We start from the raw sequence: 287,176 nt of genomic DNA on the forward strand, positions 1-287,176 counted from the left end.
AACTATGTAACACTGTGTGTCTGCTCGTATCGACGGATTGCCGCTAAGAGCAAGCACATCAGGAGGCACACTGTAGGGTCCATCATCAGCGGATCCGCAGCTAAAAATGCGCTGCGGATCCGTTTCGTGTGACCCTGCCCTAACTCCATCTTTTTTGGATATTATTCCTGCAACAAAAAAAAATGCTAGCACCAAGAGTAGCTGATGCGTTTCTTTCTTTAGAACCATATCATACAAATCACACATCATTGAAACAAGTGAAAACGAGTTACAAATATAAGCTTTAAATGGCCAGAATGTTTATTTAACATTAAAAATTATTGACAAAAACCCACTTCTTGCTTTTATGCCCAGTTACAGCAAGAGCAGCTGGTGTCAAAAACTAAGCCTGACTGACAGGACTGCTGGTAGGTATTTCCATTCAGGCAGTTGTAGAATTTACTTTTGTTAGTTGGGCTGGGATAAAGTCCATTTGATTTGCCAACACAGAAACTGCTGCTACCTGGTTGACCTGCTGCTGCAGCTGTTGTTGGAGCTGCTGCTGTGTTTGGTGCTGCTGTTATTGTTGGTGTGTTACAATCTGCAGAAATAAATGTAATAATACTTTTATATACTGTGTTTTAACAAGACATATGATTGTATATCAGCACAATGCAAAGGCTAAGATACATGTGTAATGTGAGTCACTTAAAGCATTACTGTAGTTATTTGTAAAATCTCCATAAATGCTCCAGTAGTATAGTAATAAGCCCTAAACTGTTTCTGCACATTAATATGCATAGTTTATATGTGAAATACCTTGTATTCTCAATAGGGCTGCTCATTCTCCCTGCTGTTTTGCTGGAGACTGGTGTGTTTCTTTAGGAGCATGACAACTTGCTCCCTTCTTTCCCCTCTCCCTTTCCATTGTTAAATGGCCTGCAGTATAGGGAGCAAACCATGCCCACAGTATAGGGTGCATGTCCATAAGAAATCCGTTAATTTTGTGTCCATAGATAAACATATAGGGGGAGATTTATCAAAACTGTGCAGAAAAAAGGTTGACCAGTTGCCAATAGCAACCAATCAGATTGATTCTCTCTCTCTCTCTTTTTTTTTTTTTTTTTTTAGAGGTCTTTTTAAAAATAAAGGAAGCGATCAGATTGCTATGGGCAGCTGCTCCCCTTTTCCTCTGCACAAATTTTTGAGCACACAGATCAATGTGGTTTTATACAATCACATAGATCTGTATGAGGAATCAAATGATTCCTCCTAAAAGTCCCCTAAGGGGACTAAAAGTGTAAAAAAAATCACCCCCCTTTTCCCAAATTCCATATAAAAAATATATAAGCACAATAAAAATAAAATATGTGGTATTGCCGCATGTGTAAATGTACTGTTAATTACGATACACGGCCTGACGAAGCGCCAGTGGGCGTGATACGGTCGTGGCCGGCGTCTGAGGCTACCCTTGTTACACCTGCCGCCTCCCCGCCATGGATATCCGGGACTGAGATCACCTTCAGCCGCCAGCCTCCGCACGAGTGTCACAGTGTGAGTGCTCCGTATTTTTCTTTTCCTCTATGATTGCTATATATATTGTTAATTAAACCACCTGGTCAATGGCGTATGCATAAAAAAAAATTCCAAAGTCCAAAATAGCGTATTTTTGGTAATTTTTTATACCATAAAAAAGGAATAAGAAGCAATCAAAAAGTCTGATCAAAACAAATGGTACCGATTGAAACCAGATCATGGCGCAAACAATTAGCTCTCAAACTAACCTGTACGTGGAAAAATTTAAAAGTTATAGGGGTTTTAATTTTCATGCATGTAGTTATGATTTTTTCCAAAAGTACGACAAAATCTTACTTTTGGAAAAAGTAGGGTATAATTTTAATCATTTGGACCTATAGAATAAAGATAAAGTTTCATTTTTACCAAAAAGTGTACTGCGTAGAAACGGAAGCCCCCAAAATGTACAAAATTGTGTTTTTTGTTCAATGATTTTTTTTTCCATTTTGCCGTAGATTTTTGGGTAAAATGACTGATGTCATTACAAAGTAGAATTGGTGGCGCAAAAAATAAGCAATCATATGGATTTTTAGGTGCAAAATTGAAAGAGTTATGATTTTTAAAAAGTGAGGTGGAAAAAACGAAAGTGCAAAAACAGAAAAATGCTTGGTCCTTAAGGGGTTAATGGGGTACGTCATGTTTCCATGACGTTTCAAGAAATACTGCTTGAAACATTTTGTTTAGTCTGCTCAGGTTTGGCCTTTTTATGGATCTTGTGAATTTATTTATATAACATTTGTATCACATTATGTCTGCTTCAGCCATTTTTGTGTAGGTTATATACATTTTTTAATCAATACATTTTACAAATATACATATAGGGGGAGATTTATCAAAACTTGTGCAGAGGAAAAGTTCACCAGTTTCCCATAGCAACCAATCAGATTGCTTTTTTTTTTTTCAGAGATCTTTTTCAAAATGAAAGAAGTGAGCTGATTGGTTGCTGAGGGGAACTGGTCAATGTGAGGAAATACAATATTATGCGCACAATCGTCTGGAGGCTTGTTCTTTAGCAGCTAAGGAAATATAGTTGGAGGAGGGTAGCCTGAGGTAGAGGTGTTATACTGCTGCATTGTTTAAAATGGCCCTGTAGCCTTCTTTCTAGGTTGTCGTATGAACTCCAGAATACTCTTTTAATAGACAGTCATCTAAGAAAGTCTTTTTTTTATACAGTATGTTGACAGTCTTTAAATTTACTAGCTGCATGGTAAAAAACTAGCATATAAAACCTAGACCTAAGTACCTTTGGAATATTTTCTATAGTCTCAGTAGGCATATACAGTTATAACACTTACTTGGGAAAGAGATGCCCAAAGCCGATTTCAATGTGTTCATTAGAGGATATTTGCCTTGACCACAGAAAGTGCCACTAAAGTCATCCAAAGGAAGGGCCCACACCATTGCACCTCCAAAGTTATTTTTCAGTAGCCATTCAGCCTACCAAAAATATATATTAACATGTCATGATTTCTGTTCACTGTAAATCATAACAATGTGACAAAATAGGAATATGTTTACAATCAACTGGCAGCAAATAGTCCATGTAGGTCAAAACATTACTATGTTTTCATACCTTGATTTGGAAACTCTTTTGGTTGTCATATCCAATCCATTCACTTCCCTTGTAAGCATAGGGGACTGCTTGTGGGGCATTCCAAACCTCTGTAGCACCTTTCAAGAAACTACAGATCTGAAAAATAAACGGAAAGAAAATTAATTTGTTATTTAACTTTATTTAGTACATTTAGCTAAAAGCATTTTAGCTTGGATCTTTCTTTGGTATAGTTAAAAGTCAAAAGAACCTTAGAACATTTTTATCTATAGTTAAATATTAAAGGGGTATTCCAGGCCAAAACGTTTTTTTTATATATCAACTGGCTCCGGAAAGTTAAACAGATTTGTAAATTACTTCTATTAAAAAATCTTAATCCTTCCAATAGTTATTAGCTTCTGAAGTTGAGTTGTTGTTTTCTGTCTAACTGCTCTCTGATGACTCACGTCCCGGGAGCTGTGCAGTTCCTATGGGGATATTCTCCCATTATGCACAGCTCCCGGGACGTGACATCATCATTGAGCAGTTAGACAGAAAACTTCAGAAGCTAATAACTATTGGAAGGATTAAGATTTTTTAATAGAAGTCATTTACAAATCTGTTTACCTTTCCGGAGCCAGTTGATATATATAAAAAAAGGTTTTGCCTGGAATACCCCTTTAAAAACTGAGTACTCCTTTGTTAGTAATTTCACAGAATAACTAAAAAATCGAATAATATTTTGTTATATATATTTTCTTTCTTCCTATTGTAGAAGAATGGCTATAGCTGTTATCCATCATTGCAGTTCCAGCACAGATTGTTAAACAGCTCTTCCACGCTGCTGAATTTCCTTAGCTATGCAAAGATATATATGTCAGCCACAAGACCTATGTGAAAATTTACTCATTATGTATTTTACAGGTATATTTGTATTGTGGCCTGTTTTGTTTCACCTTTTGAGCCAAGGCAGGACGCAGGACCTTTTCTGACCAACGCCAGTCGTAAAAACTAAGGTGGACATAAGAGTTGCCGGAGCTGGAAAGGTCATGCATTAGAAGACCTTAAAGGCTTTGTTCACACGGGCAATGTCTAGTCTTTTTGCTGACACCGGAATTTGAATGTTTCTGGCACAAAAATTCTGCTATGTGAACTATGCAGCAGAATCCCATTGATTTCAAAGGGACTCTCCTGTTGCAGAATCTCCATGAGGAATTCCAATGCGGAACTCTGCAAGGAAATTTCATCGAGTGAACCTACCCCAAGACTTTTAAGACCTTAGGAGATAAACTGTGGAGAACATATGATGAAACCATGGTTACTGATTCAGCAGACAGCCTCTCAAATTAATTTAGTACAATAGTAGGTCTAATTAAAACCCTAATTAGAAACACTACAACAAATTATAATCAAAAAGTATATATTTATTGAAAAATCCAAAAGACAATGAAAATTTCTAAAATTGGCACCATATCCAATCCCTTCCGTGACACACAACAGTGGAAGGTAGGTAATATAAGTAGTAACAAACCACCCTCTATATTATACCATCAAAGGGTATACATCAAAGTACCATATAAATAAAGTGTATCATGCAAATAATCGTCACAATATAAATCAGGGGTAAATAGGGTAACAAAAGATCACAATATCTTATGATTGCATGTCCCTAAGGAAGTTCAGTTGAGCAAAACATATACAGGCACTGGCGTATAACACCCATTTTAACAGGGAAATTTAAGTAAAAAATAAAATAAAATGTAAAATAAATGACTTGGACTAAATGCCACATCATCCCGCCAACTTAGTTTTCTTCTGCACCTCAGTTTGGTCCCGTCCCCCTCCATTGCCACATCATTCCTTCCCTTTTATCAGTCCCTGTGCCACATTTACCCCTCTCACTGCCACCCCCCATGTTTCATCACCCCCCCATGTCTCATTATATCCCCCTAACATAGACCACCACTGTCAGGATTTGGACTGGTATGCAGGGAGGACATGGGTGGTGGATCCTCTGAGTCAGTGAGGTGATGGCGTGGGCTGTACCAGGGGAACAGAATCTAAGGGATTACTGGTTTTCACCAGAGCCCGCCGCAAAGTGGGATGGACTTGCAGCGGCAGGTAACCCCCAGGTCGTTCCACCCGATAGTGACTCAACCTCACTGACAGCTGAGACAGGCGCAGTACACAAGGACAAGGCAAGAGCAAGGTCGGACGTAGCAGAAGGTCTGGGCAGGCAGCAACGGTTCATATTCAGGGGCAATGGCAAGGTCTGGGTACACTGGCAATGGAACACACAGAAATTCTTTCACAGGGCACTAGGCAACAAGATCCGGCAAGGACAGGAAGGGGAAGTGGGTTTATATAGTGTAGGGAGTGCTTGGGACTAATTGGGCCAGGCACCAATTAATGGTGCATTGGCCCTTTAAATCTGAGAGACCCGGCGCGTGCACCACTCGGGACCACAATTCTCCCAGTCAACAAGAATTTTTTTTTTTACCTGACCTTGGAAGCGAGGATTTCTTTTACCGAGAAGACGTCAGAGGACACAATGACAGGAGCAGGAACGGTGACCTTGGGGAAGAGCGGTTAAGAATGAGAGGTTTGAGAAGGGATACATGAAAGGAGTTAGGAATACGAAGAGTAGAAGGAAGATGGAGCTTGTAGGAGACAGGGTTGATATGACTTTTGACTCTAAATGGCCCGAGGTAACGAGGACCCAGCTTGTAGCTAGGGACACGAAACCGAATATATTTGGCAGAGAGCCACACTTTGTCACCAGGGGCAAAGGCAGGAGGAGTTCTTCTTTTCTTATTCGCATGTTTCTTCATGCGAGAAGAGGCCACAGAGAATGACTTTTGAGTCTCTTTCCAGATAGTGGAGAAGTCCAGGGTCAATTCATCTACGGCAGGAACTCCAGATGTAGTGGGGATGGGAAGGGGGGGAAATGGCTGACGGCCGTACACCACAAAGAACAGAGACTTGGCGGATGACTCAGAGTTTCTGAAATTGTACGAGAATTCAGCCCAGGGTAACAGGTTGACCCAATCATCTTGGCGGGAGGAAACAAAAAGTTGCAGGTAGTCACCAAGGATCTGGTTCACTCTCTCCACTTGTCCATTGGACTGCGGGTGGTAGGAGGACGAGAAATTTAATTTGATCTTTAATTGATTGCAGAGAGCTCTCCAAAATTTAGACACAAATTGAACGCCTCTATCCAAGACGATATGCGTGGGAAGCCCGTAAAGACAAAGATCTGCAGAAAAAATTGCTTTGCCAACTGTGGCGCAGAAGGAAGGCCTGGAAGCAGAGTAAAGTGAGCCATTTTGGAAAAACGATCAACGACCACCCAGATGACAGTGTTGCCATGGGATACAGGAAGATCAGTGATGAAGTCCATGGCTATGTGGGACCACGGCTGTTCAGGCACGGGCAGCGGATGGAGAAGACCTGAAGGTTTCTGACGAGGGGTCTTGTCACGTGCACATACTGTACAGGCTCGTACGAAATCGGTCACATCCTTTTCCAAGAAGGACCACCAATAGTGTCTGGCAATCAACTGTAAAGTCTTTTTTATTCCAACGTGACCAGCCAGAAGGGAGGAATGGCCCCATTTGAGGATCCGAAGGCGAAGATGGGGAGGAACATAAGTCTTTCCTGGAGGGACAGGTACCAGAGAAGCAGGAGCAGAAGAGATCAGGCACTCAGGGGGAATGATGTGCTGGGGAAGGGTCTCAGCTTCAGAGGCATCATTGGTACGAGATAGAGCATCAGCTCTAACCTTCTTGTCTGCGGGACAAAAATGGATCTGGAAGTTGAAACGGGCAAAAAACAACGACCACCTAGCCTGGCGAGGATTTAGCTGCTGGGCGGATTGGAGATAAGACAAATTTTTGTGATCTGTATAGATGGTGATGGGGTGAAGGGATCCTTCCAGAAGATCTCTCCACTCCTCAAGAGCCAACTTAATCGCCAATAGTTTGCGATCTCCGATGGAATCATTTTTTTCTGGAGGTGAAAAGGTTTTGGAGAAAAATCCGCAAGTGACATTATTTCCTTTAGCGGATTTTTGTAGGAGAACAGCTCCGGCTCCAACAGAGGAGGCGTCAACCTCGAGGAAGAAGGGCTTCTGAGGATCTGGTCTGGACAAGACTGGAGCAGAGGAGAAGGTGGCTTTGAGGTGGTTAAAGGCTTCCTCCGCCTGTGGCGGCCAGGATTTCGGATTAGCATTTTTCTTAGTCAGTGCTACAATAGGATCAACGATGGTGGAGAAGTGGGGAATGAATTGACTGTAGTAATTTGCAAATCCAAGAAATCTTTGGATTGCTCGCAGGCCAGTGGGACGAGGCCAATCCATTACCGCAGAAAGTTTATCAGGGTCCATTTGAAGACCTTGTCCGGACACAATGTAACCCAAGAAGGGAAGACTGCTGCGTTCGAATAGACACTTCTCGATTTTGGCGTAAAGTTGATTTTGGCGTAGTCGCTGGAGCACTTGACGAACATGAAGGCGATGTTCCTCTAGGTTGGAGGAAAAAATGAGGATGTCGTCAAGATAGACTACCACACAAGATTACAGCATATCCCGAAAAATGTCATTAACAAAGTCCTGAAAGACTGCTGGGGTGTTGCATAGACCAAATGGCATAACTAGGTATTCAAAGTGACCATCCCTGGTATTGAAGGCGGTCTTTCATTCATCAGCTGCTCGAATACGGATGAGGTTATATGCGCCCCTTAGATCTAGTTTGGTGAAAATCTTAGCACCTCGCAGTCGGTCGAAGAGTTCGGAGATGAGAGGCAGAGGATAGCAATTTTTTTACGGTAATTTTATTGAGACCGCGGTAATCAATACAAGGGCGGATAGATCCATCTTTTTAAAAAATCCAGCTCCAGTCGGGGAAGAAGATTTCCGGATAAAACCTCTTTTGAGGTTTTCTTGTATGTACTCAGACATTGCTTGTGTTTCCGGGGCAGAAAGTGGGTAAATCCTACCATGGGGCGGTGTGGTACCAGGGAGCAGGTCGATAGAACAGTCATTGGGTCTATGTGGTGGTAAGACCTCTGCCTGCTTTTTACAAAAGACGTCCGAAAAGTCCTGATAGACCTTAGGAAGACCTGGCAAAGGAGTAGCCATGGAGACTTGGCAGGAAGAAAATGGGTGAAGACATCGCTTGTGGCAAGAAGATCCCCAGCTCTTAATGTCCCCGGTGACCCAGTTGAGGCTAGGCGAATGACGTTGGAGCCAGGGCAAGCCCAGAAGAATTTCAGAAGCGCAGTTGGGTAGCACAGAAAATTCTATATGTTCATGATGGTGAACTCCAACAGTCATGAGTAGCGGTTGAGTGCGGTAACGCACGGTGCAGACCAGTCTCTCTCCATTGACGGATGAAATGAAGAGAGGCTTGACGAGACTGGTAACTGGAATGTTGAATCTGTTTACTAGGGAGGCTTCAATGAAACTTCCTGTTGAACCCGAGTCCAAGAAGGCCACAACGGAGAAGGAAGTAGCATTAGCGGGTATAGCAATCCGCACAGGTAAAGTCGATCGTGGAGAGGTAGAATTCACTCCTAGCAACCACTCTTCTACATTGACTAGGTGAGTGGGTGCGCTTCTCAGACACGGAGGACAAATAGGACAGTCTTTTAGGAAATGTTCGGTGCTTGCACAGTATAGACACAGGTTTTCATTCCTACGGCGAGTCCTCTCTTGTTGGGTCAGGCGAGACCGATCCACTTGCATAGCCTCCTCGGCAGGAGGCACAGGAGCAGATTGCAAAGGACGTTGGAGGAGAGGAGCCTGGGAGGAAAACCGCCTGGTGTGAACAAGATCCTTTTCCTGACGAAGCTCCTGGCGTCTTTACGAGAAACGCATGTCAATGGGGGTGGCCAAATGAATGAGTTCAGACAGGTTAGCAGGAATTTCTTGTGCGGCCAGGACATCTTTGATGTGACTGGATAAGCCTTTCTTGAAGGTCGCGCAGAGGGCCTCATTATTCCAGGAAAGCTCAGAGGCGAAGTTGCAGAACAGGATGGCGTATTTGCCCACTGAAAAACTCCCTTGGACAAGATTCAGCAAAGCAGTCTCTGCTGAGGAAGCCCGGGCTGGCTCCTCTAAGACACTACGTACTTCCGAGAAGAAGGACTGGATTGTTGCAGTGGCAGGATCGTTGCGGTCCCAAAGCGGTGTGGCCCATGACAAGGCCTTTCCAGACAGGAGGCTGACCATGAACACCACCTTAGACCGTTCTGTAGGAAAATGGTCTGACATTATCTCCAGGTGTAGGGAACACTGGGACAGGAATCCACGGCACAGTTTAGAGTCCCCATCAAACTTGTCTGGAAGAGACAGGCGGAAACTGGGAGCAGCCACTCGCTGCGGAAGAGATGCAGGAGCTGGCGGAGGAGATGATTGCTTTTGCTGCGGCAGAAGCTGTTGCAGCATAGCGGTCAGCTGAGTCAGCTGTTGTCCTTGTTGCGCGATCTGCTGTGATTGCTAGGCGACCACGGAGGTTAGGTCAGCGACACTGGGCAGCGGGACCTCAGCGGGATCCATGGCTGGATCTACTGTCAGGATTCGGACTGGTATGCAGGGAGGACACGGGTGGTGGATCCTCTGAGTCAGTGAGGTGATGGCGTGGGCCGTACCAGGGGAACGGAATCTAAGGGGTTACTTGTTTTCACCAGAGCCCGCCGCAAAGCGGGATGGACTTGCAGCGGCAGGTAACCCACAGGTCAATCCACCCGATAGTGACTCAACCTCACTGACAGCTGAAACAGGCGCAGTACACAAGGACAAGGCAAGAGCAAGGTCGGACGCAGCAGAAGGTCTGGGCAGGCAGCAACGGTTCGTAGTCAGGGGCAACGGCAAGGGTCTGGGTACACTGGCAATGGAACACACAGAAAAGCTTTCACAGGGCACTAGGCAACAAGATCCAGCAAGGACAGGAAGGGGAAGTGGGTTTATATAGTGTAGGGAGTGCTTGGGACTAATTGGGCCAGGCACCAATTAATGGTGCACTGGCCCTTTAAATCTGAGAGACCCGGCGCGGACTGAACAGGAGGACGGGGCAGGTGAGAGACACGGGGCGCGATCCGAGAGTGGGCACGTCCCGTTCCCCGGATCGCATCCCCCCCGGAGACAAGGAAGCAGCGCTGCTTCCTTGTCTCCGATGGAGACGCGATCCGTGACAACCACTAGCCATACAAACATTAAGCCTTTAGTGCCTCCTTCACCATCATTTCCCCCTGTCTCATCATCCCCCACCCTGTCTCATCATGTCCCTCCCCCATCATTCCCCCTGTCTCATCATCCCCCCACCCTGTCTCATCATCCCCCATCGTGTTCCTCCTATGCTATTCTTCCCCTCCCTCATCATTCCCCTCTTTTCCCCTGCTTTTTTATTTAGTTATTTTTTTTTTCCTTACCTGGCTGCGCTTCGGCAGGCGGCGGGTCTTGCGGGCTGTGGTCAGTGAAGCAGATGAATGACGTCCTCTACCGGCTTCTCTGCGCGGCATCTGGGACGTCACTTTTCATTTCCTGTAACCACCGCTGGTCAGAGTTCGGAGTGCGGTGACTACAGGAAATGAAAAGTGACGTATCTGATGCCGCGCAGAGAAGCCGGGAGAGGATGTCACTCATCTGCTTCACTGACCACAGCCCACAAGACCCGCCACCTGACCTGGCCTGCCGAAGCGCAGCCATTTAAGGAAAATAAAAAAAAACTATGAAAAGCAGGGAAGAGGGGGAATGATGAGGGGGGGGGGAGTAAGAAAAATTTAAAGCAGAGCGGGGAGGAGCCACCGCTGGTCACTGATTTAAAGTGGCCACGGCCATGCTGCTAATACTTAACAAGCAGCTGCTACTGCGGCCGCTTTGAATCAGTGACCAGAAGATTTATCGGCGTATAACACGCAGGCAGGCTTTTTGCCTTAAAGTTAAGTTTTAAAAGTGCGTGCTATACGCCGATAATAGTAGGTCTGTCATAAATCAACGGGGTCTAGTAGATGCCACCAGCTATAAAATTGAAACCATACTGATCGGGACTCGGCAGTGTAATCACAGGGGCTCCGATCAGCTATAAAGACATCCGAAGGGCACTCACCTGCCTCTATGCTGTCTAATCAGTGTTCTGAACATACATGCAGCTTCGGCACCATGTATAAGCTGAGCATTGATAAAACTGGCATAGCGTTAAACAGTGTTTGCAATTGAAAGATCACATATAATAGTCCCTATGGGGACTATGAAATAGTAAAAAAAAAATAAAAATACTCATTTTCATACAAAAAAAAGTGTAAAGTAGTAAAATATAACTAATAAAACAAAAAATATCTAATAAATTGGGCATTGTAATCATATTGCAAATTCACATATTTTTGATTTTCATATTAAAAGAAAAAAACTGTATGACAAATATATGGTTGCAATTAGGTTACCTCAAAATATGCCATAAATCCAGCCTCCTGTGTATATGGAGCGGCAGGACCTCCACCAGAGGTAGGGGCACCAAGTCCAGTGTTAGAGGGGTTGGAGAGTACAAATGTTCGTCCATAGGTTGGAAATCCGACCATTAGTTTTTCTGGTGCAGCTCCATTATTTTTCCAGTAATTCATAGCATACTCCTAAAATTTCAGAACAGTGAAAACGTGCCATTAAGTTTACAGATTTTTACTAAATACACAAATAAGGTAAAGAGAAACAGATACTGAAACATACCACATTAAAATAGATATAACCACCCTGATCAGCTGGGCCCTGGTAAAGAGGGCTATCCTCTCCTGTAAATCCTTCCCATGAGCCACGTAAATCATATGTCATTACATTAATAAGGTCCAAGTACCTACAGATGAAATAGAAATTGTAATAATTAATGAAAAAACTGTTTTCACCCATAAAACTCAGTCAATGACTTATCTCAGGAAAAAGACATACTCAGATAGTTGTGGAATTTGATATGCATTTTCAATAGTGGACTTGCCAGCAGACACAGCAGCAGACATTAGAAGACGAGGCCTGTTGGTTTGACTTCCTTCTTGCACAAATGCCTCATGCATTTCCTACCATACAAAAGGTTAGGTACAATACATTTACATGTCATATGATAATTTTTTTTTACTTTGTGCATTTACTAACTTTTCCCTAAGACTATGTTCACACTACAGCAACCCATTTGTGCCTAAACAGTGTTTGGAGTTTATCACAATTTCTGTGTTTTTGTTTTTCCACCCACTATTGACCTCAATTGGAATTGAGGTCCCAAAATTTCAAGTTTGTCCATTAAGCCATTTATTTATTACTTTTGCCTTGTGACATCACCAAATTGGCAAGTAAACATCCTCCAAGAGCAACTTCTTCCAATGATCCAGGAGCAATTTGGTGATGAACAATGTTTTCCAAGTATGATAGTTATCATTTTTGCCAGGGTGAATTGCAAAAAAAGAAGGGTCAACACTGTAAATATTGAGTTTTTCCATGGAATTTAGTATTTGTCAATAAAAGTTCAAAAACTTATAAATTGCTTATTATTGCACTTCAGTATACCATAGAAACATTTTATTAAAAATGGGCGCAGCAAGAGCTCAAATATAAAAGTATTTATTCCGATACAGCAACACACAGGAACGAACAGCAGTGACGCGTTTCAATCATCTAAGCGATCTTAATCATACTGGCACAATGATCACAATGTTGAAAAGCATATATAGGGGAGGTGCTCAGGATCACAGGTGCGAAATAATCGCTCCTGATAAGAGATCCCTCCCCACATAGGAAACTCCATTACAAAAATACATTTGTTTTTAAGAACTTGAACAAACATAAATGTTATGACACAAAATAAAGCAAAATCAAAAAAATCAATACATAGATAAAAGACTTCAGTGCTATTAAAAACTTGCAACAGAAAAAGAGTTGTATACTCCATATCACATGAAGGCAAATATTTATAATAGTATAATAAAACATATATTTACTGTTGCCATGTTATGTGAAAGGGAGAACACAAGTTTGATTACAACCTGAAGGAAAAGATCAAATATGAAAAATAAATAAAAATAAATGTAAGTAAAATATAAATAAATAAATTGAAATAACAATATATGTATGTTCCATAGGAAAAAGTAATTCTTTCATTTATATTTATAGGGAGAACAGGTGATTAGAAACTGATAGATAAAGGTCATCACAGCTTAATGGTCTGAAAAAATATAGCTCAAAAATACTATGGATGATTAATAGTGTAAGATTATATCCTGTCGTTTATTTAATCCTTTCGGGTATCTACTATCAGGACACATAATCCAGAAGACTTCTCTATCAAGAAGCTTTTGTCTGTGGTTACCCCCCTTATTGGGGCTGCGCCCCTTTCTATACCCTGGAGGATCAAGCTATTGTGATTACCGTTATGTTTCTCAGCTCAATGTTGGCTGATCATGGAGACATGCCGGGAGATAAAATGGTTTATGTCGGACAAATGTTTTCTAATTCTAGTTTTTAACAAACATGTTGTACAGCCGATGTATTGAACATTACACTCCCGGCATGTGACCAAATAGACCACAAAGGATGTATTGCATTTCATGTATTGTTTAATTTTATATACCTCATTTCTTGTGGTAGAACGGAATTCTTTTGATTTATGCTGCAACAAATACACCTGCGATGGCCACATGTGTAAGTGCCTATATTAGACAACCATGTAGGTGGTCCAATCGTATTGGTCTTAAAGAGACTTGGAGATACCATCTGTCCTATAGTTGGCGCCCAATTTGGTGCACATCTGTAACCCCCTTCTAGTATGGTCCTATAGCTTGGATAACTTGTAACAATCAGCATAAATTTATCTATAATTTTGGTGATCAAGCGATAGTCCAAACTGTATTGGGTGACAAATGTGACAGGCTGCTGAATAATATTGCTTTGTTTCGACCGAGACTCCTTCCCCTGTAGTAGATCTGGTCTACTTTTAGATCTTGCTACATTGATAGCATGATTGACTTGCCATCCTTGGTAACCTCTATTTCGCAGGTGTGCTCCCACCTTTTTTGCCTCCTCCTCGAAGTCAACATCCTGTGAGCAATTTTGCTGCACCTGTGTCATCTCCTCCACGGGCAAATTTTTGGCCACATGGGGAGGATGGCACAATGCGGCACGTAAAATAGTATTCGCAGCACTAGGTTTTCGAAAATAACAGGTAATGATTTTATTTGTTTGAGAGCACCCCCTTAAAATCTGATCCAAAAATGTAACTTCCCCCACAGCCGGGGCGACAGTGAAGTGCAAATTTGCCCCATTATCATTAAGATATAGGGAAAAGTCCTCTAGGGCCACTACATCGGAGGTCAGCAATGTAGCGACCATACCATTGGATCGAAGATGTGAAGGGATTATGGGGAGAAAAAAGTGTCCCCCTCTCCCACCAACACATGTAAAAAAAAATAGGCTTTTCAACATTGTGATCATTGTGCCAGTATAATTAAGATCGCTTAGACAATTGAAACTAGTCACTGCTGTTTGTTCCTGGAATAAATAATTTTGTATTTGAGCTCTTGCTGTGCTGCATATCTTCTTTCCTACTAGTTGTCTGCCAGCATTGTCTGGGCTGGATCTGCGACGCAGCAACTGGCGGCTAAAGAGTGAGCTGGAAATACTTTCAAACTATTTGATTAAAAAGATCCAAAAACACAGAAGCAGCAAACTTTGTAAAAAGCCATATTTGTGCCAGTCTCAAAACTTTTGGCCATGACTATATGTTTGCTGTAAGTGCTGGAGAATTCTCCTGCTGTAGGTCAAAGAGTGTTTTATACATTAGTACACCTTATTTTTTTGCTGTATAGCACAGCAGATTCTATATAGAGACATCCAATAACAAAATAAATACTGCACACTTCTTTTTACTATGGGGAACTTATTCCATTGTATGCCTACTCCAGACAGACAATGCAAATAACAGTGGGAAAATAGCTTTATAATAATTATTTCACCTGAAGCAAAACAGAGAACTGTTGCTGAGTTTGTGGTGGACTTCCTCTGTCTGAGTCCCCTGGATACTCCCAGTCAATGTCCAATCCATCAAACCCATACTGTCTCAGAAATTTAATGACAGAGGTGATGAAAGTCTGACGGTTTTCTGAACTGGATACCATGGTATTAAACCTTTTAGGAAAAAGCATAATTTTTGTTATATTGTCAGATCCCCCCCAAAAAATAAAAAAAATAAAAAGACTGTTATATGCTACTTACTACCTCATCCTGATTATGTACATGTAATTTTTATGTCTCTATCACCCATATTTCACTAAAAATAGCATATTACAGCTGCTCAATGTCTTTTCCATCTTGTCAAAGGGAGGCAGCATGTCCCTCTCTTGCCTGCACTGTGACTTCTCCCCCTCCCTCCCTCTGCTGACTCACTGCTCTCGGGAGCCTGGCACCCCTACTCTGTAACCCTTTTCTCTCTGGGATTATGTTGTGTACACAGACACACACACACACACACACACACACACAATGATTATTGGAGATTGCCTGTTTATGCCATTTATGTGTGTCATCCTTAGGCACTCCTGTAATGCTGGGACTAGTTTTGGAATACAGTGACCCCCCGACCTACGATGGCCCCGACATACGATAATTTCAACATGCGATGGCCTCTCGGAGGCCATCGCATGTTGAAGGCAGCATCAACATACAATGCTTTTGTATGTTGGGGCCATCGCATAATCGTCTATCTGGCAGCGCAGACTGCTTCAGCTGCCGCCAGATAGCCGTTTACGGTGCCACGTGTGCTGCGGTGACAATCACTTACATGTCCTCGGGGCTACGGAGCGTCCTATTCGGGATCCCCTGCATTGCCGGCGCTCTCCTTCGTCGTCATCACGAGAGCGAGGATCCCGGGGAAGCAGAGACGTCTGGAGCATCGGGGACACCCCGGGGACGCGGCGACAGCGATGGAGGGCGACATCCAGGGCAGCGGTGACGGGTCCGGAGCGGCGGGGACAGGTGAGTATAACTTCCTATTCTTTCCATTGCAAGGATCCATCAATGATGGTTTCAACAAACGATGGTTCATTTGGAACGGATTACCATCGTATGTTAAGGGACCACTGTAGTTGGAGGTACACTGTTTGGATAACTCTTTTTACAGCAGTGTTGCCTTCAGCTGTGTACCTACAGCTTTTGCAGAACTACAACTCCCAGTATGCCCAGACATCCTTTGACTGTTCAGGCATGCTTGGAGTTGTAGTTTTCCAACAGCTGGAGGCACATGATTGGTAAAACTCTGTGTTACAGTAGTGTTGCTGCAAGCTGTGTCCTGCAGTGTTGTCCATCAGCTGTCTCTTGTCCGTGACCCTTGGACACGCTCATGCTGCTGTGGGACTTATCAGTGTCCCAGGAGGTATGGGGACCCCTAGGGGTGGGATTATCAACGGCAGTGTGAATTTAAAATAAAACCTTTTTGAAATGTTTGCCACTGTATATTTGTGCTTTAAATGTTGCAATAAATCATTACATTTATAGATTCTATGGGGCTGTTAATATGATCATAAACAACACCTCATTAAAGGGAACCTGTCATGAGATTTTAACAAATATAATGCATGGCAACACGTCATATATGGTACAATCTTCTTCCTCACCATCCCCCAGTTTCCTCTGCCAGCTGCATAGGTAGAACCCTGGGCAGGAAGCTATACTTACCTATTCCTTTCTTCTCTGACTGTAATCACACCCCCATCAGCATGACTGACAGCCTTCATCAGGGTGATGACGCAGGCCGTGCCTGGACTGTCAATCACTCTGAGGGGGTGTGATTACAGTGCAGCAAAAATTAGGTAAGTATAGCTTTACCCCCAGGGGCCGGTGGAGGATACTTTCTAACTTGTAGGGAAAAATGTCTCCTAGGGATGGTGAGGAAGAAGATTTTACTTATGACAGGTTCCCTTTTAATATACTATTTTGGTTGTAAAAGGGCTAGCACAAATGATCAAAGTACATACTGAGATAAAATTGTTCAGAATATAAGACAATAGTTATTGAAACAGGATTACTGTATATTGTGCTATTACCCAGAAGTTCCATAGTTCCAGCCTCCAACAGAGAGAAGAGTTTTCAGTTCACTGTTGCTGTAAAAAGAAGAGGTGAATAGTACAAGTTACATAAAGCCATTATTGAATTAGGTCTATGTATGTGTCAATAAATGAGTATTACTAACAATAAATATGCAGCACATGCTAAATGATAAAGCACTGTAGAGAAATTGTTTATGCAGAAAGACCATGATACAGAACACAAAAACAAGTTTAAAGGGGTGTTCCAGGAAAAAACTTTTTGTTTTAAATATCAACTGGCTCCAGAAAGTTAAACAGATATGTAAATTACTTAAATTTTAAAAATCGGGATCCTTTCAGTACTTATCAGCTGCTAAAGTTGAGTTGTTCTTTTCTTTCTGACAACAATGCTCTCTGCTGACACCTCTGCTTGTCTCAGGAACTGTCCGAAGCATTAGAGGTTTGCTATGGAGACTTACTCTGGACAGTTTCTGAGACAAGTAGAAGTGTCAGCAGAGAGCACTGTTGAAGCAGAAAAGAACAACTCAACTTCAGCCGCCGATAACTACTGGAAGGATTAAGATTTTTTTAATAGAAGTAATTTACAAATCTGTTTAACTTTCTGGAGCAAGTTGATATATATATATATATATATATATATATATATATATGTTATATATATATATATATTTTTTATCTATTTATATTTTTAGTAACTGTTTCCAGTTTAGTTCACATGCTTTTGATTGGATTGTAAGAACCAACCCAAACCATGTGTAGGGCACCTTTTTTAAGACAAATTATCGTCTCTTTATTATGCTTGCAGCTGCAGACATTGCAGATAGCTGATAAGGAAATACATTTTCTATCTCTAATTGCAAAGTTCTGTTTTGCTTCTGAGCTCAAAAGTTCTTCCCATCCCTTAAGTCTGCTAAAAACAATAGGACAAATTACTATTGGTTGGAAATGAACACATTTGTAATAACTGTTTGTCTCTTTTGGTTATATCATTGTCAATTTTTATTTGTTCGCACAGAAAACTTAAACTGTCATCGTTTAATAGCGTTCTCACACCAGGTTGGCCATACTATTGTCGATGTCTATGTATGTCTATAAATAAATAAAAACAAAACAGTTATTTAAACTGTTTTAAAATCCATAGATTTCTATATGGCAGACATATGCAAAAAGATTGTCTGTTTGGCAGATTTATAGGCACAATGTTGGCTTTTCTGAGCAACACAATTATTATAATTTTTTTAATAATAGAAGTGAATGACCAATGTATATAACACTATATATACATATATATATATATATATATATATATATATATATATATATATATTACACAATATATAATATACACACACATACTTGCATACTCTGCATTCTTTTTTACATAATGTATTTTCTTTGTGTGTGAGGAGTTAGAAAACACTGTCTATTCTAATGCTGGCCTGTTTCTTCTAACATGAAAAACTAGATAAAAATTAGATAGGGGACAAAAGAACATTGTGATCATTTTGTGTCACTTTAAAGAAACAACACTGATAATCTTGTTATGGACAATAAAAATTGAAAGTTTATAAACTGGTATTATACCAATTCTTGAACCATACTATTGTAACCGCTCAGATCCTGTAGATTTGAATAAAATAACACTATAATAGAGTACTTATCCGTGCCACTTAAATAACTATACCTGCAAAGTGAAACTGAGAGCAATAAATACAGAATAAAGCTACTTACTATTTCTTGAGGGCATTAAAGGAGGCATATAGTGTAGGATCATTCCATTCGAATGTAGTAATCTGGTTGTTGGTCATGGTAGCAAAAGCATAAATCAGATGAGTACACATGCATGGATCAACATTATCTGGCATATATGTTGCTGGAGCAGGGTAGTACTGCGCCCAGTTGGTAAAGTAACAAACCAACTTGACAGAAGAGCCTGGCAAAGAGGATATTACAATAATCAATAAAGTAAATAATAATTGCAAAAAATATCAAAATGCTATGCGACATCTATATAGACATTTAAATATATATATATATATATATATATATATATATATATATATATACACTCAAAAATGCTTTTATATGCCTATTTTCTGCTGTGAGAATATTAGAACTTGGCTAGAAATTAACATTATCATGTTGGGTGCATGAGGAATTATTCATAGATTATGTGACCTTCACTACCTCAAACCTGAAATAGAAAATTAAAGGAAGTAGTATTAAGAATACAAAACTCAGAGTGATCTGAAAATACAGCAGTGTTATTTGGGGAATAACATGTACTTACCTAACTGCACATGCAGTAGGAAGGCCAAACCTGTAAGAAAAGATTGTAAAAGATTGGACATTGTAAAAGGAATAAAGCAAGATACTTTATACTTAAATTAATAGAAACCCACATGTAACCAGCAGGAATTTCTTCATCTTGATTCCTCAAGCAGGCTCACTGGCAGGTGTACCTGACTTATATAGGTATCAGTCACCTCCACCTTGTCATCGCTGATATCAAAGATAAAGAAAAGCTAGTAATACCTCCTATGTAACAATGACTGTATTGTATTGTCAAACCCTAATGTGGTTTAGGAACACAGGCTGTAACTTGTATACATTCCAAGACAAATAATAAGTTGGGTAGTTGAAAAATATTTGAGTTCCTAAAATCATATTAAGAGAAAGGCAGTCATTAGTTATTTAATTAAAGTAACCTTCATTGGTTGTGCCGACAGTAACTGCGTGTATGGTGCAAGAATGAGGATAGTTTTACTTTCTCGCTGCTCCCCTGTACTAAACAATTGCCTCCAGACCTCTTCTCTATTGCTGTGTGCATGCACATGCTGTCTCTGGCTGTTCTAAAGGGCCATCATGAGTCAATGCAATGTTGTAGTCCATTGTCCACATTTCATAGACTTTTGAAAGATTACTTATCCAGAGGATAGGCGATCAGGATGCCAACACCTGGCACCCCAACCAATCAGCTATTTGGTACTTTATCAGACATAAAGTCTCAGAAAACCGCTTTATGGTTCACCCCGCCCCCCCCCCCCCCCCTCCGTTGGTCAGTGCTTAAGCATTGAGGACATTTTAGTTTCTGATCTAGGCAAAGGTGTTTGTGCACTATTGGTATTGACCCAGATTATTTCCTGACCACATACAATCATGGCCGTTAGAGATGAGCGAACGTTTCAAAAATTCGATTCGGCCGATTTGCCGAATTTCCCGGAAAAGTTTGTTTTGATCCGAATTTTTTCGCGGCGAATCTATATTAAAAAAGGCTATTTCTAGCCTACATACATCCTCTATAGTGTATAGAACACTTTGCTGTGTTCTAAAACGCGTATGGAGTGTGCTGGGTTAGTGAAATAATACTGTTATTCAGAATAACATGCAGATTACCGGCATCGCTTTTAGAATCACTGCCGCACAGCAGCACAATGACAGAGCCTGGTGGGGGCATCAGTGTCAGGACACCATAAAGTGACTGAATGACAGCGTGGAGGTGTTTGCAGCATGAGGAGACCATTTAGTGGCTGAATGGCACAGCGTTGAGGTATTGGCAGCATGTGGACAGCATATAGTGGCTGAATGACACAGCTTGGATGAGGCTGAAGCATGAGGACACCATATAGTGGCTCAATGACACAGAATGGAGGTGTTGGCAGCATGAGGACACCATATAGTGGCTGAATGGCACAGTATGGAGGTGTTGGCAGCATGAGGACACCATATAGTGGCTGAATGACACAGCTTGGATGAGGCTGAAGCATGAGGACACCATATAGTGGCTCAATGACACAGAATGGAGGTGTTGGCAGCATGAGGACACCATATAGTGGTTGAATGGCACAGTGTGGAGGTGTTGGCAGCATGAGGACACCATATAGTGGCTGAATGACACAGCTTGGATGAGGCTGAAGCATGATGACACCATATAGTGGCTCAATGACACAGAATGGAGGTGTTGGCAGCATAAGAACACCATATAGTGGCTGAATGGCACAGTGGGGAGGTGTTGGCAGCATGAGGACACAATATAGTAGCTGAATGACACAGCTTGGATGAGGCTGAAGCATGAGGACACCATATAGTGGCTGAATGACACAGAATGCAGGTGTTGGCAGCATGAGGACACCATATAGTGGCTGAATGGCACAGTGTGGAGGTGTTGGCAGCATGAGGACTCCATATAGTGGCTGAATGACACAGCTTGGATGAAGCTGAAGCATGAGGACATCATATAGTGGCAGAATGACACCGCATGGAGGTGTTGTCAGCATGAGGAGACCATATAGTGGCTTAATGACACAGCATGGACATGTTGGCAGCATGAGGACACTATATAGTGGCTGAATGACACAGAATGGACATGTTGTCAGCATGAGGACACCATATAGTGGCTGAATGACACAGCTTGGATGAGGCTGAAGCATGAGGACACCATATAGTGGCTGAATGACACAGCTTGGATGAGGCTGAAGCATGAGGACACCATATAGTGGCTGAATGACAAAGCATGGAGGTGTTGGCAGCATGAGGACACCATATAGTGGCTGAATGGCACAGTGTGGAGGTGTTGGCAGCATGAGGACACCATATAGTGGCTGAATGACACAGCTTGGATGAAGCTGAAGCATGAGGACACCATATAGTGGCTGAATGACACAGCATGGAGGTGTTGTCAGCATGAGGAGACCATATAGTGGCTTAATGACACAGCATGGACATGTTGGCAGCATGAGGACACCATATAGTGGCTGAATGACACAGCATGGACGTTGTCAGCATGAGGAGACCATATAGTGGCTGAATGACACAGCATGGAGGTGTTGGCAGCATGAGGAGACCATATAGTGGATGAATGGCACAGCCTGGAGTTGCCAGCAGCATGAGTAGGCACTAGGCCTTCACAATCCCTAAGATTAAAAGATGAATTAAGAAATTTAAACCGAAGATTTTGGATAGCGGATGCTACCTATGAGAAAATTTGAAATTAACAGACCCAGGCCCAGCAGCGGCATCAGTAACCCATATATTGCCTGAATGACACAGCCTGGAGTTGGATGATGCCCGAGTTCACACCAGGGCTTCACAATCCCCCCCAAAAAACACCACAATTTTAGAAATTTTTGAAAAAGATTTTGAATAGCGGGTGCTACCCATGAGAAAATTTGAAATTAACAGACCCAGGCCCAGCAGCGCCATAATTTTTTTATTTGAAATTTAAAACAACCTTTGCGTGTCCTGGACCCCAGCGTGTGGGTACGAAGGACCAAATCCAACAAGCCCCCACAGGGCTCATGTGGCCGTGAGATTTAGGCGAAATGTCTCCATTGCCCTTACCGGCCATTGTTTCCAAGACTTTTCGCCAAGGCAAACCATGTGAAGAACAGCGTGACACCGCCGTGACCTGCACACATGGAAGGGCCACTGAGACTTGTCTGGGCAGTGGAGGCTTAAGACACAGAGGAGGATGTGGAGGCGGAGTAGCACACTGTCGCAGGACCAACGGGCTGACAGACTGTAGCAGGAAGCAGCATTGAGTACACACCAGGGCTTCAGAATCCCAAAGAAAAATCAACTATTTTTTAAATAATTTTAAGAATATTTAGGACAGCGGGTGCTACCTATATGTTGCATGAATGACACACCCTGGAGTTGGCTGATGCATGAGTACACACTAGGGCTTCACAATCCCTCAAAAAAAACACAACAATTGTAGAAATTTATGAAGAAGACTTATGGATAGTGGGTGCTACCTATGAGAACATTTGAAATTCCCAGACCCAGGCCCAGCAGCGCCATCAGTAAACCATATATTGCCTGAATGACACTGGCTGGAGTTGGCTGAGGCATGAGTACGCACCAAAGCTTCACAATCCCTAATAAAAAAAAAACATTTTTGACAAAAAATGTTAATGAAAATTTAGGACAGCGAGTGCTCTCTATATATTACCAGAATGACGCAGCCTGGAGTTGGCTGCAGCATGAGGAGACCATTGAAATGTGTGATTTTTTTATTTGAAATTTAAATCAAAATTTGTGTCCCGGACCCAGCCGTGTGAGTACAAAGGACCTAATCTCACAAGCACTTAGGGTGGGTTCTCACTACGTTTTGTCCCATACGGGAGCGCATACGGCAGGGGGGAGCTAAAAGCTCGCGCTCCCGTATGTGACCGTATGCGCTCCCGTATGTCATTCATTTCAATGAGCCGACCGGAGTGAAACGTTCGGTCCGGTCGGCTCATTTTTGCGCCGTATGCGCTTTTACAACCGGACCTAAAACCGTGGTTGACACAGGAGCAGTCAGGAATAGGCATCATCAGTAAGCAAGAGGCTTTAATAACCCCTTACATTGCAATATCACTCGCGAGATCGAGCAATAACAGGTGTGTTATGCCCTCAGATGTCCGGGGCTGCACGCGCGCTACACTGAACGGACCAGCGTATGTCTATCTTTCACCGACAGGTGCGGGCAACCCTCTGAACCCCCTTCGCGATAGGGATCAGGGATTGCAATTATTTGCCAGGAAAGAAGAATCACAACTAAGTGCCCTTTGTAAACACTGCATGTCTCTACTACCGATTGGATGGTTTAGTGAGGTCCTCGGATCGGCCCGGGGGGGGGGTAGGAGAAGGCCCTAGCAGAGCGCCGAGAATTTAAAGATCATTGTTGAAATTAGCATTAAGCATGTATTAGCTACTGCTAAACTTCCAAAAATGTAAGGCCCAAGGCCTGAGGCATCGGGGAGGCAATTATTTCCTGAAAGACACAGAATGAGTCAGGAGCAGTCATTCGCAGTACCCAAGAGGGTTTCATAACCAACCCCTTACATTTAAAAGTCAATGTTGAAATTTGCATTAAGCATGTATTTAGCTACTGCTAAACATCCAAAAATTGAAGGCCAGAGGCCTGAGGGCGGGGAGGCAAGTAGTTCCTGAAAGACACAGAATGAGTATGGAGCAGGCATTCTCAGTACCCAAGAGAGTTCCATAACCCCTTAAATTAAAAGATCAATGTTGTCATTTGCATTAAGCATATATTTAGCTACTGCTAAACATCCAAAAATTAAAGGCCCAAGGCCAGAAGCATCAGTGAGGCAAGTAGTTCCTGAAAGACACAGGATGAGCCAGGGGAAGGCAATCGCAGTACCCAAGAGGGTTTCCTAACCAACCCCTTACATTTAAAGATGAATGTTGAAATTTGCATTAAGCATGTATTTAGCTACTGCTAAACATCCAAAAATTAAAGGCCCAAGGCCAGAAGCATCAGTGAGGCAAGTAGTTCCTGAAAGACACAGGATGAGCCAGGAGCAGGCAATCACAGTACCAAAGAGGGTTCCATGACCCTAATTGATAACCCAAGAGGGTTTCATAACCAACCATAATTGGAAAATGTTGGTGTAGCAGCTTGGTCAATCTACTCTGAGGCATCTGGCATTGGTGGCTGGAAATCCTGGCTGATCCATCCCTGATTCATCTTGACAAACGTCAGTCTCTCCACATTTTTGGTGTAGAGAGTACGTAAAAGAAAAAACTTTTTTTTGGGAGCGGTGTACAGATCCTTCAGTTGGCAAAACACTTTGAATTAATAAAATTCACTCTTACACTTGGTGAGTGGTTACTCAAACCACTCACACACTTTAGAAAACCCGTAGATAAACCAGTGATCTCTCCTATCAGTCCTTTCTCCGCATCAATCCTCCTCGGCAAGTGAATCGTCACTCCGAATGATATAATGGAGAAACAAGAAACAAAAATAGGAGAGCGGACAGGATCGATATTCATATACAGCCAATTTCCTGTGTCAAGGGAGCAATTCTACTTACTTCGGCGAGAGGGTTTTTTTCGTCCTTAAACCCCCCTCAATCCGGCCAGCCTGCGAAGGAGTTCGTCTTTCACCACGCCATCCAGGTACTTTACACACCGTTATTCATTCGCTCCTTTTTTCGGATCCGTCCGAAAATTTTCTTTATAATCACTGCAATGCACTGAGCTTCATTCAAAAGAATAATTTATTTATTTGTTAATACATATAATCCGACGCGTTGCGGGGAGAAAATTCCCCTTCCTCAGGGATACCTATTCCTAACACAATTACTGCTTTTATATGGTTCTATGACCCCATATTCACCCCGAAACAATTGCCCATTGGCCGGGACATTAAAATAACTAAAATTCTATTTCATCTATACTCGCTCTATACATTCATTAAAACCATTCGGGACCAATGTATTTAGCTTAAAAATATAGAAGCTTTCTCTCCTACATAAAGTGGAGAATCTACGTAAACCTTCTGCTATTTGCTCCACGGGAATTACCCGTAGCAACCCTGGATCTGCATTATGATATATTGAAAAATGACGGGAAACACTATGCTTTAAATATTTATGCTTAATGTTAAATCTATGTGAATTTATTCTTTTTCGAAGTGTTTGTGATGTGTGGCCCACATACTGGGTCCCACACGGACATTCGAGCACATAAATAACAAAATTGCTAGCACAATTTAATTTAGATTTTATAGGAATTTCCTCACCAGTAGACAGACTTTTTATTTTCTGTTTACTGTTTTCTATATGTGAACAGGTACCACATCTCTTTTCATTACATCTGAAAGATCCTTTCAGTGTTTCTTGTTCTTTTTTTGTTTTTTTATTATTTATATTTGTATTTAATTTGGGATACGAAGGTGCATCTTTTGGAACAGTTTCTTTTTATTCTGTTTAGTTGTCCCAACGGAATATTAACCTTCCAATTTTTTTGATGACAACTTTTAAAATGCAGATAGCCATTTGAGTCAATTGATTTAAAGTGCGTTTGTGTATTAATTTTATTCTCTTTTATATATATTTCCAAATCCAAAAAAGTTATGTTTTCTTTATCTATATGTTCGGTAAATTTAAGACCCCACTGATTATTATTAAGTTCATTAAAAAACTCATAAAAACTATTTTTGCTCCCTTCCCAAATTAAAATCAAATCGTCTATATATCTTTTATAAAATGTTATATGTTTAAAATAAAGACTATTCTCTATGCACATTTCTTCTACTTTTCCCATATAGAGATTTGCGAAAACAGGTGTGCATTTCGCGCCCATCGCGGTCCCGTGATGTTGTATAAAAAACTGATCCTCAAATAAAAAATAATTATGGCTTAAAATAAAACTCAAACTTTTTACAATAAAATCCTTCTGACAGTCTGGCATTAAAATATTCGTATCTAACATTTCTTTAATGACTCTCACTCCTTGTTCCTGTGCTATATTCGAATAAAGAGATACTACATCCATTGTAATTAACCACAAATTTTCATTCCAATTATGTTCCTGTAAATATCCCAATAATTGTCCTGAATCTCTAAGGTATGATGGGAGAGATGTAACATAATTTTGTAGGATACGATCCACATATTCTCCCAATCTACTTGTAAGGGAATTTACTCCCGCAATTCTTGGTCTCCCAGAAGGACAAAGGGGATTTTTTTTGCAACTTTGGGAGAAAATAAAAATAGGGGGTGGCTGGATTTTGAATCAATATATAGTCTTTTTCATTTTTATTTAATACCCCCTTCTCTGACCCTTCTTGTATTAATATTTCTAATTCTTTTTTACATTTTGGTAACGGGTCTATGGGTAATTTTTTATAATACATTTTAAATAAATTTACTGAACATATAGATAAAGAAAACATAACTTTTTTGGATTTGGAAATATATATAAAAGAGAATAAAATTAATACACGAACGCTCTTTAAATCAATTGATAAAATGGCTATCTGCATTTTAAAAGTTGTCATAAAAAAAAATTGGAAGGTTAATATTCCGTTCGGACAACTACATAGAATAAAAAGAAACTGTTCCGAAAATAAATGCTATGAAAATCAAGCTAAAATAATAGAGAATAGATTTTTAGAAAAAGGTTATCCATCATGAATTGTTGAAGGTGCTAGAAAGAAAGCAGATCTTATCGTGAGAACAGATCAAATAAAAAAACAAAGTTTAAATTATAAGAAAAAAGATAGAAATGATAAAGAAATAAATTATTGTACAGCATTTGTATCTCGTTTTTCCAAAGATGCCAAAAAAATAGAAAATATTTTCAAAAAAAATTGGGATATATTACAAGACCCCTTTGTAAAAGAAGCTTTAGGAACTAATGACTTTAGACCAAAGTTTATTTATCGGCGAGCAAGAACAGTAGCACAAGAAATTGCATCTTCGTATCCCAAATTAAATACAAATATAAATAATAAAAAAACAAAAAAAGTACCAGAAACACTGAAAGGATCTTTCAGATGTAATGAAAAGAGATGTGGTACCTGTTCACATATAGAAAACGGTAAACAGAAAATAAACAAGCGTCTACTGGTGAGGAAATTCCTATAAAATCTAAATTAAATTGTGCTAGCAATTTTGTTATTTATGTGCTCGAATGTCCGTGTGGGACCCAGTATGTGGGCCGCACATCACAAACACTTCGAAAAAGAATAAATTCACATAGATTTAACATTAAGCATAAATATTTAAAGCATAGTGTTTCCCGTCATTTTTCAATATATCATAATGCAGATCCAGGGTTACTACGGGTAATTCCCGTGGAGCAAATAGCAGAAGATTTGCGTAGATTCTCCACTTTATGTAGGATAGAAAGCTTCTATATTTTTAAGCTAAATACATTGGTCCCGAATGGTTTTAATGAATGTATAGAGCAAGTATAGATGAAATAGAATTTTAGTTATTTTAATGTCCCGGCCAATGGGCAATTGTTTCGGGGTGAATATGGGGTCATAGAACCATATAAAAGCAGTAATTGTGTTAGGAATAGGTATCCCTGAAGAAGGGGAATTTTCTCCCCGCAACGCGTCGGATTATATGTATTAACAAATAAATAAGTTATTCTTTTGAATGAAGCTCAGTGCATTGTAGTGACTATAAAGAAAATTTTCGGACGGATCCGAAAAAAGGAGCGAATGAATAACGGTGTGTAAAGTACCTGGATGGCGTGGTGAAAGACGAACTCGTTCGCAGGCTGGCCGCATTGAGGGGGGTTTAAGGACGAAAAAAAACCTCTCCCCGAAGTAAGTAGCGTTGCTCCCTTGACACAGGAAATTGGCTGTATATGAATATCGATCCTGTCCGCTCTCCTATTTTTGTTTTTTGTTTCTCCACATTTTTGGTGGACAGACGAGTTCGCCTTGGGGTGACTATGGCCCCAGCCGCACTAAACACCTGCTCCCGGGCAAACTCTGCTAGTTGTGGCCATAAATCAAGTTTGGCTGCCCAGAAGTCCAGCGGATCTTCAATGGTTGCTGGCATGGCCATGTCAAGGTATGCCACCACCTGGTGGTTCAGGTCCTGCTCCATGTCTACCTGCTGCTGATGAGTTGTTTCACTATGCGGGTGAAGAAAGCTACTCATCAGCGACTGTAGATTGAGCTGTTACTGCTCCTCCCACCCCTCCCCTCCCCAGCAGCCATGGCAGTGGAAGGTGAGCGCAGAGGGCCCCCCGAGTCAGACCTGCGAGTGGATGGACCATGTGGTCAATAGGCATCAGCCAACTGACTACGTAGAATGTCTCTGTAGTAGGTCAGTTTGTCCTCCCTCTCTGGTGGGTGTAAAAAAGGCCCCCATTTTGGGACGGTAGTGAGGGTCTAATAAGGTGGACATCCAGAAGTCCTCCCGCTGACGAATTTTGACAATTCGGGGGTCACTATGCAAGCAACTGAGCATGCATCGTGCCGTTTGCACCAGTGACTCGGAGGGACTACCTGCCTCCATCTCCACTGCATACTGCCATGATGTGTCTGGGTCCTCTGTCTCAACTGCCTCATAAGCCTCCAGCTCCTCTGGCTGCTCCTGCTCCTCCTCTCCTGTCCGAAGACTAGAAACACCGGCCATATCATCCAACCTAAACTGTGCTCCGCTCTGCCCCTCATCCTCCTCCTCCAGTTCAGCCCCCACAGGGCTCATGTAGCCTTGAGATGTAGGCGCAACGTCTCCATTGCCTCAACCAGCCATGGTTTCAATCATTTGTTGTAGGAAATGTAGGAGTGGAATTATGTTGTTCATGACGTAATCCAGACGACTCACAAATAATGTAGCTTCCTCAAAGGGCCTCAGCAAACGGCAGGTGTCACATATGAGCTGCCACTGGTTCACATTGAAGTTACACAGGGGAGTGCTCCTATCTGCTTGGATCATCAAGAAATCGGTGATGGCTTTTCTTTGTTCGCATAGTCTGTCCAACATATGCAGGGTGGAATTCCAACGTGTGGCAACGTCACAAATAAGACTATGTTGTGGGATACCGTTTTGGCGCTGCAGTTCAAGGAAGGTGTGCTTGGCGGTGTACGAGTGGCTGAAGTGCATGCACAGTTTCCTTGCCATTTTCAGGATGTTTTGCAAATGGGGTGAAGACTTGAGGAAGTGCTTGACAACCAGATTCAACACATGTGCCATGCAGGGCGCATGTTTCACGCTTCCTTGTCGCAGCGCGGACACAATGTTCTTCCCATTGTCTGGCACCATGGTTCCCATTTCCAGATTTCGTGGAGTAAGCCATACTCGTATTTCTTTACGAAGGAACTTTAGCAGTTCCTCCCCTGTGTGACTCCGTTCGCCAAGGCAAACCATGTGAAGAACAGCTTGACACTGCCGTGCCCTACACACGATACGATGAAGGGCCGCCGAGATTTGGACGTGCAGTGGAGGCCGAGGACACGGTGGAGCATGAGGAGGCGGCGTCGCACACTGTAACAGGACCAACTGCCTGGGAGCGAGAGCGTGGAGGAGGAAGCGGTGTGACCTGTCCAAGTTGCTGTTGTGGCTGTGCAGGAACCACATTTACCCAGTGAGCCGTAAAAGACAAGTATTGTCCAGGCCCGTAGTTACAGCTCCACACGTCGGTGCTGCCGTGCACTTTTGAACACACCGACAGGCTCAAGGACTGGCCCACCTTCTCTTGTACAAACTTATGCAGGGCTGGTACTGCCTTCTTTGGAAAGAAATGACGGCTTGGGACTCTCCACCTCGGCTCGGCACAAGCCATCAATTCTCTGAAAGGTGCAGAGTCCACCACTTGAAAAGGGAAGGACTGCCACACCAGCAAATTGGACAGGAGCACATTCAACTTCTGCGCCATTGGATGAGTGGGCGCATACTGTTGTCTCTTGGACATGGCTTCGCCGATAGATTGTTGTCGCAATGGCTGACTAATAGCGGGAGAAGCAGGAGCAACAGAAGGAGGGTTTGACACACAGCTCCCTTCGGCTGAGGTGGTGGAGCCTTGGCTGGATGAAGGAGGGTGCGGATGGCCACTGGGTGATGCAGCAGGCTGGACCACTACATCGGAGCCACGGTTCTCCCAGGCCGCTTTATGGTGGCGAAGCATGTGTTGACGCAGGGCCTTGGTGCTGACATTGGGACCCTGGCCACGCTTCACCTTCTGCCGAAAGATCATGTATGTGGCTACGTGAACCTCCTCCGGATGCCTTATGAAAAACTTCCACACCACCGAGTAGCTGATTTTCCCACCCACAGTCCGCACTAATTGACTGCTACTGGCACCGTCTGCAGGAACCCCTGTTCCACTACCTCCCGGAAAGGTAGGCTGCCGCAAAGCAAGTGGTCTCCCCCGGGCACGCTTGGCTCCTGAATTTCCACTACTGCCACCACGCTGACTGCCAACCGTGCTACCGCCTTGCTGCCTCAAGGGCAACCTGCAACTCCCTTCTCCTGATGATGATGATGAAGCCCCTTCTGCACCCGGCTCCCAATTGCGATCGGCTTCATCATCATCAACAGTTGTGTGCACGTCACTGATGTCCTCCTCAGGTTCCCCAACAGTGTCTGCTTCAGGACCCTGAACACTTGCAACACCCCCTTCCACGTCACTCTCCGCATCACTACTTGGCCGCCTAGCGGAGCAAGCGGTGCATGTCTCCTCGGCTTCTTGGCTGTCCAGTAGCTGCTGACTGTCCTCTATTGGATCGTCCTCAGTAAATAGTGGAGCTGAACCCACAGCATAAGATACTTCTTTAGGAGAGGGAACAGCATAGGACAAAGGCAATGGGAGGACACGGACTGCTCCGGGGCCATGCCAACTGAGGGTTGTGTCTGAGGAACCCACCGACTGTTGACGGGGGGTGTCAGATGTCACTTGTGATGATGTGGATGAGCGTGTTAACCAATTGACGACAGCAGATGGGTTGCTGGTGGAGACACGACCGCTGGCTGATAACGGGAGCTCAGGTCTCTAGCTGCGACTCCTGCTGCCACTCGCCCCAAGTCTGCTGCCAACTCTGCCTGGAATATTTAGGCCTCTGCCACTCCTCTGTGCACGTCCTGGCACTTCTCTGCCTGACATACTTAGTGCGTTTATGAGGGTATTACAATATGCTACACTACTCTTTTAACAGTATTTGTCTAGAACAGCAGCAGGTGATTACTTACGGATGTCCTTGAACAGTATGTAGGCCCTTGACAGATTAACAGGTATTAAATGGTACAATACTTGGATGTACCTATGCGGTATGCACTGATGAGGGCAGTAATATGCCTAACTATTAGCAGAAAAAACTCTGTATTTTTGTAATACACCAGCCGGTGGATACTATTGTTTGGACTTTGACGGTATGGAGCACCTTGACAGCTTAACAGGTACTAAATGGTACAATACTTGGATGTACGTATGCGGTATGCACTGGTGAGGGCCTATTAGCAGAAAAAACTCTGTATTTTTGTAAAACACCAGCCGGTGGATACTATTGTTTGGACTTTGACGATTTGGAGGACCTTGACAGCTACTAAATGGTACAATACTTGGATGTACGTATGCGGTATGCACTGATGATGGAAGTAATATGCCTAACTATTAGCAGAAAAAACTCAGTATTTTTGTAATACACCAGCTGGTAGATACTATTGTTTGGACTTTGACGGTATGGAGCATCTTGACAGCTTAACAGGTACTAAATGGTACAATACTTGCATGTACCTATGCGGTATGCACTGATGAGGGCAGTTATATATGCGTAACTATACGCAGAAAAAACTGTTTAAAAAAAAAAAAAAAACAGCCGGTGAATAGTATTGTTTGGACTTGCACAGTATGTAGCCAGCCCCTTGACAGATTAACTGGTAAAAAATGGTGCAAATGCACTACAGTCCACTGAACAATCATGTATTTCTGAACAGCAGCAGGACCCAACAGTGCAGCACCACAAAAAAGAAATCCAGGGATTAAACCCTAAATTGCACTCTCACACAATTCTGAGCAGCAGAAGTTTTGTTGACGGTTTGGAGCAACTTGACAGCTACTAAATGGTACAATACTTGGATGTACGTATGCGGTATGCACTGATGAGGGAAGTAATATGCCTAACTATTAGCAGAAAAAACTCTGTATTTTTCTAAAACACCAGCCGGTGGATACTATTGTTTGGACTTTGATGGTTTGGAGCACCTTGACAGCTACTAAATGGTACAATACTTGGATGTACCTATGCGGTATGCACTGATGAGGGCAGTAATCTGTCACACAATTCTGAGCAGCAGAAGTTTTGTGGAGCAAACAAAAATAAACTCAATTGGGCTGAACAATGAGGAGATAAGATGCTTCAGAAAGTTCAGGCAGCTTGGAGATCTGTATGAAGCAGCTGACAGCTATCTGCCCTCTCTGCTGCAATGCTCAATAACGTGAATAGGAGGTTTAGCAATCAATGATCCTTTTCAGTGTAACAGCACAGCCCTCTGCCCTCCTGCCTTTCCCTAATGCTGATGTGACTAGCAGTTGCAGTGTAACGCTGTGGTATGAACTATTCACACACACACAGTCCCGTCCTCTCCATCTGAGTGCATAGATAAATGAAGAGAGGCAATATGGCCGCCGATTATATAGGGTTTGTGACATCACAGGGGTCACTGAACACTGATAGGCTGCATCTCACATGTGATTCAGGGTCAGCCCGCCTACCTTCATTCCCGCCGCTGTTTCCCGCCCTTCCATAATCCCCGGCCCCATGTACTCACATGTGGATCCGCCATCTTAGGTCCCCAATAGCATGGAACGCTGTAAAATGGAGTTTAATGAAGCGATTCGAGCGATAGAATCGCGGCGATATTCGTATTCGTTGCGAATCGAATTTTTCATGAAATTCGTAATGAATTCTTGTTCGTCAACTTCGATTCGCTCATCTCTAATGGCCGTAAATGTTGGCATCTCTGAAATTTTTCTAGAAAATTACGTATTTCTCATAGAAAAGGATTGCAGTAACACATGTTTTGCTATACACATGTTTATTCCCTTTGTGTGTATTGGAACGAAACCAAAAAAGGGAGGAAAAAAAGCAAATTGGACATAATGTCAAACCAAACTCCAAAAATGGTCTGGACAAACTTATTGACATTAGAGAAAGAAAACAAATGTGCTCTCCTAGTGTAGAGGTATTAGGTAAGCGAGTGCCCACAAATGGGTTGAAATCTGCTTACCAGAAAATGTTGCGCTGCAGACGCAACACCTTGGATTGCACATAGTATCACAATGAAGACTGAGGTCAGCTGGCTGGGGCGTCCTTCTCAAGTGGCTCTGGGTCACTTCAGTGTTGAATGAACATCAATTGGATAGGCATCCGAAAAATAGGACTCTTCCAGGTGCTTCTGCGTGGTTTGGAATGACAGTCCAAACCACGCAGGATGGATACAGGAACAGTCACTTTATTTGTATTGGGCAAAATTATTGGCACCCTTTCAAAATTGGGGATGAATAAAATTTTTATAGCATGTGATGCTCCTTTAAACTCACCTGGGAGCAAGTAACAGGTGTGGGCAATATAAAAATCACACCTGAAAGCAATTAAAAAGGAGAGAAGTTCACTTAGTCTTTGCATTGTATGTCTGTGTGTGCCACACTAAGCATGGACAACAGAAAGAGGAGACGAGAACTTCTGAGGACTTGGACCTTGAGATTGTTGATATTTTTCCACAATTTTGGTTCCCATCTCCAGAAATCTAGATTTGCCTCTGTCCACAGTACACAACATTATCAAGAAATTTGCAACCCATGGCACTGTAGCTAATTTCCCTGGGAGTGGACGGAAGAGAAAAATTGATGAAAGGTGTCAATGCAGTATGGTCCGGTTGGTGGATAAGCAGCCCCAAACAGGTTCCAAAGATATTCAAGCTGTCCTGCAGGCTCAGGGAGCATCAGTGTAAGCTCGAATTATCCATCAACATTTAAATGAAATTAAACACTATGGCAGGAGACCCAGGAGGACCCCACTGCTGACACAGAGACATAAAAATGCAAGACTACATTTTGCCAAAATGAACTTGAGGAAGCCAAAATCCTTCTGGGAAAATGTCTTGTGGACAGATGAGACTAAGATAAAGATTTTTGGTGAGGCACATCATTGTACTGTTTACCGAAAACGCAATTGAGGACTACAGAGAAAAGAACACAGTACCTACAGTGAAATATGGTTCAATGATGTTTTGGGGTTGTTTTGCTGCCTCAGGCACTGGGTGCCTTGAATGTGTGAACGGCATCATGAAATCTGAAGATTTCCAACGGATTTAGGGTCGCACTGTACAGCCCAGTTTCAGAAAGCTGTGTTTGCTTCCCAGATCTTGGGTCTTCCAGCAGGACAATGACCCCAAACATACATCAAAAAGCACCCAAGAAATGGATGGCAACAAAGCGCTGGTGTAACATCCGCGGCCGCATGCGAACCCCAGCCTATCACTCACCTCCCTGTCCTCGCAGCCCAGGTGCGCGTGCCCCTGCCTCCTAGGCCGTGCACACGCGCAGGAGCGCTCAATCTTAAAGGGCCAGTGCTCAATTAATCAAAGTGTCTACACTTGTCTCCTGTTCTTAAATATCAGCTCCTCCTTTGTTTCCATTGCCATTTTGAAAGTCCTGTGTCTCAGTTACTGTGTACCTGTTCCTTGCTTCCTTCCTACCCTGCACCTGTGTTTCTGCCCTGACCTACTGCCATCATGCCACGTCCTGCCAGTTTCCCTCTATGCCACGCCACCTCCCAGCTACCTGTGTGGACGAGTCGTGCCAGGGTTAGAAACCTGGGTGCCGCCTGCTGCAGCAAGACCATCCCGCTTTGCGGCAGGCTCTGGTGAAAACCAGCGGCACCTTAGACTCCGCTCCCTGGCACAGCTCAAGTCATCATCCACACAGGCCCAGAGGATCCACCACCTGCTGTGACCATAAAAGTAAGATCTGGCCATGGATACCGCCAGGGTGCATTCGCCAGATGTCTTGAATCTTTGCACTGTCGTGGCCCAGCAGTCGCAGCAGTTAACTCATCAGGTGCAACAACTGGATCAACTTTCAGCCATGGTGCAACACCTCCTTGTCACTCAGCAGCAACAACAGCAGCAGCAGCCACCTGTTGCTGAGCCTCCTTCTGTGTCTGCAGCTTCCTCCGGAACCAAACTTCATCTGTCCTTGCCTTCAAAGTTTGACGGAGATCCCAAGCTGTGTAGAGGCTTTGTGACACAGTGCTCTATCCATCTTGAACTCATGGCGGATTTGTTCCCGACAGAGCGTGCTAAAGGGGTGTTTGTGTTCAGTCTACTGTCTGGAAAAGCCTTGGCCTGGGCTACTCCTCTCTGGGATCATAGTGATCCGGTCTCCTTGAACCTGTCAGCCTTCCTTACAGAATTCCGCAATGCATTTGAAGAACCCGCACGAGCCTACTCTGCCGAGATGGCACTACTGAACCTCTGCCAAGGGAACTCCTCTGTTGGCGACTATGACGTTCAGTTCCGCACTCTTGCCTCAGAACTTTCATGGAACGACGAGGCCTTATGTGCTACTTTTAAAAAAGGACTTTCCTCTAGAATCAAGGATGCTCTCGCTGCACGAGATTCTCCGGCTAACCTAAGCAAACTTATCCATTTAGCCACTTGAATTGATGTACGTTTTGCCGAGAGGCAGGAGTAACTTCCTTTGGAAAAAGAACCTGCCCGAACACGGCGATTACGTCATCTGGCACCCGTGTTCCAACATCCAACTCTACTCTCTACTTTGCCTCTTACCGAAGAGGCTATGGAAGTGGACCGTTTTCACTTAACGCAGCAAGAAAAATCCCGTCGGCGCAATGAGAATTTGTACCTATATTGTGCCAGACTGGAGAACTTTCTCAAACACTGTTCTATACATCCTGTTCCGGGAGAATGCTCTCATCTAGGACAAGTTAGAGTGGCATCCCTTGATGTGAATATTTCCTCTCCTCGCTTGACCACCCCGGATCAAGTGTTTACCCCTGCCAAGACTTCTTTCATTGCTTCTGCTCCTTTGGACTCCGGTTCCACAGTTAACTTAATTGGTGCCTCCCAGGTCCATAAACACCATCTTCCAGTGTCTAATCTTGCCAAGCCCTTCTACATCTCTTCTGTTAATGGACAAAATCTGAACTGTAAGGTGCAATTTCGCACAGAACCACTCGACATACATGTAGGAAATTTGCATAAGGAAAAAATTGAGTTCTATGTGCTACCACATTGTACTTCGGAGCTTCTTCTTGGTCTTCCTTGGTTTCAATGTCATTCTCCACATGCAGCTATCCTATAAATGAATATGGTTAACACTTCTATATGTTAATGCTCAAACTTCTCATCTATTTTCCATAACCCCCTATTAAGCACTATGGGGGAGATTTATCAAGCTGTTCCCGTCTTTTTTTTTTGCTGTAAAATGGCGCATAGTTGTGTATTTTTTGCTATTTGCGCCATTTTTTTGCGCCTTTTTCATATATGCCATTTTAACATAAATGACTGGGAGAAGCAGAATTCTGTTTTGACATAGGCAGTGGAATATATTTACTATATGCGCCTTTTTAACCACATAGGGACCCAGTGCGTACTGGTATGCCTTTGGTCCCTGGTACTTAAGGACCCAGGGAGTACCTGTACGCCAGTGGGAATTTCGGTCCCCGCCCCGCGCCGGGCGGGGACCGGACCAGGGTGACTGCTGAAATCGATCAGCAGGCACCCCGCGCAAATGCCCATGGGGGTCATCAGACCCCCCACATGTTGGCGATCACCGCAGATCGCAGATGAATTCAGGTGTTCTTAGGTCCTACTGGTCTATAGTGACCCGGTGACCCGGAATATAAGGGGGATCGCGGTTGTCCATGACAGCCACGATCCCCCGGAAGGGATAGGAGTGAGGTGCCACCCCTCTTATCCCTGCTATTGGTCTTCAAGATGCGACGCCCAATAGCAGATCGGGGGCGGGGTTAACTTTCGGTTTCCCCGTACTGCCCACCCACAATAGGCGGGGCAGAACGGGGAAACCGACAGGGACCGGCGCCGGAGTCCACTTACCCATCTGCGGAGACTGTGGGCTGAGATCGGGCCGGGGATCGGCGGAAGAAGAGGACGGCGATGCGACTCCCTGGATCCTACGGAAGCCGGTGAGTTGCTTAGCAACAACTGGAAGGCTACAGTCTGAGACCACTATACAGTGGTCTCTAAACTGTAGCCCTCCAGATGTTGCAAAACTACAACTCCCAGCATGCCCAGACAGTTGTTTGCTGTGTGGGCATGCTGGGATTTGTAGTTTTGCAACATCTGGAGGGCCACAGTTTGGAGATCACCGTTCAGTGGTCTCTAAACTGTAGCCCTCCAGATGTTGCAAAACTACAACTCCCAGCGTGCCCAGACAGTTGTTTGCTGTGTGGGCATGCTGGGATTTGTAGTTTTGCAACATCTGGAGGGCCACAGTTTGGAGATCACCGTTCAGTGGTCTCTAAACTGTAGCCCTCCAGATGTTGCAAAACTGCTAATCCCATCATGCCCAAACAGCAAACAGCTGTCTTGGCATGCTGGGAGTTGTAGTTGCATACCTCCAGCTGTTGCATTACTTGCAACAGCTGGAGGCACACTGGTTGGAAAATACTGAGCTAGGTAACTGAAGGTTTTCCAACCAGTGGGCCTCCAGCTGTTTCAAAAGTACAACTCCCAGCATGCACAGTCAGTTAGTACATGCTGGGAGTTGTAGTTTTGAAACAGCTGGAGGTTTGCCCCTCCCCCCCCCCATGTGAATGTACAGGGTACATTCACACGCGTGAGTTTACAAGTAGGGTCTGCAGCAAATTTTTCGCCGCAGCGCGAACTCCTAGCGGGAAACTCGCCGTAAACGCCCGCCAGTGTGAATGTACCCTAAAAACACTACACTAACACAAAATGAAGGGTAAAACACTACATATACACCCCGTTACACTGCCCCCCCCCCCAATAAAAATGAAAAACGTATTGTACGGCAGTGTTTCCAAAATGGAGCCTCCAGCTGTTGCAAAACAACAACTCCCAGCATTTCCGAACAGCCACGGACTGTCCAGGCATGCTGGGAGTTTAGCAACAGCCGGAGGCACCCATATGTCCACCCCTATGCAATCCCTAACTTAGTCCTCAAATGTCATTTTTCAATTGCACAGCCCACTGTTCCAAAGATCTGTCAAACGCCAGTGGGGTGTAAATACTCACTGCACCTCTTATTAAATTCTGTGAGGGGTGTGGTTTCCAAAATGGGGTCAAATGTGGGGGGTCCATTGTTCTGGCACCACGGGGGGGCTTTGTAAACGCACATGGCCCCCGACTTCCATTCCAAATAAATTCTCTTTCAAAAAGCTCAATGGCGCTCCTTCTCTTCTGAGCATTGTAGTGCGCCAGCAGAGCACTTGACGTCCACACATGGGGTATTTCCATACTCAGAAGAAATAGGGTAAACAATTTTGTGGGTGATTTTCTCCTGTTACCCCTTGTAAAAATGTAAAATTTGGGGGGGAAAAATGCACTTTAGTGAAATTATTTTTTTCATTTACACATCCAACTTTTTTTTGCTGTCCTGGCACCATAGGGGCTTCCTAAATGCGACATGCCCCCCAAAAACCATTTCAGCAAAATTTGCTTTCCAAAAGCCAAATGTGAGCATTGTAGTTTGCCCACAGAGCATTTTACGTCTTAGCATGGGGTATTTATATACACAGAAGAGATGGGGTTAAAAATTCCCCGGCTGCGGGAGTCTGCAGACAGCTGGGGAGGCTACATTTGTGTTTGTACTACAACCCTTATCATGGATCAGACTTTGTTTCATGATGGGGGTTGCAGTACAGGGGCTGAGAAATTGATCGCACCAAGTCTCACCGGGCTGGGAGCCCTGAATGGCCGGTACTGAGGAGCCAATCAGGGATCTCAGCAGGGAATTTAAAAATGAACGATGTGATGGGACATGACATACGTATATTAAAAGTGTGGTGGGGGGGCAAGATGTATAGCACTATATATCTAGCTCCCCCAGCGCATTATAAAAATATACCCCCGCTGCGCATTAAGAAGGTAATGACCCCCGCTGGCGCTTTTAGATATATATACAGTAACCCCCCGACATGCGATGGCCCCGACATATGATCAAATCGACATACGATGGCCTCTCAGAGGCCATCGCATGTCGATGTCAGCATCGACATACAATGCTTTTATATGTCGGGGCCATCGCATTAACTGCTATCCGACAGCGCAAAATGCTTTAGCCGCTGTCGGATAGCAGTTTAAGCATCCCGGACAGGTTTGCTTACCTATCCCCGCTGCTCCGGGTCCACTTCGAGATCCTCCGCTGTCTTCTGTATCTTCTCCAGGATCCGGGCCTCGCTTTCCGGCGTCGTTATTACGTCGCTGTGCACGCCGTGCCGGCGCAGCAGCGTAATAACGTCACCAGAAAGCGAGGCCCGGACCGTGCAGAAGATGCGGAAGAAGCTGGAGGATCCCGAAGTAGACCCGGAGCAGCGGAACAGCATCGGGAGCGGTGAGGATGCGGTCCGGAGCAGCGGGGACATGCGAGTATAACTTCCTATACTTTACATTGCACGAATCTCTCAACATACGATGGATTCGACAAACGATGGGTCGTTTGGAACTAATTACCATCGTATGTTGAGGGACCACTGTATATACCCCCTCATCGGCCGGGCAGCTGCTGATTGCACTGCTGACAGATATACATGTCACATATAGCGCATTTGTCTTAATTTTCCATTGCAGCGCTATATGTGACAAGTATATCTGTCAGCAGCGAATCCAGCAGCCGCCAGCCAGATGAAGCTGATAGATATACTATTCATTCATAGAGCAGCGGCTGCATATGTATATAGATGTGCTGGGGGCAGACATATAGCGTTATCTGCCCCCCACAGTGCATCTATATACATATGCAGCCGCCGCGCTATGAATGAATCTGTCAGCATCACTTGTCACATATAGCACATTTGTGCAGCCGCCCAGCCGATGATGCTGACATATATACTGCCAAGGAAAATGCCACAGCCAGTAGTCAGGATGGAATTAGGAGAACGACCAGAGCTCACAGTAATGTGGTGCCCCCTCCCCCGTCCTCAGCTGGGAGCGGCAAAGCTTCCAGCAAAAGCCCTGCAAGGAAAAGAAGCTCTTCCAGGCAGAGGAGTGCAGTGAAGGCAGCTGTCTCTGGATCCTCAGTACCCCAGCAATGGGGGGTAAAGGGGTACAGAGAATCACTGGAAACTTTTGGATCGAGAATCCATGCAAAGATGGCTGAATATGAACAGCTTGGAAAGCAGCTTCGTGGCCTTAGAGAAGATCTAAAGTTTGCCATTTATCAAGCGGATCAGGCACCTAAAGCAAAGAGATCAGCATTCAACATCAAGGTGAGATCTCTGAGGAAAGAGGTGGAGGAGCTTGTGAGGAGGAGATCAGACATTGTGGAGGGTGCTGGGTTTCTTAGTGAGAAGCTAATTCATGAATAGAGGTTCTCCAGCATGAGGGCCTCCAGAGGTTGTGAAAGTCACCAAGATGAGGATTGCCGCAGTGAGGAGGAGGAGATGGAGGAAGGTGAAGGAGGTGAGGAGGGCAATGTGAGTGAGGGGGATATGGACACTGTATCGGTATGTGCCACCATTGCTACCCCTGACCCCCCACTTACCCTGAGTGCAGACTATATAAACCCGGCTCAGGTGGCCTTAACTCTCTCCAGTGAGGATGATGATGGCAGTGACTGCGGTGAAGGCAGCGGCTTGGCAGACGGGGGTCTCCTGCGGGCGATTGTTATGCAGGAGTCCCCCACCCGTCTAGAAAATTTTTCTTTTGGAGACCATTTGGGCCCAGAAGAGAAGAGGAGGAATAAAAAAGTGAAGGGCAAGAAAAGAAAGAAAACTAAGGGACAAGTGAAGTTTGTCTTTTTTCCCTTCCAGAAGTCTGGGTCGGCTTAAAAGTCGGTTCAGGGTGCTGGGTCCCCCAACCTGCCAGACCCCGTTTCTGTAGTGGAGCGGGGCCAGCATGGGGGATACAGTAGTGCATTCAAAATGGCCGTGGGTGCTATAGAAAAAAAAAGGGCACCCTCCTGTGAGGGGGGAGGGTGTCCAGTCACCAGAAAATGGCGGCAAATTCACCCGTTCGGTCGAAGTGGGCGGTACAGGTCCTGGCACTGCAGGGCACTCTCCTGTGAGGGGGGGGGGGGAGTGTCCGGGCACCGGACCTTGTTGGTTACGTGGTTCGTACCGGTTCTGGCACCAGGGGGCACTCCGCTGTAAAGGGGGAGGTTCCCTGCGCGTCGGCTGTAGCAGGCGTAGCGGGAGTGAGTCCGGAGGGACAGTCTTTTTGCGAGGGGGCGTGGCCATCTATGTCAGAGGCGGAGCCTGTGTCTGCACCCCAAGAGACAGGAAGATGGAACTATGCAGCGCCAATTCTGAAACCGGCAGCCATTAAACATGAAAAAGACCCAGCCAGCCCAGTCTGTAACACACCAAGGGAGAGTGTAGGCAAGAGTGAATGTGAGAGCAAAAATGGTAATGTGCAGAATGTGAATTATGGTGGTGTGCATGGGAGGAGTTGTGGTATCAGAGCGGATGAGGGGGGAACTTGTGGAGTGCAAGAGAGGGGTGCAAGTGGAGTGCAAGAGAGGGGTGCAAGTGGAGTGCAAGAGAGGGGTGCAAGTGGAGTACAAGTGAGGGGTGCAAGTGGGGTGCAAGTGGGGTACAAGAGAGGGGTGCAAGTAGGGTGCAGGAGAGGGGTGCAAGTGGAGTGCAAGAGAGGGGTGCAAGTGGAGTGCAAGAGAGTAGCGATAGTGGAATGGCAGAGAGAGGTGTTATGGCTGATGTTTCTGTCAAGAATAAGGGTCCTGGTTCAACTGCCCCCCCCCCCGGTAGTGGCTGCTTTTCCCAGAAGCTATGCCAGTGTCACTGCCGGGGGATCCCCATCTCCATCTGGCTCTGGGGGTCACTTGCAACAGCGCCTCCTGGAGGCTCTACAGTTCAATCCAGGTAGAGGGGAGGGGTGAGGTTGACCTGTCTTTTTGGATAGAAAGACACGGCTTAGGCGCCTTCCGAGAACAAAACGGGGAGGTGGTCTGGTCCCTCCCGAAGATGCGAAGGGGCGAAGATGCGTGTCCGCCTCGGGGAAAGGTGGTTGAGCTCCTCCTCCGGATGGAATTCAGGGCAAGTGACATCTTTGCCCTGATCCACCCCTACGGTACTTCCGAGTTTGACATCAGCTTCGCTCGGCCGGAGGGTTTGAAACTTTTCTGGTCGAACTATGAGGTGGTGTAAAGGCGATATCCCGTCAGAATTTGGTCAAGAAAGTGACCGTATGGACACATAACGAGTCACTATCTTGCTATGACATCATGACCTAGCTCAGCCGATATGGGGATGTGACGGACATGCCAAAAAAGAACTATGACGAACATGGGATCTGGTCTGGGGCCTGGACTTTTTCCGTCAAACTGAAGCGTTCGGGGTGCACTGTTGCCCACATCCCTTCAGCTGCTTTTCTTGGGAGTGACAGAATCCAAGTTTTCTAGCAGGGGCAGCCCAAGGTCTGTCCCAGGTGTGGCAGCCCCACCCACTTTAGCGCAGCTTGTACCGTGCAGGTCTGTGCACTGTGCGGTGGGGTAGGTCATCTTGCCGCATCCTGTAGGCCGATCCGGTGTCATCTGTGTGGTGTCTTAGGACACCCTTTCAGCCGTTGTCCTAGCGACTTTGCCCGTGCGACAGTCACCTTGGCTGGAGACAGCAGTAATGTTGCTTCAGCTGGGGAGGGCACGAGTGCGGGTGAAGGTGCAACAGGGTCAGTGAAGAGGAAAAGTCCCGCCAAGCTGAGGCGAGAGGCTAATCGGAGAAGAAGCAGGGAACTGGAGAGTTCCCATGTGGCAGGGGTAGCTTCTGGCCCTGCTCCAGAGGTTAGTCCTGAAACTGCTGAGGCCCTGGAGGGGAATGTGCTGGATGAGGAAATGAGGAGAATCTGTAGAGAAGAGGGCAGCAAAGCCGATCTTTCTCATTCCTCCCACTATGAAAGTGTGGTTGAGGAGGGTGAAGAGAGGCCAAAAAAGAAGGGCAATAAAGGGGGAAAGAGGAGGTCGGAGCCCTCTAGTCCCCATGCTACGGACCAGGTCCCAAGCGGAAGCTTACCTACCCCCCCTCTGATTGATCTGTCTAATCGGTACTCTGTCCTTGAAGACATCTCCTCCACTTCCTTGGAGGAGGGGGTCGAGGATGGGGTGCCTGAAGTGGGGGAGCCTCCAGTGGGAACTGGGCCCTGTCCTGATGGGGCAATTTCCTCATGGGATGGGGCGAAACCGGAGCCAGGTGGAGATGGGGATTAACCCCTTAAGGACCCGGGTTTTTTCCGTTTTTGCATTTTCGTTTTTTGCTTTTAAAAAATCATAACTCATTCAATTTTGCACCTAAAAATCCATATTATGGCCTTTTTTTTTGCGCCACCAATTCTACTTTGTAATGACGTCAGTCATTTTGCCCAAAAATCTACGGTGAAGCAGAAAAAAAAAATCATTGTGCGACAAAATTGAAAAAAAAAAACGCTTTTGTAACTTTTGGGGGCTTCCGTTTCTACATAGTACATTTGTCGGTAAAAATGACACCTTATCTTTATTCTGTAGGTCCATTCAATTAAAATGATACCCTACTTATATAGGTTTGATTTTGTCGTACTTCTGGAAAAAATCATAACTACATGCAGGAAAATTAATACGTTTAAAATTGTCATCTGCTGACCCCTATAACTTTTTTATTTTTCCGTGTATGGGGCGGTATGAGGGCTAATTTTTTGCGCCGTGTTCTGAAGTTTTTAACGGTACCATTTTTGCATTGATAGGACTTATTGATCGCTTTTTATTCATTTTTAAATGATATAAAAAGTGACCAAAAATGCAGTATTCTGGAGTTTGGAATTTTTTTGCGCGCACGCCATTGCGCCATTGACCGAGCGGTTTAATTAATGATATATTTTTATAATTCAGACATTTACGCATGCGGTGATGCCATATATGTTTATTTTTATTTACACTGTGTTTTTTTTTATGGGAAAAGGGGAGTGATTCAAACTTTAATAGGGGAGGGGTTAAATGATATTCATTCACTTTTTTTTCACTTTTTTTTTTGCAGTGTTATAGCTCCCATAGGGACCTATAACACTGCACACACTGATCTTTATCATTGATCATTGGTTTCTCATAGGAAACCAGTGATCGATGATTCTGCCGCATGACTGCTCATGCCTGGATCATAGGCACTGAGCAGTCATTCGGCGATCGGACAGCGAGGAGGCAGGTAGGGGCCCTCCCGCTGTCCTGTAAGCTGTTCGGGATGCCGTGATTTCGCCGCGGCTATCCCGAACAGCCCACTGAGTTAACCGGCATGGTTTCACTTTCCCTTTTAGCCACGCAGCTCAGCTCTGAGCACGCGGCTAAAGGGTTAATAGCACGCGGCGCCGTGATCGGCGCTGCGTGCTATTAGCGGTGGGCCCACCGTGATATGATGCGGGGTTACTGTGTAACCCTGCGTTATATCCCGGGAGCAGGACCAAGGACGTACCAGTACGTCCTTGGTCCTTAAGGGGTTAAAAAATGGACCTGTCAGAATAAAAAAAAACGGTCCAAAGAGAAGGAAGCCTCCTCATATGGGGATGAGGCGGTGAAGAAAAAGCAGAAATTAGGTGGTTAGGGTCATCTAACTCAATCACCCATGATGGCGGCACTCACCCCATTGACGCTGGCATCTATTAACTGTGCCAGCATAAAGTCTGATACGGCTAGATTCGCAGCCTTCGATTTTCTCGGCCGTGTTGATGCCGACATTTTCTTTTTACAAGAGACCAGGTTGTCAGATCTAGCCTCCCTGGTAAAAGCCAGGAGAGAGTGAAGGCGCGGCCCCTCCCACTGGTCTCTTGCGGCTGAGTCGTATAGTGGGGTGGCGGTCCTTTTTACCGCTCCTGTTAAATGCAGACGGGTTATTGAGTTAGAAATGGGGAGGTGCCTGATCTTAGATGTCCTCATGAAGGGGCAAGAGCTCCGGCTTATTAACATCTACGCCCCCCACAAACCAAATGGGACCGTAAAGATCTCTTTATGAGGATTAAGCCCTTTATTTTTACAAGCCGACAGGTGATCTTTGGAGGGGATTTCAATACTGTCACGGGATCCCAAGATAGGAGAGGCTCCAATGATCGGTTGGCTTATGATAGCATAGCTCTCAATAATATAGTTAGGGAAGCTCGCCTAGAGGATGCCAACATCCGGAGCCCCTCAGGCCACGCGGGTTTCACCTATCATCGAGGTAGCTGCAGGTCTAGAATAGACAGGTTTTATTTGAAGGAGGAAGCCGTCTCTTCCGCAGTGTCCGTGGTTGAGGTGGAGTTCTCCGATCACTGTATGATTTCTTTTTCCTTGAATGTTTCAGAGACCCCCCGGATGGGTAAAGGTTATTGGAAGATGAATTCGTCCCTCCTGGAGGAAGCAGAGGTAAGACTGCCCTTTGAGGATTTTCTTCAGAGTCAGGTACCTTTACTGGGCCTATGTAGTACTAAGTCAGAGTGGTGGGAGATATTCAAGAAGAGGGTTGCGGAGTTCTTCCGCCAGCTCTCGATCCTCAGGTCCCGGAACAGGTATCGCCTGTATTAGGGACTGAGGAGGAAACTCGAGCTTCTTGTTTCGACAGGAGGTAGCCGAGAGGATATCTCCAGAGTGAAATCCTTGCTGATGAGGTGTCAGTACGATAGGCACGGATCTTTGGTTTTTGAGAGGGATTTCGGGAAATACCGCTTGCCCGACCCTTACAGAAACTGTAAGATGTCAGTGAGTAGTAAAGTCATTTCAGGACTGATCGATAATACAGGATCTCTGAATCGGTCCAGATCAGGGATCTTGGAGGTCGTCAGATCCTTCTACTTGCACCTCTTGGAAAGTAAGGATCTAGATCGAGACAGGATGTCGGCTTTCCTGGCTTAAACCATTCCTGAGCCAGGGGTAGACCGCTCTCTTAATGTTTTGGCAGAAGAAATCAGGGAAGAGGAAGTGAAACTGGTGATCGAGGGGCTTACCCCCAAGAAGTCGCCAGGTCCGGATGGCTTAACATCCGAGTGGTACAGGACCTATAAGGAGTCTTTAGCTCCCCTCTTGACTGAGGTATTCAATGAGTGTCTCTCCTCGGGCACTCTGCCGAAGTCAATGAGGAGGTCAGCCCTGATACTTCTCTCAAAGGGTAAAGATCCCAGCCGTATTGAGAATTGGAGGCCCATAGCTCTTCTCAATACGGACAGGAAGCTTCTGGCCAAGATACTGTTTAATCGGCTGGTGAAGTTTGCACCCCGGTCCCTTTCGGGGGCTCAGCACTGCTCTGTTCCAGGCCGAAGCACCTTAAGTGCGGTCCTTAGTGTCAGAGAGGCAGTGGAGCGGAGTAGTGCAGGTCTCTGGAAGGGGTACTTGCTGTCCCTGGATCATGCCAAAGCATTTGATCGGGTGAACCATGACTACCTCTGGTCCGCCCTACTGAGATATGGCTTACCGTGTACTTTTATTAAGTGGCTTAAGATCTTGTATACGGAGAGGGGGCGAGAGTTTCCCTCTGGTGAACGGGTGGTCTGGCCGCTCTTTTGAGGTGGGGTCCGGAGTCCGTCAGGGTTGTCCTTTGAGCCCGCTTTTATATGTGTTCGCAATCGATCCCTTCATCCGGAGGGTAGATTGTGGGCCGTTTGCGGGAGTCGGGATGAGTCTGGCGGAGCTGGATGTTGCCCAGAGAGTAGTGGCGTACGCTGATGATGTCACCATTTTCGTGTCCTCGAAAGAGAGGAGGTTGATGTGGTGATGTCGGAGGTGGAACGCTACTCGGAGGCATCCGGGTCCAAGATCAACTGGGATAAGTGTGAAAGTCTTTGGCTGGGAGGGGGAGATCCCACGTTTGATCTCCCGGACACCCTTCCAGGGCCCCAAGAGTCAGCAAAAATTCTGGGCATCACATTCGGCCAGGATGATTATCCCACCAAAAACTGGGATGGTAAGCTCCAGGATGCCACTCAGAAGGTGGACCAGTGGAAAGGTTGGTCTATGACCCTCAGGGAAAGGGTACACCTGATCAAATCGTACCTGCTCCCCTTGTTTATCTATCTTGGCAGCGTATGTATCTTACCAGAGGCTTACTACACTAGGATCTACAGCCTGTTTTTCCAACTGTTATGGGGGAACAGGATGAACCTAGTCAAGAGGGAGGTTACGTACCGCACAAGGAGACTAGGGGGTTTATCTATGGTAAACCCTGTGGTGTTCTTAATGAACACCTTCTTGAAAGCTAACATCTCAAACCTCTGGTCAGAGAGGGCTCCTCCGTGGGTACTCTCCTGCAGGGAATGGTTTGGGCCTTTCTTCCAGGAATAGGAGACAAGAGGGCAAGTGAAGGACCTCCGTACGCCCCATGGATATCTTCCGGCTTACGGTACCCCGACTCTGAAGGCGATACGTCGGTGGGATCTGGGAGTGTGGGAGATCAGGACCCAGTCAAGGCAGTTCCTTGACAAACGGGTTCCGTTGACCCACTTCCAGAAGCCTCTGGCGCTCAGGGACTGCCCAGGTCGGGGTCCGAGGGTGGGGTTGTATCTTTTAAACATGAAAAGGATCCCCCAGAAGTTTTGGGACTTGGCCTGGCGCTGCTTTCAGGGGAAGCTATATGTGAGGGACAATTTGAAGTGTAGGAACTCTGATGTCCCCGAGAAGAGTGTGGGGACATGCTGGAAAGCATGGACCATTTCCTCCTTCATTGTCCCTTTTTAATATAGGGGTCTACAACCGGGTGGGTGCTTCCATCGGCTGGAGTCAACTTGCCGGCCTTACCTATCCAGAGTGGGCCTATGGTGCATTCAGGACCCTGGTTGGCCGTGATCGGGGCACTTTATTCTTAGTCAGTTTAGTGGTTAGGTACTACACGTGGAATGCACGGTGTTTAGTGTCTACACAGCGGAAAGTCCTCTCCGAGGTGGAGGTCTGTAGGAATATCACCGGTGACCTCGGGAAGATCAGGTCTTTGGAGTATGGCAGTCTTGGTACCAGTAGGGCTTCTCTCCTATGGAGAGGGTTTTGTTTTGATGTGCCCTAGGTACTAGACCTTTTGGGTAGAGTACCCTTGATTTGGTTAGGGACAGTGATGTAGGGACAGGGTTAGGGTGATAGTAGGGTCAGTTTATTTTTAGGGATAATGGTAGGGAGAGAGGTAGGGTGCAGTTAGGGAAAGGATGTACATTTTGTATGTATCAGGATTGCCATCCTTTTTCCTGGTGGTGGGCTAATGCATGTGCACCATAGCTTTTTGTTTTGTTTTCAGATGTTAAGGTTATGAAGGGCTTACAGGCACCGAACTTGGGCCTAAAGTGGGTTGTATTGTTTATGTATATTATAATGCTGATAATGATAAAGTTGGTTGGGAGGAGTTCTAGGTTGGGAGGGTGTATTTGTGGGTGGTGGTGGTTGTTTGTTTTGGTGGACTTGGCATGGGTCAGTTATGAACTGGACATTGAGGACTATGAACTGTATGGACTCTGACCCATGTACAGGAGGGCGGGTGATGTGGGTGAAGGGACAGTTTAGTGTAGGTTGTTTTATTGTATTTGTAGGTGTGTTCTGTATATTTAGGTGTATATAATGTATATAGTTTATATGTATAATATGTTATAATTTTATTTATCTTATATTATGGCAGTCGAACCAGTTGTTATTTTTGTAGTAATTTTTCTTTGGTATTTTTGTATCCCGTAGTGGATTTAGTTTTTCTTTGGTATAGGTCTTCTTTTCCCCATGTTTGGATGTTTTTGAGTTATAGATTGAATTTTCTTTCTTAAAAAACAATTAGGAAAAAAAAAAGTATGTGTATATATACATACATACATTAAATTAATGGGGTGTAGTGGGAGTCCTTGTTGTGTGTGTTTTCCCAAGTTTGGGTGTTTTTGAGTTACAGCTAAATAGTGCTATTTTTATGTTTCTTTTTTGGTAATGCAAGTTGAGTATTGTTGTGAGTGTTGTTAGATATTTGGTTATGTAAGGTGCGTTTCTAGTATTTTCTACGGAAAACTGGGCTGGCCGGTTAGGCAGGATTTATATTCTTTTGGGTTTATGTTATTTTATGTTGTTGTTTTCAGTTATGGCAAAGTTGTGCTTGTTTTGTGTTTGTTATGATTTACATTTTTGTAATAAAAAAGATTTACAGGATATAACTCAGGATCAGTACAGGATAAGTAATGTAATGTATGAACACAGTGACCTTGCCAGGAGAATAATGAGTACAGCTCCAGAGTTGCACTCATTGTTCTGCTGTTGGGGTCACTGTATGAAATTACATTACTTACCCTGTATGTACATGGATTTACATTAGTGTCTACACTGTATACCAGTATTCGCCAACTTGGATGCCTCCAACTGTTGCAAAACTACAACTCTTAGCATGCCCAGACAGTCATTGGGCCTCTGGGCATGTTGAGAGTTGTAGTTTTGCTACTTCTGGCATCCTGGTTGGTCTTAGAAGTTACAGATAGAGTAAAGATGGTGGTGAGGAGGTACAGGTACATGGTACTTTACACACCAGGGTGTATCTGCATCTCCTCACTTCCATCTTTACTCCGTCTGTAACTTCTAAAGCCGTGTCCCCTAACCAATGTACCTCAAGCTGTTGCAAAACTACAACTTTCAGCATGCCCTCTGGCTATCTGGGCATGCTGGGAGTTGTAGTTTTGCTACTGCTGGAGGCACACTGTTTGGAAAACAGTGGTTCAGAGGAGGATCAATGCAGAGGATAACCCAGGGTGAATGAGATGGACACAGGCAGGGGAGGGTGATGAATGGCGTGGCAGGCTGGGGTGATAGCTTGAGATCTAGTGCTGATGTAGCCAGGCCTGGATGGTGAGGAGATATAGCACGGCCACGGGAGAAGGATTAATATGATAATGTAACTGGTACAGAGGAGCCCTGAGTAGTGTTGAGCGGCATAGGCCATATTCGAATTTGCGATATTTCGCGAATATATGGATGAATATTCGTCATATATTCGCTAAATTCGCATATTCGTAATATTCCCATATTATTTTCGCATATGTGAAAATTTGCGTATGCGAAAATTAGCATATGCAGAAATTAGCATATACAAAAATTTGCATAAGCGAAAATTCGCATATGCGAAAAGTAGCATATGCAAATTTTCGCACATACGAAAATTCGCACACCGGTCTCACACAGTAGTATTAGAGCCTTCTTTCACCACACAAGCTGGAAGCAGAGAGGGGTGATCACTGTGATGTGTACTGTGAAAAAAAAAAAAAAACGAATATTCGTAATTACGAATACATAGTGCTATATTCGCGAATATGTGATATTCGCGAATAAAATTTGCATTGCGAATATTCGCGAGCAACACTAACCCTGAGCAGGGGCCGATCCAGAGCCTAGTCTCGGGAGGGGCACTGTCAGAGTATTTTGTGTTGGTGGACAGAAAAAGTTGTATATCCTGTATTCCCATATATATATATAATGCAACACATTTAGTGCCCCCACAATGCCCCATTTAAAATAATGTCCTACTATATAAAATAATTTTTCTCAAACTGTCCCATATAAACTTTACGATAAAAGAATACACCTTGAAAAGTATATATATAAATAATGCTCCCCTTGCCCCGCTCCCTCACACCAACTAGTACCTATGGTCCCCCTTTTCTTCCTTATTGAACCATATTTCCCCCTCTGATACAAATGGTGCCCCCAAAGTGCCCCATAATATTGATGACCAACCTTTTCATAGTCTGCTCCGGATCCCCATGGGCTCCCACTCTCTAAGAGAAAGTAAGATATCATAAGGCATCCGTGTTTCCAGCTTCCTCTTCCTTTGCGCTGCTTTGCCAGGTTGTGCCTGGGCTCCATCACTCTGTGACCATCCTGATGCCACATGTCACACAGCCCATCCCCGCTCAAGGGTTGGTGTCACTCCATACCCCTTCTTCCCTGAAAGTAATTTTTTAGCCTGTTGTGATGCCTGCGGTGTAGCACTTTGCAGAAAATAATTTCCAGTATGATAATCAAATATACCAGTTGTCACAGAATGGGAAGGCGCAGAAGAATTTTTTACCTTTTAAAACTACAGCTCCCAGTATGACCTAAGCAGGTTATGCTGGGAGTTGTAGTTTCACTCATAACTGTAGAACTTACAAGTGACTACAGCTCTGATGGGACATAGTGAGGAGAATGTACAATGATATCAGTGACTACAGGTGACGTCTTCTCTATAGTCTTTCCTTATCTAATTCAGATATTACATACCGCTGTGACTTTGTCAGCTAAATCTTCTTTCTGCAGAAAATGACGCCCAGATGGCTCCTTAATTTGTCAGTGAATTCTGATCCTCTATATGAAAACAATAATTATTATAATAAAGCTAAACACTGTACCTCTGAATATAACACTACCACACACTGTGCTCTCTGAATATAATACTAGCACATACTGCGCTCTCTGACAAAGGGTAATGTATTGTGGCCCATAAATATCGTAGCACCCAAGAAATTCCTTCATAATATACACCATACCTCTAAAATGCAAAACATTCTGTGCCCCTCACAAATAGTAATAATGCCCCATCTTGTCCCCCACATATAATAATTATGACCCGTCCTGCACCCCCCACATAATGTCTGTCCTGTTTCCCCCAGATAATAATAATGCCCTCTGTTCTGTGCCCCTCACATATGCCTCCTGTGCTGTGCCACTCACATATAATGCCCCCATCATGCTCCCCTAACATATAATGCCTCCTGTGCTGTGCCCCTTAGATATAATGCCCCCGTCATGCTCCCCTCTCCCCTAACATATAATGCCCCCTGTGCGGTGACCCTGACATATAATGCCCCCATTATGCTCCCCTAACATATAATGCCCCCTGTGCTGTGCCCCTAACATATAATGCCCCCATCATTATATGGGGGCATTATATGTTAGGGGCGAGGGGAGCATGACGGGGGCCGTCATGCTCCCCTCGCCCCTAACATATAATGCCCCCTGTGCTGTGCCCCATACATATAATGCCCCCATCATGCTCCCCTAACATATAATGCCCCCTGTACTGTGCCCCATACATATAATGCCCCAGTCATGCTCCCCTAACATAATGCCCCATCATGTTCCCCTCCCATATAATGCCCCCAGTGCTGTGCCCCTAACATATAATGCCCCATCATGTTCCCCTCCCATATAATGCCCCCAGTGCTGTGCACCTAACATATAATGCCCCCATCATGCTCCCCTCGCCCCTAACATATAATGCCTCCTGTGCTGTTGCCCTTACATATAATGCCCCGTCATGCTCCCCTAACATATAATGCTCTCATCATATGCCCTTCACATATAATGCCCCCTTCATGCTCCCCTAACATATAATGCCCCCTTCATGCTCCCCTCCCATATAATGCCCCCAGTGCTGTGCCCCTAACATATAATGCCCCCATCATGCTCCCCTAACATATAATGCCCCCAGTGCTGTGCCCCATTATGGGGCACAGCACAGGGGGCATTATAAGTGAGGGGAACATGATGCAAGCATTATATGTAAGGGGCACAGCCCATGGGGCATTATATGTGAGGGTCACATTACAGGGAGCATTATATGTTGGGGCACAGGACAGGGGGGCATTATATGTGAAGGGCATATGATGAGAGCATTATATGTTAGGGGAGCATGAAGGGGGCATTATATGTAAGGGCAACAGCACAGGGGGCATTATATGTGAGGGGCACATGATGAGAGCATATGTAAGGGACACAGCACAGGGGGCATTATATGTTAGGGGAGCATGACGGGGGCATTTTATGTATGGGGCCCCCATACATATATTGCCCCCATCATGCTCCCCTAACATATAATGCCCCCTGTGCCCCTGATATAATACTATCATCATGTGCCCCTCACATATTATACCCCCTGTGCTGTTGCCCTTACATAAAATGCCCCCTGTGATGTGACTCTCACATATAATGCCCCCTGTCCAGCCCCAAAGGGGCATTATACGTAATGGGAACAATACATGTGAGGGGCACAGCACAGGGAGCATTATATGTGAGAGACACATGACAGGGGATCCTCTGTCATGTGCTCTTCCCATATAATGTCCCCTGTCATAGTCCCCTCACATTAAATGTCTCCTTTCCTGTGCCCCCTAAGTTTTTACATTGCCACCTGAACCCAGTGCCATATAGAAAAAACATTGCTCCGTTGTACCTCCCCTGGATCCGCCACTGGCCCTGAGCCCCACCTGCCTCTTACCTCAGCTAATACACAGGTCCCCATCAACAGTAGGAGGCCGCTGCTGCAGCGGCTGCTCATGGTATTTCTGTCGGGTCCCGGGGTGCATGGACCTGGAAGCCGGAGCACTGACAACCGGAGCTCTGCCCACAGGGTGAGACCAATGAGAGAGGGGGGGTGTTGATCTGCTGGAAAAACCGCGGTGACGCTTTAGCCGCAGCGCATAGGCAATGCCGGCCCTGAGCCCCAGGAATGTAGTAAGTAAAAAAATCAAACAGTCCTGACATTCGGGGGAACCAGGAATGATTTGACCTAGTGACGCCCCTGGTTCTGATAGATATACCATTCACATATAGCACTGCAATGGAAAATTAAGACAAATGTGCTGGCGGGGTCACATTAAGCGCTGGCAGGGGGGTATAGATGTATACATATAAATGCGCTGGCGGGGGTCATATTTTTAGGAATGCGCTGGCAGGTGTCATATTTTTATTAATGCACTGGCAGGGGTCATATTTTTAGTAATGCGCTGGCGGGGTCATATTTTTATTAATGTGCCGGCGGGGGTCATTACTTTATTAATGTGCCAGCGGTATATATATATATATATATATATATATATATATATGCGCCAGCGGGGGGGGGGGGGTATATATACATTATATAAGTGCCAGTGGGGGTCATTACTTTATTAATGTGCTGCTTTACATTTACTAAATTGTTCCATCTTTTTACCAAATTAAATGTAAAAAATCTTGTACAAATCCGCAAAGAACAGTTTTGCTTTAATATCTCCACCTGGCCACAGCTTTTTGAACTGAGTCAAATTTTCCATGTGAAAAGCCAAACCCTTTTTGTTGTTTTTTTTATTACTTCCAAGTTTTTTTTTTTTTTGTTTTTTTTAAGGTCCTATAAAGAGCAATGTGTGGCTGAATTATCTAACCCTTTGACAAGGAAAAATTGCTGTCTTGCCCATAGTGTTTCCTGATTTTAGATTGTGGTGTCCCTTTAAAAAATGCTCTGTGGAAAATGCTTGTGCTTTTGGCGTCTCCAAGCGCTTTCTTAGGTAATAAAAAAATATGCAATATTTATCAAGTCTGTGTGTGCCTTTTTTGTAAATACGGTGCACAGCCGTCGAAAAGAATGCAAAAAAAAAAAAAAACAGCATAAAAAGCTGCTTCTCACAGACAAACTTGATAAATCTCCATCTATGTTGTTATTGCCTAATGTTCTGCTGCCACCTACTGGTGATCCGTGTTATTTTCAACCCATTCATTCACTCACTTGTACTTTACACATTACATCCTAATACACCTATTAACCTAGTTTCCACAATTCAAACACTCAGTCAATTACCAATTGACCTAGTTCAAAGCCACTAAGACCCAATAAGGATGCAGGGTTTTTCAGTTTTTGCATTTTCGGTTTTTCCTCCTTACCTTTTAAAAATCATAATCCTTTCAATTTTCCACATAAAAATCCATATTATGGCTTATTTTTTCCGTCACCAATTCTACTTTGCAGTGACATTAGTCCTTTTACCCAAAAACCACAGCGAAACGGCAAAAAAAATAATTGTTCGACAAAAAAAAACACAATTGTGTAACTTTTGGGGGCTTCCGTTTCTACGCAGTGCATATTTCGGTAAAAATTACACCTTATCATTATTCTGTAGGTCCATACGGTTAAAATGATTCCCTATTTATATAGGTTTGATTTTGTCGTACTTCTGGAAAAAATCATAACTACATGCAGGAAAATTTATACGTTTAAAATTGTCATCTTCTGACCTCTATAATTTTTTTATTTTTCCACGTACAGGGCGGTATGAGGACTCATTTTTTTGCGCTGTGACCTGAAGTTTTTATCGGTACCATTTTTGTTTTGATCTGACTCTTTTTTAATCACTTTTTTGTTCATTTTTTAATGGTGTAAAAAGTGACCAAAAATAAGCTTTTTTGAACTTTGGAATTTTTTTTACGTGTACGCCATTGACCGTGCGGTTTAATTAACAATATATTTTTTATAGTTCGGACATTTACGCACGCGACGATACCACATATGTTTATTTTTATTTACACTGTTTTATTTTTTTATTGGTAAAAGGGGGGTGATTCAAACTTTTATTAGGGAAGGGGTTAAATGATCTTTATTAACACTTTTTTGTAACTTATTTTTGCAAAGTTATAGCTCCCATAGGGACCTATAACACTGCACACACTGATCTTTTACACAGATCACTGGCATGTATTAACACGCCTGTGATCAGTGTTATAAGCACTTGACTGCTCCTGCCTGGATCTCCGGCACGGATCGTCAATCGCCGATCAGACACCGAGGAGGCAGGTAAGGTCCCTCCCGGTGTCCTGTAAGCTGTTCGGGATGCCGCAATTTCACAGCGGCGGTCCCGAACAGCCCAACTGAGCAGCCGGGATACTTTCACTTTCGCTTCAGACGCGGCGGTCAGCTTTGATCGCCGCTAGAGATGAGCGAATCGAAGTTGATGAACCCCAATTAGTTACGAATTTCATGAAAAATTCGGTTCGCTACGAATACAAATATCGCCGCGGTTCTATCACGCGAATCGCTTCATTAAACTCCAGGCTATTGGAGACCTAAGATGGCGGATCCACGTGTGAGTACATGGGGCAGGGGATTATGGGAGGGCGGGAAACAGCGGCGGGAATGAAGGTAGGCAGGCTGACCCTGAACCACATGTGAGATGCATGACTAGGGGATATTATAGCTGCTATGACCCCCCACCAGATCAACTGTCATTTAACACCTTTAACTTAATATTAACGTATTCCCTCCTATAAATGACACGAGACATGTGTTGGTTAAACAAAGGCCACAGCAGCCCATTTATTAAATAACATAAATAATCAATTACAACATTGTAAATCGATGTATGAACGTCATACATAACAATATAACCTGTCCTAACATTAGGATGTCTATTAGCACAGGAGAAGAACCTGAGGGGCACCGTTACCAGACCAACAGGTGATGGGATCTTCACTTGCTCCTAGCCGTAGCTCACCTGCACAGGAGCACCATTTTGTGAAGCCCACCAACCTGAATTCCACCTTCGGGCTGGGAACCGCTCCCAGCCCACCTCCACACCATCCAACATACCATGCCCATCCACTGGTGCCTCCCCAGATTCCTCTCCTGACCCCGCCACAACGGGGACAAGTGACCCCTTACTTGTCCCCGTTCCTCCACAGCCTCAATGCCCTCTCCACCGTCTCCTTCAACTCAAGAAGCCACAGATCCATACCCATCCCATTAAGATGAATACCATCCGAGGCCACAAAATCCGCACCCCCTTCCTCCAAATCCCGGTGCCGCGCCACCAAACCACCATTCCTGGCCACGAACGTACTCACCGCCTTATTCACCTTAATCCTCGCCTTGTTGATCGCCACCACCGACCGAGCCTGCCTCCATTTCTGCCTGGCAACCATCTCGGACCAAACCAGGACCAGATCCGGGAAAGAGGACCACAAACGCAACAGGTCCAGTTTAATGTCCCTGATCAAATCCCGAGACCTGCGCACACCCAAATCATTCCCACCTAAATGGACAACTAGGATATCTGGGGACCGGTCTAGCTGAACAAAGAGCTGGACCCTGGACAACAGTTCTGACCACCTCATGCCCCCCTTTCCACACCAGCGAACCTGGGCCACCGAACCGTCCAATCCCAACTGTCTGCCTGCCGGCCGAACCCCCGCCCTTACTGCCCCTCGCGTCACATACGAATGGCCGACAATCCAGACAAGCCCAGCCGCTCCACCTGAAACGACAAAGGAAAAAAATACAGTACAACCCACAGGCGCAAACACACGCACATCACAACAAATGAGGACGAACGTACAGCCTATACCTCTCTGATTCCCACCTCCCAATCTGCTTAACCATCTCCGGTCCCAGGCCCCACCGAGACGCCTCGGTCGCCGCACCTATCCGGAAGGAATGAGAACTGTAGTCCTCTGCCACGAATCCCGCCACACGCAAACACTTACGGAAAACCCCCACAAACTGAAAACGACCAGCAAAGGACCCACAATCCCCACCCGCAAAGCCAAAAACGCGGAGTAACAAGCCACCGGGCACATCTCCGAACCCCCCAGTCGCGCCAAACGCACCACCGCCCCCCGACCCATCTGATCCGTCTTCGACCGCCGAACGCGGCACTGCAAAACCCCTTCCACCAAAACCACATCCGAAAAAAGAAGCCCCCCGGCCCGACAACGACTAGGAGACACCAACTCCGATATACGAAAAGCCCCGAAAAACGTCAACGCAAAAGCCAAACGGAAAAAACATTGCTCATATACCGAAAAACACACCCCAGCCAATAAAGAACCCAAGCGCAACAACAACGAAAATGTCACCGGTTTGCGCAAATCCCTAGAACTAGCCCCCTTACGAAACCCCCGCACCGCCTGCAGCACCAAAAAAGACTTCTTCCCATCCGGCACTCCCCGGACCTTGAACCAAAAAGCCAGAGCCACCATCCGGTGACCCAGACCCGACGGGGACACCCGCTCACAAAAAGCCCTGCCCACATAAAATAAAAGGGCCGCCTCCCATTCCGAAGGGGCGCCCGTAATGGAAAGCTGCCGAAGCAATAACTCCCAATCTGCCCACCACCGACAATAAGACTCCCACGTTGACCTGATCACAGACCGTCCCACAAGGCCCATCGCCACAGCTAAACCAGCCTCCACAGCCACTCCAGACAAGGGATCCCCTGCTCCTCGGCCTCTGGTGCCAACTCCCGAAACCGGTCCCACTGCAAACAAGAGAGAGCATCAGCGACTGAGTTAACCACCCCCGGCACATGCAAAGCGACAACATGCGAATTAAGCTCCAAACCCCGTAGCACCAGGTGACGCAGCAGCGTAACCACCGGCGGAGAATTCACCGTCTGATTATTGATGGCCTGTACCACCCCCATGTTATCGCAATGAAAGCAAACCTTCCTATTGCGAAACAAATCCCCCCACACCTCCAGCGCCACCACAATCGGAAACAATTCAAGCAAAGCCAAGTTCCGTGTCAAACCCGCCACCCGCCAGACCTCCGGCCACTGACCCACACACCATTGACCCTGCAAATAGGCCCCAAAACCGCAACCGCCCGCCGCGTCGGTAAACAACTCCAAATCCCAATTAGAAACCGGGCAACCCATCACCACTGACCGACCGTTGTACCTGCCCAAAAACTCCTGCCAAACCCGCAAGTCCGCCCTCAAGTTTGCCGACAACCTGACAAAGTGGGTAGGCCGCGAAACCCCCGCAGTAGCCGCCGCCAGCCGCCGGCAAAAAACCCTCCCCATAGGCATGATCCTGCAGGCAAAATTGAGACGACCCAGTAGTGACTGGACCTCCCGCAACTGCAATTTCTTAACCCTGCATGCCCTATCGACCTCCCCTTTCAGCTCACTCAGCTTCTCATCTGGCAGCCGACACTCCATCGCCACGGTATCAATAATGATCCCCAGAAACGTAACCGCTGTAGACGGGCCCTCCGTCTTGTCCGGCGCCAACGGGACGCCAAACCACGTTGCGACCCGCTCCATCTCCTGCAACAGCACCGCACAGACCCTAGACCCAGCCGGGCCCAAAAAAAGAAAATCGTCCAAGTAGTGCAACACCGAGTCCAACTGGGACTCCCGCCGCACCACCCACTCTAAAAACGAACTAAACTTTTCAAAAAATGCACACGAGATAGAACAACCCATGGGCAAACAAAGGTCAACGAAAAAACGATCACCTAAACAACAACCCAACAAGTAAAAACTGTCAGGATGAACAGGCAGCAGGCGAAAAGCTGCCTCTGTCAGTTTTCGCCAATAAAGCCCCCTGCCCAAAACGCCGCACCCACACCAACGCAGCGTCGAAAGAAGTGTACGACACCGCACACAAAACCGGGTCAATGCCGTCATTCACCGATCCCCCTTCAGGGTGAGAGAGATGGTGAATGAGGCGAAACTTGCCAGGCTCCTTTTTGGGCACTAGGCCCAAAGGCGACACCCGCAATCCCTCAATAGGAGGGCCACCAAAGGGACCAGCCATCCTCCCCAGCTCCACCTCGTGCAAAAGCTTTTCTTCCACAAGCTCCGGACGGGCCCGTGCAGAAACCAAATTCCGCACCAGCCCCCCCGAACCCGCCGACCCGGAAAAAGGGATCCGAAAACCCACCGCAAAACCCAAGCGCAACAACTCCGCCGCCTACCTATTTGGGTAAAGCGCGAGGAAAGGCAACATCCTTTCCACCCGCACCGGCGTCACCCCTCTTCTGGTCAGCCTCTCCCTGCTTACTCTTCCCCCGCCGGAAACAGCGTGACAAACCGTGTCCCCCACCCCCGCAACCGGAGCATTCGTGCTTGAACCGGCAATTCGCCCCGAACTTGCAGCTCCCTTCGTTGAACTGCCAACAAACCCCACGCCCGGCCCCCCCGGACCGCCCTGACCCCAAACCCGAACCCCCGACACCGTCCCGAAAGGATTGCGGCCCGGTCCCGCTACGAGGAGCCGCCATCAGCCGCATCCACAAACCGATATCCTTATGCTCCCAACGCAGATCCGGACGCACCACCATGCGTTGCCGGAACTGCTAGTCGTACCGAAGCCACGCCGAGCCCCCATAAACCCGATACGCCTCCCCCACCGCATCCATGTAGCAGAAGAGACCGGAACAGGACTCCGGCGCCTTCTCACCCACCACGCTAGCCAAAATGTCGAAAGCCTGAAGCCAATTGGAGAACGTCCGCGGTATCAGCCGATACCGCCGACGCTCTTCCTCCTCCAATTTTTCCAACCGCTTATACTCGTCCGGCCACACCCTGTCCAAGTTGAACTTATCCAGCGGCAGGAGAGAAAAAATGTCGACATACATAGTTACATAGTTAGTACGGTCGAAAAAAGACATATGTCCATCAAGTTCAACCAGGGAATTAAGGGGTAGGGGTGTGGCGCGATATTGGGGAAGGGATGGAATTTTATATTTCTTCATTAGCATTAATGTTATTTTGTTCCATGAATGTATCTAATCCTGTTTTAAAGCTGTTAATTGTTCCTGCTGTGACCAGTTCCTGAGGTAGACTGTTCCATAAATTCACAGTCCTCACGGTAAAGAAGGCGTGTCGCCCCTTGAGACTAATCCTTTTCTTCTCCAGACGGAGGGAGTGCCCCCTCGTCCTTTGGGGGGGTTTAACCTGGAACAGTTTTTCTCCATATTTTTTGTATGGACCATTAATATACTTATATACGTTTATCATATCCCCCCTTAAACGTCTCTTCTCAAGACTAAACAATTGTAACTCCTTTAATCGCTCCTCATAGCTAAGATGTTCCATGCCCCATATTAGTTTAGTCGCGCGTCTCTGCACCCTTTCCAACTCCGCAGTGTCCCTTTTATGGACAGGTGCCCAAAACTGAACAGCATATTCCAGGTGAGGCCGTACCAATGCTTTATAAAGGGGGAGTATTATGTCCCTGTCCCTTGAGTCCATGCCTCTTTTGATACATGACAATATCCTGCCGGCTTTGGAAGCAGCAGCCTGACATTGCATGCTATTCTGTAGTCTGTGATCTACAAGTACACCCAGATCCTTCTCTACCAGTGACTCTGCCAGTTTAATCCTCCCTAAGACATACGATGCATGCAGGTTATTAGTACCCAGATGCATAACGTTACATTTATCCACATTGAACCTCATTTGCCAAGTGGATGCCCAGACACTTAGTCTATCCAAGTCATCTTGTAACTTATGCACATCCTCTATAGACTGTACCGTGCTACAAAGCTTGGTGTCATCTGCAAAGATAGAAACAGAGCTGTTAATACCATCCTCTATATCATTGATAAATAAATTAAACAACAGCGGGCCCAGTACTGAACCTTGGGGTACACCACTAATTACCGGGGACCAATCGGAGTACGAATCATTGACCACCACTCTCTGGGTACGATCCATGAGCCAGTGTTCAATCCAGTTACAAACTAAAATTTCCAAACCCAAAGACCTTAACTTACCTGTCAGACGTCTATGAGGGACAGTATCAAACGCTTTAGCAAAATCCAGAAACACTATATCCACAGCCATTCCTCTGTCAAGGCTTCTACTCACATCTTCATAAAAGCAAATTAGATTGGTTTGACAACTTCTATCCTTAGTAAACCCATGCTGGCTATCACTTATAATACAATTATCCCCTATGTTTTACTGTATGTAATCCCTTCTAAGTCCTTCAAACAATTTACCCACAATGCACGTTAAACTTACCAGTCTATAGTTTCCTGGGGAAGACCTAGAGCCCTTTTTGAAGATTGGCACCACATTCGCCTTGCGCCAGTCCCTTGGCACAATACCAGACACCAGAGAATCTCTAAATATCATGAACAGGGGTACAGATATTACTGAACTTACCTCTCTAAGAACTCTTGGGTGTAGTCCATCCGGCCCTGGGGATTTGCTTACATTTATATCACTTAACTTACCTTGTACCATCTCTACATTAAGCCAGTTCAGTACATTACATGATGTGTTACCAGCACTGACCTGGCCAATGTCAGCTACTTTTTCCATAGTGTATACAGAACTAAAGAACCCATTCAGTAGCTCCGCTTTCTCTTGATCGCCTGTGACAACCACCCCATTATCATTATTAAGGGGTCCTACATGCTCTGTCCTTGGTTTTTTTGCATTTATATATCTAAAAAAATATTTAGGATTAGTTTTGCTTTCTTTGGCCACCTGTCTCTCGTTTTGGATTTTTGCTGTTTTTATTACATTTTTACAGATTTTATTAAGCTCTTTGTACTGTTTAAATGTTATAGCTGACCCATCAGATTTGTATTTTTTGAAGGCTATTTTTTTGTTGTTTATTGCTCTTTTAACATCATGTGTCAGCCATGTAGGATTTAGTTTTAATCGTTTATATTTGTTCCCCTTTGGTATATATTTAGATGTACAGTTATTTAGAGTTGATTTAAAGATGTCCCATTTACCTTCTGTATCAGTATTTGACAACACCTCCCCCCAGTCTATGTCCTGCAGTGCAGATCTCAGCCCAGGGAAATTTGCCTTTTTAAAGTTATATGTTTTTGCCTTCCCCGCCTGTCTATGTTTTCTACATTTTAAGTCAAAAGTAACTATATTGTGGTCGCTATTACCAAGGTTTTCCCTCACAGTTACATTACCAACCAGCTCTGCGTTGTTGGAAATGATCAGATCCAACAAGGCTTCACTTCTTGTTGGGTCCTCCACAAACTGGCCCATAAAATTATCCTGCAATAAATTTAGGAATTGACGCCCCTTTGTAGTTTTAGCCAACCCCGGACCCCAATCTATATCTGGATAGTTAAAATCTCCCATTATTACCACTGTACCTGCCTGGGCGGCCCTCTCTATTTGTTTATGAAGCCGAACTTCTATCTCTTCAGTGATATTAGGGGGTCTGTAGATTACACCAAATATAATTTTTTCAGTATTTCCCTCCTTTTGTAATTCTACCCACAGTGATTCCACCTCCTCAAAATCATCACACACTATGGCATCGTTCACACTGACTTTCATACTACTTCTTACATACAGACAGACTCCACCACCTTTTCTGTTCATTCTATCCTTGCGAAACAATGTAAACCCCTGCAGATTGACAGCCCAGTCATGCGAGGAGTCCAGCCATGTCTCAGTGACCCCAACTATATCAATATGTTCCTCCAGTATCAAGGCCTCAAGCTCCCCCATTTTATTTGCTAGGCTTCTGGCATTTGTGAACATACACTTTAAATTTCCATCCTTTATGTTATTGGGGTTAATGGGATTCAAGGGTGTTAGTTTTATTTTCCTATGAAGCCTATTCCTATTAACTATTCTAACCCCTCCCTCCGCTCCACCCCCAGGTACATTTATAATTCCCACCTCTCTATCTACACTATCTTCCCCCTCTTTGCTGTAGGTTCCCTCCCCCCAAGTCCCTAGTTTAAACACTCCTCCACCCTTCTAGCCATCTTCTCCCCAAGCAAAGCTGCACCCTCCCCATTGAGGTGCAGCCCGTCCCTACGGTAGAGCCGGTAACCGACAGCGAAGTCAGCCCAGTTCTCCATGAACCCAAACCCTTCCTTCCTACACCAGCTTCTGAGCCACTTGTTTACCTCCCTGATCTCCCGTTGACTCTCTGGTGTGGCTCGTGGTACTGGTAGTATTTCAGAAAATACTACCTTGGAGGTCCTTGCCTTAAGCTTGCGGCCTAAGTCCCTGAAATCATTTTTAAGGACACTCCACCTACCTCTTACTTTGTCATTGGTGCCAATATGTACCATGACTGCTGGGTCCTCTCCAGCCCCGCCCAGCAACCTGTCAACCCGATCCGTGATGTGCCGAACTCGTGCGCCAGGCAGACAACACACTGTTCGGCAATCCCGGTCTTTGTGACAGATTGCCCTGTCTGTCCCCCTAATAATTGAGTCCCCCACCACTAGTACCTGTCTGGCCTGCCCTGTACTCCTCCCTCCCTCCTTACTGGAGCAGACACCCCCCTGGCGGTCAGAGGCGGTATCCTGCTGCAGTTCTGCTAGCTCTGTAATGGCATCCCCCTCATCTGCCAAGCGGGCAAACTTGTTGGGGTGTGCCAGTTCAGGACTAGCCTCCCTGACACTTTTTCCCCTACCCCTCTTTCTAACTGTAACCCAGCTAACTGCCTGACTGTCCTGCAACTCCGTCCCACTGTCCTCCCCCACCTCTATTCCCGAGAGTGCCTGCTCAGTGAGCACGAGACTCCTCTCCATGTTGTTAATGCTTCTCATTGTTGCCAGTCGCCCCTCTAGATGCAGGATCTGGGCTTCCAAACGGACAACTAGCACACATCTCGCACAACAATATGCACCCTCAAACTGTTGTTCAAGGATTGCATACATTGAACAGGATGTACATTGGACTGCATTTTCCAACATGGAGGCCATTTAGTTATGGGGATTTCACAAATGTATAGGAAAAAACAGACAGTCAAAATTACACTTAAAATTTTTTGTAGACCTTGTGGGTTCAGAAATTAACACTCACAGCGATCTCAACCTCCTGCTTTCAAACTCCTGTTTTTGTAACTCCTCTTTCACGCCCCTTCTTACACAGCAACACTCAGAAGAGCAAGCTCTCAATAAGAGTCCCAAGCTAGGATTTATACACCTGTGCCCAATCTACTCCTCCTCCCCCCAAAATATGAATGTGGGCTATAGGCAGTCGCACCCACTCCACAGATTCACTCCGCACAACAGATAATCACAGTTTTTGTAACTCCTCTTTCACGCCCCCTCTTACACAGCAACACTCAGAAGAGCAAGCTCCCGCTTCCAAATTTTTTCCCTGACCTCCGCCTTGAGATGAGCGCCCAATGGGCCCTCAAAACAAACATAAATCTCCCCCCTAGCCGCATCTGCGAGCCGGACCCCTCCCCCAGAGCCCGACCCAGTCCCCCCAACCGGACCTGACACCCCAGCACCCCCCAGCCCCCCAAACAGGTACCGGAGACACCTGGGAACCCCCGCCCCCAGACCACTCCCCCGCAGTAAAGCATGCCCCCCCCCCCAAAACCCCCTAGACTGGAGACAGTGGAAGACTCACCCGACCTCACCGGCTCGGAACCAGCGGCCGTAACTCCAGAAGAAGGGCGACTCCGGACATCACGGGTTGCAGACACATCGACCAAGGAGAGGACCGGAGGGACCCCGTCCGACGTCTCCGCAGCAGCAGAATTCGCCCCACCAGCGGCTTGGACGGACAGTGGCGGCGACCGGACCCCGCTGACGCCAACACCCGCTACAACCCCGGAGGGGAGCAGGGGACAAGACAGCGGGTCCAGGGTCTCTGTAGATTCTCCAGCCAGCAGCAGCAGATCATCCTCACTGACCTCACTGAGAGCAGCCTCGATCTCGTCTCCTCCCAGAAGCACCGCCCCCCTGCCGGCAGTAGCAGCAGGGGACACTGCAGAACCAGCCCTCCTGCTCCCCCTGGAAGAGGAAGCAGAGGGCGCAACATGAATCACGGCCCGGGCAGCAACCAGGCCTGCAGGAGACTGCCCCTCCGACTGAGGGGCAGAGGAAACAGCAGCTCCGGATCTCCGCCGGGCCCGCCCTCCAGAGCGGGCCGCACCACGCGCCGGTCCCTCACTGAGGCCCTGGGACGCGCCGACAGCACGCCCCGCACCGCTCCTCACAACAGGCCGACCAAGGGGTGCCTGCCCAGACTGCCCCCCGCCCGACGCTCCTGACCCACGGCAGGAAGAGGCCGGAGAAGGACTCACCCGTCGGTGCCTGGGAATAGGGGAAGCTGCAGGTGACAGGCGCTCCGGCGGGCGAGAGCGCCGGCCGCTAGAACGGGGCCCGGACTCCCCCGCCGAAAGCACCGGAGAGGCGGTGAGGGATGGGAGCGCGTCCTCCAGCCACTGGAAGCCGCACCGGAGGACCTCATCCCGCACGCGTCGCAGAATCGCCTCCATGTCTGCCATGGCACAGGTAGGGACACTTCTTCAGCCACGCAGATTGTGGCCCCCGCACAAATGCCCTCTCCTATATACTCTCCTTAACTTGTCCCTACTCCCTCACTAAAAGCCCACGCTTCCCTAGCTCCCTCCTCTAACCTCCTCACATTTAACCCCTACCTGCCCGCATAATACCCCTGTCATGGGGCCCCTCCGTTCCCATTCTGTCCCCTCCAGGGCTTTCTGCATTTTACTGTTCACTGACCCCTGTGATGTCACAGCCCCTATATAATCGGCGGCCATCTTGCCTCTCTTCATTTCATCTATGCACTCAGATGGAGAGGACGGGACTGCGTGTGTGTGAATAGCTCATACCACAGCGTTACACTGCAACTGCTAGTCACATCAGCATTAGGGAAAGACAGGAGTGCAGAGGCCTGTGCTGTTATACTGAGAAGGATCATTGATTGCTAAAACTCCTATTCACGTTATTGAGCATTGCAGCAGAGAGGGGCAGATAGCTGTCAGCTGCCTCATACAGATCTCCAAGCTGCCTGAACTTTCTGAAACATCTTATCTAATTTCTCAGCCCAATTGAGTTAATTTTTTTGCTCCACAAAGTTTTTTGCTGCTCAGAATTGTGTGACAGAGTGCAATTTAGGGTTTAATCCCTGTATTTTTTTTTTTGTGGTGCTTCACTATTGGGTCCGGCTGCTGTTCAGAAATACGTGATTGTTCAGTGGACTGTAGTGCATTTGTACCATTTTTACCTGTTAATCTGTCAAGGGGCTACATACTGTACAAGTCCAAACAATAGTATTCACCGGCTGTTTTTTTTTTTTTTTTTAAATACAGAGTTTTTTCTGCGTATAGTTACGCATATATAACTGCCCTCATCAGTGCATACAGCATAGGTACATGCAAGTATTGTACCATTAAGTACCTGTTAAGCTGTCAAGATGCTCCATACCGTCAAAGTCCAAACAATAGTATCCACCGGCTGGTGTTTTACAAAAATACAGATTTTTTTCTGCGTATAGTTAGGCATATTACTGCCCTCATCAGTGCATACTGCATAGGTACATCAAAGTATTGTACCATTTAGCACCTGTTAAGCTGTCAAGGTGCTCCATACCGTCAAAGTCCAAACAATAGTATCCATCGGCTGGTGTTTTACAAAAATACAGAGTTTTTTCTGCGTATAGTTACGCATCTTACTGCCCTCATCAGTGCATACCGCATACGTCCATCCAAGTAGTGTACCATCTTGTACTTGTTAATCTGTAAAGGGCATACATACTGTCAAAGGACAGCTGTAAGTAATCACCTGCTGCTGTTCTAGACAAATACTGTTTAAAGAGTAGTGTAGCGTATTGTAATACCCTCATAAACGCACTATGTCAGGCAGAGAAGTGCCAGGACGTGGATAGAGGAGTGGCAGAGGCTTAAATACTTCAGACAGAGTTGGCAGCAGACTTGGGGCGAGTGGCAGCAGGAGTCGCAGCGAGAGGCCTGAGCTCCCGTTATCAGCCAGCGGTCGTGTCTCCACCAGCAACCCATCTGCCATCGTCGATTGGTTAACACGCTCATCCACATCATCACAAGTGACATCTGACACCCCCAGTCAACAGTCGGTGGGTTCCTCAGACACAACTCTGTTGGCATGGCCCGGGAGCAGTCACTGTCCTCCCATTGCCTTTGTCCAATGCTGTTCCCTCTCCTAGAGAAGTATCTTATGCTGTGGGTTCAGCTCCACTATTTACTGAGGATGATCTAATAGAGGACAGTCAGCAGCTACGGGACAGCCAAGAAGGGGAGGAGAAATGCGCCACTTGCTACGTATGAGTGTGACAATTTACGATCTGCTCTAAGGGACCCTAGGGCTGTAGATACCCTGATACTAGCTGAAATAGACAAGGGTTTTGTTATTGGTCCGTTTGATGAGTCCCCCTTTGACGTTTGGAGAGTAAGTCCGTTTGAGGTTGGTGGCTGGGAAATTCAGCAATAAACTTTGTTTAATTTATGATTTGTCCGCCCCTTACTCTGCACACACACCTAGTTTAAATTCTCTTATTCCCGCAGGGGAGTTCTCCCTGAAATATGCTTCCATAGACGAGGCAATAGCGGTCATCCTGAGCATGGGCGGTAACACGTGGCTGTCCAAGATCGATATATCCGATGCCTTTAAGCTCCTGCCCATTATGCCTCAGCTATGGAAGTGGCACGGTATTAAATGGCGCGACAAGTATTCTTTTGCTGTTAAGTTAACTTTTGGTTCCAGGAGTAGTCCTTGGTTGTTTGCTAAATTTGCGCAATCCCTACACTGGCTCCTGGAAAATAGGTTCGACTGTTCCCATATCATCCACTACTTGGACGACTTTTTGTTTATTGAGCCAGGTAACGTGTGCCCCAGGGATTTGACAACCTCGTTAGCAGTGTTCCAGCAACTGGTGGTTCCGGTGTCAGATAAAAAAGTTGAGGGCCCTTGCAAGTCACTGACTTTCTTAGGTATTGTTCTAGACACACAGGCCATGGAAGCCAGATTACCGCTCGACAAGCTCTCCCGTATTAGACAGACCATGCATGATCTTGTCAATTCACCCCGGGTGACCAAGGTGCAGCTGCAATCCATTCTCGGCATGCTGAACTTTGCCATGCGTGTAATTTCACAGGGTAGGAGTTTTGTTTTCAGGTTGTTAGACGCTATGAATTCTGTACCTGGCCAAAACGACATAGTCACATTTGATAGACAAGAGATTGCCGATTTTGCTATGTGTTTGCATACGTTTTTAACTAACTGGAATGGGAATGGGAATAGGAATTTTTCACCCCTGGTATCGATAATGCCTCTCCTTTAGTTTTTTCCGATGCTTCCTCCTCAGTGGGTTTCGCAGCCATTTGGGAGAATCATTGGTTAGCTAGTGCTTGGCCAATTGAGGTATTTCAGTCTCCGGGTTTTAGCAGGTCCTCAGCATTGTTCGAGTTGCAGTTGCATAGTTGCAGCTGCCAGTCTGTGGGGTCACCTATGGTTTAGGAAGTCAGTACTGTTCGTTTCTGATAATGAAGCTACGGTGTATATTCTACTTAAAGGTAGATCCTCATCCCCACAGGTCATGTCTTTGATGCGTAAACTAGTATGGTTATCATTGTCACATAATTTTCACTTTTCTAGTGCTCATATAGATGGTGTTAGGAACACGGCTGCTGATGCACTGTCTAGGCTCAAGTTTCCACTCTTCTTCCAGGTAATGCCAGAGGCCGATCCATCAGGATGCATGGTTCCAGCGTTCCACGATTTGATTCTGAACTAAATGCCTATTTGTCTGTAGGTCAGGATTTGATTAATAGTTCACTTTCCCGTAACACTCAGAAAGTTTACCATACGGCCTTTAATCTGTTTACTAAGTTCTGTCAGTCTCACCCGCATGATGATGTCCTTTCAGTATCTTTTGTTTTAGCCTTTATAGGGTTTTGCCACTCCTCCCTACGGCTAGCATATAACGCCATAAAGATTTATTTGGCAGGCATACAGCACTTTGTTACTTTGAAGTTCCCGGATCGGGCATCATTGTTTACATCGCATGCAGTTAAGGCTGCCCTTAAGGGGGTTGCCAAAAGTAGAGTACCAAAGCCTCCAGGCAGGCAGCCCATCTCGGGGTCACTGTTTAAGGAGCTGGCAGATGCTCTGGATCACTCCCCGTTTGGTCTAGGTAATAGTTTAACGCTAAAAGCAGCCCTCTTCTTAGGTTTCTATGGCTTTCTGAGGCCGGGCGAGTTCACGTGTAGAACTAGTACCACACCATTTCTCAAGTTGAGACAATTGCAGAGGGCCACGGATCATTTCACTCTCGTTCTGCACGACACAAAGACATCACTTCCCAGTCAGGAGGTGCACGTCAAATATTTTAAAACCTCTCACAAATGGTGTCCGGTGTTGGTCTTTAACTCGTTACTTGCTCTTCGTGTTCATGACAGTCCAGAATGCCCTTTGTTGTTGTTTAATAACATTGCTCTTACTTCCTCAGTTTTTGTTCGTTATTTACGTGTTTTAGTTAAATCCTTAGGCCATGATGCTTCAGTTATATCCGGTCATTCACTACGGATAGGGGCAGCTGCATCGGCCTCTCGTCATGGTGTTCCTGCTCATGTTATCAGGAAGTTAGGTCACTGGAAGTCCAGTGCGTATATACGTTATGTTCCAAACCCGAAATTGGAGATGCAATGTGCTTTTGAATCGCTTGTGTTGTAATTACTAATAAAGCTTGTATTTTGATTTCTGAGTTGCCTGTTTGGTTTTGAGTTTTGCCCTCTTATTTTCCAAGGTGTACCCTTACGCGGCAGTATATGGCACAGTTCAGACTGCCTAGCCATAGTTGAGTTAGTAAGTAGGTAGGCTCGCTATTTGTAGCACCGAGCACTAATATATATATATATATATATATATATATATATATATATATATATATATATATATATATAGAGTGTGTGTGTGTGTGGAGATATATATGTGTATTTATGTATGTATATATTTACACACATCAGCATTTCCCAACCAGGGTGCCTCCAGCTGTTGTAAGGGCATGCTGGGAGTTGTAGTTTTACAACAGCTGGTGGGACCCTGGTTGGGAAATACTGATGTGTGTGTATTTGTAAATATACACATACTTACACATATATATCTCTACACGCACACGGTGTGTGTGTGTGTGTGTGTGTATGTATATATATATATATGTAATAACCCCCCATTCATGGAGAATATATATATATATATATATATATATATATATATATATATATATATGTAGTTTCTCAAAGAAATTCAGCACTTCTTTAACACTCTGTTCTTCCTAGCAGATATTCACAACAATGGCGCAGCATTCCAATGCAAAAAAATGTGCATTTATTTTCTCATGTCACACAAAAACAGCAATGTTTCAGCTCCTCATTGGAGCCTTTTTCAAGCATGATTGAAAAAGGCTCCATTGAGGAGCTGAAACATTGCTGTTTTTTGTGTGACATGAGAAATTAAATTCACGTTTTTTGCACTGGAATGCTGCGCCATTGTTGCGAATACATATATTTTGTATGGTGGTATTGTTCTGTTCTGGTATGGCGGTAATATTCATTTATTGTATGGGGTATTGTTCTGGTATGGCGGTTTTATTCAGTCATTGTATGGCGGTATTGTTCTGGTATGGTGGTGTTATCCAGTCATTGTATGGCGGTATTGTTCTGGTATGGTGGTGTTATCCAGTCATTGTATGGCGGTATTGTTCTAGTATGGTGGTGTTATCCAGTCATTGTATGGCGGTATTTTTCTGGTATGGTGGTGTTATCCAGTCATTGTATGGCGGTATTGTTCTGGTATGGTGGTGTTATCCAGTCATTGTATGGCGGTATTGTTCTGGTATGGTGGAGTTATACAGTCATTGTATGGCGGTATTGTTCTGGTATGGTGGAGTTATACAGTCATTGTATGGCGATATTGTTCTGTTCTGGCATAGCGGTGTTATTCCTTTATTGTATGGGGTATTGTTCTGTTCTGGTATGGCGGTAATATTCATTTATTGTATGGGGTATTCTGTTCTGGTATGACTGTGTTATCCAGTCATTGTATGGAGGTATTGTTCTGGTATGGCAGTGTTATCCAGTCATTGTATGGCAGTATTGTTCTGTTCTGGTATGGCGGTGTTATTCAATCATTGTATGGCGTTATTGTTCTGTTCTGGCATGCTGTTGTTTTTCAGTCATGTTATAGTGGTATTGTTCTTTTCTGGTATAAGTGTTATTCAACCATTGTATGGAGTGTTGTTCACAAAAAATAGCAAATTTTTGGTCTCTTTTTAAACCATAAAAAAATTAATAAAAAGCGATCAAAAAGTTTGATCAAAACAAAACGTGGTACCAATAAAAACATCAGATCACGGCACAAAAAATGAGTTGAGCCCTCATACCACCCCATACCCATAAAAATAAAAAAGTTATAGGGGTCAGAAAATGACAATTTTAAACGTATAAATTTTCCTGCATGTAGTTATGATTTTTTTTCAGAAGTTTGACAAAATCAAACCTATATAAGTAGGGTATCATTTTAACCATATGGAGCTACAGAATAAAGATAACGTGTCATTTTTACCGAAAAATGTACTGCGTAGAAACGGAAGTCCCTAAAATTTACAAAATGGCATTTTTAAAATTTTTAACTCACAATGATTTTTTTTTCCCGTTTCGCCATAAATTTCTGGGTAAAATTACTGATGTCATTACAAAGTAGAATTGGTGGCGCAAAAATAAGCCATTGTATGGATTTTTAGGTGCAAAATTGAAAGAATTTTGTTTTTTCCTCCTTATCTTTAAAAAAAAAATCATAAGTGCAAAAACAGAAGAACGCTTGGTCCTTAAGGGGTTAAGAGTAATAAATGGGTCCATTCCTTCTGTCATTTACATTGTGGCTGCGGCCATTGACAAGTGGGGCTGGTATGCAGTAATTTCCAGGGCTGGTTTTTATCCCCAGTCCGGCCCTGCCTGTGGGGGCTTGTTGGATTTGGTCCTTCGTACCCACATGCTAGGGTCCGGGACACACAAAGGTTGTTTTAAATTTCAAATAAAAAAATGATGGCGCTGCTGGGCCTGGGTCTGGGAATTTCAAATTTTCTCATGGGTAGCACCCGCTATCCAAATTCTTTTTCGAAAAATTCAAAAATTGTGGTGTTTTTTGGGGGGGATTGTGAAGCCCTGGTGTGAACTCGTGCATCAGCCAACTCCAGGCTGTGTCATTCAGGCAATATATGGTTTACTGATGTTGCTGTGGGGGCTTGTTGGATTTGGTCCTTCGTACCCACACGATGGGGTCCGAGACACTCAAAGTTTGTTTTCATTTTCAAAAACAAAAAAATGATGGTGCTGCTGGGCCTGGGTCTGGTAATTTCAAATTTTGTCATAGGTAGCACCCGCTATCCAAAATCTTTTTTTTTAAATTCTAAAATTGTGGTGTTTTTTTTTGGGGGGGGGGGTTGTGAAGCCCTGGTGTGTGCTCGTGCATCAGCCAACTCCAGGCTGTGTCATTCAGGCAATATATGGGTTACTGATGCCGCTGTGGGGCCTGGGTCTGGTAATTTCAAATGTTCTCATAGGTAGCACTCGCTATCCAAAATCTTTTTCGGTTTAAATTTCTTAATTCATCTTTTAATCTTAGGGATTGTGAAGGCCTAGTACCTACTCATGCTGCTGGCAACTCCGGGCTGTGCCATTCATCAACTATATGGTCTCCTCATGCTGCCAACACCTCCATGCTGTGTCATTCAGCCACTATATGGTCTCATGCTGACAACATGTCCATGCTGTGTCATTCAGCCACTATATGGTGTCCTCATGCTGCCAACACCTCCACGCTGTGCCATTCAGCCACTATATGGTCTCCTCATGCTGCCAACACCTCCACGCTGTGTCATTCAGTCACTATATGGTCTCCTGACACTGATGCCACCACCAGGCTCTGTAATTGTGCTGCTGTTGAAGATGTTTCAATAATGGACAAATCAGCCAATCCACATATTTGCACAAGCCCTCAGTGAACAGTAAGGATGAACTGCAATTATTGAGTACCAGAACACTCGAAGCCCGAGTGACCTCATTAGCAGAGAAAGAGGTGACACTCTTTTGGTCCATTTATTCCCTCCGGTCCTACAATGAGTGCCATCTGGTGCCTCAGGGATTACGCTCATTCAAGGAGCCATCACAGTTCCTGGAGTATGAGGAATTCTTGGCAGAGTGGAGGGAGGCTCACCAACAACACTCCCCCAACCTGATGTGTATCATCCTTAAAAGTAATGAGGTGGAATATGAGAATATCACAGCGCGCCTCTGTAAGGCAAAAATAGAGTTACGCACACGGCTGACCGAAGAACCCTTTTCCACTATCTCCAAGAAACTTGATAAGAAACTGCTGGCAACACAGGCGGATATTAAAGACAGAAAAATAAATACATTTATCCGAGATAAGACTGATTACGAGACTGGAAGCGTTTTCGATTGGGGCAGCAAAAAACAAGAGAAAAGACGTACATGTTACTCCCGAAAAAAGCCATAGGAATTCTGGACCACAGATTCTGACTCGAGTTTATCGGATGATCCAGGATTATCTGCAGCCTCTTCCTCCACGAATACTCAGAACCCCCCTTTAGAAGGAGGATCAGGCGGGGCCGTCGCAAAATGAACAGGGCCGAATCGTAGAGGATACAAGAGAAAACAGGTGTCCTGGGAGCAGTGAGAGAGGCTGGTAAGACACCCACTTATAATGTCTAACCTAACCGATGTTGAATTGCCACCTGACTGCCTCACAGTGCTGTCCTATGGACTGAACTTCTGTCTAACTGAGGCCTTCGATTTTACTGACTTTCAAGTGGACTTATTAAAGTCGATTCGTAAGATTAATTTACACAAACATTTCTCCAAGAAAGAGACTTTGACTACAGGAGCAATGCCGGCCGAGATACCAATATCAGTGGGTTCCCTGGGTTTTAGTGTTGTTACTGACCTCACTCAGGAAGTGGGAGAAGCTGTGGAATTATTGTGGGACCTGTCCCCTGATAGTATTACATCTACAATGGAGGGCCCATCAGAGATTCAACCCTTTATAGGGGGCAATGAACCCACATTCTGCCCCCCTTTAATTCCGGGAGGGTCATTGGAAATTTTTTACCAATTTGGTTTACTAATGATATCAGATCTTTGATCTATCCGGAGGCAGCCAGTAACCTAACTGGCAGAGAGCATTTGGCCCTTAATGGCTTAAATCACAAAGCAATTTAGTGTTTAGAAAGGCAGACAAAGGGGGTAATATTATGGTGCTGACGTGGGAACAATACATTGCGGAGGCCGATGGTGAGCTCCACAATATTAATGAATACCACTAATTAACTACAGTACAGTCCCACTGTTAAATAATTGGGACAGTTATAGTCACTCCTACGTCGATAAATGGAACAGGGAGTAATTTTGTTTAAAACTGCAGATAAGCTCTTACCCAAACATCCACGTAAACCATATTGGTACTATCTCTCGAAAGTCTATAAGTCACTGAGCCATCTCCCGGGCAGACCTATTGTCTCGGGGATTGGCTCAGTGACTGAGGGCTTGTCCAAATACGTGGATTGGCTGATTTGTCCATTTTTGAAACATCTTCCCACTTATCTACAAGACACTAGTGATTTTTTGAAAGCCATATACAATGTATCATGGCAGGGGATTACCGGCTAGCCTCAGTGGATGGAGAGGGCCTCTACACCCGGATTCCACAAGCTGAAGGGGTCCTGGTGTTAAAGAACTTCCTCCAAGAGGTAGGAAAACCAAAAGAGGTAGTAGATTTTGAAGGAGAGGCCACACAGTTCCTCCTATCCCACAACGCCTTTAAATTTCAGGATGAATGGTACCGCCAGGACTCTGGAACTGCAATGGGGACCCCTATGGCATGTCCGTTAGCTAATTTGTTTTTGACAGCATTCGAAAAACGATACATTTTTTCATCCAGTAATCCATCTACAGCTTGTATAGTTACATTTCTTCATTATATCGATGATATTTTTATTATTTGGTCAGGTTCCCCATTGCAGTTAACACAGTTTGTAGAATATCTTAACGAAGGCCTCAAAATGAATATGAAGTTCACGTCAGTATTTGGTGGCCAAGTTTTGGACTTTCTTGACGTGAGGGTGGAAATTAAAGATGGTAACTTAGTTACATCTGGTTTCAGAAAGACAACCGTAACGAATGCGTTACTTCATCACAATAGTTACCATCCCCCTCATGTCAAGAGAGCCATTCCATATGGACAGTTCATCCGTCTTCGATGGTTGAATAATGACGATTTGATGTTTGAAAAACAGGCAGAAGAGCTATCGATACGATTGATTGAGAGAGACCATCCATCAAAAGAAGTTAGGTCGGCATTAGATAAGGTGAGTTCTAAAAATCAACATCATCTTCTCACACACCAAAAAGCTGCTGTTAACAATAAATGATTCATCTTTTCCTTTCAACATTCATCTGTGAATACAATTATACAATCCGCAATACGTCGCCATTGGCACTTGCTAGAAAATGATGTCGATCTGAAGGAGGTAGCACTCAGGCAACTCCTCTTCTCCTATAGACGTACATGCACACTGGGCAACCAGTTAAGTTGCACACGATTGGTTGAGAACAGGGAAAATTGGCTTGAAAGAGTGGCCCCCAGAGGCAACTTCAAGTGCAGGCACTGTTCAATGTGTAGATTTAATGGTGAACTCAAACATTGTAGCTTAAGTGGGATTAATTGGAAGGTGTCTCAATTCATCACCTGCAAAACTAAATACGTTGTCTATGTCATCCTGTGTCCATGTGGTTTGTTTTATATAGGTAAAACCATACATTGCCTATATATGCGAATGCAGGAACATATTCGATCGATAAGAACGGGCCATGGGTGCCCACATTTAATTGAGCATGTAAAAAAACATACGTGCAGGTAATGCCAATGTATTGTCTTTCTCAGGACTGGAGGTTGTACATATACCTAAAGATGGCGGGGATCGCCATAAGATGTTACTTCAGAAAGAATCCTCCTGGATCCTGAGAACCAATGCACTGGGTGCCCCGGGGCTGAATGATAAAAACGATATGAGTGTATTCTTATGATTACTATATTTATGCAGTTCTCCTTGTATTTTTCTAATGTTTTTAATTCTCACTTACTTGTATAGTAATGGTCTGTCAGCAGCACTGATGTGCGCATGCACCGGCATATGTTGTACTAGTTGCCGTGGTGACGACACAGTGCTGACGTATATTAGCCTCGCACGCACGCACCACATCATAGTTACTGAACCGGAAGCAGCATATATCATGAAACTTCACTTTATCATGTTGCCTGTATGACGTTTGCACCCATTGTATCTGAATAAAGCATCGTGGAACACAGCGAGCTGCCGTCCGACTTTCTCTTTTTGCTTGGATTTATCTTCACTGGTCACGGGACGCAGCACCGCTGCCACCACACACAGAGATGAAGCAGTAGCAATGCATCACTGGAGGATACAGTGTTTGAGGACTTTAAAGAGGTAGTGCCAGCTTTATTCTTCTTTTTGCTTGTAAAACAATATATTCGTCACCAACTGCGAGAATAAATATAAATGGGGCACTTTCGGGAAAATTATATCTGGAAAAAGGCACGAGGCTCCATTATTATTTGCAATGTTTATGGAGCCATTAGGTATTGGTATTAGGAAATCTGAGTGTTGTTGTGGTTTTTGAGCTCAAGGGCACACGAAAAAGATTCTTCTATATGCGGACGATGTGATAAGGTTTATCACAAACCCGAAACAGAAAGTGCCTGAGGTGGTGCAAATGGTGGAAGAGTTTGGAACATTATCAGGGCTTAAAATTAATTGAGATATTAAACAGCTACATTAGCGTGGTCTAAAGTGATAGGAGGTGCTCAACCCCTAGTGCAGTTGTGCACCTACATTGGAGTGGAGGACCTGCACTTGTGGACCACAATATAGTTTTATATGTGTAGCATTAAGGTTTCACCTGTGAGGCCGGCAATATATGAACCAACCATGGTGGGTTTTGTCCCCCATTGTATGTGTGTTAGTCACACTGGAGGTAACCTGGGGAGCAGTCTACAAGTCGGACCTAAGGCTGCTGTAATTTGGCGTCTGGCTTTGCTCATCTGGCACAGGTAGGCTAGTGTTAGGTCCTGCACCATTTGAGAAACTTGGCGTGGTGTCTGGAGTCAGGTATGTCCTTCATATAAGGATATACTGGCTAATGTCTCAATTTTACATCTGATTTGATGGTTAGCTTATGCCATTGTTTGCATCTACCACAGGAGTGAAACCATATGTCCTCCACTCCAACGTATGTGCACAACTGCACTTGGGGTTGAGCACCTCCTATCATTTTAGACCACGCTAATGTAGCTGTTTAATGTCTAAATTATGTAATACGCATCCACATACATATTTATCTGGTGTAGGATGCCATTGTGGTACTTCTTACCATCTGCAGGCATCCTCCACTTTATGCATATTATGCTGGGATCGCCCATACCAACAGATCACAAGTGCAGGACCTCAACCCCAGCATATGTGCACAACTGCACTTGGGGGTTGATTGTTTCCTGCCATGACCAGGTTAAAGTTTAATGTGAGCCGTCTTAAAATGAATTGGCCAAAGTCAGGACTTCTACCTTTGGATGAGGAGATAGAATCCCCTATTGGAAATGTAAAAAATTTTAAAACCATGGATCACTTGGAGTATTTAGGTATTAAAATATCTGAGACCACTGTTGGAAAGGATAAGTGTTAAAATCAATGTCTGGGTAAAACTAGGATTAAATATGACAGACAGGATAACTTTAATGAAGTTGGTGATATTACCTATGGTTCTACACTTTTTGAGAATAACACTGTTATGGGTTAAAGGGGTACTCCGGTGCTTAGACATCTTATCCCCTAACCAAAGGATAGGGGATAAGATGCCTGATTGCGGGAGTCCCGCCACTGGGACCGCCGTGATCTTGCACGCGGCACCCTGTTTATAATCGGTCCCCGAAGCGTGTTCGCTCCGGGTCTGATTACCAGCGACCACAGGGCCGGCGGCGTGTGATGTCACGCCACCGCCCTCGTGTGACGTCACGCTCCGCCCCTCAATGCAAGCCTACGGGAGGGGGAGTGATAGCTGTCACGCCACCTCCCATAGGCTTGCATTGAGGGGCGGAGCGTGACGTCACACGGGGGCGGAGGAGTGACGTCACACGCCGTCGGCCCTGTGGTCACCGGTAATCAGTCCCGGAGCGAACACGCTCCGGGGACTGATTACAAACGGGGTGCCGCGTGCAAGATCACGGGGGTCCCCAGCGGCTGGACTCCCGCGATCAGGCATCCTATCCCCTATCCTTTGGATAGGGGATAAGATGTCTAAGCACCGGAGAACCCCTTTAAGGATAGTTTTTGGTTTATTAGGGAAAAAATTTAACAAATTAATTTGGGGTCGGAAACGGGTGAGAATTAAACTACAATATCTGGCCCTACCATCAGAAATAGTAGGTTTAGGAATACCGGATTTTTTTTTGGCATCACAAGTGTTGTTTTTGGTACAAGAACAAAAAGTGTTAAGGGACTTTTTTTTTTTTTTTTTTTAAAGCAGGGAATAGACAGCAGATCAATGTGGTATTTACTGGAAAGTGGTAGATTAAAGATATAAGAAGTCAGGTATTAGCTATTAAGATAAGTAATTTATGGGAAAGAATTCAAAAGGTAATCTGGATAAAAAGGAGTATTTGGTGTACTCCACTTTGGCACAACAATCCCTTTCCAGAATTAAAAAAGCATCTCAAATTATATGAATTGGCAATATAAAGGAATATGGCAAGTGAATCACTTATTTTCACAGGGAGAGTTAATTGAATAAAGAGTTATGTGATAAATTTTATCTGAATCGAAATAGTAAATTTTATTATTTACAAGTGAAAGAAGCACTTAAGAAAGAAAAGGAAAAAAATTGATTCATGATACAGACTCACTGTTTAAAGAATAGCTCCCACCATCTGTATTTTTTTTTCTGTCCCTACCTTTTGCTAAACTATCCCTAACCCGCTCCCTGCCTTTTAAAATAGTTTTTCTACCTTATAAAGAGCTGATCTTCTGCTGCCGGCTTTAGCTCTGCCGGAAGCCGACTTCCCCAGCAGGCGCAATGTCACTGACGCCTGCTGGACGCCGACTTCCGCCCTCACCTAATCTATACTGCGCTCCTGTAGGGAGCGCGCATAGATGAGCAGCCAATAGCATGGTAGGCTGCTCCGGAGTCTCTTCCTCCCTCCCTGAATGATTACTTTTGTATTTCGTCAGGCCAGCCGTGATGGTTAGGCAACACAAGCATCGATTTCTTTCACATTTGAAGATGCCATATGTTGTCTGGTTGATTTTCCCCATCTTGTTTTTCTTTCGGTGTTGTTTTAAGCGACTTAGAGCCAAATCGCTTAAAACATCACCGAAAGAAAAACTTAAAGATACAGTGCACATATAAGTAAAAAATTGTAACACTAGTTAATCTGTCTGAATATGAAATACTCAGATCACTCAGCGCTGCTTGCAATTATACCAGCATGCATACTGAACACAATACGCAACATCGGGATAGTGCATAAATACTCCAGATGAACATAAGCTGCAATTTCATTCACTTATTTTCTTGTCCATACTCTATGTTTTTATATCTTTATGTTATGTTTATGTCTGGGACATATATTCTATTTGATACCCGTATCCAGTCAAAATCGGAGAATGGAGAAAAACAAAAGAAAAAACTACTGCATCAATGTGCGTCTATTGGCAACCATGCCAACCACTGCAGATACATCACTTTTGTCACAAGAATGACGTCAGGGATCTAATTCCCCCGCAAACTTTCAAACAGACTGTCTTTGTGTATATATACCAGATAAATACAGTCAGACTTTATTACCCTGACGAAGCTGGGGTCACCCTGCGAAACGCGTTGCTATTTAACTTGTTCTGTCATTTTATTTATTATTTTGTACACCATTCCATATATTTGCAGTAATGTATGGACTGTTATTTTATGAAATAAACAAGTAACCCTACCACTTAGGATGCTTGTTTGACTGGAATATACCCTCAAGGCGCCACGAATACCATCAGCATTTTGCTTTCCCCGTAAACTGCTGGGGCAACTCCATTCTGGGACCACACTTTCTTCTATTGCCTAGACCGACACAGCTGCTGTTCGGGTTCGGATGCAAGGCTGCCAGAGTTTTTTTTGGAGAGTTGCCATACTCTTTCAATGCCCTAAACGGTGTTGTGCCTGCAGCACAACAAAAATAGGTGAGTGAGATACCATTCACCTATACCAGACACATACCACTGCTTTTCTGAGATCTGTATATGTTTGATTATTTGTTTGAGCTAAACGTATACTCCAACCTCCACATATATCAACGTGCATTTTGAATACATCTTTTGTGATTTTACTATCTCTTACGGCAATTAGATAGCGCCATTTTTCTGTTCCTATTTTTCCATATATATCCTGTAGTACATAAGTACTACAACATATAAAAAATAGGTTGGTGACAGTACCCATTTAATGGAGTTAATAAAAGTTTGACATGGAAAAGAGAAAAAATTATTAAGTAAGATTTATAAACTTTTGGTTAATAGTAAAAGGGAGATAGCACATAGTAGAGTAAAATGGGAAAGGGACATAGGTGGAATTAAAGAAGGATGGAAAATTATATTTAGAAATATCGAGGCTGCCTCAATTACTGTGAACCACAGGATATCTCTTTGTTACTATATCGAACACAATACACCCCAGGGTTTATGTATAAAGTGGGGCTCTGGGAAAAATCTAATTATCCAAAACGTAATATGGAAGATGCAAACTGGTTGCATATGGTATGGAACTGTTAATAAAAAATTCTGGTTGGAGGTGTTTGAGATAATGGAGGTAAAGCTCCAGGTGAAAATGGAGTATGATCTGAAAACAATATTAGGATTGAATCTTGAAGGGTATAAATATAAAAACATGATCCTGAAGATGTTAGGATTAACAAAAATAACTTTTTGAGACATTGGATGGCCCAGAAAGCTTTGAGTAAAGAGGAATGGTTAGAATTATGTAGTAAAGTAATGTTGTATGAAAAGTACTGTTGTCATCAGTGTCACCTGCAGTGGCGTTGCGACACCGGGTGACACCAACCTAATGGGGTGACACCAAGACGCTCCGCAGCAACCACCCCCCCTCCCCAGCTACACCGACACCCCACATCTGTGTCCAACCGGCCTCCCGTCCGTCAGCATAACTACCCCCCCCCCCCGCCTTCACCTGCGCTGTGCAGTGCGCCCGTCCGTCAGCACTCTCCCCCCGGCCTTCACCTGCACTGTGCGCCCGTCCATCAGCACCCCCCCGCCTTCATCGCCACTGTGCGCCCGTCCGTCAGCACCCCCCCCTCCCGGCCTTCATCGCCGCTGTGCGCCCGTCCGTCAGCACCACCGCATAGGACGTCAGTTACGTCACTCGCAGGGCGCCCGGAGAGAAGGAGCACTGCGCTGGATGGGTGAGTGTGTGTGTCTGTCTCTCTGTCTGTCTCTATCTCTGTCTGTGTGTCTCTGTCTGTGTGTGACTGTCTGTGTGTGACTGTCTGTGTGTGACTCTGTGTGTGTGTGACTGTGTGTGTGTGTGTGTGTGTATATGTGACTGTGTGTATGTGACTGTGTGTGTGTTGCAGGGGGACACAGGAGCTTTAAGCTACACCCCTGCCCACAATCATTTCTTGTATTGGAATTATGTAGGAGGCCTTCTGGTGTGCCAAGTATGCCTTATTGACTCTGTGTGTGTGTGTGAGTATGTGACTGTGTGTGTGTGACTGTGTGACTTTTTTTGTTTTTTTTTTTTGTTATATTTCATTCCCTAATTCAGAAGCATAGATAAAGGTGGGGCAGAGGCAGTAGTCAAATTTATGGCAGATAGTAGGTGAGGAGGACCTGTACTAAATGTTGCAGGGGGATCCAGGAGCTTTAAGCTACACCCCTGCCCAAAATCATTTCTTGTATTGGAATTATGTAGGAGGCCTTCTGGTGTGCCAAGTATGCCTTATTTTCTCTGTGTGTGTGTGACTCTGTGTGTGTGTGTGTATTTGACTGTGTGACTCTGTGTGTGTGACTGTGACTGTGTGTGTGTCTGTCTGTGAGTGTGTGTCTCTCTGACTGTGTGTGTGTTTGTGTCTGTGTTGTATGTGTTTTTTTTGGTGGGGGGGGGGGGGGGGGGGGTTGAACCAGCGATCTAATGTGGGGAGACTTTGACCCATTGTGGGGAACCTGCAAGGGAACCTGCGGCCTAATGTGGGGAAACTACTACCAAATGTGCGGGCTACCTAATGTGGGGAGTCTATGCTACCTAATGTGGGGAGTCTATGCTACCTAATGTGGGGAAACTGCTACCTAATGTGGGGAAACTGCTACCTAATGTGGGGAATCTGTGCTACCAAATGTGGGGAGTCTATGCTACCTAATGTGGGGAATCTGTGCTACCGAATGTGGGGAATCTATGCTACCTAATGTGGGGAAATTGCTACCTAATGTGGGGAATCTGTGCTACCTAATGTGGGGAAATTGCTACCTAATGTGGGGGAACACGTACCAAATGTGGGGAATCTATGCTGCCTAATGTGGGGAAAATATGCTACCTAATGTGGGGGAACTGCTGCCTACCGAAAGTGGGGGAACTGCTGTCTACCTAATGCTCCCCTCTGGCAGGAGCACCCTCATCATCCACCAGCAACACCCCCCCCCCCCAGCAGTATCCCCTCCATCAGCAGATCCTGATGGTGGATGAGGGTAGGGCTCCTGCCAGGAGGATGATCCTGTGGATGGATGATGGGGGTGATACTGCCACGGGGGATGGCCAGTTGCACCCTCATCATCCTCCAGCAACACCCCCCCAGTAGTAGCACCTCCATCATCCACTAGCAACACCACCAAAAAAAACCTCCCGTGGCAATAGCATCAGCTAACGGATGTTGAGGGGTGTTACTGCGGTTGTGGTATTATATTCAGAGGGTGCACTGTATGGTAACGTTAAATTCAGAGGGCGCAGTTTGTGGTAGTATTATATTCAGAGGGTACAGTATGTGGCAGATTTATATTCTGAGGGTACAGTATGTGTTGGTATTATATTCAGAATGTACAGTGTGTGGTAATATTATATTCAGTGGGTATGGTGTATGGAAGGTTTATAATCAAAGAGTATAGTGTATAGTAGTATTATATTTAGAGGATACAGTGTCTGGCAGGTTTATAATAATACTTGTTTTCATATAGAGGATGAGAATCCGCTGACATAGTGAGGAGACGTCTGGGCATCACATTCTACAGACTGAAGTTTTAGCTGGACCAGGCGGTATGTACCATCTGAATTAGATAAGGGAAGACTATAGAGAAGACGTCACCTGTAGTCACTGATATCATTGTATATTCTCCTCACTATAGAGAAGACATCACCTGTAGTCACTGATATTATTGTGTATTCTCCTCACTATAGAGAAGGCATCACCTGTAGTCACTGATATTATTGTGCATTCTCCTCTCTATGTCCTATCAGAGCTGTAGTCGCTTGTGAGTTCTACAGTTATGGTGAGTGAAACTACAACTCCCAGCATAACCTCACCACTGCTCAAAGGGGTACTCTACTGGAAAACATTTTTTTTTTATCAATTGGTGCTACAAAGTTAAACAGATTTGTAAATTACTTCTATTTAAAAATCTTAATCCTTCCAGTACTTATTAGCTGCTGTATAAGTGATTCACAGGAAGTTCTTTTCTTTTTTAATTTATTTTCTGTCTGACCACAGTGCTCTGTGCTGACACCTCTGTCCATGTCAAGAACTGTCCATAGTAGGAGCAAATCCCCATAGCAAACCTATCCTGCTATGGACAGAGGTGTCAGCAAGTAGCACTGTGGTCAGACTGGAAAAAACTACACAACTTCCTGTGGAGCATACACCAGCTTATAAGTACTGTAAGGATTAAGATTTTAAATAGAAGTAATTTAAAAATCTGTTTAGCTTTCTGGCACCAGTTGATATAAAAGTAAATGTTTTCCAGTGGAGTACCCCTTTAAGTAATCCTGGGAGCTGTATATTTAAATAGTGAAAACTTCTTTAACACTTTCCTATTCTGTGGCAACAGGTATATCTGATTATTATACTGGAATTTCTCACAATGCGCTACAACAGTGGTGTCTGTCACAACAGGCTAAAAACTTACTGAGGGGGGGAAGGTATGGGGTGACACCATTTTCTACCGCACCGGGTGACACCAACCCTAGCAACTCCACTGGTCACCTTCATTATCTGTCGGTACTGACAGGTTTGTGTAGGTGACACTGGTGACAGATTTCCTTTAAAAACAAGGTTAATAAAATAATAATAAAAAAAAACTAAAACTCGCTTCTAAAATATCCCTTTAAAAACATATTTGGTGTGAAATATAAAATTAAGAAAATAAAAAATAATAATTCTAAAAAAAAACTTTATTACCCCATAAAAACCCCTCACAATTGCCATAATCCTACACTGCCTGAATAATGCTGAGAGGAATAATTCACTGTACTACAACAGTAGTCCAGTGTTTTATACGAACAATCAGATCATTGGTGAAAGGTTGCCCTCTTATGGGAATATGGGTGAAAAAAAAAACCATAATATAAAAGTGTAATAAAATGATTTAATGACCCCCCTACCAAAAAAAAAAAAAAATATATATATATATATATATCTATATCTATATATCTATATCTATATCTATATCTATATATATATATATATATATATATATATATATATATATATATATATTTATAGAAAGGCAGAAATGCTTTGAAAAACAAAAAACAATAATAATTCAGAAAATATTTTGCCACCTCCCCCCCCCCCAAAAAAAATCTATTACCCTTAAAATTAATGAATAAAAAAAAATGAACACATACCCCAAACATTGCAAAAACAAAACCCCCAAAAACCTGTCAATAGTCTCTGTCAACATCATCCTGGGAGGCATAATACACTGTACTACAAGGAACCATGAGACAGGTTATATTTACATTAATTACTGATAACACTCAGGCTAGATGTAATATCTAGACCTGCAAAGATGTCATAGTCTCTACCTTATTCATGAAGATATATGTGTTGTTAATAAGTGTATTGTCTATAGACAGCTTCTTATATAACACAACCATGTCTCAGGTATAAAGATTAGGAATAGAGATGAGCGAATTTTAGAAAAATTTGATTCGGCCCAATTTGCCGAATAAAAAAAAAAAGTTGGTTCGATCTTATTTCCGGGCTACAGAGAGCCTCAATAGGGGTGTAGAACACTTTGTCTTATCGTAACACGCATAGGAAGTGTTGTAAAAGCAGTGGTGAAGTGGAGCCGCTGAACCTGATGGTGTGGGCCGTACCAGGAAGCGGAGTCTAAGGTGCTGCTGGTTTTCACCAGAGCCTGCCGCAAAGCGGGATGGACTTGCAGGGGGCACCCAGGTCGCTACCCCTGATACCACTCATCGACACAGGCTGCCGATGTGTAACGTGGTACAGGGAGGATGAGGCAAACTCGTTGTCATGGACAGGCTAAAAGGTCAGGGCAGGTGGCACTGGCACATTATCAGGGAATGGAGCTGAAGGAACTATTACACGGAATAGCAGAACACACAGGAGGTCCGCTTTTTTTTTGGCAGTAAGGCACAAAGATCCCGCAAGGGATAACACTTATAATGTCAGCAAGCAGCAGTAATCAATTAAGGGCGTACTGTCCTTTTAAATCGCAGAGAGCCGGCGTGCATGTGCCCTTGAGGGCAGGTACACACGCCGGCGACCTGGGATAGCGGAGGAAGCAGGAGGTGAGTAACAGCCCAACGTTCGCATGCGCACCACAGCACCGCCGGCAGAGGATGACGGGACAGGAGAGCGCTCGCGGCCAGTGTGTCTGGCCAGAGTGCTAGTAGTAACAAGTGTGCTGGATTAGTGAAATAATACTATTATTCAGTATGAAGTATGACACAGATTCTTTTAGAAATGTCCTTCATGCAATGAGAATGTACCTTCCATTCTGGACTTCTTACCTGGCTTTTATGTATAGCAATTATTTATTTAAATTATATTAAATATTATTTAAAAATTTGCAAGTCACTTTTCATAAATTATAAATCATCTTTAACCCCTTAAGGACCAGGCCATTTTACACCTTAGGACCAGAGCGTTTTTTGCACATCTGACCACTGTCACTTTAAACATTAATAACTCTGGAATGCTTTTAGTTATCATTCTGATTCCGAGAATGTTTTTTCGTGACATATTCTACTTTATGTTAGCATCATAAAATTGATGAGTTTTTACTTTTGGAAGACACCAGAGAGCTTCAAAGTTCAGCAGCAATTTTCAAATTTTTCACAAAATTTTCAAACTCACTATTTTTCAGTGACCAGTTTAGTTTTGACGTGGATTTGAAGAGTCTTCATATTAGAAATACCCCATAAATGACCCCATTATAAAAACTACACAGTATTCAAAATGACATTCCGTAACTGTTTTAACCCTTTAGGTGTTTCACAGGAATAGCAACAAAGTGAAGGAGAAAATTCAAAATCTTCATTTTTTACACTCGCATGTTCTTGTAGACCCAATTTTGTGCATTTTTGCAAGGGGTAAAAGGAGAACATTTTTATTGGTCTTTGTAGCCCAATTTCTTTTGAGTAAGCACATACCTCATATGTCTATGTAAATTGTTCGGCGGGCGCAGTAGAGGGCTCAGAAGGGAAGGGAGCGACAAGGGGATTTTGGAGAGAACATTTTTCTGAAATGGTTTTTGGGGGGCATGTCACCTTTAGGAAGCCCCTCGGGTGCCAAAACAGCAAAAAAAAAAAAACTAGACCCCTTGGGGAATTTAACAAGGAATTAAGTGAGCCTTAATACCCCACAGGTGTTTCATGACTTTTGCAAATGTAAAAAAAAAAAAAAAAAAATTACATAAAATGCTTGTTTTCCCAAAAATTTGACATTTTAAAAAAGGGTAATAGCAGAAAATACCCCCCAAAATTTGAAGCCCAATTTCTCCCCATTCAGAAAACACCCCATGTGGGGGTGAAAAGTGCTCTGTTGGTGCACTACAGGTCTCAGAAGAGGAGTAGTCACATTTGGCTTTTTGGAAGCAAATTTTGCTCTGGGGGCATGCAGCATTTAGGAAGCCCCTATGGTGCCAGGACAGCAAAAAAAAAAAAAAAAAAAACACATGGCATTATATTTTGGAAACTAGACCCCTTGGGGAACATAACCTTAATACCCTACAGGGGTTTCACAACTTTTGCATATGTAAAAAAATAAATAAAAAATTACCGAAAATGCTTGGTTTCCCAAACATTTTTCATTTTTACAAAGGGTTAAAGCTGAAAATACCCCCCAAAATTTGAAGCCCAATTTCTCCCGATTCAGAAAACACCCCATAGGGGGGTGAAAAGTGCTCTGCTGGCGCACTACAGGTCTCAGAAGAGGAGTAGTCACATTTGGCTGTTTGGACGCAAATTTTGCTCTGGGAGCATGCCGCATTTAGGAATTCCCTTTGGTGCCTGGACAGCAAAAAAAAAAAAACCAACATGGCATTATATTTTGGAAACTAGACCACTTGGAGAACGTAACAAGGGGTAAAGTGAACCTAAATACCCCACAGGGGTTTCACGATTTTGCATATGTAAAAAAATTTTTAATGTTAATAGCAGAAAAGACACCCCACAATTTGTAAATACATTTCTTTGGAGTAAGGACATACCTTATTTTTTGATGATTTAGGCTTGGCGGGTGCACAGCAGGTCTTGCTTGAGTGGGAGCGCAGTCAGGGACCTTGAGCTTGATATGGAGCCAGGATGTGGGACCCCCCCTCAAGGAGCATTAATGGGGGAGCACTGAGGCCAAAAATAGGGGAACACTATGTGGGACAACGGGCCGTAACTGGGCTAGACAGGTGGGGTACAGAGGCCCGTAATATGGGGTACAGTGGGCCAGAAAATTATAAAACATAATAAAACAGGATATGTTCCCAGAATGATGACCCAGAGCATAGCCAAAACAAAAAATATATACTCGCCCCAAACCCTATGCTCTGAATCATCATTCTGGAAATGTGATGTGTGTGGCCGTCCCTTACCTGTTGCCTCAAAGGCGCCCCCCTCAGGTGTAGAGAGAGCGCTGCACATTTGAGGCAACATAAAAGTCCCCGATGATAGTGACTCAGTGACCTATGACCCATTTTTGACAAAACACCCCCAGAGTTCTTATCATGTTTATTTTTTTTTTACGTTTTTTTGGGCAATTTAGTGATTTATGGGGGTTATATTTTGGAATGTACTCTGGACTTGGTACATTGGTCAAATTATGGAAAATTCAAATAAAAAGGGAAAATTTAGGGCTCCATGGAAGTGTGATACTCCCTGAAGCAGCCTATGCAGAGGCCCGGATAAGGCTGGGTTCACACTACGTTTTCTCCCATACGGGAGCGCATACGGCAGGGGGGAGCTAAAACCTCGTGCTCCCGTATGCCTTCGTATGCGCTCCCGTATGTCATTCATTTCAATGAGCCGGCCGGAGTGAAACGTTCAGTCCGGTCGGCTCATTTTTGCGCCGTATGCGCTTTTACGACCGGACCTCAAACCGTGGTTGACCACAGTTTTAGGTCCGCGGGAAGAATGTAGTGTGTGGTGCTTGGTGTAAAAAGTGTAATAACCTAATAGAACCCGGGGTAAGGGATCAGACCCTAATAGGACCCTGGGGGACCTATTAGGGGGTCAGGGGGGGATTTTTTTTTATTAAAAGAAAAAAAAAAAAGCTGCAGCCCCCCCCAAAAAGGGGATCCCTGAACCCCTAATAGGACCCGGGGTCAAGGATCAGACCCTAATAGGACCCATGGGGACCTATTAGGGGGTCGGGGGGGGGGACCTTTTTTTTTTTTTTTTTTTTTTACTTTTTTTTACTTTTTTTTTTTTTTTAAACTTTTTTTAACTTTTTTTTTTTTTACTTTTTTTTACTTTAAGTCCTACCTGTCCCTGCAATCCGCTGTCCCTATTCTAAGGCTCCTGAGGGGGCTCCGGAGCTCTGAGGGGGGATCCGGAGCTCTGAGGGGGGTTTTCTCCTCACTGCTGCACCCGCTGACTGAACACAGAGAGCGGGTGCAGCAGCGGTAAGGGGCCCTTAACCCCTCCTCTGCTGCACTGCTATTGGCTGGATGATCGCCGGCCAATAGCAGCGTTTCTAGGGCGGTGACAGTATTGTCACCGCTCCCCAGCAATGGCAGGTGATTGGCGGTGAATTGTACACCGCCGATCACCATTTAATACCGGGTCATCGGGTCACAAGTGACCTGAATGACCCGATTCACCGAAGATCGCTTGCGTGATTTTGCAAGCGATCTCCGGCGATCGTCGACATGCGGGGGTCCCGGGACCCCCCTAGGCATTTGCACGGCATGCCTGCTGAACGACTACAGCAGACATGCCGCTCCGATCTCTGCCCGGCACGCGGCAGAGACCGGAGAAACACCAGGACGTTCTGGAACGTCCTTGGTCCTTAAAGCCCAGGGTGCGGGGACGTTCCAGAACGTCCTTGGTCCTTAAGGGGTTAAACAAAGTCTGCAAACTTCAAAAGTTCTCAAACGGAAGCCTGAATCAAACACGATAAAATGTTTTGGACACTTTCACATTATAAACACAAACCTTACTTACAGTCAAATCAACACTTTAATTAAATTATTTAATGGCTATGGACACGTCTAATGTTTATAAGAATTTCTTCACATTCGTGTAATCTCTACAGCACTCTTCATATCCAAGCCATCCTACGAATCTCCCACATTCACACTCCAATCGAGACAGCTGTGTAGCTTTTTATTTATGTAAATAAGTGTTTATTTATTTATAGCCTATCAGAATGTTAAATTATGATTATGAAATTTACAAGTCACTTTTCATAAATTATGAAACGTCTTTAAACAAAGTCTGCAAACTACAGGGTGGGCCACTTATATGGATACACCTTAATAAAATGGGAATGGTTGGTGATATTAACTTTCTATTTGTGGCACATTAGTATATGTGAGGGGGGAAACTTTTCAAGATGGGTGGTGACCATGGGGGCCATTTTGAAGTCGTCCATTTTGAATCCAACTTTAGTTTTTTCAATAGGGAGAGGGTCATGTGACACATCAAACTTATAGGGAATTTCACAAGAAAAACAATGATGTGCTTGGTTTTAATGTAACTTTATTCTTTCATGAGTTATTTACAAGTTTCTGACCACTTATAAAATGTGTTCAATGTGCTGCCTAGAGATGAGCGAATCGAAGCTGACGAACCCAAATTCTTTAAGAATTTCATGAAATATTCGATTCGCAACGAATGCGAATATCGCCGCAAATTGCTTTATTAAATTCCATTTTACAGCGTTCCCTGCTAAAGGAGACCTAAAATGGCGGATCCACATGTGAGTACATGGGGTAGGGGATTATGGGAGGGTGGGAAAGTAGGGCGGGAAGTGAGGTAGGCGGGATGACCATGAATCACATGCGAGATGCAGCCTATCAGCATTCATTGACCCCTGTGATGTCACAGCCCTATATAATCGACAGCCATATTGCTGTTGTTCATGTCATCCACGCACTCAGAGAGAGAGGACGGACTGCGTGTGTGTGTGTGTGTGAATTGCTTATACCACAGCGTACCACTGGCAACTGCTAGTCACATCAGCATTGTGGACAGACAGAAGTGCAGAGTGCTTTGGTTGTTCTCACTGAGAAGAATCTTACGACATAAACCTCCTATTTGCATTATTAAGCATTACATCAGAGAGGGGCAGATAGCTTGATGTTGCATCATACATATCAACAACCTGCCTGAACTTTATGAACCACCTTATCGCCTTATTTTTCAGCACAATTCTGTGCTTTTTTTTCCTCCAGAAATCATCTGCTTCTTATAATTGTGTGTAGACTGTATAAAAACCAGTGCACACCATTCTTAACACTCTGTGACAGAGTGAAATTTAGAGTTTAATACCTCTTTTTTTATTTTTTTATGGTGCTGCACTGTTGTGTCCTGCTGCTGTTCAAAAATATGTTTTTTTCAGCGGACTGTAGTGCATTTTTCTGCCCTTATACTTGCATACCACATACCTACATCAAAGCAGTCTACTATTTTATATCTGTAACAAGTCTAGATACAGGGAAAGTCCTGGCAAAAGTGATTACCTGCTGGTGTTTTACAAAAATACTGAGTTTTTTGGCATATTGTTGCACATTTTTTTGCCCTCATACTTGCATGCCACATACGTACATCTAATAAGTGTACCATTTTGTACCTGATAATCTGTCAAGGGCCTACATACTGTGAAAGTCCAAACAATAGTACTCACCGGCTGGTGTTTTACAAAAATACAGAGTTTTACTATACACTATACTCTTTGATTATAAACCTTCCATACACCATACCCACTGAATATAATAATACCACACACTGTACATTCTGAATATAATACCAACACATACTGTACACTCTGAATATAAATCTGCCACATACTGTACCCCTGAATATAATACTATCACATACTGTACCCTCTGAATATAATACTACCATATACTGTACCCTCTGAATATAAATCTGCCACATACTGTACCCCTGAATATAATACTATCACATACTGTACCCTCTGAATATAATACCAACACATACTGTACACTCTGAATATATTACCACCACCCACTGCGCCCTCTGAATATAATACTTAGAGATGAGCAAACTACAGTAAATTCAACTCGTCACAAACTTCTCGGCTCGGCAGTTGATGGCTTTTCCTGCATAAATTAGTTCAGCTTTCAGGTGCTCCTGTGGGCTGGAAAAGGTGGATACAGTCCTAGGAGAATCTTTCCTATGAATGTATCCACCTTTTCCAGCCCACCGGAGCACCTGAAGGCTGAACTAATTTACGCAGGATAAGTCATCAACTGCTGAGCCGACAAGTTCGTGACAAATCGAATTTACTGTAAGTTCGCTCATCTCTAATAATACTACCACAAACTGCACCCTCTGAATATAATACTACCACCCACTGTGCCCTCTGAATATAACACTACCACAAACTGCGCCCTCTGAATATAACGTTGCCATACAGTGCACCCTCTGAATATAATACCACAACCGCAGTAACACCCCTCAACATCTGTTAGCTGATGCTATTACCACGGGAGGGGGGTATTGGTGGTGTTGCTAGTGGATGATCGGGGTGCTACTACTGGGGGGGGGTGTTGCTGAAGGATGATGAGGGTGCTACTGGCCATCCCCCCTGGCAGTATCACCCCCATCATCCATCGGCAGGATCATCCTCCTGGCAGGAGCACCGCCTCATCCACCATAAGGATCTTCTGATGGAGGTGCTGCTGGGGGGGGGGGTAGTTGCTGGCGGATGAGGAGGGTGCTACTGCCAGGGGGGGGAGCATTAGGTAGGCAGCGGTTCCCCCACATTAGGTAGGTAGCAGTTTCCCCACATTAGGTAGCATCTTTTCCCCACATTAGGCAGCATAGATTCCCCACATTTGGTACCAGTTTCCCCACATTAGGTAGGTACCAGTTACCCCACATTAGGTAGCAATTTCCCCTTATTAGGTAGCACAGATTCCCCACATTAGGTAGCAGTTTCCCCACATTCGGTAGCACAGATTCCCCACATTAGGTATCATAGACTCCGCACATTAGGTATCATAGACTACGCACATTAGGTAGCATAGACTCCCCACATTAGGCCGCAGGTTCCCTTGCAGGTTCCCCACAATGCGTCAAAGTATCCCCACACACACACACATGCAGACACACACAAAAAAAAAAAAAACACATACAACACAGAGAGACACAAACACAAACACACACAGTCAGAGAGACACACACTCACAGACACACACAGTCACACAGTCACACACACACAGATTCACACACAGAGTCACACACACACAGAGTCACACAAACACACAGTCACACACAGAGTCACACAAATACACAGTCACACACACACACACACACACAGAGTCACACACACAAACATAGATAGAGACAGACACACACACTCACCCATCCAGCGCAGCGATCCTTCTCACCGGGCGCAATGCGAGTGACGTAACTGACGTCCCCCTGCGCGGCCATGCGGTGTGACGTCAGGCCGGCGCAGACGTGGGAGCGGAGGCCGGGCACAGTACTGGTGAAGGTGAGGGAGGGGGCGTGATGACGGACGGGCGCACTGAAAGGGGGGGGGGTTGCTAACGGACGGGCGCACCGCACACACAGCACAGGGGGGGGGTGCTGACGGATGGGAGGCCGGTCGGGCACATAGGGGGGTGTCAGTGTAGCTGGGGAGGGGGTGTGGGTGCTGCGGAGCGTCTTGGTGTCACCCCATTAGGTTGGTGTCACCCGGTGCGGGCCGCACCCCCCGCACCCGGGTCGCAACGCCACTGTATACCGCCCAAAGGGTTAACCTACACTGTCCAGCAGTGTAAGTTAACTCTTTCCTTGCTGGGCTTGCGCATAGCGCAATATACTGTATACTGTATACACATTGCAGGCTCACTGTAAGTTCTTGCTGGGCAGTAGATATACGATGTATACCTACGGCTCAGCGTCAGCTGTTCTCCCGGCTCTGTAGCCCTGAGAACAGCTGATCCCGACATTCACATAAGGATGATCGCAGCGGGTGTCAGGAGGAGTGACATCCGCTGGGATCTGTCCCTTACTGCAGGTACTAATACTCCCAACATGGAGCACACTCTGCTCCATGCTGGGAGCTGTAGTACCTGCATTAATAGACATATCGCAGCGAGTGTAACTTCTGACACCCCCTGCGATCTGTCTATTAATGCAGGTACTACAGCTCCCAGCATGGAGCAGAGTGTACTCCATGTTGGGAGTAGTAGTACTTGTAGTAAAGGAAAGATCACTGCGGGTATCACTCCTGACACCCGCTGTGATCCTCCTGTATAATGTATGGATGCGTCGGCCGCTCTCCTATGGTCCCCTGCACGGCCGTATATATATACACATATTCCTCTTTCTCACAGAGAGCTGTGATTGGCTGGAACCATCTGGCCAATTACAGCTCTGCGGGAAATATGAATATGTGTATATATACGTGAATGCAGGGGACCATAGAAGAGCGGCCGCCGCATCTATACATTATACAAGAGGATCGCAAGGGACCCTGGCGATCTGTAAATTAGTACAGGTAACTACTACTCCCATCATGGAACAGTGTGTTCCACGCTGGGAGTAGTAGTACTACCTAAAAAATGTTTAAAAAAAAGTGAAAAACACGCGCACACACACTACATTTTTATTATTGTCGGCTACATTTTTAGTGCTTTACCCGCTCACATAAATTGATCCCTGTTTAAAAATTAATAAACATTTCATAATAAAAAAGATACATTTCGTTAGATACAATTTTTTCCATCACTACTGTATCTTTTTTATTATAATTTTTTAATGATACCATACGAAATTTTAATAAAAAAGGTATCTTCATAATTTTTTAGGATCGCTAAAGTCCAAAAAAGAATAAAAAGATTTACCGAATGTACCCGAATACCGAATGTATCCGAAAAATCAAAACCGAAAATATTACCGAACCAAATTTTTTTTCCAAAACTAATAAACAAAACAAAATAAAACAAAATTTTTTCTAGTGCACAAGTCTAGTGAAAGGACAGCCAAAGGTAATCACCTGCTGCTGTTCTAGACAAATACTGTTTAAAGAGTAGTGAAGCGTATTGTAATACCCTCATATACGCACTATGTATGTCAGGCAGAGAAGTGCCAGGACATGCACAGAGGAGTGGGAGAGGCCTAAATACTTCAGGCAGAGGTCGCAGCAGGCTAGGGGCGAGTGGCAGCAGAAGTCGCAGCGAGAGGCCTGAGCTCCCGTTATCAGCCAGCGGTCGTGTATCGACCAGCAACCCATCTGCAGTCATCGATTGGTTAACACGCTCATCCACTTCATCACAAGTGACATCTGACACCCCCAGTCAACAGTCGGGGGGTTCCACAGACACAACCCTCAGTTGGCATGGCCCGGGAGCAGTCCCTGTCCTCCCATTGCCTTTGTCCTATGCTGTTCCCTCTCCTACAGAAGTATCTTACGCTGAGATGGTCGGTGTTTCTAGTCATCGGACAGGAAAGGAGGAGCAGGAGCAGCCAGAGGAGCTAGAGGGTTATGAGGAAGGCGAAACAGAGGACCCAGACACACTGTGGCAGTATGCAGTGGAGATGGAGGCACGGAGTCCCTCCGAGTCACTGGCGCAAATGGCACGATGCATGCTCAGTTGCTTGCGTAGTGACCCCCGAATTGTCAAAATTCATCATTGGGATGACTTCTAGCTCTCCACCTCATTGAACCCTCGCTACCGTCCCAGAATGGGGGCCTTTTTTACACCCACTGAGAGGGAGGACAAACTGACCTACTACAGAGAGATCCTACGTAGTCAGTTGGCCGATGCCTATCGGCGACATGGTCCATCCACTCGCAGGTCTGACTTGGGGAGCCATCTGCGCTCACCTTACACTGCCATGGCTGCTTGGGAGGGGAGGGTTGGCAGCAGCAGCCTGAGTCTAGAGTCGCTGATGAGTAGCTTTCTTCACCCGCATAGTGAAGCAACTCATCAGCAGCAGGTAGACATTGTGCAGGACCTGAACCAGATGGTGGTGGCATACCTTGACATGGCCATGCCAACAAACCTTGAAGATCCGCTGGACTTCTGGACAGCCAAACTTGATTTATGGCCGCAACTAGCAGAGTTTGCCCTGGAAAAGCTGTCCTGCCCGCAGGGCCGGACTGGCCTACCGGGATACTGGGGAAATTCCCGGTAGGCCGCTCTCCCTGTGGGCTGGCACAACAGTGTCAAGAAGACGGCCAGTGTAGGAACAGGTGGCAGAGGCTAAAGCCGCTCTGTCTCCGGCTCTGACCCGGCCGCTTGCGTACGATTATAGTTAGCTTTAGTACCTATAGTTGGCAGGCAGAAGCCCCGCCCTCAGATGGTGAGTGATGCAGCTGAAGATACGGCAGCCGCATAATGACATTCCGAGGAATCAAAGGGCCGGCGTAACTACGTCCTGCATCATTACGCGGCTCGCGTATCTGTATGGCAGCCGATCTGGGTGGCTAAACAGAAGAGCCGCGGCCACCTCTGAGCTCCTCTGAAGAACTCTCATATGTCCCTGCCCGGCCCCCGGAGCGCAGAAGAAAGGAATGAGCGCCGGTCCTCAGCCTCACCATGTCCGTGATGGCCTGCTGCCTTCAGGTGCGTCCACTGTCCATACCCCCCCCCCCCCAAGCACAATCACACTGCTGCAGGCCAGTGCACATTAAGTGATAAGAACACATCCCACACATAGTGATAATGCCGGCGGCACTGCACCGGCCCATGTTACCCGTGATTTATTATCCTCATCGTGCTGTTACTGTGTGTCTTAACCCTGTACTGTCACTGTGTGTCTTAACCCTGTACTGTCACTGTGTGTCTTAACCCTGTGCTGTGATGTCAATGTGTGTATTAACCCTGTGCTGTGATGTCACTTTGCATAATGCACAGTGACATCACAGTACAGGGATAATATGCACAGTATTGTCACAGTACAGGGTTAAAGGGGTTATCCAGCGGGAGGGTATGGTTTTCAGAACTATGCCTGTAATAATAATAATAATAAATAAAAAATAAACCTATGCTCATCTCCAGCCGCTCCCTCCCCCCCCCCCCCCCTCATGCCTCCGTTGTCCTGTTCTGGTTACTAGGTGCAATCCTTTTCCTGATAGAAAGTGTGACACCTGAGCCTGGAGTGATGTTGGGGCCCAGTGTGCTGTACTACTGAGGTAGGACATCGCTGTGGACTAGCTGTAGTATGACACACTGGGCCCCAACATCACTCCAGGCTCAGGTGTCACACTTTTAATCAGGAAAAGGATTGCACCTGGTAACCAGAACAGGACAACGGAGGCATGGCGGGAGGGCTGGAGATGAGCACAGGTTTATCACAGGTTTATTTTATATTTATAATTTATTCATTTATTTATTATTTTTTTATTTACAAGGTATGGGCATAGTTCTAAAAACAAAACCATCCATCCTGCCAGATAATCCCTTTATTATACACAGTACAAGGATAATACACACAGTGATGTCACAGTACAGGGATAATACAAGTCACAGTGATGTCACAGTACAGGGATAATACAAGTCACAGTGATGTCACAGTACAGGGATAATACAAGTCACAGTGATGTCACAGTACAGGGATAATACAAGTCACAGTGATGTCACAGTACAGGGATAATACAAGTCACAGTGATGTCACATTACAGGGATAATACACACATTGATGTCACAGTACAGGGATAATACACAGTGATGTCACAGTACAGGGATAATACACAGTGATGTCACAGTACAGGGATAATACACACAGTGATGTCAGAGTACAGGAATAATACACACAGTGATGTCACAGTACAGGGATAATACACACAGTGATGTCACAGTACAGGGATAATACACAGTGATCACAGTACAGGGATAATACACACAGTGATGTCACAGTACAGGGATAATACACACAGTGATGTCACAGTACAGGGATAATACACACAGTGATGTCACAGTACAGGGATAATACACACAGTGATGTCACAGTACAGGGATAATACACACAGTGATGTCACAGTACAGGGATAATACACACAGTACTGTCACAGTACAAGGATAATACACAGTGATGTCACAGTACAGGGATAATACACACAGTGATGTCACAGTACAGGGATAATACACACAGTGATGCCACAGTACAGGCATAATACACACAGTGATGTCACAGTACAGGGATAATAGATTTGGTTAGTAACAGTATACTAGTATTATTGGTTATATTGGTCTCAGTAAACAGGAGTTGGTCAGTAATTGGTGCTGCAGGGACAGTGCAACCATCTCGCATCCAATCGGATCACTATGTGAAATCTGCAGAAAAGTATGTGGGGCCTCATGTTTGCTTAAGGTTTTACAAAGTCTAGAGCCGCCTCTGCTGTGCCCAATAGCTACAACTACTTTTATGTGCTAAGGTGTGCAGACTGTAGCCCTTCCCAACTTGGACACAGTATCAAGTCCACAACATTATAGAATGGAAGCCTGACAAATCAAATGCCAGCCTTCCCTCACAGGCTGTAGTACATAGAACCTGTCTAGTAAAACCTGGTATTTGATTTACCAGGCTTCTGTCATATATGTAGCGCCTGCGCCCTTTGACCAGTGGGGCTGGTATGCAGTTATTTCCAGGGCTGGTTTTTATCCCCAGTCCGGCCCTGCCTTCCCGGCCAGTAGTGTGCCATCAGAGCAGGTGTTTAGTGTGGCCAGGGCCATAGTCACCCCAAGTCAAACTCGTTTGTCCACGAATAATGTGGAGAGACTGACCGTTGTGAAGATGAATCAGGGATGGATCAGAAAGGATTTCCAGCCACCAATGCCAGATGCCTCAGAGTAGATTGACCATGCTGCTACACTACTACACCAAGACTTCACAATTATGGTTATGAAACCCTCTTGGGTACTGCGAATGCCTGCTCCTGACTCATCCTGTGTCTTTCAGGAACTACTTGCCTCACTGATGCTTCTGGCCTTGTGCCTTTAATTTTTGGAAGTTTAGCAGTAGCTAAATACATGCTTAATGCAAATTTTAACATTGATCTTTAAATGTAAGGGGTTATGAAACCCTCTTCTGTACTGCAAATGCCTGCTCCTGACTCATCCTGTGTCTCTTTCAGGAACTACTTGCCTCACCGATGCTTCGGGCCTTTAATTTTTGGATGTTTAGCAGTAGCTAAATACATGCTTAATGTAAATTTCATTTTGGCTTGCGGTGCCCCTTGGGAAAAAAGAATTTGTGGGACACCCTTACTGAATAATTTTTTATATGTTGGCTATATGTAGGACCCCCTGTAGGTAGCTTTTACAGGTGTAGAGCAGTACAGGGGTGAATAGGTATAAAGAAATGGCAGATGGGGTGTACATGGGTGACAGAGGGGTAACGTGTAACAGAGTGGTGTACTTGGGAGGCAGAGGGGAAACAGATGGGGTGCACATGTGTGTCAGAGGGGTGTACAGGAGTGTCAGAGGGATGTAGAGATGTGATAGAGGGGTGTATATGTATGACAGAGGTATAGAGAGGTGTACATGGGTGACAGAGGGGTGTACAGGGGTAAAGGTATGGGAGACGGGGATAAAAAGATACAGAGTGCGCTCCTAGTGAAGACCGTTTTGATGGAGAGGCAAATAAGGTATAATTTAGGGTCCTCACCCTTAGGTGTTGCGCTGAGGGCACAACGCCTACAGTGGCGTCAAGGGGAACTCCCAGGGATGATGTCAGTGTGGACGCTTGGCAGTAGAAAGTGAAGTGTTCCCCTCGAACGAAGGCACTGGTCCCACTGATTAAGATGTGTATACTTTATTGCAATGCGTTTCGATCCCGGACTGGGATTTTCATTAGGCATACAGTACTTCAAACAGTGCAGGATTATAAATGTAACATAATGAACATTTCCGGGTAAAAGGTGCATTGCCGTGTGCAAAAACGGAAAAAAACAGTAAATGAATAGGTAGAAGGTCCTATGTTCACAGAAATACATATAAAAGCCTTAAAAAAAAAAAATAATAATAATCTATCCATAAAAAATTAGTGCATAATACACCTGATGTGTTCAAAACTCAAAAACAAAAAAGATCATATCAAGACAATACAGATCGGCGGTTGATTATCCTGCTTATTCACAATATAAAGTGCTGTTTAATTTGTGGCCAGTAGAAGGCAATAGCAGCCCAGTTCCAATGTTAAAAGTTAAATAAATAAATAGAACACCTGGTATAAATAAATGACAACCAAAACCAACCAGATAAAAGCATTAGAGGTCCGCAGTCAGACGTCAAAGTGTTAAGGTGCTATTTAATTGTTGGCCAGTAGGTGGCAGCAGCGAATCAATTATCATAGTAAAACAACATTTTCACGGATGACAACTGAATTGCCCGTAACTAGTTTGGGGTATTGAGCCCCGATAAAAGCAGATGCACGCTCCTGAGATGTATACGCTCCTGAGATGTATACGCTCCTGAGATGCATACACTCAGAGATTAATTATAGGACTGAATGAAGTGGATGGTCATATCGGTAAGTAGATGTGAATAGCAGTAGTAGTAGCTGCTGCTAGCTGGAAGATATATATTGTAACCACTTTGAACCCTAAGTGAATCGGGAAGGGCTAATGTTATCATAATATGATGATTATTAAAAGCAGAGGGCTGGGTGTGCTAACCAAGGGTACTGTAAAAAGGGAGTGTGAGTGAGTATTTAATGAAGACTATATGACGGAATTGAGCGTATGCTGTCTCCCACTCCTGCTGGGACCGCAATTTGCATTGCGGCATGCGAATCGTGACCCATTTCTTACCTCCTGCTGCCTGGCTCTCTGCTTCCCCGCACACACGCCCCCGCCTCGTAGGGCGCGTGCGCGGCACCTTCTCTAGATTTAAAGGGCCAGCGTACCACTAATTGATGTCTGGTGCATCCCATATATTATTTATGCCAACTCCTCCCCCACTTTCCTGCCGGATTTTCAGTGCCTCTAGCCTGAGATTAAGCATTCCTTTTGCCTGTTTGCCTCTTCCTGTGTATCCAGACCTTCCTGCTACGTTATTTGACTACGCACGTTTGCCACCTGCCCTGACCTCCTGCTAAGTTTAACTATACTTCTGCCTCATCCTCTGGTACCTCGTCTTGCCCAGCTACTTGTGTGGTCGAGCCGTGTCGGGGGTAGCAACATGCATGTCACCTGCCGCAGCAAGCCCTTCCTGCCTTGAGGCGGGCTCTGGTGAAGACAAGTGGCACTTTAGACTCCGCTACCCGATATGGTCTGAGTCATCGCCACACAGGTTAGTATTATCCACATCCAGCATCGTAACAGCAAGATCCGGCCATGGATCCCGCTGGGGTTCCTCTGCCAGAAAATCCAGATCTCGCTTCTATCGTGGCGCTCCAGTCACAGCAGTTGGCCCAGCACGCACAGCAGTTGAGCCAGTTATCTGCCATGATGCAGCAGTTGCTAACTGCTCAACAACAGCCGCAACAGCCTCAGCCTCCTCCTGCTTCAGGGCTGCCACCTGCTGCTACAGTCTCTTCCGGAATGAAACTCCGCTTGTCTCTCCCAGAGAAATATGAAGGGGATCCCAAGTCCTGTTGTGGTTTTGAGACTCAGTGCTCCATGCACATCGAACTCATGGTGGAACAGTTCCCTACAGAACGAGCAAAGATGGCCTTCGTCATCAGTCTCCTTACTGGAAGGGCTTTGGCCTGGGCAACTCCACTTTGGGACTGCAGTGATGCTCTCACAACCAATCTCCAGTCTTTCCTGATGGAATTTTGGGGTGTCTTTAAAGAACCAGCCCGAGCCTCTTCTGCTGAGATGGAACTGCTCAGTCTTTCACAGGGCAACTCCTCTGTGGGCGAGTACGCCATTCAATTTCCTACCCTGGCATCAAAATTATCTTGGAACAATGAAGATCTATGAGCCACTTTCAAGAGAGGACTTTCTAGCCATATCAAGGATGTCCTTTCTGCCTGGGAATTGCCTGCTACCTACCCTAAATGAACTCATACAGTTGATACAGACATCTCAGATTGATATCTGCTTCCCTGAGCGATGAGAGGAACTTTGCCATTAAAGGGAGTCTGCACTACCTCGGCGCTTTCCTCGTCTGGCGCCCGTCTTCAAGCAACCACTGCAACCTTCTACAATGCTTCTATGCAGGTGGATCGGTCTTGCCTTACCCTGCAGGAAAGAACCCACGGACGAGCTGAGAACCTCTGCCTATACTGCGTCAGTGCAGATAATTTCCTCAGAGATTGTCCTCTGCTTCCACAGTCACAGGGAAACGCTCGCACCTAGGGTTTGTAGGAGAGTCCTCCCTAGGTGTGAATACCTCCTCTCCATGCTTGAATTTGAAGGTCCAGCTGTCTCTACCCTCCAAAGAGATCTCCGTTCTGGCCTTCCTAGACTCTGGTTCTGCGGGGAACTTTATCGGTGCCTCATCAGGTATCGTCTGCCAGTAACCCGCCTTCTGAAGCCTTTGTACATCTCCTCGGTCAACGGAGAAAATCTGGACTGTACTGTATTATTCCGCACAGTACCCTTGTCTATGCAAGTTGGAGTTCTGCAGAAGGAAAAATTGCCCTTCTATGTACTTCCACATTGTACCTCCACTCTTCTACTAGGCCTTTCCTGGTTACAACTACATGCCCCGCATATTGACTGGAAGACTGGAGAGGTACTTAGTTGAGGAACTTACTGCTATAAAAACTGTTTCCATACCCTTCCGTCCAAGCTGGCGTCTCCTTCCACCCCTCTGCCCTGTCTGCAGTCTTTTCTTCAGGATTTTGCTGATGTCTTCAGCGAGAAACAAGGTGAAGTTTTACATCGTCCTTAGTATTGTCCTATTGACTTTTGCCTGGAACCACACCTCCTCGGGGCAGATTTTACCCCTTGTCTGTTCCAGAAACTCAGGCCATGTCTAATTATATACAAGAAAATCTAACAAAAGGTTTTATTAGAAAGTCATCCTCTCCTGCTGGAGCCAAGTTCTTCTTTGTGGAGAAAAAAAGATGGATCCTTGCGACCTTTCATCGACTACCGCAGCCTGAATAAACTTAGTGTAAAAAACTGCTACCCACTTCCATTGATCTCTGAGTTATTTGACCATCTACGTGGTGCTAGGATCTTCTCCAAATTCGACCTATAAGGGGCATATAATTTGATTTGCATCCGTGAAGGGGATGAATGGAAGACTCAATACACATTATGGACATTTCTAGTATCTTCAGGGGAGGAAAGGGAGAGTGCTTCTTGGTGTGATAAAAGAGAGATACTCAGCATAAAAATGAAATAAGACAGTAACTCACCAGATTTGGTTGTGTAATGTCATACACAACAATGGTAAGCGCATCAAGAGGTAGTGTATCCATAGCCCTTCGGCTAGGCAAGGTATTCAATCGGTCTGGCTTCAAGGAGAATGCTGGCTCCACATGGCGCAGGATACAAAAGGAATGGAGATCCGAAAAAATTGAGGTAGTTAATTTCCCAAGTTTTCTTTTTTTTTAAGAGCCGAGGCAAGTGCTCTCTATCACCCAAAGTGCAAGAAAACGTGCAAACGTGTCACACTAAAAAAACGTGCACAAAGGATGCGGGTATATCGCTAAGCCCTTCTTCAACAGGAGAGAGGCCCCCCAACAAACCTTCCCTTCGCTTCCGTGCCAAAAGGTACCTGCAAGGATCCAGGTTTAATGCCCCTTTTCGCAGAAGCTACATGCACCTGGCTTCAATCTAGGCGTTAACCAAGGTATCAGCCAAGGAGCCGTATACTGATGGCATCTTGACCTAAGTCAAGATGCCCAGGGGTTGCAGGAAGGTGAGGAACCTGATGGCCACACACACCTCCCCTAGAATGCCAGGAGGGACACCCAGAAGGGCTACCACATCCTGACAAATCCTGTGCACAAACAAACACGTAAAAGTGGCACAGTGACAAACAAAAATAATAAATAAGTGAGTGCAGATATACTGCCCGGTCATCCAGCCGGATCTATAAAAAATGTCTCTGATCCTAGTCCTAGCCAGAAGACCGGGGTACCAAGGGTGAGTGCCAAAGGTGAAGAGTAATGGTGCAGTGCTTTCACTCAGTGAGTTATAACACCCAGTGAGTTTTGGCACCTCAGGGTCACCACTCTCCGAGGCACAAAAGTACCACGGCTCTACACCCGCCAACCTCATGGCGAGACCCGGAGGACACAGGTCACATCAGGGCAGCCGGTGAGCTGGTTACGTGGCACCAGCCACGGAACACCTGCTCCTCTATGCAGCATCCATTCTACATAAATGGCAGATACTACACTTCATCTTAGCCAAAAGGCCAAGAAGTTTATTTCCCACATTTTTTTTTTTGAAAGCCAAGGCAAGTGCTCTCAATCACCCAAAGTGCAAGAAAAAGCGCAAACATGTCACACAAAAAAAAAACGTGCACAAAGGATGCGGTCCATCGCTAAGCCCTTCTCCAACAGGAGAGAGGCCCCGCAACAAACCTACCCTTCACCTCCAGGCCAAAAGGCACCTGCAAGGATCCAGGTTTGATGCCCCTTTTCGCCGAAGCTATTAAGGGGCTGAAGATACTTCTGGCTTCAACCTAGGCGTTAACCAAGGTATCAGCCGAGGAGCCGTATACTGATGGCATCTTGACCGAAGCCAAGATGCCCCGGGGTTGCAGGGAGGTGAGGAACCTAATGGCCACACACACCTCCCCTAGACCGCCATGAGGGACACCCAGAAGGGCTACCGCATCCTGACAAACCTGTGTACAAAGAAAAACACGAACGTGGCACAGTGACATACAAAAATAATAAATAAGTGAATGAGTGCAGATATACTGCCCGGTCATCCGGCTGGATATATAAAATATTTCCCTGATCCTAGCCAGAAGGTCGAGATACCAAGGGTGAGTGCCAAATGTGAAGAGTATGGTTATTGAAAGAGCTTTATTGTTCAGTCATTACAAGTCATACAATAAATTACAATCACACAAAGCATGACTGTACAATACACAGCAAAGGTTCCCTAAGCTATACATCACACAGCATGCTACTCTAACACTCCGCTCAATCCTGTAATAGAAAATCACAAGAAATCGAATAACAAAACAATGCAATCTGTGATCGGGGTAGGGCCGTGGGGTAGTGGGTGACTATGTGGGGGTAGGGGGGGGTGGATCACAGGGCCAAAATGCTGAGCTGTATCTTCAAGGAGACATGGGAGAAGGAGGGGGGGTCTTCACTCCTCTTCTTCCTCATCAACGGCCGGGCTGTCCAAGATGGAATAGTCTCTTAGCAGGCTTCTGATATACCTGCGGCAGTCCCGGATGGACATGTTCTCCCTGTTGATCACGAAGCGGTTCCTGGCAAGCCACACTGTGTCCTTAAAACAGTTCATAAGGTGCAAGGTCTCCTGGATGGCCTCCACATCGTGGGTCCCAGGGAACAGACCATAAAGCACCGAATGGTACAATAGGCAGTTCCTGGGTACAGATTGTCTGAGTTCATGTTCCAGTTCGTCCAACTGACCCTGAGCAAAGGAGCACTGCCAAAACACGTGCAAGGATGTTTCCTCCCCGAAGGGGCACCGGGTGCAGTACCGGGTTCTGCACAGGTCGCGGGCATGCATGAATGACCTGAGAGACAACCCTCCCTTGATGGCCATCGACGACAAGTCTTTATGTCCATTGGTAAGCCGCTTTGAGGTCACATTAGTCCAAACTGTCTCTGCAGTGGTTGCGGGGAGTCCCGGAACCAGCTCAATCAAGTCCTTAGCTCGAATAAGCTTGTAGATAGTCTTTGGCTTCCACAGGTCGGGCTTCAGACCCTCCAGCTGGTGTTCCCTCATGAACCGGACAACATCCCCATAGAACCAGGGAGTGTTCCAGTTGTAAGGGATGGAGCTGTCCCACTTGTCCAAGCCCAACTGTCTCCAGAGGGGCATGAGAAACAAGCGAGACATGGACCTGCCCGCTGAGCCAGTCTTTTCAACAAGAGTCCGCTGCACGCTGACATATGCAAAGGAGGCCCTCAGCAGAGTGGGGATATCGGGTACTCCCTTCCCACTTATGCGGGGCTCCTTATACATCACAGTCCACTTGACTCTGTCCATTTGCCCCAGATGTAGCGAAACACTGTCCGGGTGATAGCCTTGCAAGCGGTGGTATGGGGAGGCCAGGCCTGTGCGGTATATTGGAGCACAGGCAAAACTTCACTCCGCAAGACAAGTGTTTTGCCCTCAATCGAGAGCTTTTTGGAGCTCCAAAGTCCGATCTTAGAGTTCATCTTTCCTAGTCGATCTTGCCAAGACTTAAGGGCCGCTCCTTCTCGAAACAGACTCCAAGGATTTGAATGAAGTCTGGTTTAACTGTAAAGGGGAAGGGGGCGGAAGAAACCAGGGGCCACTCTCCGAAGAGCATAGCTTCCAACTTCCCGCAATTGACTTTTGCCCCCGAAGCTCTGCCGAAGTCCTCGCAGGTCTGGACAAGTGCAGTCAACAAACGCTGGTCAGCGGAGAAGACGATCACGTCGTCCATGTAGAGCAAGCACTTGACCTCGTAGCGATCTGGTCCTGGTGCGGTGATCCCTCTGATCTCTCCATTCTGCCTGATAGTCTCAGCGAAGAGCTCTATAACAAACAAAAAGGAGAGGTGAAAGAGGGCAGCCTTGTCGAACCCCTGAAAAGATAGAAAAGGGGTTAGTCTTCCAGCCGTTCACCAACACCGTGCTGTAAATATCAAAGTACATGACGTAAACAAAAAAGCAAAACATCTTCCCCAGACCTAGCCTGCGCAAAGCCCTGCCCATGAATGCGTGGGAGACACGGTCAAATGCCTTCTCCTGATCCAAACTGACCAGGGTGGCACGGGCACGAAGGTCCTGGATGTAATAGACCGTGTCTCTCACAAGGGCAAGGCTGTCAACAATCCTGCGACCAGGAATGCCGCAGGTCGGGTCCGGATGGACGATCTGCCCGATGACAGATTTCAGCCTGTTGGCCAGCACCTTGGCGAGGATCTTGTAGTTCACGTTCAGAAGAGAGATGGGACGCCAGTTTTTCAGGTCACATCTCTCCCCCTTCCGCTTATACAAGATCGTCAACATTCCTTCCCTCATTGACGGAGGCATTCTGCCTCCCACTACCATCTCCTCGTACACCTCCAACAGGTCCGGACAGATCAGGTCACCCAGCGCTACATAGAGCTCGGCTGGGAGACTGTCACTGCCCGGGGTCCTGCTGGGCTTAAAGGATTTAGCGGCAGAGAGCAGCTCCCCCACCGTCAAGGGATTGTCCATAGCCGCCACACCTGCGGGATCAACAAAGTTAGTGACACCTGACAGGAACCTCTTGGCGGTTTCGGGGTCAGATGACTTGGGGGCGTAGAGGTTGCTGTAGAAGTCTGAGATGACCCCTTCACCTCCTCCCTTCACCTCCTCCTTGCCCCTCCTCATGTGTCCTGTCTAATCTCGTAGCTCAGTCAGGGGCGTGTGGCCAGCCTGGAGCTTCCTGAAAAAGAAAGAGTTACACTTCTCACCCTTCTCCAGGTTCTCCACCTTTGAAAGAAAGACAATTTGCTTGGATTCCTCCTCAAAGTGCCTTTTCAAGCTCTTTTTTGTCTCCTCCAGCTCCTCCCTGACGTCCCAGCCGCACTGGAGCAGGTCCTTCAGTGACTGCAGCTCACGCTGCAGCTTCCTGAAGTCCTACTTCTTCTCACACACCTGTTGTCTGCCTTTGCCTGAAAGAAACAACAAGACTCGACTTTAACATATTCCCACCAATCCCTGATGCAGTTATACAGACATTTGTCATTACGCCATACAAGGTACGCATCCCTAAGTTCCTCCATGACCCCTTTCTGCTCCAACAGGGCACAATTCAACTTCCAGGAGCCTGGGCCAGGTGGAAATCCATGGCCCCGAGTTCCCCGAAATCGAATGGCCCTGTGGTCATTGAAGAAGCAGGGGCCATAGAGTACAACACCTTTCTAACTGCTCTCGAAGTGAAGATGAAGTCTATCCCAGAACGGAGCAAGCCATCAGGGCGGCTCCACGTATAGTTTACGGATGGCCCCAACAAAGTCCGGCAAGGATGCGTCTTCTCGATCAGCAGCTTGGACGTCACGTCAAGGTTGGCAGATGTGCCAGAACTGCACCCGTCTACCTCAATGGGGCAGTCACCACCCAGCACCACTGCCCTAGTGTTGGCGAGCCGAGCCCACAGGGCCTGGAGAACCTCCAGTCGGGCACCCTTCTCAGGGGAAGCATACACGTTGATGAGCCGCACAGGATCACTCTCCCAGGAACCGTCTGCGACAAGAAGTCTGCCACAGACGAGCTCCCGGACGGAATCAAGTGCAAAGTTTCCTTCCCTGATCAGGATGGCCACCCCTGCAAAACTACTGTCACCCCCACCAGACCAGTAGGAAGGGCCATGAGACCACCGCCTGGCCAGAAGGTTGTAAGACCTAGAAGAGGACAAAGCACATTCCTGCAGCATGTAAACATCACATCTTTGAGAGTCTAAGAAAGTAAGAACAGCTTGAAATCTAAACCTATCTCTAATACTCCTCACATTAATGCTAAAGATGTTAAGATCAACCATGGGAATAAAAAGAGAGGTTAGTTTAGATACTAGATACCACTCCGGTCAGGCGGGTCCTCTTCTCTGGTGCCTGTCAGCTCCTGTGGCTTCTCACAGCGCCCTTCCAAGAACACGTCGTAGACCGGATTGGCCGGTGTGTCCAAGATTTCCTTGACCTCTGGGTCCTGCAGCAGCTCCCCTTGAGCCTGCTCTATCTCCTCCTCTCCATCTGAAGCTTGAAGGCTCTCGCAGACCTGCTCCATCTCCTTCTCTTCATCTGAAGCTTGAGGGTTCTCGCAGGTTTCAATGATCTTTCTCTTGTAGGACTCAGCTGATGCATTGTCCTTTCCTTTCCTCTTCCTCTGTATGGTACCTGGGGGAGGAAAATCCTCGAAGAGCGGGCACCAGCAGCTGGAGGGGGGGGGGGGGTTAGGTGCTGCTGGTCCAGTAGAGAAAGGAGGCTGGGTGGGGCAGGGGGCAGGAGACGGCGGCCGGGCAGGGGAGGACGGGGCAGGATGGGGCGGGAGGGGCAGGGACAGGACGAGGCAGGGGTGCTGGCTTTTGCCTTCTTACCCTCCTTGGTCAGCTTGGCAATCTGTGCTGCTGGCTCCGGAGCTGTGGCTGGCTTCGGTGCTTTCGCTGCCACAGATGCCCATGTTCTCTCCCTCTGGGGGCAGTCCTTGTAGCTGTGGGCCGCCAGTCCGCAGAGGTTGCAAGTCTTGCTCTTGGGGCAATCCTTGGTCGTGTGATCTGTCACTCGGCAAAACCTGCAGGCATCTTCCTTACAGTCCTTGCCCTCGTGGTCCATCTTGCCACATCTCCTGCAGATCACAGTAATGTCCGGGTAGAAGATAAGTCCTGTGGAGTTGCCCAAGGAGAATGTCGGTGGCAGGTGCTGTAGTCCATCTGGAGAGGCAGGGTTCTTGTTCAGTCTGACGACCACAGACCACTTGCAGGTCCAGTATCCGAGAGAGTTCAGGATGCGGGTGGGCTCCCTCACCACGGTGCAGAAGCGCTTCAGGATGGTCGAGATGTTCTTGCCTGGGGTGTGTGGATTCCACATTGAGAACCTCCCCCACCTCTCTTTGAATAGGACAGTTGCCCACAAAGCAAGAGAAAGGGGATTCAGGACTCACCGCTTTTACCGCCTCCCAGTACCTTCTACAGGTTCCAATGGTAGGAAAGGTGATGTAGCAGATTCCAGACATGAAGGTTGCAATTCCAAGGGTGTCAGCCGAGGAGAAGCCTTGATCTGCCAGCATCTGCTTGCAGAACACGTCGTGGGACATGTCTGTCACCCTTCCGTCCACAGGCTTCAGCTTCAAGGCAACAGTCTGCCTCATCCAGGGCTGGAGCTTCTTGGTTGGGGATTCTGCCGCCCTTCTGCCTTGCTGTGGTGGAGGTTGAAGCTTGCTGTGGTTGGGGCTGGACCTCCAGGCCTTCCTTGCCCTGTTGCCTCCTGGGTTGACTTGCTGGATGAGGCCATGGCTTCTTCCAGCAGGCTCTTTTCTGCTTCCTTGCTTGTGGAGAGTCTTCGCAAAATCTTCTCCAGAGGCAGCAAGTTTCTTCGAAAAGATTCTGCGTCTTCACCGAAGTTACGGAATTCACTGCCAATTCCTTTCTTCCATGTTCTTCGTCGGCTTCTTCCGGAGCTGCAGTCTTCAAGATCTCCTTCTTCAGATGTCCCAAGGCAGTTTCAGGAGATGATCTTCAGGTTCAAATAAGAACAGTTATTGCGGTTCTAATGAGAACGAAAAGTACTGCAATCGTACTACGCAAAATCTCTACCACAATGCTGGAAGTTCTTCAGATCGCCTTGGTGATCATGGTATCTCCCCTGCCAGGTAAGCTTAGTGGCAAATCACTCCTCGATATGACCTCATGGGCTATGATACTGCCACTGCGCAAAGCAAAGGTGAAGAGTATGGTGCATTGCGTTTTCTTTTTTTAAAAGCCGACGCAAGTGCTCTGTATCACCCAAAGTGCATGAAAAAGTGCAAACGTGTCATACTAAAAAAAACGTGCACAAAGGATGTGGTCTATTGCTAAACCCTTCTCCAACAGAAAAGAGAGGCCCCCCCCAACAAACCTACCCTTCACCAAGAATCCAGGTTCGATGCCCCTTTTCACCAAAGCTACTAAGGGGCCGAAGATGCTCCTGGCTTCAACCTAGGCGTTAACCAAGGTATCAGCCAAGGAGCTGTATACTGATGGCATCTTGACCGAAGCCAAGATGTCAAGGGGTTGCAGGGAGGTGAGGAACCTAATGGCCACACACACCTTCCCTAGACTGCCAAGAGGAACACCCAGAAGGGCTACTACATCCTGACAAACCTGTGTACAAAGAAAAACACGAACGTGGCACAGTGACATACAAAAATAATAAATAAGTGAATGAGTGCAGATATACTGCCTGGTCATCCAGCCGGATCTATAAAAATTTCCCTGATCCTAGCCAGAAGGCCGGGATACCAAGGGTGAGTGCCAAAGGTGAAGAGTAATGGTGCAGTGCTTTCACTCAGTGAGTTATAACACCCAGTGAGTTTCAGCACCTCAGGGTCACCACTCCCCGAGGCACAGACGTACCTCATGGCAAGACCCGGAGGAAATAAGTCACATCAGGGCAGCTGTTGATTCCTCAGAACCAGCCCCGGAGCTCCCCAGTACACCTGCTCACTCCATGCAGCACCCATCCCCACCAGTCTCACACTAGTGTTGAGCGGCATAGGCCATATTCGAATTTGCGATATTTTGCGAATATACGCACATTTTCGCATATGCGAAAATTCGAGCACCAGTCTCACACAGTAGTATTAAAGCCTTCTTTACACCACATAAGCTGGAAGCAGAGAGGGGTGATCACTGTGATGTGTACTGTGAAGAAAAAAAAATGAATATTCGTAATTACGAATATATAGTGCTATATTCGCGAATATTCGCGAATTCGCGAATATGCGATATTCGCGAAATAAATTTGCATTGCGAATATTCGCGAGCAACACTATCTCACACCAGCGTTTCCCATCCCATCCACTGTTGAAAACTCATAGGAAAAGATGCTACACTTGATCTTAGCCTAAAGGCCAAGGAGCGATCAAAATAGTCACCCATCATATATAATATCACTTTCTTATCCCAAAAGTTTCATGCCTTAGATACATTATTTGCAGGGCATTAGGTGCGGCACAGTTCCCCCCACATTAGGTGCAGCAGAGTTCCCCCCACATTAGGTACAGCAGAGTTCTCCCCACAATAGGCTAGCAGTGTTCCCCCACATTAGGTGCAGTATAGTTCCCCCACATTAGGCAGTATAGTTCCACACATAAGTGCAGTATAGTTCCCCCACATTAGGCATTCTAGTTCCCCACATTAGGTACAGTATAGTTCTCCCCACATTAGGTGCAGTACAGTTCCCCCACATTAGGTGCAGTATAGTTCCCCCACATTAGGTGCAGTACAGTTCCCCCACATTAGGTGCAGTATAGTTCCACACATTAAGTGCAGTATAGTTCTCCCCACATTAGGTGCAGTATAGTTCTCCCCACATTAGGTGCAGTATAGTTCTCCCCACATTAGGTGCAGTATAGTTCTCCCCACATTAGGTGCAGTATAGTTCTCCCCACATTAGGTGCAGTATAGTTCTCCCCACATTAGGTGCAGTATAGTTCTCCCCACATTAGGTGCAGTATAGTTCTCCCCACATTAGGTGCAGTATAGTTCCCCACATTAGGTGCAGTATAGTCCCCCACATTAGGTGCAGTATAGTTCCCCACATTAGGTGCAGTATAGTTCCCCACATTAGGTGCAGTTTTGTCCCCCACATTAGGTGCAGTATAGTTCTCCACATTAGGTGCAGTATAGTTCTCCACATTAGGTTGGCAGTATAGTTCTCCACATTAGCTTGGCAGTATAGTTTACCCCACATTAGGTGCAGTATAGTCCCCCACATTAGGTGTAGTATGTTCCCCCACATTCAGCCTCCAGCCATACAGTGTATGGCTGGAGGCTGTATGCCTGTTTACTACCCTACTTCAGTGTTCTGACCACTGCTCCACTGGTCACCATAGCAGTAGGACCCGGGACTGGAGGAGCGGTGGTCGGAGCACTGAAGCTGATGTGCTGCTGATCACTTACCATGCTGGCCAGCGCATGTCCTGTTCACTGCTCCGCTCCTCCGCGTTGCTTTCCAATGGGCGCACGCATGGGACGGGGCAATTGTACACACACTGTACTTATTACATACTATACATGCATCATACACACACACTGTACACATTACATACAGTACATGCATCATACACACACAGATATAATAGATCAGTGTTTCCCAACCAGGATGCCTACAGAGGTTGCAAAACTACAACTCCCAGCATGCCCAGACAGCCTTTGGCTGTCTGGGCATGCTGGGAGTTGTAGTTTTGCAACAACTGGAGGCACCCTGGTTGGGAAACACTGGTATAGATAAACACATGCACTTTACATATAGTCATCCACAGTAGTAACACACACACACACACACACACACAGTACATACACATATGTACACACACACACACACACATATATATATATATATATATATATATATATATATATATATATATATATATATATATATATATATACAGGGACGTGCACAGACATTTTAGAGGGCAGAGGCTCAAGTAAAAAAAGAGGGCACTTATTAAAAAGTCTGCCAGACTTAATGGGCTGCGGCCCAGGGACACAGTGGACCTCTGGCCAGGCCCCCTTGACATTCCTAGTCCCATAAAAGTTGGTGTTTTTGTAAAATAAAGTCAAGAACAGTATCTATGAAGGTCTTCCATGTGTATATACACTTTGGCTGTGCTGTCAGTCTTATTTACAGAAAACATGTGACAGCTGCCCTATCATATACTGTATTATAGAGGAGATTTATCAAAACCTGTGCAGAGAAAGAGCGGTGCAGTCGCCCATAGCAACCAATCAGATCGCTGCTTTCATTTTGCAGAAGGCTTTTCCTCTGCAAAGGTTTTAATAAATCTCCCCCTATAAGCCCCGGCCTGAGCTCTATATGACAGAACGTGCACTGTACCCGGCCTCACCCAGCACCCATCCCCAATCATCCAGCACCCATCCCCAATCACCCATCACCAATCACCCAGCACCAATCACCCAGCACCCATCCCCAATCACCCAGCACCCATCCCCAATCACCCAGCACCAATCACGCAGCACCAATCACCCAGCACCCAGCACCCACCTTATGCAGGAATCTCCACACAGCTCTGGTTCTTACACTGTAGAGATGGACACCACACTAATATATACTTACATGCTACAATATACAAGTTGGCAAAAAAATAATTATAAATATACAAAGACGTCCAGGCATAGCACAGCATACAGGATGGAGGCAGGGAAGCTCCGCCTCCATTGCGCACAAGACTGACTTCGCATACTAGCAATGTGGGGCAATACCTAGAAAACGGCTGCTCCAAATTTAGTAAGTATAACATTATCTTCCTCCTGTTCTCCTGCACTGTAACCTAGTGTATTGGGTTTAGTGGGAGTAAACAGCCTGTCAGTTTCCCTTTAATTATATCCCGTACCCCCTTAATGATCTATATACTGTGCCACTATTTATCTATTAATTCATTATATACTGTGCCACCATTAATGAACCATATACTGTGCCACTATTATTTAACTATACTGTGTCACCATTAACCCTTTAACCCCTTAAGGACCGGAGGTTTTTCCGTTTTTGCATTTTCGTTTTTTGCTCCTTGCCTTTAAAAAATCATAACTCTTTCAAATTTACACCTAAAAATCCATATGATGGCTTATTTTTTGCGCCACCAATTCTACTTTGTAATGACATCAGTCATTTTGCCCAAAAATCTATGGTGAAGCGGGAAAAAAAATCATTGTGCGACAAAATTGAAAAAAAAATGCTGTTTTGTAACTTTTGGGGGCTTCCGTTTCTATGTAGTACATTTTTCGGTAAAAATGACACCTGATATGTATTCTGTAGGTCCATACGATTAAAATGATACCCTACTTATATAGGTTTGATTTTGTCGGACTTTTGGAAAAAATCATAACTACATGCAGGAAAATTAATACGTTTAAAATTGTCATATTCTGACCCCTATAACTTTTTTATTTTTCCGTGTATGGGGCGGTATGAGGGCTCATTTTTTGCGCCGTGATCTGAAGTTTTTAACGGTACCATTTTTGCATTGATAGGACTTATTGATCACTTTTTATTCATTTTAAAATGATATAAAAAGTGACCAAAAATGCACTATTTTGGACTTTGGAATTTTTTTGCGCGCACGCCATTGACCGAGCAGTTTAATTAATGATATATTTTTATAATTCGGACATTTCCGCACGCGGTGATACCACATATGTTTATTTTTATTTTTATTTACACTGTGTTTTTTTTTTTTTATTGGAAAAGGGGGGTGATTCAAACTTTTAATAGGGGAGGAGTAAAATGATCTTTATTCACTTTTTTTTTTCACTTTTTTTTGCAGTGTTATAGGTCCCATAGGGACCTATAACACTGCACACACTGATCTTCTATGTTGATCACTGGTTTCTCATAAGAAACCAGTGATCAACGATTCTGCCGCATGACTGCTCATGCCTGGATCTCAGGCACTGAGCAGTCATTCGGCGATCGGACAGCGAGGAGGCAGGAAGGGGCCCTCCCGCTGTCCTGTCAGCTGTTCGGGATGCCGCGATTAGCCGCGGCTATCCCGAACAGCCCGACTGAGCTAGCCGGGAACTTTCACTTTCACTTTTAGCCGCGCGGCTCAGCTTTGAGCGCGCGGCTAAAGGGTAATAGCGCGCGGCGCCGCGATCGGCGCTGCGCGCTATTAGAGGCGGGTCCCGGCTTCACTATGACGCCGGGCCCGCCATGATATGACGCGGGGTTACTGTGTAACCCCGCGTTATATCAGAAGAGCAGGACCAATGACGTACCGGTACGTCCTTGGTCCTTAAGGGGTTAAGGACCCGGGCGTTTTCCGTTTTTTCATTTTAAATTTTTCATCCTTAACTTTAAGAAATCATAACTCTTTAAAATTTTCACCAAAAATTCTATGATAGCTTATTTTTTGCAGCAATAATTCTAATTTGTAATGACAGTCATTTTACCGAAAAATCTACGGTGAAATGGGAAAAAAAAAATCTATGTGCGACAAAATTGATGAAAAAACACTATTTTATAAGTTTTTTGGGCTTCCGTTTTTACGCAGTACATTTTGCGGTAAAAATTACACCTTCTCTTTATTCTGTAGGTCCATACGGTTAAAATGATCCCCTACTTATATAGGTTTGATTTTGTATCACTTCAGAAAAAAATCATGAATACAAGCAGGAAAATGTATACGTTTAAAATTGTTATTTTCTGACCCCTATAACTTTTATTTTTCTGTGTTCAGGGCGCTATGAGGGCTCATTTTTTGCGACGTGATCTGAAGTTTTTAGCGGTACCATTTTTGTTCTGATCAGACTTTTTGATCACTTTTTTTCACTTTTTTGTGGTATAAAAAGTGATCAAAAATGCGCTATTTTGGACTTTGGAATTTCGTATGCCATTTAATGTGCGGTTTAAAAAGTTGTATAGTTTTATAATTCGGACATTTCCACAAGCGGCGATACCACATATGTTTATTTTTATTTACACTGTGCTTTTTTTATTCTTGGAAATGAGGGTGATTCAAACTTTTATTAGGGGAAGGGATAATTCAAAGGGTTAATGATTTTTTTTTTTTTTTTTACACTTTTCTTATGCAATATTATAGCTCCTATATGGGGCTATAACATTGCATTAACTGATCTTTACCACTGATTGATGCATCTCCATAGGAATGGATCAATCAGTGTTTTCGGCGATTGATTGCTCAAGCCTGGATCTCAGGCTTGAAGCATTCAATCGGCGATCGGACTGCAGGAAGGAAGGTAAGAGACCTTCCTCCTGTGCTACAGCTGTTCGGGATGCCGCGATTATACCGCGGCAATCCCGAACAGCTCCCTGAGCTAGCCGGGCACTTTTACTTTCGTTTTTAGCCGCACGGCTCAGCTTCGAGCGCACAGCTAAAGGGTTAATAGCGCGCGGCACCACGATCAGTGCCGCGCGCTATTAGAGGCGGGTCCCAACTTCCCTATGACGTCGGGCCCGCTGCGATATGATGCGGGGTCACCGTGTGACCCCGCGTTATATCGCAGGAACGGGACTCAGGGCGTAAGTTTACGCCCTGGGTCCTTAACAGGTTAAGGATCTATACACAGTGCCAGAATACATAAAAATATAATGTTCCAATATAAATAAAATATATTCTCTGCTTCCATAAATTCCCTATATACTGTGCTTACATTCCTCTATTAATTCCCTAATAATGTGCTTCATACAATAAATACAAGCACATAACATAAAGACACATACAGTACATAGGTAATATACACACATACAGTACATAGGTCATATACACACATACAGTACATAGGTCATATACACACATACACTACATAGGTCATATACACACATACAGTACATAGGTCATATACACACATACAGTACATAGGTCATATACACACATACAGTACATAGGTCATATACACACATACAAAAAGACACTTTGACAAATACATATAACATGGAATATATACTAAAAGATATAGCCAACAGGCACATCATACATACAGGTACACACATACAATCACTCACAGATATATACACACACAAATACATACATTCACTTGCTCACAATATATATATATATATATATATATATATATATATATATATATATATATGTGTGTGTGTGTGAGCAAGTGAATCTATGTGTGTGTGTGTATGTCAGTGTGTCTGTATGATGTGTGTGTGTGTGTATATATATATATATATATATATATACACACATACACATCATACAGACACACTGACATACAATCACTCATATATACACACTCACTTACACTAAGGCCCCAGCCATCCCTCTCTGCACAGGCACATACATAAAGATATACACACACACATATGTATATATATATATATATATATATATATATATATATATATACATACATACATACAATCACTCACTTATATTTTTAGGTACTTACAGTAAGTAAGGGCTCCATCCCCCTCTGCACAGGCTGGAGTTTGTGTCCGGGACATGCTGTGGGCGGGGCTTCTCTCTGCCTCATCTGTTCCTGTCTCCTCCGTGTGGAGAGAAGCAGATAAATGGCAGATAATGACAGAGTGAGTGGCGCCCCCTTGCTGCAGGGAAGGCACAGCACCCTCCAGTAAACCACATACAACTCCCCAGCAATGGATCCTTTTTACTTCACCTGTCACCCTGAGTCTGTAGCTCCTTTTGTGAGGGCATTAGAGGGGCAGGTGAGGAAAAGGGCAGAGGCTGCAGCCCCCTTTCACTCCTATGTGTGCACGTTCCTGTATATATATATATATATATATATATATATATATATATATATATACACATGCACGCTTATACACATATAAATACATGCAGGGACACCTACTGTAGTCAGTCCCCATGTTATACAGCCTCTGCGGTTTCGTTTCCTTTCCTCACAGATCTCTCCTCCCCCCTCCCTCTCCCCATGCTCAGAAGCTGAAGGTTGAGAGAAGAGTCTGGGCTGAGGGAAGATACCAAGTGCAGCAGGGGTTGGGGGAGCGTGATTGTGGTGAGGTGAGAAGAACTCCAAAGCTGCAAATTAGTGAATTTAAAAAAAAACATGTCAGACATTCAGGGGCCCGGAGCACAAACTCCAAGAGCAGGATTGTTAATCGCTACAGGACGACAAGCACTGGCTGTGCTCAGTAGCTTCAAGCAATTGCTTTGTTTGCCTGTCCTGTAGCGACGGGCATGATTATTTGTGTATGTTTCGTTTTCATTGTGGAGAGTTGATAATTAGTGTGAAGTTAAATTTTTTTGAGGAATGTAAGGCCCCTTTCACACTACAAAATTACTCTATTTTAAGATCTGTACAAAGTTCTGTTTGAAAATCAGCTGTAAAACGGCAGTTACAAAATCCTATACGGCTGTTAGAAAATCCCATAATAGTCTATGGGATTTTTCTCAAAGCCGCTTTAACCCGTTATAGCACGTTATTTATAATGGCTGTTATTTTGTGACGGAAGATAGAAATGGTAGGAATAGCGCATGCACCATTTTTCCAGTTACTATTTTCCATCGCAAAATAATGGGCTATAACGGGTTAAAATGGCTATTACAAAAATCCCATAGACTATAATGGGATTTTCTAATGGGCGTATAGGATTTTGTAACTGCCGTTTTACAGTTGATTTTCAGACAGAACTTCGTACGGATCTTTAAAACTGAGTAATTTTCTACTATGAAACAAGCCTCATAAATATCAATATAGATTATTTGAATAATAATATAATAAATTAACATATGGTAATGAGAATGTCATATGGAACTGAACAGGTTATTGCCATAAGTTAGAAAAAGAATAGTGAAACAAGGGACCAAAATTTGAAAGAGCTTCAATAGTTTGTGGAACATTGGTTCCTTTTTATGTGTAACTGAACATAATTGTTAGTAATTCTCGGCCTTTTGGCTAAGATCAAGTGTAGTATCTGTTCTTATCAGTTTTCATGCTGGTGGGGATGGGTGCTGCATGGAGGATGCAGGTGTACCAGGGCTTTCCGGGGCTGGTTCTGAGGAATCAGCTCGACGGCTGCCCCGATGTGACCTGTTCCCTCCGGGTCTCGCCATGAGGCTGAGAGGGTCTAGAGCCAAGGTACTTTTGTGCCTCGGGGAGTGGTGACCCTGAGGTGCCGAAACTCACTGGGAGGATAGACTCACTGAGTTGAAGCACGGGCACCATAATCTCTTCACCTTGTGGCACTCACCTCTTGATTCCCGGCCTTCTGGCTAGGATCAGAGAAATTTTTATAGATCCGGCCGGATGTCCGGGCAGTATATCTGCACACATTCACTTATTTATTTCTTTTTTGTCTCACTGTGTCACTTTTTGCGTGTTGTGTGTTCACAGGATTTGTCAGGATGCGGTAGCCCTTCTGGGTGTCCCTCCTGGCGGTCTAGAGGAGGTGTGTGTGGCCATTAGGTTCCGCACCTCCCTGCAAACACCCCGGGTACTCCTGCTTTGGCAGGGTACCTACCGTAATCGGCTCTGCGGGCAGATACCTTGGCTAACGCCAAGGGGGATGCCGGGAGCATTTGTGGTCCCCTAGTAGCTTCGGCGAAAAGGGACATCGAACCTGGAACCTCGCAGGTACCTTTTGGTCCGGAAGCGAAGGGTAAGGTTTGTTGGGGGGCCTCTCTCCTATCAGAGAAGGGCTTGCGATAGACCGCATCCTTTGTGCACGTTTTTTTTTAGTGTAACACGTTTGCACATTTTCTTGCACTTTGGGTGAATCGAAAGCACGTTCCTCAGCTTTCATAAAAAAAAATTATTGTTAGTAATTCATTAGACCCTTAAATTTGCATCCGTCGTCATTGTCGCCGCCGCTGGTATCAAATGTGGTGTCTGTTTATATCAGTTTAATATCTGATATGTCCCCTATCTGGTAGCATATATTAAGTGCACCACCAGGTTTCAGTGTTGGAAAGAAAGATTACCTGTTTATTTGCTGCTGCAGCTGCTTGCTGGCTAGTCCAGTGGGCCCCTACTGCAGGGAAAAGACAATAGGTGGTGCCTAGGTGGATAGGACATCAGCTATGAGGCATTTGTTTGTACAAACTGCTGCTCACAACTAATGTTGTAATATAGTGTCTCCATCTGCTGGTGGTATTGAATAAGCAATAGTGCAATGATAGGGTCTGAAAAAGAAGAAAAATAAGAAGCAGCAGCATAGGAAAAAAGGAGGAAAGAAGGGAAACATGGAGAGAAGAAATCAAAGAAGGTAAAAAAAAAGGTGAAAACATGTTTAAAAAAGTATTTCCATCTCTCTCTCTCTATGTATATATATATATATATATATATATATATATATTTAAAAGAGAAAAATATATATATATATATACATATAGAGAGAGAGAGAGAGATAAATATATATAGAGATAGATGGATAGATGGATAGATAGATACACATACATACATACATACATACATATGTGTGTATTGTTGGAGTTGCAAACATGGGTGCACTTGACAAACTCAGTGCGGCTATTCCCCATTAAAAGATTGTTGCATCCAGGACCCTTAGCACTGTGATATGCTACTCAATACCACTGGCATGGCCAGGTGTAAACAACATCTGACCTTTGTTGTGTATGTAACCATGGAGATTGTGATGTCGCCTAGGCCCACCAAAGAACAGCCTTGTCAGAATCAGCACTGCCATGAGCAGAAGCAGCAGCACCATAGGTTGTCAAATAAGCTGGATTTAACCAAGACAAGTGAGTCCAATAGGATGCAGGTATGTCCTCTATCCTTACAGCTTCCCGTGGCTGTTGGTTTTATACCGTTTGGGGACAGCCAAGGAGGCGTCAGCAGGCAACACAGGTAAGTGTGTGCTTGTGTGTGTGTGTGTGTTTCCTATGCAGATCCTAAACCCAGTATCAAATGCAAGTAGGAGGAGTAAGAAGGGTTCCTGCCAAAGCCAGGTTATGGATTGCATTTAAAAATGGTCCATCAGAGTGAAATGGACTCCCATCTTCCTGCTTAGCAATAATGATATGGGTTTAGGGTCTGCTGTGTGTACTGGTGGGTGACTGCCACCCAGCCAGAGTGTGTATGGGAGGCTGCCAGCCAGCCTCCCTTCCTACAAGTAGTGATGGTGCATGTGAAGGGGACAGCGTTGGTTCCTCCCCTTTCACAGTTATCACTTCTCATCCTTCCTTTTGGCTGGTATCAAATGTGGTGTCTGTTTATATCAGTTTAACCCCTTAAGGACATAGGGCGTATCCATACGCCCCCGTTTCCAAGTCCTTAAGGACCGAGGGCGTATGGATACGCCCTGAGCATTTCCGGCCCCCACCGCTAGCCGGAGGGGAGCCGGAGCCGGATGCTTGCTGAAATCGTTCAGCAGGCATCCCGGCATTTCGCCTAGGGGGGTCATTATGTCCCCCCATGTCGGCGATTGCCGCAGATCGCTGGACAATTCAGTCCAGCGATCTGCGGCGGATTCCGGGTCAATCGGGTCTCCAGTGACCCGATGACCCGGAATTACTGGCTGATCGGGGCCGTCAGAGACGGCCCCGAACAGCCAGAGTCTGCAGGAGTGAGGTAGCACTGGTGCCACCTCACGATTGCCCTGATTCGTCGACCGCCAGACCAATCAGGGCGCCTGCTGCGAGTGACACTCCCGCAACCCGCTCCGCCCCTCTTCCGAAGGACGTGGGCGGGTGCGGGAAGACGACCCCCGGTGCTGGGAACCCCGATCCCCGGCGTCCCTGTTGGGATCGGGGCCCCAGGAGCGACGGCGGCGGCGAGGGACTTACCTGTGTGGCGGCATCGTGAAGCAGCAGTTGGAGGTGAGTGACAGCCTCCTGCTGTTGCTTAGCAACACCCAGCATGCAACAAGGGCATGCTGGAAGCTGTAGTTATGCAACAGCAGGAGGCAGACCACCACAACTCCCAGCATGCCCTTATGGGTATGCTGGGACTTGTAGTTTTGCAACAGCTGGAGGCACATTCTTTCTATGGAAAAGTGTACCTTCAGCTGTTGTGTAACTACAACTCCCAGCTTGCACAAACAGCTAAAGTGCATGCTGGGAGTTGTAGTGGTGCATCTGGTGGTTGCATAACTACAACTCCCAGCATGCCCGTTGGCTGTCGGTGACTGCTGAGAGTTGTAGTTTTGCAACAGCTGAAGGCACACTGAGTTAAGTAGTAAACCAGTGTGTCTCCAGCTGTTGCATAACTACAATCCCCAGCATCCCCAGCCAATGTAGTATGCCTCCGGCTGTTGCATAACTACAAGACCCAGCATGCCCTTCCGCTGTCCGTACATGCTGGGGGTTGTAGCTTTTGCAACAGCTGAAGGCACACTGGTTGCAAAACACTGAGTTTGTTACCAAACTCGGTGTTTCACAACCTGTGTGTCTCCAGCTGTTGCAAAACTACAACTCACAGCATGCACTGATAGACCGTACATGCTGGGAGTTGTAGTTTTGCAACAGCTGGATGTTCCCTCCCCCCCCCCCAATGTGAACGTACAGGGTACACTCACATGGGCGGAGGATTACAGTAAGTATCCGGCTGCAAGTTTGAGGTGCGGCAAATTTTCTGCTGCAGCTCAAGCTGCCAGCGAGAAACTACTGTGAACCCCCACCCGTGCGACTGTAACCTAAAAACACTACACTACACTACCACAAAATAAAATAAAAAGTTAAAAACGCTATGTTATGGACATGAAAATGACATACATTTTATTTGCTATATTTTGTGATTCTAGTCCTAGACGGCCGCATGGAGTTTAGACAAAAGAAAAGATGGAGGATCATCTTTATAGTAGGGGGTCTCCAAGGCATGCTTACAGGGGCTTTTGTAACATTAGACAGACCACCTGGGGGCGGAGAACATCTAAAATAAAAGGCCATTCAAAGGGGGCAAAGGGCTCTCTTTCTATTGCGGGGCTGGATACCAACACACCTGGCCATTCGACTTCCTGTTTGGGCCTGAATCCTGAAACAAAGGACTGCAGCCTACTCCCATGCCTGTCTTTGTTGCTCATACTTGCTGTAAAGGGTCCCCGAAGCTAAGTATTTTCAGTATAATATTCTCTGTGTGTTTCATTTAGTATAGTTGTATCTTTTAAGGAAAATCCACCCATATAGCCAATTATAGGATTTCTACTATAAATGTAGTATATGTGTTTCCTTACATTGCGGATTTAAACTTCTAGGTATTAGCAATATCTTTTCTCTTCTCTCTCTTAGTTAGAGTTTGTTTAGTTTAGAACTGTGTAATAAACATCTTTTATTTCTGCCAGTGTTTGAATGTGTAGTGTTGATTTGTGCATTGGATATTAGGATATAGCTCTTCCAAAATTCCTAAATATGTGAAGCAAAGAGAGAAAAACAGGCGCTCCCTTGTGAAGAACCAACGGATCACAGGTGTGTGGGAGGGGGAGGGAAAAAGTAAGGCTCACCCTGCCAGGTTGTGCGTACTCCCACACAACCAAGATGTACGTTTGGTATGATGATCTCAGTCTGCAGCCTTCCCAGAATTGGCGTAGAGATGTGGGGTGAACTTCAGAGACGATGGGAATATCGGCGCTGACCAAGGAGAGGACAATAGAGCCAGGTGTGTAGCGAACAGATTTAATCCAATGCGACGCGTTTCACCGCGCTTGCGCGGTTTCATCAGGCATAACAAACACTTCTCAGGGAGGGATTTATATACACGCAGGTATTAACCCCTACCTGACAAAATAGATTTTCACAAAAAAGTGTATATATATATATACTCATAAACTACATTTAAAAATTAATTAATTAGAATAAGCATATATATTCATAAAATGCATCAAGGGAATGAATAAATAAACAATTAATAAACAAAACAAAAACCAAAAAATTATACTAAGGAAAAAAGGATAATGGAAAATAGGAAAAGGACCAGGTACACATAATGCGTGGGACATAAACCATACACATACATAAAATATATATGCGCATATATACACATATGCACACACACCCGCATGTGTGCCAACCCTACTGTATATGGTCAAGATATGATAATTAACAGACATATATACACACATGCGTACACACACATACATATACACACACATGTAAGTAGACACATGCGTGCACATGTACATGGATGCACCCACCCGCATACACATTGAAACATAAATAGAATTAAATTAAAATAAAAATTGAAATTGAAAAAATAATAATAAATAAAATAAAAAAATAAAAATTAAAACAAGAATAATATTACTAATAATAATGGTAATATTAACAATTAATAGAGAATCAAACAAATAAAAAACTTTTGTTACATAAATATATACCTCTGAGAGTATAACACATGAAACAACATAATACATAGCAGCAATCTTATATTGAAAAGTATCAGAACAACCCCAGTGGTCCGAACTGGCGCTACAAGAACTCTAATTTAATAAAATAAAAAACGCTCAATGTGTACTACTACTTGTTGATATTCAGCACTTAGTTAGAGTGCTGCGGTAAAATAGGGGGGAAGAAAGAGGGGAGGGAAAAGGAAAGGAAGAGGGGAAGGGAAAAGGATCAATGGTGTGTCATTGTAGAGGTGACCATGTGGGAACAAGTGGCCACAGAGAAACCATCTTTACCAACAGATGGGTATTATTTAACATTCTCTATGGTCTCATTAAGCCCATTAGGGGTCAGTGTTGAGAGCTTATGAATCCAATAGGATTCGCGATTAATAAGACGTTGATACCTATTTAAATGGTCAGATGAAATTGTTTCAAGAATTGTTAATTTTAAGGACTCTAAATTATTATCATGTTTAGAGGTGAAATGTTTTGACACGCTATGTAACAAATATTTATGTTTAATGTTCCAACGATGTTTATTCATACGTGCCCGCACTGTTTGTACAGTGCGGCCTACGTATTGAAGATTACAACTGCATGTTAATAAGTATATAGCAAAGGAAGTATTGCATGTGACTTTATCCCTGATCTTATATGATAATCCAGTTTGTGAAGAAAAAAATGATGTTGTTCGTTCTTTGATTAAACTGCAACAAAGACAGCGTGAAATCCCACAAGGGGTGCAAAAACCGTCTCTGGATATTATGGAACATGATTTGGTCTTATATTTACCGGGAGCTACTATATTTTGCAGGGTGTTCGCCCGTCTAAAGGTGACTCTGGGAGTAGGAGGAATCAGCTCCTTGAGAACTGGATCTTGAAGTATGATTGGCCAATGTTTGTGTAATATTTGTTTTATTTGTGGAGCTTCCTTGTTATAGTTAGTCACGAAATTTATTTTAAATTCAGAGGTTTGTACATAAGAATGATTATTTCTATTATTGATAGAACTATTTGGATTATTTATTTTCGGAATAACTAAATCTGATTGTTTTTTATTTTTCACTTTATTGTAGGAATTAGTAAGGAGTTTTTTTGGGTACCCCTTTTCCGCGAAACGACCCCTAAGGACAGCAGCCTGCGCAACGAAATCCTCATCAGAGGTACAATTTTTCCGAATGCGCAGGTATTGCCCATAGGGGACACCCCTCAGCCATGCCGGATAATGTGCACTGTCGAAATTGAGAAAACTATTAATATCTACTTTTTAAAAAAATGTTTTAGTGGAGATTTGACCTGTTTCTGACCTCGTAAGTTCTAAATCTAGAAATTGGATGGTGTTAGTAGAATAATGCATTGTAAACTGTAAACCCCAAGAATTCTGGTTCAATTCATAGACGAAATTTTCAGCCTCAGAGAAAGTGCCTCCCCAAATAAAGAAAAGGTCATCAATATACCTACGAAAAAAGTAAACTAAATTAGTGAAATCCAGGGACTGTGCCATGACAAGGGACTCGAAACGCCCCATGAAAAGATTTGCGTAACTTGGGGCGAAACGAGTCCCCATGGCACAGCCCCGGGTCTGTCTGTACAAATTATTATCAAAACAAAAAATATTATGTTCTAGAATAAATCTAATAGCTTTTAATAAAAATAAGGATTGATTTGTGGGTAGGGAAGAGTCATTCCCAAATGTATCCCGAATGGCATTCAAACCCAATTCTGTATCGATATTAGAATAAAGAGAACAGACGTCCAAAGTTAAGAAGGAAACATTTTTGGGCAAAGTTATTGTACTAAGTTCGTGTATGAGTTGAGTGGAATCCTTCAGATAGGAAGGAAGGCAGATGACATATGGCTGTAGAAAAAGATCTATAAAGTGTGAGAGATTAGCTGTCATAGAGCCCACCCCCGAAATAATGGGGCGGCCAGGGGGTTTATTAGGATTTTTGTGTAATTTCGGAAGATAATAGAAATACGGTAGATTATAATGTTTAATAGACAGAAAACTTTGTTCTTTTTTATTTAACAGAGAACTATCAAAAGCCTCCTTCACTAGACTACAATATAATTCGAAATACGTGGTAGATGGGTTGGTAGATAATATCTCGTAATAATTTGTATCTGATAAAATATGAAGTGACTCCTCCACATATGCAACACGATCCAAAATTACAGTTCCGCCCCCTTTATCAGCGGGACGGATAATTACATTTTCAACTAAGGTTGTCCATACTCTGACTGATTACAGATTTATCACATAATCTATTAAAATCTTTATTCACTAAAATTCCTAAATAGGTTGGTCTGTGGGGTGTTTATGAATGCTTTTGGTCTCCGGTAGTACTACTCGGTTAAGTGTCTATGCACCTGGTCTGTGAATATATTGTATTCACACACCGCACGGTGGCAGCCATTTTTTGTCTGACATTTTGTGTCCCAGATGCATGGTCTGCAGATTTTAACTGGTCGTGTGACCCTTGGAGCCAGATATAATTCAACCCCAGAGCCACGAACCACAACAAATGGCGACGAGGATGGGATTTTGCAGGAGTTATGAATATTAGTAACCAATTGACCATATTAACTAATTTTCCTAACAATTATAATTAATTTATGAAACTTTTATAAAGGAATATTTTTCTGATGATTAACTTTGTAGCCTTCAAAGGGCTTTTAAACTAAAAGGGTGATTTGTATGTTGGCCTGTACTTCCTGCTTTCGTTTTATACATAGCTGGGGGCCATTTTTAGGGACAAAGAAAGCACATGGTCGGGGGAGGGGCATGTTTTGTTGTACTCTTATACAATAGGTTAATCTGTTTAGATGTGGTTATCTCGTGTAGCACTGTACTAGTTTTACAGGATCCTAATAGACTGTTGCTATGTGTTCCTTGTTTTAAGGGTAACTTGAATATCATACATGATAGTTATTTAGTGATTTGTCACTGGTAATTAATAGCATTGATTTTCTAGGTAATGGATGTTTGTATTGCATACATGATAGTTATTAGACACAGATTGTAAAGCATATTGAAAGTCTCCTGTTGTACATGTGTTTTTATATTGTGACTGTACCTTTAGTTGTGCGAGCTGTAACTCTCCACTGTATTATCTAGTGTGGGAGGGCGTATACACAAGTGAGATACCCCAGTGTAGCCTGTTTGTGTATGTGTTTGGTGATTGTCCTGCCACCTGATATTGTGCTTGAGGTTCCTTTGTCTGATCACATTCCAAGTATATCTGACTGAGAGAATGAGCTTCATTAGAAGGAAGTTTTGCTCATTGATTGAGGATAGAAGGCCCAAATTTGGGGCTGTACCACATTGGGCTACCACTATGGGAAAATGGAGTGTTGTAGCAGAAGAGCTTGTACGCTATGGTGCACCGGTTTACCCAGAGATGGGGGGTGAGATAGGAGGTATGGCTCTGAAGCTTGATTTAGGGGTTTATCCCAAAAATGAGAGCCGAGCTGCGGCTGAAGTTGGCTGGATTCTGTTACATGCCCTAAAATGTGAGGTGCAGAGAAATGAGGAACTTGAGAAAGAGTTGCAGACAAAAACACAGGTGATTTGTGATAAAGATAAGTAGATTTGCATGTTGGAATCAGAATTACTGGAATGGGAGAGCCAATGTATAGATACTGATGAAAAATTGTCTCAGTCTTATGCTGAAATCCGGGAGTTGAGGAATGAGATTGCTAAAAGCGAGTTCCCCAAAATGGTGTCTGGTGTGGCCTCTTCCCATAATTCACAGCCACATTTCACAGCAGATTTGCCCTCTGATAAGGTCTGTGTTTCAAGTGCAAATAAGGGGGCGCTAGAGAGTGAGATTGTAGAAGTTCCCAGTGTTGGTTCTCAATGGTGTAATAAACAGAAAATTGAATAACAATAAGGGGAAATACAAAGCAAATTGGAGAAGTTTAAGTGTTGTTAGAAGTGTGTCTCTGGCAGTGAAGCGGTATAGATCAGCTATGAAAAATGAGACCCAGATAGTAAATACGGCTAAAAGGGTAAAGTCTTGTCTTGCATGTGGTGGTTCAGGCCATATAGCTAGATATTGTAAGGCACATGGTAACAAAACGAAACACTGTTCAGCTAAATGTACTACATGTGGTCATAGTGGCCATATCTCCACAAGTTGTTATTCTACTGGAAACATGAAGCAGAGGGAACCAGGTAAATCCCGACTGACTGGGAAGGGAAATATACATTCTTCCTCCAAACAACAGTTTCCAGAGAAATCTCTCAGCTTCCCATATAAACCTCATCTGTTTAATCCTATGAAAGATGACATTACAAAATACGTTTTCGAGGAGTTGTGTGCACAGGTAGCAATATTCTTACAGAAACCGTATATACATGTCGAGGATCCCATGCCCCCTGTTGGTCAAACGGGGGAAGGGAGACTAAGTAGTAAACAAGGGCCACCTTCCTTTTGCATGTAAATAGTGTTCACTTGTTTTGTCTTTTGGGGAAAAATGGAGGTACATAAGATACCGACTAAACTTTCTTTCTGCCCACTAGGGCCATACCATAGGCTTACTTGTAAAAATGACAATTCATTTGTTAGTTTAGGGTTGACATTTACAGGAGCCTCCCCAAATTTGTGGGGAAAACTAATTAGGAAGAAACTATCTAACCACTTTGATTTATTTTTTTCAAGAGGTGGGGGAGGTTTAGCAATAGCTAGTCCTTCCACCACAAGGCAATATGCCTAGAGGGACTGAGGTAACACTCACACTCAAATATTAGTTAGCAATGGTCGGAATAATGCTGGGAAAGTGAGGGTGATTATGCAGAGTGGAGTTCAACTGTGTCTAGTGTTGGGTTGTTCCAAGGTTCACTGATCAGCACAGGCAGATAATCTCTGATGGAACACATGGAGAAGGAGAAAAGTCGGCACTGCCGCACTCACGATTCTGCCGGAGTTACTGGATCACTGCACCTTCACGTCCAGCTGCCACAAATCCGGTGCTCAGTCCGCCATAAGCATAAGCGTAGAAAACTTGAAAGAAGAGATCGCAGACGGCACTCACGGAAACAGCAAGAAGTTTTATTCGGGATCGCTGGTCCACGCAACAACAACAACAGGTAAGTCGACCGGTTTCGCGCTACACAGAGCGCTTACACGTGACCTCTGACATCACTTAACCCTACCCCCTTAAATACATACACCAAGTAATACAAAAATAGAAAACTAGACATTACAGGGTTAAAAGCACAAAACTGGTGTGTGGTATAGAAAGACTAGCATTAGTATTTACTAATTAGCTATAACAGCGCCTTAAACTGTGTAACACTATCGGAGGTAATGCATAGTATTAAAAACGCTAGGTGTGAACATAGATCCTATGCTACCAACATACACCTGCACTATGGAAATACATTAAAATCCTCTCGTAGGTTTAATCCTAGTGGTCCTATGGCGTCTGTAAGTATAATCATTTCTGATTCTTTTTGTAACAATAATTTATGTCTATCTCCACCGAATTTTAAGGGTGCAACTATTTTTAATCCAAGGAATTTTAGATCTTCAATTTTGTTATTGTGTTTATATTTCATATGTTCTATTACTTTTGGGCAGCCTTTTCCAGTAGTGAGTGAGCGAAAGTGTTCCCTAATTCTTTTATACAAGGGTCTTATGGTCTTCCCAATATAGTAAAAACCACATGTGCAAACTAATGCGTAAACAATATAGGTAGATTTACATGTCACAAAATCATGGATATCAATATTCTGTGATCCTAAATGTATACTTTTCGTTTGTATCATGTGCGAACATAATTTGCACTGTCCACATTTAAAACATCCTTGTGGTTTTGATTTTTCTATCCAATTTTTGGACATATCATCTTGTAATCTACCTCGTACAATATAATCTCTAATATTCTTAGTTCTACGAAAAGAAATTAGTGGTTTGTTCAGCTGTGTTTTGCTTAAGATATCATCCTGCTGGAGAATATGCCAATTTTTATGTATCGCTGACCTAATTTTATTTTCCATAGGGCTGTATGAGAAGGAGAACGTAAAATTTTTTGTTTGATTTTCTATATTTACTTTAGCACAGTCTTTATCATGTGTTTTATGTTTTTTATGCAATAGTTGACTACGAGGTATTTTCCTGACCTTAAAAAGTGCCTCACTCAGGATAGATATAGGGTAGCCCCTCTCTTTAAGTCTGTCCCATAATTGTTTCGCCTGTATTTCAAATGTTTCAGTAGTAGTATTTATCCGTTTCAATCGGACAAATTGTCCGAAAGGAAGGGATTTTTTGACATGTTGAGAATGGAAGCTGTCATATCTAAGTAAGGAATTAGTAGCTGTAATTTTTCTAAATCCCTCAATCTCCAAATAATAATTTTTAGCAACAAGTTTAGTGTCGAGAAATTCTATACTGTTGGTGCCCACCACACTAGTAAAATGCATATTGTAGTTATTATCGTTCATGTAGGCGACGAACTGGTGGAACTGGGCCGTACTACCCGACCAAATAACCAGCACGTCGTCGACATATCTAACATAAAGGGCCAGATATTCAATGAAAGGATTGTTAGTGGAGAAGACCTTATCTTCCTCTAGGACCCCCAAAAAAATATTTGCGAAAGTAGGTGCCACGGGGGTCCCCATCGCAGTCCCAGATCGCTGGTTAAACCAGCGATTATTAAACTGGAAAGCATTATGGGATAATACAAACTGTAACATCTCACAAATATAATTAATGTAAACAGGGCTATGATTTTCCGTTTGGTCTAGTCGACGTCGGACAGCCTCCACACCCGCACCCTGAGGAATGCGAGTGTAGAGACTCTCCACGTCGATGCTAGCCAAAATGAAATGCTCCTGCCACCCAAAATTTTCCAAAATTTGCAGTAAGTGTTGGGTATCTTTTAAATAAGCTGGTATAGTGGGTAATAATGGGCGTAAGACCCAATCTAGATATTGGGACAGAGTTTCAGTAACTGAGCCTCTGCCCGCAACAATAGGCCGACCTGGCGGTACTTGTGCATTTTTATGAATTTTGGGTGTCCAGTACCAATATGGTTTCTTAGGGTGAGTAATAAAAAGTTTGTTGGCAAATCTCTCCGAAAAAATATTATTTTCCACTCCCCTCCTAAGTAATGATCTAGCACTCTCCTGGTAGTGTGTGGTGGGGTCTTTAGGTAATGCTGTATAAGTATTTAGATCACTCAACTGACGATTTGCCTCTTGTAGATAATAATCTTTGGTCAAAAGTACAACATTGCCTCCCTTATCCGCAGGCTTCACTACAATTTCTGTGTTTTCAGATAACCATTTTAGAGCACTCCTTTCTCCCCCCGTGAGATTCGGAGTAGATTTAGGGTAAATAAGTGCTTTAACGTCTTGAATGACGCTTTCCATAAAATTCTGGATATTAGAGCCTGCGGGCAAGGGCGGGTTAAATGTGGATGGAACACCTCCTGTAAAAGGTCTGTAAGTTGTAACTTTATCTGGATCGTGAATAGTTTCATCATCTGCAATTTCCATTAATAACGATACAACATCTCTATCTTGTTCTGACCATGATGGGTTAACCATAAAGCCCAACGGGCTAATAGAAGTTGGAACTTCCCCTTCTAACTGATTAGACTCTTTACCAGGGGTATGACCACTAAGGAAAAACCTATGTAGGTTAATTTTCCTAATAGATTTATACAAATCTATAGTAAAATCCGTAAAATTGAATTTGTGATTAATACAATAGTTTAGCCCCTTCCTTAACAGAGATAGACAATCTTCAGACAGAACGTGCTGTGTCAAATTAATAATATTGGACTGACCTGTAGGATCTGGAATCTCTGATGGGCCTGGAAATACTAAAATTGTATTGTTGGAAAGTGACTCTAAACATGTTTGTTTTCCATTCAGCAGATTAGTGGCAGTGTAACCCCGTTCAACCCATGGACCTCCAATCAGAAGAATCCAAGCTCACCACAAACAGATGGCCAGATGACCAGCGCTTCTAATGGAGTGAAGAAGGCTACCTATTCCCCAGCATCCCGTGGTTGGAAGATGACAAGGATCAAGTCGTCAAGACTGGGTTTTGGATGACATCACGAGACAGGAGAACCCAGAACCAAAGGATTCCCTCCAACATTTTGGAAAAGGCTTTTGGACACCACAGAGGACGCTTTAAATGAACTGTCTCAAGAGAAGCTACAACATGAGGACAGTAGCTACATCACTCGCCTAAGACCTAGACTATCCCTTTACTGGCAACAGTAGAGTCGGTGTTATAGCTACATAGTGAACAATGCGGGCGATGTCTACCATAATCTATGTAAGCTGAAAGCAAGAATCTAGGGCTACCTAATGTAAATTTAATAATTTGTGAATACTGAGTTTAGGGGATTACTCATCCAGCAAGCAACTCTAATGTGGTTTCCTGGTACTAGAATCAAGAGGTGGAATGTTATGGACATGAAAATGACATACATTTTATTTGCTATATTTTGTGATTCTAGTCCTAGACGGCCGCATGGAGTTTAGACAAAAGAAAAGATGGAGGATCATCTTTATAGTAGGGGGTCTCCAAGGTATGCTTACAGGGGCTTTTGTAACATTAGACAGACCACCTGGGGGCTGGCTGGGGCGGAGAACATCTAAATAAAAGCCCATTCAAAGGGGACCACTCGCTCTTTCTATTGCGGGGCTGGATATCAACACACCTGGCCATTCGACTTCCTGTTTGGGCCTGAATCCTGAAACAAAGGACTGCAGCCTACTCCCATGCCTGTCTTTGTTGCTCATACTTGCTGTAAAGGGTCCCCGAAGCTAAGTATTTTTCAGTATTATATTCTCTGTGTGTTTCATTTAGTATAGTTGTATATTTTAAGGAAAATCCACCTAAATAGCCAACGTATAGTGTTTTCTACTATAATCGTTGTATATGTGTTTACTTACACTGCAGATTTAAGTTTCTAGCTATTTGTAAAATCTTTTTCTCTTTTCTCTCTTAGTTAGTGTGTTTTAGTTATCTGTATATACACATACCCCTACACAGCCCCCCTCCCCTCCCCAATAAAAATGAAAAACGTCTGGTACGCCACTGTTTCCAGAACGGAGCCTCCAGCTGTTGCAAAACAACTACTCCCAGTATTGCAAGATAGCCACTGACTGTCCAGGCATGCTGGGAGTTTTACAACAGCTGGAGGTACCCTGTGGGAATCACTGGCGTAGAATACCCCTATGTCCACCCCTATGCAATCCCTAATTTAGGCCTCAAATGCGCATGGCACTCTCACTTTGGAGCCCTGTCGTATTTCAAGGCAACAGTTAAGGGTCACATATGGGGTATCGCCGTACTCGGGAGAAATTGGGCTTCAAATTTTGTGGGGTATTTTCTGCTATTACCCTATTTAAAAATGTAAAATTTTTGGGAAAACAAGCATTTTAGGTAAAAAAAATTATTTTTTTTTACATATACAAAAGTAATGAAACACCTGTGGGGTATAAAGGTTCACTTAACCCCTTGTTACGTACCCCGAGGGGTCTAGTTTCCAAAATGGTATGCCATGTGTTTTTTTTTTGCTGTCCTGGCACCATAGGGGCTTCCTAAATGCGGCATGCCCCCAGAGCAAAATTTGCTTTCAAAAAGCCAAATGTGACTCCTTCTCTTCTGAGACCTGTAGTGAGCCAGCAGAGCACTTTTCACCCCCATATGGGGTGTTTTCTGAATCGGGAGAAATTGGGCTTCAAATTTTGGGGGGTGTTTTCTGCTATTACCCTTTTTAAAAATGTAAAAATTTTGGGAAACCTAGCATATTAGGTAAAAAAAAAAAAATAATTTTTTACGTATGCAAAAGTCGTGAAACACCTGTAGGGTATTAAGGTTCACATTACCCCTTTTTACGTTCCCCGAGGGGTCTAGTTTCCAAAATGGTATGCCATGTGTTTTTTTTTTGCTGTTCTGGCACCATAGGGGCTTCCTAAATGCGGCATGCCCCAGAGCAAAATTTGCTTTCAAAAAGCCAAATGTGACTCCTTCTCTTCTGAGACCTGTAGTGCGCCAGCAGAGCAATTTTCACCCCCATATGGGGTGTTTTCTGAATCGGGAGAAATAGGGTTTCAAATTTTGGTGGGTATTTTCTGCTATTACACTTTTTAAAAATGTAAAAATTTTGGGAAACCAAGCATTTTAGGTAAAAAAAAAAATATTTTTTTTACATATGCAAAAGTCGTGAAACACCTGTGGGGTATTAAGGTTTACTTTACCCCTTGTTACGTTCCCTGAGGGGTCTAGTTTCCAAAATAGTATGCCATGTGTTTTTTTTTGCTGTTCTGGCACCATAGGGGCTTCCTAAAGGTGACAAGCCCCCCCAAAAACCATTTGACGCTCCTTCCCTTCTGAGCCCTCTACTGGGCCCGCCGAACAATTAAAATAGACATATAAGGTATGTGCTTACTCGAGAGAAATTGGGTTTCAAATACAAGTAAAAATTTTCTCCTTTTTACCCCTTGCAAAAATTCAAAAATTGGGTCTACAAGAACATGCGAGTGTAAAAAATGAAGATTTTGAATTTTCTCCTTCACTTTGCTGCTATTCCTGTGAAACACCTAAAGGGTTAATACACTTATTGAATGTCATTTTGAATACTTTTGGGGGTGTAGATTTTATAATGGGGTCATTTATGGGGTATTTCTAATATGAAGACCCTTCAAATCCACTTCAAACCTGAACTGGTCAATGAAAAATAGCGAGTTTGAAAATGTTGTGAAAAATTTCTAAATTGCTGCTGAACTTTGAAGCCCTCTGGTGTCTTCCAAAGGTAAAAACTCATAAATTTTATGATGCAAACATAAAGTAGACATATTGTATATGTGAATCCAAAAAAAAAATATTTTGAATATCCATTTTCCTTACAAGCAGAGAGCTTCAAAGTTAGAAAAATGCAAAATTTTCATTTTTTTCATCAAATTTGGTGATTTTTCACCAAGAAAGGATGCAAGTTACCATAAAATTTTACCACTAAGTTAAAGTATAATAAGTCACGAAAAAACTATCTCTGAATCAGAATGATAACTAAAAGCATTCCAGAGTTATTAATGTTTAAAGTGACAGTGGTCAGAATTGCAAAAAACGCTCCTGTCCTTAAGGTGAAAAAGGGCTCGGTCCTTAAGGGGTTAATATCTGATATGTCCCCTATCTGGTAGCATATATTAAGTGCACCACCAGGTTTCAGTGTTGGAAAGAAAGATTACCTGTTTATTTGCTGCTGCTTGCTGGCTAGTCCAGTGGGCCCCTACTGCAGGCAAAAGACAATAGGTGGTGCCTATGTGCCTAGGTGGATAGGACATCAGCTATGAGGCATTTGTTTGTACAAACTGCTGCTCACAACTAATGTTGTAATATAGTGTCTCCATCTGCTGGTGGTATTGAATAAGCAATAGTGCAATGATAGGGTCTGAAAAAGAAGAAAAATAAGAAGCAGCAGCATAGGAAAAAAGAAGGAAAGAAGGAAAACATGGAGAGAAGAAAAAAAAAGAAGGTAAAAATTAGGTGAAAACATGTTTAAAAAAGTATTTCCATCTCTCTCTCTTTCTCTATATGTATATACATAGATATATATATATAATTTTTTTTTTTTTTTTTAAAAGAAAAAAAAAAAAAAAAAAATATATATATATATATATATATATATATATATATATATACAGAGAGAGAGAGAGATATATAGAGATAGATGGGTGGATAGATAGATAGATAGATAGATAGATACACATACATACATACATACATACATACATATGTGTGTATTGTTGGAGTTGCAAACATGGGTGCACTTGACAAACTCAGTGCGGCTATTCCCCATTGAAAGATTGTTGCATCCAGGACCCTTAGCACTGTGATATGCTACTCAATACCACTGGCATGGCCAGGTGTAAACAACATCTGACCTTTGTTGTGTATGTAACCATGGAGATTGTGATGTCGCCTAGGCCCACCAAAGAACAGCCTTGTCAGAAGCAGCACTGCCATGAGCAGAAGCAGCAGCACCATAGGTTGTCAAATAAGCTGGATTTAACCAAGACAAGTGAGCCCAATAGGATGCAGGTATGTCCCCTATCCTTACAGCTTCCCGTGGCTGTTGGTTTTATGCCGTTTGGGGACAGCCAAGGAGGCGTCAGCAGGCAACACAGGTAAGTGTGTGCTTGTGTGTGTGTGTGTGTGTGTTTCCTATGCAGATCCTAAACCCAGTATCAAATGCAAGTAGGAGGAGTAAGAAGGGTTCCTTCTTAATGTTGTAATATAGTGTCTCCATCTGCTGGTGGTATTGAATAAGCAATAGTGCAATGATAGGGTCTGAAAAGAAGAAAAATAAGAAGCAGCAGCATATATATATTTAAATGAAAAAAATTTTATATATATATATATATAGAGAGAGAGAGAGAGAGAGAGAGAGAGAGAAAGAGAGAGAAATATATATAGAGATAGATGGGTGGATAGATAGATAGATAGATACACATAGATACACATAGATACATACATACATACATACATACATACATACATATGTGTGTATTGTATTGTTGGAGTTGCAAACATGGGTGCACTTGACAAACTCAGTGCGGCTATTCCCCATTGAAAGATTGTTGCATCCAGGACCCTTAGCACTGTGATATGCTACTCAATACCACTGGCATGGCCAGGTGTAAACAACATCTGACCTTTGTTGTGTATGTAACCATGGAGATTGTGATGTCGCCTAGGCCCACCAAAGAACAGCCTTGTCAGAAGCAGCACTGCCATGAGCAGAAGCAGCAGCACCATAGGTTGTCAAATAAGCTGGATATAACCAAGACAAGTGAGTCCAATAGGATGCAGGTATGTCCTCTATCCTTACAGCTTCCCGTGGCTGTTGGTTTTATACCGTTTGGGCACAGCCAAGGAGGCGTCAGCAGGCAACACAGGTAAGTGTGTGCTTGTGGGTGTGTGTGTGTTTCCTATGCAGATCCTAAACCCAGTATAAAAGGCAAGTAGGAGGAGTAAGAAGGGTTCCTGCCAAAGCCAGGTTATGGATTGCATTTAAAAATGGTCCATCAGAGTGAAATGGACTCCCATCTTCCTGCTAAGCAATAATGATATGGGTTTAGGGTCTGCTGTGTGTACTGGTGGGTGACTGCCACCCAGCCAGAGTGTGTATGGGAGGCTGCCAGCCAGCCTCCCTTCCTACAAGTAGTGATGGTGCAAGTGAAGGGGACAGCGTTGGTTACTCCCATTTCACAGTTATCACTTCTCATCCTTCCTTTTGGCTGGTATCAAATGTGGTGTATGTTTATATCAGTTTAATATCTGATATGTCCCCTATCTGGTAGCATATATTAAGTGCACCACCAGGTTTCAGTGTTGGAAAGAAAGATTACCTGTTTATTTGCTGCTGCAAGAGAGCAAGCGAGCGAGCCAGATATGAGAGCAAGCGAGCCAGATAAGAGAGGGAGCCAGATGTGAGAGCGAGCCAGACATGTGAGCGAGCCATATAAGAGAGCGAGCCAGATATGAGAGCAAGCAAGCCAGACATGAGAGCGAGCGAGCCATATATGAGAGCGAGCGAGCCAGATATGAGAGCGAGCCAGACAAGAGAGCAAGCGAGCGAGCCAGATATGAGAGCGAGCCAGATATGAGAGCGAGCGAGCCAGACATGAGAGCAAGCTAGCCAGATATGAGAGCGAGTGAGCAAGCCAGATATGAGAGCAAGCGAGTGAGCCAGATATGCGAGCGAGCGAGCCATATAAGAGAGCGAGCCAGACATGAGCGCAAGCGAGCGAACCAGATGTGAGAGCGAGCGAGCCAGATATGCGAGCGAGCCATATAAGAGAGCAAGACAGACAAGTGAGCAAGAGAGCCAGATATAAGAGCAAGCGAGCAAGACAGATATGAGAGCGAGCCAGATAAGAGCGAGCCAAATAAGAGAGCAAGTGAGCGTGCCAGATATGAGAGCGAGCGAGCCAGACATGAGAGCAAGTGAGCGAGCCAGATATGATAGCGAGCGAGCCAGATATGCGAGCAAGCGAGCCAGATATGTGAGAGAGAGAGCCAGACAAGAGAGCATGCGACAAGCCAGATATGAGAGCAAGCGAGCAAGCCAGATATGAGAGCAAGCGAGCGATCCAGATATGAGAGCGAGCAAGCCAGATAAGAGAGCAAGCGAGCGAGCCAGATATGAGAGCAAGCGAGCGAGCCTGATATGAGAGCAAGCGAGTGATCCAGATATGAGAGCGAGCGAGCCAGACATGAGAGCAAGCAAGCGAGCCAGATATGTTAGCGAGCGAGCAAGCGAGACATGAGAGCAAGTGAGCGAGCCAGATATGAGAGCGAGCTAGCCAGATATGCGAGTGAACCAGATAAGAGAGCGAACCAGACAAGAGAGCAAGCGAGCGAGCCAGATATGAAAGCGAGCGAGCCAGACATGAGAGCAAGCGAGCGAGCCAGATATGAGAGCGAGTGAACCAGATATGAGAGCGAGCGAGCGAGCGAGCGAGCCAGATATGAGAGCGAGCCAGATAAGAGAGCGAACCAGACAAGAGAGCAAGCGAGCGAGCCAGATATGAGAGCGAGCCAGATAAGAGAGCGAACCAGACAAGAGAGCAAGCGAGCGAGCCAGATATGAGAGCGAGCGAGCCAGACATGAGAGCAAGCGAGCGAGCCAGATATCAGAGCGAGCGAGCAAGACATGAGAGCAAGCGAGCCAGACAAGAGCGCAAGCGAGCAAGCCAGATATGAGAGCAAGCGAGTGAGCCAGATATGCGAGCGAGCGAGCCATATAAGAGAGCGAGCCAGACAAGAGAGCAAGCGAGCGAGCCAGATATGAGAGTGAGTGAGCCAGACATGAGAGCAAGCGAGCGAACCAGATATGCGAGCGAGCCATATAAGAGAGCGAGACAGACAAGTGAGCAAGAGAGCCAGATATAAGAGCAAGCCAGATATGAGAGCGAGCCAGATAAGAGAGCGAGCAAGACAAGAGAGCAAGCGAGCAAGCCAGATATGAGAGCAAGCGAGCGAGCCAGATATGAGAGCAAGCGAGAAAGCCCGATATGAGAGCGTGCCAGATAAGAGAGCTAACAAGACAAGAGAGCAAGCGAGCGAGACAGATATGAGAGCGAGCGAGCCAGACAAGAGAGCAAGCGAGCGAGCCAGATATGAGAGCCAGCGAACGAGCCAGATATGAGAGCGTGCCAGATAAGAGAGCGAGCCAGACAAGAGAGCAAGCGAGCGAGCCAGATATGAGAGCGAGTGAGCCAGACATGAGAGCAAGCGAGCAAACCAGATATGAAAGCGAGCGAGCCAGACATGAGAACAAGCGAGCGAGCTAGATATGAGAGCGAGCGAGCCAGGCATGAGAGCGAGCGAGTAAGATATGAGACCGAGCGAGCCAGATATGCGAGCAAGCGAGCCAGGTAAGAGAGCGAGCCAGACAAGAGAGCAAGCGAGCGAGCCAGACAAGAGAGCAAGCGAGCGAACCAGATATGAAAGCGAGCGAGCCAGACAGGAGAGCAAGTGAGCGAGCCAGATATGAGAGCAAGCGAGCCAGCCAGATATGAGAGCGAGCGATCCAGATAAGAGCTCGAGCAAGACAAGAGAGCAAACGAGCTAGCCAGATATGAAAGCAAGCGAGCTAGCCAGATATGAGAGCAAGCGAGCAAGCCAGATTTGAAAGTGAGCGAGCCAGATATGCGAGCGAGCCAGATAAGAGAGCGAGCCAGACAAGAGAGCAAGCGAGCGAGCCAGATATGAGAGCAAGCGAGCAAGCCAGATATAAGAGCGAGCGAGCCAGACATGAGAGCGAGCGAGTAAGATATGAGAGCGAGCAAACCAGATATGCGAGCGAGCGAGCCAGATAAGAGAGCGAGCAAGACAAGAGAGCAAGCGAGCTAGCCAGATATGAGAGCAAGCGAGCGAGTCAGATTTGAGAGCGAGCGAGCCAGATATGCGAGCGAGCCAGATAAGAGAGCGAGCCAGACAAGAGAGCAAGCGAGCGAGCCAGATATGAGAGCAAGCGAGCGAGCCGAATATGAGAGCAAGCGAGCAAGCCAGATATGAGAGTGAGCGAGCAAGCCAGATATGAGAGCAAGCGAGCGAGCCAGATATGCAAACGAGCCATAAAAGGGAGTGAGACAGACAAGAGAGCAAGCGAGCGAGCCAGATATGAGAGCAAGCGAGCCAGCCAGAAATGACATGCGAGCCAGCCAGATGTGAGAGCGAGCGAGCCAGATATGCGAGCGAGCCAGACATGCGAGCGAGCCAGATAAGAGAGCGAGCCAGACAAGAGAGCAAGCAAGAAAGCCAGATATGAGAGCGAGCGAGCCAGATATGAGAGCAAGCGAACCAGCCAGATATGAGAGCGAGCGAGCCAGATATGAGAGCGAGCAAGACAAGAGAGAAAGCGAGCTAGCCAAATATGAGAGCAAGCCAGATATGAGAGCGAGCGAGCCAGATAAGAGAGCAAGCCAGACAAGAGAGCAAGCGTGCGAGCCAGATATGAGAGCAAGCGAGCCAGCCAGATATGAGAGCGAGCGACCCAGATAAGAGAGCGAGCGAGCTAGCCAGATATGAGAGCAAGCGAGCGAGCCAGATTTGAGAGCGAGCGAGCCAGATAAGAGAGCGAGCCAGATAAGAGAGCGAGCCAGACAAGAGAGCAAGCGAGCGAGCCAGATATGAGAGCAAGCCAGAAAGCCAGATATGAGAGCGAGCGAGCCAGACATGAGAGCAAGCGAGCGAGCCAGATATGAGAGCGATCGAGCCAGATAAGAGAGCAAGCGTGCGAGCCAGATATACTAGCGAGCAAGCCAGATAAGAGAGCGAGCCAGACAAAAGAGCAAGCGAGCGAGCCAGATATGAGAGCAAGCGAACGAGCCAGATGTGAGAGCGAGACAGATAAGAGAGCAAGCCAGACAAGAGAGCAAGCGTGCGAGCCAGATATGCTAGCGAGCAAGCCAGATAAGAGAGCGAGCCAGACATGAGAGCAAGCGAGCGAGCCATATATGAGAGCAAGCGAACCAGCCAGATATGAGAGCGAGCGAGCCAGATATGAGAGCGAGCAAGACAAGAGAGAAAGCGAGCTAGCCAAATATGAGAGCAAGCGAGCGAGTCAGATTTGAGAGCGAGCGAGCCAGATATGCGAGCGAGCCAGATAAGAGAGCGAGCCAGACAAGAGAGAGCGAGCCAGATGTGAGAAAAAGCGAGAGAGCCAGATATGAGAGCAAGCGAGCGAGCCAGATATGAGAGCAAGCGAGCAAGCCAGATATGAGAGCAAGCGAGCGAGCCAGATTTGAGAGCGAGCGAGCCAGATATGCTAGCGAGCCAGATAAGAGAGCGAGCCAGACAAGAGAGCAAGCGAGCGAGCCAGATATGAGAGCAAGCGAGCAAGCCGAATATGAGAGCAAGCGAGCAAGCCAGATATGAGAGTGAGCGAGCATGCCAGATATGAGAGCAGGCGAGCGAGCCAGATATGCAAACAAGCCATAAAAGAGAGTGAGACAGACAAGAGAGCAAGCGAGTGAGCCAGATATGAGAGCAAGCGAGCCAGCAAGAAATGAGAGCAAGCGAGCCAGCTAGATGTGAGAGCGAGCGAGCCAGATATGCGAGCGAGCCAGATAAGAGAGCGAGCCAGACAAGAGAGCAAGCGAGAAAGCCAGATATGAGAGCGAGCCAGACATGAGAGCAAGCGAGCGAGCCAGACATGAGAGCATGCGAGCGAGCCAGATATGAAAGCGAGCCAGATAAGAGAGCGAGCCAGACAAGAGAGCAAGCGAGCGAGCCAGATATGAGAGCAAGCGAGCCAGCCAGATATGAGAGCGAGCCAGATAAGAGAGCGAGCAAGACAAGAGAGCAAGCGAGCTAGCCACATTTGAGAGCAAGCGAGCGAGCCAGATGTGAGAGCGAGAGAGCAAGATATGCGAGCGAGCCTGATAAGAGAGCGAGCCAGACAAGAGAGCAAGCGAGCGAGAAAGATATGAGAGCAAGCGAGCGAGCCGAATATGAGAGCAAGCGAGCAAGCCAGATATGAGAGTGAGCGAGCAAGCCAGATATGAGAGCAAGCGAGCGAGCCAGATATGCAAACGAGCCATAAAAGAGAATGAGACAGACAAGAGAGCAAGCGAGCCAGCCAGAAATGAGAGCAAGCGAGCCAGCCAGATGTGAGAGCGAGCGAGCCAGATATGCGAGCGAGCCAGATATGCGAGCGAGCCAGATAAGAGAGCGAGCCAGACAAGAGAGCAAGCGAGAAAGCCAGATATGAGAGCGAGCGAGCCAGACATGAGAGCAAGCGAGCGAGCCAGATATGAGAGCGATCGAGCCAAATAAGAGAGCAAGCCAGACAAGAGAGGAAGCGTGCGAGCCAGATATGAGAGCAAGCGAGCCAGCCAGATATGAGAGCGATCGAGCCAGATGAGAGAGCGAGCCAGACAAGAGAGCAAGCGAGCGAGCCAGATATGAGAGCAAGCGAGCGAGCCGGATAAGAGAGCAAGCCAGATATGAGAGCAAGCGAGCGAGACAGATTTGAGAGCGAGCGAGACAGATATGCGAGCGAGCCATAAAAGAGAGCGAGCCAGACAAGAGAGCAAGCGAGCGAGCCAGATATGAGAGCAAGCGAGGGAGCCAGATTTGAGAGCGAGCGAGCCAGATATGCGAGCGAGCCATAAAAGAGAGCGAGACAGACAAGAGAGCGAGCGAGCCAGATATGAGAGCAAGCGAGCCAGCCAGAAATGAGAGCAAGCGAGCCAGCCAGATGTAAGAGCGAGCGAGCCAGATATGCGAGCAAGCCAGATAAGAGAGCGAGCCAGACAAGACAGCAAGCGAGAAAGCCAGATATGAGAGCGAGCGAGCCAGACATGAGAGCAAGCGAGCGAGCCAGATATGAGAGCGATCGAGCCAGATAAGAGAGCAAGCGTGCGAGCCAGATATGCTAGCGAGCAAGCCAGATAAGAGAGCGAGCCAGACAAGAGAGCAAGCGAGCGAGCCAGATATGAGAGCAAGCGAGCGAGCCAGATGTGAGAGCGAGACAGATAAGAGAGCAAGCCAGACAAGAGAGCAAGCGTGCGAGCCAGATATGCTAGCGAGCAAGCCAGATAAGAGAGCGAGCCAGACAAGAGAGCAAGCGAGCGAGCCAAATATGAGAGCATGCGAACGAGCCAGATTTGAGAGCGAGCGAGCCAGATATGCGAGCGAGCCAGATGAGAGCGAGCCAGACAAGAGAGCAAGCGAGCGAGCCAGATATGAGAGCAAGCGAGCGAGCCAGATATGAGAGCAAGCCAGATATGAGAGCAAGCGAGCGAGCCAAATTTGAGAGCGAGCGAGCCAGATATGCGAGCGAGCCAGATAAGAGAGTGAGCCAGACAAGAGAGCAAGCGAGCGAGCCAGATATGAGAGTAAGCGAGCGATCCAGATATGAGAGCAAGCGAGCAAGCCAGATATGAGAGCGAAGCGAGCCAGACATGAGAGCGAGCGAGCCAGATATGCGAGCGAGCGAGCCAAATAAGAGAGCGAGCCAGACAAGAGAGCAAGCGAGCGAGCCAGATGTGAGAGCAAGCTAGCCAGATATGCGAGCGAGCCATAAAAGAGAGCGGGACAGACAAGAGAGCAAGCGAGCGAGCCAGATATGAGAGCGAGCTAGCAAGGCAGATATAAGACCGAGCCAGATAAGAGAGCGAGCCAGACAAGAGAGCAAGCGAGCCAGATATGAGAGCAAGCGAGCCAGCTAGATGTGAGAGCGAGCGAGCCAGGTATGCGAGCGAGCCAGATAAGAGAGTGAGCCAGACAAGAGAGCAAGCGAGAAAGCCAGATATGAGAGCGAGCCAGACATGAGAGCAAGCGAGCCAGATAAGAGAGCAAGCCAGACAAGAGAGCAAGCGTGCGAGCCAGATATGCTAGCGAGCAAGCCAGATAAGAGAGCGAGCCAGACAAGAGAGCAAGCGAGCCAGATATGAGAGCAAGCGAGCCAGCTAGATGTGAGAGCGAGCGAGCCAGATATGCGAGCGAGCCAGATAAGAGAGCGAGCCAGATAAGAGAGCGAGCCAGACAAGAGAGCAAGCGAGCGAGCCAGATATGAGAGCAAGCGAGCGAGCCGGATATGAGAGCAAGCGAGCAAGCCAGATATGAGAGCAAGCGAGCGAGCCAGATTTGAGAGCGAGCGAGCCAGATATGCGAGCGAGCCATAAAAGAGAGCGAGCCAGACAAGAGAGCAAGCGAGCGAGCCAGATATGAGAGCAAGCTAGCAAGCCAGATATGAGAGCTAGCCAGATAAGAGAGCGAGCCAGACAAGAGAGCAAGCGAGCGAGCCAGATATGAGAGCAAGCGAGCCAGCTAGATGTGAGAGCGAGCGAGCCAGATATGTGAGCGAGCCAGATAAGAGAGCGAGCTAGACAAGAGAGCAAGCGAGCGAGCCAGATATGAGAGCAAGCGAGCGAGCCAGATATGAGAGCAAGCGAGCCAGCCAGATGTGAGAGCAAGCGAGCCAGATGTGAGAGCGAGCGAGCCAGATATGCGAGCGAGCCAGATAAGAGAGCGAGCCAGACAAGAGAGCAAGCGAGCGAGCCAGATATGAGAGCAAGCGAGCAAGCCAGATATGAGAGAGAGCCAGATAAGAGAGCTAACAAGACAAGAAAGCAAGCGAGTGTGACAGATATGAGAGCGAGCGAGCCAGACAAGAGAGCAAGCGAGCGAGCCAGATATGAGAGCGAGTGAGCCAGATATGAGAGCAAGCGAGCGAGCCAGACATGAGAGCAAGCGACATATGAGAGCAAGCGAGCGAGCCACATTTGAGAGCAAGTGATTGAGCCAGATGTGAGAGCGAGCTAGCAAGGCAGATATAAGAGCGAGCCAGATAAGAGAGCGAGCCAGACAAGAGAGCAAGCGAGCCAGATATGAGAGCAAGCGAGCCAGCTAGATGTGAGAGCGAGCGAGCCAGATATGTGAGCGAGCCAGATAAGAGAGCGAGCCAGACAAGAGAGCAAGCGAGCGAGCCAGATATGAGAGCAAGCGAGCGAGCCAGATGTGAGAGCGAGACAGATAAGAGAGCAAGCCAGACAAGAGAGCAAGCGTGCGAGCCAGATATGCTAGCGAGCAAGCCAGATAAGAGAGCGAGCCAGACAAGAGAGCAAGCGAGCGAGCCAGATATGAGAGCAAGCGAACCAGCCAGATATGAGAGCGAGCGAGCCAGATATGAGAGCGAGCAAGACAAGAGAGCAAGCGAGCAAGCCAGATAAGAGAGCAAGCGAGCGAGCCAGATTTGAGGGCGAGCGAGCCAGATATGCGAGCGAGCCAGATAAGAGAGCGAGCCAGACAAGAGAGCAAGCGAGCGAGCCAGATATGAGAGCAAGCGAGCGAGCCGGATATGAGAGCAAGCGAGCAAGCCAGATATGAGAGCAAGCGAGCGAGCCAGATTTGAGAGCGAGCGAGCCAGATATGCGAGCGAGCCATAAAAGAGAGCGAGCCAGACAAGAGAGCAAGCGAGCGAGCCAGATATGAGAGCAAGCTAGCAAGCCAGATATGAGAGCTAGCCAGATAAGAGAGCGAGCCAGACAAGAGAGCAAGCGAGCGAGCCAGATATGAGAGCAAGCGAGCCAGCTAGATGTGAGAGCGAGCGAGCCAGATATGTGAGCGAGCCAGATAAGAGAGCGAGCTAGACAAGAGAGCAAGCGAGCGAGCCAGATATGAGAGCAAGCGAGCGAGCCAGATATGAGAGCAAGCGAGCCAGCCAGATGTGAGAGCAAGCGAGCCAGATGTGAGAGCGAGCGAGCCAGATATGCGAGCGAGCCAGATAAGAGAGCGAGCCAGACAAGAGAGCAAGCGAGCGAGCCAGATATGAGAGCAAGCGAGCAAGCCAGATATGAGAGAGAGCCAGATAAGAGAGCTAACAAGACAAGAAAGCAAGCGAGTGTGACAGATATGAGAGCGAGCGAGCCAGACAAGAGAGCAAGCGAGCGAGCCAGATATGTGAGCGAGCCAGATAAGAGAGCGAGCTAGACAAGAGAGCAAGCGAGCGAGCCAGATATGAGAGCAAGCGAGCGAGCCAGATATGAGAGCAAGCGAGCCAGCCAGATGTGAGAGCAAGCGAGCCAGATGTGAGAGCGAGCGAGCCAGATATGCGAGCGAGCCAGATAAGAGAGCGAGCCAGACAAGAGAGCAAGCGAGCGAGCCAGATATGAGAGCAAGCGAGCAAGCCAGATATGAGAGAGAGCCAGATAAGAGAGCTAACAAGACAAGAAAGCAAGCGAGTGTGACAGATATGAGAGCGAGCGAGCCAGACAAGAGAGCAAGCGAGCGAGCCAGATATGAGAGCGAGTGAGCCAGATATGAGAGCAAGCGAGCGAGCCAGACATGAGAGCAAGCGACATATGAGAGCAAGCGAGCGAGCCACATTTGAGAGCAAGTGATTGAGCCAGATGTGAGAGCGAGCTAGCAAGGCAGATATAAGAGCGAGCCAGATAAGAGAGCGAGCCAGACAAGAGAGCAAGCGAGCCAGATATGAGAGCAAGCGAGCCAGCTAGATGTGAGAGCGAGCGAGCCAGATATGTGAGCGAGCCAGATAAGAGAGCGAGCCAGACAAGAGAGCAAGCGAGCGAGCCAGATATGAGAGCAAGCGAGCGAGCCAGATGTGAGAGCGAGACAGATAAGAGAGCAAGCCAGACAAGAGAGCAAGCGTGCGAGCCAGATATGCTAGCGAGCAAGCCAGATAAGAGAGCGAGCCAGACAAGAGAGCAAGCGAGCGAGCCAGATATGAGAGCAAGCGAACCAGCCAGATATGAGAGCGAGCGAGCCAGATATGAGAGCGAGCAAGACAAGAGAGCAAGCGAGCAAGCCAGATAAGAGAGCAAGCGAGCGAGCCAGATTTGAGGGCGAGCGAGCCAGATATGCGAGCGAGCCAGATAAGAGAGTGAGCCAGACAAGAGAGCAAGCCAGACAAGAGAGCAAGCGAGCGAGCCAGATATGAGAGTAAGCGAGCGAGCCAGATATGAGAGCAAGCGAGCCAGCCAAATGTGAGAGCGAGCGAGCCAGATGTGAGAGCGAGCGAGCCAGATATGCGAGCGAGCCAGATAAGAGAGCGAGCCAGACAAGAGAGCAAGCGAGCGAGCCAGATATGAGAAAAAGCGAGCGAGCCAGATATGAGAGCAAGCGAGCGAGCCAGATATGAGAGCAAGCGAGCGAGCCAGACATTAGAGCAAGCGAGCAAGCCAGATATGAGAGCAAGCGAGCCAGCCAGATGTGAGAGCAAGCGAGCCAGATGTGAGAGCGAGCGAGCCAGATATGCGAGCGAGCCAGATAAGAGAGCGAGCCAGACAAGAGAGCAAGCGAGCGAGCCAGATATGAGAGCAAGCGAGCAAGCCAGATATGAGAGAGAGCCAGATAAGAGAGCTAACAAGACAAGAAAGCAAGCGAGTGTGACAGATATGAGAGCGAGCGAGCCAGACAAGAGAGCAAGCGAGCGAGCCAGATATGAGAGCGAGTGAGCCAGATATGAGAGCAAGCGAGCGAGCCAGACATGAGAGCAAGCGAGCGAGCCAGATATGAGAGCAAGCTAGCAAGCCAGATATGAGAGCTAGCCAGATAAGAGAGCGAGCCAGACAAGAGAGCAAGCGAGCGAGCCAGATATGAGAGCAAGCGAGCCAGCTAGATGTGAGAGCGAGCGAGCCAGATATGTGAGCGAGCCAGATAAGAGAGCGAGCTAGACAAGAGAGCAAGCGAGCGAGCCAGATATGAGAGCAAGCGAGCGAGCCAGATATGAGAGCAAGCGAGCCAGCCAGATGTGAGAGCAAGCGAGCCAGATGTGAGAGCGAGCGAGCCAGATATGCGAGCGAGCCAGATAAGAGAGCGAGCCAGACAAGAGAGCAAGCGAGCGAGCCAGATATGAGAGCAAGCGAGCAAGCCAGATATGAGAGAGAGCCAGATAAGAGAGCTAACAAGACAAGAAAGCAAGCGAGTGTGACAGATATGAGAGCGAGCGAGCCAGACAAGAGAGCAAGCGAGCGAGCCAGATATGTGAGCGAGCCAGATAAGAGAGCGAGCTAGACAAGAGAGCAAGCGAGCGAGCCAGATATGAGAGCAAGCGAGCGAGCCAGATATGAGAGCAAGCGAGCCAGCCAGATGTGAGAGCAAGCGAGCCAGATGTGAGAGCGAGCGAGCCAGATATGCGAGCGAGCCAGATAAGAGAGCGAGCCAGACAAGAGAGCAAGCGAGCGAGCCAGATATGAGAGCAAGCGAGCAAGCCAGATATGAGAGAGAGCCAGATAAGAGAGCTAACAAGACAAGAAAGCAAGCGAGTGTGACAGATATGAGAGCGAGCGAGCCAGACAAGAGAGCAAGCGAGCGAGCCAGATATGAGAGCGAGTGAGCCAGATATGAGAGCAAGCGAGCGAGCCAGACATGAGAGCAAGCGACATATGAGAGCAAGCGAGCGAGCCACATTTGAGAGCAAGTGATTGAGCCAGATGTGAGAGCGAGCTAGCAAGGCAGATATAAGAGCGAGCCAGATAAGAGAGCGAGCCAGACAAGAGAGCAAGCGAGCCAGATATGAGAGCAAGCGAGCCAGCTAGATGTGAGAGCGAGCGAGCCAGATATGTGAGCGAGCCAGATAAGAGAGCGAGCCAGACAAGAGAGCAAGCGAGCGAGCCAGATATGAGAGCAAGCGAGCGAGCCAGATGTGAGAGCGAGACAGATAAGAGAGCAAGCCAGACAAGAGAGCAAGCGTGCGAGCCAGATATGCTAGCGAGCAAGCCAGATAAGAGAGCGAGCCAGACAAGAGAGCAAGCGAGCGAGCCAGATATGAGAGCAAGCGAACCAGCCAGATATGAGAGCGAGCGAGCCAGATATGAGAGCGAGCAAGACAAGAGAGCAAGCGAGCAAGCCAGATAAGAGAGCAAGCGAGCGAGCCAGATTTGAGGGCGAGCGAGCCAGATATGCGAGCGAGCCAGATAAGAGAGTGAGCCAGACAAGAGAGCAAGCCAGACAAGAGAGCAAGCGAGCGAGCCAGATATGAGAGTAAGCGAGCGAGCCAGATATGAGAGCAAGCGAGCCAGCCAAATGTGAGAGCGAGCGAGCCAGATGTGAGAGCGAGCGAGCCAGATATGCGAGCGAGCCAGATAAGAGAGCGAGCCAGACAAGAGAGCAAGCGAGCGAGCCAGATATGAGAAAAAGCGAGCGAGCCAGATATGAGAGCAAGCGAGCGAGCCAGATATGAGAGCAAGCGAGCGAGCCAGACATTAGAGCAAGCGAGCAAGACAAGAGAAAAAGCGAGCGAGCCAGATATGAGAGCAAGCGAGCGAGCCAGATATGAGAGCAAGCGAGCGAGCCAGACATTAGAGCAAGCGAGCAAGCCAGATATGAGAGCAAGCGAGCGAGCAAGATTTGAGAGTGAGCGAGCCAGATATGCGAGCGAGCCAGATAAGAGAGCGAGCCAGACAAGAGAGCAAGCGAGCGAGCCAGATATGAGAGTAAGCGAGCGAGCCAGATATGAGAGCAAGCGAGCAAGCCAGATATGAGAGGGAGCGAGCCAGACATGAGAACGAGCGAGCCAGATATGCGAGCGAGCGAGCCAGATAAGAGAGCGAGCCAGACAAGAGAGCAAGCAAGCGAGCCAGATATGAGAGCAAGCGAGCAAGCCAGATATGAGAGCGTGCGAGCCAGACATGAGAGCGAGCGAGTAAGATATGAGAGCCAGCGAGTAAGATATGAGAGCGAGCAAACCAGATATGCGAGCGAGCGAGCCAGATAAGAGAGCGAGCCAGACAAGAGAGCAAGCGAGCGAGCCAGATATGAGAGCAAGCGAGCGAGCCAGATGTGAGAGCGAGACAGATAAGAGAGCAAGCCAGACAAGAGAGCAAGCGTGCGAGCCAGATATGCTAGCGAGCAAGCCAGATAAGAGAGCGAGCCAGACAAGAGAGCAAGCGAGCGAGCCAGATATGAGAGCAAGCGAACCAGCCAGATATGAGAGCGAGCGAGCCAGATATGAGAGAGAGCAAGACAAGAGAGAAAGCGAGCTAGCCAAATATGAGAGCAAGCGAGCGAGCCAGATTTGAGAGCGAGCGAGCCAGATATGCGAGCGAGCCAGATAAGAGAGCGAGCCAGACAAGAGAGCAAGCGAGCGAGCCAGATATGAGAAAAAGCGAGCGAGCCAGATATGAGAGCAAGCGAGCGAGCCAGATATGAGAGCAAGCGAGCAAGCCAGATATGAGAGCAAGCGAGCGAGCCAGATTTGAGAGCGAGCGAGCCAGATATGCGAGCGAGCCAGATAAGAGAGCGAGCCAGACAAGAGAGCAAGCGAGCGAGCCAGATATGAGAGTAAGCGAGCAAGCCAGATATGAGAGCGAGCGAGCCAGACATGAGAGCGAGCGAGCCAGATATGCGAGCGAGCGAGCCAGATACGAGAGCGAGCCAGACAAGAGAGGAAGCGAGCGAGCCAGATGTGAGAGCAAGCGAGCCAGATATGCGAGCAAGCCATAAAAGAGAGCGAGATAGACAAGAGAGCAAGCGAGAAAGCCAGAAATGAGAGCGAGCGAGCCAGACATGAGAGCAAGCAACCGAGCCAGATATGAGAGCGAGCCAGATAAGAGAGCGAGCAAGACAAGAGAGCAAGCGAGCGAGCCAGATATGAGAGCAAGCGAGCGAGCCGGATATGAGAGCAAGCGAGCAAGCCAGATATGAGAGCAAGTGAGCAAGCCAGATATGAGAGCAAGCGAGCGAGTCAGATATGCGAGCGAGCCATAAAAGAGAGTGAGACAGACAAGAGAGCAAGCGAGCGAGCCAGATATGAGAGCAAGCGAGCCAGCCAGAAATGAGAGCAAGCGAGCCAGCCAGATGTGAGAGCGAGCGAGCCAGATATGCGAGCGAGCGAGATATGAGAGCGAGCTAGCAAGGCAGATATAAGAGCGAGCCAGATAAGAGAGCGAGCCAGACAAGAGAGCAAGCGAGAAAGCCAGATATGAGAGCGAGCGAGCCAGCCAGAAATGAGAGCAAGCGAGCCAGCCAGATGTGAGAGCGAGCGAGCCAGATATGCGAGCGAGCCAGATAAGAGAGCGAGCCAGACAAGAGAGCAAGCGAGAAAGCCTGACATGAGAGCAAGCGAGCGAGCCAGATATGAGAGCGAGCGAGCCAGATAAGAGAGCAAGCCAGACAAGAGAGCAAGCGTGCGAACCAGATATGCTAGCGAGCAAACCAGATAAGAGAGCGAGCCAGACAAGAGAGCGAGCGAGCCAGATATGAGAGCAAGCGAGCCAGCCAGATATGAGAGCAAGCGAGCCAGATAAGAGAGCGAGCAAAACAAGAGAGCAAGCGAGCTAGCCAGATATGAGAGCAAGCGAGCGAGCCAGATTTGAGAGCGAGCGAGCCAGATATGCGAGCGAGCCAGATAAGAGAGCAAGCCAGACAAGAGAGCAAGCGAGCAAGCCAGATATGAGAGCAAGCGAGCGAGCCGGATATGAGTGCAAGCGAGCAAGCCAGACATGAGAGCAAGCGAGCGAGCCAGATTTGAAAGTGAGCGAGCCAGATATGCGAGCGAGCCAGATAAGAGCTCGAGCAAGACAAGAGAGCAAACGAGCTAGCCAGATATGAAAGCAAGCGAGCTAGCCAGATATGAGAGCAAGCGAGCGAGCCAGATTTGAAAGTGAGCGAGCCAGATATGCGAGCGAGCCAGATAAGAGAGCGAGCCAGACAAGAGAGCAAGCGAGCCAGATATGAGAGCAAGCAAGCAAGCCAGATATGAGAGCGAGCGAGCCAGACATGAGAGCGAGCGAGTAAGATATGAGAGCGAGCAAACCAGATATGCGAGCGAGCCAGATAAGAGAGCCAGCCAGACAAGAGAGCAAGCGAGCGAGCCAGATGTGAGAGCGAGCGAGCCAGATATGCGAGCGAGCCATAAAAGAGAGCGAGACAGACAAGAGAGTAAGCGAGCGAGCCAGATATGAGAGCAAGCTAGCACGCCAGATATGAGAGCGAGCCAGATAAGAGAGCGAGCCAGACAAGAGAGCAAGCGAGCAAGCCAGATATGAGAGCAAGCGAGCCAGCTAGATGTGAGAGCGAGCGAGCCAGATATGTGAGCAAGCCAGATAAGAGAGCGAGCCAGACAAGAGAGCAAGCGAGCAAGCCAGATATGAGAGCAAGCGAGCGAGCCAGATATGAGAGCAAGCCAGCCAGCCAGATGTGAGAGCGAGCGAGCCAGATATGCGAGCGAGCCAGATAAGAGAGCGAGACAGACAAGAGAGCAAAGGAGCAAGCCAGATATGAGAGCAAGCGAGCCAGTCAGAAATGAGAGCAAGCGAGTCAGCCATATGTGAGAGCGAGCGAGCCAGATTTGCGAGCGAGCCAGATAAGAGAGCGAGCCAGACAAGAGAGCAAGCGAGAAAGCCAGATATGAGAGCGAGTGAGCCAGACATGAGAGCAAGCGAGCGAGCCAGATATGAGAGCGATCGAGCCAGATAAGAGAGCAAGCGTGCGAGCCAGATATGCTAGCGAGCAAGCCAGATAAGAGAGCGAGCCAGACAAGAGAGCAAGCGAGCGAGCCAGATATGAGAGCAAGCGAACCAGCCAGATATAAGAGCGAGCGAGCCAGATATGAGAGCGAGCAAGACAAGAGAGAAAGCGAGCTAGCCAAATATGAGAGCAAGCGAGCGAGCCAGATTTGAGAGCGAGCGAGCCAGATATGCAAGCGAGCCAGATAAGAGAACGAGCCAGACAAGAGAGCAAGCGAGCGAGCCAGATATGAGAAAAAGCGAGCGAGCCAGATATGAGAGCAAGTGAGCGAGCCAGATATGAGAGCAAGCGAGCAAGCCAGATATGAGAGCAAGCGAGCGAGCCAGATTTGAGAGCGAGCGAGCCAGATATGCTAGCGAGCCAGATAAGAGAGCGAGCCAGACAAGAGAGCAAGCCAGACAAGAGAGCAAGCGAGCGAGCCAGATATGAGAGTAAGCGAGCGAGCCAGATATGAGAGCAAGCGAGCAAGCCAGATATGAGAGCGAGCGAGCCAGACATGAGAGCGAGCGAGCCAGATATGCGAGCGAGCCAGATAAGAGAGCGAGCCAGACAAGAGAGCAAGCGAGCGAGCCAGATGTGAGAGCAAGCGAGCCAGATATGCGAGCGAGCCATAAAAGAGAGCGAGACAGACAAGAGAACAAGCGAGCGAGCCAGATATGAGAGCAAGTGAGCAAACCAGATATGCGAGCGAGCGAGCCAGATAAGAGAGCGAGCCAGACAAGAGAGCAAGCGAGCGAGCCAGATATGAGAGCAAGCGAGCGAGCCAGATGTGAGAGCGAGACAGATAAGAGAGCAAGCCAGACAAGAGAGCAAGCGTGCGAGCCAGATATGCTAGCGAGCAAGCCAGATAAGAGAGCGAGCCAGACTAGAGAGCAAGCGAGCGAGCCAGATATGAGAGCAAGCGAGCCAGCCAGATATGAGAGCGAGCGAGCCAGACATGAGAGCAAGCGAGCGAGCCAGATATGAGAGCGATCGAGAAAGATAAGAGAGCAAGCGTGCGAGCAAGATATGCTAGCGAGCAAGCCAGATTATAGAGCAAGCCAGACAAGAGAGCAAGCGAGCGAGCCAGATATGAGAGCAAGCGAGCGAGCCAGATGTTAGAGCGAGACAGATAAGAGAGCAAGCCAGACAAGAGAGCAAGCGAGCGAGCCAGATATGAGAGCAAGCGAACCAGCCAGATATGAGAGCGAGCGAGCCAGATATGAGAGCGAGCAAGACAAGAGAGAAAGCGAGCTAGCCAAATATGAGAGCAAGCGAGCGAGCCAGACAAGAGAGCAAGCGAGCGAGCCAGATATGAGAGTAAGCGAGCGAGCCAGATATGAGAGCAAGCCAGATATGAGAGCGAGCGAGCCAGACATGAGAGCGAGCGAGCCAGACATGAGAGCGAGCGAGCCAGATATGCGAGCGAGCGAGCCAGATAAGAGAGCGAGCTAAACAAGAGAGCAAGCGAGCGAGCCAGATGTGAGAGCAAGCGAGCCAGATATGCGAGCGAGCCATAAAAGAGTGCGAGACAGACAAGAGAGCAAGTGAGCGAGCCAGATATGAGAGCAAGCGAGCAAGCCAGATATGAGAGCGAGCGAGCCAGACATGAGAGCAAGCGAGTAAGATATGAGAGCGAGCAAACCAGATATGCGAGCGAGCGAGCCAGATAAGAGAGCGAGCCAGACAAGAGAGCCAGCCAGATATGAGAGCGAGCGAGCCAGATAAGAGAGCGAGCAAGACAAGAGAGCAAGCGAGCTAGCCAGATATGAGAGCAAGCGAGCGAGCCAGATTTGAGAGCGAGCGAGCCAGATATGCGAGCGAGCCATAAAAGAGAGCGAGACAGACAAGAGAGCAAGCGAGCGAGCCAGATATGAGAGCAAGCGAGCGAGCCGGATATGAGAGCAAGCGAGCAAGCCAGATATGAGAGCAAGCGAGCGAGCCAGATTTGAGAGCGAGCGAGCCAGATATGCGAGCGAGCCAGATAAGAGAGTGAGCCAGACAAGAGAGCAAGCAAGCGAGCCAGATATGACAGTAAGCGAGCGAGCCAGATATGAGAGCAAGCGAGAAAGCCAGATATGAGAGCGAGCGAGCCAGACATGAGAGCGAGCGAGCCAGATATGCGAGCGAGCGAGCCAGATATGAGAAAAAGCGAGCGAGCCAGATATGAGAGCAAGCGAGCGAGCCAGATATGAGAGCAAGCGAGCCAGCCAGAAATGAGAGCAAGCGAGCCAGCCAGGTGTGAGAGCGAGCGAGCCAGATATGCGAGCGAGCCAGATAAGAGAGCGAGCCAGACAAGAGAGCAAGCGAGCGAGCCAGATATGAGAGCGAGCTAGCAAGGCAGATATAAGAGCGAGCCAGATAAGAAAGCGAGCCAGACAAGAGAGCAAGCGAGCCAGATATGAGAGCAAGGGAGCCAGCTAGATGTGAGAGCGAGCGAGCCAGGTATGCGAGCGAGCCAGATAAGAGAGCGAGCCAGACAAGAGAGCAAGCGAGAAAGCCAGATATGAGAGCGAGCGAGCCAGACATGAGAGCAAGCGAGCGAGCCAGATATGAGAGCAAGCAAGCCAGATAAGAGAGCAAGCCAGACAAGAGAGCAAGCGTGCAAGCCAGATATGCTAGCGAGCAAGCCAGATAAGAGAATGAGCCAGACAAGAGAGCAAGCGAGCGAGCCAGATATGAGAGCAAGCGAGTCAGCCAGATATGAGAGCAAGCGAGCCAGATAAGAGAGCGAGCAAGACAAGAGAGCAAGCGAGCTAGCCAGATTTGAGAGCAAGCGAGCGAGCCAGATTTGAGAGTGAGCGAGCCAGATATGCGAGCGAGCAAGATAAGAGAGCGAGCCAGACAAGAGAGCATGCGAGCGAGCCAGATATGAGAGCAAGCGAGCGAGCCGGATATGAGAGCAAGCGAGCAAGCCAGATATGAGAGCAAGCGAGCGAGCCAGATTTGAGAGCGAGCGAGCCAGATATGCAAGCGAGCCATAAAAGAGAGCGAGACATATATGAGAGCAAGCGAGCGAGCCGGATATGAGAGCAAGCGAGCAAGCCAGATATGAGAGCAAGCGAGCGAGCCAGATTTGAGAGCGAGCGAGCCAGATATGCGAGCGAGACAGATAAGAGAGCGAGCCAGACAAGAGAGCAAGCGAGAAAGCCAGATATGAGAGCGAGCGAGCCAGACATGAGAGCAAGCGAGCGAGCCAGATATGAGAGCGATCGAGCCAGATAAGAGAGCAAGCGTGCGAGCCAGATATGCTAGCGAGCAAGCCAGATAAGAGAGCGAGCCAGACAAGAGAGCAAGCGAGCGAGCCAGATATGAGAGCAAGCGAGCGAGCCAGATGTGAGAGCGAGACAGATAAGAGAGCAAGCCAGACAAGAGAGCAAGCGTGCGAGCCAGATATGCTAGCGAGCAAGCCAGATAAGAGAGCGAGCCAGACAAGAGAGCAAGCGAGCGAGCCAGATATGAGAGCAAGCGAACCAGCCAGATATGAGAGCGATCGAGCCAGATATGAGAGCGAGCAAGACAAGAGAGCAAGCGAGCAAGCCAGATAAGAGAGCAAGCGAGCGAGCCAGATTTGAGGGCGAGCGAGCCAGATATGCGAGCGAGCCAGATAAGAGAGTGAGCCAGACAAGAGAGCAAGCCAGACAAGAGAGCAAGCGAGCGAGCCAGATATGAGAGTAAGCGAGAGAGCCAGATATGAGAGCAAGCGAGCCAGCCAGATGTGAGAGCGAGCGAGCCAGATGTGAGAGCGAGCGAGCCAGATATGCGAGCGAGCCAGATAAGAGAGCGAGCCAGACAAGAGAGCAAGCGAGCGAGCCAGATATGAGAAAAAGCGAGCGAGCCAGATATGAGAGCAAGCGAGCGAGCCAGATATGAGAGCAAGCGAGCGAGCCAGACATTAGAGCAAGCGAGCAAGCCAGATATGAGAGCAAGCGAGCGAGCAAGATTTGAGAGTGAGCGAGCCAGATATGCGAGCGAGCCAGATAAGAGAGCGAGCCAGACAAGAGAGCAAGCGAGCAGGCCAGATATGAGAGTAAGCGAGCGAGCCAGATATGAGAGCAAGCGAGCAAGCCAGATATGAGAGGGAGCGAGCCAGACATGAGAACGAGCGAGCCAGATATGCGAGCGAGCGAGCCAGATAAGAGAGCGAGCCAGACAAGAGAGCAAGCAAGCGAGCCAGATATGAGAGCAAGCAAGCAAGCCAGATATGAGAGCGTGCGAGCCAGACATGAGAGCGAGCGAGTAAGATATAAGAGCCAGCGAGTAAGATATGAGAGCGAGCAAACCAGATATGCGAGCGAGCGAGCCAGATAAGAGAGCGAGCCAGACAAGAGAGCAAGCGAGCGAGCCAGATATGAGAGCAAGCGAGCGAGCCAGATGTGAGAGCGAGACAGATAAGAGAGCAAGCCAGACAAGAGAGCAAGCGTGCGAGCCAGATATGCTAGCGAGCAAGCCAGATAAGAGAGCGAGCCAGAAAAGAGAGCAAGCGAGCGAGCCAGATATGAGAGCAAGCGAACCAGCCAGATATGAGAGCGAGCGAGCCAGATATGAGAGCAAGCGAGCCAGCCAGATATGAGAGCGAGCGAGCCAGACATGAGAGCAAGCGAGCGAGCCAGATATGAGAGCGATCGAGCCAGATAAGAGAGCGAGCGAGCCAGATATGAGAGCGAGCAAGAAAAGAGAGAAAGCGAGCTAGCCAAATATGAGAGCAAGTGAGCGAGCCAGACAAGAGAGCAAGCGAGCGAGCCAGATATGAGAGTAAGCGAGCGAGCCAGATATGAGAGCAAGCGAGCAAGCCAGATATGAGAGCGAGCGAGTCAGACATGAGAGCGAGCGAGCCAGATATGCGAGCGAGCGAGCCAGATAAGAGAGCGAGCCAGACAAGAGAGCAAGCGAGCGAGCCAGATGTGAGAGCAAGCGAGCCAGATATGCGAGCGAGCCATAAAAGAGAGCGAGACAGACAAGAGAGCAAGCGAGCGAGCCAGATATGAGAGCAAGCGAGCAAGCCATATATGAGAGCGAGCGAGCCAGACATGAGAGCGAGCGAGTAAGATATGAGAGCGAGCAAACCAGATATGCGAGCGAGCGAGCCAGATAAGAGAGCGAGCCAGACAAGAGAGCCAGCCAGATATGAGAGCGAGCGAGCCAGATAAGAGAGCGAGCAAGACAAGAGAGCAAGCGAGCTAGCCAGATATGAGAGCAAGCGAGCGAGCCAGATTTGAGAGCGAGCGAGCCAGATTTGAGAGCGAGCGAGCCAGATATGCGAGCGAGCCAGATAAGAGAGCGAGCCAGACAAGAGAGCAAGCGAGCGAGCCAGATATGAGAGCAAGTGAGCGAGCCGGATATGAGAGCAAGCGAGCGAGCCAGATATGCGAGCGAGCCATAAAAGAGAGCGAGACAGACAAGAGAGCAAGCGAGCAAGCCAGATATGAGAGCAAGCGAGCAAGCCAGATATGAGAGCAAGCGAGCCAGCAAGAAATGAGAGCAAGCGAGCCAGCCAGATGTGAGAGCGAGCGAGCCAGATATGCGAGCGAGCCAGATAAGAGAGCGAGCCAGACAAGAGAGCAAGCGAGCGAGCCAGATATGAGAGCGAGCTAGCATGGCAGATATAAGAGCGAGCCAGATAAGAAAGCGAGCCAGACAAGAGAGCAAGCGAGCCAGATATGAGAGCAAGGGAGCCAGCTAGATGTGAGAGCGAGCGAGCCAGGTATGCGAGCGAGCCAGATAAGAGAGCGAGCCAGACAAGAGAGCAAGCAAGCGAGCCAGATATGAGAGCAAGCGAGCAAGCCAGATATGAGAGCGAGCGAGCCAGACATGAGAGCGAGCGAGTAAGATATGAGAGCGATCGAGTAAGATATGAGAGCGAGCAAACCAGATATGCGAGCGAGCCAGATAAGAGAGCGAGCCAGACAAGAGAGCAAGCGAGCGAGCCAGATATGAGAGCAAGCGAGCGAGCCAGATGTGAGAGCGAGACAGATAAGAGAGCAAGCCAGACAAGAGAGCAAGCGTGCGAGCCAGATATGCTAGCGAGCAAGCCAGATAAGAGAGCGAGCCAGACAAGAGAGCAAGCGAGCGAGCCAGATATGAGAGCAAGCGAACCAGCCAGATATGAGAGCGAGCGAGCCAGATATGAGAGAGAGCAAGACAAGAGAGAAAGCGAGCTAGCCAAATATGAGAGCAAGCGAGCGAGCCAGATTTGAGAGCGAGCGAGCCAGATATGCGAGCGAGCCAGATAAGAGAGCGAGCCAGACAAGAGAGCAAGCGAGCGAGCCAGATATGAGAAAAAGCGAGCGAGCCAGATATGAGAGCAAGCGAGCGAGCCAGATATGAGAGCAAGCGAGCAAGCCAGATATGAGAGCAAGCGAGCGAGCCAGATTTGAGAGCGAGCGAGCCAGATATGCGAGCGAGCCAGATAAGAGAGCGAGCCAGACAAGAGAGCAAGCGAGCGAGCCAGATATGAGAGTAAGCGAGCAAGCCAGATATGAGAGCGAGCGAGCCAGACATGAGAGCGAGCGAGCCAGATATGCGAGCGAGCGAGCCAGATAAGAGAGCGAGCCAGACAAGAGAGGAAGCGAGCGAGCCAGATGTGAGAGCAAGCGAGCCAGATATGCGAGCAAGCCATAAAAGAGAGCGAGATAGACAAGAGAGCAAGCGAGAAAGCCAGATATGAGAGCGAGCGAGCCAGACATGAGAGCAAGCGACCGAGCCAGATATGAGAGCGAGCCAGATAAGAAAGCAAGCCAGACAAGAGAGCAAGCGTGCGAGCCAGATATGCTAGCGAGCAAGCCAGATAAGAGAGCGAGCCAGATATGAGAGCAAGCGAGCCAGCCAGATATGAGAGCGAGCGAACCAAATAAGAGAGCGAGCAAGACAAGAGAGCAAGCGAGCTAGCCAGATATGAGAGCAAGCGAGCGAGCCAGATTTGAGAGCGAGCGAGCCAGATATGCGAGCGAGCCATATAAGAGAGCGAGCCAGACAAGAGAGGAAGCGAGCGAGCCAGATATGAGAGCAAGCGAGCGAGCCGGATATGAGAGCAAGCGAGCAAGCCAGATATGAGAGCAAGTGAGCAAGCCAGATATGAGAGCAAGCGAGCGAGCCAGATATGCGAGCGAGCCATAAAAGAGAGTGAGACAGACAAGAGAGCAAGCGAGCGAGCCAGATATGAGAGCAAGCGAGCCAGCCAGAAATGAGAGCAAGCGAGCCAGCCAGATGTGAGAGCGAGCGAGCCAGATATGCGAGCGAGCGAGATATGAGAGCGAGCTAGCAAGGCAGATATAAGAGCGAGCCAGATAAGAGAGCGAGCCAGACAAGAGAGCAAGCGAGAAAGCCAGATATGAGAGCGAGCGAGCCAGCCAGAAATGAGAGCAAGCGAGCCAGCCAGATGTGAGAGCGAGCGAGCCAGATATGCGAGCGAGCCAGATAAGAGAGCGAGCCAGACAAGAGAGCAAGCGAGAAAGCCTGACATGAGAGCAAGCGAGCGAGCCAGATATGAGAGCGAGCGAGCCAGATAAGAGAGCAAGCCAGACAAGAGAGCAAGCGTGCGAACCAGATATGCTAGCGAGCAAACCAGATAAGAGAGCGAGCCAGACAAGAGAGCGAGCGAGCCAGATATGAGAGCAAGCGAGCCAGCCAGATATGAGAGCAAGCGAGCCAGATAAGAGAGCGAGCAAAACAAGAGAGCAAGCGAGCTAGCCAGATATGAGAGCAAGCGAGCGAGCCAGATTTGGGAGCGAGCGAGCCAGATATGCGAGCGAGCCAGATAAGAGAGCGAGCCAGACAAGAGAGCAAGCGAGCAAGCCAGATATGAGAGCAAGCGAGCGAGCCGGATATGAGTGCAAGCGAGCAAGCCAGACATGAGAGCAAGCGAGCGAGCCAGATTTGAAAGTGAGCGAGCCAGATATGCGAGCGAGCCAGATAAGAGCTCGAGCAAGACAAGAGAGCAAACGAGCTAGCCAGATATGAAAGCAAGCGAGCTAGCCAGATATGAGAGCAAGCGAGCGAGCCAGATTTGAAAGTGAGCGAGCCAGATATGCGAGCGAGCCAGATAAGAGAGCGAGCCAGACAAGAGAGCAAGCGAGCCAGATATGAGAGCAAGCAAGCAAGCCAGATATGAGAGCGAGCGAGCCAGACATGAGAGCGAGCGAGTAAGATATGAGAGCGAGCAAACCAGATATGCGAGCGAGCCAGATAAGAGAGCCAGCCAGACAAGAGAGCAAGCGAGCGAGCCAGATGTGAGAGCGAGCGAGCCAGATATGCGAGCGAGCCATAAAAGAGAGCGAGACAGACAAGAGAGTAAGCGAGCGAGCCAGATATGAGAGCAAGCTAGCACGCCAGATATGAGAGCGAGCCAGATAAGAGAGCGAGCCAGACAAGAGAGCAAGCGAGCAAGCCAGATATGAGAGCAAGCGAGCCAGCCAGATGTGAGAGCGAGCGAGCCAGATATGCGAGCGAGCCAGATAAGAGAGCGAGACAGACAAGAGAGCAAAGGAGCAAGCCAGATATGAGAGCAAGCGAGCCAGTCAGAAATGAGAGCAAGCGAGTCAGCCATATGTGAGAGCGAGCGAGCCAGATTTGCGAGCGAGCCAGATAAGAGAGCGAGCCAGACAAGAGAGCAAGCGAGAAAGCCAGATATGAGAGCGAGCGAGCCAGACATGAGAGCAAGCGAGCGAGCCAGATATGAGAGCGATCGAGCCAGATAAGAGAGCAAGCGTGCGAGCCAGATATGCTAGCGAGCAAGCCAGATAAGAGAGCGAGCCAGACAAGAGAGCAAGCGAGCGAGCCAGATATGAGAGCAAGCGAACCAGCCAGATATGAGAGCGAGCGAGCCAGATATGAGAGCGAGCAAGACAAGAGAGAAAGCGAGCTAGCCAAATATGAGAGCAAGCGAGCGAGCCAGATTTGAGAGCGAGCGAGCCAGATATGCAAGCGAGCCAGATAAGAGAACGAGCCAGACAAGAGAGCAAGCGAGCGAGCCAGATATGAGAAAAAGCGAGCGAGCCAGATATGAGAGCAAGTGAGCGAGCCAGATATGAGAGCAAGCGAGCAAGCCAGATATGAGAGCAAGCGAGCGAGCCAGATTTGAGAGCGAGCGAGCCAGATATGCTAGCGAGCCAGATAAGAGAGCGAGCCAGACAAGAGAGCAAGCCAGACAAGAGAGCAAGCGAGCGAGCCAGATATGAGAGCAAGCGAGCAAGCCAGATATGAGAGCGAGCGAGCCAGACATGAGAGCGAGCGAGCCAGATATGCGAGCGAGCCAGATAAGAGAGCGAGCCAGACAAGAGAGCAAGCGAGCGAGCCAGATGTGAGAGCAAGCGAGCCAGATATGCGAGCGAGCCATAAAAGAGAGCGAGACAGACAAGAGAACAAGCGAGCGAGCCAGATATGAGAGCAAGTGAGCAAACCAGATATGCGAGCGAGCGAGCCAGATAAGAGAGCGAGCCAGACAAGAGAGCAAGCGAGCGAGCCAGATATGAGAGCAAGCGAGCGAGCCAGATGTGAGAGCGAGACAGATAAGAGAGCAAGCCAGACAAGAGAGCAAGCGTGCGAGCCAGATATGCTAGCGAGCAAGCCAGATAAGAGAGCGAGCCAGACTAGAGAGCAAGCGAGCGAGCCAGATATGAGAGCAAGCGAGCCAGCCAGATATGAGAGCGAGCGAGCCAGACATGAAAGCAAGCGAGCGAGCCAGATATGAGAGCGATCGAGAAAGATAAGAGAGCAAGCGTGCGAGCAAGATATGCTAGCGAGCAAGCCAGATTATAGAGCGAGCCAGACAAGAGAGCAAGCGAGCGAGCCAGATATGAGAGCAAGCGAGCGAGCCAGATGTTAGAGCGAGACAGATAAGAGAGCAAGCCAGACAAGAGAGCAAGCGAGCGAGCCAGATATGAGAGCAAGCGAACCAGCCAGATATGAGAGCGAGCGAGCCAGATATGAGAGTGAGCAAGACAAGAGAGAAAGCGAGCTAGCCAAATATGAGAGCAAGCGAGCGAGCCAGACAAGAGAGCAAGCGAGCGAGCCAGATATGAGAGTAAGCGAGCGAGCCAGATATGAGAGCAAGCCAGATATGAGAGCGAGCGAGCCAGACAAGAGAGCGAGCGAGCCAGATATGCGAGCGAGCGAGCCAGATAAGAGAGCGAGCTAAACAAGAGAGCAAGCGAGCGAGCCAGATGTGAGAGCAAGCGAGCCAGATATGCGAGCGAGCCATAAAAGAGTGCGAGACAGACAAGAGAGCAAGCGAGCGAGCCAGATATGAGAGCAAGCGAGCAAGCCAGATATGAGAGCGAGCGAGCCAGACATGAGAGCAAGCGAGTAAGATATGAGAGCGAGCAAACCAGATATGCGAGCGAGCGAGCCAGATAAGAGAGCGAGCCAGACAAGAGAGCCAGCCAGATATGAGAGCGAGCGAGCCAGATAAGAGAGCGAGCAAGACAAGAGAGCAAGCGAGCTAGCCAGATATGAGAGCAAGCGAGCGAGCCAGATTTGAGAGCGAGCGAGCCAGATATGCGAGCGAGCCATAAAAGAGAGCGAGACAGATATGAGAGCAAGCGAGCGAGCCAGATATGAGAGCAAGCGAGCCAGCCAGAAATGAGAGCAAGCGAGCCAGCCAGGTGTGAGAGCGAGCGAGCCAGATATGCGAGCGAGCCAGATAAGAGAGCGAGCCAGACAAGAGAGCAAGCGAGCGAGCCAGATATGAGAGCAAGCGAGCGAGCCGGATATGAGAGCAAGCGAGCAAGCCAGATATGAGAGCAAGCGAGCGAGCCAGATTTGAGAGCGAGCGAGCCAGATATGCGAGCGAGCCATAAAAGAGAGCGAGACAGATATGAGAGCAAGCGAGCGAGCCAGATATGAGAGCAAGCGAGCCAGCCAGAAATGAGAGCAAGCGAGCCAGCCAGGTGTGAGAGCGAGCGAGCCAGATATGCGAGCGAGCCAGATAAGAGAGCGAGCCAGACAAGAGAGCAAGCGAGCGAGCCAGATATGAGAGCGAGCTAGCAAGGCAGATATAAGAGCGAGCCAGATAAGAAAGCGAGCCAGACAAGAGAGCAAGCGAGCCAGATATGAGAGCAAGGGAGCCAGCTAGATGTGAGAGCGAGCGAGCCAGGTATGCGAGCGAGCCAGATAAGAGAGCGAGCCAGACAAGAGAGCAAGCGAGAAAGCCAGATATGAGAGCGAGCGAGCCAGACATGAGAGCAAGCGAGCGAGCCAGATATGAGAGCAAGCAAGCCAGATAAGAGAGCAAGCCAGACAAGAGAGCAAGCGTGCAAGCCAGATATGCTAGCGAGCAAGCCAGATAAGAGAATGAGCCAGACAAGAGAGCAAGCGAGCGAGCCAGATATGAGAGCAAGCGAGTCAGCCAGATATGAGAGCAAGCGAGCCAGATAAGAGAGCGAGCAAGACAAGAGAGCAAGCGAGCTAGCCAGATTTGAGAGCAAGCGAGCGAGCCAGATTTGAGAGTGAGCGAGCCAGATATGCGAGCGAGCAAGATAAGAGAGCGAGCCAGACAAGAGAGCATGCGAGCGAGCCAGATATGAGAGCAAGCGAGCAAGCCGGATATGAGAGCAAGCGAGCGAGCCAGATTTGAGAGCGAGCGAGCCAGATATGCAAGCGAGCCATAAAAGAGAGCGAGACATATATGAGAGCAAGCGAGCGAGCCGGATATGAGAGCAAGCGAGCAAGCCAGATATGAGAGCAAGCGAGCGAGCCAGATTTGAGAGCGAGCGAGCCAGATATGCGAGCGAGACAGATAAGAGAGCGAGCCAGACAAGAGAGCAAGCGAGAAAGCCAGATATGAGAGCGAGCGAGCCAGACATGAGAGCAAGCGAGCGAGCCAGATATGAGAGCGATCGAGCCAGATAAGAGAGCAAGCGTGCGAGCCAGATATGCTAGCGAGCAAGCCAGATAAGAGAGCGAGCCAGACAAGAGAGCAAGCGAGCGAGCCAGATATGAGAGCAAGCGAGCGAGCCAGATGTGAGAGCGAGACAGATAAGAGAGCAAGCCAGACAAGAGAGCAAGCGTGCGAGCCAGATATGCTAGCGAGCAAGCCAGATAAGAGAGCGAGCCAGACAAGAGAGCAAGCGAGCGAGCCAGATATGAGAGCAAGCGAACCAGCCAGATATGAGAGCGAGCGAGCCAGATATGAGAGCGAGCAAGACAAGAGAGCAAGCGAGCAAGCCAGATAAGAGAGCAAGCGAGCGAGCCAGATTTGAGGGCGAGAGAGCCAGATATGCGAGCGAGCCAGATAAGAGAGTGAGCCAGACAAGAGAGCAAGCCAGACAAGAGAGCAAGCGAGCGAGCCAGATATGAGAGTAAGCGAGCGAGCCAGATATGAGAGCAAGCAAGCCAGCCAGATGTGAGAGCGAGCGAGCCAGATGTGAGAGCGAGCGAGCCAGATATGCGAGCGAGCCAGATAAGAGAGCGAGCCAGACAAGAGAGCAAGCGAGCGAGCCAGATATGAGAAAAAGCGAGCGAGCCAGATATGAGAGCAAGCGAGCGAGCCAGATATGAGAGCAAGCGAGCGAGCCAGACATTAGAGCAAGCGAGCAAGCCAGATATGAGAGCAAGCGAGCGAGCAAGATTTGAGAGTGAGCGAGCCAGATATGCGAGCGAGCCAGATAAGAGAGCGAGCCAGACAAGAGAGCAAGCGAGCAGGCCAGATATGAGAGTAAGCGAGCGAGCCAGATATGAGAGCAAGCGAGCAAGCCAGATATGAGAGGGAGCGAGCCAGACATGAGAACGAGCGAGCCAGATATGCGAGCGAGCGAGCCAGATAAGAGAGCGAGCCAGACAAGAGAGCAAGCAAGCGAGCCAGATATGAGAGCAAGCAAGCAAGCCAGATATGAGAGCGTGCGAGCTAGACATGAGAGCAAGCGAGTAAGATATAAGAGCCAGCGAGTAAGATATGAGAGCGAGCAAACCAGATATGCGAGCGAGCGAGCCAGATAAGAGAGCGAGCCAGACAAGAGAGCAAGCGAGCGAGCCAGATATGAGAGCAAGCGAGCGAGCCAGATGTTAGAGCGAGACAGATAAGAGAGCAAGCCAGACAAGAGAGCAAGCGTGCGAGCCAGATATGCTAGCGAGCAAGCCAGATAAGAGAGCGAGCCAGAAAAGAGAGCAAGCGAGCGAGCCAGATATGAGAGCAAGCGAACCAGCCAGATATGAGAGCGAGCGAGCCAGATATGAGAGCAAGCGAGCCAGCCAGATATGAGAGCGAGCGAGCCAGACATGAGAGCAAGCGAGCGAGCCAGATATGAGAGCGATCGAGCCAGATAAGAGAGCGAGCGAGCCAGATATGAGAGCGAGCAAGAAAAGAGAGAAAGCGAGCTAGCCAAATATGAGAGCAAGTGAGCGAGCCAGACAAGAGAGCAAGCGAGCGAGCCAGATATGAGAGTAAGCGAGCGAGCCAGATATGAGAGCAAGCGAGCAAGCCAGATATGAGAGCGAGCGAGTCAGACATGAGAGCGAGCGAGCCAGATATGTGAGCGAGCGAGCCAGATAAGAGAGCGAGCCAGACAAGAGAGCAAGCGAGCGAGCCAGATGTGAGAGCAAGCGAGCCAGATATGCGAGCGAGCCATAAAAGAGAGCGAGACAGACAAGAGAGCAAGCGAGCGAGCCAGATATGAGAGCAAGCGAGCAAGCCATATATGAGAGTGAGCGAGCCAGACATGAGAGCGAGCGAGTAAGATATGAGAGCGAGCAAACCAGATATGCGAGCGAGCGAGCCAGATAAGAGAGCGAGCCAGACAAGAGAGCCAGCCAGATATGAGAGCGAGCGAGCCAGATAAGAGAGCGAGCAAGACAAGAGAGCAAGCGAGCTAGCCAGATATGAGAGCAAGCGAGCGAGCCAGATTTGAGAGCGAGCGAGCCAGATTTGAGAGCGAGCGAGCCAGATATGCGAGCGAGCCAGATAAGAGAGCGAGCCAGACAAGAGAGCAAGCGAGCGAGCCAGATATGAGAGCAAGTGAGCGAGCCGGATATGAGAGCAAGCGAGCGAGCCAGATTTGAGAGCGAGCGAGCCAGATATGCGAGCGAGCCATAAAAGAGAGCGAGACAGACAAGAGAGTAAGCGAGCAAGCCAGATATGAGAGCAAGCGAGCCAGCAAGAAATGAGAGCAAGCGAGCCAGCCAGATGTGAGAGCGAGCGAGCCAGATATGCGAGCGAGCCAGATAAGAGAGCGAGCCAGACAAGAGAGCAAGCGAGCGAGCCAGATATGAGAGCGAGCTAGCATGGCAGATATAAGAGCGAGCCAGATAAGAAAGCGAGCCAGACAAGAGAGCAAGCGAGCCAGATATGAGAGCAAGGGAGCCAGCTAGATGTGAGAGCGAGCGAGCCAGGTATGCGAGCGAGCCAGATAAGAGAGCGAGCCAGACAAGAGAGCAAGCGAGCGAGCCAGATATGAGAGCAAGCGAGCAAGCCAGATATGAGAGCGAGCGAGCCAGACATGAGAGCGAGCGAGTAAGATATGAGAGCGATCGAGTAAGATATGAGAGCGAGCAAACCAGATATGCGAGCGAGCCAGATAAGAGAGCGAGCCAGACAAGAGAGCAAGCGAGCGAGCCAGATATGAGAGCAAGCGAGCGAGCCAGATGTGAGAGCGAGACAGATAAGAGAGCAAGCCAGACAAGAGAGCAAGCGTGCGAGCCAGATATGCTAGCGAGCAAGCCAGATAAGAGAGCGAGCCAGACAAGAGAGCAAGCGAGCGAGCCAGATATGAGAGCAAGCGAACCAGCCAGATATGAGAGCGAGCGAGCCAGATATGAGAGAGAGCAAGACAAGAGAGAAAGCGAGCTAGCCAAATATGAGAGCAAGCGAGCGAGCCAGATTTGAGAGCGAGCGAGCCAGATATGCGAGCGAGCCAGATAAGAGAGCGAGCCAGACAAGAGAGCAAGCGAGCGAGCCAGATATGAGAGTAAGCGAGCAAGCCAGATATGAGAGCGAGCGAGCCAGACATGAGAGCGAGCGAGCCAGATATGCGAGCGAGCGAGCCAGATAAGAGAGCGAGCCAGACAAGAGAGGAAGCGAGCGAGCCAGATGTGAGAGCAAGCGAGCCAGATATGCGAGCAAGCCATAAAAGAGAGCGAGATAGACGAGAGCAAGCGAGCGAGCCAGATATGAGAAAAAGCGAGCGAGCCAGATATGAGAGCAAGCGAGCGAGCCAGATATGAGAGCAAGCGAGCAAGCCAGATATGAGAGCAAGCGAGCGAGCCAGATTTGAGAGCGAGCGAGCCAGATATGCGAGCGAGCCAGATAAGAGAGCGAGCCAGACAAGAGAGCAAGCGAGCGAGCCAGATATGAGAGTAAGCGAGCAAGCCAGATATGAGAGCGAGCGAGCCAGACATGAGAGCGAGCGAGCCAGATATGCGAGCGAGCGAGCCAGATAAGAGAGCGAGCCAGACAAGAGAGGAAGCGAGCGAGCCAGATGTGAGAGCAAGCGAGCCAGATATGCGAGCAAGCCATAAAAGAGAGCGAGATAGACGAGAGCAAGCGAGAAAGCCAGATATGAGAGCGAGCGAGCCAGACATGAGAGCAAGCGACCGAGCCAGATATGAGAGCGAGCCAGATAAGAAAGCAAGCCAGACAAGAGAGCAAGCGTGCGAGCCAGATATGCTAGCGAGCAAGCCAGATAAGAGAGCGAGCCAGATATGAGAGCAAGCGAGCCAGCCAGATATGAGAGCGAGAGAACCAAATAAGAGAGCGAGCAAGACAAGAGAGCAAGCGAGCTAGCCAGATATGAGAGCAAGCGAGCGAGTCAGATTTGAGAGCGAGCGAGCCAGATATGCGAGCGAGCCATATAAGAGAGCGAGCCAGACAAGAGAGGAAGCGAGCGAGCCAGATATGAGAGCAAGCGAGCGAGCCGGATATGAGAGCAAGCGAGCAAGCCAGATATGAGAGCAAGTGAGCAAGCCAGATATGAGAGCAAGCGAGCGAGCCAGATATGCGAGCGAGCCATAAAAGAGAGTGAGACAGACAAGAGAGCAAGCGAGCGAGCCAGATATGCGAGCGAGCCATAAAAGAGAGTGAGACAGACAAGAGAGCAAGCGAGCGAGCCAGATATGAGAGCAAGCGAGCCAGCCAGAAATGAGAGCAAGCGAGCCAGCCAGATGTGAGAGCGAGCGAGCCAGATATGCGAGCGAGCGAGATATGAGAGCGAGCTAGCAAGGCAGATATAAGAGCGAGCCAGATAAGAGAGCGAGCCAGACAAGAGAGCAAGCGAGAAAGCCAGATATGAGAGCGAGCGAGCCAGCCAGAAATGAGAGCAAGCGAGCCAGCCAGATGTGAGAGCGAGCGAGCCAGATATGCGAGCGAGCCAGATAAGAGAGCGAGCCAGACAAGAGAGCAAGCGAGAAAGCCTGACATGAGAGCAAGCGAGCGAGCCAGATATGAGAGCGAGCGAGCCAGATAAGAGAGCAAGCCAGACAAGAGAGCAAGCGTGCGAACCAGATATGCTAGCGAGCAAACCAGATAAGAGAGCGAGCCAGACAAGAGAGCGAGCGAGCCAGATATGAGAGCAAGCGAGCCAGCCAGATATGAGAGCAAGCGAGCGAGCCGGATATGAGAGCGAGCGAGCCAGATATGCGAGCGAGCCAGATAAGAGAGCGAGCCAGACAAGAGAGCAAGCGAGCAAGCCAGATATGAGAGCAAGCGAGCGAGCCGGATATGAGAGCAAGCGAGCAAGCCAGACATGAGAGCAAGCGAGCGAGCCAGATTTGAAAGTGAGCGAGCCAGATATGCGAGCGAGCCAGATAAGAGCTCGAGCAAGACAAGAGAGCAAACGAGCTAGCCAGATATGAAAGCAAGCGAGCTAGCCAGATATGAGAGCAAGCGAGCGATTCAGATTTGAAAGTGAGCGAGCCAGATATGCGAGCGAGCCAGATAAGAGAGCGAGCCAGACAAGAGAGCAAGCGAGCCAGATATGAGAGCAAGCAAGCAAGCCAGATATGAGAGCGAGCGAGCCAGACATGAGAGCGAGCGAGTAAGATATGAGAGCGAGCAAACCAGATATGCGAGCGAGCCAGATAAGAGAGCCAGCCAGACAAGAGAGCAAGCGAGCGAGCCAGATGTGAGAGCGAGCGAGCCAGATATGCGAGCGAGCCATAAAAGAGAGCGAGACAGACAAGAGAGTAAGCGAGCGAGCCAGATATGAGAGCAAGCTAGCACGCCAGATATGAGAGCGAGCCAGATAAGAGAGCGAGCCAGACAAGAGAGCAAGCGAGCAAGCCAGATATGAGAGCAAGCGAGCCAGCTAGATGTGAGAGCGAGCCAGCCAGATATGTGAGCGAGCCAGATAAGAGAGCGAGCCAGACAAGAGAGCAAGCGAGCAAGCCAGATATGAGAGCAAGCGAGCGAGCCAGATATGAGAGCAAGCCAGCCAGCCAGATGTGAGAGCGAGCGAGCCAGATATGCGAGCGAGCCAGATAAGAGAGCGAGACAGACAAGAGAGCAAAGGAGCAAGCCAGATATGAGAGCAAGCGAGCCAGCCAGAAATGAGAGCAAGCGAGTCAGCAATATGTGAGAGCGAGCGAGCCAGATTTGCGAGCGAGCCAGATAAGAGAGCGAGCCAGACAAGAGAGCAAGCGAGAAAGCCAGATATGTGAGCGAGCGAGCCAGACATGAGAGCAAGCGAGCGAGCCAGATAAGAGAGCAAGCGTGCGAGCCAGATATGCTAGCGAGCAAGCCAGATAAGAGAGCGAGCCAGACAAGAGAGCAAGCGAGCGAGCCAGATATGAAAGCAAGCGAGCGAGCCAGATGTGAGAGCGAGACAGATAAGAGAGCAAGCCAGACAAGAGAGCAAGCGCGCGAGCCAGATATGCTAGCGAGCAAGCCAGATAAGAGAGCGAGCCAGACAAGAGAGCAAGCGAGCGAGCCAGATATGAGAGCAAGCGAACCAGCCAGATATGAGAGCGAGCGAGCCAGATATGAGAGCGAGCAAGACAAGAGAGAAAGCGAGCTAGCCAAATATGAGAGCAAGCGAGCGAGCCAGATTTGAGAGCGAGCGAGCCAGATATGCAAGCGAGCCAGATAAGAGAGCAAGCCAGACAAGAGAGCAAGCGAGCGAGCCAGATATGAGAAAAAGCGAGCGAGCCAGAGATGAGAGCAAGCGAGCAAGCCAGATATGAGAGCAAGCGAGCGAGCCAGATTTGAGAGCGAGCGAGCCAGATATGCGAGCGAGCCAAATAAGAGAGCGAGCCAGACAAGAGAGCAAGCGAGCGAGCCAGATATGAGAGTAAGCGAGCGAGCCAGATATGAGAGCAAGCGAGCAAGCCAGATATGAGAGCGAGCGAGCCAGACATGCGAGCGAGCGAGCCAGATAAGACAGCGAGCGAGCCAGATATGCGAGCGAGCGAGCCAGATATGCGAGCAAGCCATAAAAGAGAGCGAGACAGACAAGAGACCAAGCGAGCGAGCCAGATATGAGAGCAAGCGAGCAAGCCAGATATGAGAGCGAGCGAGCCAGACATGAGAGCGAGCGAGTAAGATATGAGAGCGAGCAAACCAGATATGCGAGCGAGCGAGCCAGATAAGAGAGCGAGCTAGACAAGAGAGCAAGCGAGCGAGCCAGATATGAGAGCAAGCGAGCGAGCCAGATGTGAGAGCGAGACAGATAAGAGAGCAAGCCAGACAAGAGAGCAAGCGTGCGAGCCAGATATGCTAGCGAGCAAGCCAGATAAGAGAGCGAGCCAGACAAGAGAGCAAGCGAGCGAGCCAGATATGAGAGCAAGCGAGCCAGCCAGATATGAGAGCGAGCGAGCCAGACATGAGAGCAAGCGAGCGAGCCAGATATGAGAGCGATCGAGCCAGATAAGAGAGCGAGCGAGCCAGATATGAGAGCGAGCAAGACAAGAGAGAAAGCGAGCTAGCCAAATATGAGAGCAAGTGAGCGAGCCAGACAAGAGAACAAGCGAGCGAGCCAGATATGAGAGTAAGCGAGCGAGCCAGATTTGAGAGCGAGCGAGCCAGATATGCGAGCGAGCCAGATAAGAGAGCGAGCCAGACAAGAGAGAGCAAGCGAGTGAGCCAGATATGAGAGTAAGCGAGCGAGCCAGATATGAGAGCAAGCGAGCAAGCCAGATATGAGAGCGAGCGAGCCAGACATGAGAGCGAGCGAGCCAGATATGCGAGCGAGCGAGCCAGATAAGAGAGCGAGCCAGACAAGAGAGCAAGCGAGCGAGCCAGATGTGAGAGCAAGCGAGCCAGATATGCGAGCGAGCCATAAAAGAGAGCGAGACAGACAAGAGAGCAAGCGAGCGAGACAGATATGAGAGCAAGCGAGCAAGCCATATATGAGAGCGAGCGAGCCAGACATGAGAGCGAGCGAGTAAGATATGAGAGCGAGCAAACCAGATATGCGAGCGAGCGAGCCAGATAAGAGAGCGAGCCAGACAAGAGAGCCAGCCAGATATGAGAGCGAGCGAGCCAGATAAGAGAGCGAGCAAGACAAGAGAGCAAGCGAGCTAGCCAGATATGAGAGCAAGCGAGCGAGCCAGATTTGAGAGCGAGCGAGCCAGATTTGAGAGCGAGCGAGCCAGATATGCGAGCGAGCCAGATAAGAGAACGAGCCAGACAAGAGAGCAAGCGAGCGAGCCAGATATGAGAGCAAGCGAGCGAGCCGGATATGAGAGCAAGCGAGCGAGCCAGATTTGAGAGCGAGCGAGCCAGATATGCGAGCGAGCCATAAAAGAGAGCGAGACAGACAAGAGAGCAAGCGAGCGAGCCAGATATGAGAGCAAGCGAGCCAGCAAGAAATGAGAGCAAGCGAGCCAGCCAGATGTGAGAGCGAGCGAGCCAGATATGCGAGCGAGCCAGATAAGAGAGCGAGCCAGACAAGAGAGCAAGCGAGCGAGCCAGATATGAGAGCGAGCTAGCATGGCAGATATAAGAGCGAGTCAGATAAGAAAGCGAGCCAGACAAGAGAGCAAGCGAGCCAGATATGAGAGCAAGGGAGCCAGCTAGATGTGAGAGCGAGCGAGCCAGGTATGCGAGCGAGCCAGATAAGAGAGCGAGCCAGACAAGAGAGCAAGCGAGCGAGCCAGATATGAGAGCAAGCGAGCAAGCCAGATATGAGAGCGAGCGAGCCAGACATGAGAGCGAGCGAGTAAGATATGAGAGCGAGCGAGTAAGATATGAGAGCGAGCAAACCAGATATGCGAGCGAGCCAGATAAGAGAGCGAGCCAGACAAGAGAGCAAGCGAGCGAGCCAGATATGACAGCAAGGGAGCGAGCCAGATGTGAGAGCGAGACAGATAAGAGAGCAAGCCAGACAAGAGAGCAAGCGTGCGAGCTAGATATGCTAGCGAGCAAGCCAGATAAGAGAGCGAGCCAGACAAGAAAGCAAGCGAGCGAACCAGATATGAGAGCAAGCGAGCCAGCCAGATATGAGAGCGAGAAAGCCAGATATGAGAGCGAGCGAGCCAGACATAAGAGCAAGCGTGCGAGCCAGATATGCTAGCGAGCAAGCCAGATATGAGAGCGAGCCAGACAAGAGAGCAAGCGAGCGAGCCAGATATGAGAGCAAGAGAGCGAGACAGATGTGAGAGCGAGACAGATGTGAGAGCGAGACAGATATGAGAGCAAGCGAACCAGCCAGATATGAGAGCGAGCGAGCCAGATATGAGAGAGGGCAAGACAAGAGAGAAAGCGAGCTAGCCAGATATGAGAGCAAGCGAGCGAGCCAGATATGAGAGCAAGCCAGCCAGATATGCGAGCGAGCCAGATAAGAGAGCGAGCCAGACAAGAGAGCAAGCGAGAAATCCAGATATGAGAGCGAGCGAGCCAGACATGAGAGCAAGCGAGCGAGCCAGATATGAGAGCGAGCCAGATAAGAGAGCGAGCAAGACAAGAGAGCAAGCGAGCTAGCCAGATATGAGAGCAAGCGAGCAAGCCAGATTTGAGAGCGAGCGAGCCAGATATGCGAGCGAGCCAGATAAGAGAGCGAGCCAGACAAGAGAGCAAGCGAGCGAGCCAGATATGAGAGCAAGCGAGCGAGCCAGATATGAGAGCAAGCGAGCAAGCCAGATATGAGAGCAAGCGAGCGAGCCAGATTTGAGAGCGAGCAAGCCAGATATGCGAGCGAGCCATAAAAGAGAGCGAGACAGACAAGAGAGCAAGTGAGCGAGCCAGATATGAGAGCAAGCGAGCCAGCCAGAAATGAGAGCAAGCGAGCCAGCCAGCTGTGAGAGCGAGCGAGCCAGATATGCGAGCGAGCCAGATAAGAGAGCGAGCCAGACAAGAGAGCAAGCGAGAAAGCCAGATATGAGAGCGAGCGAGCCAGACATGAGAGCAAGCGAGCGAGCCAGATATGAGAGCGATCGAGCCAGATAAGAGAGCAAGCGTGCGAGCCAGATATGCTAGCGAGCAAGCCAGATAAGAGAGATAGCCAGACAAGAGAGCAAGCGAGCCAGATATGAGAGCAAGCGAGCGAGCCAGATGTGAGAGTGAGACAGATAAGAGAGCAAGCCAGACAAGAGAGCAAGCGTGCGAGCCAGATATGCTAGCGAGCAAGCCAGATAAGAGAGCGAGCCAGACAAGAGAGCAAGCGAGCGAGCCAGATATGAGAGCAAGCGAACCAGCCAGATATGAGAGCGAGCGAGCCAGATATGAGAGCGAGCAAGACAAGAGAGAAAGCGAGCTAGCCAAATATGAGAGCAAGCGAGCGAGCCAGATTTGAGAGCGAGCGAGCCAGATATGCGAGCGAGACAGATAAGAGAGCGAGCCAGACAAGAGAGCAAGTGAGCGAGCCAGATATGAGAAAAAGCGAGCGAGCCAGATATGAGAGCAAGCGAGCAAGCCAGATATGAGAGCAAGCGAGCAAGCCAGATATGAGAGCAAGCGAGCGAGCCAGATAAGAGAGCGAGCCAGACAAGAGAGCAAGCGAGCGAGCCAGATATGAGAAAAAGCGAGCGAGCCAGATATGAGAGCAAGCGAGCGAGCCAGATATGAGAGCAAGCGAGCAAGCCAGATATGAGAGCAAGCGAGCGAGCCAGATTTGAGAGCGAGCGAGCCAGATATGCGAGCGAGCCAGATAAGAGAGCGAGCCAGACAAGAGAGCAAGCGAGCGAGCCAGATATGAGAGTAAGCGAGCGAGCCAGATATGAGAGCAAGCGAGCAAGCCAGATATGAGAGCAAGCCAGACATGAGAGCGAGCGAGCCAGATATGCGAGCGAGCGAGCCAGAGAAGAGAGCAAACGAGCGAGCCAGATGTGAGAGCAAGCGAGCCAGATTTGCGAGCGAGCCATAAAAGAGAGCGAGACAGACAAGAGAGCAAGCGAGCGAGCCAGATATGAGAGCGAGCTAGCAAGGCAGATATAAGAGCGAGCCAGATAAGAGAGCGAGCCAGACAAGAGAGCAAGCGAGCCAGATATGAGAGCAAGCGAGCGAGCTAGATGTGAGAGCGAGCGAGCCAGGTATGCGAGCGAGCCAGATAAGAGAGCGAGCCAGACAAGAGAGCAAGCGAGAAAGCCAGATATGAGAGCGAGCGAGCAAGACATGAGAGCAAGCGAGCGAGCCAGATATGAGAGCGAGCGAGCCAGATAAGAGAGCAAGCCAGACAAGAGAGCAAGCGTGCGAGCCAGATATGCTAGCGAGCAAGCCAGATAAGAGAGCGAGCCAGACAAGAGAGCAAGCGAGCGAGCCAGATATGAGAGCAAGCGAGCCAGCCAGATATGAGAGCGAGCGAGCCAGATAAGAGAGTGAGCAAGACAAGAGAGCAAGCGAGCTAGCCAGATATGAGAGCAAGCGAGCGAGCCAGATTTGAGAGCGAGCGAGCCAGATATGCGAGCGAGCCAGATAAGAGAGCAAGCCAGACAAGAGAGCAAGCGAGCGAGCCGGATATGAGAGCAAGCGAGCAAGCCAGATATGAGAGCAAGCGAGCAAGCCAGATATGAGAGCAAGCGAGCGAGCCAGATATGCAAGCGAGCCATAAAAGAGAGTGAGACAGACAAGAGAGGAAGCGAGCGAGCCAGATATGAGAGCAAGCGAGCCAGCCAGAAATGAGAGCAAGCGAGCCAGCCAGATGTGAGAGCAAGCGAGCCAAATATGCGAGCGAGCCAGATAAGAGAGCGAGCCAGACAAGAGAGCAAGCGAGAAAGCCAGATATGAGAGCGAGCGAGCCAGACATGAGAGCAAGCGAGCGAGTCAGACATGAGAGCAAGCGAGCGAGCCAGATATGAGAGCGAGTGAGCCACATAAGAGAGCAAGCCAGACAAGAGAGCAAGCGTGCGAGCCAGATATGCTAGCGAGCAAACCAGATAAGAGAGCGAGCCAGACAAGAGAGCAAGCGAGCGAGCCAGATATGAGAGCAAGCGAGCCAGCCAGATATGAGAGCGAGCGAGCCAGATAAGAGAGCGAGCAAGACAAGAGAGCAAGCGAGCTAGCCAGATATGAGAGAAAGCGAGCGAGCCAGATTTGAGAGCGAGCGAGCCAGATATGCGAGCGAGCCAGATAAGAGAGCGAGCCAGACAAGAGAGCAAGCGAGCGAGCCAGATATGAGAGCAAGCGAGCGAGCCGGATATGAGAGCAAGCGAGCAAGCCAGATATGAGAGCAAGCGAGCGAGCCAGATTTGAAAGTGAGCGAGCCAGATATGCGAGCGAGCCAGATAAGAGCTCGAGCAAGACAAGAGAGCAAACGAGCTAACCAGATATGAAAGCAAGCGAGCTAGCCAGATGTGAGAGCGAGCGAGCCAGATTTGAAAGTGAGCGAGCCAGATATGCGAGCGAGCCAGACAAGAGCTCGAGGAAGACAAGAGAGCAAACGAGCTAGCCAGATATGAAAGCAAGCGAGCTAGCCAGATATGAGAGCAAGCGAGCGAGCCAGATTTGAAAGTGAGCGAGCCAGATATGCGAGCGAGCCAGATAAGAGAGCGAGCCAGACAAGAGAGCAAGCGAGCGAGCCAGATATGAGAGCAAGCGAGCAAGCCAGATATGAGAGAGAGCCAGATAAGAAAGCGAACCAGACAAGAGAGCAAGCGAGAAAGCCAGATATGAGAGCGAGCGAGCCAGATAAGAGAGCGAGCGAGCCAGATAAGAGAGCGAGCAAGACAAGAGAGCAAGCGAGCTAGCCAGATATGAGAGCAAGCGAGCGAGCCAGATTTGAGAGCGAGCGAGCCAGATATGCGAGCGAGACAGATAAGAGAGCGAGCCAGACAAGAGAGCAAGCGAGCGAGCCAGATATGAGAGCAAGCGAGCGAGCCGGATATGAGAGCAAGCGAGCAAGCCGGATATGAGAGCAAGCGAGCGAGCCAGATTTGAGAGAGCGAGCCAGATATGCGAGCGAGCCATAAAAGAGAGCGAGACAGACAAGAGAGCAAGCGAGCGAGCCAGATATGAGAGCAAGCGAGCCAGCCAGAAATGAGAGCAAGCGAGCAAGCCAGATGTGAGAGCGAGCGAGCCAGATATGCGAGCGAGCCAGATAAGAGAGCGAGCCAGACAAGAGAGCAAGCGAGAAAGCCAGATATGAGAGCGAGCGAGCCAGACATGAGAGCAAGCGAGCGAGCCAGATATGAGAGCGATCGAGCCAGATAAGAGAGCAAGCGTGCGAGCCAGATATGCTAGCGAGCAAGCCAGATAAGAGAGCGAGCCAGACAAGAGAGCAAGCGAGCGAGCCAGATATGAGAGCAAGCGAGCGAGCCAGATGTAAGAGCGAGACAGATAAGAGAGCAAGCCAGACAAGAGAGCAAACGTGCGAGCCAGATATGCTAGCGAGCAAGCCAGATAAGAGAGCAAGCGAGCCAGCCAGATATGAGAGTGAGCGAGCCAGATATGAGAGCGAGCAAGACAAGAGAGAAAGCGAGCTAGCCAAATATGAGAGCAAGCGAGCGAGCAAGATTTGAGAGCGAGCGAGCCAGATATGCGAGCGAGCCAGATAAGAGAGCGAGCCAGACAAGAGAGCAAGCGAGCGAGCCAGATATGAGAGTAAGCGAGCGAGCCAGATATGAGAGCAAGCGAGCAAGCCAGATATGAGAGGGAGCGAGCCAGACATGAGAACGAGCGAGCCAGATATGCGAGCGAGCGAGCCAGATAAGAGAGCGAGCCAGACAAGAGAGCAAGCAAGCGAGCCAGATGTGAGAGCAAGCGAGCCAGATATGCGAGCGAGCCATAAAAGAGAGCGAGACAGACAAGAGAGCAAGCGAGCGAGCCAGATATGAGAGCAAGCGAGCGAGCCAGATATGAGAGCGAGCGAGCCAGACATGAGAGCGAGCGAGTAAGATATGAGAGCGAGCGAGTAAGATATGAGAGCGAGCAAACCAGATATGCGAACGAGCGAGCCAGATAAGAGAGCGAGCCAGACAAGAGAGCAAGCGAGCGAGCCAGATATGAGAGCAAGCGAGCGAGCCAGATGTGAGAGCGAGCCAGATAAGAAAGCGAGCCAGACAATAGAGCAAGCGAGCGAGCCAGATATGAGAGCAAGCGAGCCAGCCAGATATGAGAGCGAGAAAGCCAGATATGAGAGCGAGCGAGCCAGACATGAGAGCAAGCGAGCGAGCCAGATATGAGAGCGATCGAGCCAGACATGAGAGCAAGCGTGCGAGCCAGATATGCTAGCGAGCAAGCCAGATATGAGAGCGAGCCAGACAAGAGAGCAAGCGAGCGAGCCAGATATGAGAGCAAGCGAGCGAGCCAGATGTGAGAGCGAGACAGATAAGAGAGCAAGCCAGACAAGAGAGCAAGCGTGCGAGCCAGATATGCTAGCGAGCAAGCCAGATAAGAGAGCGAGCCAGACAAGAGAGCAAGCGAGCGAGCCAGATATGAGAGCAAGCGAACCAGCCAGATATGAGAGCGAGCGAGCCAGATATGAGAGAGAGCAAGACAAGAGAGAAAGCGAGCTAGCCAAATATGAGAGCAAGCGAGCGAGCCAGATTTGAGAGCGAGTGAGCCAGATATGCGAGCGAGCCAGATAAGAGAGCGAGCCAGACAAGAGAGCAAGCGAGCGAGCCAGATATGAGAAAAAGCGAGCGAGCCAGATATGAGAGCAAGCGAGCGAGCCAGATATGAGAGCAAGCGAGCAAGCCAGATATGAGAGCAAGCGAGCGAGCCAGATTTAAGAGCGAGCGAGCCAGATATGCGAGCGAGCCAGATAAGAGAGCGAGCCAGACAAGAGAGCAAGCGAGCGAGCCAGATATGAGAGTAAGCGAGCGAGCCAGATATGAGAACAAGCGAGCAAGCCAGATATGAGAGCGAGCGAGCCAGACATGAGAGCAAGCGAGCCAGATATGCGAGCGAGCGAGCCAGATAAGAGAGCGAGCCAGACAAGAGAGGAAGCGAGCGAGCCAGATGTGAGAGCAAGCGAGCCAGATATGCGAGCAAGCCATAAAAGAGAGCGAGATAGACAAGAGAGCAAGCGAGCGAGCCAGATATGAGAGCAAGCGAGCGAGTCGGATATGAGAGCATGCGAGCAAGCCAGATATGAGAGCAAGCGAGCGAGCCAGATTTGAAAGTGAGCGAGCCAGATATGCGAGCGAGCCTGATAAGAGCTCGAACAAGACAAGAGAGCAAGCGAGCGAGCTAGATATGAGAGCAAGCGAGCGAGCCGGATATGAGAGCAAGCGAGCAAGCCAGACATGAGAGCAAGCGAGCCAGATATGCGAGCGAGCGAGCCAGATAAGAGAGCGAGCCAGACAAGAGAGGAAGCGAGCGAGCCAGATGTGAGAGCAAGCGAGCCAGATATGCGAGCAAGCCATAAAAGAGAGCGAGATAGACAAGAGAGCAAGCGAGCGAGCCAGATATGAGAGCAAGCGAGCGAGTCGGATATGAGAGCATGCGAGCAAGCCAGATATGAGAGCAAGCGAGCGAGCCAGATTTGAAAGTGAGCGAGCCAGATATGCGAGCGAGCCTGATAAGAGCTCGAACAAGACAAGAGAGCAAGCGAGCGAGCTAGATATGAGAGCAAGCGAGCGAGCCGGATATGAGAGCAAGCGAGCAAGCCAGACATGAGAGCAAGCGAGCGAGCCAGATTTGAAAGTGAGCGAGCCAGATATGCGAGCGAGCCAGATAAGAGCTCGAGCAAGACAAGAGAGCAAACGAGCTAGCCAGATATGAAAGCAAGCGAGCTAGCCAGATGTGAGAGCGAGCGAGCGAGCCAGATTTGAAAGTGAGCGAGCCAGATATGCGAGCGAGCCAGATAAGAGCTCGAGGAAGACAAGAGAGCAAAGGAGCTGGCCAGATATGAAAGCAAGCGAGCTAGCCAGATATGAGAGTAAGCGAGCGAGCCAGATTTGAAAGTGAGCGAGCCAGATATGCGAGCGAGCCAGATAAGAGAGCAAGCCAGACAAGAGAGCAAGCGAGCGAGCCAGATATGATAGCAAGCGAGCCAGCCAGATGTGAGAGCGAGCGAGCCAGATATGAGAGAGAGCAAGACAAGAGAGAAAGCGAGCTAGCCAAATATGAGAGCAAGCGAGCGAGACAGATTTGAGAGCGAGCGAGCCAGATATGCGAGCGAGCCGGAAAAGAGAGCGAGCCAGACGAGAGAGCAAGCGAGCGAGCCAGATATGAGAAAAAGCGAGCGAGCCAGATATGAGAGCAAGCGAGCGAGCCAGATATGAGAGCAAGCGAGCAAGCCAGATATGAGAGCAAGCGAGCGAGCCAGATTTGAGAGCGAGCGAGCCAGATATGCGAGCGAGCCAGATAAGAGAGCGAGCCAGACAAGAGAGCAAGCGAGCGAGCCAGATATGAGAGCGAGCTAGCAAGGCAGATATAAGAGCGAGCCAGATAAGAGAGCGAGCCAGACAAGAGAGCAAGCGAGAAAACCAGATATGAGAGCGAGCGAGCCAGACATGAGAGCAAGAGACCGAGCAAGATATGAGAGCGAGCGAGTCAGATAAGAGAGCGAGCCAGACAAGAGAGCAAGCGAGCGAGCCAGATATGAGAGCAAGCGAACCAGCCAGATATGAGAGCGAGCGAGCCAGATATGAGAGCGAGCAAGACAAGAAAGAAAGCGAGCTAGCCAAATATGAGAGCAAGCGAGCGAGCCAGACAAGAGAGCAAGCGAGCGAGCCAGATATGAGAGTAAGCGAGCGAGCCAGATATGAGAGCAAGCGAGCAAGCCAGATATGAGAGCGAGCGAGCCAGACATGAGAGCGAGCGAGCCAGATATGCGAGCGAGCGAGCCAGATAAGAGAGCGAGCCAGACAAGAGAGCAAGCGAGCCAGATATGCGAGCGAGCCATAAAAGAGAGCGAGACAGACAAAAGAGCAAGCGAGCGAGCCAGATATGAGAGCAAGCGAGCAAGCCAGATATGAGAGCGAGCGAGCCAGACATGAGAGCGAGCGAGTAAGATATGAGAGCGAGCAAACCATATATGCGAGCGAGCGAGCCAGATAAGAGAGCGAGCCAGACAAGAGAGCCAGCCAGATATGAGAGCGAGCGAGCCAGATAAGAGAGCGAGCAAGACAAGAGAGCAAGCGAGCTAGCCAGATATGAGAGCAAGCGAGCGAGCCAGATTTGAGAGCGAGCGAGCCAGATATGCGAGCGAGCCAGATAAGAGAGCGAGCCAGACAAGAGAGCAAGCGAGCGAGCCAGATATGAGAGCAAGCGAGCGAGCCGGATATGAGAGCAAGCGAGCAAGCCAGATATGAAAGCAAGCGAGCGAGCCAGATTTGAGAGCGAGCGAGCCAGATATGCGAGCGAGCCATAAAAGAGAGAGAGACAGACAAGAGAGCAAGCGAGCGAGCCAGATATGAGAGCAAGCGAGACAGCCAGAAATGAGAGCAAGCAAGCCAGCCAGATGTGAGAGCGAGCGAGCCAGATATGCGAGCGAGCCAGAGAAGAGAGCGAGCCAGACATGAGTGCAAGCGAGCGAGCCAGATATGAGAGCGATCGAGCCAGATAAGAGAGCAAGCGTGCGAGCCAGATATGCTAGCGAGCAAGCCAGATAAGAGAGCGAGCCAGACAAGAGAGCAAGCGAGCGAGCCAGATATGAAAGCAAGCGAACCAGCCAGATATGAGAGCGAGCGAGCCAGATATGAGAGCGAGCAAGACAAGAGAGCAAGCGAGCAAGCCAGATATGAGAGCAAGCGAGCGAGCCAGATTTGAGTGCGAGCGAGCCAGATATGCGAGCGAGCCAGATAAGAGAGCGAGCCAGACAAGAGAGCAAGCCAGACAAGAGAGCAAGCGAACGAGCCAGATATGAGAGTAAGCGAGCGAGCCAGATATGAGAGCAAGCGAGCCAGCCAGATGTGAGAGCGAGCGAGCCAGATGTGAGAGCGAGCGAGCCAGATATGCGAGCGAGCCAGATAAGAGAGTGAGCCAGACAAGAGAGCAAGCGAGTGAGCCAGATATGAGAGTAAGCGAGCGAGCCAGATATGAGAGCAAGCGAGCAAGCCAGATATGAGAGGGAGCGAGCCAGACATGAGAGCGAGCGAGCCAGATATGCGAGCGAGCGAGCCAGATAAGAGAGCGAGCCAGACAAGAGAGCAAGCAAGCGAGCCAGATGTGAGAGCAAGCGAGCCAGATATGCGAGCGAGCCATAATATAGAGCGAGACAGACAATAGAGCAAGCGAGCTAGCCAGATATGAGAGCAAGCGAGCAAGCCAGATATGAGAGCGAGCGAGCCAGACATGAGAGCGAGCGAGTAAGATATGAGAGCGAGCGAGTAAGATATGAGAGCGAGCAAACCAGATATGCGAGCGAGCCAGATAAGAGAGCGAGCCAGACAAGAGAGCAAGCGAGCGAGCCAGATATGAGAGCAAGCGAGCGAGCCAGATGTGAGAGCGAGACAGATAAGAGAGCAAGCCAGACAAGAGAGCAAGCGTGCGAGCCAGATATGCTAGCGAGCAAGCCAGATAAGAGAGCGAGCCAGACAAGAGAGCAAGCGAGCGAGCCAGATATGAGAGCAAGCGAGCCAGCCAGATATGAGAGCGAGAAAGCCAGATATGAGAGCGAGCGAGCCAGACATGAGAGCAAGCGAGCGAGCCAGATATGAGAGCGATCGAGCCAGACATGAGAGCAAGCGTGCGAGCCAGATATGCTAGCGAGCAAGCCAGATATGAGAGCGAGCCAGACAAGAGAGCAAGCGAGCGAGCCAGATATGAGAGCAAGCGAGCGAGCCAGATGTGAGAGCGAGACAGATAAGAGAGGAAGCCAGACAAGAGAGCAAGCGTGCGAGCCAGATATGCTAGCGAGCAAGCCAGATAAGAGAGCGAGCCAGACAAGAGAGCAAGCGAGCGAGCCAGATATGAGAGCAAGCGAACCAGCCAGATATGAGAGCGAGCGAGCCAGATATGAGAGAGAGCAAGACAAGAGAGAAAGCGAGCTAGCCAAATATGAGAGCAAGTGAGCGAGCCAGATTTGAGAGCGAGCGAGCCAGATATGCGAGCGAGCCATAAAAGAGAGCGAGACAGACACGAGAGCAAGCGAGCGAGCCAGATATGAGAGCAAGCGAGCAAGCCAGATATGAGAGCGAGCGAGCCAGACATGAGAGCGAGCGAGTAAGATATGAGAGCGAGCAAACCAGATATGCGAGCAAGCGAGCCAGATAAGAGAGCGAGCCAGACAAGAGAGCCAGCCAGATATGAGAGCGAGCGAGCCAGATAGGAGAGCGAGCAAGACAAGAGAGCAAGCGAGCTAGCCAGATATGAGAGCAAGCGAGCGAGCCAGATTTGAGAGCGAGCGAGCCAGATATGCGAGCGAGCCAGATAAGAGAGCGAGCCAGACAAGAGAGCAAGCGAGCGAGCCAGATATGAGAGCAAGCGAGCGAGCCGGATATGAGAGCAAGCGAGCAAGCCAGATATGAGAGCAAGCGAGCGAGCCAGATTTTAGAGCGAGCGAGCCAGATATGCGAGCGAGCCATAAAAGAGAGCGAGACAGACAAGAGAGCAAGCGAGCGAGCCAGATATGAGAGCAAGCGAGCCAGCCAGAAATGAGAGCAAGCGAGGAAGCCAGATGTGAGAGCGAGCGAGCCAGATATGCGAGCGAGCCAGATAAGAGAGCGAGCCAGACAAGAGAGCAAGCGAGCGAGCCAGATATGAGAGCGAGCTAGCAAGGCAGATATAAGAGCGAGCCAGATAAGAAAGCGAGCCAGACAAGAGAGCAAGCGAGCCAGATATGAGAGCAAGGGAGCCAGCTAGATGTGAGATCGAGCGAGCCAGGTATGCGAGCGAGCCAGATAAGAGAGCGAGCCAGACAAGAGAGCAAGCGAGAAAGCCAGATATGAGAGCAAGCGAGCCAGACATGAGGGCAAGCGAGCGAGCCAGATATGAGAGCGAGCGAGCCAGATAAGAGAGCAAGCCAGACAAGAGAGCAAGCGTGCGAGCCAGATATGAGAGCAAGCGAGCCAGCCAGTTGTGAGAGCGAGCGAGCCAGATAAGAGATCGAGCAAGACAAGAGAGCAAGCGAGCTAGCCAAATATGAGAGCAAGCGAGCGAGCCAGATTTGAGAGCGAGCGAGCCAGATATGCGAGCGAGCCAGATAAGAGAGCGAGCCAGACAAGAGAGCAAGCGAGCGAGCCAGATATGAGAAAAAGCGAGCGAGCCAGATATGAGAGCAAGCGAGCGAGCCAGATATGAGAGCAAGCGAGCAAGCCAGATATGAGAGCAAGCGAGCGAGCCAGATTTGAGAGCGAGCGAGCCAGATATGCGAGCGAGCGAGCCAGATAAGAGAGCGAGCCAGACAAGAGAGGAAGCGAGCCAGATATGAGAGCAAGCGAGCCAGATATGCGAGCAAGCCATAAAAGAGAGCGAGATAGACAAGAGAGCAAGCGAGCGAGCCAGATATGAGAGCGAGCTAGCAAGGCAGATATAAGAGCGAGCCAGATAAGAGAGCGAGCCAGACAAGAGAGCAAGCGAGCCAGATATGAGAGCAAGCGAGCCAGCTAGATGTGAGAGCGAGCGAGCCAGGTATGCGAGCGAGCCAGATAAGAGAGCGAGCCAGACAAGAGAGCAAGCGAGAAAGCCAGATATGAGAGCGAGCGAGCCAGACATGAGAGCAAGCGACCGAGCCAGATATGAGAGCGAGCGAGCCGGATAAGAAAGCAAGCCAGACAAGAGAGCAAGCGTGCGAGCTAGATATGCTAGTGAGCAAGCCAGATAAGAGAGCGAGCCAGACAAGAGAGCAAGCGAGCGAGCCAGATATGAGAGCAAGCGAGCCAGCCAGATATGAGAGCGAGCGAACCAAATAAGAGAGCGAGCAAGACAAGAGAGCAAGCGAGCTAGCCAGATATGAGAGCAAGCGAGCAAGCCAGATATGAGAGCAAGCGAGCAAGCCAGATATGAGAGCAAGCGAGCGAGCCAGATATGGGAGCGAGCAAAACAAGAGAGCAAGCGAGCTAGCCAGATATGAGAGCGAGCAAAACAAGAGAGCAAGCGAGCTAGCCAGATATGAGAGCAAGCGAGCGAGCCAGATTTGAGAGCGAGCGAGCCAGATATGCGAGCGAGCCAGATAAGAGAGCGAGCCAGACAAGAGAGCAAGCGAGCGAGCCAGATATGAGAGCAAGCGAGCGAGCCGGATATGAGAGCAAGCGAGCAAGCCAGATATGAGAGCAAGCGAGCGAGCCAGATTTTAGAGCGAGCGAGCCAGATATGCGAGCGAGCCATAAAAGAGAGCGAGACAGACAAGAGAGCAAGCGAGCGAGCCAGATATGAGAGCAAGCGAGCCAGCCAGAAATGAGAGCAAGCGAGGAAGCCAGATGTGAGAGCGAGCGAGCCAGATATGCGAGCGAGGAGCAAAGAGAGAAAAACAGGCGCTCCCTTGTGAAGAACCAACGGATCACAGGTGTGTGGGAGGGGGAGGGAAAAAGTAAGGCTCACCCTGCCAGGTTGTGCGTACTCCCACACAACCAAGATGTACGTTTGGTATGATGATCTCAGTCTGCAGCCTTCCCAGAATTGGCGTAGAGATGTGAGGTGAACTTCAGAGACGATGGGAATATCGGCGCTGACCAAGGAGAGGACAATAGAGCCAGGTGTGTAGCGAACAGATTTAATCCAATGCGACGCGTTTCACCGCGCTTGCGCGGTTTCATCAGGCATACCTTTTATGGTATGATATGCGAGCGAGCCAGATAAGAGAGCGAGCCAGACAAGAGAGCAAGCGAGCGAGCCAGATATGAGAGCGAGCTAGCAAGGCAGATATAAGAGCGAGCCAGATAAGAAAGCGAGCCAGACAAGAGAGCAAGCGAGCCAGATATGAGAGCAAGGGAGCCAGCTAGATGTGAGATCGAGCGAGCCAGGTATGCGAGCGAGCCAGATAAGAGAGCGAGCCAGACAAGAGAGCAAGCGAGAAAGCCAGATATGAGAGCGAGCGAGCCAGACATGAGGGCAAGCGAGCGAGCCAGATATGAGAGCGAGCGAGCCAGATAAGAGAGCAAGCCAGACAAGAGAGCAAGCGTGCGAGCCAGATATGCTAGCGAGCAAGCCAGATAAGAGAGCGAGCCAGACAAGAGAGCAAGCGAGCGAGCCAGATATGAGAGCAAGCGAGCCAGCCAGATGTGAGAGCGAGCGAGCCAGATAAGAGATCGAGCAAGACAAGAGAGCAAGCGAGCTAGCCAGATTTGAGAGCGAGCGAGCCAGATATGCGAGCGAGCCAGAAAAGAGAGCGAGCCAGACAAGAGAGCAAGCGAGCAAGCCAGATATGAGAGCAAGCGAGCAAGCCAGATATGAGAGCAAGCGAGCGAGCCAGATTTGAGAGCGAGCGAGCCAGATATGCAAGCGAGCCAGATAAGAGAGCGAGCCAGACAAGAGAGCAAGCGAGCGAGCCAGATATGAGAAAAAGCGAGCGAGCCAGATATGAGAGCAAGCGAGCAAGCCAGATATGAGAGCAAGCGAGCGAGCCAGATTTGAGAGCGAGCCAGATATGCAAACGAGCCAGATAAGAGAGCGAGCCAGACAAGAGAGCAAGCGAGCGAGCCAGATGTGAGAGCAAGCGAGCCAGATATGCGAGCGAGCCATAAAAGAGAGCGAGACAGACAAGAGAGCAAGCGAGCGAGACAGATATGAGAGCAAGCGAGCAAGCCAGATATGAGAGCGAGCGAGCCAGACATGAGAGCGAGCGAGTAAGATATAAGAGCGAGCAAACCAGATATGCGAGCGAGCGAGCCAGGTAAGAGAGCAAGCCAGACAAGAGAGCAAGCGAGCGAGCCAGATATGAGAGCAAGCGAGCGAGCCAGATGTGAGAGCGAGCGAGCCAGACATGAGAGCAAGCGAGCGAGCCAGATATGAGATCGATCGAGCCAAAGAAGAGAGCAAGCGTGCGAGCCAGATATGCTAGCGAGCAAGCCAGATAAGAGAGCGAGCCAGACAAGAGAGCAAGCGAGCGAGCCAGATATGAGAGCAAGCGAGCCAGCCAGATATGAGAGCGAGCGAGCCAGACATGAGAGCAAGCGAGCGAGCCAGATATGAGATCGATCGAGCCAAAGAAGAGAGCAAGCGTGCGAGCCAGATATGCTAGCGAGCAAGCCAGATAAGAGAGCGAGCCAGACAAGAGAGCAAGCGAGCGAGCCAGATATGAGAGCAAGCGAGCGAGCCAGATGTGAGAGCGAGCGAGCCAGACATGAGAGCAAGCGAGCGAGCCAGATATGAGATCGATCGAGCCAAAGAAGAGAGCAAGCGTGCGAGCCAGATATGCTAGCGAGCAAGCCAGATAAGAGAGCGAGCCAGACAAGAGAGCAAGCGAGCGAGCCAGATATGAGAGCAAGCGAGCGAGCCAGATGTGAGAGCGAGACAGATAAGAGAGCAAGCCAGACAAGAGAGCAAGCGTGCAAGCCAGATTTGCTAGCGAGCAAGCCAGATAAGAGAGCGAGCCAGACAAGAGAGCAAGCGAGCGAGCCAGATATGAGAGCAAGCGAACCAGCCAGATATGAGAGCGAGCGAGCCAGATATGAGAGCGAGCAAGACAAGAGAGAAAGCGAGCTAGCCAAATATGAGAGCAAGCGAGCGAGCCAGACAAGAGAGCAAGCGAGCGAGCCAGATATGAGAGTAAGCGAGCGAGCCAGATATGAGAGCAAGCGAGCAAGCCAGATATGAGAGCGAGCGAGCCAGACATGAGAGCGAGCGAGCCAGATATGCGAGCGAGCGAGCCAGATAAGAGAGCGAGCCAGACAAGAGAGCAAGCGAGCCAGATATGCGAGCGAGCCATAAAAGAGAGCGAGACAGACAAAAGAGCAAGCGAGCGAGCCAGATATGAGAGCAAGCGAGCAAGCCAGATATGAGAGCGAGCGAGCCAGACATGAGAGCGAGCGAGTAAGATATGAGAGCGAGCAAACCAGATATGCGAGCGAGCGAGCCAGATAAGAGAGCGAGCCAGACAAGAGAGCCAGCCAGATATGAGAGCGAGCGAGCCAGATAAGAGAGCGAGCAAGACAAGAGAGCAAGCGAGCTAGCCAGATATGAGAGCAAGCGAGCGAGCCAGATTTGAGAGCGAGCGAGCCAGATATGCGAGCGAGAAAGATAAGAGAGCGAGCCAGACAAGAGAGCAAGCGAGAAAGCCAGATATGAGAGCGAGCGAGCCAGACATGAGAGCAAGCGAGCGAGCCAGAAATGAGAGCGATCGAGCCAGATAAGAGAGCAAGCATGCGAGCCAGATATGCTAGCGAGCAAGCCAGATAAGAGAGCGAGCCAGACAAGAGAGCAAGCGAGCGAGCCAGATATGAGAGCAAGCGAACCAGCCAGATATGAGAGCGAGCGAGCCAGATATGAGAGCGAGCAAGACAAGAGAGCAAGCGAGCAAGCCAGATATGAGAGCAAGCGAGCGAGCCAGATTTGAGTGCGAGCGAGCCAGATATGCGAGCGAGCCAGATAAGAGAGCGAGCCAGACAAGAGAGCAAGCCAGACAAGAGAGCAAGCGAGCGAGCCAGATATGAGAGTAAGCGAGCGAGCAAGATATGAGAGCAAGCGAGCCAGCCAGATGTGAGAGCGAGCGAGCCAGATGTGAGAGCGAGCGAGCCAGATATGCGAGCGAGCCAGATAAGAGAGCGAGCCAGACAAGAGAGCAAGCGAGCGAGCCAGATATGAGAAAAAGCGAGCAAGCCAGATATGAGAGCAAGCGAGCGAGCCAGATATGAGAGCAAGCGAGCAAGCCAGATATGAGAGCAAGCGAGCGAGCCAGATATGAGAGGGAGCGAGCCAGACATGAGAACGAGCGAGCCAGATATGCGAGCGAGCGAGCCAGATAAGAGAGCGAGCCAGACAAGAGAGCAAGCAAGCGAGCCAGATGTGAGAGCAAGCGAGCCAGATATGCGAGCGAGCCATAATAGAGAGCGAGACAGACAAGAGAGCAAGCGAGCGAGCCAGATATGAGGGCAAGCGAGCAAGCCATATATGAGAGCGAGCGAGCCAGACATGAGAGCGAGCGAGTAAGATATGAGAGCGAGCGAGTAAGATATGAGAGCGAGCAAACCAGATATGCGAGCGAGCCAGATAAGAGAGCGAGCCAGACAAGAGAGCAAGCGAGCGAGCCAGATATGAGAGCAAGCGAGCGAGCCAGATGTGAGAGCGAGACAGATAAGAGAGCAAGCCAGACAAGAGAGCAAGCGTGCGAGCCAGATATGCTAGCGAGCAAGCCAGATAAGAGAGCGAGCCAGACAAGAGAGCAAGCGAGCGAGCCAGATATGAGAGCAAGCGAGCCAGCCAGATATGAGAGCGAGAAAGCCAGATATGAGAGCGAGCGAGCCAGACATGAGAGCAAGCGTGCGAGCCAGATATGCTAGCGAGCAAGCCAGATATGAGAGCGAGCCAGACAAGAGAGCAAGCGAGCGAGCCAAATATGAGAGCAAGCGAGCGAGCCAGATGTGAGAGCGAGACAGATAAGAGAGCAAACCAGACAAGAGAGCAAGCGTGCGAGCCAGATATGCTAGCGAGCAAGCCAGATATGAGAGCGAGCCAGACAAGAGAGCAAGCGAGCGAGCCAGATATGAGAGCAAGCGAACCAGCCAGATATGAGAGCGAGCGAGCCAGATATGAGAGAGAGCAAGACAAGAGAGAAAGCGAGCTAGCCAAATATGAGAGCAAGTGAGCGAGCCAGATTTGAGAGCGAGCGAGCCAGATATGCGAGCGAGCCATAAAAGAGAGCGAGACAGACAAGAGAGCAAGCGAGCGAGCCAGATATGAGAGCAAGCGAGCAAGCCAGATATAAGAGCGAGCGAGCCAGACATGAGAGCGAGCGAGTAAGATATGAGAGCGAGCAAACCAGATATGCGAGCAAGCGAGCCAGAAAAGAGAGCGAGCCAGACAAGAGAGCCAGCCAGATATGAGAGCGAGCGAGCCAGATAAGAGAGCGAGCAAGACAAGAGAGCAAGCGAGCTAGCCAGATATGAGAGCAAGCGAGCGAGCCAGATTTGAGAGCGAGCGAGCCAGATATGCGAGCGAGCCAGATAAGAGAGCGAGCCAGACAAGAGAGCAAGCGAGCGAGCCAGATATGAGAAAAAGCGAGCAAGCCAGATATGAGAGCAAGCGAGCGAGCCAGATATGAGAGCAAGCGAGCAAGCCAGATATGAGAGCAAGCGAGCGAGCCAGATATGAGAGGGAGCGAGCCAGACATGAGAACGAGCGAGCCAGATATGCGAGCGAGCGAGCCAGATAAGAGAGCGAGCCAGACAAGAGAGCAAGCAAGCGAGCCAGATGTGAGAGCAAGCGAGCCAGATATGCGAGCGAGCCATAATAGAGAGCGAGACAGACAAGAGAGCAAGCGAGCGAGCCAGATATGAGGGCAAGCGAGCAAGCCATATATGAGAGCGAGCGAGCCAGACATGAGAGCGAGCGAGAAAGATATGAGAGCGAGCGAGTAAGATATGAGAGCGAGCAAACCAGATATGCGAGCGAGCCAGATAAGAGAGCGAGCCAGACAAGAGAGCAAGCGAGCGAGCCAGATATGAGAGCAAGCGAGCGAGCCAGATGTGAGAGCGAGACAGATAAGAGAGCAAGCCAGACAAGAGAGCAAGCGTGCGAGCCAGATATGCTAGCGAGCAAGCCAGATAAGAGAGCGAGCCAGACAAGAGAGCAAGCGAGCGAGCCAGATATGAGAGCAAGCGAGCCAGCCAGATATGAGAGCGAGAAAGCCAGATATGAGAGCGAGCGAGCCAGACATGAGAGCAAGCGTGCGAGCCAGATATGCTAGCGAGCAAGCCAGATATGAGAGCGAGCCAGACAAGAGAGCAAGCGAGCGAGCCAAATATGAGAGCAAGCGAGCGAGCCAGATGTGAGAGCGAGACAGATAAGAGAGCAAACCAGACAAGAGAGCAAGCGTGCGAGCCAGATATGCTAGCGAGCAAGCCAGATATGAGAGCGAGCCAGACAAGAGAGCAAGCGAGCGAGCCAGATATGAGAGCAAGCGAACCAGCCAGATATGAGAGCGAGCGAGCCAGATATGAGAGAGAGCAAGACAAGAGAGAAAGCGAGCTAGCCAAATATGAGAGCAAGTGAGCGAGCCAGATTTGAGAGCGAGCGAGCCAGATATGCGAGCGAGCCATAAAAGAGAGCGAGACAGACAAGAGAGCAAGCGAGCGAGCCAGATATGAGAGCAAGCGAGCAAGCCAGATATAAGAGCGAGCGAGCCAGACATGAGAGCGAGCGAGTAAGATATGAGAGCGAGCAAACCAGATATGCGAGCAAGCGAGCCAGAAAAGAGAGCGAGCCAGACAAGAGAGCCAGCCAGATATGAGAGCGAGCGAGCCAGATAAGAGAGCGAGCAAGACAAGAGAGCAAGCGAGCTAGCCAGATATGAGAGCAAGCGAGCGAGCCAGATTTGAGAGCGAGCGAGCCAGATATGCGAGCGAGCCAGATAAGAGAGCGAGCCAGACAAGAGAGCAAGCGAGCGAGCCAGATATGAGAGCAAGCGAGCGAGCCGGATATGAGAGCAAGCGAGCAAGCCAGATATGAGAGCAAGCGAGCGAGCCAGATTTGAGAGCGAGCGAGCCAGATATGCGAGCGAGCCATAAAAGAGAGCGAGACAGACAAGAGAGCAAGCGAGCGAGCCAGATATGAGAGCAAGCGAGCCAGCCAGAAATGAGAGCAAGCGAGCCAGCCAGATGTGAGAGCGAGCGAGCCAGATATGCGAGCGAGCCAGATAAGAGAGCGAGCCAGACAAGAGAGCAAGCGAGCGAGCCAGATGTGAGAGCGAGCTAGCAAGGCAGAAATGAGAGCAAGCGAGCCAGCCAGATGTGAGAGCGAGCGAGCCAGATATGCGAGCGAGCCAGATAAGAAAGCGAGCCAGACAAGAGAGCAAGCGAGCCAGATATGAGAGCAAGGGAGCCAGCTAGATGTGAGAGCGAGCGAGCCAGGTATGCGAGCGAGCCAGATAAGAGAGCGAGCCAGACAAGAGAGCAAGCGAGAAAGCCAGATATGAGAGCGAGCGAGCCAGACATGAGAGCAAGCGAGCGAGCCAGATATGAGAGCGAGCCAGATAAGAGAGCAAGCCAGACAAGAGAGCAAGCGTGCGAGCCAGATATGCTAGCGAGCAAGCCAGATAAGAGAGCGAGCCAGACAAGAGAGCAAGCGAGCGAGCCAGATATGCGAGCAAGCGAGCCAGCCAGATATGAGAGAAAGCGAGCCAGATAAGAGAGCGAGCAAGACAAGAGAGCAAGCGAGCTAGCCAGATATGAGAGCAAGCGAGCGAGCCAGATTTGAGATCGAGCGAGCCAGATATGCGAGCGAGCCAGAAAAGAGAGCGAGCCAGAAAAGAGAGCAAGCGAGCAAGCCAGATATGAGAGCAAGCGAGCAAGCCAGATATGAGAGCAAGCGAGCGAGCCAGATTTGAGAGCGAGCGAGCCAGATATGGGAGCGAGCCATAAAAGAGAGCGAGACAGACATGAGAGCAAGCGAGCGAGCCAGATATGAGAGCAAGCGAGCCAGCCAGAAATGAGAGCAAGCGAGCCAGCCAGATGTGAGAGCGAGCGAGCCAGATATGCGAGCGAGCCAGATAAGAGATCGAGCCAGACAAGAGAGCAAGTGAGAAAGCCAGATATGAGAGCGAGCGAGCCAGACATGAGAGCAAGCGAGCCAGATATGAGAGCGATCGAGCCAGATAAGAGAGCAAGCGTGCGAGCCAGATATGCTAGCGAGCAAGCCAGATAAGAGAGCGAGCCAGACAAGAGAGCAAGCGAGCGAGCCAGATATGAGAGCAAGCGAGCGAGCCAGATGTGAGAGCGAGACAGATAAGAGAGCAAGCCAGACAAGAGAGCAAGCGTGCGAGCCAGATATGCTAGCGAGCAAGCCAGATAAGAGAGCGAGCCAGACAAGAGAGCAAGCGAGCGAGCCAGATATGAGAGCAAGCGAACCAGCCAGATATGAGAGCGAGCGAGCCAGATATGAGAGCGAGCAAGACAAGAGAGCAAGCGAGCAAGCCAGATATGAGAGCAAGCGAGCGAGCCAGATTTGAGTGCGAGCGAGCCAGATATGCGAGCGAGCCAGATAAGAGAGCGAGCCAGACAAGAGAGCAAGCCAGACAAGAGAGCAAGCCAGGCAAGAGAGCAAGCGAGCGAGCCAGATATGAGAGTAAGCGAGCGAGCCAGATGTGAGAGCGAGCGAGCCAGATGTGAGAGCGAGCGAGCCAGATATGCGAGCGAGCCAGATAAGAGAGCGAGCCAGACAAGAGAGCAAGCGAGCGAGCCAGATATGAGAAAAAGCGAGCGAGCCAGATATGAGAGCAAGCGAGCGAGCCAGATATGAGAGCAAGCGAGCAAGCCAGATATGAGAGCAAGCGAGCGAGCCAGATTTGAGAGTGAGCGAGCCAGATATGCGAGCGAGCCAGATATGAGAGCGAGCCAGACAAGAGAGCAAGCGAGCAAGCCAGATATGAGAGTAAGCGAGCGAGCCAGATATGAGAGCAAGCGAGCAAGCCAGATATGAGAGGGAGCGAGCCAGACATGAGAACGAGCGAGCCAGATATGCGAGCAAGCGAGCCAGATAAGAGAGCGAGCCAGACAAGAGAGCAAGCAAGCGAGCCAGATGTGAGAGCAAGCGAGCCAGATATGCGAGCGAGCCATAATAGAGAGCGAGACAGACAAGATAGCAAGCGAGCGAGCCAGATATGAGAGCAAGCGAGCAAGCCAGATATCAGAGCGAGCGAGCCAGACATGAGAGCGAGCGAGTAAGATATGAGAGCGAGCGAGTAAGATATGAGAGCGAGAAAACCATATATGCGAGCGAGCCAGATAAGAGAGCGAGCCAGACAAGAGAGCAAGCGAGCGAGCCAGATATGAGAGCAAGCGAGCGAGCCAGATGTGAGAGCGAGACAGATAAGAGAGCAAGCCAGACAAGAGAGCAAGCGTGCGAGCCAGATATGCTAGCGAGCAAGCCAGATAAGAGAGCGAGCCAGACAAGAGAGCAAGCGAGTGAGCCAGATATGAGAGCAAGCGAGCCAGCCAGATATGAGAGCGAGAAAGCCATGAGAGCAAGCGAGCGAGCCAGATATGAGAGCGATCGAACCAGACATGAGAGCAAGCGTGCGAGCCAGATATGCTAGCGAGCAAGCCAGATATGAGAGCGAGCCAGACAAGAGAGCAAGCGAGCGAGCCAGATATGAGAGCAAGCGAGCGAGCCAGATGTGAGAGCGAGACAGATAAGAGAGCAAGCCAGACAAGAGAGCAAGCGTGCGAGCCAGATATGCTAGCGAGCAAGCCAGATAAGAGAGCGAGCCAGACAAGAGAGCAAGCGAGCAAGCCAGATATGAGAGCAAGCAAACCAGCCAGATATGAGAGCGAGCGAGCCAGATATGAGAGAGAGCAAGACAAGAGAGAAAGCGAGCTAGCCAAATATGAGAGCAAGCGAGCGAGCCAGATTTGAGAGCGAGCGAGCCAGATATGCGAGCGAGCCAGATAAGAGAGCGAGCCAGACAAGAGAGCAAGCGAGCGAGCCAGATGTGAGAGCGAGCGAGCCAGATAAGAGATCGAGCAAGACAAGAGAGCAAGCGAGCTAGCCAGATTTGAGAGCGAGCGAGCCAGATATGCGAGCGAGCCAGAAAAGAGAGCGAGCCAGACAAGAGAGCAAGCGAGCAAGCCAGATATGAGAGCAAGCGAGCAAGCCAGATATGAGAGCAAGCGAGCGAGCCAGATTTGAGAGCGAGCGAGCCAGATATGCAAGCGAGCCAGATAAGAGAGCGAGCCAGACAAGAGAGCAAGCGAGCGAGCCAGATATGAGAAAAAGCGAGCGAGCCAGATATGAGAGCAAGCGAGCAAGCCAGATATGAGAGCAAGCGAGCGAGCCAGATTTGAGAGCGAGCCAGATATGCAAACGAGCCAGATAAGAGAGCGAGCCAGACAAGAGAGCAAGCGAGCGAGCCAGATGTGAGAGCAAGCGAGCCAGATATGCGAGCGAGCCATAAAAGAGAGCGAGACAGACAAGAGAGCAAGCGAGCGAGACAGATATGAGAGCAAGCGAGCAAGCCAGATATGAGTGCGAGCGAGCCAGACATGAGAGCGAGCGAGTAAGATATAAGAGCGAGCAAACCAGATATGCGAGCGAGCGAGCCAGGTAAGAGAGCAAGCCAGACAAGAGAGCAAGCGAGCGAGCCAGATATGAGAGCAAGCGAGCGAGCCAGATGTGAGAGCGAGACAGATAAGAGAGCAAGCCAGACAAGATAGCAAGCGTGCGAGCCAGATATGCTAGCGAGCAAGCCAGATAAGAGAGCGAGCCAGACAAGAGAGCAAGCGAACGAGCCAGATATGAGAGCAAGCGAGCCAGCCAGATATGAGAGCGAGCGAGCCAGACATGAGAGCAAGCGAGCGAGCCAGATATGAGATCGATCGAGCCAAAGAAGAGAGCAAGCGTGCGAGCCAGATATGCTAGCAGGCAAGCCAGATAAGAGAGCGAGCCAGACAAGAGAGCAAGCGAGCGAGCCAGATATGAGAGCAAGCGAGCGAGCCAGATGTGAGAGCGAGACAGATAAGAGAGCAAGCCAGACAAGAGAGCAAGCGTGCAAGCCAGATTTGCTAGCGAGCAAGCCAGATAAGAGAGCGAGCCAGACAAGAGAGCAAGCGAGCGAGCCAGATATGAGAGCAAGCGAACCAGCCAGATATGAGAGCGAGCGAGCCAGATATGAGAGCGAGCAAGACAAGAGAGAAAGCGAGCTAGCCAAATATGAGAGCAAGCGAGCGAGCCAGACAAGAGAGCAAGCGAGCGAGCCAGATATGAGAGTAAGCGAGCGAGCCAGATATGAGAGCAAGCGAGCAAGCCAGATATGAGAGCGAGCGAGCCAGACATGAGAGCGAGCGAGCCAGATATGCGAGCGAGCGAGCCAGATAAGAGAGCGAGCCAGACAAGAGAGCAAGCGAGCCAGATATGCGAGCGAGCCATAAAAGAGAGCGAGACAGACAAAAGAGCAAGCGAGCGAGCCAGATATGAGAGCAAGCGAGCAAGCCAGATATGAGAGCGAGCGAGCCAGACATGAGAGCGAGCGAGTAAGATATGAGAGCGAGCAAACCAGATATGCGAGCGAGCGAGCCAGATAAGAGAGCGAGCCAGACAAGAGAGCCAGCCAGATATGAGAGCGAGCGAGCCAGATAAGAGAGCGAGCAAGACAAGAGAGCAAGCGAGCTAGCCAGATATGAGAGCAAGCGAGCGAGCCAGATTTGAGAGCGAGCGAGCCAGATATGCGAGCGAGAAAGATAAGAGAGCGAGCCAGACAAGAGAGCAAGCGAGAAAGCCAGATATGAGAGCGAGCGAGCCAGACATGAGAGCAAGCGAGCGAGCCAGAAATGAGAGCGATCGAGCCAGATAAGAGAGCAAGCATGCGAGCCAGATATGCTAGCGAGCAAGCCAGATAAGAGAGCGAGCCAGACAAGAGAGCAAGCGAGCGAGCCAGATATGAGAGCAAGCGAACCAGCCAGATATGAGAGCGAGCGAGCCAGATATGAGAGCGAGCAAGACAAGAGAGCAAGCGAGTAAGCCAGATATGAGAGCAAGCGAGCGAGCCAGATTTGAGTGCGAGCGAGCCAGATATGCGAGCGAGCCAGATAAGAGAGCGAGCCAGACAAGAGAGCAAGCCAGACAAGAGAGCAAGCGAGCGAGCCAGATATGAGAGTAAGCGAGCGAGCAAGATATGAGAGCAAGCGAGCCAGCCAGATGTGAGAGCGAGCGAGCCAGATGTGAGAGCGAGCGAGCCAGATATGCGAGCGAGCCAGATAAGAGAGCGAGCCAGACAAGAGAGCAAGCGAGCGAGCCAGATATGAGAAAAAGCGAGCAAGCCAGATATGAGAGCAAGCGAGCGAGCCAGATATGAGAGCAAGCGAGCAAGCCAGATATGAGAGCAAGCGAGCGAGCCAGATATGAGAGGGAGCGAGCCAGACATGAGAACGAGCGAGCCAGATATGCGAGCGAGCGAGCCAGATAAGAGAGCGAGCCAGACAAGAGAGCAAGCAAGCGAGCCAGATGTGAGAGCAAGCGAGCCAGATATGCGAGCGAGCCATAATAGAGAGCGAGACAGACAAGAGAGCAAGCGAGCGAGCCAGATATGAGGGCAAGCGAGCAAGCCATATATGAGAGCGAGCGAGTAAGATATGAGAGCGAGCGAGTAAGATATGAGAGCGAGCAAACCAGATATGCGAGCGAGCCAGATAAGAGAGCGAGCCAGACAAGAGAGCAAGCGAGCGAGCCAGATATGAGAGCAAGCGAGCGAGCCAGATGTGAGAGCGAGACAGATAAGAGAGCAAGCCAGACAAGAGAGCAAGCGTGCGAGCCAGATATGCTAGCGAGCAAGCCAGATAAGAGAGCGAGCCAGACAAGAGAGCAAGCGAGCGAGCCAGATATGAGAGCAAGCGAGCCAGCCAGATTTGAGAGCGAGAAAGCCAGATAGGAGAGCGAGCGAGCCAGACATGAGAGCAAGCGTGCGAGCCAGATATGCTAGCGAGCAAGCCAGATATGAGAGCGAGCCAGACAAGAGAGCAAGCGAGCGAGCCAAATATGAGAGCAAGCGAGCGAGCCAGATGTGAGAGCGAGACAGATAAGAGCAAACCAGACAAGAGAGCAAGCGTGCGAGCCAGATATGCTAGCGAGCAAGCCAGATATGAGAGCGAGCCAGACAAGAGAGCAAGCGAGCGAGCCAGATATGAGAGCAAGCGAACCAGCCAGATATGAGAGCGAGCGAGCCAGATATGAGAGAGAGCAAGACAAGAGAGAAAGCGAGCTAGCCAAATATGAGAGCAAGTGAGCGAGCCAGATTTGAGAGCGAGCGAGCCAGATATGCGAGCGAGCCATAAAAGAGAGCGAGACAGACAAGAGAGCAAGCGAGCGAGCCAGATATGAGAGCAAGCGAGCAAGCCAGATATAAGAGCGAGCGAGCCAGACATGAGAGCGAGCGAGTAAGATATGAGAGCGAGCAAACCAGATATGCGAGCAAGCGAGCCAGAAAAGAGAGCGAGCCAGACAAGAGAGCCAGCCAGATATGAGAGCGAGCGAGCCAGATAAGAGAGCGAGCAAGACAAGAGAGCAAGCGAGCTAGCCAGATATGAGAGCAAGCGAGCGAGCCAGATTTGAGAGCGAGCGAGCCAGATATGCGAGCGAGCCAGATAAGAGAGCGAGCCAGACAAGAGAGCAAGCGAGCGAGCCAGATATGAGAGCAAGCGAGCGAGCCGGATATGAGAGCAAGCGAGCAAGCCAGATATGAGAGCAAGCGAGCGAGCCAGATTTGAGAGCGAGCGAGCCAGATATGCGAGCGAGCCATAAAAGAGAGCGAGACAGACAAGAGAGCAAGCGAGCGAGCCAGATATGAGAGCAAGCGAGCCAGCCAGAAATGAGAGCAAGCGAGCCAGCCAGATGTGAGAGCGAGCGAGCCAGATATGCGAGCGAGCCAGATAAGAGAGCGAGCCAGACAAGAGAGCAAGCGAGCGAGCCAGATGTGAGAGCGAGCTAGCAAGGCAGAAATGAGAGCAAGCGAGCCAGCCAGATGTGAGAGCGAGCGAGCCAGATATGCGAGCGAGCCAGATAAGAAAGCGAGCCAGACAAGAGAGCAAGCGAGCCAGATATGAGAGCAAGGGAGCCAGCTAGATGTGAGAGCGAGCGAGCCAGGTATGCGAGCGAGCCAGATAAGAGAGCGAGCCAGACAAGAGAGCAAGCGAGAAAGCCAGATATGAGAGCGAGCGAGCCAGACATGAGAGCAAGCGAGCGAGCCAGATATGAGAGCGAGCCAGATAAGAGAGCAAGCCAGACAAGAGAGCAAGCGTGCGAGCCAGATATGCTAGCGAGCAAGCCAGATAAGAGAGCGAGCCAGACAAGAGAGCAAGCGAGCGAGCCAGATATGCGAGCAAGCGAGCCAGCCAGATATGAGAGAAAGCGAGCCAGATAAGAGAGCGAGCAAGACAAGAGAGCAAGCGAGCTAGCCAGATATGAGAGCAAGCGAGCGAGCCAGATTTGAGATCGAGCGAGCCAGATATGCGAGCGAGCCAGAAAAGAGAGCGAGCCAGAAAAGAGAGCAAGCGAGCAAGCCAGATATGAGAGCAAGCGAGCAAGCCAGATATGAGAGCAAGCGAGCGAGCCAGATTTGAGAGCGAGCGAGCCAGATATGCGAGCGAGCCATAAAAGAGAGCGAGACAGACAAGAGAGCAAGCGAGCGAGCCAGATATGAGAGCAAGCGAGCCAGCCAGAAATGAGAGCAAGCGAGGAAGCCAGATGTGAGAGCGAGCGAGCCAGATATGCGAGCGAGCCAGATAAGAGAGCGAGCCAGACAAGAGAGCAAGCGAGCGAGCCAGATATGAGAGCGAGCTAGCAAGGCAGATATAAGAGCGAGCCAGATAAGAAAGCGAGCCAGACAAGAGAGCAAGCGAGCCAGATATGAGAGCAAGGGAGCCAGCTAGATGTGAGATCGAGCGAGCCAGGTATGCGAGCGAGCCAGATAAGAGAGCGAGCCAGACAAGAGAGCAAGCGAGAAAGCCAGATATGAGAGCAAGCGAGCCAGACATGAGGGCAAGCGAGCGAGCCAGATATGAGAGCGAGCGAGCCAGATAAGAGAGCAAGCCAGACAAGAGAGCAAGCGTGCGAGCCAGATATGAGAGCAAGCGAGCCAGCCAGTTGTGAGAGCGAGCGAGCCAGATAAGAGATCGAGCAAGACAAGAGAGCAAGCGAGCTAGCCAAATATGAGAGCAAGCGAGCGAGCCAGATTTGAGAGCGAGCGAGCCAGATATGCGAGCGAGCCAGATAAGAGAGCGAGCCAGACAAGAGAGCAAGCGAGCGAGCCAGATATGAGAAAAAGCGAGCGAGCCAGATATGAGAGCAAGCGAGCGAGCCAGATATGAGAGCAAGCGAGCAAGCCAGATATGAGAGCAAGCGAGCGAGCCAGATTTGAGAGCGAGCGAGCCAGATATGCGAGCGAGCGAGCCAGATAAGAGAGCGAGCCAGACAAGAGAGGAAGCGAGCCAGATATGAGAGCAAGCGAGCCAGATATGCGAGCAAGCCATAAAAGAGAGCGAGATAGACAAGAGAGCAAGCGAGCGAGCCAGATATGAGAGCGAGCTAGCAAGGCAGATATAAGAGCGAGCCAGATAAGAGAGCGAGCCAGACAAGAGAGCAAGCGAGCCAGATATGAGAGCAAGCGAGCCAGCTAGATGTGAGAGCGAGCGAGCCAGGTATGCGAGCGAGCCAGATAAGAGAGCGAGCCAGACAAGAGAGCAAGCGAGAAAGCCAGATATGAGAGCGAGCGAGCCAGACATGAGAGCAAGCGACCGAGCCAGATATGAGAGCGAGCGAGCCGGATAAGAAAGCAAGCCAGACAAGAGAGCAAGCGTGCGAGCTAGATATGCTAGTGAGCAAGCCAGATAAGAGAGCGAGCCAGACAAGAGAGCAAGCGAGCGAGCCAGATATGAGAGCAAGCGAGCCAGCCAGATATGAGAGCGAGCGAACCAAATAAGAGAGCGAGCAAGACAAGAGAGCAAGCGAGCTAGCCAGATATGAGAGCAAGCGAGCAAGCCAGATATGAGAGCAAGCGAGCAAGCCAGATATGAGAGCAAGCGAGCGAGCCAGATATGGGAGCGAGCAAAACAAGAGAGCAAGCGAGCTAGCCAGATATGAGAGCGAGCAAAACAAGAGAGCAAGCGAGCTAGCCAGATATGAGAGCAAGCGAGCGAGCCAGATTTGAGAGCGAGCGAGCCAGATATGCGAGCGAGCCAGATAAGAGAGCGAGCCAGACAAGAGAGCAAGCGAGCGAGCCAGATATGAGAGCAAGCGAGCGAGCCGGATATGAGAGCAAGCGAGCAAGCCAGATATGAGAGCAAGCGAGCGAGCCAGATTTTAGAGCGAGCGAGCCAGATATGCGAGCGAGCCATAAAAGAGAGCGAGACAGACAAGAGAGCAAGCGAGCGAGCCAGATATGAGAGCAAGCGAGCCAGCCAGAAATGAGAGCAAGCGAGGAAGCCAGATGTGAGAGCGAGCGAGCCAGATATGCGAGCGAGGAGCAAAGAGAGAAAAACAGGCGCTCCCTTGTGAAGAACCAACGGATCACAGGTGTGTGGGAGGGGGAGGGAAAAAGTAAGGCTCACCCTGCCAGGTTGTGCGTACTCCCACACAACCAAGATGTACGTTTGGTATGATGATCTCAGTCTGCAGCCTTCCCAGAATTGGCGTAGAGATGTGAGGTGAACTTCAGAGACGATGGGAATATCGGCGCTGACCAAGGAGAGGACAATAGAGCCAGGTGTGTAGCGAACAGATTTAATCCAATGCGACGCGTTTCACCGCGCTTGCGCGGTTTCATCAGGCATACCTTTTATGGTATGATATGCGAGCCAGATAAGAGAGCGAGCCAGACAAGAGAGCAAGCGAGCGAGCCAGATATGAGAGCGAGCTAGCAAGGCAGATATAAGAGCGAGCCAGATAAGAAAGCGAGCCAGACAAGAGAGCAAGCGAGCCAGATATGAGAGCAAGGGAGCCAGCTAGATGTGAGATCGAGCGAGCCAGGTATGCGAGCGAGCCAGATAAGAGAGCGAGCCAGACAAGAGAGCAAGCGAGAAAGCCAGATATGAGAGCGAGCGAGCCAGACATGAGGGCAAGCGAGCGAGCCAGATATGAGAGCGAGCGAGCCAGATAAGAGAGCAAGCCAGACAAGAGAGCAAGCGTGCGAGCCAGATATGCTAGCGAGCAAGCCAGATAAGAGAGCGAGCCAGACAAGAGAGCAAGCGAGCGAGCCAGATATGAGAGCAAGCGAGCCAGCCAGATGTGAGAGCGAGCGAGCCAGATAAGAGATCGAGCAAGACAAGAGAGCAAGCGAGCTAGCCAGATTTGAGAGCGAGCGAGCCAGATATGCGAGCGAGCCAGAAAAGAGAGCGAGCCAGACAAGAGAGCAAGCGAGCAAGCCAGATATGAGAGCAAGCGAGCAAGCCAGATATGAGAGCAAGCGAGCGAGCCAGATTTGAGAGCGAGCGAGCCAGATATGCAAGCGAGCCAGATAAGAGAGCGAGCCAGACAAGAGAGCAAGCGAGCGAGCCAGATATGAGAAAAAGCGAGCGAGCCAGATATGAGAGCAAGCGAGCAAGCCAGATATGAGAGCAAGCGAGCGAGCCAGATTTGAGAGCGAGCCAGATATGCAAACGAGCCAGATAAGAGAGCGAGCCAGACAAGAGAGCAAGCGAGCGAGCCAGATGTGAGAGCAAGCGAGCCAGATATGCGAGCGAGCCATAAAAGAGAGCGAGACAGACAAGAGAGCAAGCGAGCGAGACAGATATGAGAGCAAGCGAGCAAGCCAGATATGAGAGCGAGCGAGCCAGACATGAGAGCGAGCGAGTAAGATATAAGAGCGAGCAAACCAGATATGCGAGCGAGCGAGCCAGGTAAGAGAGCAAGCCAGACAAGAGAGCAAGCGAGCGAGCCAGATATGAGAGCAAGCGAGCGAGCCAGATGTGAGAGCGAGCGAGCCAGACATGAGAGCAAGCGAGCGAGCCAGATATGAGATCGATCGAGCCAAAGAAGAGAGCAAGCGTGCGAGCCAGATATGCTAGCGAGCAAGCCAGATAAGAGAGCGAGCCAGACAAGAGAGCAAGCGAGCGAGCCAGATATGAGAGCAAGCGAGCCAGCCAGATATGAGAGCGAGCGAGCCAGACATGAGAGCAAGCGAGCGAGCCAGATATGAGATCGATCGAGCCAAAGAAGAGAGCAAGCGTGCGAGCCAGATATGCTAGCGAGCAAGCCAGATAAGAGAGCGAGCCAGACAAGAGAGCAAGCGAGCGAGCGAGCCAGATATGAGAGCAAGCGAGCGAGCCAGATGTGAGAGCGAGCGAGCCAGACATGAGAGCAAGCGAGCGAGCCAGATATGAGATCGATCGAGCCAAAGAAGAGAGCAAGCGTGCGAGCCAGATATGCTAGCGAGCAAGCCAGATAAGAGAGCGAGCCAGACAAGAGAGCAAGCGAGCGAGCCAGATATGAGAGCAAGCGAGCGAGCCAGATGTGAGAGCGAGACAGATAAGAGAGCAAGCCAGACAAGAGAGCAAGCGTGCAAGCCAGATTTGCTAGCGAGCAAGCCAGATAAGAGAGCGAGCCAGACAAGAGAGCAAGCGAGCGAGCCAGATATGAGAGCAAGCGAACCAGCCAGATATGAGAGCGAGCGAGCCAGATATGAGAGCGAGCAAGACAAGAGAGAAAGCGAGCTAGCCAAATATGAGAGCAAGCGAGCGAGCCAGACAAGAGAGCAAGCGAGCGAGCCAGATATGAGAGTAAGCGAGCGAGCCAGATATGAGAGCAAGCGAGCAAGCCAGATATGAGAGCGAGCGAGCCAGACATGAGAGCGAGCGAGCCAGATATGCGAGCGAGCGAGCCAGATAAGAGAGCGAGCCAGACAAGAGAGCAAGCGAGCCAGATATGCGAGCGAGCCATAAAAGAGAGCGAGACAGACAAAAGAGCAAGCGAGCGAGCCAGATATGAGAGCAAGCGAGCAAGCCAGATATGAGAGCGAGCGAGCCAGACATGAGAGCGAGCGAGTAAGATATGAGAGCGAGCAAACCAGATATGCGAGCGAGCGAGCCAGATAAGAGAGCGAGCCAGACAAGAGAGCCAGCCAGATATGAGAGCGAGCGAGCCAGATAAGAGAGCGAGCAAGACAAGAGAGCAAGCGAGCTAGCCAGATATGAGAGCAAGCGAGCGAGCCAGATTTGAGAGCGAGCGAGCCAGATATGCGAGCGAGAAAGATAAGAGAGCGAGCCAGACAAGAGAGCAAGCGAGAAAGCCAGATATGAGAGCGAGCGAGCCAGACATGAGAGCAAGCGAGCGAGCCAGAAATGAGAGCGATCGAGCCAGATAAGAGAGCAAGCATGCGAGCCAGATATGCTAGCGAGCAAGCCAGATAAGAGAGCGAGCCAGACAAGAGAGCAAGCGAGCGAGCCAGATATGAGAGCAAGCGAACCAGCCAGATATGAGAGCGAGCGAGCCAGATATGAGAGCGAGCAAGACAAGAGAGCAAGCGAGCAAGCCAGATATGAGAGCAAGCGAGCGAGCCAGATTTGAGTGCGAGCGAGCCAGATATGCGAGCGAGCCAGATAAGAGAGCGAGCCAGACAAGAGAGCAAGCCAGACAAGAGAGCAAGCGAGCGAGCCAGATATGAGAGTAAGCGAGCGAGCAAGATATGAGAGCAAGCGAGCCAGCCAGATGTGAGAGCGAGCGAGCCAGATGTGAGAGCGAGCGAGCCAGATATGCGAGCGAGCCAGATAAGAGAGCGAGCCAGACAAGAGAGCAAGCGAGCGAGCCAGATATGAGAAAAAGCGAGCAAGCCAGATATGAGAGCAAGCGAGCGAGCCAGATATGAGAGCAAGCGAGCAAGCCAGATATGAGAGCAAGCGAGCGAGCCAGATATGAGAGGGAGCGAGCCAGACATGAGAACGAGCGAGCCAGATATGCGAGCGAGCGAGCCAGATAAGAGAGCGAGCCAGACAAGAGAGCAAGCAAGCGAGCCAGATGTGAGAGCAAGCGAGCCAGATATGCGAGCGAGCCATAATAGAGAGCGAGACAGACAAGAGAGCAAGCGAGCGAGCCAGATATGAGGGCAAGCGAGCAAGCCATATATGAGAGCGAGCGAGCCAGACATGAGAGCGAGCGAGTAAGATATGAGAGCGAGCGAGTAAGATATGAGAGCGAGCAAACCAGATATGCGAGCGAGCCAGATAAGAGAGCGAGCCAGACAAGAGAGCAAGCGAGCGAGCCAGATATGAGAGCAAGCGAGCGAGCCAGATGTGAGAGCGAGACAGATAAGAGAGCAAGCCAGACAAGAGAGCAAGCGTGCGAGCCAGATATGCTAGCGAGCAAGCCAGATAAGAGAGCGAGCCAGACAAGAGAGCAAGCGAGCGAGCCAGATATGAGAGCAAGCGAGCCAGCCAGATATGAGAGCGAGAAAGCCAGATATGAGAGCGAGCGAGCCAGACATGAGAGCAAGCGTGCGAGCCAGATATGCTAGCGAGCAAGCCAGATATGAGAGCGAGCCAGACAAGAGAGCAAGCGAGCGAGCCAAATATGAGAGCAAGCGAGCGAGCCAGATGTGAGAGCGAGACAGATAAGAGAGCAAACCAGACAAGAGAGCAAGCGTGCGAGCCAGATATGCTAGCGAGCAAGCCAGATATGAGAGCGAGCCAGACAAGAGAGCAAGCGAGCGAGCCAGATATGAGAGCAAGCGAACCAGCCAGATATGAGAGCGAGCGAGCCAGATATGAGAGAGAGCAAGACAAGAGAGAAAGCGAGCTAGCCAAATATGAGAGCAAGTGAGCGAGCCAGATTTGAGAGCGAGCGAGCCAGATATGCGAGCGAGCCATAAAAGAGAGCGAGACAGACAAGAGAGCAAGCGAGCGAGCCAGATATGAGAGCAAGCGAGCAAGCCAGATATAAGAGCGAGCGAGCCAGACATGAGAGCGAGCGAGTAAGATATGAGAGCGAGCAAACCAGATATGCGAGCAAGCGAGCCAGAAAAGAGAGCGAGCCAGACAAGAGAGCCAGCCAGATATGAGAGCGAGCGAGCCAGATAAGAGAGCGAGCAAGACAAGAGAGCAAGCGAGCTAGCCAGATATGAGAGCAAGCGAGCGAGCCAGATTTGAGAGCGAGCGAGCCAGATATGCGAGCGAGCCAGATAAGAGAGCGAGCCAGACAAGAGAGCAAGCGAGCGAGCCAGATATGAGAGCAAGCGAGCGAGCCGGATATGAGAGCAAGCGAGCAAGCCAGATATGAGAGCAAGCGAGCGAGCCAGATTTGAGAGCGAGCGAGCCAGATATGCGAGCGAGCCATAAAAGAGAGCGAGACAGACAAGAGAGCAAGCGAGCGAGCCAGATATGAGAGCAAGCGAGCCAGCCAGAAATGAGAGCAAGCGAGCCAGCCAGATGTGAGAGCGAGCGAGCCAGATATGCGAGCGAGCCAGATAAGAGAGCGAGCCAGACAAGAGAGCAAGCGAGCGAGCCAGATGTGAGAGCGAGCTAGCAAGGCAGAAATGAGAGCAAGCGAGCCAGCCAGATGTGAGAGCGAGCGAGCCAGATATGCGAGCGAGCCAGATAAGAAAGCGAGCCAGACAAGAGAGCAAGCGAGCCAGATATGAGAGCAAGGGAGCCAGCTAGATGTGAGAGCGAGCGAGCCAGGTATGCGAGCGAGCCAGATAAGAGAGCGAGCCAGACAAGAGAGCAAGCGAGAAAGCCAGATATGAGAGCGAGCGAGCCAGACATGAGAGCAAGCGAGCGAGCCAGATATGAGAGCGAGCCAGATAAGAGAGCAAGCCAGACAAGAGAGCAAGCGTGCGAGCCAGATATGCTAGCGAGCAAGCCAGATAAGAGAGCGAGCCAGACAAGAGAGCAAGCGAGCGAGCCAGATATGCGAGCAAGCGAGCCAGCCAGATATGAGAGAAAGCGAGCCAGATAAGAGAGCGAGCAAGACAAGAGAGCAAGCGAGCTAGCCAGATATGAGAGCAAGCGAGCGAGCCAGATTTGAGATCGAGCGAGCCAGATATGCGAGCGAGCCAGAAAAGAGAGCGAGCCAGAAAAGAGAGCAAGCCAGATATGAGAGCAAGCGAGCAAGCCAGATATGAGAGCAAGCGAGCGAGCCAGATTTGAGAGCGAGCGAGCCAGATATGGGAGCGAGCCATAAAAGAGAGCGAGACAGACATGAGAGCAAGCGAGCGAGCCAGATATGAGAGCAAGCGAGCCAGCCAGAAATGAGAGCAAGCGAGCCAGCCAGATGTGAGAGCGAGCGAGCCAGATATGCGAGCGAGCCAGATAAGAGATCGAGCCAGACAAGAGAGCAAGTGAGAAAGCCAGATATGAGAGCGAGCGAGCCAGACATGAGAGCAAGCGAGCCAGATATGAGAGCGATCGAGCCAGATAAGAGAGCAAGCGTGCGAGCCAGATATGCTAGCGAGCAAGCCAGATAAGAGAGCGAGCCAGACAAGAGAGCAAGCGAGCGAGCCAGATATGAGAGCAAGCGAGCGAGCCAGATGTGAGAGCGAGACAGATAAGAGAGCAAGCCAGACAAGAGAGCAAGCGTGCGAGCCAGATATGCTAGCGAGCAAGCCAGATAAGAGAGCGAGCCAGACAAGAGAGCAAGCGAGCGAGCCAGATATGAGAGCAAGCGAACCAGCCAGATATGAGAGCGAGCGAGCCAGATATGAGAGCGAGCAAGACAAGAGAGCAAGCGAGCAAGCCAGATATGAGAGCAAGCGAGCGAGCCAGATTTGAGTGCGAGCGAGCCAGATATGCGAGCGAGCCAGATAAGAGAGCGAGCCAGACAAGAGAGCAAGCCAGACAAGAGAGCAAGCCAGGCAAGAGAGCAAGCGAGCGAGCCAGATATGAGAGTAAGCGAGCGAGCCAGATGTGAGAGCGAGCGAGCCAGATGTGAGAGCGAGCGAGCCAGATATGCGAGCGAGCCAGATAAGAGAGCGAGCCAGACAAGAGAGCAAGCGAGCGAGCCAGATATGAGAAAAAGCGAGCGAGCCAGATATGAGAGCAAGCGAGCGAGCCAGATATGAGAGCAAGCGAGCAAGCCAGATATGAGAGCAAGCGAGCGAGCCAGATTTGAGAGTGAGCGAGCCAGATATGCGAGCGAGCCAGATATGAGAGCGAGCCAGACAAGAGAGCAAGCGAGCAAGCCAGATATGAGAGTAAGCGAGCGAGCCAGATATGAGAGCAAGCGAGCAAGCCAGATATGAGAGGGAGCGAGCCAGACATGAGAACGAGCGAGCCAGATATGCGAGCAAGCGAGCCAGATAAGAGAGCGAGCCAGACAAGAGAGCAAGCAAGCGAGCCAGATGTGAGAGCAAGCGAGCCAGATATGCGAGCGAGCCATAATAGAGAGCGAGACAGACAAGATAGCAAGCGAGCGAGCCAGATATGAGAGCAAGCGAGCAAGCCAGATATCAGAGCGAGCGAGCCAGACATGAGAGCGAGCGAGTAAGATATGAGAGCGAGCGAGTAAGATATGAGAGCGAGCAAACCATATATGCGAGCGAGCCAGATAAGAGAGCGAGCCAGACAAGAGAGCAAGCGAGCGAGCCAGATATGAGAGCAAGCGAGCGAGCCAGATGTGAGAGCGAGACAGATAAGAGAGCAAGCCAGACAAGAGAGCAAGCGTGCGAGCCAGATATGCTAGCGAGCAAGCCAGATAAGAGAGCGAGCCAGACAAGAGAGCAAGCGAGTGAGCCAGATATGAGAGCAAGCGAGCCAGCCAGATATGAGAGCGAGAAAGCCATGAGAGCAAGCGAGCGAGCCAGATATGAGAGCGATCGAACCAGACATGAGAGCAAGCGTGCGAGCCAGATATGCTAGCGAGCAAGCCAGATATGAGAGCGAGCCAGACAAGAGAGCAAGCGAGCGAGCCAGATATGAGAGCAAGCGAGCGAGCCAGATGTGAGAGCGAGACAGATAAGAGAGCAAGCCAGACAAGAGAGCAAGCGTGCGAGCCAGATATGCTAGCGAGCAAGCCAGATAAGAGAGCGAGCCAGACAAGAGAGCAAGCGAGCAAGCCAGATATGAGAGCAAGCAAACCAGCCAGATATGAGAGCGAGCGAGCCAGATATGAGAGAGAGCAAGACAAGAGAGAAAGCGAGCTAGCCAAATATGAGAGCAAGCGAGCGAGCCAGATTTGAGAGCGAGCGAGCCAGATATGCGAGCGAGCCAGATAAGAGAGCGAGCCAGACAAGAGAGCAAGCGAGCGAGCCAGATGTGAGAGCGAGCGAGCCAGATAAGAGATCGAGCAAGAAAAGAGAGCAAGCGAGCTAGCCAGATTTGAGAGCGAGCGAGCCAGATATGCGAGCGAGCCAGAAAAGAGAGCGAGCCAGACAAGAGAGCAAGCGAGCAAGCCAGATATGAGAGCAAGCGAGCAAGCCAGATATGAGAGCAAGCGAGCGAGCCAGATTTGAGAGCGAGCGAGCCAGATATGCAAGCGAGCCAGATAAGAGAGCGAGCCAGACAAGAGAGCAAGCGAGCGAGCCAGATATGAGAAAAAGCGAGCGAGCCAGATATGAGAGCAAGCGAGCAAGCCAGATATGAGAGCAAGCGAGCGAGCCAGATTTGAGAGCGAGCCAGATATGCAAACGAGCCAGATAAGAGAGCGAGCCAGACAAGAGAGCAAGCGAGCGAGCCAGATGTGAGAGCAAGCGAGCCAGATATGCGAGCGAGCCATAAAAGAGAGCGAGACAGACAAGAGAGCAAGCGAGCGAGACAGATATGAGAGCAAGCGAGCAAGCCAGATATGAGAGCGAGCGAGCCAGACATGAGAGCGAGCGAGTAAGATATAAGAGCGAGCAAACCAGATATGCGAGCGAGCGAGCCAGGTAAGAGAGCAAGCCAGACAAGAGAGCAAGCGAGCGAGCCAGATATGAGAGCAAGCGAGCGAGCCAGATGTGAGAGCGAGACAGATAAGAGAGCAAGCCAGACAAGATAGCAAGCGTGCGAGCCAGATATGCTAGCGAGCAAGCCAGATAAGAGAGCGAGCCAGACAAGAGAGCAAGCGAGCGAGCCAGATATGAGAGCAAGCGAGCCAGCCAGATATGAGAGCGAGCGAGCCAGACATGAGAGCAAGCGAGCGAGCCAGATATGAGATCGATCGAGCCAAAGAAGAGAGCAAGCGTGCGAGCCAGATATGCTAGCAGGCAAGCCAGATAAGAGAGCGAGCCAGACAAGAGAGCAAGCGAGCGAGCCAGATATGAGAGCAAGCGAGCGAGCCAGATGTGAGAGCGAGACAGATAAGAGAGCAAGCCAGACAAGAGAGCAAGCGTGCAAGCCAGATTTGCTAGCGAGCAAGCCAGATAAGAGAGCGAGCCAGACAAGAGAGCAAGCGAGCGAGCCAGATATGAGAGCAAGCGAACCAGCCAGATATGAGAGCGAGCGAGCCAGATATGAGAGCGAGCAAGACAAGAGAGAAAGCGAGCTAGCCAAATATGAGAGCAAGCGAGCGAGCCAGACAAGAGAGCAAGCGAGCGAGCCAGATATGAGAGTAAGCGAGCGAGCCAGATATGAGAGCAAGCGAGCAAGCCAGATATGAGAGCGAGCGAGCCAGACATGAGAGCGAGCGAGCCAGATATGCGAGCGAGCGAGCCAGATAAGAGAGCGAGCCAGACAAGAGAGCAAGCGAGCCAGATATGCGAGCGAGCCATAAAAGAGAGCGAGACAGACAAAAGAGCAAGCGAGCGAGCCAGATATGAGAGCAAGCGAGCAAGCCAGATATGAGAGCGAGCGAGCCAGACATGAGAGCGAGCGAGTAAGATATGAGAGCGAGCAAACCAGATATGCGAGCGAGCGAGCCAGATAAGAGAGCGAGCCAGACAAGAGAGCCAGCCAGATATGAGAGCGAGCGAGCCAGATAAGAGAGCGAGCAAGACAAGAGAGCAAGCGAGCTAGCCAGATATGAGAGCAAGCGAGCGAGCCAGATTTGAGAGCGAGCGAGCCAGATATGCGAGCGAGAAAGATAAGAGAGCGAGCCAGACAAGAGAGCAAGCGAGAAAGCCAGATATGAGAGCGAGCGAGCCAGACATGAGAGCAAGCGAGCGAGCCAGAAATGAGAGCGATCGAGCCAGATAAGAGAGCAAGCATGCGAGCCAGATATGCTAGCGAGCAAGCCAGATAAGAGAGCGAGCCAGACAAGAGAGCAAGCGAGCGAGCCAGATATGAGAGCAAGCGAACCAGCCAGATATGAGAGCGAGCGAGCCAGATATGAGAGCGAGCAAGACAAGAGAGCAAGCGAGCAAGCCAGATATGAGAGCAAGCGAGCGAGCCAGATTTGAGTGCGAGCGAGCCAGATATGCGAGCGAGCCAGATAAGAGAGCGAGCCAGACAAGAGAGCAAGCCAGACAAGAGAGCAAGCGAGCGAGCCAGATATGAGAGTAAGCGAGCGAGCAAGATATGAGAGCAAGCGAGCCAGCCAGATGTGAGAGCGAGCGAGCCAGATGTGAGAGCGAGCGAGCCAGATATGCGAGCGAGCCAGATAAGAGAGCGAGCCAGACAAGAGAGGCAAGCGAGCGAGCCAGATATGAGAAAAAGCGAGCAAGCCAGATATGAGAGCAAGCGAGCGAGCCAGATATGAGAGCAAGCGAGCAAGCCAGATATGAGAGCAAGCGAGCGAGCCAGATATGAGAGGGAGCGAGCCAGACATGAGAACGAGCGAGCCAGATATGCGAGCGAGCGAGCCAGATAAGAGAGCGAGCCAGACAAGAGAGCAAGCAAGCGAGCCAGATGTGAGAGCAAGCGAGCCAGATATGCGAGCGAGCCATAATAGAGAGCGAGACAGACAAGAGAGCAAGCGAGCGAGCCAGATATGAGGGCAAGCGAGCAAGCCATATATGAGAGCGAGCGAGCCAGACATGAGAGCGAGCGAGTAAGATATGAGAGCGAGCGAGTAAGATATGAGAGCGAGCAAACCAGATATGCGAGCGAGCCAGATAAGAGAGTGAGCCAGACAAGAGAGCAAGCGAGCGAGCCAGATATGAGAGCAAGCGAGCGAGCCAGATGTGAGAGCGAGACAGATAAGAGAGCAAGCCAGACAAGAGAGCAAGCGTGCGAGCCAGATATGCTAGCGAGCAAGCCAGATAAGAGAGCGAGCCAGACAAGAGAGCAAGCGAGCGAGCCAGATATGAGAGCAAGCGAGCCAGCCAGATTTGAGAGCGAGAAAGCCAGATATGAGAGCGAGCGAGCCAGACATGAGAGCAAGCGTGCGAGCCAGATATGCTAGCGAGCAAGCCAGATATGAGAGCGAGCCAGACAAGAGAGCAAGCGAGCGAGCCAAATATGAGAGCAAGCGAGCGAGCCAGATGTGAGAGCGAGACAGATAAGAGCAAACCAGACAAGAGAGCAAGCGTGCGAGCCAGATATGCTAGCGAGCAAGCCAGATATGAGAGCGAGCCAGACAAGAGAGCAAGCGAGCGAGCCAGATATGAGAGCAAGCGAACCAGCCAGATATGAGAGCGAGCGAGCCAGATATGAGAGAGAGCAAGACAAGAGAGAAAGCGAGCTAGCCAAATATGAGAGCAAGTGAGCGAGCCAGATTTGAGAGCGAGCGAGCCAGATATGCGAGCGAGCCATAAAAGAGAGCGAGACAGACAAGAGAGCAAGCGAGCGAGCCAGATATGAGAGCAAGCGAGCAAGCCAGATATAAGAGCGAGCGAGCCAGACATGAGAGCGAGCGAGTAAGATATGAGAGCGAGCAAACCAGATATGCGAGCAAGCGAGCCAGAAAAGAGAGCGAGCCAGACAAGAGAGCCAGCCAGATATGAGAGCGAGCGAGCCAGATAAGAGAGCGAGCAAGACAAGAGAGCAAGCGAGCTAGCCAGATATGAGAGCAAGCGAGCGAGCCAGATTTGAGAGCGAGCGAGCCAGATATGCGAGCGAGCCAGATAAGAGAGCGAGCCAGACAAGAGAGCAAGCGAGCGAGCCAGATATGAGAGCAAGCGAGCGAGCCGGATATGAGAGCAAGCGAGCAAGCCAGATATGAGAGCAAGCGAGCGAGCCAGATTTGAGAGCGAGCGAGCCAGATATGCGAGCGAGCCATAAAAGAGAGCGAGACAGACAAGAGAGCAAGCGAGCGAGCCAGATATGAGAGCAAGCGAGCCAGCCAGAAATGAGAGCAAGCGAGCCAGCCAGATGTGAGAGCGAGCGAGCCAGATATGCGAGCGAGCCAGATAAGAGAGCGAGCCAGACAAGAGAGCAAGCGAGCGAGCCAGATGTGAGAGCGAGCTAGCAAGGCAGAAATGAGAGCAAGCGAGCCAGCCAGATGTGAGAGCGAGCGAGCCAGATATGCGAGCGAGCCAGATAAGAAAGCGAGCCAGACAAGAGAGCAAGCGAGCCAGATATGAGAGCAAGGGAGCCAGCTAGATGTGAGAGCGAGCGAGCCAGGTATGCGAGCGAGCCAGATAAGAGAGCGAGCCAGACAAGAGAGCAAGCGAGCGAGCCAGATATGCTAGCGAGAAAGCCAGATATGAGAGCGAGCGAGCCAGACATGAGAGCAAGCGAGCGAGCCAGATATGAGAGCGAGCCAGATAAGAGAGCAAGCCAGACAAGAGAGCAAGCGTGCGAGCCAGATATGCTAGCGAGCAAGCCAGATAAGAGAGCGAGCCAGACAAGAGAGCAAGCGAGCGAGCCAGATATGCGAGCAAGCGAGCCAGCCAGATATGAGAGAAAGCGAGCCAGATAAGAGAGCGAGCAAGACAAGAGAGCAAGCGAGCTAGCCAGATATGAGAGCAAGCGAGCGAGCCAGATTTGAGATCGAGCGAGCCAGATATGCGAGCGAGCCAGAAAAGAGAGCGAGCCAGAAAAGAGAGCAAGCGAGCAAGCCAGATATGAGAGCAAGCGAGCAAGCCAGATATGAGAGCAAGCGAGCGAGCCAGATTTGAGAGCGAGCGAGCCAGATATGCGAGCGAGCCATAAAAGAGAGCGAGACAGACATGAGAGCAAGCGAGCGAGCCAGATATGAGAGCAAGCGAGCCAGCCAGAAATGAGAGCAAGCGAGCCAGCCAGATGTGAGAGCGAGCGAGCCAGATATGCGAGCGAGCCAGATAAGAGATCGAGCCAGACAAGAGAGCAAGTGAGAAAGCCAGATATGAGAGCGAGCGAGCCAGACATGAGAGCAAGCGAGCCAGATATGAGAGCGATCGAGCCAGATAAGAGAGCAAGCGTGCGAGCCAGATATGCTAGCGAGCAAGCCAGATAAGAGAGCGAGCCAGACAAGAGAGCAAGCGAGCGAGCCAGATATGAGAGCAAGCGAGCGAGCCAGATGTGAGAGCGAGACAGATAAGAGAGCAAGCCAGACAAGAGAGCAAGCGTGCGAGCCAGATATGCTAGCGAGCAAGCCAGATAAGAGAGCGAGCCAGACAAGAGAGCAAGCGAGCGAGCCAGATATGAGAGCAAGCGAACCAGCCAGATATGAGAGCGAGCGAGCCAGATATGAGAGCGAGCAAGACAAGAGAGCAAGCGAGCAAGCCAGATATGAGAGCAAGCGAGCGAGCCAGATTTGAGTGCGAGCGAGCCAGATATGCGAGCGAGCCAGATAAGAGAGCGAGCCAGACAAGAGAGCAAGCCAGACAAGAGAGCAAGCCAGGCAAGAGAGCAAGCGAGCGAGCCAGATATGAGAGTAAGCGAGCGAGCCAGATGTGAGAGCGAGCGAGCCAGATGTGAGAGCGAGCGAGCCAGATATGCGAGCGAGCCAGATAAGAGAGCGAGCCAGACAAGAGAGCAAGCGAGCGAGCCAGATATGAGAAAAAGCGAGCGAGCCAGATATGAGAGCAAGCGAGCGAGCCAGATATGAGAGCAAGCGAGCAAGCCAGATATGAGAGCAAGCGAGCGAGCCAGATTTGAGAGTGAGCGAGCCAGATATGCGAGCGAGCCAGATATGAGAGCGAGCCAGACAAGAGAGCAAGCGAGCAAGCCAGATATGAGAGTAAGCGAGCGAGCCAGATATGAGAGCAAGCGAGCAAGCCAGATATGAGAGGGAGCGAGCCAGACATGAGAACGAGCGAGCCAGATATGCGAGCAAGCGAGCCAGATAAGAGAGCGAGCCAGACAAGAGAGCAAGCAAGCGAGCCAGATGTGAGAGCAAGCGAGCCAGATATGCGAGCGAGCCATAATAGAGAGCGAGACAGACAAGATAGCAAGCGAGCGAGCCAGATATGAGAGCAAGCGAGCAAGCCAGATATCAGAGCGAGCGAGCCAGACATGAGAGCGAGCGAGTAAGATATGAGAGCGAGCGAGTAAGATATGAGAGTGAGCAAACCAGATATGCGAGCGAGCCAGATAAGAGAGCGAGCCAGACAAGAGAGCAAGCGAGCGAGCCAGATATGAGAGCAAGCGAGCGAGCCAGATGTGAGAGCGAGACAGATAAGAGAGCAAGCCAGACAAGAGAGCAAGCGTGCGAGCCAGATATGCTAGCGAGCAAGCCAGATAAGAGAGCGAGCCAGACAAGAGAGCAAGCGAGTGAGCCAGATATGAGAGCAAGCGAGCCAGCCAGATATGAGAGCGAGAAAGCCATGAGAGCAAGCGAGCGAGCCAGATATGAGAGCGATCGAACCAGACATGAGAGCAAGCGTGCGAGCCAGATATGCTAGCGAGCAAGCCAGATATGAGAGCGAGCCAGACAAGAGAGCAAGCGAGCGAGCCAGATATGAGAGCAAGCGAGCGAGCCAGATGTGAGAGCGAGACAGATAAGAGAGCAAGCCAGACAAGAGAGCAAGCGTGCGAGCCAGATATGCTAGCGAGCAAGCCAGATAAGAGAGCGAGCCAGACAAGAGAGCAAGCGAGCAAGCCAGATATGAGAGCAAGCAAACCAGCCAGATATGAGAGCGAGCGAGCCAGATATGAGAGAGAGCAAGACAAGAGAGAAAGCGAGCTAGCCAAATATGAGAGCAAGCGAGCGAGCCAGATTTGAGAGCGAGCGAGCCAGATATGCGAGCGAGCCAGAGAAGAGAGCGAGCCAGACAAGAGAGCAAGCGAGCGAGCCAGATATGAGAAAAAGCGAGCGAGCCAGATATGAGAGCAAGCGAGCGAGCCAGATATGAGAGCAAGCGAGCAAGCCAGATATGAGAGCAAGCGAGCGAGCCAGATTTGAGAGCGAGCGAGCCAGATATGCGAGCGAGCCAGATAAGAGAGCGAGCCAGACAAGAGAGCAAGCGAGCGAGCCAGATATGAGAGTAAGCGAGCGAGCCAGATATGAGAGCAAGCGAGCAAGCCAGATATGAGAGCGAGCGAGCCAAACATGAGAGCGAGCGAGCCAGATATGCGAGCGAGCGAGCCAGATAAGAGAGCGAGCCAGACAAGAGAGGAAGCGAGCCAGATATGAGAGCAAGCGAGCCAGATATGCGAGCAAGCCATAAAAGAGAGCGAGATAGACAAGAGAGCAAGCGAGCGAGCCAGATATGAGAGCGAGCTAGCAAGGCAGATATAAGAGCGAGCCAGATAAGAGAGCGAGCCAGACAAGAGAGCAAGCGAGCCAGATATGAGAGCAAGCGAGCCAGCTAGATGTGAGAGCGAGCGAGCCAGGTATGCGAGCGAGCCAGATAAGAGAGCGAGCCAGACAAGAGAGCAAGCGAGAAAGCCAGATATGAGAGCGAGCGAGTCAGACATGAGAGCAAGCGACCGAGCCAGATATGAGAGCGAGCGAGCCAGATAAGAAAGCAAGCCAGACAAGAGAGCAAGCGTGCGAGCTAGATATGCTAGTGAGCAAGCCAGATAATAGAGCGAGCCAGACAAGAGAGCAAGCGAGCGAGCCAGATATGAGAGCAAGCGAGCCAGCCAGATATGAGAGCGAGCGAACCAAATAAGAGAGCGAGCAAGACAAGAGAGCAAGCGAGCTAGCCAGATATGAGAGCAAGCGAGCAAGCCAGATATGAGAGCAAGCGAGCAAGCCAGATATGAGAGCAAGCGAGCGAGCCAGATATGCGAGCGAGCAAAACAAGAGAGCAAGCGAGCTAGCCAGATATGAGAGCGAGCAAAACAAGAGAGCAAGCGAGCTAGCCAGATATGAGAGCAAGCGAGCGAGCCAGATTTGAGAGCGAGCGAGCCAGATATGCGAGCGAGCCAGATAAGAGAGCGAGCCAGACAAGAGAGCAAGCTAGCGAGCCAGATATGAGAGCAAGCGAGCGAGCCGGATATGAGTGCAAGCGAGCAAGCCAGATATGAGAACAAGCGAGCGAGCCAGATTTGAAAGTGAGCGAGCCAGATATGCGAGCGAGCCAGATAAGAGAGCGAGCCAGACAAGAGAGCAAGCGAGCGAGCCAGATATGAGAAAAAGCGAGCGAGCCAGATATGAGAGCAAGCGAGCGAGCCAGATATGAGAGCAAGCGAGCAAGCCAGATATGAGAGCAAGCGAGCGAGCCAGATTTGAGAGAGAGCGAGCCAGATATGCGAGCGAGCCAGATAAGAGAGCGAGCCAGACAAGAGAGCAAGCGAGCGAGCCAGATATGAGAGTAAGCGAGCGAGCCAGATATGAGAGCAAGCGAGCCAGATATGCGAGCAAGCCATAAAAGAGAGCGAGACAGACAAGAGAACAAGCGAGCGAGCCAGATATGAGAGCAAGCGAGCAAGCCAGATATGAGAGCAAGCGAGCGAGCCAGATTTGAGAGCGAGCGAGCCAGATATGCAAGCGAGCCAGATATGAGAGAGAGCAAGACAAGAGAGAAAGCGAGCTAGCCAAATATGAGAGCAAGCGAGCGAGCCAGATTTGAGAGCGAGCGAGCCAGATATGCAAGCGAGCCAGATATGAGAGAGAGCAAGACAAGAGAGAAAGCGAGCTAGCCAAATATGAGAGCAAGCGAGCGAGCCAAATTTGAGAGCGAGCGAGCCAGATATGCGAGCGAGCCAGATATGAGAGAGAGCAAGACAAGAGAGCAAGCGAGCGAGCCAGATATGAGAAAAAGCGAGCGAGCCAGATATGAGAGCAATCGAGCAAGCCAGATATGAGAGCAAGCGAGCGAGCCAGATTTGAGAGCGAGCGAGATAGATATGCGAGCGAGCCAGATAAAAGAGCGAGCCAGACAAGAGAGCAAGCGAGCGAGCCAGATATGAGAGTAAGCGAGCGAGCCAGATATGAGAGCAAGCGAGCAAGCCAGATATGAGAGCGAGCGAGCCAGACATGAGAGCGAGCGAGCCAGATATGCGAGCGAGCGAGCCAGATAAGAGAGCGAGCCAGACAAGAGAGGAAGCGAGCGAGCCAGATATGAGAGCAAGCGAGCCAGATATGCGAGCAAGCCATAAAAGAGAGCGAGATAGACAAGAGAGCAAGCGAGCGAGCCAGATATGAGAGCGAGCTAGCAAGGCAGATATAATAGCGAGCCAGATAAGAGAGCGAGCCAGACAAGAGAGCAAGCGAGCCAGATATGAGAGCAAGCGAGCCAGCTAGATGTGAGAGCGAGCGAGCCAGGTATGCGAGCGAGCCAGATAAGAGAGCGAGCCAGACGAGAGAGCAAGCGAGAAAGCCAGATATGAGAGCGAGCGAGCCAGACATGAGAGCAAGCGACCGAGCCAGATATGAGAGCGAGCGAGCCAGATAAGAGAGCAAGCCAGACAAGAGAGCAAGCGTGCGAGCCAGATATGCTAGCGAGCAAGCCAGATAAGAGAGCGAGCCAGACAAGAGAGCAAGCGAGCGAGCCAGATATGAGAGCAAGCGAGCCAGCCAGATATGAGAGCGAGCGAACCAAATAAGAGAGCGAGCAAGACAAGAGAGCAAGCGAGCTAGCCAGATATGAGAGCAAGCGAGCGAGCCAGATTTGAGAGCGAGCGAGCCAGATATGCGAGCGAGCCAGATAAGAGAGCGAGTCAGACTAGAGAGGAAGCGAGCGAGCTAGATATGAGAGCAAGCGAGCGAGCCGGATATGAGAGCAAGCGAGCAAGCCAGATATGAGAGCAAGTGAGCAAGCCAGATATGAGAGCAAGCGAGCGAGCCAGATATGCGAGCGAGCCATAAAAGAGAGTGAGACAGACAAGAGAGCAAGCGAGCAAGCCAGATATGAGAGCAAGCGAGCCAGCCAGAAATGAGAGCAAGCGAGCCAGCCAGATGTGAGAGCGAGCGAGCCAGATATGCGAGCGAGCCAGATAAGAGAGCGAGCCAGAAAAGAGAGCAAGCGAGAAAGCCAGATATGAGAGCGAGCGAGCCAGACATGAGAGCAAGCGAGCGAGCCAGACATGAGAGCAAGCGAGCGAGCCAGATATGAGAGCGAGCGAGCCAGATAAGAGAGCAAGCCAGACAAGAGAGCAAGCGTGCGAACCAGATATGCTAGCGAGCAAACCAGATAAGAGAGCGAGCCAGACAAGAGAGCGAGCGAGCCAGATATGAGAGCAAGCGAGCCAGCCAGATATGAGAGCAAGCGAGCCAGATAAGAGAGAGAGCAAAACAAGAGAGCAAGCGAGCTAGCCAGATATGAGAGCAAGCGAGCGAGCCAGATTTGAGAGCGAGCGAGCCAGATATGCGAGCGAGCCAGATAAGAGAGCGAGCCAGACAAGAGAGCAAGCTAGCGAGCCAGATATGAGAGCAAGCGAGCGAGCCGGATATGAGTGCAAGCGAGCAAGCCAGATATGAGAGCAAGCGAGCGAGCCAGATTTGAAAGTGAGCGAGCCAGATATGCGAGCGAGCCAGATAAGAGCTCGAGCAAGACAAGAGAGCAAACGAGCTAGCCAGATATGAAAGCAAGCGAGCTAGCCAGATATGAGAGCAAGCGAGCCAGCCAGATGTGAGAGCGAGCGAGCCAGATATGCGAGCGAGCCAGATAAGAGAGCGAGCCAGAAAAGAGAGCAAGCGAGAAAGCCAGATATGAGAGCGAGCGAGCCAGACATGAGAGCAAGCGAGCGAGCCAGACATGAGAGCAAGCGAGCGAGCCAGATATGAGAGCGAGCGAGCCAGATAAGAGAGCAAGCCAGACAAGAGAGCAAGCGTGCGAACCAGATATGCTAGCGAGCAAACCAGATAAGAGAGCGAGCCAGACAAGAGAGCGAGCGAGCCAGATATGAGAGCAAGCGAGCCAGCCAGATATGAGAGCAAGCGAGCCAGATAAGAGAGAGAGCAAAACAAGAGAGCAAGCGAGCTAGCCAGATATGAGAGCAAGCGAGCGAGCCAGATTTGAGAGCGAGCGAGCCAGATATGCGAGCGAGCCAGATAAGAGAGCGAGCCAGACAAGAGAGCAAGCTAGCGAGCCAGATATGAGAGCAAGCGAGCGAGCCGGATATGAGTGCAAGCGAGCAAGCCAGTTATGAGAGCAAGCGAGCGAGCCAGATTTGAAAGTGAGCGAGCCAGATATGCGAGCGAGCCAGATAAGAGCTCGAGCAAGACAAGAGAGCAAACGAGCTAGCCAGATATGAAAGCAAGCGAGCTAGCCAGATATGAGAGCAAGCGAGCGAGCCAGATTTGAAAGTGAGCGAGCCAGATATGCGAGCGAGCCAGATAAGAGAGCGAGCCAGACAAGAGAGCAAGCGAGCCAAATATGAGAGCAAGCGAGCAAGCCAGATATGAGAGCGAGCGAGCCAGACATGAGAGCGAGCGAGTAAGATATGAGAGCGAGCAAACCAGATATGCGAGCGAGCGAGCCAGATAAGAGAGCCAGCCAGACAAGAGAGCAAGCGAGCGAGCCAGATGTGAGAGCGAGCGAGCCAGATATGCGAGCGAGCCATAAAAGAGAGCGAGACAGACAAGAGAGCAAGCGAGCAAGCCAGATATGAGAGCAAGCTAGTAAGCCAGATATGAGAGCGAGCCAGATAAGAGAGCGAGCCAGACAAGAGAGCAAGCGAGCCAGATATGAGAGCAAGCGAGCCAGCTAGATGTGAGAGCGAGCGAGCCAGATATGTGAGCAAGCCAGACAAGAGAGCAAGCGAGCAAGCCAGATATGAGAGCAAGCGAGCCAGCCAGATATGAGAGCAAGCCAGCCAGCCAGATGTGAGAGCGAGCGAGCCAGATATGCGAGCGAGCCAGATAAGGAAGCGAGCCAGACAAGAGAGCAAGCGAGCGAGCCAGATATGAGAGCAAGCGAGCAAGCCAGATATGAGAGAGAGCCAGATAAGAGAGCGAACCAGACAAGAGAGCAAGCGAGAAATCCAGATATGAGAGCAAGCGAGCGAGCCAGACATGAGAGCAAGCGAGCGAGCCAGATATGAGAGCGAGCGAGCCAGATAAGAGAGCGAGCAAGACAAGAGAGCAAGCGAGCAAGCCAGATATGAGAGCAAGCGAGCGAGCCAGATTTGAGAGCGAGCGAGCCAGATATGCGAGCGAGCCAGATAAGAGAGCGAGCCAGACAAGAGAGCAAGTGAGCGAGCCAGATATGAGAACAAGCGAGCGAGCCGGATATGAGAGCAAGCGAGCAAGCCAGATATGAGAGCAAGCGAGCGAGCCAGATTTGAGAGCGAGCGAGCCAGATATGCGAGCGAGCCATAAAAGAGAGCGAGACAGACAAGAGAGCAAGTGAGCGAGCCAGATATGAGAGCAAGCGAGCCAGCCAGAAATGAGAGCAAGCGAGCCAGCCATATGTGAGAGCGAGCGAGCCAAAATTGCGAGCGAGCCAGATAAGAGAGCGAGCCAGACAAGAGAGCAAGCGAGAAAGCCAGATATGAGAGCGAGCGAGCCAGACATGAGAGCAAGCGAGCGAGCCAGATATGAGAGCGATCGAGCCAGATAAGAGAGCAAGCGTGCGAGCCAGATATGCTAGCGAGCAAGCCAGATAAGAGAGCGAGCCATACAAGAGAGCAAGCGAGCGAGCCAGATATGAGAGCAAGGGAGCGAGCCAGATGTGAGAGCGAGACAGATAAGAGAGCAAGCCAGACAAGAGAGCAAGCGTGCGAGCCAGATATGCTAGCGAGCAAGCCAGATAAGAGAGCGAGCCAGACAAGAGAGCAAGCGAGCGAGCCAGATATGAGAGCAAGCGAACCAGCCAGATATGAGAGCGAGCGAGCCAGATATGAGAGCGAGCAAGACAAGAGAGAAAGCGAGCTAGCCAAATATGAGAGCAAGCGAGCGAGCCAGATTTGAGAGCGAGCGAGCCAGATAAGCAAGCGAGCCAGATAAGAGAGCGAGCCAGACAAGAGAGCAAGCGAGCGAGCCAGATATGAGAAAAAGTGAGCGAGCCAGATATGAGAGCAAGCGAGCAAGCCAGATATGAGAGCAAGAGAGCGAGCCAGATTTGAGAGCGAGCGAGCCAGATATGCGAGCGAGCCAGATAAGAGAGCGAGCCAGACAAGAGAGCAAGCCAGACAAGAGAGCAAGCGAGCAAGCCAGATATGAGAGTAAGCGAGCGAGCCAGATATGAGAGCAAGCGAGCAAGCCAGATATGAGAGCGAGCGAGCCAGACATGAGAGCGAGCGAGCCAGATATGCGAGCGAGCGAGCCAGATAAGAGAGCGAGCCAGACAAGAGAGCAAGCGAGTGAGGCAGATGTGAGAGCAAGCGAGCCAGATATGCGAGCGAGCCATAAAAGAGAGCGAGACAGACAAGAGAGCAAGCGAGCGAGACAGATATGAGAGCAAGCGAGCAAGCCAGATATGAGAGCGAGCGAGCCAGACATGAGAGCGAGCGAGTAAGATATGAGAGCGAGCAAACCAGATATGCGAGCGAGCGAGCCAGATAAGAGAGCGAGCCAGACGAGAGCAAGCGAGCAAGCCAGATATGAGAGCAAGCGAGCGAGCCAGATGTGAGAGCGAGACAGATAAGAGAGCAAGTTAGACAAGAGAGCAAGCGTGCGAGCCAGATATGCTAGCGAGCAAGCCAGATAAGAGAGCGAGCCAGACAAGAGAGCAAGCGAGCGAGCCAGATATGAGAGCAAGCGAGCCAGCCAGATATGAGAGCGAGCGAGCCAAACATGAGAGCAAGCGAGCGAGCCAGATAAGAGAGTTATCGAGCCAGATAAGAGAGCAAGCGTGCGAGCCAGATATGCTAGCGAGCAAGCCAGATAAGAGAGCGAGCCAGACAAGAGAGCAAGCGAGCGAGCCAGATATGAGAGCAAGCGAGCCAGCCAGATATGAGAGCGAGCGAGCCAGACATGAGAGCAAGCGAGCGAGCCAGATATGAGAGCGATCGAGCCAGATAAGAGAGCAAGCATGCGAGCCAGATATGCTAGCGAGCAAGCCAGATAAGAGAGCGAGCCAGACAAGAGAGCAAGCGAGCGAGCCAGATATGAGAGCAAGCGAGCGAGCCAGATGTGAGAGCGAGACAGATAAGAGAGCAAGCCAGACAAGAGAGCAAGCGTGCGAGCCAGATATGCTAGCGAGCAAGCCAGATAAGAGAGCGAGCCAGACAAGAGAGCAAGCGAGCGAGCCAGATATGAGAGCAAGCGAACCAGCCAGATATGAGAGCGAGCGAGCCAGATATGAGAGTGAGCAAGACAAGAGAGAAAGCGAGCTAGCCAAATATGAGAGCAAGCGAGCGAGCCAGACAAGAGAGCAAGCGAGCGAGCCAGATATGAGAGTAAGCGAGCGAGCCAGATATGAGAGCAAGCGAGCAAGCCAGATATGAGAGCGAGCGAGCCAGACATGAGAGCGAGCGAGCCAGATATGCGAGCGAGCGAGCCAGATAAGAGAGCGAGCCAGACAAGAGAGCAAGCGAGCGAGCCAGATGTGAGAGCAAGCGAGCCAGATATGCGAGCGAGCCATAAAAGAGAGCGAGACAGACAAGAGAGCAAGCGAGCGAGCCAGATATGAGAGCAAGCCAGATATGAGAGCGAGCGAGCCAGACATGAGAGCGAGCGAGTAAGATATGAGAGCGAGCAAACCAGATATGCGAGCGAGCGAGCCAGATAAGAGAGCGAGCCAGACAAGAGAGCCAGCCATATATGAGAGCGATCGAGCCAGATAAGAGAGCGAGCAAGACAAGAGAGCAAGCGAGCTAGCCAGATTTGAGAGCAAGCGAGCGAGCCAGATTTGAGAGCGAGCGAGCCAGATATGCGAGCGAGCCACATAAGAGAGCGAGCCAGACAAGAGAGCAAGCGAGCGAGCCAGATATGAGAGCAAGCGAGCGAGCCGGATATGAGAGCAAGCGAGCAAGCCAGATATGAGAGCAAGCGAGCGAGCCAAATTTGAGAGCGAGCGAGCCAGATATGCGAGCGAGCCATAAAAGAGAGCGAGACAGGCAAGAGAGCAAGCGAGCGAGCCAGATATGAGAGCAAGCGAGCCAGCAAGAAATGAGAGCAAGCGAGCCAGCCAGATGTGAGAGCGAGCGAGCCAGATAAGAGAGCGAGCAAGACAAGAGAGCAAATGAGCTAGCCAGATATGAGAGCGAGCGAGCCAGATAAGAAAGCAAGCCAGACAAGAGAGCAAGCGTGCGAGCCAGATATGCTAGTGAGCAAGCCAGATAAGAGAGCGAGCCAGACAGGAGAGCAAGCGAGCGAGCCAGATATGAGAGCAAGCGAGCCAGCCAGATATGAGAGCGAGCGAACCAAATAAGAGAGCGAGCAAGACAAGAGAGCAAGCGAGCTAGCCAGATATGAGAGCAAGCGAGCGAGCCAGATTTGAGAGCGAGCGAGCCTGATATGCGAGCGAGCCAGATAAGAGAGCGAGCCAGACTAGAGAGGAAGCGAGCGAGCTAGATATGAGAGCAAGCGAGCGAGCCGGATATGAGAGCAAGCGAGCAAGCCAGATATTAGAGCAAGCGAGCAAGCTAGATATGAGAGCAAGCGAGCGAGCCAGATATGAGAGCAAGCGAGCGAGCCAGATTTGAGAGCGAGCGAGCCTGATATGCGAGGGAGCCAGATAAGAGAGCGAGCCAGATAAGAGAGCGAGCCAGACTAGAGAGGAAGCGAGCGAGCTAGATATGAGAGCAAGCGAGCGAGCCGGATATGAGAGCAAGCGAGCAAGCCAGATATTAGAGCAAGCGAGCAAGCTAGATATGAGAGCAAGCAAGCGGGCCAGATATGAGAGCAAGCGAGCCAGCCAGAAATGAGAGCAAGCGAGCCAGCCAGATTTGAGAGCGAGCGAGCCAGATATGCGAGCGAGCCAGATAAGAGAGCGAGCCAGACAAGAGAGCAAGCGAGAAAGCCAGATATGAGAGCGAGCGAGCCAGATATGAGAGCGAGCGAGCCAGACATGAGAGCAAGCCAGACAAGAGAGCAAGCGTGCGAACCAGATATGCTAGCGAGCAAACCAGATAAGAGAGCGAGCCAGACAAGAGAGCGAGCGAGCCAGATATGAGAGCAAGCGAGCCAGCCAGATATAAGAGCAAACGAGCCAGATAAGAGAGCAAGCAAAACAAGAGAGCAAGCGAGCTATCCAGATATGAGAGCAAGCGAGCGAGCCAGATTTGAGAGCGAGCGAGCCAGATATGCGAGCGAGCCAGATAAGAGAGCGAGCCAGATAAGAGAGCGAGCCAGACAAGAGAGCAAGCGAGCGAGCCAGATATGAGAGCAAGCGAGCGAGCCGGATATGAGTGCAAGCGAGCAAGCCAGATATGAGAGCAAGCGAGCGAGCCATATTTGAAAGTGAGCGAGCCAGATATGCGAGCAAGCCATAAAAGAGAGCGAGATAGACAAGAGAGCAAGCGAGCGAGCCAGACATGAGAGCGAGCTAGCAAGGCAGATATGAGTGCAAGCGAGCGAGCCAGATTTGAAAGTGAGCGAGCCAGATATGCGAGCGAGCCAGATAAGAGAGCGAGCCAGACAAGAGAGCCAGCGAGCCAGATATGAGAGCAAGCGAGCAAGCCAGATATGAGAGCGAGCGAGCCAGATAAGAGAGCCAGCCAGACAAGAGAGCAAGCGAGCGAGCCAGCTGTGAGAGCGAGCGAGCCAGATATGCGAACAAGCCATAAAAGAGAGCGAGACAGACAAGAGAGCAAGCGAGCGAGCCAGATATGAGAGCAAGCTAGCAAGCCAGATATGAGAGCGAGCCAGATAAGAGAGCGAGCCAGACAAGAGAGCAAGCGAGCCAGATATGAGAGCAAGCGAGCAAGCCAGATATGAGAGAGAGCCAGATAAGAGAGCGAACCAGACAAGAGAGCAAGCGAGAAAGCCAGATATGAGAGCGAGCGAGCCAGACATGAGAGCAAGCGAGCGAGCCAGATATGAGAGCGAGCGAGCCAGATAAGAGAGCGAGCAAGACAAGAGAGCAAGCGAGCTAGCCAGATATGAGAGCAAGCGAGCGAGCCAGATTTGAGAGCGAGCGAGCCAGATATGCGAGCGAGCCAGATAAGAGAGCGAGCCAGACAAGAGAGCAAGCGAGCGAGCCAGATATGAGAGCAAGCGAGCGAGCCGGATATGAGAGCAAGCGAGCAAGCCAGATATGAGAGCAAGCGAGCGAGCCAGATTTGAGAGTGAGCGAGCCAGATATGCGAGCGAGCCATAAAAGAGAGCGAGACAGACAAGAGAGCTAGTGAGCGAGCCAGATATGAGAGCAAGCGAGCCAGCCAGAAATGAGAGCAAGCGAGCCAGCCAGATGTGAGAGCGAGCGAGCCAGATATGCGAGCGAGCCAGATAAGAGAGCGAGACAGACAAGAGAGCAAGCGAGAAAGCCAGATGTGAAAGCGAGCGAGCCAGACATGAGAGCAAGCGAGCGAGCCAGATATGAGAGTAAGCGAGCGAGCCAGATATGAGAGCGATCGAGCCAGATAAGAGAGCAAGCGTGCGAGCCAGATATGCTAGCTAAGCCAGATAAGAGAGCGAGCCAGACAAGAGAGCAAGCGAGCCAGATATGAGAGCAAGCGAGCGAGCCAGATGTGAGAGTGAGACAGATAAGAAAGCAAGCCAGACAAGAGAGCAAGCGTGCGAGCCAGATATGCTAGCGAGCAAACCAGATAAGAGAGCGAGCCAGACAAGAGAGCAAGCGAGCGAGCCAGATATGAGAGCAAGCGAACCAGCCAGATATGAGAGCGAGCGAGCCAGATATGAGAGCGAGCAAGACCAGAGAGAAAGCGAGCTAGCCAAATATGAGAGCAAGCAAGCAAGCCAGATTTGAGAGTGAGCGAGCCAGATATGCGAGCGAGCCAGACAAGAGAGCAAGCGAGCGAGCCAGATATGAGAAAAAGCGAGCGAGCCAGATATGAGAGCAAGCGAGCGAGCCAGATATGAGAGCAAGCGAGCAAGCCAGATATGAGAGCAAGCGAGCGAGCCAGATAAGAGAGCGAGCCAGACAAGAGAGCAAGCGAGCGAGCCAGATATGAGAAAAAGCGAGCGAGCCAGATATGAGAGCAAGCGAGCGAGCCAGATATGAGAGCAAGCGAGCAAGCCAGATTTGAGAGCGAGCGAGCCAGATATGCGAGCGAGCCAGATAAGAGAGCGAGCCAGACAAGAGAGCAAGCGAGCGAGCCAGATATGAGAGCAAGCGAGCCAGCCAGATATGAGAGCGAGCGAGCCAGATAAGAGAGCGAGCAAGACAAGAGAGCAAGCGAGCTAGCCAGATTTGAGAGCAAGCGAGCGAGCCAGATTTGAGAGCGAGCGAGCCAGATATGCGAGCGAGCCAGATAAGAGAGCAAGCCAGACAAGAGAGCAAGCGAGCGAGCCAGATATGAGAGCAAGCGAGCGAGCCGGATATGAGAGCAAGCGAGCAAGCCAGATATGAGAGCAAGCGAGCAAGCCAGATATGAGAGCAAGCGAGCGAGCCAGATATGCAAGCGAGCCATAAAAGAGAGTGAGACAGACAAGTGAGAAATTGAGCGAGCCAGATATGAGAACAAGCGAGCAAGCCAGATATGAGAGTGAGCGAGCCAGACATGAGAGCGAGCGAGTAAGATATGAGAGCGAGCAAACCAGATATGCGAGAGCCAGATAAGAGAGCGAGCCAGACAAGAGAGGAAGCGAGCGAGCCAGCCAGATATGAGAGCGAGCGAGCCAGATAAGAGAGCGAGCAAAACAAGAGAGCAAGCGAGCTAGCCAGATATGAGAGCAAGCGAGCGAGCCAGATTTGAGAGCGAGCGAGCCAGATATGCGTGCGAGCCAGATAAAAGAGCGAGCCAGACAAGAGAGCAAGCGAGCAAGCCAGATATGAGAGCAAGCGAGCGAGCCGGATATGAGTGCAAGCGAGCAAGCCAGATATGAGAGCAAGCGAGCGAGCCAGATATGAGAGCAAGCGAGCAAGCCAGATATGAGAGCAAGCGAGCGAGCCAGATAAGAGAGCGAGCCAGACAAGAGAGCAAGCGAGCGAGCCAGATATGAGAAAAAGCGAGCGAGCCAGATATGAGAGCAAGCGAGCGAGCCAGATATGAGAGCAAGCGAGCAAGCCAGATTTGAGAGCGAGCGAGCCAGATATGCGAGCGAGCCAGATAAGAGAGCGAGCCAGACAAGAGAGCAAGCGAGCGAGCCAGATATGAGAGCAAGCGAGCCAGCCAGATATGAGAGCGAGCGAGCCAGATAAGAGAGCGAGCAAGACAAGAGAGCAAGCGAGCTAGCCAGATTTGAGAGCAAGCGAGCGAGCCAGATTTGAGAGCGAGCGAGCCAGATATGCGAGCGAGCCAGATAAGAGAGCAAGCCAGACAAGAGAGCAAGCGAGCGAGCCAGATATGAGAGCAAGCGAGCGAGCCGGATATGAGAGCAAGCGAGCAAGCCAGATATGAGAGCAAGCGAGCAAGCCAGATATGAGAGCAAGCGAGCGAGCCAGATATGCAAGCGAGCCATAAAAGAGAGTGAGACAGACAAGTGAGAAATTGAGCGAGCCAGATATGAGAACAAGCGAGCAAGCCAGATATGAGAGTGAGCGAGCCAGACATGAGAGCGAGCGAGTAAGATATGAGAGCGAGCAAACCAGATATGCGAGAGCCAGATAAGAGAGCGAGCCAGACAAGAGAGGAAGCGAGCGAGCCAGCCAGATATGAGAGCGAGCGAGCCAGATAAGAGAGCGAGCAAAACAAGAGAGCAAGCGAGCTAGCCAGATATGAGAGCAAGCGAGCGAGCCAGATTTGAGAGCGAGCGAGCCAGATATGCGTGCGAGCCAGATAAAAGAGCGAGCCAGACAAGAGAGCAAGCGAGCAAGCCAGATATGAGAGCAAGCGAGCGAGCCGGATATGAGTGCAAGCGAGCAAGCCAGATATGAGAGCAAGCGAGCGAGCCAGACATGAGAGCAAGCGAGCGAGCCAGATATGAGAGCGAGCGAGCCAGATAAGAGAGCAAGCCAGACAAGAGAGCAAGCATGCGAGCCAGATATGCTAGCGAGCAAAATAGATAAGAGAGCGAGCCAGACAAGAGAGCAAGCGAGCGAGCCAGATATGAGAGCAAGCGAGCCAGCCAGATATAAGAGCGAGCGAGCCAGATAAGAGAGCGAGCAAAACAAAAGAGCAAGCGAGCTAGCCAGATATGAGAGCAAGCGAGTGAGCCAGATTTGAGAGCGAGCGAGCCACATATGTGAGTGAGCCAGATAAAAGAACGAGCCAGACAAGAGAGCAAGCGAGCGAGCCAGATATGAGAGCAAGCGAGCGAGCCGGATATGAGTGCAAGCGAGCAAGCCAGATATGAGAGCAAGCGAGCGACCCAGATTTGAAAGTGAGCGAGCCAGATATGCGAGCGAGCCAGATAAGAGCTCGAGCAAGACAAGAGAGCAAACGAGCTAGCCAGATATGAAAGCAAGCGAGCTAGCCAGATATGAGAGCAAGCGAGCGAGCCAGATTTGAATGTGAGCGAGCCAGATATGCGAGCGAGCCAGATAAGAGAGCGAGCCAGACAAGAGAGCAAGAGAGCGAGCCAGATATGAGAACAAGCGAGCAAGCCAGATATGAGAGCGAGCGAGCCAGACATGAGAGCGAGCGAGTAAGATATGAGAGCGAGCAAACCAGATATGCGAGCGAGCGAGCCAGATAAGAGAGCGAGACAGACGAGAGCGAGCGAGCCAGATATGAGAGCAAGCTAGCAAGCCAGATATGAGAGCGAGCCAGATAAGAGAGCGAGCCAGACAAGAGAGCAAGCGAGCGAGCCAGATATGAGAGCAAGCGAGCCAGCTAGATGTGAGAGCGAGCAAGCCAGATATGTGAGCGAGCCAGATAAGAGAGTGAGCCAGACAAGAGAGCAAGCGAGCGAGCCAGATATGAGAGCAAGCGAGCGAGCCAGATATGAGAGCAAGCCAGCCAGCCAGATGTGAAAGCGAGCGAGCCAGATATGCGAACGAGCCAGATAAGAGAGCGAGCCATACAAGAGAGCAAGCGAGCGAGCCAGATATGAGAGCAAGCGAGCAAGCCAGATATGAGAGAGAGCCAGATAAGAGAGCGAACCAGACAAGAGAGCAAGCGAGAAAGCCAGACATGAGAGCGAGCGAGCCAGACATGAGAGCAAGCGAGCGAGCCAGATATGAGAGCGAGCGAGCCAGATAAGAGAGCGAGCAAGACAAGAGAGCAAGCGAGCTAGCCAGATATGAAAGCAAGCGAGCGAGCCAGATTTGAGAGCGAGCGAGCCAGATATGCGAGTGAGCCAGATAAGAGAGCGAGCCAGACAAGAGAGCAAGCGAGCGAGCCAGATATGAGAGCAAGCGAGCCAGCCAGAAATGAGAGCAAGCGAGCCAGCCAGATGTGAGAGCGAGCGAGCCAGATATGCGAGCGAGCCAGATAAGAGAGCGAGCCAGACAAGAGAGCAAGCGAGAAAGCCAGATATGAAAGCGAGCGAGCCAGATATGAGAGCGAGCGAGCCAGACATGAGAGCAAGCCAGACAAGAGAGCAAGCATGCGAACCAGATATGCTAGCGAGCAAACCAGATAAGAGAGCGAGCCAGACAAGAGAGCGAGCGAGCCAGATATGAGAGCAAGCGAGCCAGCCAGATATAAAAGCAAACGAGCCAGATAAGAGAGCGAGCAAATCAAGAGAGTAAGCGAGCTATCCAGATATGAGAGCAAGCGAGCGAGCCAGATTTGAGAGCGAGCGAGGCAGATATGCGAGCGAGCCAGATAAGAGAGCGAGCCAGATAAGAGAGCGAGCCAGACAAGAGAGCAAGCGAGCGAGCCAGATATGAGAGCAAGCGAGCGAGCCGGATATGAGTGCAAGCGAGCAAGCCAGATATGAGAGCAAGCAAGCGAGCCATATTTGAAAGTGAGCGAGCCAGATATGCGAGCAAGCCATAAAAGAGAGCGAGATAGACAAGAGAGCAAGCGAGCGAGCCAGTTATGAGAGCGAGCTAGCAAGGCAGATATGAGTGCAAGCGAGCGAGCCAGATTTGAAAGTGAGCGAGCCAGATATGCGAGCGAGCCAGATAAGAGAGCGAGCCAGACAAGAGAGCAAGCGAGCCAGATATGAGAGCAAGCGAGCAAGCCAGATATGAGAGCGAGCGAGCCAGATAAGAGAGCCAGCCAGACAAGAGAGCAAGCGAGCGAGCCAGATGTGAGAGCGAGCGAGCCAGATATGCGAACAAGCCATAAAAGAGAGCGAGACAGACAAGAGAGCAAGCAAACGAGCCAGATATGAGAGCAAGCTAGCAAGCCAGATATGAGAGCGAGCCAGATAAGAGAGCGAGCCAGACAAGAGAGCAAGCGAGCCAGATATGAGAGCAAGCGAGCCAGCTAGATGTGAGAGCGAGCGAGCCAGATATGTGAGCGAGCCAGATAAGAGAGCGAGCCAGACAAGAGAGCAAGCGAGCAAGCCAGATATGAGAGCAAGCGAGCGAGCCAGATATGAGAGCAAGCCAGCCAGCCAGATGTGAGAGCGAGCGAGCCAGATATGCGAGCGAGCCAGATAAGAGAGCGAGCCAGACAAGAGAGCAAGCGAGCGAGCCAGATATGAGAGCAAGCGAGCAAGCCAGATATGAGAGAGAGCCAGATAAGAGAGCAAGCGAGAAAGCCAGATATGAGAGCGAGCGAGCCAGACATGAGAGCAAGCGAGCGAGCCAGATATGAGAGCGAGCGAGCCAGATAAGAGAGCGAGCAAGACAAGAGAGCAAGCGAGCTAGCCAGATATGAGAGCAAGCGAGCGAGCCAGATTTGAGAGCGAGCGAGCCAGATATGCGAGCGAGCCACACAAGAGAGCAAGTGAGCGAGCCAGATATGAGAGCAAGCGAGCGAGCCGGATATGAGAGCAAGCGAGCAAGCCAGATATGAGAGCAAGCGAGCGAGCCAGATTTGAGAGCGAGCGAGCCAGATATGCGAGCGAGCCATAAAAGAGAGCGAGACAGACAATAGAGCAAGTGAGCGAGCCAGATATGAGAGCAAGCGAGCCAGCCAGAAATGAGAGCAAGCGAGCCAGCCAGATGTGAGAGCGAGCGAGCCAGATATGCGAGCGAGCCAGATAAGAGAGCGAGCCATACAAGAGAGCAAGCGAGCGAGCCAGATATGAGAGCAAGCGAGCAAGCCAGATATGAGAGAGAGCCAGATAAGAGAGCGAACCAGACAAGAGAGCAAGCGAGAAAGCCAGATATGAGAGCGAGCGAGCCAGACATGAGAGCAAGCGAGCGAGCCAGATATGAGAGCGAGCGAGCCAGATAAGCGAGCGAGCAAGACAAGAGAGCAAGCGAGCTAGCCAGATATGAAAGCAAGCGAGCGAGCCAGATTTGAGAGCGAGCGAGCCAGATATGCGAGCGAGCCAGATAAGAGAGCGAGCCAGACAAGAGAGCAAGCGAGCGAGCCAGATATGAGAGCAAGCGAGCGAGCCGGATATGAGAGCAAGCGAGCAAGCCAGATATGAGAGCAAGCGAGCCAGCCAGATTTGAGAGCGAGCGAGCCAGATATACGAGCGAGCCATAAAAGAGAGCGAGACAGACAAGAGAGCAAGCGAGCGAGCCAGATATGAGAGCAAGCGAGCCAGCCAGAAATGAGAGCAAGCGAGCCAGCCAGATGTGAGAGCGAGCGAGCCAGATATGCGAGCGAGCCAGATAAGAGAGCGAGCCAGACAAGAGAGCAAGCGAGAAAGCCAGATATGAGAGCGAGCGAGCCAGACATGAGAGCAAGCGAGCGAGCCAGATATGAGAGCGATCGAGCCAGATATGAGAGCAAGCCAGCCAGCCAGATGTGAAAGCGAGCGAGCCAGATATGCGAGCGAGCCAGATAAGAGAGCGAGCCATACAAGAGAGCAAGCGAGCGAGCCAGATATGAGAGCAAGCGAGCAAGCCAGATATGAGAGAGAGCCAGATAAGAGAGCGAACCAGACAAGAGAGCAAGCGAGAAAGCCAGATATGAGAGCGAGCGAGCCAGACATGAGAGCAAGCGAGCGAGCCAGATATGAGAGCGAGCGAGCCAGATAAGAGAGCGAGCAAGACAAGAGAGCAAGCGAGCTAGCCAGATATGAAAGCAAGCGAGCGAGCCAGATTTGAGAGCGAGCGAGCCAGATATGCGAGCGAGCCAGATAAGAGAGCGAGCCAGACAAGAGAGCAAGCGAGCGAGCCAGATATGAGAGCAAGCGAGCGAGCCGGATATGAGAGCAAGCGAGCAAGCCAGATATGAGAGCAAGCGAGCCAGCCAGATTTGAGAGCGAGCGAGCCAGATATACGAGCGAGCCATAAAAGAGAGCGAGACAGACAAGAGAGCAAGAGAGCGAGCCAGATATGAGAGCAAGCGAGCCAGCCAGAAATGAGAGCAAGCGAGCCAGCCAGATGTGAGAGCGAGCGAGCCAGATATGCGAGCGAGCCAGATAAGAGAGCGAACCAGACAAGAGAGCAAGCGAGAAAGCCAGATATGAGAGCGAGCGAGCCAGACATGAGAGCAAGCGAGCGAGCCAGATATGAGAGCGATCGAGCCAGATAAGAGAGCAAGCGTGCGAGCCAGATATGCTAGCGAGCAAGCCAGATAAGAGAGCGAGCCAGACAAGAGAGCAAGCGAGCGAGCCAGGTATGAGAGCAAGCGAGCGAGCAAGATGTGAGAGCGAGACAAATAAGAGAGCAAGCCAGACAAGAGAGCAAGCGTGAGAGCCAGATATGCTAGCGAGCAAGCCAGAAAAGAGAGCGAGCCAGACAAGTGAGCAAGCGAGCGAGCCAGATATGAGAGCAAGCGAGCCAGCCAGATATGAGAGCGAGCTAGCCAGATAAGAGAGCGAGCTAGACAATTAAGCAAGCGAGCGAGCCAGATAAGAGAGCGAGACAGACAAGAGAGCAAGCGAGCGAGCCAGATATGAGAGCAAGCGAGCCAGCCAGATATGAGAGCGAGCGAGCCAGATAAGAGAGCGAGCAAGACAAGAGAGCAAGCGAGCTAGCCAGATATGAGAGCAAGCGAGCGAGCCAGATTTGAGAGCGAGCGAGCCAGATATGCGAGCGAGCCAGATAAGAGAGCAAGCCAGACAAGAGAGCAAGCGAGCGAGCCAGATATGAGAGCAAGCGAGCGAGCCGGATATGAGAGCAAGCGAGCAAGCCAGATATGAGAGCAAGCGAGCGAGCCAGATTTGAGAGCGAGCGAGCCAGATATGCGAGCGAGCCATAAAAGAGAGCGAGACAGACAAGAGAGCAAGCGAGCGAGCCAGATATGAGAGCAAGCGAGCCAGCCAGAAATGAGAGCAAGCGAGCGAGCCAGATTTGAGAGCGAGCGAGCCAGATATGCGAGCGAGCCAGATTTGAGAGCGAGCGAGCCAGATATGCGAGCGAGCCAGATAAGAGAGCGAGCCAGACAAGAGAGCAAGCGAGCGAGCCAGATATGAGAAAAAGTGAGCGAGCCAGATATGAGAGCAAGCGAGCGAGCCAGATATGAGAGCAAGCGAGCAAGCCAGATATGAGAGCAAGCGAGCGAGCCAGATTTGAGAGCGAGCGAGCCAGATATGCGAGCGAGCCAGATAAGAGAGCGAGCCAGACAAGAGAGTGAGCCAGATATGAGAGCAAGCGAGTGAGCCGGATATGAGAGCAAGCGAGCAAGCCAGATATGAGAGTGAGCGAGCATGCCAGATATGAAAGCAAGCGAGCGAGCCAGATATGCAAACGAGCCATAAAAGAGAGTGAGACAGACAAGAGAGGAAGCGAGTGAGCCAGATATGAGAGCAAGCGAGCCAGCCAGAAATGAGAGCAAGCAAGCCAGCCAGATGTGAGAGCGAGCAAGCCAGATATGCGAGAGAGCCAGATATGCGAGCGAGCCAGATAAGAGAGCGAGCCAGACAAGAGAGCAAGCGAGGAAGCCAGATATGAGAGCGAGCCAGACATGAGAGCAAGCGAGCGAGCCAGACATGAGAGCAAGCGAGCGAGCCAGATATGAAAGCGAGCGAGCCAGATAAGAGAGCAAGCCAGACAAGAGAGCAAGCGTGCGAGCCAGATATGCTAGCGAGCAAACCAGATAAGAGAGCGAGCCAGACAAGAGAGCAAGCGAGCGAGCCAGATATGAGAGCAAGCGAGCCAGCCAGATATGAGAGCGAGCGAGCCAGATAAGAGAGCAAGACAAGAGAATAAGCGAGCTAGCCACATTTGAGAGCAAGCGAGCGAGCCAGATGTGAGAGCGAGCGAGCAAGATATGCGAGCGAGCCAGATAAGAGAGCGAGCCAGACAAGAGAGCAGCGAGCAAGCCAGATGTGAGAGAGAGCAAGCCAGATAAGAGAGCGAGCCAGACAATTAAGCAAGCGAGCGAGCCAGATATGAGAGCAAGAGAGCCAGATATGAGAGCAAGCGAGCGAGCCAGATATGAGAGCAAGCGAGCCAGCCAGATATGAGAGCGAGCGAGCCAGATAAGAGAGCGAGCAAGACAAGAGAGCAAGCGAGCTAGCCAGATATGAGAGCAAGCGAGCGAGCCAGATTTGAGAGCGAGCGAGCCAGATATGCGCGCAAGTCAGATAAGAGAGCGAGCCAGACAAGAGAGCAAGCGAGCGAGCCAGATATGAGAGCAAGCCAGATATGAGAGCGAGGTAGCCAGACATGAGAGCGAGCGAGTAAGATATGAAAGCGAGCGAGCCAGATATGAGAGCGAACGAGCCAGACATGAGAGCAAGCGAGCGAGCCACATTTGAGAGCAAGCGAGCGAGCCAGATGTGAGAGCGAGCGAGCGAGCGAGCCAGATAAGAGAGCGAGCCAGACAATTAAGCAAGCGAGCGAGCCAGATATGAGAACAAGAGAGCCAGATATGAGAGCAAGCGAGCGAGCCAGATATGAGAGCAAGCGAGCCAGCCAGATATGAGAGCGAGCTAGCCAGATAAGAGAGCGAGCAAGACAAGAGAGCAAACGAGCTAGCCATATATGAGAGCAAGCGAGCTAGCCAGATATGAGAGCAAGCGAGCAAGCCAGATATGAGAGCGAGCGAGCGAGCCAGATGTGAGAGCGAGCGAGCAAGATATGCGAGCGAGCCAAATAAGAGAGCGAGCCAGACAATTAAGCAAGCGAGCGAGCCAGATATGAGAGCAAGAGGGCCAGATATGAGAGCAAGCGAGCGAGCCAGATATGAGAGCAAGCGAGCCAGCCAGATATGAGAGCGAGCGAGCCAGATAAGAGAGCAAGCAAGACAAGAGAGCAAACGAGCTAGCCAGATATGAGAGCAAGCGAGCTAGCCAGATATGAGAGCAAGCAAGCGAGCCAGATTTGAGAGTGAGCGCGCAAGATATGCGAGCGAGCCAGATAAGAGAGCGAGCCAGACAAGAGAGCAAGCGAGCGAGCCAGATATGAGAGCAAGCGAGCAAGCTAGATATGAGAGCGAGCGAGCCAGACATGAGACGGAGCGAGTAAGATATGAGAGCGAGCGAACCAGATATGCGTGCGAGCAAGCGAGCGAGCCAGATGTGAGAGCGAGCAAGCCAGATATGCGAGCGAGCTATAAAAGAGAGCGAGACAGAAAAGAGAGCAAACGAGCGAACCAGATATGAGAGCAAGCTAGCAAGCCAGATATGAGAGCGAGCCAGATAAGAGAGCGAGCCAGACAAGAGAGCAAGCGAGCGAGCCAAATATGAGAGCAAGCGAGCCAGCTAGATGTGAGAGCGAGCGAGCCAGATATATGAGCGAGCCAGAAAAGAGAGCGAGCCAGACAAGAGAGCAAGCGAGCGAGCCAGATATGAGAGCAAGCGAGCGAGCCAGATATGAGAGCGAGCGAGCCAGATAAGAGAGCAAGCCAGACAAGAGAGCAAGCGTGCAAGCCAGATATGCTAGCGAGCAAGCCAGATAAGAGAGCGAGCCAGACAAGAGAGCAAGCGAGCGAGCCAGATATGAGAGCAAGCGAACCAGCCAGATACGAGAGCGAGCAAGCCAGATAAGAGAGCGAGCAAGACAAGAGAGAAAGCGAGCTAGCCAAATATGAGAGCAAGCGAGCGAGCCAGATATGAGAGCGAGCGAGCCAGATATGCGAGCGAGCCAGATAAGAGAGCGAGCCAGACAAGAGAGCAAGCGAGCGAGCCAGATATGAGAACAAGCGAGCGAGCCAGATATGAAAGCAAGCGAGCAAGCCAGATATGAGAGCAAGCGAGCAAGCCAGATATGAGAGCGAGAGAGCCAGACATGAGAGCGAGCGAGCCAGATATGCGAGCGAGCCAGATAAGAGAGCGAGCCAGACAAGAGAGCAAGCGAGCGAGCCAGATGTGAGAGCAAGGGAGCCAGATATGCGAGCGAGCGAGCCAGATAAGAGAGCGAGCTAGCAAGGCAGATATAAGAGCGAGCCAGATAAGAAAGCGAGCCAGACAAGAGAGCAAGCGAGCCAGATATGAGAGCAAGGGAGCCAGCTAGATGTGAGAGCGAGCGAGCCAGGTATGAGAGCGAGCCAGATAAGAGAGCGAGCCAGACAAGAGAGCAAGCGAGAAAGCCAGATATGAGAGCGAGCAAACCAGACATGAGAGCAAGCGAGCGAGCCAGATATGAGAGCGAGCGAGCCAGATAAGAGACCAAGCCAGACAAGAGAGCAAGCGTGCGAGCCAGATATGCTAGCGAGCTAGCCAGATAAGAGAGCGAGCCAGACAAGAGAGCAAGCGAGCGAACCAGATATGAGAGCAAGCGAGCCAGCCAGATATGAGAGCGAGCGAGCCAGATAAGAGAGCGAGCAAGACAAGAGAGCGAGCCAGCTAGCCAGATATGAGAGCAAGCGAGCGAGCCAGATTTGAGAGCGAGCGAGCCAGATATGCGAGCGAGCCAGATAAGAGAGCGAGCCAGACAAGAGAGCAAGCGAGCGAGCCAGATATGAGAGCAAGCGAGCAAGCCAGATATGAGAGCAAGCGAGCGAGCCAGATTTGAGAGCGAGAGAGCCAGATATGCGAGCGAGCCATAAAAGAGAGCGAGACAGACAAGAGAGCAAGCGAGCGAGCCAGATATGAGAGCAAGCGAGCCAGCCAGAAATGAGAGCAAGCGAGCCAGCCAGATGTGAGAGCGAGCGAGCCAGATATGCGAGCAAGCCAGATAAGAGAGCGAGCCAGACAAGAGAGCAAGCGAGCGAGCCAGATATGAGAGCGAGCTAGCAAGGCAGATATAAGAGCGAGCCAGATAAGAAAGCGAGCCAGACAAGAGAGCAAGCGAGCCAGATATGAGAGCAAGGGAGCCAGCTAGATGTGAGAGCGAGCGAGCCAGGTATGAGAGCGAGCCAGATAAGAGAGCGAGCCAGACAAGAGAGCAAGCGAGAAAGCCAGATATGAGAGCGAGCGAGCCAGACATGAGAGCAAGCGAGCGAGCCAGATATGAGAGCGAGCGAGCCAGATAAGAGACCAAGCCAGACAAGAGAGCAAGCGTGCGAGCCAGATATGCTAGCGAGCTAGCCAGATAAGAGAGCGAGCCAGACAAGAGAGCAAGCGAGCGAACCAGATATGAGAGCAAGCGAGCCAGCCAGATATGAGAGCGAGCGAGCCAGATAAGAGAGCGAGCAAGACAAGAGAGCGAGCGAGCTAGCCAGATATGAGAGCAAGCGAGCGAGCCAGATTTGAGAGCGAGCGAGCCAGATATGCGAGCGAGCCAGATAAGAGAGCGAGCCAGACAAGAGAGCAAACGAGCCAGATATGAGAGCAAGCGAGCAAGCCAGATATGAGAGCAAGCGAGCGAGCCAGATTTGAGAGCGAGAGAGCCAGATATGCGAGCGAGCCATAAAAGAGAGCGAGACAGACAAGAGAGCAAGCGAGCGAGCCAGATATGAGAGCAAGCGAGCCAGCCAGAAATGAGAGCAAGCGAGCCAGCCAGATGTGAGAGCGAGCGAGCCAGATATGCGAGCAAGCCAGATAAGAGAGCGAGCCAGACAAGAGAGCAAGCGAGAAAGCCAGATATGAGAGCGAGCGAGCCAGATATGAGAGCAAGCGAGCGAGCCAGATATGAGAGCGAGCAAGACAAGAGAGCAAGCGAGCTAGCCAGATATGAGAGCAAGCGAGCGAGCCAGATTTGAGAGCGAGCGAGCCAGATATGCGAGCGAGCCAGATAAGAGAGCGAGCCAGACAAGAGAGCAAGCGAGCAAGCCAGATATGCAAGCGAGCGAGCCGAATATGAGAGCAAGCGAGCAAGCCAGATATGAGAGTGAGCGAGCATGCCAGATATGAGAGCAAGCGAGCGAGCCAGATATGCAAACGAGCCATAAAAGAGAGTGAGACAGACAAGAGAGGAAGCGAGTGAGCCAGATATGAGAGCAAGCGAGCCAGCCAGAAATGAGAGCAAGCAAGCCAGCCAGATGTGAGAGCGAGCAAGCCAGATATGCGAGCGAGCCAGATATGCGAGCGAGCCAGATAAGAGAGCGAGCCAGACAAGAGAGCAAGCGAGAAAGCCAGATATGAGAGCGAGCCAGACATGAGAGCAAGCGAGCGAGCCAGACATGAGAGCAAGCGAGCGAGCCAGATATGAAAGCGAGCGAGCCAGATAAGAGAGCAAGCCAGACAAGAGAGCAAGCGTGCGAGCCAGATATGCTAGCGAGCAAACCAGATAAGAGAGCGAGCCAGACAAGAGAGCAAGCGAGCGAGCCAGATATGAGAGCAAGCGAGCCAGCCAGATATGAGAGCGAGCGAGCCAGATAAGAGAGCGAGCAAGACAAGAGAGCAAGCGAGCTAGCCACATTTGAGAGCAAGCGAGCGAGCCAGATGTGAGAGCGAGCGAGCAAGATATGCGAGCGAGCCAGATAAGAGAGCGAGCCAGACAAGAGAGCAGCGAGCAAGCCAGATGTGAGAGCGAGCAAGCCAGATATGCGAGCGAGCCAGATATGCGAGCGAGCCAGATAAGAGAGCGAGCCAGACAAGAGAGCAAGCGAGAAAGCCAGATATGAGAGCGAGCCAGACATGAGAGCAAGCGTGCGAGCCAGACACGAGAGCAAGCGAGCGAGCCAGATATGAAAGCGAGCGAGCCAGATAAGAGAGCAAGCCAGACAAGAGAGCAAGCGTGCGAGCCAGATATGCTAGCGAGCAAACCAGATAAGAGAGCGAGCCAGACAAGAGAGCAAGCGAGCGAGCCAGATATGAGAGCAAGCGAGCCAGCTAGATATGAGAGCGAGCGAGCCAGATAAGAGAGCGAGCAAGACAAGAGAGCAAGCGAGCTAGCCACATTTGAGAGCAAGCGAGCGAGCCAGATGTGAGAGCGAGCGAGCAAGATATGCGAGCGAGCCAGATAAGAGAGCGAGCCAGACAAGAGAGCAGCGAGCAAGCCAGATGTGAGAGAGAGCAAGCCAGATAAGAGAGCGAGCCAGACAATTAAGCAAGCGAGCGAGCCAGATATGAGAGCAAGAGAGCCAGATATGAGAGCATGCGAGCGAGCCAGATATGAGAGCAAGCGAGCCAGCCAGATATGAGAGCGAGCGAGCCAGGTAAGAGAGCGAGCAAGACAAGAGAGCAAGCGAGCTAGCCAGATATGAGAGCAAGCGAGCGAGCCAGATTTGAGAGCGAGCGAGCCAGATATGCGAGCAAGTCAGATAAGAGAGCGAGCCAGACAAGAGAGCAAGCGAGCGAGCCAGATATGAGAGCAAGCCAGATATGAGAGCGAGGTAGCCAGACATGAGAGCGAGCGAGTAAGATATGAAAGCGAGCGAGCCAGATATTAGAACGAACGAGCCAGACATGAGAGCAAGCGAGCGAGCCACATTTGAGAGCAAGCGAGCGAGCCAGATGTGAGAGCGAGCGAGCGAGCGAGCCAGATAAGAGAGCGAGCCAGACAATTAAGCAAGCGAGCGAGCCAGATATGAGAACAAGAGAGCCAGATATGAGAGCAAGCGAGCGAGCCAGATATGAGAGCAAGCGAGCCAGCCAGATATGAGAGCGAGCTAGCCAGATAAGAGAGCGAGCAAGACAAGAGAGCAAACGAGCTAGCCAGATATGAGAGGCAAGCGAGCTAGCCAGATATGAGAGCAAGCGAGCAAGCCAGATATGAGAGCGAGCGAGCGAGCCAGATGTGAGAGCGAGCGAGCAAGATATGCGAGCGAGCCAGATAAGAGAGCGAGCCAGACAATTAAGCAAGCGAGCGAGCCAGATATGAGAGCAAGAGAGCCAGATATGAGAGCAAGCGAGCCAGCCAGATATGAGAGCGAGCGAGCCAGATAAGAGAGCGAGCCAGACAATTAAGCAAGCGAGCGAGCCAGATATGAGAGCAAGAGGGCCAGATATGAGAGCAAGCGAGCGAGCCAGATATTGAGAGCAAGCGAGCCAGCCAGATATGAGAGCAAGCGAGCCAGCCAGATATGAGAGCGAGCGAGCCAGATAAGAGAGCAAGCAAGACAAGAGAGCAAACGAGCTAGCCAGATATGAGAGCAAGCGAGCTAGCCAGATATGAGAGCAAGCAAGCGAGCCAGATTTGAGAGTGAGCGCGCAAGATATGCGAGCGAGCCAGATAAGAGAACGAGCCTGACAAGAGAGCAAGCGAGCGAGCCAGATGTGAGAGCAAGCGAGCAAGCTAGATATGAGAGCGAGCGAGCCAGACATGAGACGGAGCGAGTAAGATATGAGAGCGAGCGAACCAGATATGCGTGCGAGCAAGCGAGCGAGCCACATGTGAGAGCGAGCAAGCCAGATATGCGAGCGAGCTATAAAAGAGAGCGAGACAGAAAAGAGAGCAAACGAGCGAACCAGATATGAGAGCAAGCTAGCAAGCCAGATATGAGAGCGAGCCAGATAAGAGAGCGAGCCAGACAAGAGAGCAAGCGAGCGAGCCAAATATGAGAGCAAGCGAGCCAGCTAGATGTGAGAGCGAGCGAGCCAGATATATGAGCGAGCCAGATAAGAGAGCGAGCCAGACAAGAGAGCAAGCGAGCGAGCCAGATATGAGAGCAAGCGAGCGAGCCAGATATGAGAGCGAGCGAGCCAGATAAGAGAGCAAGCCAGACAAGAGAGCAAGCGTGCAAGCCAGATATGCTAGCGAGCAAGCCAGATAAGAGAGCGAGCCAGACAAGAGAGCAAGCGAGCGAGCCAGATATGAGAGCAAGCGAACCAGCCAGATATGAGAGCGAGCAAGCCAGATAAGAGAGCGAGCAAGACAAGAGAGGAAAGCGAGCTAGCCAAATATGAGAGCAAGCGAGCGAGCCAGATATGAGAGCGAGCGAGCCAGATATGCGAGCGAGCCAGATAAGAGAGCGAGCCAGACAAGAGAGCAAGCGAGCGAGCCAGATATGAGAACAAGCGAGCGAGCCAGATATGAGAGCAAGTGAGCGAGCCAGATATGAGAGCAAGCGAGCAAGCCAGATATGAGAGCAAACGAGCAAGCCAGATATGAGAGCGAGCGAGCCAGACATGAGAGCGAGCGAGCCAGATATGCGAGCGAGCGAGCCAGATAAGAGAGCGAGCCAGACAAGAGAGCAAGCGAGCGAGCCAGATGTGAGAGCAAGGGAGCCAGATATGCGAGCGAGCGAGCCAGATAAGAGAGCGAGCCAGACAAGAGAGCAAGCGAGCAAGCCAGATATGAGAGCGAGCTAGCAAGGCAGATATAAGAGCGAGCCAGATAAGAAAGCGAGCCAGACAAGAGAGCAAGCGAGCCAGATATGAGAGCAAGGGAGCCAGCTAGATGTGAGAGCGAGCGAGCCAGGTATGAGAGCGAGCCAGATAAGAGAGCGAGCCAGACCAGAGAGCAAGCGAGAAAGCCAGATATGAGAGCGAGCGAGCCAGACATGAGAGCAAGCGAGCGAGCCAGATATGAGAGCGAGCGAGCCAGATAAGAGGACCAAGCCAGACAAGAGAGCAAGCGTGCGAGCCAGATATGCTAGCGAGCTAGCCAGATAAGAGAGCGAGCCAGACAAGAGAGCAAGCGAGCGAACCAGATATGAGAGCAAGCGAGCCAGCCAGAATGAGAGCAAGCGAGCCAGATAAGAGAGCGAGCAAGACAAGAGAGCGAGGCGAGCTAGCCAGATATGAGAGCAGCGAGCGAGCCAGATTTGAGAGCGAGCGAGCCAGATATGCGAGCGAGCCAGATATGCGAGCGAGCCAGATAAGAGAGCGAGCCAGACAAGAGAGCAAGCGAGCGAGCCAGATATGAGAGCAAGCGAGCAAGCCAGATATGAGAGCAAGCGAGCCAGCCAGATTTGAGAGCGAGCGAGCCAGATATGCGAGCAAGCCATAAAAGAGAGCGAGACAGACAAGAGAGCAAGCGAGCGAGCCAGATATGAGAGCAAGCGAGCCAGCCAGAAATGAGAGCAAGCGAGCCACCCAGATGTGAGAGCGAGCGAGCCAGATATGCGAGCAAGCCAGATAAGAGAGCGAGCCAGGACAAGAGAGCAAGCGAGAAAGCCAGATATGAGAGCGAGCCAGACATGAGACGGAGCGAGTAAGATATGAGAGCGAGCGAACCAGATATGCGTGTGAGCAAGCGAGCGAGCCAGATGTGAGAGCGAGCAAACCAGATATGCGAGCGAGCTATAAAAGAGAACGAGACAGAAAAGAGAGCAAACGAGCGAACCAGATATGAGAGCAAGCTAGCAAGCCAGATATGAGAGCGAGCCAAATAAGAGAGCGAGCCAGACAAGAGAGCAAGCGAGCGAGCCAAATATGAGAGCAAGCGAGCCAGCTAGATGTGAGAGCGAGCGAGCCAGATATATGAGCGAGCCAGATAAGAAAGCGAGCCAGACAAGAGAGCAAGCGAGCGAGCCAGATATGAGAGCAAGCGGAGCGAGCCAGATATGAGAGCGAGCGAGCCAGATAAGAGAGCAAGCCAGACAAGAGAGCAAGCGTGCAAGCCAGATATGCTAGCGAGCAAGCCAGATAAGAGAGCGAGCCAGACAAGAGAGCAAGCGAGCGAGCCAGATATGAGAGCAAGCGAACCAGCCAGATATGAGAGCGAGCAAGCCAGATAAGAGAGCGAGCAAGACAAGAGAGAAAGCGAGCTAGCCAAATATGAGAGCAAGCGAGTGAGCCAGATATGAGAGCGAGCGAGCCAGATATGCGAGCGAGCCAGATAAGAGAGCGGGCCAGACAAGAGAGCAAGCGAGCGAGCCAGATATGAGAACAAGCGAGCGAGCCAGATATGAGAGCAAGTGAGCGAGCCAGATATGAGAGCAAGCGAGCAAGCCAGATATGAGAGCAAGCGAGCAAGCCAGATATGAGAGCGAGCGAGCCAGACATGAGAGCGAGCGAGCCAGATATGCGAGCGAGCGAGCCAGATAAGAGAGCGAGCCAGACAAGAGAGCAAGCGAGCGAGCCAGATGTGAGAGCAAGGGAGCCAGATATGCGAGCGAGCGAGCCAGATAAGAGAGCGAGCCAGACAAGAGAGCAAGCGAGCGAGCCAGATATGAGAGCGAGCTAGCAAGGCAGATATAAGAGCGAGCCAGATAAGAAAGCGAGCCAGACAAGAGAGCAAGCGAGCCAGATATGAGAGCAAGCGAGCCAGCTAGATTTGAGGAGCGAGCGAGCCAGGTATGCGAGCGAGCCAGATAAGAGAGCGAGCCAGACAAGAGGAGGAAGCGTGCGAGCCAGATATGCTAGCGAGCAAGCCAGATAAGAGAGCGAGCCAGACAAGAGAGCAAGCGATGCGAGCCAGATATGAGAGCGAGCCAGACATGAGAGCAAGCGAGCGAGCCAGATATGAGAGCGAGCGAGCCAGATAAGAGAGCAAGCCAGACAAGAGAGCAAGCGTGCGAGCCAGATATGCTAGCGAGCAAGCCAGATAAGAGAGCGAGCCAGACAAGAGAGCAAGCGAGCGAGCCAGATATGAGAGCGAGCGAGCCAGATAAGAGAGCGAGCAAGACAAGAGAGCAAGCGAGCTAGCCAGATATGAGAGCAAGCGAGCGAGCCAGATTTGAGAGCGAGCGAGCAGATATGCGAGCGAGCCAGATAAGAGAGCGAGCCAGACAAGAGAGCAAGCGAGCGTGCCAGATATGAGAGCAAGCGAGCGAGCCGAATATGAGAGCAAGCGAGCAAGCCAGATATGAGAGTGAGCGAGCATGCCAGATATGAGAGCAAGCGAGCGAGCCAGAAATGCAAACGAGCCATAAAAGAGAGTGAGACAGACAAGAGAGCAAGCGAGCGAGCCAGATATGAGAGCAAGCGAGCCAGCCAGAGATGAGAGCAAGCGAGCCAGCCAGATGTGAGAGCGAGCGAGCCAGATATGCGAGCGAGCCAGATATGCGAGCGAGCCAGATAAGAGAGCGAGCCAGACAAGAGAGCAAGCGAGAAAGCCAGATATGAGAGCGAGCCAGACATTAGAGCAAGCGAGCGAGCCAGACATGAGAGCAAGCGAGCGAGCCAGATATGAAAGCGAGCGAGCCAGATAAGAGAGCAAGCCAGACAAGAGAGCAAGCGTGCGAGCCAGATATGCTAGCGAGCAAACCAGATAAGAGAGCGAGCCAGACAAGAGAGCAAGCGAGCGAGCCAGATATGAGAGCAAGCGAGCCAGCCAGATATGAGAGCGAGCGAGCCAGATAAGAGAGCGAGCAAGACAAGAGAGCAAGCGAGCTAGCCACATTTGAGAGCAAGCGAGCGAGCCAGATGTGAGAGCGAGCGAGCAAGATATGAGAGCAAGCGAGCCAGCCAGATATGAGAGCGAGCGAGCCAGATAAGAGAGCGAGCCAGACAATTAAGCAAGCGAGCGAGCCAGATATGAGAGCAAGAGGGCCAGATATGAGAGCAAGCGAGCGAGCCAGATATGAGAGCAAGCGAGCCAGCCAGATATGAGAGCGAGCGAGCCAGATAAGAGAGCGAGCAAGACAAGAGAGCAAACGAGCTAGCCAGATATGAGAGCAAGCGAGCTAGCCAGATATGAGAGCAAGCAAGCGAGCCAGATTTGAGAGTGAGCGCGCAAGATATGCGAGCGAGCCAGATAAGAGAGCGAGCCAGACAAGAGAGCAAGCGAGCGAGCCAGATATGAGAGCAAGCGAGCAAGCTAGATATGAGAGCGAGCGAGCCAGACATGAGACGGAGCGAGTAAGATATGAGAGCGAGCGAACCAGATATGCGAGCGAGCAAGCGAGCGAGCCAGATGTGAGAGCGAGCAAGCCAGATATGCGAGCGAGCTATAAAAGAGAGCGAGACAGAAAAGAGAGCAAACGAGCGAACCAGATATGAGAGCAAGCTAGCAAGCCAGATATGAGAGCGAGCCAGATAAGAGAGCGAGCCAGACAAGAGAGCAAGCGAGCGAGCCAGATGTGAGAGCAAGGGAGCCAGATATGCGAGCAAGCCAGATAAGAGAGCGATCCAGACAAGAGAGCAAGCGAGCGAGCCAGATATGAGAGCGAGCTAGCAAGGCAGATATAAGAGCGAGCCAGATAAGAAAGCGAGCCAGACAAGAGAGCAAGCGAGCCAGATATGAGAGCAAGGGAGCCAGCTAGATGGGAGAGCGAGCGAGCCAGGTATGAGAGCGAGCCAGATAAGAGAGCGAGCCAGACAAGAGAGCAAGCGAGAAAGCCAGATATGAGAGCGAGCGAGCCAGACATGAGAGCAAGCGAGCGAGCCAGATATGAGAGCGAGCGAGCCAGATAAGAGACCAAGCCAGACAAGAGAGCAAGCGTGCGAGCCAGATATGCTAGCGAGCTAGCCAGATAAGAGAGCGAGCCAGACAAGAGAGCAAGCGAGCGAACCAGATATGAGAGCAAGCGAGCCAGCCAGATATGAGAGCGAGCGAGCCAGATAAGAGAGCGAGCAAGACAAGAGAGCGAGCGAGCTAGCCAGATATGAGAGCAAGCGAGCGAGCCAGATTTGAGAGCGAGCGAGCCAGATATGCGAGCGAGCCAGATAAGAGAGCGAGCCAGACAAGAGAGCAAGCAAGCGAGCCAGATATGAGAGCAAGCGAGCAAGCCAGATATGAGAGCAAGCGAGCGAGCCAGATTTGAGAGCGAGCGAGCCAGATATGCGAGCGAGCCATAAAAGAGAGCGAGACAGACAAGAGAGCAAGCGAGCGAGCCAGATATGAGAGCGAGCGAGCCAGCCAGAAATGAGAGCAAGCGAGCCAGCCATATGTGAGAGCGAGCGAGCCAGATATGCGAGCAAGCCAGATAAGAGAGCGAGCCAGACAAGAGAGCAAGCGAGAAAGCCAGATATGAGAGCGAGCGAGCCAGACATGAGACGGAGCGAGTAAGATATGAGAGCGAGCAAACCAGATATGCGTGCGAGCAAGCGAGCGAGCCAGATGTGAGAGCGAGAAAGCCAGATATGCGAGCGAGCTATAAAAGAGAGCGAGACAGAAAAGAGAGCAAACGAGCGAACCAGATATGAGAGCAAGCTAGCAAGCCAGATATGAGAGCGAGCCAGATAAGAGAGCGAGCCAGACAAGAGAGCAAGCGAGCGAGCCAAATATGAGAGCAAGCGAGCCAGCTAGATGTGAGAGCGAGCGAGCCAGATATATGAGCGAGCCAGATAAGAGAGCGAGCCAGACAAGAGGAGAAAGCGAGCGAGCCAGATATGAGAGCAAGCGAGCGAGCCAGATATGAGAGCGAGCGAGCCAGATAAGAGAGCAAGCCAGACAAGAGAGCAAGCGTGCAAGCCAGATATGCTAGCGAGCAAGCCAGATAAGAGAGCGAGCCAGACAAGAGAGCAAGCGAGCGAGCCAGATATGAGGGCAAGCGAACCAGCCAGATATGATAGCGAGCAAGCCAGATAAGAGAGCGAGCAAGACAAGAGAGAAAGCGAGCTAGCCAAATATGAGAGCAAGCGAGCGAGCCAGATATGAGAGCGAGCGAGCCAGATATGCGAGCGAGCCAGATAAGAGAGCGAGCCAGACAAGAGAGCAAGAGAGCGAGCCAGACAAGAGAGCAAGCGAGCGAGCCAGATATGAGAACAAGCGAGCGAGCCAGATATGAGAGCAAGTGAGCGAGCCAGATATGAGAGCAAGCGAGCAAGCCAGATATGAGAGCAAGCGAGCAAGCCAGATATGAGAGCGAGCGAGCCAGACATGAGAGCGAGCGAGAGAGATATGCGAGCGAGCGAGCCAGATAAGAGAGCGAGCCAGACAAGAGAGCAAGCGATCGAGCCAGATGTGAGAGCAAGGGAGCCAGATATGCGAGCGAGCGAGCCAGATAAGAGAGCGAGCCAGACAAGAGAGCAAGCGAGCGAGCCAGATATGAGAGCGAGCTAGCAAGGCAGATATAAGAGCGAGCCAGATAAGAAAGCGAGCCAGACAAGAGAGTAAGCGAGCCAGATATGAGAGCAAGGGAGCCAGCTAGATGTGAGAGCGAGCGAGCCAGGTATGAGAGCGAGCCAGATAAGAGAGCGAGCCAGACAAGAGAGCAAGCGAGAAAGCCAGATATGAGAGCGAGCGAGCCAGACATGAGAGCAAGCGAGCGAGCCAGATATGAGAGCGAGCGAGCCAGATAAGAGACCAAGCCAGACAAGAGAGCAAGCGTGCGAGCCAGATATGCTAGCGAGCTAGCCAGATAAGAGAGCGAGCCAGACAAGAGAGCAAGCGAGCGAACCAGATATGAGAGCAAGCGAGCCAGCCAGATATGAGAGCGAGCGAGCCAGATAAGAGAGAGAGCAAGACAAGAGAGCGAGCGAGCTAGCCAGATATGAGAGCAAGCGAGCGAGCCAGATTTGAGAGCGAGCGAGCCAGATATGCGAGCGAGCCAGATAAGAGAGCGAGCCAGAGAAGAGAGCAAGCGAGCGAGACAGATATGAGAGCAAGCGAGCAAGCCAGATATGAGAGCAAGCGAGCGAGCCAGATTTGAGAGCGAGCGAGCCATAAAAGAGAGCGAGACAGACAAGAGAGCAAGCGAGCGAGCCAGATATGAGAGCAAGCGAGCCAGCCAGAAATGAGAGCAAGCGAGCCAGCCAGATGTGAGAGCGAGCGAGCCAGATATGCGAGCAAGCCAGATAAGAGAGCGAGCCAGACAAGAGAGCAAGTGAGAAAGCCAGATATGAGAGCGAGCGAGCCAGACATGAGAGCAAGCGAGCGAGCCAGATATGAGAGCGATCGAGCAAGATAAGAGAGCAAGCGTGCGAGCCAGATATGCTAGCGAGCAAGCCAGATAAGAGAGCGAGCCAGACAAAAGAGCAAGCGAACGAACCAGATATGAGAGCAAGCGAGCGAGCCAGATATGCGAGCGAGCCAGATAAGAGAGCGAGCCAGACAAGAGAGCAAGCGAGCGAGCCAGATATGAGAAAAAGCGAGCGAGCCAGATATGAGAGCAAGCGAGCGAGCCAGATATGAGAGCAAGCGAGCAAGCCAGATATGAGAGCAAGCGAGCGAGCCAGATTTGAGAGCGAGCGAGCCAGATATGCGAGCGAGCCAGATAAGAGAGTGAGCCAAACAAGAGAGCAAGCGAGCGAGCCAGATATGAGAGTAAGCGAGCGAGCCAGATATGAGAGCAAGCGAGCAAGCCAGATATGAGAGCGAGCGAGCCAGACATGAGAGCGAGCGAGCCAGATATGCGAGCGAGCGAGCCAGATAAGAGAGCGAGCCAGACAAGAGAGCAAGCGAGCGAGCCAGATGTGAGAGCAAGCTAGCCAGATATGCGAGCGAGCCATAAAAGAGAGCGAGACAGACAAGAGAGCAAGCGAGCGAGCCAGATATGAGAGCGAGCTAGCAAGGCAGATATAAGAGCGAGCCAGATAAGAGAGCGAGCCAGACAAGAGAGCAAGCGAGCCAGATATGAGAGCAAGCGAGCCAGCTAGATGTGAGAGCGAGCGAGCCAGATATGCGAGCAAGCCAGATAAGAGAGCGAGCCAGACAAGAGAGCAAGCGAGCGAGCCAGATATGAGAGCAAGCGAGCGAGCCGGATATGAGAGCAAGCGAGCGAGCCAGATATGAGAGCAAGCGAGCGAGACCGATTTGATAGCGAGCGAGCCAGATATGCGAGTGAGCCATAAAAGAGAGCGAGACAGACAAGAGAGCAAGCGAGCGAGCCAGATATGAGAGCAAGCGAGCCAGCCAGAAATGAGAGCAAGCGAGCCAGCCAGATGTGAGAGCGAGCGAGCCAGATATGCGAGCAAGCCAGATAAGAGAGCGAGCCAGACAAGAGAGCAAGCGAGAAAGCCAGATATGAGAGCGAGCGAGCCAGATATGAGAGCAAGCGAGCGAGCCAGATATGAGAGCGAGCGAGCCAGATAAGAGAGCAAGCCAGACAAGAGAGCAAGCGTGCGAGCCAGATATGCTAGCGAGCTAGCCAGATAAGAGAGCGAGCCAGACAAGAGAGCAAGCGAGCGAGCCAGATATGAGAGCAAGCGAGCCAGCCAGATATGAGAGCGAGCGAGCCAGATAAGAGAGCGAGCAAGACAAGAGAGCAAGCGAGCTAGCCAGATATGAGAGCAAGCGAGCGAGCCAGATTTGAGAGCGAGTGAGCCAGATATGCGATTATGCGAGCGAGCATAAAAGAGAGCGAGAAAGACAAGAGAGCAAGCGAGCGAGTCAGATATGAGAGCAAGCGAGCCAGCCTGAAATGAGAGCAAGCGAGCGAGCCAGATATGCGAGCAAGCCAGATAAGAGAGCGAGCCAGACAAGAGAGCAAGCTAGAAAGCCAGATATGAGAGCGAGAGCGAGCCAGACATGAGAGCAAGCGAGCGAGCCAGATATGAGAGCTATCGAGCCAGATAAGAGAGCGAGCCAGACAAGAGAGCAAGCGAGCGAGCCAGATATGAGAGCAAGCGAGCAAGCCAGATATGAGAGAGAGCCAGATAAGAGAGCGAACCAGACAAGAGAGCAAGCGAGAAAGCCAGATATGAGAGCGAGCGAGCCAGACATGAGAGCAAGCGAGCGAGCCAGATATGAGAGCGAGCGAGCCAGATAAGAGGCCAAGCCAGACAAGAGAGCAAGCGTGCGAGCCAGATATGCTAGCGAGCAAGCCAGATAAGAGAGCGAGCCAGACAAGAGAGCAAGCGAGCGAGCCAGATATGAGAGCAAGCGAACCAGCCAGATATGAGAGCGAGCGAGCCAGATAAGAGAGCGAGCAAGACAATAGAGAAAGCGAGCTAGCCAAATATGAGAGCAAGCGAGCGAGCCAGATTTGAGAGCTAGCGAGCCAGATATGCGAATGAGCCAGATAAGAGAGCGAGCCAGACAAGAGAGCAAGCGAGCGAGCCAGATATGAGAACAAGCGAGCAAGCCAGATATGAGAGCGAGCCAGATAAGAGAGCGACCATACAAGAGAGCAAGTGAGAAAGCCAGATATGAGAGCGAGCGAGCCAGACATGAGAGCAAGCGAGCGAGCCAGATATGAGAGCGATCGAGCCAGATAAGAGAGCAAGCCAGACAAGAGAGCAAGCGTGCGAGCCAGATATGCTAACGAGCAAGCCAGATAAGAGAGCGAGCCAGACAAGAGAGCAAGCGAGCGAGCCAGATATGAGAGCAAGCGAGCGAGCCAGATGTGAGAGCGAGACAGATAAGAGAGCAAGCCAGACAAGAGAGCAAGCGTGCGAGCCAGATATGCTAGCGAGCAAGCCAGATAAGAGAGCGAGCCAGACAAGAGAGCAAGCGAGCGAGCCAGATATGAGAGTAGGCGAACCAGCCAGATATGAGAGCGAGCGAGCCAGATATGAGAGTGAGCAAGACAAGAGAGAAAGCGAGCTAGCCAAATATGAGAGCAAGTGAGCGTGCCAGACAAGAGAGCGAGCGAGCCAGAGAAGAGAGCAAGCCAGACAAGAGAGCAAGCGTGCGAGCCAGATATGCTAGCGAGCTAGCCAGATAAGAGAGCGAGCCAGACAAGAGAGCAAGCGAGCGAGCCAGATATGAGAGCAAGCGAGCCAGCCAGATATGAGAGCGAGCGAGCCAGATAAGAGAGCGAGCAAGACAAGAGAGCAAGCGAGCTAGCCAGATATGAGAGCAAGCGAGCGAGCCAGATTTGAGAGCGAGTGAGCCAGATATGCGAGCGAGCATAAGAGAGCGAGAAAGACAAGAGAGCAAGCGAGCGAGTCAGATATGAGAGCAAGCGAGCCAGCCTGAAATGAGAGCAAGCGAGCGAGCCAGATATGCGAGCAAGCCAGATAAGAGAGCGAGCCAGACAAGAGAGCAAGCTAGAAAGCCAGATATGAGAGCGAGCGAGCCAGACATGAGAGCAAGCGAGCGAGCCAGATATGAGAGCTATCGAGCCAGATAAGAGAGCGAGCCAGACAAGAGAGCAAGCGAGCGAGCCAGATATGAGAGCAAGCGAGCAAGCCAGATATGAGAGAGAGCCAGATAAGAGAGCGAACCAGACAAGAGAGCAAGCGAGAAAGCCAGATATGAGAGCGAGCGAGCCAGACATGAGAGCAAGCGAGCGAGCCAGATATGAGAGCGAGCGAGCCAGATAAGAGACCAAGCCAGACAAGAGAGCAAGCGTGCGAGCCAGATATGCTAGCGAGCAAGCCAGATAAGAGAGCGAGCCAGACAAGAGAGCAAGCGAGCGAGCCAGATATGAGAGCAAGCGAACCAGCCAGATATGAGAGCGAGCGAGCCAGATAAGAGAGCGAGCAAGACAATAGAGAAAGCGAGCTAGCCAAATATGAGAGCAAGCGAGCGAGCCAGATTTGAGAGCTAGCGAGCCAGATATGCGAATGAGCCAGATAAGAGAGCGAGCCAGACAAGAGAGCAAGCGAGCGAGCCAGATATGAGAACAAGCGAGCAAGCCAGATATGAGAGCGAGCCAGATAAGAGAGCGACCATACAAGAGAGCAAGTGAGAAAGCCAGATATGAGAGCGAGCGAGCCAGACATGAGAGCAAGCGAGCGAGCCAGATATGAGAGCGATCGAGCCAGATAAGAGAGCAAGCCAGACAAGAGAGCAAGCGTGCGAGCCAGATATGCTAACGAGCAAGCCAGATAAGAGAGCGAGCCAGACAAGAGAGCAAGCGAGCGAGCCAGATATGAGAGCAAGCGAGCGAGCCAGATGTGAGAGCGAGACAGATAAGAGAGCAAGCCAGACAAGAGAGCAAGCGTGCGAGCCAGATATGCTAGCGAGCAAGCCAGATAAGAGAGCGAGCCAGACAAGAGAGCAAGCGAGCGAGCCAGATATGAGAGTAGGCGAACCAGCCAGATATGAGAGCGAGCGAGCCAGATATGAGAGTGAGCAAGACAAGAGAGAAAGCGAGCTAGCCAAATATGAGAGCAAGTGAGCGTGCCAGACAAGAGAGCGAGCGAGCCAGAGAAGAGAGCGAGCCAGACAAGAGAGCAAGCGAGCGAGCCAGATATGAGAAAAAGCGAGCGAGCCAGATATGAGAGCAAGCGAGCGAGACAGACAAGAGAGCAAGCGAGGGAGCCAGATATGAGAGCAAGCTAGCAAGCCAGATATGAGAGCGAGCCAGATAAGAGAGCGAGCCAGACAAGAGAGCAAGCGAGCGAGCCAAATATGAGAGCAAGCGAGCCAGCTAGATGTGAGAGCGAGCGAGCCAGATATGTGAGCGAGCCAGATAAGAGAGCGAGCCAGACAAGAGAGCAAGCGAGCGAGCCAGATATGAGAGCAAGCAAGCGAGCCAGATATGAGAGCGAGCGAGCCAGATAAGAGAGCAAGCCAGACAAAAGAGCAAGCGTGCAAGCCAGATATGCTAGCGAGCGAGCCAGATAAGAGAGTGAGCCAGACAAGAGAACAAGCGAACGAGCCAGATATGAGAGCAAGCGAACCAGCCAGATATGAGAGCGAGCGAGCCAGATAAGAGAGCGAGCAAGACAAGATAGAAAGAGAGCTAGCCAAATATGAGAGCAAGCGAGCGAGCCAGATATGAGAGCGAGCGAGCCAGATATGCGAGCGAGCCAGATAAGAGAGCGAGCCAGACAAGAGAGCAAGCGAGCGAGCCAGATATGAGAACAAGCGAGCGAGCCAGATATGAGAGCAAGCGAGCGAGCCAGACATGAGAGCAAGCGAGCAAGCCAGATATGAGAGCAAGCGAGCAAGCCAGATGAGAGCGAGCGAGCCAGACATGAGAGCGAGCGAGCCAGATATGCGAGCGAGCGAGCCAGATAAGAGAGCGAGCCAGACAAGAGAGCAAGCGAGCGAGCCAGATGTGAGAGCAAGGGAGCCAGATATGCGAGCGAGCCATAAAAGAGAGCGAGACAGACAAGAGAGCAAGCGAGCCAGATATGAGAGCGAGCTAGCAAGGCAGATATAAGAGCGAGCCAGATAAGAAAGCGAGCCAGACAAGAGAGCAAGCGAGCCAGATATGAGAGCAAGGGAGCCAGCTAGATGTGAGAGCGAGCGAGCCAGTTATGAGAGCGAGCCAGATAAAAGAGCGAGCCAGACAAGAGAGCAAGCGAGAAAGCCAGATATGAGAGCGAGCGAGCCAGACATGAGAGCAAGCGAGCGAGCCAGATATGAGAGCGAGCGAGCCGGATAAGAGAGCAAGCCAGACAAGAGAGCAAGCGTGCGAGCCAGATATGAGAGCGAGCGAGCGAGCCAGATAAGAGAGCAAGCCAGACAAGAGAGCAAGCGTGCGAGCCAGATATGCTAGCGAGCTAGCCAGATAAGAGAGCGAGCCAGACAAGAGAGCAAGCGAGCCAGCCAGATATGAGAGCAAGCGAGCCAGCCAGATATGAGAGCGAGCGAGCCAGATAAGTGAGCGAGCAAGACAAGAGAGCAAGCGAGCTAGCCAGATATGAGAGCAAGCGAGCGAGCCAGATTTGAGAGCGAGCGAGCCAGATATGCGAGCGAGCCAGATAAGAGAGCGAGCCAGACAAGAGAGCAAGCGTGCGAGCCAGATATGAGAGCGAGCGAGCCAGATAAGAGAGCAAGCCAGACAAGAGAGCAAGCGTGCGAGCCAGATATGCTAGCGAGCTAGCCAGATAAGAGAGCGAGCCAGACAAGAGAGCAAGCGAGCCAGCCAGATATGAGAGCAAGCGAGCCAGCCAGATATGAGAGCGAGCGAGCCAGATAAGTGAGCGAGCAAGACAAGAGAGCAAGCGAGCTAGCCAGATATGAGAGCAAGCGAGCGAGCCAGATTTGAGAGCGAGCGAGCCAGATATGCGAGCGAGCCAGATAAGAGAGCGAGCCAGACAAGAGAGCAAGCGAGCGAGCCAGATATGAGAGCAAGCGAGCGAGCCGGATATGAGAGCAAGCGAGCAAGCCAGATATGAGAACAAGCCAGATAAGAGAGCGACCAGACAAGAGAGCAAGTGAGAAAGCCAGATATGAGAGCAAGCGAGCCAGACATGAGAACAAGCGAGCGAGCCAGATATGAGAGCGATCGAGCCAGATAAGAGAGCAAGCCAGACAAGAGAGCAAGCGTGCGAGCCAGATATGAGAGCAAGCGAGCGAGCCAGATGTGAGAGCGAGACAGATAAGAGAGCAAGCCAGACAAGAGAGCAAGCGAGCGAGCCAGATATGCTAGCGAGCAAGCCAGATAAGAGAGTGAGCCAGACAAGAGAGCAAGTGAGCCAAATGTGAGAGCGAGCGAGCAAGATATGCGAGCGAGCCAGATAAGAGAGCGAGCCAGACAAGAGAGCAGCGAGTGAGCCAGATATTAGAGCAAGCGAGCAAGCCAGATGTGAGAGAGAGCGAGGCAGATAAGAGAGTGAGCCAGACAATTAAGCAAGCGAGCGAGCCAGATATGAGAGCAAGCGAGCGATCCAGATATGAGAGCGAGCCAGACATGAGAGTGAGCGAGCCAGACATGAGAACGAGCGAGCCAGATATGAGAGCAAGCGAGCGAGCCAGATATGAGAGCAAGCGAGCCAGCCAGATATGAGAGCGAGCGAGCCAGATAAGAGAGCGAGCAAGACAAAAGAGCAAGCGAGCTAGCCAGATATGAGAGCAAGCGAGCTAGCCAGATATGAGAGCAAGCGAGCGAGCCAGATTTGAGAGCGAGCGAGCCAGATATGCGAGCGAGTCAGATAAGAGAGCGAGCCAGACAAGAGAGCAAGCGAGCGAGCCAGATATGAGAGCAAGCCAGATATGGGAGAGAGCGAGCCAGACATGAGAGCGAGCGAGTAAGATATGAAAGCGAGCGAGCCAGATATGAGAGCGAACGAGCCAGAAATGAGAGCAAGCGAGCCAGCCAGATGTGAGAGCGAGCGAGCCAGATATGCGAGCAAGCCAGATAAGAGAGCGAGCCAGACAAGAGAGCAAGCGAGAAAGCCAGATATGAGAGCGAGCGAGCCAGACATGAGAGCAAGCGAGCGAGCCAGATATGAGAGCGAGCGAGCCAGATAAGAGATCAAGCCAGACAAGAGAGCAAGCGTGCGAGCCAGATATGCTAGCGAGCTAGCCAGATAAGAGAGCGAGCCAGACAAGAGAGCAAGCGAGCGAGCCAGATGTGAGAGCAAGCTAGCCAGATATGCGAGCGAGCCAAAAAAGAGAGCAAGACAGACAAGAGAGCAAGCGAGCGAGCCAGATATGAGAGCGAGCTAGCAAGGCAGATATAAGAGCGAGCCAGATAAGAGAGCGAGCCAGACAAGAGAGCAAGCGAGCCTGATATGAGAGCAAGCGAGCCAGCTAGATGTGAGAGCGAGCGAGCCAGATATGCGAGCGAGCCAGATAAGAGAGCGAGCCAGACAAGAGAGCAAGCGAGCGAGCCAGATATGAGAGCAAGCGAGCGAGCCGGATATGAGAGCAAGCGAGCAAGCCAGATATGAGAGCAAGCGAGCGAGCCAGATTTGAGAGCGAGCGAGCCAGATATGCGAGCGAGCCATAAAAGAGAGCAAGACAGACAAGAGAGCAAGCGAGCCAGATATGAGAGCAAGCGAGCCAGCCAGAAATGAGAGCAAGCGAGCCAGCCAGATGTGAGAGCGAGCGAGCCAGATATGCGAGCAAGCCAGATAAGAGAGCGAGCCAGACAAGAGAGCAAGCGAGAAAGCCAGATATGAAAGCGAGCGAGCCAGACATGAGAGCAAGCGAGCGAGCCAGATATGAGAGCGATCGAGCCAGATAAGAGAGCAAGCGTGCGAGCCAGATATGCTAGCGAGCAAGCCAGATAAGAGAGCGAGCCAGACAAGAGAGCAAGCGAGCGAGCCAGATATGCTAGCGAGCAAGCCAGATAAGAGAGCGAGCCAGACAAGAGAGCAAGCGAGCGAGCCAGATGTGAGAGCGAGACAGATAAGAGAGCAAGTCAGACAAGAGAGCAAGCGTGCGAGCCAGATATGCTAGCGAGCAAGCCAGATAAGAGAGCGAGCCAGACAAGAGAGCAAGCGAGCGAGCCAGATATGAGAGCAAGCGAACCAGCCAGATATGAGAGCGAGCGAGCCAGATATGAGAGCGAGCAAGACAAGAGAGAAAGCGAGCTAGCCAAATATGAGAGCAAGCGTGCGAGCCAGATTTCAGAGCGAGCGAGCCAGATATGCGAGCGAGCCAGAGAAGAGAGCGAGCCAGACAAGAGAGCAAGCGAGCGAGCCAGATATGAGAAAAAGCGAGCGAGCCAGATATGAGAGCAAGCGAGCGAGCCAGATATGAGAGCAAGCGAGCGAGCCAGATATGAGAGCAAGCGAGCGAGCCAGATTTGAGAGCGAGCGAGCCAGATATGCGAGTGAGCCAGATAAGAGAGTGAGCCAGACAAGAGAGCAAGCGAGCGAGCCAGATATGAGAGTAAGCGAGCGAGCCAGATATGAGAGCAAGCGAGCAAGCCAGATATGAGAGTGAAGCGAGCCAGACATGAGAGCGAGCGAGCCAGATATGCGAGCGAGCGAGCCAGAAAAGAGAGCGAGCCAGACAAGAGAGCAAGCGAGCGAGCCAGATGTGAGAGCAAGCTAGCCAGATATGCGAGCGAGCCATAAAAGAGAGCGAGACAGACAAGAGAGCAAGCGAGCGAGCCAGATATGAGAGCGAGCTAGCAAGGCAGATATAAGAGCGAGCCAGATAAGAGAGCGAGCCAGACAAGAGAGCAAGCGAGCCAGATATGAGAGCAAGCGAGCAAGCTAGATGAGAGAGCGAGCGAGCCAGGTATGCGAGCGAGCCAGATAAGAGAGCGAGCAAGACAAGAGAGCATGCGAGAAAGCCAGATATGAGAGCGAGCCAGACATGAGAGCAAGCGAGCGAGCCAGATATGAGAGCGAGCGAGCCAGATAAGAGAGCAAGCCAGACAAGAGAGCAAGCGTGCGAGCCAGATATGCTAGCGACCAAGATAGATAAGAGAGCGAGCCAGACAAGAGAGCAAGCGAGCGAGCCAGATATGAGAGCAAGCGAGCCAGCCAGATATGAGAGCGAGCGAGCCAGATAAGAGAGCGAGCAAGACAAGAGAGCAAGCGAGCTAGCCAGATATGAGAGCAAGTGAGCGAGCCAGATTTGAGAGCGAGCGAGCCAGATATGCGAGCGAGCCAGATAAGAGAGCGAGCCAGACAAGAGAGCAAGCGAGCAAGCCAGATATGCAAGCGAGCGAGCCGAATATGAGAGCAAGCGAGCAAGCCAGATATGAGAGTGAGCGAGCATGCCAGATATGAGAGCAAGCGAGCGAGCCAGATATGCAAACGAGCCATAAAAAAGAGTGAGACAGACAAGAGAGGAAGCGAGTGAGCCAGATATGAGAGCAAGCGAGCCAGCCAGAAATGAGAGCAAGCAAGCCAGCCAGATGTGAGAGCGAGCAAGCCAGATATGCGAGAGAGCCAGATATGCGAGCGAGCCAGATAAGAGAGCGAGCCAGACAAGAGAGCAAGCGAGAAAGCCAGATATGAGAGCGAGCCAGACATGAGAGCAAGCGAGCGAGCCAGACATGAGAGCAAGCGAGCGAGCCAGATATGAAAGCGAGCGAGCAAGATAAGAGAGCAAGCCAGACAAGAGAGCAAGCGTGCGAGCCAGATATGCTAGCGAGCAAACCAGATGGGAGAGCGAGCCAGACAAGAGAGCAAGCGAGCGAGCCAGATATGAGAGCAAGCGAGCCAGCCAGATATGAGAGCGAGCGAGCCAGATAAGAGAGCGAGCAAGACAGATAAGAGAGCGAGCAAGACAAGAGAGCAAGCGAGCTAGCCACATTTGAGAGCAAGCGAGCGAGCCAGATGTGAGAGCGAGCGAGCAAGATATGCGAGCGAGCCAGATAAGAGAGCGAGCCAGACAAGAGAGCAGCGAGCAAGCCAGATGTGAGAGAGAGCAAGCCAGATAAGAGAGCGAGCCAGACAATTAAGCAAGCGAGCGAGCCAGATATGAGAGCAAGAGAGCCAGATATGAGAGCAAGCGAGCCAGCCAGATATGAGAGCGAGCGAGCCAGATAAGAGAGCGAGCAAGACAAGAGAGCAAGCGAGCTAGCCAGATATGAGAGCAAGCGAGCGAGCCAGATTTGAGAGCGAGCGAGCCAGATATGCGAGCAAGTCAGATAAGAGAGCGAGCCAGACAAGAGAGCAAGCGAGCGAGCCAGATATGAGAGCAAGCCAGATATGAGAGCGAGGTAGCCAGACATGAGAGCGAGCGAGTAAGATATGAAAGCAATCGAGCCAGATATGAGAGCGAACGAGCCAGACATGAGAGCAAGCGAGCGAGCTACATTTGAGAGCAAGCGAGCGAGCCAGATGTGAGAGCGAGCGAGCGAGCGAGCCAGATAAGAGAGCGAGCCAGACAATTAAGCAAGCGAGCGAGCCAGATATGAGAGCAAGCGAGCGAGCCAGATTTGAGAGCGATCGAGCCAGATAAGAGAGCAAGCGTGCGAGCCAGATATGCTAGCGAGCAAGCCAGATAAGAGAGCGAGCCAGACAAAAGAGCTAGCGAGCGAGCCAGATATGAGAGCAAGCGAGCGAGCCAGATGTGAGAGCGAGACAGATAAGAGAGCAAGCCAGACAAGAGAGCAAGCGAGTGAGCCAGATATGAGAGCAAGCGAACCAGCCAGATATGAGAGCGAGCGAGCCAGATAAGAGAGCGAGCAAGACAAGAGAGCAAGCGAGCTAGCCAGATATGAGAGCAAGCGAGCGAGCCAGATTTGAGAGCGAGCGAGCCAGATATGCGAGCAAGTCAGATAAGAGAGCGAGCCAGACAAGAGAGCAAGCGAGCGAGCCAGATATGAGAGCAAGCCAGATATGAGAGCGAGGTAGCCAGATATGAGAGCGAGCGAGTAAGATATGAAAGCGATCGAGCCAGATATGAGAGCGAACGAGCCAGACATGAGAGCAAGCGAGCGAGCCACATTTGAGAGCAAGTGAGCGAGCCAGATGTGAGAGCGAGCGAGCGAGCCGAATAAGAGAGCGAGCCAGACAATTAAGCAAGCGAGCGAGCCAGATATGAGAGCAAGCGAGCGAGCCAGATTTGAGAGCGATCGAGCCAGATAAGAGAGCAAGCGTGCGAGCCAGATATGCTAGCGAGCAAGCCAGATAAGAGAGCGAGCCAGACAAAAGAGCTAGCGAGCGAGCCAGATATGAGAGCAAGCGAGCGAGCCAGATGTGAGAGCGAGACAGATAAGAGAGCAAGCCAGACAAGAGAGCAAGCGAGTGAGCCAGATATGAGAGCAAGCGAACCAGCCAGATATGAGAGCGAGCGAGCCAGATATGAGAGCGAGCAAGACAAGAGAGAAAGCGAGCTAGCCAAATATGAGAGCAAGCGAGCGAGCCAGATTTGAGAGCGAGCGAGCCAGATATGTGAGCGAGCCAGATAAGAGAGCGAGCCAGACAAGAGAGCAAGCGAGCGATCCAAATATGAGAAAAAGCGAGCGAGCCAGATATGAGAGCAAGCGAGCGAGCCAGATATGAGAGCAAGCGAGCGAGCCAGATATGAGAGCAAGCGAGCAAGCCAGATATGAGAGCAAGCGAGCGAGCCCGATTTGAGAGCGAGCGAGCCAGATATGCGAGCGAGCCAGATAAGAGAGTGAGCCAGACAAGAGAGCAAGCAAGCGAGCCAGATATGACAGTAAGCGAGCGAGCCAGATATGAGAGCAAGCGAGAAAGCCAGATATGAGAGCGAGCGAGCCAGACATGAGAGCGAGCGAGCCAGATATGCGAGCGAGCGAGCCAGATAAGAGAATGACCCAGACAAGAGAGCAAGCGAGCGAGCCAGATGTGAGAGCAAGCTAGCCAGATATGCGAGCGAGCCATAAAAGAGAGCGAGACAGACAAGAGAGCAAGCGAGCGAGCCAGACATGAGAGCGAGCTAGCAAGGCAGATATAAGAGCGAGCCAGATAAGAGAGCGAGCCAGACAAGAGAGCAAGCGAGCCAGATATGAGAGCAAGCGAGCCAGCTAGATGTGAGAGCGAGCGAGCCAGATATGCGAGCGAGCCAGATAAGAGAGCGAGCCAGACAAGAGAGCAAGCGAACGAGCCAGATATGAGAGCGAGCGAGCGAGCCGGATATGAGAGCAAGCGAGCAAGCAAGATATGAGAGCAAGCGAGCGAGCCAGATTTGAGAGCGAGCAAGCCAGATATGCGAGCGAGCCATAAAAGAGAGCGAGACAGACGAGAGCAAGCGAGCGAGCCAGATATGAGAGCAAGCGAGCCAGCCAGAAATGAGAGCAAGCGAGCCAGCCAGATGTGAGAGCGAGCGAGCCAGATATGCGAGCAAGCCAGATAAGAGAGCAAGCCAGACAAGAGAGCAAGCGAGAAAGCCAGATATGAGAGCGAGCAAGCCAGATAAGAGAGAAAGCCAGACAAGAGAGCAAGCGTGCGAGCCAGATATGCTAGCGAGCTAGCCAGATAAGAGAGCGAGCCAGACAAGAGAGCAAGCGAGCGAGCCAGATATGAGAGCAAGCGAGCCAGACAGATATGAGAGCAAGCGAGCCAGATAAGAGAGCGAGCAAGACAAGAGAGCAAGCGAGCTAGCCAGATATGAGAGCAAGCGAGCGAGCCAGATTTGAGAGCGAGCGAGCCAGATATGCGAGCGAGCCAGATAAGAGAGCGAGCCAGACAAGAGAGCAAGCGAGCGAGCCAGATATGAGAGCAAGCGAGCGAGCCGGATATGAGAGCAAGCGAGCAAGCCAGATATGAGAGCAAGCGAGCGAGCCAGATTTGAGAGCGAGTGAGCCAGATATGCGAGCGAGCCATAAAAGAGAGCGAGACAGACAAGAGAGCAAGCGAGCGAGCCAGATATGAGAGCAAGCGAGCCAGCCAGAAATGAGAGCAAGCGAGCCAGCCAGATGTGAGAGCGAGCGAGCCAGATATGCGAGCAAGCCAGATAAGAGAGCGAGCCAGACAAGAGAGCAAGCGAGAAAGCCAGATATGAGAGCGAGAGAGCCAGACATGAGAGCAAGCGAGCGAGCCAGATATGAGAGCGATCGAGCCAGATAAGAGATCGAGCCAGACAAGAGAGCAAGCGAGCGAGCCAGATATGAGAGCAAGCGAGCAAGCCAGATATGAGAGAGAGCCAGATAAGAGAGTGAACTAGACAAGAGAGCAAGCGAGAAAGCCAGATATGAGAGCGAGCGAGCCAGACATGAGAGCAAGCGAGCGAGCCAGATATGAGAGCGAAAAGCCAGACATGAGAGCAAGCGAGCGAGCCAGATATGAGAGCGAGCGAGCCAGATAAGAGACCAAGCCAGACAAGAGAGCAAGCGTGCGAGCCAGATATGCTAGCGAGCAAGCCAGATAAGAGAGCGAGCCAGACAAGAGAGCAAGCGAGCGAGCCAGATATGAGAGCAAGCGAACCGGCCAGATATGAGAGCGAGCGAGCCAGATAAGAGAGCGAGCAAGACAAGAGAGAAAGCGAGCTTGCCAAATATGAGAGCAAGCGAGCGAGCCAGATTTGAGAGCTAGCGAGCCAGCTATGCGAGCGAGCCAGATAAGAGAGCGAGCCAGACAAGAGAGCAAGCGAGCAAGCCCGATATGAGAACAAGCCAGATAAGAGAGCGACCAGACAAGAGAGCAAGTGAGAAAGCCAGATATGAGAGCGAGCGAGCCGGACATGAGAGCAAGCGAGCGAGCCAGATATGAGAGCGATCGAGCCAGATAAGAGAGCAAGCCAGACAAGAGAGCAAGCGTGCGAGCCAGATATGAGAGCAAGCGAGCGAGCCAGATGTGAGAGCGAGACAGATAAGAGAGCAAGCCAGACAAGAGAGCAAGCGAGCGAGCCAGATATGCTAGCGAGCAAGCCAGATAAGAGAGTGAGCCAGACAAGAGAGCAAGTGAGCCAAATGTGAGAGCGAGCGAGCAAGATATGCGAGCGAGCCAGATAAGAGAGCGAGCCAGACAAGAGAGCAGCGAGCGAGCCAGATATTAGAGCAAGCGAGCAAGCCAGATGTGAGAGAGAGCGAGGCAGATAAGAGAGTGAGCCAGACAATTAAGCAAGCGAGCGAGCCAGATATGAGAGCAAGCGAGCGATCCAGATATGAGAGCGAGCCAGACATGAGAGTGAGCGAGCCAGACATGAGAACGAGCCAGCCAGATATGAGAGCGAGCGAGCCAGATAAGAGAGCGAGCAAGACAAAAGAGCAAGCGAGCTAGCCAGATATGAGAGCAAGCGAGCTAGCCAGATATGAGAGCAAGCGAGCGAGCCAGATTTGAGAGCGAGCGAGCCAGATATGCGAGCGAGTCAGATAAGAGAGCGAGCCAGACAAGAGAGCAAGCGAGCGAGCCAGATATGAGAGCAAGCCAGATATGGGAGAGAGCGAGCCAGACATGAGAGCGAGCGAGTAAGATATGAAAGCGAGCGAGCCAGATATGAGAGCGAACGAGCCAGAAATGAGAGCAAGCGAGCCAGCCAGATGTGAGAGCGAGCGAGCCAGATATGCGAGCAAGCCAGATAAGAGAGCGAGCCAGACAAAAGAGCAAGCGAGAAAGCCAGATATGAGAGCGAGCGAGCCAGACATGAGAGCAAGTGAGCGAGCCAGATATGAGAGCGAGCGAGCCAGATAAGAGATCAAGCCAGACAAGAGAGCAAGCATGCGAGCCAGATATGCTAGCGAGCTAGCCAGATAAGAGAGCGAGCCAGACAAGAGAGCAAGCGAGCGAGCCAGATGTGAGAGCAAGCTAGCCAGATATGCGAGCGAGCCATAGAAGAGAGCGAGACAGACAAGAGAGCAAGAGAGCGAGCCAGATATGAGAGCGAGCTAGCAAGGCAGATATAAGAGCGAGCCAGATAAGAGAGCGAGCAAGACAAGAGAGCAAGCGAGCCTGATATGAGAGCAAGCGAGCCAGCTAGATGTGAGAGCGAGCGAGCCAGATATGCGAGCGAGCCAGATAAGAGAGCGAGCCAGACAAGAGAGCAAGCGAGCGAGCCAGATATGAGAGCAAGCGAGCGAGCCGGATATGAGAGCAAGCGAGTGAGCCAGATTTGAGAGCGAGCGAGCCAGATATGCGAGCGAGCCATAAAAGAGAGCGAGACAGACAAGAGAGCAAGTGAGCCAGATATGAGAGCAAGCGAGCCATCCAGAAATGAGAGCAAGCGAGCCAGCCAGATGTGAGAGCGAGCGAGCCAGATATGCGAGCAAGCCAGATAAGAGAGCGAGCCAGACAAGAGAGCAAGCGAGCGAGCCAGATATGAGAGCAAGCGAGCGAGCCAGATATGAGAGCAAGCGAGCGAGCCAGATTTGAGAGCGAGCGAGCCAGATATGCGAGCGAGCCATAAAAGAGAGCGAGACAGATAAGAGAGCAAGCGAGCCAGATATGAGAGCAAGCGAGCCAGCCAGAAATGAGAGCAAGCGAGCCAGCCAGATGTGAGAGCGAGCGAGCCAGATATGCGAGCAAGCCAGATAAGAGAGCGAGCCAGACAAGAGAGCAAGCGAGCGAGCCAGATATGAGAGCAAGCGAGCGAGCCAGATATGAGAGCAAGCGAGCGAGCCAGATTTGAGAGCGAGCGAGCCAGATATGCGAGCGAGCCATAAAAGAGAGCGAGACAGACAAGAGAGCAAGCGAGCCAGATATGAGAGCAAGCGAGCCAGCCAGAAATGAGAGCAAGCGAGCCAGCCAGATGTGAGAGCGAGCGAGCCAGATATGCGAGCAAGCCAGATAAGAGAGCGAGCCAGACAAGAGAGCAAGCGAGAAAGCCAGATATGAAAGCGAGCGAGCCAGACATGAGAGCAAGCGAGCGAGCCAGATATGAGAGCGATCGAGCCAGATAAGAGAGCAAGCGTGCGAGCCAGATATGCTAGCGAGCAAGCCAGATAAGAGAGCGAGCCAGACAAGAGAGCAAGCGAGCCAGATATGCTAGCGAGCAAGCCAGATAAGAGAGCGAGCCAGACAAGAGAGCAAGCGAGCGAGCCAGATGTGAGAGCGAGACAGATAAGAGAGCAAGTCAGACAAGAGAGCAAGCGTGCGAGCCAGATATGCTAGCGAGCAAGCCAGATAAGAGAGCGAGCCAGACAAGAGAGCAAGCGAGCGAGCCAGATATGAGAGCAAGCGAACCAGCCAGATATGAGAGCGAGCGAGCCAGATATGAGAGCGAGCAAGACAAGAGAGAAAGCGAGCTAGCCAAATATGAGAGCAAGCGAGTGAGCCAGATTTGAGAGCATGCGAGCGAGCCAGAGAAGAGAGCGAGCCAGACAAGAGAGCAAGCGAGCGAGCCAGATATGAGAAAAAGCGAGCGAGCCAGATATGAGAGCAAGCAAGCGAGCCAGATATGAGAGCAAGCGAGCGAGCCAGATATGAGAGCAAGCGAGCGAGCCAGATTTGAGAGCGAGCGAGCCAGATATGCGAGTGAGCCAGATAAGAGAGTGAGCCAGACAAGAGAGCAAGCGAGCGAGCCAGATATGAGAGTAAGCGAGCGAGCCAGATATGAGAGCAAGCGAGCAAGCCAGATATGAGAGCGAAGCGAGCCAGACATGAGAGCGAGCGAGCCAGATATGCGAGCGAGCGAGCCAGAAAAGAGAGCGAGCCAGACAAGAGAGCAAGCGAGCGAGCGACATGTGAGAGCAAGCTAGCCAGATATGCGAGCGAGCCATAAAAGAGAGCGAGACAGACAAGAGAGCAAGCGAGCTAGCCAGATATGAGAGCAAGCGAGCGAGCCAGATTTGAGAGCGAGCGAGCCAGATATGCGAGCGAGCCAGATAAGAGAGCGAGCCAGACAAGAGAGCAAGCGAGCAAGCCAGATATGCAAGCGAGCGAGCCGAATATGAGAGCAAGCGAGCAAGCCAGATATGAGAGTGAGCGAGCATGCCAGATATGAAAGCAAGCGAGCGAGCCAGATATGCAAACGAGCCATAAAAGAGAGTGAGACAGACAAGAGAGGAAGCGAGTGAGCCAGATATGAGAGCAAGCGAGCCAGCCAGAAATGAGAGCAAGCAAGCCAGCCAGATGTGAGAGCGAGCAAGCCAGATATGCGAGAGAGCCAGATATGCGAGCGAGCCAGATAAGAGAGCGAGCCAGACAAGAGAGCAAGCGAGGAAGCCAGACATGAGAGCAAGCGAGCGAGCCAGACATGAGAGCAAGCGAGCGAGCCAGATATGAAAGCGAGCGAGCCAGATAAGAGAGCAAGCCAGACAAGAGAGCAAGCGTGCGAGCCAGATATGCTAGCGAGCAAACCAGATAAGAGAGCGAGCCAGACAAGAGAGCAAGCGAGCGAGCCAGATATGAGAGCAAGCGAGCCAGCCAGATATGAGAGCGAGCGAGCCAGATAAGAGAGCGAGCAAGACAAGAGAGCAAGCGAGCTAGCCACATTTGAGAGCAAGCGAGCGAGCCAGATGTGAGAGCGAGCGAGCAAGATATGCGAGCGAGCCAGATAAGAGAGCGAGCCAGACAAGAGAGCAGCGAGCAAGCCAGATGTGAGAGAGAGCAAGCCAGATAAGAGAGCGAGCCAGACAATTAAGCAAGCGAGCGAGCCAGATATGAGAGCAAGAGAGCCAGATATGAGAGCAAGCGAGCGAGCCAGATATGAGAGCAAGCGAGCCAGCCAGATATGAGAGCGAGCGAGCCAGATAAGAGAGCGAGCAAGACAAGAGAGCAAGCGAGCTAGCCAGATATGAGAGCAAGCGAGCGAGCCAGATTTGAGAGCGAGCGAGCCAGATATGCGAGCAAGTCAGATAAGAGAGCGAGCCAGACAAGAGAGCAAGCGAGCGAGCCCAGATATGAGAGCAAGCCAGATATGAGAGCGAGGTAGCCAGACATGAGAGCGAGCGAGTAAGATATGAAAGCGAGCGAGCCAGATATGAGAGCGAACGAGCCAGACATGAGAGCAAGCGAGCGAGCCACATTTGAGAGCAAGCGAGCGAGCCAGATGTGAGAGCGAGCGAGCGAGCGAGCCAGATAAGAGAGCGAGCCAGACAATTAAGCAAGCGAGCGAGCCAGATATGAGAACAAGAGAGCCAGATATGAGAGCAAGCGAGCGAGCCAGATATGAGAGCAAGCGAGCCAGCCAGATATGAGAGCGAGCTAGCCAGATAAGAGAGCGAGCAAGACAAGAGAGCAAACGAGCTAGCCAGATATGAGAGCAAGCGAGCTAGCCAGATATGAGAGCAAGCGAGCAAGCCAGATATGAGAGCGAGCGAGCGAGCCAGATGTGAGAGCGAGCGAGCAAGATATGCGAGCGAGCCAAATAAGAGAGCGAGCCAGACAATTAAGCAAGCGAGCGAGCCAGATATGAGAGCAAGAGAGCCAGATATGAGAGCAAGCGAGCCAGCCAGATATGAGAGCGAGCGAGCCAGATAAGAGAGCGAGCCAGACAATTAAGCAAGCGAGCTAGCCAGATATGAGAGCAAGAGGGCCAGATATGAGAGCAAGCGAGCGAGCCAGATATGAGAGCAAGCGAGCCAGCCAGATATGATAGCGAGCGAGCCAGATAAGAGAGCAAGCAAGACAAGAGAGCAAACGAGCTAGCCAGATATGAGAGCAAGCGAGCTAGCCAGATATGAGAGCAAGCAAGCGAGCCAGATTTGAGAGTGAGCGCGCAAGATATGCGAGCGAGCCAGATAAGAGAGCGAGCCAGACAAGAGAGCAAGCGAGCGAGCCAGATATGAGAGCAAGCGAGCAAGCTAGATATGAGAGCGAGCGAGCCAGACATGAGACGGAGCGAGTAAGATATGAGAGCGAGCGAACCAGATATGCGTGCGAGCAAGCGAGCGAGCCAGATGTGAGAGCGAGCAAGCCAGATATGCGAGCGAGCTATAAAAGAGAGCGAGACAGAAAAGAGAGCAAACGAGCGAACCAGATATGAGAGCAAGCTAGCAAGCCAGATATGAGAGCGAGCCAGATAAGAGAGCGAGCCAGACAAGAGAGCAAGCGAGCGAGCCAAATATGAGAGCAAGCGAGCCAGCTAGATGTGAGAGCGAGCGAGCCAGATATATGAGCGAGCCAGATAAGATAGCGAGCCAGACAAGAGAGCAAGCGAGCGAGCCAGATATGAGAGCAAGCGAGCGAGCCAGATATGAGAGCGAGCGAGCCAGATAAGAGAGCAAGCCAGACAAGAGAGCAAGCGTGCAAGCCAGATATGCTAGCGAGCAAGCCAGATAAGAGAGCGAGCCAGACAAGAGAGCAAGCGAGCGAGCCAGATATGAGAGCAAGCGAACCAGCCAGATACGAGAGCGAGCAAGCCAGATAAGAGAGCGAGCAAGACAAGAGAGAAAGCGAGCTAGCCAAATATGAGAGCAAGCGAGCGAGCCAGATATGAGAGCGAGCGAGCCAACTATGCGAGCGAGCCAGATAAGAGAGCGAGCCAGACAAGAGAGCAAGCGAGCGAGCCAGATATGAGAACAAGCGAGCGAGCCAGATATGAGAGCAAGTGAGCGAGCCAGATATGAGAGCAAGCGAGCAAGCCAGATATGAGAGCAAGCGAGCAAGCCAGATATGAGAGCGAGCGAGCCAGACATGAGAGCGAGCGAGCCAGATATGCGAGCGAGCCAGATAAGAGAGCGAGCCAGACAAGAGAGCAAGCGAGCGAGCCAGATGTGAGAGCAAGGGAGCCAGATATGCGAGCGAGCGAGCCAGATAAGAGAGCGAGCCAGACAAGAGAGCAAGCGAGCGAGCCAGATATGAGAGCGAGCTAGCAAGGCAGATATAAGAGCGAGCCAGATAAGAAAGCGAGCCAGACAAGAGAGCAAGCGAGCCAGATATGAGAGCAAGGGAGCCAGCTAGATGTGAGAGCGAGCGAGCCAGGTATGAGAGCGAGCCAGATAAGAGAGCGAGCCAGACAAGAGAGCAAGCGAGAAAGCCAGATATGAGAGCGAGCGAGCCAGACATGAGAGCAAGCGAGCGAGCCAGATATGAGAGCGAGCGAGCCAGATAAGAGACCAAGCCAGACAAGAGAGCAAGCGTGCGAGCCAGATATGCTAGCGAGCTAGCCAGATAAGAGAGCGAGCCAGACAAGAGAGCAAGCGAGCGAACCAGATATGAGAGCAAGCGAGCCAGCCAGATATGAGAGCGAGCGAGCCAGATAAGAGAGCGAGCAAGACAACAGAGCGAGCCAGCTAGCCAGATATGAGAGCAAGCGAGCGAGCCAGATTTGAGAGCGAGCGAGCCAGATATGCGAGCGAGCCAGATAAGAGAGCGAGCCAGACAAGAGAGCAAGCGAGCGAGCCAGATATGAGAGCAAGCGAGCAAGCCAGATATGAGAGCAAGCGAGCGAGCCAGATTTGAGAGCGAGAGAGCCAGATATGCGAGCGAGCCATAAAAGAGAGCGAGACAGACAAGAGAGCAAGCGAGCGAGCCAGATATGAGAGCAAGCGAGCCAGCCAGAAATGAGAGCAAGCGAGCCAGCCAGATGTGAGAGCGAGCGAGCCAGATATGCGAGCAAGCCAGATAAGAGAGCGAGCCAGACAAGAGAGCAAGCGAGCGAGCCAGATATGAGAGCGAGCTAGCAAGGCAGATATAAGAGCGAGCCAGATAAGAAAGCGAGCCAGACAAGAGAGCAAGCGAGCCAGATATGAGAGCAAGGGAGCCAGCTAGATGTGAGAGCGAGCGAGCCAGGTATGAGAGCGAGCCAGATAAGAGAGCGAGCCAGACAAGAGAGCAAGCGAGAAAGCCAGATATGAGAGCGAGCGAGCCAGACATGAGAGCAAGCGAGCGAGCCAGATATGAGAGCGAGCGAGCCAGATAAGAGACCAAGCCAGACAAGAGAGCAAGCGTGCGAGCCAGATATGCTAGCGAGCTAGCCAGATAAGAGAGCGAGCCAGACAAGAGAGCAAGCGAGCGAACCAGATATGAGAGCAAGCGAGCCAGCCAGATATGAGAGCGAGCGAGCCAGATAAGAGAGCGAGCAAGACAAGAGAGCGAGCGAGCTAGCCAGATATGAGAGCAAGCGAGCGAGCCAGATTTGAGAGCGAGCGAGCCAGATATGCGAGCGAGCCAGATAAGAGAGCGAGCCAGACAAGAGAGCAAGCGAGCGAGCCAGATATGAGAGCAAGCGAGCAAGCCAGATATGAGAGCAAACGAGCGAGCCAGATTTGAGAGCGAGCGAGCCAGATATGCGAGCAAGCCATAAAAGAGAGCGAGACAGACAAGAGAGCAAGCGAGCGAGCCAGATATGAGAGCAAGCGAGCCAGCCAGAAATGAGAGCAAGCGAGCCACCCAGATGTGAGAGCGAGCGAGCCAGATATGCGAGCAAGCCAGATAAGAGAGCGAGCCAGACAAGAGAGCAAGCGAGAAAGCCAGATATGAGAGCGAGCGAGCCAGACATGAGAGCAAGCGTGCGAGCCAGATATGCTAGCGAGCAAGCCAGATAAGAGAGCGAGCCAGACAAAAGAGCAAGCGAACGAACCAGATATGAGAGCAAGCGAGCGAGCCAGATGTTAGAGCGAGACAGATAAGAGAGCAAGCCAGACAAGAGAGCAAGCGTGCGAGCCAGATATGCTAGCGAGCAAGCCAGATAAGAGAGCGAGCCAGACAAGAGAGCAAGCGAGCGAGCCAGATATGAGAGCAAGCAAACCAGCCAGATATGAGAGCGAGCGAGCCAGATATGAGAGCGAGCAAGACAAGAGAGAAAGCGAGCTAGCCAAATATGAGAGCAAAAGAGCGAGCCAGATTTGAGAGCGAGCGAGCCAGATATGCGAGCGAGCCAGATAAGAGAGCGAGCCAGACAAGAGAGCAAGCGAGCGAGCCAGATATGAGAAAAAGCGAGCGAGCCAGATATGAGAGCAAGCGAGCGAGCCAGATATGAGAGCAAGCGAGCAAGCCAGATATGAGAGCAAGCGAGCGAGCCAGATTTGAGAGCGAGCGAGCCAGATATGCGAGCGAGCCAGATAAGAGAGTGAGCCAGACAAGAGAGCAAGCGAGCGAGCCAGATGTGAGAGCAAGCTAGCCAGATATGCGAGCGAGCCAGATAAGAGAGCGAGCCAGACAAGAGAGCAAGCGAGCGAGCCAGATATGAGAGTAAGCGAGCGAGCCAGATATGAGAGCAAGCGAGCAAGCCAGATATGAGAGCGAGCGAGCCAGACATGAGAGCGAGCGAGCCAGATATGCGAGCGAGCCAGATAAGAGAGCGAGCCAGACAAGAGAGCAAGCGAGCGAGCCAGATGTGAGAGCAAGCTAGCCAGATATGCGAGCAAGCCATAGAAGAGAGCGAGACAGACAAGAAAGCAAGCAAGTGAGCCAGATATGAGAGCGAGCTAGCAAGGCAGATATAAGAGCGAGCCAGATAAGAGAGCGAGCCAGACAAGAGAGCAAGCGAGCCAGATATGAGAGCAAGCGAGCCAGCTAGATGTGAGAGCGAGCGAGCCAGATATGCGAGCGAGCCAGATAAGAGAGCGAGCCAGACAAGAGAGCAAGCGAGAGAGCCAGATATGAGAGCAAGCGAGCGAGCCGGATATGAGAGCAAGCGAGCAAGCCAGATATGCTAGCGAGCTAGCCAGATAAGAGAGCGAGCCAGACAAGAGAGCAAGCGTGCGAGCCAGATATGCTAGCGAGCTAGCCAGATAAGAGAGCGAGCCAGACAAGAGAGCAAGCGAGCGAGCCAGATATGAGAGCAAGCGAGCCAGCCAGATATGAGAGCGAGCGAGCCAGATAAGAGAGCGAGCAAGACAAGAGAGCAAGCGAGCTAGCCAGATATGAGAGCAAGCGAGCGAGCCAGATTTGAGAGCGAGTGAGCCAGATATGCGAGCGAGCATAAAAGAGAGCGAGACAGACAAGAGAGCAAGCGAGCGAGTCAGATATGAGAGCAAGCGAGCCAGCCAGAAATGAGAGCAAGCGAGAGAGCCAGATATGCGAGCAAGCCAGATAAGAGAGCGAGCCAGACAAGAGAGCAAGCTAGAAAGCCAGATATGAGAGCGAGCGAGCCAGACATGAGAGCAAGCGAGCGAGCCAGATATGAGAGCGATCGAGCCAGATAAGAGAGCGAGCCAGACAAGAGAGCAAGCGAGCGAGCCAGATATGAGAGCAAGCGAGCAAGCCAGATATGAGAGAGAGCCAGATAAGAGAGCGAACCAGACAAGAGAGCAAGCGAGAAAGCCAGATATGAGAGCGAGCGAGCCAGACATGAGAGCAAGCGAGCGAGCCAGATATGAGAGCGAGCGAGCCAGATAAGAGACCAAGCCAGACAAGAGAGCAAGCGTGCGAGCCAGATATGCTAGCGAGCAAGCCAGATAAGAGAGCGAGCCAGACAAGAGAGCAAGCGAGCGAGCCAGATATGAGAGCAAGCGAACCAGCCAGATATGAGAGCGAGCGAGCCAGATAAGAGAGCGAGCAAGACAATAGAGAAAGCGAGCTAGCCAAATATGAGAGCAAGCGAGCGAGCCAGATATGAGAGCGAGCGAGCCAGACATGAGATCAAGCGAGCGAGCCAGATATGAGAGCGAGCGAGCCAGATAAGAGACCAAGCCAGACAAGAGAGCAAGCGTGCGAGCCAGATATGCTAGCGAGCAAGCCAGATAAGAGAGCGAGCCAGACAAGAGAGCAAGCGAGCGAGCCAGATATGAGAGCAAGCGAACCAGCCAGATATGAGAGCGAGTGAGCCAGATAAGAGAGCGAGCCAGACAAGAGAACAAGCGAGCAAGCCAGATATGAGAGAGAGCCAGATAAGAGAGCGACCATACAAGAGAGCAAGTGAGAAAGCCAGATATGAGAGCGAGCGAGCCAGACATGAGAGCAAGCGAGCGAGCCAGATATGAGAGCGATCGAGCCAGATAAGAGAGCAAGCCAGACAAGAGAGCAAGCGTGCGAGCCAGATATGCTAACGAGCAAGCCAGATAAGAGAGCGAGCCAGACAAGAGAGCAAGCGAGCGAGCCAGATATGAGAGCAAGCGAGCGAGCCAGATGTGAGAGCGAGACAGATAAGAGAGCAAGCCAGACAAGAGAGCAAGCGTGCGAGCCAGATATGCTAGCGAGCAAGCCAGATAAGAGAGCGAGCCAGACAAGAGAGCAAGCGAGCGAGCCAGATATGAGAGTAGGCGAACCAGCCAGATATGAGAGCGAGCGAGCCAGATATGAGAGTGAGCAAGACAAGAGAGAAAGCGAGCTAGCCAAATATGAGAGCAAGTGAGCGTGCCAGACAAGAGAGCGAGCGAGCCAGATATGCGAGCGAGCCAGAGAAGAGAGCGAGCCAGACAAGAGAGCAAGCGAGCGAGCCAGATATGAGAAAAAGCGAGCGAGCCAGATATGAGAGCAAGCGAGCGAGACAGACAAGAGAGCAAGCGAGGGAGCCAGATATGAGAGCAAGCTAGCAAGCCAGATATGAGAGCGAGCCAGATAAGAGAGCGAGCCAGACAAGAGAGCAAGCGAGCGAGCCAAATATGAGAGCAAGCGAGCCAGCTAGATGTGAGAGCGAGCGAGCCAGATATGTGAGCGAGCCAGATAAGAGAGCGAGCCAGACAAGAGAGCAAGCGAGCGAGACAGATATGAGAGCAAGCAAGCGAGCCAGATATGAGAGCGAGCGAGCCAGAGAAGAGAGCAAGCCAGACAAAAGAGCAAGCGTGCAAGCCAGATATGCTAGCGAGCGAGCCAGATAAGAGAGTGAGCCAGACAAGAGAGCAAGCGAGCGAGCCAGATATGAGAGCAAGCGAACCAGCCAGATATGAGAGCGAGCGAGCCAGATAAGAAAGCGAGCAAGACAAGAGAGAAAGAGAGCTAGCCAAATATGAGAGCAAGCGAGCGAGCCAGATATGAGAGCGAGCGAGCCAGATATGCGAGCGAGCCAGATAAGAGAGCGAGCCAGACAAGAGAGCAAGCGAGCGAGCCAGATATGAGAACAAGCGAGCGAGCCAGATATGAGAGCAAGCGAGCGAGCCAGATATGAGAGCAAGCGAGCAAGCCAGATATGAGAGCAAGCGAGCAAGCCAGATGAGAGCGAGCGAGCCAGACATGAGAGCGAGCCAGATATGCGAGCGAGCGAGCCAGATAAGAGAGCGAGCCAGACAAGAGAGCAAGCGAGCGAGCCAGATGTGAGAGCAAGGGAGCCAGATATGCGAGCGAGCCATAAAAGAGAGCGAGACAGACAAGAGAGCAAGCGAGCGAGCCAGATATGAGAGCGAGCGAGCAAGGCAGATATAAGAGCGAGCCAGATAAGAAAGCGAGCCAGACAAGAGAGCAAGCGAGCCAGATATGAGAGCAAGGGAGCCAGCTAGATGTGAGAGCGAGCGAGCCAGGTATGAGAGCGAGCCAGATTAAAGAGCGAGCCAGACAAGAGAGCAAGCGAGAAAGCCAGATATGAGAGCGAGCGAGCCAGACATGAGAGCAAGCGAGCGAGCCAGATATGAGAGCGAGCAAGCCGGATAAGAGAGCAAGCCAGACAAGAGAGCAAGCGTGCGAGCCAGATATGAGAGCGAGCGAGCAAGATAAGAGAGCAAGCCAGACAAGAGAGCAAGCGTGCGAGCCAGATATGCTAGCGAGCTAGCCAGATAAGAGAGCGAGCCAGACAAGAGAGCAAGCGAGCCAGCCAGATATGAGAGCAAGCGAGCCAGCCAGATATGAGAGCGAGCGAGCCAGATAAGTGAGCGAGCAAGACAAGAGAGCAAGCGAGCTAGCCAGATATGAGAGCAAGCGAGCGAGCCAGATTTGAGAGCGAGCGAGCCAGATATGCGAGCGAGCCAGATAAGAGAGCGAGCCAGACAAGAGAGCAAGCGAGCGAGCCAGATATGAGAGCAAGCGAGCGAGCCGGATATGAGAGCAAGCGAGCAAGACAGATATGAGAGCAAGCGAGCGAGCCAGATTTGAGAGCGAGCGAGCCAGATATGCGAGCGAGCCATAAAAGAGAGCGAGACAGACAAGAGAGCAAGCGAGCGAGCCAGATATGAGAGCAAGCGAGCCAGCCAGAAATGAGAGCAAGCGAGCCAGCCAGATGTGAGAGCGAGCGAGCCAGATATGCGAGCAAGCCAGATAAGAGAGCGAGCCAGACAAGAGAGCAAGCGAGAAAGCCAGAGATGAAAGCGAGCGAGCCAGACATGAGAGCAAGCGAGCCATATATGAGAGCGATCGAGCAAGATAAGAGAGCAAGCGTGCGAGCCAGATATGCTAGCGAGCAAGCCAGATAAGAGAGCGAGCCAGATAAAAGAGCAAGCGAGCGAGCCAGATATGAGAGCAAGCGAGCGAGCCAGATGTGAGAGCGAGACAGATAAGAGAGCAAGCCAGACAAGAGAGCAAGTGTGCGAGCCAGATATGCTAGCGAGCAAGCCAGATAAGAGAGTGAGCCAGACAAGAGAGCAAGCGAGCGAGCCAGATATGAGAGCAAGCGAACCAGCCAGATATGAGAGCGAGCGAGCCAGATATGAGAGCGAGCAAGACAAGAGAGAAAGCGAGCTAGCCAAATATGAGAGCAAGCGAGCGAGCCAGATTTGAGAGCGAGCGAGCCAGATATGCGAGCGAGCCAGATAAGAGAGCGAGCCAGACAAGAGAGCAAGCGAGCGAGCCAGATATGAGAAAAAGCGAGCGAGCCAGATATGAGAGCAAGCGAGCGAGCCAGATATGAGAGCAAGCGAGCAAGCCAGATGTGAGAGCAAGTGAGCGAGCCAAATTTGAGAGCGAGCGAGCCAGATATGCGAGCGAGCCAGATAAGAGAGCGAGCCAGACAAGAGAGCAAGCGAGCGAGCCAGATATGAGAATAAGCGGGCGAGCTAGATATGAGAGCAAGCGAGCGAGCCAGATATGAGAGCAAGCGAGCCAGACATGAGAGCGAGCGAGCCAGATATGCGAGCGAGCGAGCCAGATAGGAGAGCGAGCCAGACAAGAGAGGAAGCGAGCGAGCCAGATATGAGAGCGAGCTAGCAAGGCAGATATAAGAGCGAGCCAGATAAGAGAGCGAGCCAGACAAGAGAGCAAGCGAGCGAGCCAGATATGAGAACAAGCGAGAAAGCCAGATATGAGAGCGAGCGAGCCAGACATGAGAGCAAGCGAGCGAGCCAGACATGAGAGCGAGCAAGACAAGAGAGAAAGCGAGCTAGCCAAATATGAGAGCAAGCGAGCGAGCCAGATTTGAGAGCAAGCGAGCCAGCCAGATATGAGAGCGAGCGAGCCAGATAAGAGAGCGAGCAAGACAAGAGAGCAAGCGAGCTAGCCAGATATGAGAGCAAGCGAGCGAGCCAGATTTGAGAGCGAGCGAGCCAGATATGCGAGCGAGCCAGATAAGAGAGCGAGCCAGACAAGAGAGCAAGCGAGCAAGCCAGATATGCAAGCGAGCGAGCCGAATATGAGAGCAAGCGAGCAAGCCAGATATGAGAGTGAGCGAGCATGCCAGATATGAGAGCAAGCGAGCGAGCCAGATATGCAAACGAGCCATAAAAAAGAGTGAGACAGACAAGAGAGGAAGCGAGTGAGCCAGATATGAGAGCAAGCGAGCCAGCCAGAAATGAGAGCAAGCAAGCCAGCCAGATGTGAGAGCGAGCAAGCCAGATATGCGAGAGAGCCAGATATGCGAGCGAGCCAGATAAGAGAGCGAGCCAGACAAGAGAGCAAGCGAGAAAGCCAGATATGAGAGCGAGCCAGACATGAGAGCAAGCGAGCGAGCCAGACATGAGAGCAAGCGAGCGAGCCAGATATGAAAGCGAGCGAGCAAGATAAGAGAGCAAGCCAGACAAGAGAGCAAGCGTGCGAGCCAGATATGCTAGCGAGCAAACCAGATGGGAGAGCGAGCCAGACAAGAGAGCAAGCGAGCGAGCCAGATATGAGAGCAAGCGAGCCAGCCAGATATGAGAGCGAGCGAGCCAGATAAGAGAGCGAGCAAGACAGATAAGAGAGCGAGCAAGACAAGAGAGCAAGCGAGCTAGCCACATTTGAGAGCAAGCGAGCGAGCCAGATGTGAGAGCGAGCGAGCAAGATATGCGAGCGAGCCAGATAAGAGAGCGAGCCAGACAAGAGAGCAGCGAGCAAGCCAGATGTGAGAGAGAGCAAGCCAGATAAGAGAGCGAGCCAGACAATTAAGCAAGCGAGCGAGCCAGATATGAGAGCAAGAGAGCCAGATATGAGAGCAAGCGAGCCAGCCAGATATGAGAGCGAGCGAGCCAGATAAGAGAGCGAGCAAGACAAGAGAGCAAGCGAGCTAGCCAGATATGAGAGCAAGCGAGCGAGCCAGATTTGAGAGCGAGCGAGCCAGATATGCGAGCAAGTCAGATAAGAGAGCGAGCCAGACAAGAGAGCAAGCGAGCGAGCCAGATATGAGAGCAAGCCAGATATGAGAGCGAGGTAGCCAGACATGAGAGCGAGCGAGTAAGATATGAAAGCAATCGAGCCAGATATGAGAGCGAACGAGCCAGACATGAGAGCAAGCGAGCGAGCTACATTTGAGAGCAAGCGAGCGAGCCAGATGTGAGAGCGAGCGAGCGAGCGAGCCAGATAAGAGAGCGAGCCAGACAATTAAGCAAGCGAGCGAGCCAGATATGAGAGCAAGCGAGCGAGCCAGATTTGAGAGCGATCGAGCCAGATAAGAGAGCAAGCGTGCGAGCCAGATATGCTAGCGAGCAAGCCAGATAAGAGAGCGAGCCAGACAAAAGAGCTAGCGAGCGAGCCAGATATGAGAGCAAGCGAGCGAGCCAGATGTGAGAGCGAGACAGATAAGAGAGCAAGCCAGACAAGAGAGCAAGCGAGTGAGCCAGATATGAGAGCAAGCGAACCAGCCAGATATGAGAGCGAGCGAGCCAGATATGAGAGCGAGCGAGCCAGATAAGAGAGCGAGCAAGACAAGAGAGCAAGCGAGCTAGCCAGATATGAGAGCAAGCGAGCGAGCCAGATTTGAGAGCGAGCGAGCCAGATATGCGAGCAAGTCAGATAAGAGAGCGAGCCAGACAAGAGAGCAAGCGAGCGAGCCAGATATGAGAGCAAGCCAGATATGAGAGCGAGGTAGCCAGATATGAGAGCGAGCGAGTAAGATATGAAAGCGATCGAGCCAGATATGAGAGCGAACGAGCCAGACATGAGAGCAAGCGAGCGAGCCACATTTGAGAGCAAGTGAGCGAGCCAGATGTGAGAGCGAGCGAGCGAGCCGAATAAGAGAGCGAGCCAGACAATTAAGCAAGCGAGCGAGCCAGATATGAGAGCAAGCGAGCGAGCCAGATTTGAGAGCGATCGAGCCAGATAAGAGAGCAAGCGTGCGAGCCAGATATGCTAGCGAGCAAGCCAGATAAGAGAGCGAGCCAGACAAAAGAGCTAGCGAGCGAGCCAGATATGAGAGCAAGCGAGCGAGCCAGATGTGAGAGCGAGACAGATAAGAGAGCAAGCCAGACAAGAGAGCAAGCGAGTGAGCCAGATATGAGAGCAAGCGAACCAGCCAGATATGAGAGCGAGCGAGCCAGATATGAGAGCGAGCAAGACAAGAGAGAAAGCGAGCTAGCCAAATATGAGAGCAAGCGAGCGAGCCAGATTTGAGAGCGAGCGAGCCAGATATGTGAGCGAGCCAGATAAGAGAGCGAGCCAGACAAGAGAGCAAGCGAGCGATCCAAATATGAGAAAAAGCGAGCGAGCCAGATATGAGAGCAAGCGAGCGAGCCAGATATGAGAGCAAGCGAGCGAGCCAGATATGAGAGCAAGCGAGCAAGCCAGATATGAGAGCAAGCGAGCGAGCCCGATTTGAGAGCGAGCGAGCCAGATATGCGAGCGAGCCAGATAAGAGAGTGAGCCAGACAAGAGAGCAAGCAAGCGAGCCAGATATGACAGTAAGCGAGCGAGCCAGATATGAGAGCAAGCGAGAAAGCCAGATATGAGAGCGAGCGAGCCAGACATGAGAGCGAGCGAGCCAGATATGCGAGCGAGCGAGCCAGATAAGAGAGCGAGCCAGACAATTAAGCAAGCGAGCGAGCCAGATATGAGAGCAAGCGAGCGAGCCAGATTTGAGAGCGATCGAGCCAGATAAGAGAGCAAGCGTGCGAGCCAGATATGCTAGCGAGCAAGCCAGATAAGAGAGCGAGCCAGACAAAAGAGCTAGCGAGCGAGCCAGATATGAGAGCAAGCGAGCGAGCCAGATGTGAGAGCGAGACAGATAAGAGAGCAAGCCAGACAAGAGAGCAAGCGAGTGAGCCAGATATGAGAGCAAGCGAACCAGCCAGATATGAGAGCGAGCGAGCCAGATATGAGAGCGAGCAAGACAAGAGAGAAAGCGAGCTAGCCAAATATGAGAGCAAGCGAGCGAGCCAGATTTGAGAGCGAGCGAGCCAGATATGTGAGCGAGCCAGATAAGAGAGCGAGCCAGACAAGAGAGCAAGCGAGCGATCCAAATATGAGAAAAAGCGAGCGAGCCAGATATGAGAGCAAGCGAGCGAGCCAGATATGAGAGCAAGCGAGCGAGCCAGATATGAGAGCAAGCGAGCAAGCCAGATATGAGAGCAAGCGAGCGAGCCCGATTTGAGAGCGAGCGAGCCAGATATGCGAGCGAGCCAGATAAGAGAGTGAGCCAGACAAGAGAGCAAGCAAGCGAGCCAGATATGACAGTAAGCGAGCGAGCCAGATATGAGAGCAAGCGAGAAAGCCAGATATGAGAGCGAGCGAGCCAGACATGAGAGCGAGCGAGCCAGATATGCGAGCGAGCGAGCCAGATAAGAGAATGACCCAGACAAGAGAGCAAGCGAGCGAGCCAGATGTGAGAGCAAGCTAGCCAGATATGCGAGCGAGCCATAAAAGAGAGCGAGACAGACAAGAGAGCAAGCGAGCGAGCCAGACATGAGAGCGAGCTAGCAAGGCAGATATAAGAGCGAGCCAGATAAGAGAGCGAGCCAGACAAGAGAGCAAGCGAGCCAGATATGAGAGCAAGCGAGCCAGCTAGATGTGAGAGCGAGCGAGCCAGATATGCGAGCGAGCCAGATAAGAGAGCGAGCCAGACAAGAGAGCAAGCGAACGAGCCAGATATGAGAGCGAGCGAGCGAGCCGGATATGAGAGCAAGCGAGCAAGCAAGATATGAGAGCAAGCGAGCGAGCCAGATTTGAGAGCGAGCAAGCCAGATATGCGAGCGAGCCATAAAAGAGAGCGAGACAGACGAGAGCAAGCGAGCGAGCCAGATATGAGAGCAAGCGAGCCAGCCAGAAATGAGAGCAAGCGAGCCAGCCAGATGTGAGAGCGAGCGAGCCAGATATGCGAGCAAGCCAGATAAGAGAGCAAGCCAGACAAGAGAGCAAGCGAGAAAGCCAGATATGAGAGCGAGCAAGCCAGATAAGAGAGAAAGCCAGACAAGAGAGCAAGCGTGCGAGCCAGATATGCTAGCGAGCTAGCCAGATAAGAGAGCGAGCCAGACAAGAGAGCAAGCGAGCGAGCCAGATATGAGAGCAAGCGAGCCAGACAGATATGAGAGCAAGCGAGCCAGATAAGAGAGCGAGCAAGACAAGAGAGCAAGCGAGCTAGCCAGATATGAGAGCAAGCGAGCGAGCCAGATTTGAGAGCGAGCGAGCCAGATATGCGAGCGAGCCAGATAAGAGAGCGAGCCAGACAAGAGAGCAAGCGAGCGAGCCAGATATGAGAGCAAGCGAGCGAGCCGGATATGAGAGCAAGCGAGCAAGCCAGATATGAGAGCAAGCGAGCGAGCCAGATTTGAGAGCGAGTGAGCCAGATATGCGAGCGAGCCATAAAAGAGAGCGAGACAGACAAGAGAGCAAGCGAGCGAGCCAGATATGAGAGCAAGCGAGCCAGCCAGAAATGAGAGCAAGCGAGCCAGCCAGATGTGAGAGCGAGCGAGCCAGATATGCGAGCAAGCCAGATAAGAGAGCGAGCCAGACAAGAGAGCAAGCGAGAAAGCCAGATATGAGAGCGAGAGAGCCAGACATGAGAGCAAGCGAGCGAGCCAGATATGAGAGCGATCGAGCCAGATAAGAGATCGAGCCAGACAAGAGAGCAAGCGAGCGAGCCAGATATGAGAGCAAGCGAGCAAGCCAGATATGAGAGAGAGCCAGATAAGAGAGTGAACTAGACAAGAGAGCAAGCGAGAAAGCCAGATATGAGAGCGAGCGAGCCAGACATGAGAGCAAGCGAGCGAGCCAGATATGAGAGCGAAAAGCCAGACATGAGAGCAAGCGAGCGAGCCAGATATGAGAGCGAGCGAGCCAGATAAGAGACCAAGCCAGACAAGAGAGCAAGCGTGCGAGCCAGATATGCTAGCGAGCAAGCCAGATAAGAGAGCGAGCCAGACAAGAGAGCAAGCGAGCGAGCCAGATATGAGAGCAAGCGAACCGGCCAGATATGAGAGCGAGCGAGCCAGATAAGAGAGCGAGCAAGACAAGAGAGAAAGCGAGCTTGCCAAATATGAGAGCAAGCGAGCGAGCCAGATTTGAGAGCTAGCGAGCCAGCTATGCGAGCGAGCAGATAAGAGAGCGAGCCAGACAAGAGAGCAAGCGAGCAAGCCCGATATGAGAACAAGCCAGATAAGAGAGCGACCAGACAAGAGAGCAAGTGAGAAAGCCAGATATGAGAGCGAGCGAGCCGGACATGAGAGCAAGCGAGCGAGCCAGATATGAGAGCGATCGAGCCAGATAAGAGAGCAAGCCAGACAAGAGAGCAAGCGTGCGAGCCAGATATGAGAGCAAGCGAGCTAGCCACATTTGAGAGCAAGCGAGCGAGCCAGATGTGAGAGCGAGCGAGCAAGATATGCGAGCGAGCCAGATAAGAGAGCGAGCCAGACAAGAGAGCAGCGAGCAAGCCAGATGTGAGAGAGAGCAAGCCAGATAAGAGAGCGAGCCAGACAATTAAGCAAGCGAGCGAGCCAGATATGAGAGCAAGAGAGCCAGATATGAGAGCAAGCGAGCCAGCCAGATATGAGAGCGAGCGAGCCAGATAAGAGAGCGAGCAAGACAAGAGAGCAAGCGAGCTAGCCAGATATGAGAGCAAGCGAGCGAGCCAGATTTGAGAGCGAGCGAGCCAGATATGCGAGCAAGTCAGATAAGAGAGCGAGCCAGACAAGAGAGCAAGCGAGCGAGCCAGATATGAGAGCAAGCCAGATATGAGAGCGAGGTAGCCAGACATGAGAGCGAGCGAGTAAGATATGAAAGCAATCGAGCCAGATATGAGAGCGAACGAGCCAGACATGAGAGCAAGCGAGCGAGCTACATTTGAGAGCAAGCGAGCGAGCCAGATGTGAGAGCGAGCGAGCGAGCGAGCCAGATAAGAGAGCGAGCCAGACAATTAAGCAAGCGAGCGAGCCAGATATGAGAGCAAGCGAGCGAGCCAGATTTGAGAGCGATCGAGCCAGATAAGAGAGCAAGCGTGCGAGCCAGATATGCTAGCGAGCAAGCCAGATAAGAGAGCGAGCCAGACAAAAGAGCTAGCGAGCGAGCCAGATATGAGAGCAAGCGAGCGAGCCAGATGTGAGAGCGAGACAGATAAGAGAGCAAGCCAGACAAGAGAGCAAGCGAGTGAGCCAGATATGAGAGCAAGCGAACCAGCCAGATATGAGAGCGAGCGAGCCAGATATGAGAGCGAGCGAGCCAGATAAGAGAGCGAGCAAGACAAGAGAGCAAGCGAGCTAGCCAGATATGAGAGCAAGCGAGCGAGCCAGATTTGAGAGCGAGCGAGCCAGATATGCGAGCAAGTCAGATAAGAGAGCGAGCCAGACAAGAGAGCAAGCGAGCGAGCCAGATATGAGAGCAAGCCAGATATGAGAGCGAGGTAGCCAGATATGAGAGCGAGCGAGTAAGATATGAAAGCGATCGAGCCAGATATGAGAGCGAACGAGCCAGACATGAGAGCAAGCGAGCGAGCCACATTTGAGAGCAAGTGAGCGAGCCAGATGTGAGAGCGAGCGAGCGAGCCGAATAAGAGAGCGAGCCAGACAATTAAGCAAGCGAGCGAGCCAGATATGAGAGCAAGCGAGCGAGCCAGATTTGAGAGCGATCGAGCCAGATAAGAGAGCAAGCGTGCGAGCCAGATATGCTAGCGAGCAAGCCAGATAAGAGAGCGAGCCAGACAAAAGAGCTAGCGAGCGAGCCAGATATGAGAGCAAGCGAGCGAGCCAGATGTGAGAGCGAGACAGATAAGAGAGCAAGCCAGACAAGAGAGCAAGCGAGTGAGCCAGATATGAGAGCAAGCGAACCAGCCAGATATGAGAGCGAGCGAGCCAGATATGAGAGCGAGCAAGACAAGAGAGAAAGCGAGCTAGCCAAATATGAGAGCAAGCGAGCGAGCCAGATTTGAGAGCGAGCGAGCCAGATATGTGAGCGAGCCAGATAAGAGAGCGAGCCAGACAAGAGAGCAAGCGAGCGATCCAAATATGAGAAAAAGCGAGCGAGCCAGATATGAGAGCAAGCGAGCGAGCCAGATATGAGAGCAAGCGAGCGAGCCAGATATGAGAGCAAGCGAGCAAGCCAGATATGAGAGCAAGCGAGCGAGCCCGATTTGAGAGCGAGCGAGCCAGATATGCGAGCGAGCCAGATAAGAGAGTGAGCCAGACAAGAGAGCAAGCAAGCGAGCCAGATATGACAGTAAGCGAGCGAGCCAGATATGAGAGCAAGCGAGAAAGCCAGATATGAGAGCGAGCGAGCCAGACATGAGAGCGAGCGAGCCAGATATGCGAGCGAGCGAGCCAGATAAGAGAGCGAGCCAGACAATTAAGCAAGCGAGCGAGCCAGATATGAGAGCAAGCGAGCGAGCCAGATTTGAGAGCGATCGAGCCAGATAAGAGAGCAAGCGTGCGAGCCAGATATGCTAGCGAGCAAGCCAGATAAGAGAGCGAGCCAGACAAAAGAGCTAGCGAGCGAGCCAGATATGAGAGCAAGCGAGCGAGCCAGATGTGAGAGCGAGACAGATAAGAGAGCAAGCCAGACAAGAGAGCAAGCGAGTGAGCCAGATATGAGAGCAAGCGAACCAGCCAGATATGAGAGCGAGCGAGCCAGATATGAGAGCGAGCAAGACAAGAGAGAAAGCGAGCTAGCCAAATATGAGAGCAAGCGAGCGAGCCAGATTTGAGAGCGAGCGAGCCAGATATGTGAGCGAGCCAGATAAGAGAGCGAGCCAGACAAGAGAGCAAGCGAGCGATCCAAATATGAGAAAAAGCGAGCGAGCCAGATATGAGAGCAAGCGAGCGAGCCAGATATGAGAGCAAGCGAGCGAGCCAGATATGAGAGCAAGCGAGCAAGCCAGATATGAGAGCAAGCGAGCGAGCCCGATTTGAGAGCGAGCGAGCCAGATATGCGAGCGAGCCAGATAAGAGAGTGAGCCAGACAAGAGAGCAAGCAAGCGAGCCAGATATGACAGTAAGCGAGCGAGCCAGATATGAGAGCAAGCGAGAAAGCCAGATATGAGAGCGAGCGAGCCAGACATGAGAGCGAGCGAGCCAGATATGCGAGCGAGCGAGCCAGATAAGAGAATGACCCAGACAAGAGAGCAAGCGAGCGAGCCAGATGTGAGAGCAAGCTAGCCAGATATGCGAGCGAGCCATAAAAGAGAGCGAGACAGACAAGAGAGCAAGCGAGCGAGCCAGACATGAGAGCGAGCTAGCAAGGCAGATATAAGAGCGAGCCAGATAAGAGAGCGAGCCAGACAAGAGAGCAAGCGAGCCAGATATGAGAGCAAGCGAGCCAGCTAGATGTGAGAGCGAGCGAGCCAGATATGCGAGCGAGCCAGATAAGAGAGCGAGCCAGACAAGAGAGCAAGCGAACGAGCCAGATATGAGAGCGAGCGAGCGAGCCGGATATGAGAGCAAGCGAGCAAGCAAGATATGAGAGCAAGCGAGCGAGCCAGATTTGAGAGCGAGCAAGCCAGATATGCGAGCGAGCCATAAAAGAGAGCGAGACAGACGAGAGCAAGCGAGCGAGCCAGATATGAGAGCAAGCGAGCCAGCCAGAAATGAGAGCAAGCGAGCCAGCCAGATGTGAGAGCGAGCGAGCCAGATATGCGAGCAAGCCAGATAAGAGAGCAAGCCAGACAAGAGAGCAAGCGAGAAAGCCAGATATGAGAGCGAGCAAGCCAGATAAGAGAGAAAGCCAGACAAGAGAGCAAGCGTGCGAGCCAGATATGCTAGCGAGCTAGCCAGATAAGAGAGCGAGCCAGACAAGAGAGCAAGCGAGCGAGCCAGATATGAGAGCAAGCGAGCCAGACAGATATGAGAGCAAGCGAGCCAGATAAGAGAGCGAGCAAGACAAGAGAGCAAGCGAGCTAGCCAGATATGAGAGCAAGCGAGCGAGCCAGATTTGAGAGCGAGCGAGCCAGATATGCGAGCGAGCCAGATAAGAGAGCGAGCCAGACAAGAGAGCAAGCGAGCGAGCCAGATATGAGAGCAAGCGAGCGAGCCGGATATGAGAGCAAGCGAGCAAGCCAGATATGAGAGCAAGCGAGCGAGCCAGATTTGAGAGCGAGTGAGCCAGATATGCGAGCGAGCCATAAAAGAGAGCGAGACAGACAAGAGAGCAAGCGAGCGAGCCAGATATGAGAGCAAGCGAGCCAGCCAGAAATGAGAGCAAGCGAGCCAGCCAGATGTGAGAGCGAGCGAGCCAGATATGCGAGCAAGCCAGATAAGAGAGCGAGCCAGACAAGAGAGCAAGCGAGAAAGCCAGATATGAGAGCGAGAGAGCCAGACATGAGAGCAAGCGAGCGAGCCAGATATGAGAGCGATCGAGCCAGATAAGAGATCGAGCCAGACAAGAGAGCAAGCGAGCGAGCCAGATATGAGAGCAAGCGAGCAAGCCAGATATGAGAGAGAGCCAGATAAGAGAGTGAACTAGACAAGAGAGCAAGCGAGAAAGCCAGATATGAGAGCGAGCGAGCCAGACATGAGAGCAAGCGAGCGAGCCAGATATGAGAGCGAAAAGCCAGACATGAGAGCAAGCGAGCGAGCCAGATATGAGAGCGAGCGAGCCAGATAAGAGACCAAGCCAGACAAGAGAGCAAGCGTGCGAGCCAGATATGCTAGCGAGCAAGCCAGATAAGAGAGCGAGCCAGACAAGAGAGCAAGCGAGCGAGCCAGATATGAGAGCAAGCGAACCGGCCAGATATGAGAGCGAGCGAGCCAGATAAGAGAGCGAGCAAGACAAGAGAGAAAGCGAGCTTGCCAAATATGAGAGCAAGCGAGCGAGCCAGATTTGAGAGCTAGCGAGCCAGCTATGCGAGCGAGCCAGATAAGAGAGCGAGCCAGACAAGAGAGCAAGCGAGCAAGCCCGATATGAGAACAAGCCAGATAAGAGAGCGACCAGACAAGAGAGCAAGTGAGAAAGCCAGATATGAGAGCGAGCGAGCCGGACATGAGAGCAAGCGAGCGAGCCAGATATGAGAGCGATCGAGCCAGATAAGAGAGCAAGCCAGACAAGAGAGCAAGCGTGCGAGCCAGATATGAGAGCAAGCGAGCGAGCCAGATGTGAGAGCGAGACAGATAAGAGAGCAAGCCAGACAAGAGAGCAAGCGAGCGAGCCAGATATGCTAGCGAGCAAGCCAGATAAGAGAGTGAGCCAGACAAGAGAGCAAGTGAGCCAAATGTGAGAGCGAGCGAGCAAGATATGCGAGCGAGCCAGATAAGAGAGCGAGCCAGACAAGAGAGCAGCGAGCGAGCCAGATATTAGAGCAAGCGAGCAAGCCAGATGTGAGAGAGAGCGAGGCAGATAAGAGAGTGAGCCAGACAATTAAGCAAGCGAGCGAGCCAGATATGAGAGCAAGCGAGCGATCCAGATATGAGAGCGAGCCAGACATGAGAGTGAGCGAGCCAGACATGAGAACGAGCCAGCCAGATATGAGAGCGAGCGAGCCAGATAAGAGAGCGAGCAAGACAAAAGAGCAAGCGAGCTAGCCAGATATGAGAGCAAGCGAGCTAGCCAGATATGAGAGCAAGCG

The 287,176-nt window shown here is 49.7% G+C and overlaps 1 protein-coding gene and 3 pseudogenes across 8 annotated transcripts; 1 reads left to right on the forward strand and 3 right to left on the reverse strand.

The window, feature by feature from the left end:
• Positions 1 to 285: 285 nt before the first annotated feature.
• On the reverse strand, positions 286 to 101,427 carry LOC130356372 (acidic mammalian chitinase-like). 8 transcript variants are annotated; one of them, XM_056557813.1, is made up of 12 exons: positions 76,991 to 77,009; positions 51,785 to 51,868; positions 19,449 to 19,478; positions 18,890 to 19,091; positions 17,156 to 17,212; positions 15,071 to 15,242; positions 12,021 to 12,145; positions 11,805 to 11,928; positions 11,525 to 11,710; positions 3,128 to 3,244; positions 2,850 to 2,991; positions 286 to 580 (listed from the first exon to the last, which is right to left on the reverse strand). In XM_056557813.1, exons 4-12 carry the CDS (start codon positions 19,021 to 19,023, stop codon positions 345 to 347), a joined length of 1,293 nt encoding a protein of 430 aa, XP_056413788.1. In that variant the 5' UTR covers positions 19,024 to 19,091; positions 19,449 to 19,478; positions 51,785 to 51,868; positions 76,991 to 77,009; the 3' UTR covers positions 286 to 344. The 8 variants fall into 8 exon arrangements, with proteins under 8 accessions (XP_056413788.1, XP_056413789.1, XP_056413787.1 ...); XM_056557814.1 differs by lacking the exon at positions 76,991 to 77,009 and adding an exon at positions 53,781 to 53,798; XM_056557812.1 differs by lacking the exons at positions 51,785 to 51,868; positions 76,991 to 77,009 and adding an exon at positions 101,379 to 101,427.
• A 3,315-nt stretch (positions 101,428 to 104,742) lies between these two features.
• LOC130359915 (U2 spliceosomal RNA) lies at positions 104,743 to 104,901 on the reverse strand (annotated as a pseudogene).
• A 7,128-nt stretch (positions 104,902 to 112,029) lies between these two features.
• On the reverse strand, positions 112,030 to 112,237 carry LOC130359959 (U2 spliceosomal RNA; annotated as a pseudogene).
• Positions 112,238 to 119,730: 7,493 nt separating this feature from the next.
• LOC130359889 (U2 spliceosomal RNA) lies at positions 119,731 to 119,890 on the forward strand (annotated as a pseudogene).
• The last annotated feature ends 167,286 nt before the right edge of the window (positions 119,891 to 287,176 follow it).

This window comes from Hyla sarda, chromosome 2, assembly GCF_029499605.1.
Source record: "Hyla sarda isolate aHylSar1 chromosome 2, aHylSar1.hap1, whole genome shotgun sequence".
In the NCBI taxonomy this organism is placed as follows: Eukaryota; Metazoa; Chordata; class Amphibia; order Anura; family Hylidae; genus Hyla; species Hyla sarda.

Bases quoted from the DNA above. Each gene is read 5' to 3' on its own strand.
- LOC130356372 (XM_056557807.1), bottom strand. From the start codon at position 77,030: ATGCGCACATCAGTGCTGCTGACAGACCATTACTATACAA. The intron at 15,243-17,155 runs GTAATAGCACAA...TTTTCCTAAAAG, and splicing joins TGGAACTATGGAACTTCTGG to GTTTAATACCATGGTATCCA. The intron at 2,992-3,127 runs GTATGAAAACAT...TATTTTTGGTAG, and splicing joins AAAAGAGTTTCCAAATCAAG to GCTGAATGGCTACTGAAAAA.